General features: G+C 45.4%; 2 protein-coding genes and 1 long non-coding RNA gene across 11 annotated transcripts; 1 reads left to right on the top strand and 2 right to left on the bottom strand.

The window, feature by feature from the left end:
• Positions 1 to 7,756: 7,756 nt before the first annotated feature.
• Positions 7,757 to 19,375, bottom strand: ARL5C (ARF like GTPase 5C). Of its 2 annotated transcripts, none has more exons than XM_073683432.1 (6): positions 18,062 to 18,196; positions 17,847 to 17,907; positions 17,197 to 17,344; positions 13,560 to 13,643; positions 12,720 to 12,871; positions 7,757 to 9,406 (listed from the first exon to the last, which is right to left on the bottom strand). In XM_073683432.1, exons 1-6 carry the CDS (start codon positions 18,156 to 18,158, stop codon positions 9,358 to 9,360), a joined length of 591 nt encoding a protein of 196 aa, XP_073539533.1. In that variant the 5' UTR covers positions 18,159 to 18,196; the 3' UTR covers positions 7,757 to 9,357. The 2 variants fall into 2 exon arrangements, with proteins under 2 accessions (XP_073539533.1, XP_073539534.1); XM_073683433.1 differs by lacking the exon at positions 18,062 to 18,196 and adding an exon at positions 19,170 to 19,375 and having other exon boundaries at positions 7,769 to 9,406.
• A 48,069-nt stretch (positions 19,376 to 67,444) lies between these two features.
• On the bottom strand, positions 67,445 to 173,196 carry CACNB1 (calcium voltage-gated channel auxiliary subunit beta 1). Of its 7 annotated transcripts, none has more exons than XM_073683428.1 (14): positions 172,956 to 173,196; positions 171,811 to 171,894; positions 132,721 to 132,840; positions 126,637 to 126,759; positions 123,034 to 123,170; positions 122,851 to 122,924; positions 121,626 to 121,780; positions 116,951 to 117,031; positions 113,043 to 113,101; positions 97,509 to 97,618; positions 95,621 to 95,772; positions 93,865 to 93,960; positions 93,330 to 93,515; positions 67,445 to 67,465 (listed from the first exon to the last, which is right to left on the bottom strand). In XM_073683428.1, the coding sequence occupies exons 1-14, from the start codon at positions 173,040 to 173,042 to the stop codon at positions 67,460 to 67,462; spliced, it is 1,470 nt and encodes a 489-aa protein (XP_073539529.1). In that variant the 5' UTR covers positions 173,043 to 173,196; the 3' UTR covers positions 67,445 to 67,459. The 7 variants fall into 7 exon arrangements, with proteins under 7 accessions (XP_073539529.1, XP_073539524.1, XP_073539526.1 ...); XM_073683423.1 differs by lacking the exon at positions 67,445 to 67,465 and adding an exon at positions 81,615 to 85,516 and having other exon boundaries at positions 172,956 to 173,192; XM_073683425.1 differs by lacking the exons at positions 67,445 to 67,465; positions 121,626 to 121,780 and adding exons at positions 81,615 to 85,516; positions 117,221 to 117,240 and having other exon boundaries at positions 172,956 to 173,191.
• LOC141272569 (uncharacterized) lies at positions 163,926 to 269,669 on the top strand. 2 transcript variants are annotated; one of them, XR_012322020.1, is made up of 4 exons: positions 163,926 to 164,098; positions 261,952 to 262,063; positions 263,319 to 263,496; positions 268,677 to 269,669. It is a non-coding gene; the product is annotated as an uncharacterized lncRNA (long non-coding RNA). The 2 variants fall into 2 exon arrangements; XR_012322021.1 differs by lacking the exon at positions 163,926 to 164,098 and adding an exon at positions 175,529 to 175,610.
• The last annotated feature ends 18,689 nt before the right edge of the window (positions 269,670 to 288,358 follow it).

The raw sequence follows: 288,358 nt of genomic DNA, 5'->3' as shown, positions 1-288,358 counted from the left end.
GGGGTGAAATTTCTCAAGATTACCTCAGCAAATTAACAGCTAGAATGCCAAAGGTCTGCAATGCTGTAATTGCTGCAAAGGGAGCATTCTTTGACGAAAGCAAAGTTTATAGGAGAAAATTATTCTTTCTAATAAAAATCATTATTTCTAACCTTGTCAATGTCTGGACTATATTTTCTATTCATTTTGCAACTCATTTGATAAATAAAAGTATGATTTCACATGGAAAGCACAACCCCAAACTTTTGAGCGGTAGTGTATATATACAGTTATATGAAAAAGTTTGGGCACCCCTATTAATCTTAAGCTTAATGTTTTCTAAAAATTGGTGTTTTTGCAACAGCTATTTCAGTTTGATATATGTAATAACTGTTGGACACAGTAATGTTTCTACCTTGAAATGAGGTTTATTGTACTAACAGAAAATGTGCAATCTGCATTCAAACAAAATTTGACAGGTGCATAACTATGGGCACCCTTATCATTTTCTTGTTTTAAATACTCCTACCTACTTTTTACTGACTTACTAAAGTCCTTTTTTTGGTTTTGTAACCTCATTGAGCTTTGAACTTCATAGCCAGGTGTATGCAATCATGAGAAAAGCTACTTAAAGTGGCCACTTGCAAGTTGTTCTCCTGTTTGAATCTCCTCTGAAGAGGGCATCATGGGCTCCTCAAAACAACTGTCAAATGATCTGAAAACAAAGATTATTCAACATAGTTGTTCAGGGGAAGGATACAAAAAGCTGTCTCAGAGATTTAACCTGTCAGTTTCCACTGTGAGGAACATAGTAAGGAAATGGAAGAACACAGGGACAGTTCTTGTTAAGGCCAGAAGTGTCAGGCCAAGAAAAACATCAGAAAGGCAGAGAAGAAGAATGGTGAGATCAGTCAAGGACAATCCTCAGACCACCTCCAGAGAGCTGCAGCATCAGCTTGCTGCAGATGGTGTCACTGTGCATCGGTCAACTATACAACGCACTTTGCACAAGGAGAAGCTATATGGGAGAGTGATGCGAAAGAAGCCGTTTCTGCAAGCACGCCACAAACAGAGTCGGCTGAGGTATGCAAAAGCATATTTGGAGAAGCCAATTTCTTTTTGGAAGAAGGTCCTGTGGACTGATGAAACCAAGATTGAGTTGTTTGGTCATACAAAAAGGCGTTATGCATAGCGGCAAAAAAACACAGCATTCCAAGAAAAACACTTGCTACCCACAGTAAAATTTGGTGGAGGTTCCATCATGCTTTGGGGCTGTGTGGCCAATGCCGGCACCGGGAATCTTGTTAAAGTTGAGGGACACATGGATTCCACTCAGTATCAGCAGATTCTTGACAATAATGTTCAAGAATCAGTGATAAAGTTGAAGTTACGCAGGGGATGGATCTTTAAGCAAGACAATGATCCAAAACACCGCTCCAAATCTACTCAGGCATTCATGCAGAGGAACAATTACAATGTTCTGGAATGGCCATCCCAGTCCCCAGACCTGAATATCATTGAACATCTGTGGGATCATTTGAAGAGGGCTGTCCATGCTCGGCGACCTTCAAACTTAACTGAACTGGAATTGTTTTGTAAAGAGGAATGGTCAAAAATACCTTCATCCAGGATCCAGGAACTCATTAAAAGCTACAGGAAGCGACTAGAGGCTGTTATTTTTGCAAAAGGAGGATCTACTAAATATTAATGTCACTTTTCTGGTGGGGTGCCCATACTTATGCACCTGTCAAATTTTGTTTGAATGCAGATTGCACATTTTCTGTTAGTACAATAAACCTCATTTCAAGGCAAAAACATTACTGTGTCCAACAGTTATTACATATATCAAACTGAAATAGCTGTTGCAAAAACACCAACTTTTAGAAAACATTAAGCTTAAGATTAATAGGGGTGCCCAAACTTTTTCATATAACTGTACATATATATATATATATATATATATATATATATATATATATATATATATATATATATATACTAGATGGTGGCCCGATTCTAACGCATCGGGTATTCTAGAATATGTATGCGGCTGACCGTGTTAGTGAGGACCGGGGAGCAGCGCTGCCTGTGCGGGTACTTCCGCTGCGAGCATCCGGGAGATGACCATCGCCGCTGACCTCCATGCGGCTACCGTCAGGAGATCAGCGGCTAGGGCCGCTGATCTCCCGACAGCAAGTGTGAAGGGAGGACTGGGGAGCAAGGCCGCCGGTCGGGGTACTTCTGCTGCGAGCAGCCGGGAGATGACCTGCTAGCACCGGTCATCTCCCGGCTGCGTCGCTGCTGATCTCCCGACAGTGGCCTGCGTGTTTCAAATCCGGCGCCAATCAGAGAAGCGGTGTTTTAAATTTCGCGCCAATATCGCTGATTGGTCGCGGTCGGCGCCGCGACCAATCAGCAAACCGTGTCACTGAGGACCGGGGAGCAGCGCTGCCTGTGCAGGTACTTCCAATGCGAGCCGCTAACGGCAGCCATCTTGTTCTGAAATCCCGCGTCGCTGATTGGCTGCGGCCGGACCAATCAGCGACACGGGATTTCCTGGACGGGTGAATCAAACTTCTGTGAAATCAAACTGTCCACTTAGGAAGCAACACTGATTGACAATCAATTTCACATGAGGTTGTGCAAATGGAATAGACAATAGATGGAAATGATTAGCAATTATCAAGACCCACTCAATAAAGGAGTGGTTCTGAAGGTGGGGACCACAGACCACATCTCAGTATCGATGCTTTCTGGCTGATGTTTTGGTCACTTTTGAATGTTGGTTGTGCTTTCACACTCGTGGTAGCATGAGATGGACTCTACAACTCACAGAAGTTGCTCAGGTAGTGCAGCTCATCCAGGATGGCACATCAATGCGAGCTGTGGCAAGAAGGTTTGCTGTGTCTGTCAGCGTAGTGTCCAAAGGCTGGAGGCGCTACCAGGAGACAGGCCAGTACACCAGGAGACGTGGAGGGGGCCGTAGGAGGGCAACAACCCAGCAGCAGGACCACTACCTCCGCCTTTGTGCAAGGAGGAACAGGAGGAGCTCTGCCAGAGCCCTGCAAAATGACCTCCAGCAGGCCACAAATTTGCATGTGTCTGCACAAACGGTTAGAAACCAACTTCTTGAGGGTGGTATGAGGGCCCGAAGTCCACAGATGGGGGTTGTGCTCACAGCCCAACACCGTGCAGGACGTTTGGCATTTGCCACAGAACACCAAGATTGGCAAAGTCGCCACTGGCGCCCTGTCCTCATCACAGATGAAAGCAGATTCACACTGAGCTCATGTGACAGACGTGACAGAGTCTGGAGACGCCATGGAGAGCGATCTGCTGCCTGCAACATCCTTCAGCATGACCGGTTTGGCAGTGGGTCAGTAATGGTGTGGAGTGGCATTTCTTTAGAGGACCGCACATCCCTCCATGTGCTCGCCAGAGGTAGCCTGACTGCCATTACGTACCAAGATGAGATCCTCAGACCCCTTGTGAGACCATATGCTGGTGCGGTTGGCCCTGGGTTCCTCCTAATGCAGAACAATGCCCGACCTCATGTGGCTGAAGTCTGTCAGCAGTTACTGCAAGATGAAGGCATTGAAACTATGGACTGGCCGCCCGTTCCCCAGACCTGAATCCGATCGAGCACATCTGGGACATTATGTCTCGCCCCATCCACCAACGTGACGTCAAGTTGCACCACAGACTGTCCAGGAGTTGGCGGATGCTTTAGTCCCACAGGAGACCATCCGCAACCTCATCAGGAGCATGCCCAGGTGTTGTAGGGAGGTCATACAGGCAGATGGAGGCCACACACAATACTGAGCCTCATTTTGACTTGTTTTAAGGACATTACATCAAAGTTGGATCAGCCTGTAGTGTGTTTTTCCACTTTAATTTTGGGGGTGACTCCAAATCCAGGCCTCCATTGGTTAATAAATTTGATTTCCATTGATGATTTTTGTGTGATTTTGTTGTCAGCACATTCAACTTTGTACAGAACAAAGTATTCAATGAGAATATTTCATTCATTCAGATCTAGGATGTGTTATTTGAGTGTTCCCTTTATTTTTTTGAGCAGTGTATATATACATACATATACATAGTATATACATACATAGTGGATATAAAAGTCTACAAACCCCTGTTAAAACAACATGTTTTTGCCATTAAAGAAAACCCAACATACTAAGAAGTGTCATTTCAAAACTTTTTGCACCTTTAATGTCACCTATAATCTGTCCAAATCCATTGAGAGACAAACTAAAATCATTTTGAGGGGGATAAATAAAAAAACTAAATTAAAATAATGTAGTTGCACAAGTGTGAGCACCCTCTTATAATTGAGGATGTGATTGTGTTCAGAATTAGCCAATCACATTTAAACTCATTTTAAATAGTAGCCAGTACACAGCTGCCATAATTTACAGTGATTCAGATTAACCCCCATATAATGTTTAGCTTGAATTTTTCTGACATTTTCTTAATTTACAAATCAAGAAAACAGTACAATTTTTTTTAAAGGCATTAATATACCATGAAACACTATGAATACAGTCATCAAGAAGTGGCTTCAATGTGGCACAACAGTGACATTGCTTAGGACTGGGTGGCTCTCAAAAATCAATGAAAAGCTAAGAAAATAGGTCCAAGAGGCTGCCAAAAGGCCTTAAACATCATTGAAGAAGTTGCAGGAATTTCTAGCAATTATTGGTTGTGTACTCTATGTGGCAACAGTCTTCTGTATTCTTCATGTATGGCCTTTGGTGTAGAGTGGCAAAAAGGAAGCCCTTTCTTTCAAAGAAAAACATCCAAGCGTGGCTATGTTTTGCTAATACTTACATAAGGTCTGCCAAAAGCATGTGGGAAAACATGTTATGGCCTGATGAGACCAAGGTTTAAACTTTTGGCCATAAATCTAAAAGGTATGTTTTGTGCAAAGCCAACACTACGCAGCACCAAAAGAACATCATACCCACAGTGAAGCATGGTGGAAGAAGCATAATGCTTTGAGGGTGTTTTTTGGCAGCTGCAACTGGGGCTTTAGTCAAGGTGGAGGGAATTCTGAACAGTTCTAAATAGTCAATTTTGTAACAAAATCTACAAGCCACTACTGTGGAAGAGGAGTTTCACCTTTCAGCTCAACAATAAGTATACCACCAAATCAACAAAACAATGGCTTCGCTAGAAGTTTTGGAATGGCCTAGCCAAAGCCCAGACCTGAATCCAATGGAAAATCTGTGGGGTGACCTGAAGAGGGCGCTGTGCACAGCAGGTGCCGTCACAATCTGACAGATTCGGTGCGCTGCTGCAAGGAAGAGTGGGCAAAGATTGACAATTCTAGATGTGCCATGCTGATAGACTCCTACTCAAAAAGACTTAATGCTGTCATAAATGCAAAGGGTACTTCAACAATGTATTAGTTTAAGGGTGTGGTTATTTATGCAACCATATTTTTTCATACGAAAAGTTTCAGTTTGGCACTTGAATTGTACAGATTATGGGCGACATTAAAAGTGGAAAAAGTTCTGAAATTATTCTTCTTGGTAAGTTTTTTTTTTTTTTACATCACAAAAAAATCTGGCATTTTAAACTAAGGAGTGTAGACTTTTAATATCCACAGTATGTACACACACACACAAAATAAAGAGCTTATCTAAAATTGCATTGTGAGTCAGTGAGTTCTACAGCACCTGCAATAAACATGTACTGTGTACTAGTTACGGGGACTTCTTGTCTTCATTGGCCAAACGGCACCATATGCCGGCACTCTTTGGCTGGGATTCTGTAATGCCTTTTGGTCAATCAGCCCTGAAGTTGCTATAATTCACATGCTTATTACAGGTGAAGAAGAAAGCACTGAAGTGCAATGTCTTCTGTACAGTGAGACAGAGTCACTTTAAGGACTCTCTTACACGGCCATTATAACCCCTTCATGACCGGAGCATTTTCCGTTTTTGCGTTTTCATTTTTTGCTCCCCTTCTTCCCAGAGCCATAGCGCTTTTATTTTTTTGGTCAATATGGCCGTGTGAGGGCTTATTTTTAGCGGGACAAGTTGTACTTTTAAACGCCGTCACTGGTTTTACCATATCATGTACTGGAAAACGGGAAAAAAATTCCAAGTGCGGTGAAATTGCAAAAAAAAATGCAATTCCACGTTTGTTTTTTAGTTTTGTTTTTTTCACCACGTTCACTGAATGCTACAACTGACCTGCCATTATGATTCTCCAGGTCATTACAAGTTCGTAGACACCAAACATGTATAGGTTCTTTTTTATTTAAGTGGTGAAAAAAAAATCCAAAGTTTGCTACAAAAAACAAAATAAAAAAAAACATGGCGCCATTTTCCGAGACCCGTAGCGTCTCCATTTTTCGGGATCTGGGGCCAAGTGAGGGCTTATTTTTTGCATGTCGAGCTGACGTTTTTTTTTTTATATTATTTTGGGAAAGATGAGATGTTTTGATCACCCGTTATTGCATTTTATTTCAGTGTTGCGACGACCAAAAAAAACGTAAATCTGGCATTTAGAATTTTTTTCTCGTTACGCCGTTTACCAATCGGATTAATTTTTTTTTTTATATCGATAGATCGGGTGGTTCTGAACGTGGCGATACCAAATGTGTATGTGGGGTTTTTTTTTTATTATTTTGAAAGGGGTGATTTAAACTTTTATATTTTTTTATTTTTTTCATATTTTTTTTCATTTTTTTTCCACTTTCTGCATGCTTCTATAGTCTCCTTAGGAGACTAGAAGCTGCAGTTTTCTGATTGGCTCTGTTACACAGAGGCGATGAGCAGATCACCTCTATGTAGCAGATGTGACGCTAGGTGGCGCTCATAGCAAGGGAGACATGACAACCACAGGAGTCTGCTGCAGACCCGGGGTTGTCATGCCAACCCATCGGTGAACCCGCGATCACCGCGGGGTCACCGATGGGAAGGGCTAATGCCGCGCTTCCGGCGCTGCGATGTTAACTGCCGCTGTCAGTTTGACAGCGGCATTTAACTGGTTAACAGCCGCAGGTGGATCACGATTCCACCCGCGGCTATTGAGGGCACATGTCAGCTGTAAGCCGTAGCCCTCACTGAACTGGGGGTGATGGCCTGGGGTGTACTAATACTCCCCAGGCCAGTAAGGGGTTAATTCTCTCATGTGAGAATCGCGCCAATTATGCAAATGAAACTCAGCTCGAACTCTGCCAGAGTTTGAGCTGAGTGTCAGTGCACTGTGTCCGATTTTCTCACATGAGAGAATCGTATCACAGGTGCGGGGGAGACTGAGAACATAATTTCTCCATCTGCTCCATTGCCTGCATCTGCGGTAATCGGTACGAGAAAATAATCGCTGATGTGCACTGCCCCGTAGTATAAAATTGGACGAGTGCTATCCGATAACACATCGGACAGCACTTGGCGGTGTGAGCGAGCCCTAAAGGGAATCTGTTGGTAGGATCAACCCGCCTTAGCCTTCTATAAGGACATGTAGGTCATAGAAAGATGAATAAAATGACATTTTGATGATATATGCAATCCAATATTTTATTCCAGAGAATGCCACATTTTTCTTAATATGCACATTAGCTGTTAAGATCTAAGGGTGGGGCATAGATCTACCTGATTATCTGCCTCCAGAGATTATTTTCAATTAAAGGGGCGTTACCAGTGTGTGACATGTAGATCAGGAGAGCAGACTGTCAGTCATTACATGTCTTACACTGGTAAACCCCCTTTCATTGAAAATAAGCTCTGTAGGCAGATTCTCAGGGAGATCCCGCCCATAGATCTTAACAGCTCATTTAAATTTAATATGGATTTCTCTGGAATAAGCCATCGGATCGCAGATATCAAGGTATCATGTTATTCAGCATCCTATGACCTACATGCCCATATAGACGGCTTAGGAGGGTTGATCCTACTGACAGATTCTCTTTAAAAGCTCCACTAGCACAATGAATAAATATGGAAATACATGCCCATACACGTGAAAAACAGATTATCATGATGATTAATCAATCTCAACTGCTAAACTGTGGCTACAATGGTAGACTTCTCTCCACTTCTGTAGACCCCTTATAATCTGTGACGTTACATCAAAATGGTATGTGCACACACAAGTGGGACAAAAGCTGCACTGTCTCACAACGTGTCACATGATCAGCGTGATAATTAAGCACTGCAAGACAGTACTTGAAGTCCTCAACTCTCTTACGTCTTTGCGTAACCTTCAGCCCAGCTCTGTACGATCCAAGGTTACATCAGTGCAGAATATGCAGTCACGGCAGCACAAAGGGTAACGCCCTTAGACTAAGCACAAACATATTCATCTGTCTCCAGTCATGCAGAGTCTAACTCCCCATATGCTCCACTTCCCAAATTAAAAAAAAAAAAAAAAAAAAAAAAGACACAGATGGTATAAGAATAAAACATTGTTTAATACTCCCTCACTGAGGCCCCGTGTGCAGACAATGCCAGCACACTGCACCGTCAGGCACAGAAAGGGTTAATACTATACAAAACAATCCCCCCTTCATACCGGGGTTCATAGCACCAATGAAATGTCTTCTTACAAGTGAACAACACCCTTCCTTCTTTGAGAGGTCTCAGACTTAAAGAGTTAATGCAAGGAATGGAAGAGGTGGTCATGACGTACAAAATAAATATACTTTCACAAGAAGGGGAAATATACATATACACAGTGACGGAAATGTAACCTATTGCCCATCTAAGGGGTCTGTGGTGCTTGATGGTGCATTTAAGACCTCTGTCAACAAAGGAAGGTACAGATTAAAAAACGCAGCACATTATAGGGTTAATTTAAAAAAAAAAAAAGTTGTGCAGCTGTGGTTACTCTCATATGAACCAGATGTAAATTCTTGTTCCTCTTAAAGCAAACATGAGTCGTTTCATAGCAAAAAATGCTCCGTAGGCAGAACAGTCTTGGCGAAAGCTGAGGTAGTCAAATAGGAGTTACAAAAATATACACAAGGCTGGATGAAAATGTTCACCGCTCAACATCCCCACAATCTAAGAGACAGCGGCAAGAAGAAATCCACAATTTTTGTTTTGCAAGTTACAAGCATAGACTGTAGTTTGCATGGCTGGTTGCATAAAAATCCTTCTTCCCGGTCCCTCTACTATTGTACCATGAAGTGAAATCTTGAGTTCTTGCAGATTCGGAGTTAACTTGATGCAGTTCTTCTCCCCACCCTCTTGGCCCGAGTTATCCACAATCCACGTCATGATGTCCACAGCTGCTTCTCTTTTCACATAAAATAAGCAAAAAAACGTTTGTATCAAAAAAAAAAAAAGTCAATTTGTACAAAAGTAATACGAAAAGTGTCCAGCGTATGTAAAATAAATATAAAGGCTCCCATCAAAGTCAGTTTGCAGTAACTTGAGACTTCAGCCAGTCTAATCCAGCAGGCAGCCTGTAGAGGAAAAGCAAACAAGATCAATCATTAACATTAGGAGGAGGGGGGCACAAAATCTTCAGCAAAACTAGCAGCCCTCTCAGGGCTCTGAAAGTCACAAATTATGGATTCTATAGGGAGAGGTTCTAGAGAACTTGTTGAGTTCTTTCTACTGACTGTTGCAGTAAGTTTTCCAGCTACAAATTTAAATCCATCTTTTTGTCCTCCAAATTGAAGAAAAATAGTCATCTCACATTTACCTAGCTGCAAGCACCTTTCCTATTAGGTTTGCCATAGAGTCAGAAGTCTATAATGACAGACTGGCCTGACCCCAGAAGCATTGCTGTGCCAGTATTCCTGATGCAAATTGCCTCTTCAGAGGGGAAGAGGACCTCAACTCCAGTGTCACCTACTGGATGCAGCAATCCTAGAAGTCAATATCAACCTTTAACAAGCCTTGCTAAATGACTTGAGATAAAATCCAAACCAGAAACTCAATATGCAGACACATGTTTCAGGGTGTTGCCCCTCCTCAGTGCATAGCATGAGATCTGATTTGGCTGTATGAAAGGCCTCTGACTGGGATCTAAGGGGTAATGTTTCTCATTATGGAGAGTGACATGCCAGGGAAAGGAAATTTATAGGCCATGTAATCAGACACTCAATTTGTAGACGTGTGTTTTGGGATGTTTGCACCTCATCGGTGCAAAGCAAGACATTTGATTTGGCTGGATGGGAGTACTCAGACAGGGGTCTATGGGAAAACGCCATGCAATGCTCCACTTGGAAATTAAATATGCTGACACAGTGGGGTTGATCCTCTCTTTCTTTTGCTGTCATAAATCTGATCATCAGAAGCAATTTTTAATGCCACCCTATACATGTAACTAGGTGGACCTTGTGTGGCTACTTGAAACTAGGGCTGTGACTTGCTTGAAGTAAGTGTATAATTTCTAGCAAAGATACTTGTGATGAGACATCTGACTTTATCATGGTTCTTGTAACTTTCTAGTAGGAAATACCAAATTTGTACGAGTAGCAGTAATACTACAGTTTTATGACAAGTGGCGGCCACTCCATGTTGTAAAAAAAAACATTTAGGGATTAGCTAGATATGGAGAAGTGCAGGGTACTTTATAATAAACAATATTAAATCAGTGGTTAGGGTGTAAAGATAGATATTTAGAAAGGACATTGTAGGTGCTGCACCGCCCCTTTCAGCCCAAGCTCTGGATGCTCATTTCTACATTATATCAGTGACTGCTGGGATTCAGAATTGGATTCACTCGCTACAATCAGCATGAGTGTCAGAACACAAAGCGAGGATAGTTGAAGGACACATTCTGGAAATTCTTTGGGATTTCTAAACAAACTAAGTAGAAAGAACAACATGATGGGACAGTAAATGGTTTATGGCACAAAGTTTATGAGAATCTACACAAGACGGTCTTTCAGAGGAATTCTCTGGTACTAAGGCCAACGCCCATTTCAAATGCACAGCATACAGCTATAGTTTAGAATATACAGTCATGGCCTAAAGTGTTGGCACTAGTGTTGAGTGAACGTGCTCGGATAACGTGCTATCCAAGCATGCTCGGGTGTTATCAGAGTATTTTGGGCATGCTCTGATAATATGTTTGAGTCCCTGCGTCTGCATGTTTTGCGGCGGTACACATCCGCAATACATGCAGGGATTGCCTGTTTGTTAGGCAATCCCCGCCTGTGTTGCGGGTGTCTACCACCGCAAAACATGCAGCCGCAGGGACTCAAACATTATCAGAGCATGCCCAAAATACTCGGATAACACGTTATCCGAGCACGTTCGCTCATCACTGGTTGGTACCCTGGAAGTTGTTCCTGAAAATCAAGTACAGTATTTCTCCCAGAAAATTATTGCAATTACACATGCTTATTTCCTTTATGAACAACACAAATATGAGAAAAACAAAACAAAAACTTTTACACCTCTCAACTGAAATTTTGAACCACTATTGTTTTGCAAACTGCTCCAGGTCTCTCATATTTGAAGGGTGCCTTCTCTCAATAGCAATTTTAAGATCTCTCCACAGGTGTTCAATGGGATTTAGAGCCAGACTGATTGCTGGCCACTTCAGAACTTTCCAGCGCTTAGTTTCCATCCATTTCTGGGTGCTTCTTGAAGTATGTTTGGGGTCATTGTCCTGCTGGAAAACCAATAACCTTGGACGCATACCCAGCTTTCTGACACTGGGCACCACATTGCGAACCAAAATCCTTTGGTAATCTTCAGATTTCAAGACACATTGCACACAGTCAAGGCACCCAGTGCCAGAGGCAGCAAAACATCTTTGAACCTCCACCATATTTGACTGTAGGTACTGTGTTCTTTTCTCTGGAGGCCTCATTGCATTTTCAGTAAACAGTAGAATAATGTGCCTTATCAAAAAGCTCTATCTTGGTCTCATCTGGCCACAAGATGCTTTCCCAGAAGCATTTTGGCTTACTCACGTACATTTTTTGGCAAACTGTAGTCCAGCTATTTTATGTGTCTGTGTCAGCAGTGGGGTACTCCTGGCTCTCCTGCCATAGTGATTAATTTCATTGAAATGTCAGTTGATGGCGCAAACTGACACTGATGCACCCTGAGCCTGCAGGACAGCTTGAATTTCTTTGGAACTTTATTGGAGCTGCTTATCCACCATCCAGGCTATCCGGCGTTGCAAACTTTTATCAATTTATCTCTGCCAACCAAGGCCAGGGAGATGAGCTACAGTGCCATGGGTTGTAAACTTCTTGATTATGTTGCACACTTTGGACAAAGGAACATGAAGATCTTTGGAGATGGATTGTAACCTTGAGATTGATGTTTTTCAACAATTTTGGTTCTCATGTCCTCAGACAGTTCTCTTCTCCTCTTTCTGTTCACCATGCTTAGTGTGGCACACACAGACACACAATGCAATGATTGAGTCAACTTTTCCCCTTTTTATCTGGTTTCAGGTATGATTTTCATATTGCCCACACCTGTTACTTGACACAGGTGAGTTTGAACGAACATCACATGCTCGAAACAAAGTTGTTTACCCACATTTTTGAAAAGGTGCCAACCATTTTTTGTCCTGCCCATTTTTGGGGTTTAGTGTGAAATTAAGTCCAATTTGCCGTTTTTTTCTGTTGTTCCAATACACACAAAGGAAATAAACAGGTATATAACAAAATATGTGTAATTGCAATAATTTTCTGGGAGAAATACTTCATTTTCTAGAACAATTTCAAGGGTGCCAACACTTATTACATGACTGTATGTGGGGACTATGGGAAGGTCAGAATTTGCCATTAGAAACTGACTTACCCTTCTCCAGTGAGCGCACAGCAACCCTGAATGTGCCAAGCTCTGTCTTTGATAGCGCTAAGTGCCAACATTGTGGAGATCTCCGAGGCTGACATGGAATCCTTCACATCCTGTTTGTTTGCAAAGATTAACACGGCTGCGTTCTGCAGGTCCTATACGTAGAAGGACAATTGTTAAGAAGCAAAAAATAAAAAAAGCTGAAGCGATTTATTTTTTTAAGGGAGTTTTTTGGTGCAGAAAGTTTCCAAATTCTCCTTAAAAACTTGGTGGTTCTGCTTAGTTCCAGCTCTGAAAACTGAGCAAAGAGAAAGCAAAAAAAGACTCCATGCACACAATGATAATTTGGTGAGTTTTTTAACTCAGTATTTATAAGCCAAAATCAGGAGTGGAACAATCAGAGGAAAAGTATAATAGAAACACGTCACCACTTCTGTATTTTTCACCCACTCCTGATTTTGGCTTACAAATTCTGAGGTAGAAAACGCAACGTGTGCACGTGGCCTTATTCTTCTTGAATTCTTCTTGAAGATGCTTGAATTAACGATTTCCTTTGTGCAAGTCATTTTGGTAGGACATGCCTGTAAGAGCTTAGTCTTTGCAAAACTGCCTGCACAAAAACCATCATTCATTAGGGGATCTGTAGGACTCACTAATGAATAACCACAATGAGAGTCTGCTCTTGTTTGGGCTGTTTCATTTATTTCTAACCTGCATTGAAATGGTGAGGCTGGGGACTCCTTGTCTCTCTGCCGGAGTCCCTCTTAATTTATTAAGACCTACTTATCCAGTAACCCTGAAGACACAGTATAAAATCTATAAGAAAGTGGGCGGATGACTCACCTCATGTGACAGCATCTTGTACAGCTCATCCCGCGTCTCTGGCAAGCGTTCTCGATCAGTGCTGTCAATCACCAGAATGACAAACTATAAAAAAGACGAAATGAAACAAAGACCATCAGAGTGGAGGCTACGGCAAACTAGAAGAATGTGTCCATCATTGCTCCAGTAAGACTCAAAGTGAAGCACTATCCCTGCAGCCATTTTTTAAAAATTACCGTATATTCCGGCGTATAAGACGACCTGGTGTATAAGACGACCCCCCTACTTTCCTGTTAAAATATAGAGTTTAGGATATATTCACCGTATAAGACTACCCCTTTTCCAACGCATACCAAACACCGGTAAAAATTTAAAAAAAACAGATTTGAATTTAACATGGTCCTTTTTTCATTTAAATTCTTATGACATGCAGGTATATAGCAGGAAAACTGTCACTCATAAACATATTAAAATAGGGGGGACCCCACGTCATTTTTTGGGGGGGTCCCCCATTCTAATAGCTAGTAAAGGCTAGGTATTCAGCTGGGGGCTGATATTAGTAGCCTGGGAAGCTCCGTGGGTATTACCCCCTTCCCAGACTTCAAACATCTGCCCCAGCCGTCTGCTTAACCTCCGCTAGAGACTATAATGATGGGGGATCCCACGCCAATTTTCTTTTTAAAAAATCCTTTATTTTAACACTAAATGACAATTGAGGGGTTAATAAAGATGCAGTCCCTAAATTATTATTAATTTTGTAATTAATTTTTCCCAAAAATGTTGACGTGGGCTTCGCCATATTTTTGTGTCCAGCCAGGTACAGCAGGCAGGAACGGGCTGCCCCCAACCACCAGCTGCCTATTTGTACCTGGCCGGACACAACAATATAGGGAAGCCCTTTTTTTTTTAAATTATTTCATGAAATAATTAAAAAAAAAAAAGACGTGGGGCTTCGCCCTATTTTTGTGTCCAGCCAGGTACAACTAGGCAGCTGGGGGCTGGAATCTGCAGCGCAGGGAGGCCCAAGCTTTCTGGGCCACCCCCGCTGCAAATTGCAGTCCGCAGCCACCCCAGAAAATGGCGCGTTCATAGAAGCGCCATCTTCTGGCGCTGTACCCAACTCATCCAGGGCCCTGGTGCGGTGGCTCACTGGGTAATAAAGGGGTTAAGGCCAGCTTGGCATTATCAGCTGGCCCTAAGCCTGAAATTCATGGGGTCACGCCAATATTAGACATGACCGCCATGAATTTCTAGTAAAGTAATTAAAAAAAACACAACACCCAGAAAAAAGTCCTTTAATTGAAATAAACACACAATTTTTTAATGTTCTAAATTAAACCATACTTACCGTCACGCCCATTCCAGCTGAAGCCAACGATCTCCTGCAATAAAAGTAAAATAATAAAGCAACCTCATCCTTACCTTTCCGTGGTTCCCAGGACCGGTCCAGCTCTGCTACATCGAGATGACAGGCTGCACCGCAGCAGAACGCTGCCATCCAGCCTATCATCCCGCAGACACTGAGAAGCGCAGGCATGCTTGTGCTCCTCAGTGTCTGACTGTGACGGCATCCAGATGAGCCGACAATGAACTTGGCTCACCTCATGTACGTCACTGACAGCGTGGGAAAATTCTCCTGCTCCCCGCATGCGCAGTAGAAGTTTCCCACGCTGTCAGTGACGGACGTCCAGGAGGTGAGCTGAGTTCATTGTCGGCTCATCTGGATGCCGTCACAGCGAGACACTGAGGAGCGCAAGCATGCCTGCGCTTCTCAGTGTCTGTGGGATGACAGGCTGGATGGCAGCGTTCTGCTGCGGTCCAGCCTGTCATCTCGATGTAGCAGAGCTGGACCGGTCCTGGGAACCATGGAAAGGTAAGGATGATGTTGCTTTATTATTTTACTTTTATTGCAGGAGATCGTTGGCTTCAGCTGGAATGGGCGTGACGGTAAGTATGGTTTAATTTAGAACAATAAAGAATTGTGTCTTTATTTCAATTAAAGGACTTTATTCTGGGTGTTTGTGTTTTTTTTTTTACCTTTGACTATGGGGTTAGTAATGGGGGTGTCTTATAGACGCCTCTCCATTACTAACCTGGGCTTGATGTCAGCTGGCATTATAAGCTGACATCAACCCCAGCCCTATTACCCCCTGCCACCGCACCAGGGCAGCGTGGAAGAGCGAGGCTAAGTGCCAGAATTGGCGCATCCTATGGATGCGCCATTTCTGGGGCGGCTGACGGCTGGTGTTTCTAGCCTGGGAGGGGGCCAATATTCATGGCACCCTTCCTGGGCTATTAATATCAGCCTCCAGCTGTCTGCCTAGCCTTTGCTAGCTATTAAAATAGGGGGGACCCCACGTCATTTTTTTGGGATCCCCCATTTTAATAGCTAGTAAAGGCTAGGTATTCAGCTGGGGGCTGATATTAGTAGCCTGGGAAGCTCCGTGGGTATTACCCCCTTCCCAGGCTTCAAACATCTGCCCCAGCTGTCTGCTTAACCTCCGCTAGAGACTAAAATTAAGGGGAACCCCACGCCAATTTTTTTTTAAATAAATCCGTTATTTTAACACTAGATGACAAGTACAGTAACCAACACTATCACTGTACTTCATATATATGTGACTGACATGTTTCTGTCTATCTAATCTATGTGTGATGCTCTATTCTTTCTGTTATAAATTGTCGGGTACCGCTGCTGAATTGCCGGCCGGCTTTTTTAAAGAGACGGTGCACGAAAACACTAATATTTGTTTTAATAAATCCTTTACACTAAATGACAAGTACAGTAAGCAATACTGTCACTGTACTTCATATATATGTGACTGACATGTTTCTATCTATCTAGTCTATGTGTGATGCTCTATTCTTTCTATTCTAAATTGTCGGGTGCCGGCTTATGCCGCTGCTGAATTGCCGGCTTTTCATATATTGTCACAGAAGCGATGCGAACTTCCCTGCTCCGGACACAGCGCAGCGCTTCTGTGACAAGTGAAAGCTGTCGGCACAGAAGCCCTGCGCTGTGTCCGGAGCTGGGAATACGCAGCGATGTGTCAGTTTCAGCACAGAAGCGCTGACTGTCTGGACCTACCGCCGCCGTATTTTAACTCCCTCCACCTTATATTAACTCCGACATGGCAGGGATACGGCCACGGCAGCTTATTAACACCCCCAGAGTATCCCCGCATGTCAATTTCTGAAAGTTCAAAAGCATTACCGGCGTATAAGACGACCCCAGACTAGACAGAAGATTTTTCAGTCTTCAAAAGTCGTCTTATACGCCGGAATATACGGTATATTAGATAAATACAGAAATTGCAATGCTATAATATAATTCTCAAACTTGGCCCATTTAAAGGGATCCTCCAATGGACATTTGTGCCACATCTACCAATAGAACAGCCCTATCTCCAGCGGTCTCTATAACACCTTAGTCTAGAGATCCAGCAGCAATCACTACCGTAGGTGATAATAATGTGGCACCCATTGCCAGGTTTTATGCACCAGTCCTATTAATTGGAATAGGAGGAATGAATGATATTTTCTGGGTGTGCACAATACCTGGCAAGTGACCATAGGACACCATGTCAGTAGAGCCTCTAGCTGCTTACTCACGGCCGGATGTTTATCCCAACACATTTCTAAGGAGCGTATCTCTTACCTCAGTATTGGAGTAGTAACTGTTCCATGTTGCTCGAAGGGTCTCCTGTCCCCCAATATCCCACATAAGGAAGTGTGTGTTCCGCATGACAATCTCTTCTACGTTACTGCCAATAGTGGGCGCTGTATGAACCACTTCATTCATAAGACTGGAAGAGAGAAGCAATCGTTTTCTAGCATCCGCATAGATAAAGAAGCACTTGTACTGTACTAAGGCGACCACAATGGAAATAGTCACTCAGTGGCACTGGTGCGGTAGGAGGCTCCAAACTGAAGAGAATTTACGTGCCATTCTTGATGCATGGTGCCCCCATCTAGCCGTAGATCAATGGTTACCCACCTATGGAAAAGCTGCAACTGGTCTCATGTACTGAGGCAGTCTGTGCATGCTGGGGGCAACATTTTTGCAGCAGGTTGGGGGGGGGGGAATCACTGCTCTAGAAAAGATTATATTCACCATCCATCTTTGCTGCCTTGTGGTCACAAAGAATAGACCTTTCTAGGCTGACCACAGATCATACAGCAGTGAAGGGCACTACTGATCACAATCTGCTGTTTTCACACCCTGTCAAGTGCCATCTCCTAGCTGGACAAGTGTCTGTCACTTCCTCTATTGTCCCTGGACCATCTGCTGGGGGTGGGAATACTCACAATTGGTACAGGATGGTGGTCTTCCCAGCATTGTCCAGCCCAACAATGATGACTTTGTGCTCTGTGGAAAAGAGACAAGTAGTGGTTATGGTTCATCTATACAGTGCGGAGCTGTCGTATTACAAGCAGGAAACGTGGTCGGTGTGATCTGGTTTTATGCCCATTGATGTGGCCAACCTTCACTAACCAGAGTGCCAGCTACAATTAAGTACAACCTGTGAGGTTTGCCACGGCCTTCACATGCCACATATAGCGCAGGCAGGCGAGAATACATATGCAGCAGGATAAATCACCGCCATTATATTTATTCATAGGATCTGCATGGAAGACTGACAAACACGACTCCTTCCTCCCCTAGAGACAGATGTGGAGAGAATGGAATGTGAGCTATGTCTGAACTCAGAGAACAGCCAGCGCCAAGGGGGAGAGAAACTCGCTAAGAACAGAACAAAACTCTCCAACAAGCGCCCCCTCCCCGCTTCTATGGTAGAAAAACACCAGGGCATGAATCCTATTCACAACAAGCGGTGTCCAGATAATAGAAAGGGGAGAGGTGAAGATCAGACACTGGAGGGGCACAAAGGCCGGAAGGCACAATGTTGGCTCCCCAGGACATTGGGGATGTGGCCGCCTGCTTGTTGTACGGAGGGGCCTGGAGTACAATACTGAAAAATATCAGGGCCACAATCACCGTCCAAGCAGATATGTAATCTGTGAGGTCTAATGAGTGTATGTGGATGGGGTAGGGGGTTCCCACAATATCAGGGGGGATAATTCTGCATTGCCCATTATGTGAAGAACAGGAATGCCCCAGATTATATGGGAATTGATCAGTCACATTAGGTGAATGGATGATCAGAGGCGCCTTCCTGAACATTACACAATGGCGTCACCAATACAGAAAGTGATGCAAAATCCAGGGTTACCGGGATGGTGACTGTTATTCTAGGGGGTTACGGTAATAACCATGCAATGATATCAAAAGGCAGGGAGAACTACAAGTCTCAGTGATATGTAAAGGAGGAAATTAGTATCCATAAACCACATCAGACCAATAGGAGAGCACATGATTACCAAAAACATAAGTTATAACTATTAATATAAACAGATTTTATATATTTATTATATATAAACACATATACATATGTGCACACACATACGTATATTTATAGTGTATATACATATACACGAGTATATTAGCCATAAGTAGATAACAGACCCGTCAATCTCAATCCCTATTAAGGGATAATCCGGGTTTTCCAGCACAGTGCAGATTACAATCCCCTCCCGGATCTCCGGTAAGTGACGGTCACTTCTTCCTACCTTTGTTACCAAAGATGCTCATGAGTCTGGTAAACAGTTGCCCCATGGTTGTAGTTCAGAGGATAATCCAGCCGAGTGATCGATAATGGAGGCTCCGCCTGCGACCTGTCTGTCGCGATGTGATTCTCAGGAGCTGACGATTCGCCCGAATACAGCGATCTGTTCTTCAGAGTATTTAAACTGCAGTGACGTAATCGGAAGCCCCGCCTATCGGAACGTTCCGGTGGAGTCCCCGTGACGTCAGTGACTGGGTAAGGAGCAGGGGGCGGGGCCGCTCCGCACGCTGTAAGTATCGGGGAGGGAACGAGCTGATGACGTCACCCTGACGAGGCTGCTTGCTGACTTCCTCCCTCTTGTAGAGGTCTCCTCCTGAGTCCGATCTGCTCCCTCTGTTACTAACATGACCCTGGTCTTGTGGCCATAGGAGAATTAAAGGGAAGGACACAAGAGGCGCCGATCTGGGTTTACTGCAGTGAATAGACCTGAGGATTTGTGATTGGGAAACGCGTCCAATGAAATGATCGCTTTATGTAAATAGACCTCTAATCCGGAAATCCTAGCATACTTTCACGTGGCCATAATGTTCTTATGACTTCATTCTTTGGTATTGACATCACATAAACTGCTCATAAACACTGGAGAATGCAAAGAAAGGCACCCACTGTCACCTGTGCAGCCTGCACCCCAGCAGCACCCCAGGGTCCGGGCATCATGTCCTGTCTATACCTGATACAGAATCTTTCCAAAACTGAACGCCTCCTCTCCCCGCCCCTCACCTACCGACACCGGACGTTCCCATTCCGTGTGTGGTTCTACCATGGCGCCCGGCATCTCTATCTTGTCTCAGATCTTTCCCTCACTCCCTACATCCGATCAGTTGCTCATGTCACCTGCACCTCCAGAATTTTTCCTTTTATTACCATGGAAACTACAAAAACTCTTTACTCTGTCGTTCTGATTAATTCTCGTCTTGTCTACAATTCACTACTCATCGGTCTCCCTATTACTAAACTCTCCCCGAAACCCGGTTAAAGGAAACCTGTCACCAGGTTTTTCCCATGTAAAGTAGGGCCACCACCTGTAAGGCCTATGTGACTGTGACGCGCCCCCTGGGCCGTGGGGTACCCGATGCCGGGCCGGTCGTTGCTAGGGGAGATGTCACAGTGGCGGTGACCCAGTCCGTGACCAAGGGCGGTCAGTAAAAAGGGGAATATTTACAGGGGAATTACAATTCTTTTTATATACAGTTCGTGACGCCACCTGTGGTATGCGGCTATGTGGAGCCGCCGCTGCGGAGCAGGTCCTCTGGAGCTGATGTAAATGCAGCAGGGTTGGTTTAGCTCTCCACAGGCAGAGCTTAGCTCCAGGGCAGTGTGGATGTTGTAGCTGATATAGGTGATGCTGGGCGTTGTAGTGCAGGGGTGATGGCGCAGATAATAATCACAGAGACAGTGGGGTGCAGTCTTCCGAGTTTACTCACAGTTATTAAGTTCCTCAGGTTACAGGTTCCGGACTACAACCTCCCACGTCGTGCTGCGTTCACCAGGCAGGGGTTCAGCAATCCCTCGGGTAATTCAAGAGTGCCTGACAGGACCCCTTTCCATGTGCCTTCCTCAGTTGTCTTCCTGCGCTGGCTCTCGCCCTCCTGCCCTGCGCCTCGCAATCAGTGTCCCAATCCGGTAGCCTCGGGTCTTGTCTGGCGACCTGCAGTCCCCTGGACCCTCTGTGGCCACCTTTTCGGTGAGTTAGATGTGGCTTTTGGCTGCAGCACCTGAAATGCTGCAGCCTCCGGTTCCTAGCTGAGCCTTGTAGTTCACTAGTTTAGGGGCCGATTCCCTCTGCGGCTCCATCCCTCCACTGCTTGGCAGATTCAGGCGTACGGGTGGCCTCCAGCACTTCCCGTACCCCTGGGATCCCTTCTGTTCCTGGAGCCTTTCTCCTGCTCCCTCTCCTCTCTCAGTCCTGGGCCTCTCTAATTAGACCCTCCTCCTGAGCAGAGCTCCTGCTGAGCTCCTGCTCCACACACTTTCCTCCTCTGACTGAACTGAACTTTCAAGATGGTTCCCTCTATTTATATCACTTCTTTTCCTGTGCTCCCCTGAACTACATCCTCCACCCACACCCACTACATAGTTCCACCCTTCAGCTAGGGACCAGGGACTGTGCTCTCCCTTAGGAGCAATCTCGCCCTGCCCTACTGAAGTGGATATGTTGGATGCAGGTGTTAGGGTCCCGGGCAGTACTCAATCCTTACCTGAGAGTGAGATACCACACCTCTGGGTGAGATGCAGTATCCCTGTGGCGACTGAACCCGCAGGGGCGCCACAACCGCATTCTAGAATAGTATATATATGTCCCCAATGCGCTCTGCATAACACGAAAAATAGCTTTTATTATACTTGCCTATGGGGCGGTCCGGTCTGATTGGCGTCCCTGGTTTTTATCCGGCGCCTCCTAATAGATCATAAGCTCTTGCGATCAGGGCCCTCGTTCCTCTTGCAATTGTAGAATTATGTGGTATTCTGTAATGTCTAATATTGCTAGTACATAAACAAAAAATTGAGCTAGAGCATATGTTGGTATAAGTGCAATGCATAAGTGTGATTCACATTGTGGCCATTCAACAGACAGAACCTAAGGTAAAAAAACAAAATGAGCAATACACTGTAATAAGTAAGTGAACAGTAATAGTACATGCACATAACAGGGCACTTAGTTAACACTATTTTGATCAAAAAAGCATTAAAGCCATCCCACCACGACAAGGTGAACTCAATCGGGATGGTCCCTAACTCTTGTAGTTCACCTCACTCACTATGTGTATTCATTTACTTATTACAGGGTATTTGCTCACTTTGTTTTTATTTTTAGTATATGTACACTCTGACGTGCTGCAGAATATGTTGGCGCTATAATCATACCATGTGTCATGATTAAGAGTGGGTAAGATGCCTGAAATGCGTAGGGTTTGCACCTAATTTTTATGATGTCACTCTGTCACAACAATGTTTTATTCAATAAAGAAGATTTTATGCTAAATTCCTGTGGCTGGACTAAAGATGTATTTTTGGGCTTTGGTTGATCATACAGACAGATTCTCTGTAATTCCATCCACATCATGCTCTTATTATTTATTTTGTATTTTTTTTTAACCTGTGGCATTTTGTGATGTCACAGCACAGATGTATTAAACACAGTGATGTTACAATACAGACATAAAAACCAGTGATGTCACAGTACAGATAGTGATGTCATAGTACAGAGACAATAAACAGTGATGCCACACTATAGGAATAATAGACACCATAATGTCACAATACAGGGATGATAAACACATGGATGTCACAGTACAGACATAATAAACATAGTGATATCCTAGTACTGGTATAATAAAGTTATGTCACACTACGGAGATAATGTACACCATGATATAGCACAGGAATAACACACAGTAGTAAGGTCACAATGCACAGTAGGAAACCACAGTATGTCTGAGTGGGGATGTGCACCTTAGTTGCGCAACTGCTGTGCCTGCAAACCTGGGAGTGAGTCCCATGACCTCTGCTGTTTTCAGTGATTATAATATGGTTCGTACTGAAATCATGTTACTATAGGATGCTTGGTGGAATGATAGGGGCTGCCATAGAAACAGTAGGTACTTGTAAGGTCTAGGGCATGTTTCCAATGAGAAGAATATGCTCCGGCTTGTAATCACACCTATTACCCTTATACCTGTGGACTTACACCACTGCATGACCTGAAAACAAAAATGTGATCGTTATAATGATGAAGGCTGAAAACCAGTAGCGTAGCTACCTGGGGGGGAGGGGGCAGAGGAGGCGGTGGTCCCGGGACCCGTGCTCTGAGGGGGCCCACCCGGAGCTATGCTAGTGTAACTGTATGTGCGCCGCACACTGATACAGCTACACTGTGGGGCAGAGAAGGGAGACTCAATGTCCCTGCACTGCCCGGCGGCCGCTATGGGGCCCTTGAGCAGAAGGGCGGGGGCCCCCAGTGCCAGCATCAGCCCCCCGCCTGTCACCACAAGTTAAGTAATGAGAGAGGGAGCACTACGCTCTCTCTCCCATCAGTCCCCCTCTGCATCTGGCGTCAATAACGTCATCACTTGAGGCCCGGCCCGCTGTCCTGAGATGTGTGGGCGCGCTGCTCGGAGCAGCGGGGGAACGGGGAGGAGAGGTGAGTATTGTATTTATTTTTTTCCTATGTGGGTGTGACGCGCCCCCTGGGCCATGTTGTTAGGGATACCCGGAGCCGGATCAGATGGGGGTTGTAGTCTCCGAGTGGCTGTGACCCGGTCCGTGCCCAGGGTGTCAAACTCAGTGTGCGGCAGTCCTTGTAGATGTTTTTAGTGTCGACTACGCCACCCGTTGATTTGCGGTCAAAAGGCCGCCGCTGCAGGATGGTCCGCTGAGGCTGGTGGTGTGTGTGCAGCTGTGGTAGTATAACCCCCAACGGGAGGGGTATAGCCTCAGGGGGTCAGACGTGGAGGATGGTGGTTGTGAAGGTGCAGCAAGGAGACTCAGAGGCATGAAATGCAGTTCAGGGTTTTTACTCACTGGTGTTGCTCGGGTCACTCTGTACAGCAGTGACCACCCAAGCCGTGCTGCGTCCACCAGGTCCTGGACTCGGCCAACTCCCGGGCAATTCCTGAGTATGGTCCTGAGCTCCTTTCTGACTCTCCCTTCTTCTGGCCGTTCCCACCAGGGATCCACCTGTGTCCGGCTCCCTCGGGTCTCTTGGTGGTTGAACCTTCTCTGGCTTCCCTGACCCTATGCTCGGTGTGCCATTCTGGTGGATTTGGTGAGGGTCGTGGCAGATCCTGCCCACGACCTCCGGTTTCTGGCTAAGGTGTGCTTTTGCCTCTGCCAGCTTGGGATCCGGTACCCTTTTGCCGACCCTTCACCCTTATCAGCTCTCATACGGGCTCTTGGGGTCCCCTCTCGTCCTGCGCCTCTGGGTCCCTCTTCCTTCTCCTCTCCTGGAGTACTGCTGACTCGCTGACTGACTGACTGACTGACCCTGTCCTAAGATGGTGCCCACCTTATATACTCCCTCTATGTGTGAGCTCAGGTGACCAGCACCCAATGAGCTCCTACATTTACCCAGACTACTCCCCCTATCTGCCCCTACACTACTGGGATGTTCCACCCCCCTCCCACTCCAGCCAGGGACAGACGCTGTCGTACCTGCACATATACTGGTGGGAGTACCGTTGTTCTGTCCCCCGGAAATGGGATGTATGTAGTGCATGCAGCCTACTGAGCTCAGTTCCATACTCCATCCTTACCCGGGAGTGGAATACCACACCTCTGGGTTGAGGTGCAATACCCCTGTAGCAGCCGAATCCTCAGGGTGCTACATTCCCCCCTGGTAAATCACAGCACGTCCTCAGGCCGTAAAAGAATAAACATCCAAAAACATACAATTTTTTTTCATAACATAAACATATAGAACATATAAACATTATATATATCATCAGCAGCAATAAACTCTTCATATAAAAACTTTTCATTATAAACATTTTTGATCTCTGGCCACTTGTGCAAATTGTGACCAGGTAAGTGCCACAGTCTCTGGTAGAAAAACAACAGTTTCCTATAAAACCGGTAGGGGGCGCCTTAAAAAGCGCAACTATATACAAGGGGAAGGTGTGGCCGCTCTCAGTCCTCGGCCAGTGGGGAACAGGAATGGCTGTTCACAGTCCTCAGCCTGTTAGGGGATAGGGACACACGGGTATTCACTTGCTGGTCCCGACGGGGACTACACTTTGGTAGCAGCAGTTTTTGTACCCAGACGGGTAACTATTTACATATTCTATTTACAGTTCATCAGTGGCGGTGTGCTCTTGGCTGAGAGTAATCTTTAGACCCGTCCGGGTCCTCTTGATCCTCCTCACCCCGTAGCTCCTCCTCAGTCAGTCTATGCACATGCAGGGCATACGGGCCCTTGGCGCACTGATGCCGGGTGAAGGTGACCTCATCACCCAGGTATAGGTCACGACCTCTGTGTCCCTCCGGCAGATGACTTTCAACGTCTCTGCGGGTGACAAAGACGTCGCCGGGGGTCTTGTGGTCCCGGATGAAACCCCACCCGTGCTCCAACTGGAATTTTATTACAGTCCCGCTGGCACGGGGACCGTGGGCAGCACGGGGGTTTCTGCGGGCTCGGCTCTTCTGCTCGGCGCTCTTCACTTGGAGCCGCTCCTCGCGGACCCGCCTCTCTCGTCGCTCCTTAGCAAAGACCTCCAACTGTTGCCGGCAGCACTCCGCACGCTGGGCTGCGGCTGCCCGGGTCTCCTCGGTGAATCCCATCAGGTCCTCACCGGTAAAGTCCCACTCGAACTGGGCTTCCTCCAACGAGAGTGGGGTGATCTTGGCGGGAGCCGGGATCAGGGGCTCATCCAGGGGTCTTTCCGGAGTCGGGGATGGTGGTACTCCGGTGGCCACACAGGGGGCTGCCCATCCGGGCAAGTCTGCTGGGCAAACAGGTCTTCACCCAGGTGTGGCGCTGTGGACGTTGAGGGCGCGGTGGTGGTAGCGGCGCCCGGGTTCACCAGGCCTTGCGACCAGGCCTGGGGCACCCTGAAGGTGAAGGGCACCGTGAAGACGGCGGCGCCCGGGGTTACTTGGCCCAGCGACCAGGCCGGTGGCTCGGCTGTGGTATAGGGCGCTGTTGGTACTGCTGCGCCCGGGGGTACTCGGCCCTGCGACCAGGCCGGGGGCGCTTCTTGCTTGGCCGCGCTCAGAATTGAGGCCCGTGACGTCACAGGGGGCGTGGCCGCGGCTCCGGCCGCTTGAGGCCTAGCTTGGAGCGATGACGCAGCGGTTACGGGAACGGTGAGTGGGGCTTCGGGCTCTGCGACGGGGAGCTGGGGCAGGTTTACGGCTTCTGGGCACGGGATGCTGTCGTCCCCATTACCTGCCTTCATCTCTTCGGCTCCCTCCGCGGCGTCGTCTCCGGCCGTCGTCCTTCCTTCGCCGTCCTCAGAGGTGGACTTGCTCCTCGCTGCGGGTGGCATGCTTCGCTGGCGGGCTCCGGCCTGCCGGGCCATCTCTCGGGTCCACTCCGCCAGTGTCTCCTGCTGCACCCGGGCCATCCTTCGTGCTAGGCCCTCCAGCGCGGTCTGTGCACGCTCCCGATCTCCAGGGAGCTGCGCCAGGATCTCCAGCAGGCCTTCTGGAGTGGCGGCCTGCAACAGGCTCCTGACCACTGGGTCGGTGCTGCCTGACTCTCCCTCCATCTCCGGGTGTGTTCTCTCTGGACTCTCCTCCAGACTCCTCCAAGCTGCTCCCATCTTCTTTCTTTTGTTCTCTATATGCCCACATTGGGGGTCGTCCTGGGGCAACTTTGTGATTGCCAGTTCCAGGGGCAGTTCCCTCACGCTGATGGACATATCAATCATCACAGTCTCTGCTGGTGGGGGCGGTTTCCACTTTTGGCGCCATTTTCTGTCCTGGCCCACGATGGGAGGTGTCCTCTTGCCATCCTTTGGCACGCCCATAATGGCGTCCGCTCTGCCAAGGCGGGAAATCTTTTCTGATGGCGGGAATCGCTTCCCAATGGCGGGAAACTCTGTGGATGGCGGGAAAAGACTGCAGATGACGGGCAAATGGCGGGAACTGATCCGAGATGCGTCCGATGGCGGGGACCCTCTGGAATTGGCGGGAGACTTCTTTTTACGGTAAATATGAACTTTTCTTCAGGCACGCAGTACCCGGTGGTTGCGGGCACGTTATCCTGCCGACTACGCCAATGTTGACGCGCCCCCTGGGCCATGTTGTTAGGGATACCCGGAGCCGGATCAGATGGGGGTTGTAGTCTCCGAGTGGCTGTGACCCGGTCCGTGCCCAGGGTGTCAAACTCAGTGTGCGGCAGTCCTTGTAGATGTTTTTAGTGTCGACTACGCCACCCGTTGATTTGTGGTCAAAAGGCCGCCGCTGCAGGATGGTCCGCTGAGGCTGGTGGTGTGTGTGCAGCTGTGGTAGTATAACCCCCAACGGGAGGGGTATAGCCTCAGGGGGTCAGACGTGGAGGATGGTGGTTGTGAAGGTGCAGCAAGGAGACTCAGAGGCATGAAATGCAGTTCAGGGTTTTTACTCACTGGTGTTGCTCGGGTCACTCTGTACAGCAGTGACCACCCAAGCCGTGCTGCGTCCACCAGGTCCTGGACTCGGCCAACTCCCGGGCAATTCCTGAGTATGGTCCTGAGCTCCTTTCTGACTCTCCCTTCTTCTGGCCGTTCCCACCAGGGATCCACCTGTGTCCGGCTCCCTCGGGTCTCTTGGTGGTTGAACCTTCTCTGGCTTCCCTGACCCTATGCTCGGTGTGCCATTCTGGTGGATTTGGTGAGGGTCGTGGCAGATCCTGCCCACGACCTCCGGTTCCTGGCTAAGGTGTGCTTTTGCCTCTGCCAGCTTGGGATCCGGTACCCTTTTGCCGACCCTTCACCCTTATCAGCTCTCATACGGGCTCTTGGGGTCCCCTCTCGTCCTGCGCCTCTGGGTCCCTCTTCCTTCTCCTCTCCTGGAGTACTGCTGACTCGCTGACTGACTGACTGACTGACCCTGTCCTAAGATGGTGCCCACCTTATATACTCCCTCTATGTGTGAGCTCAGGTGACCAGCACCCAATGAGCTCCTACATTTACCCAGACTACTCCCCCTATCTGCCCCTACACTACTGGGATGTTCCACCCCCCTCCCACTCCAGCCAGGGACAGACGCTGTCGTACCTGCACATATACTGGTGGGAGTACCGTTGTTCTGTCTCCCGGAAATGGGATGTATGTAGTGCATGCAGCCTACTGAGCTCAGTTCCATACTCCATCCTTACCCGGGAGTGGAATACCACACCTCTGGGTTGAGGTGCAATACCCCTGTAGCAGCCGAATCCTCAGGGTGCTACAGGTGCATTATACTACAGTCTCCCTATGAGGTGCATTATAATACAGTCTTCCTATGGGGTGAATTATACTACAGTTTCCCTATGGGGTGCATTATATTACAGTCTGCCTATGGGGTGCATTATACTACAGTCTTCCTATGGGGTGAATTATACTACAGTTTGCCTATGGGGTGCATTATACTACAGTCTGCCTATGGGGTGCATTATACTACAGTCTTCCTATGGGGTGAATTATACTACAGTTTGCCTATGGGGTGCATTATATTACAGTCTGCCTATGGGGTGCATTATACTACAGTCTGCCTATGGGGTGCATTATACTACAGTCTGCCTATGGGGCTGTGCATTATACTACAGTCTGCCTATGGGGCTGTGCATTATGCTACAGACTGCCTATGGGGTCCATTTTACTACAGTCTGCCTATGGGGTGCATTATACTACAGTCTGCCTATGAGGTGCATTATAATACAGTTTGCCTATGGGGCTGTGCATTATACTACAGTCTGCCTATGGGGTGCATTATACTACAGTCTGCTTATGGGGGCGCATTATACTACAGACTGCCTATGGGGCGCATTATACTACAGACTCTGCCTATGGGGGCGCATTATACTACAGACTCTGCCTATGGGGGTGCATTATACTACAGACTCTACCTATGGGGGTGCATTATACTACAGACTCTGCCTATGGGGATGCATTATACTACAGACTCTACCTATGGGGGATGCATTATACTATAGACTCTGCCTATAGGGGCGCATTATACTATATAGAGTCTGCCTATGGGGGTGCATTATACTACAGACTCTGCCTATGGGGATGTATTATACTATATAGAGTCGGCCTGTGGGTGCATTATACTATATATAGGCTATTTATACAGTGTGGAGATTACAGTTAGGGTCATACAGTGTGGGAGATAATCTGGGGTTTTTACACAGTGTGGGGGCCATCATACAGTGTGGAAGATAATGTGAAGTCTTTGCACAGTGTGGGTGCCATCATAGAGTGTGGGAGATAATGCGGGGTCTTTGTATAGTGTGGGGGGTTACATCATACAGTGTTGGAGCCATCAGTTTGGAGGCTACTAAGGGGTCAGTATAGTGTGTGGGGGCTACTATACAGTGAGGGGACATTATACTTTTTATAGGAGAGCATCATACTATGTAGAGGGGAGCTGTACATGGGGGGAGACTCAGGACATTATTAAATGTTAAATGGGCACTTATCGCTATAGGGGAACTCATGTTATTATGACTGTCAAAGGGGCACACAGAGGGCACTATTACTTTCTAGGGGGCAAAATGTGGGCACTGTTTTCTAGGACACTTACACACGGCATTACTATATTCTAGAGGTTTGTTTTACCATCTAGAGGGCACACAGTAGGTTCAGTAATAGGGACACATACGGCAGATGCTGCTCAGTATTGAGATATCAGCAGGATGAGGCGTTTGTGCAGGTTGGGAATAGATGGGGACGGGGTCTGAAATGTAAGGAGTCAAATGTGTCTTTATTGTGATCTCCGCAGACCTGAGACTCTGAGTCCTGGATGGAGACGTTGTCATGTCGGTCTGGGCCAGATGGAAAAGACGGGAAAAGTGAACAATTTAATCAGAAAGAACGTCAGCTGTAAGTCACTATATACAGTACAGACTAAAAGTTTGGACACACCTTCTCATTTAAAGATTTTTCTGTAATTTCATGACTATGAAAATTGTACATTCACACTGAAGGCATCAAAACTATGAATTAACACATGTGAAATTATATACTTAACAAAAAAGTGTGAAACAACTGAAAATATGTCTTATATTCTAGGTTCTTCAAAGTAGCCACCTTTTGCTTTGATGACTGCTTTGCACACTCTTGGCATTCTCTTGATGAGCTTCAAGAGGTAGTCACCGGAAATGTTTTTCACTTCACAGGTGTGCCCTGTCAGGTTTAATAAGTGGGATTTCTTGCTTTATAAATGGGGTTGGAACCATCAGTTGTGTTGTGCAGAAGTCTGGTGGATACACAGCTGATAGTCCTACTGAATAGACTGTTAGAATTTGTATTATGGCAAAAAAAAAGCAGCTAAGTAAAGAAAAACAAGTGGCCATCACTACTTTAAGAAAAGAAGGTCAGTCAGTCCGAAAAATTGGGAAAACTTTGAAAGTGTCCCCAAGTGCAGTTGCAAAAACCATCAAGCGCTACAAAGAAATTGGCTCACATGAGGACTGCCCCAGGAAAGGAAGACCAAGAGTCACCTCTGCTTCTGAGGATAAGTTTATCCGAGTCACCAGACTCAGAAATCGCAGGTTAACAGCAGCTCAGATTAGAGACTAGGTCAATGCCACACAGAGTTCTAGCAGCAGACACATCTCTTCAAGAACTGTTAAGAGGAGACTTTGTGCAGCAGGCCTTCATGGTAAAATATCTGCTAGGAAACCACTGCTAAGGACAGGCAACAAGCAGAAGAGACTTGTTTGGGCTAAAGAACACAAGGAATGGACATTAGACCAGTGGAAATCTGTGCTTTGGTCTGATGAGTCCAAATTTGAGATCTTGGGTTCCAACCACCGTGTCTTTGTGCGACGCAGAAAAGGTGAACGGATGGACTCTACATGCCTGGTTCCCACCGTGAAGCATGGAGGAGGAGGTGTGATGGTGTGGGGGTGCTTTGCTGGTGACACTATTGGGGATTTATTCAAAATTGAAGGCATACTGAACCAGCATGGCTACCACAGCATCTTGCAGCGGCATGCTATTCGATCCCGTTTGCTTTTAGTTGGACCATTATTTTTTTTTCAACAGGACAATGACCTCAAACACACCTCCAGGCTGTGTAAGGGCTATTTGACCAAGAACGAGAGTGATGGGGTGCTACGCCAGATGACCTGGCCTCCACAGTCACCAGACCTGAACCCAATTGAGATGGTTTGGGGCGAGCTGGACCGCAGAGTGAAGGCAAAAGGGCTAACAAGTGCTAAGCATCTCTGGGAACTCCTTCAAGATTGTTGGAAGACCATTTCTGGTGACTACCTCTTGAAGCTCATCAAGAGAATGCCAAGAGTGTGCAAAGCAGTCATCAAAGCAAAAGGTGGCTACTTTGAAGAACCTAGAATATAAGACATATTTTCAGTTGTTTCACACTTTTTTGTTAAGTATATAATTCCACATGTGTTAATTCATAGTTTTGATGCCTTCAGTGTGAATGTACAATTTTCATAGTCATGAAAATACAGAAAAATCTTTAAATGAGAAGGTGTGTCCAAACTTTTGGTCTGTACTGTATAACTGTGCTGTGATCTCTTATATGTTCTGCAGGACTGGTATCTATCAATATATGGTCACCCTATGGTGGTAGTATCAGTGCTGATCTTTGTATAGAGATTATTTTCAGTAACAGCGTGGTCATCTGCTGAGGTTCTCCTACATCCACTATTGGGGTGCGCCACCAAAGTTGTAATCAGGGTTACCTGGTTAGGGGCCCACTCAGACGTTTCGCCCCCCCCCACCCCGAACCAAAACCCTAGCTACGCCTCTGCTGAAAACAGAAAAATTGCAGTAAGCCTAAGTACAACATTTGCCACGGCCTTAAAGTGGCACCAAGGCAGGACAATCACTTTAAAGGGAATCTATATGTGTGCATAACTCTTTCCGAGACAAGTCCAGCAATACCTATACATGGCCAGTCCACTTCTCTGTTACTGAGAAATCAGTGTTTTCATTGATATGCAAATGAGGGTGCAGATCTGAAACTTCTATCACTCCAGCTCTATTTCCCCCATTGCCACCTCCTCCTGCTGTGTGACTGACAGCCTCTATGCTGTGTGACTTCAGGCAAATGAGCTGTCTGTCAAGCAGGATATGCCGGCTCTGGGTGGGGAATAGAGCTGGAGTGACAAAAGCTTGAGATCCCCAATATGCATATCAGTTCCAATGCTGATTTCTCAGCCATGTAAAGGTATTGCTGCAATTGTTGTCTGGGGTGTGAAATTCTGCTGACACATTCCCTTCAAGTTAGACAACAGTTTCCTCAAATGTGAAGACAGTTCCTCTATACTAATACTTATAAATAGTAATTGTTACACAATTAGGGAAAGCAAATCTTGACTTCCTGTGCAGAGAGTGGAAAATTGAGAAGACATAATTCTAGGAAATTCCCAGTATACGTCCACTCAGGAAAGCCTGTCTTACATCATCTGTAATCGCGATAATTTCTAGGGCGGGTGTCTATATAGGAAGGCACACAGAGATTTATTTATTGTGGTCCAGAATCCCTGGCCCCATGATTTCAACTTTATCTCATATATCTCCTGTTTTTGGTACCTCCATAAAGAAGTTCATGCTTAATGAGTCAATTTTATAAGCTATGCTTTAAAGGTAACCCGACAGCCAATACATGCTGCGCGTTCCACATGTATCAAACATGTGCTGCCAGGTATGTTTGGCTCTTAAATGTACTGATGTAGCGCCCCGAGGGTTCGGTCGCTACAGAGGTATTGCATCTCACCCAGAGGTGCGATATCTCACTTCCAGGTAAGGATGGAGTGTGGCACAGGACCCTAACACCCACATGCATTACACCACATTTCCGGGGGACAGGGCGACAATGCTCCCAAGAGTGAGCACAACTGTCCCTGATCCCTGGCTGGAGTGGGGGGAGGGAACACCTAGAAAGGGGGAACCTGGTAGTGTGTGGGTGGGGAGAGTAGATCCTGGGTGCACTGAGTAGGAGCATATAAAAGGGAGGAGCCATCTTAGGTTCGGTGGTCAGTCTGAGGAGAAGTGACAGGGAGCAGGGGCTCTGCATGAGCTCTGCTCCAGAGGCGGGACTAGTAAGGAGGCCTGAGCCTGAGGGAGAAGAAGGAGTGCAGGAAAGGCTCCAGTAGTGGAGTGAAGGGACCCCAGGGGTGCGGACCGGCCAGTCGCCACCGCACGCCCGCCGCTACCAGAGTAGGGGGGTCAGGCCAAGAAAGGGAACCGGATCCCTCAACTAGTGGAGGAGAGCAACTACCCTCAGCTAGTAACCGGAGGCCGTGGCATTGTACGTGCACGGCCCCTCACTATACCCGTTAGGAAGGCACCACATAGGACCCAGGGAAACGGAACATACGTTTGCCCGCCAAGGCCCGAGGCAGCTGGACAGAAACGTGGTCATTTGTGGGGTACGACAGGCCAGAGAAAGGAAACACGAAGGGGGTCCTGAAAATCATTCCAAAGATACCTGGGAGTTGGCCGAGCCCCTCACCTGGTGAGCACAGTACGACGTGGGCAGCCATTACCTGCGCAGAAGTGGCTTGGAGTCTAAATCTGTGAGCAAAGAACCCTGGACTGCATCACTGGACTCTGAGTCATTACTGTTGCTCCTGCGCACCATCACCCTCATCATCTGCACTCACTGCCCTGAGGCTATACTCCTCCCGTGGGGAGTTATACTACCCTCTGCTGCGCACACAACACCAGCCTCAGCGGTCTGCCCCGCAGCGGCGGTTCCCAGTGACTGCAATCCACGTGTGGCATAGTCGGACATTCAACATATAGACTATCCCTTTGGTTTGACCGCCCTGGGCACGGACCAGGTCGCCGCCACGGAGACTACAACCCCCAGCATCAAACAGAGACCCGGCTCCGGGTATTCCCCAACACACAAGGCCCAGGGGGCGCGTCAAGTTTGGCGTAGTCGGCAGGATTTCGTGCCCGCTACCACCGGGTACTGCGCGCCTTCAGAGACTGAGATACTTACCGTGGTGAAGTTTTCCCGCCATCCGCAACCGTTTTCCCGCCATTGGGCGCCATCTTCGGGACGCCGCACGGGAAGAAGAGGGGCGTGGACGCCGAAAGCGTGCGAGATCTGAAGCCCCGCCCCACGCACTGACGCTGCGCAAGGTCCTGGAAGGAGCCCAGCGAGCGCTGACGTCAGCAGCGCGCGACGCCAGGTCCTCAACGCAGACCAGTGCCTGCGGAGCTGCAGCCTACGGAGGAGAAAGAAGAGAAGGTAGGCCGCGGTTCACCAAGGGGGAGGAAGACGCCCAAGATGGAGGGAACTTCAGCCGCAGGCGCGGCCGCTGCCCCGGTAATGCCGTTCTCCATGCCGTGTACACCGGGGGCGGCGCTGCAAGTGATTGGCGGCGCCCAAGCCCCGGCAAAGCTTCTCATGGATCGGGGGGGTGATAGGCCGAGCTGAAGCGGTCGCGGGAGCAGGTAGGAGTGATGTCCCTGTCCCGGACGCAGCTGGCGCTGCACCGTCCCTGGTTCCCCTGCCAGAACTGCTTATCCCGGGAGCTCGCGCCCCAGACCTGTACCCTGGTGATCACGTCATCTACACCAGACACAGAGGCCTGCGGGGGTGGTACGCCCTCAATGTCCAGCCGGTAGAGGAAGAACACTACTACCCAGAGGACCCGGATGTGGATGAGCCTGAAGAGGATGAGGCGCAAGGATACCGCTACTAAAGAGCAACAGAAACTGTATATAGTTACCTGCCGGGGTGAAGAAGTGCCGTGATACGCTGATTGTGGATTACAGAAAGTTTACCCGGTTAAGGGTTGTTGTAAAAGTTTATATGTTCGCTAGAAGTTACCCGAAAAGGGTCTGTGAGTTATCCGGCTGAGGACTGGGAGCAGCCAACCCTTTTTCTATCCGGCTGAGGACTGGGAGCAGCCAAAATTTTGTAAATAGTTGCACTTCTTAAAGTGCCCTCTATTGGTTTTATATACACCTACCTCAAAAGATACATGAAGGTGTTTGTTGCACTTAGAAAGACTGCACCTTGTTGGGTGACATGGACACCTGGTCGCGGAATGAACTGTGACCTGTTGAGAAGAGACTTCGCCGTTGTTATGCTGCTGATGATGTTTTATATGTTTTCTACTGGAAAGGATGTTTTATATGTATAAGAAGTGTTTGTGTATGCGAAGGAAGTGGTATAATGTGGAAAAAGAAAACGAGTCTCCCATAAAGGGAAAAGGATTCATTGTTGATAGTTTTATATGTGAACGCATTCTAAAAAAAAAAAAAAAAAAATTTTTGCATGTCTGTAAAATTGTCTTTTACTCTGTTCCAGCCCGCGGACGTGCTGTGATTTACCAGGGGCGAATGTAGCGCCCCGAGGGTTCGGTCGCTACAGAGGTATTGCATTTCACCCAGAGGTGCGATATCTCACTTCCAGGTAAGGATGGAGTGTGGCTCAGGACCCTAACACCCACATGCATTGCACCTCATTTCCGGGGGACAGGGCGACAATGCTCCCAAGAGTGAGCACAACTGTCCCTGATCCCTGGCTGGAGTGGGGGGAGGGAACACCTAGAAAGGGGGAACCCGGTAGTGTGTGGGTGGGGAGAGTAGATCCTGGGTGCACTGAGTAGGAGCATATAAAAGGGAGGAGCCATCTTAGGTTCGGTAGTCAGTCTGAGGAGAAGTGACAGGGAGCAGGGGCTCTGCATGAGCTCTGCTCCAGAGGCGGGCCTAGTAAGGAGGCCTGAGCCTGGAGGAGAAGAAGGAGAGCAGGAAAGGCTCCAGGAGTGGAGTGAAGGGACCCCAGGGGTGCGGACCGGCCAGTCGCCACCGCACACCCGCCCCTACCAGAGTAGGGGGGTCAGGCCAAGAAAGGGAACCGGATCCCTCAACTAGTGGAGGAGAGCAACTACCCTCAGCTAGTAACCGGAGGTCGTGGCATTGTACGAGCACGGCCCCTCACTATACCCGTTAGGAAGGCACCACATAGGACCCAGGGAAACGGAACATACGTTTGCCCGCCAAGGCCCGAGGCAGCTGGACAGAAACGTGGTCACTTGTGGGGTACGACAGGCCAGAGAAAGGACACACGAAGGGGGTCCTGAAAAGCATTCCAAAGATACCTGGGAGTTGGCTGAGCCCCTCACCTGGTGAGCACAGTACGACGTGGGCAGCCATTACCTGCGCAGAAGTGGCTTGGAGTGTAAAACTGTGAGTAAAGACCCTGGACTGCATCACTGGACTCTGAGTCATTACTGTTGCTCCTGCGCACCATCACCCCTATCATCTGCACTCACTGCCCTGAGGCTATACTCCTCCCGTGGGGAGTTATACTACCCTCTGCTGCACACACAACACCAGCCTCAGCGGTCTGCCCCGCAGCGGCGGTTCCCAGTGACCGCAATCCACGGGTGGCATAGTCGGACATTCAACATATAGACTATCCCTTTGGTTTGACCGCCCTGGGCACGGACCGGGTCGCTGCCACGGAGACTACAACCCCCAGCATCAAACAGAGACCCGGCTCCGGGTATTCCCCAACACACACGGCCCAGGGGGCACGTCACTGACAGGCAGGTCCCCGGTGGCTTCTCCCCTCCTGCTGCCGTGGGGTAACAAATCTCACCCTATAAATGCATGCAGGGAGACAGCTGTCACTCAAAGGGAGCTGGGGCGGGGAGAAGCTACCAGGGACCCGCCTGTTGTTCTAGTATCCCCTGCGGTTTGGTCCCTGGGGGCAGGGCCGGCTCCAGGTTTTTGTGGGCCCTAGGCGAAAGAGTCTCAGTCGGCCCCTTTAACACATACCACAATTCATGATGCACAGATACCGCAGAGAAATATATATATAGTACAATGCCGAAGATTTCACTTCTTACATTACATGAGTGATATCTATTGTAAATTACACAATAGCTCAGAAACCGGTGAATCGCTCCAAACAGAATACTGGCCCCCATAAAATGCTCCATACAGGATACTGGCCCCCATATAACGCTCCATACAGGATACTGGCCCCCTTATAATGCTCCATACAGGATACTGGCCCCCATATAACGCTCCATACAGAATACTGGCCCCCATATAATGCTCCATGCAGGCTGTGCCCCCACATAATGCTCCATGCAGGCTGTTCCCCCCACATAATGCTCCTTGCAGGATGTCACCCCCCCTATTATGCCCCATGCAGGATGTCACCCCCCCCTTATAATGCCACATGCAGGATGTCACTCCCCCCCTCCATATAATGCCCCATGCCGGATATCACTCCCCCCCATATAATGCCCCATGCAGGATGTCACACACCCCCTCCCTTATAATGCCCCATGCCTCCATACATTAAAAAAAAAAATCAAATACTCTCCTCACTTCTCACCTGCTGCCGCTGTTCAGCTCTGGACTCCAGCGTCGCCGGCGTCTTCCCGCTCTGCGCTGTGACGGCTCAGGAGAGGGCATGGTGGAAAGACGTCACCGCATCCTCTGACCTGAGACGTCACAGTCAGAGGACGCGGAAGAGACCGGAGCTGCTGCGGAGGCACGGGGAGGGGTAAGTATTGTGCCGGCAGCTGGGGCCCTGAGCAAGCGGAGGGGAGTGGGCGCTGACACTGCTCTCCTCCACTCATGGGTCCCATAGCGCGGCGGGGTGCCTGACGGCGAGTGGGCCCCCCGCCTGCTCAGGGCCCCGGCACTTGCCCGGGTGTGCCGGGTGCTGGCGCCGGGCCTGCATGGGGGCTTTTAAAGTATGTTTTTCTCTGAAATGGCACAGGGTTTCAGAGTTAAACATACGTGGCTAAAATTATACAGACAATGTCTGATACATGGATCGGGCAGCATGTATCAGCTGTCAGGTTCCCTTTAAGGAAGCATACCCAAATTGTAAACTTATTTCCTATCTATAGGATAGGGGATAACTTATTAATCAGTGGATGTCCGACCGCTGACACCTGCAGTGATCCCCAGATTTGGGCTCTGAAGATCCCTATTGAATGGTGCGGAGGTGTGCATGCTCGACTTTCACTCTATTCATTATCTGTGTGACAGCTGGAAATTGTTCTGTACGCTGGCCCAAATCTAAGCTAATGATTCTCCCTTCAGTAGTGAAATGATGTACCCGGCACCTCTAAGGATGTCCCCGTCATGATCCACCCTTCTATACTCAGATACTTTCCTATATACCGTATATATATTTTTTTATACAGCGGTGGATCCCAGAAGCTCATCTCTGATTATTCCTGGGTACTTGTCGGCGAAGACCTTTTGCATTTCCTTAATCGATCTGCTCACACATAGACTTCCACATTCACTATTCGTTGTTCCAGGGAGAGCACCATCTTTCTGACACAATGCGCACAGAAGAACTGAACAGGAAGACAAAATAAATCTCGACCTCTGCTCACGGGGCGACACCAGGTCTCCAGAGAGCAAGGGGCTATGGCCTCCTCCAAAGAGCGTGGCACTGGTATTGGTGGAAGGCTACTTTTCCATGTGCCACCCTGTAGAAATAATACTCTAATTCTTCTGCATACAAAGGCAACATAGAGACTTTATAAGGGTCTCTAATTCTCTCAGGGTCATGTTTTTATGGAGGGCCTCTAAAATCCCCTCTCTGATTTAGCTGTGGTTACTGGGAATGCCCTTGAGTGCTGGGAAGAACCTGAATTCCTGCCTGCCGCTTGTATAAAGCACATATGTATGGCCAACTCTGTCAGCTGCTCATGTGCTGGATAAACTGGTTATGAGGTTACACACGACAGTAGAGAAATGACTATGGCTGCACGTGTGTCCCTCGGGGAGATGGCTGTGTGCGCTGAGCCCAGGAACATTCAGTCTGCGAAATGCAGTGCAATCTTATGTAACAATGGTGGAGTGTGATGCCTACGAATAACAATCAGACAGTTCACAAGCGTAAAGTGACATAGTATGACAAGGGCAGCGGTGGAGTTATTCCTATTAGGAGATGTGTGTTTCTTAGTTGGCTGTGGTAGGTACGTATCCTCATATGTCCCATACCCCTATATGTCTCGGTGTTAGCAGTGTAGTAATGGTCTGCTCATGTCTGTGAATAACAGGAAAACATAAGATGCAGATCTTGTAGGCAAAGTATCAGGGCGCTGTGAGGTAACTGTCCCTATATGTATGTATTAGAATGTTGTATGAGGTACAGTACATGTCATATACCCTGTGTATTAGGTACAGGTCTTAGTGAGTATGTATTAGAAGATGAAAGGTACATGCCCTGGTGTATGTGTATTAGGAAATGTGAGGTACACAGGGTCGGACTGGGGTGTCTGGGGCTCACAGGGGGAATTGATCCTCAGGGCCCACCCTACAGCTATATGCAAATACCTGATAGCCGTTATCCCTGTTATAGTGGAGCGTCGACTGTAAATCACAGGCGGCTCCGGCACATCTACTGTGCACCACCATAACTGGGATGTACAATTACAGTAGTTGGCATTAAAGGGGTTCTTTGGTTAAAACAAGTTATCACCAATCCATGGGATCCGCAGGATTGGTGATAGCTTATTGATCGTTTAGGTCCAACCTTTGGAAACCGCACCTATCGGACAAATGGGGACGTTTTATCCCTGACAGGACACTTATCCCCATTTTAAAACGGACTGGCTGGTGGGATGTCTGACCGCAGCTCCATTTATTCTCTTGGGGGCTTCCAGAAAAAAACAAGAACAGAGCTCGCAGCCACTGAGGGAATGAATGGATCAGTGGTCGAGTCGCACATGAGCTCCAGTCTAATGGGGAGAAAAGCTCCACATTCTGCTGATGGGTGTGGGTCCCAGCAGTCAGATCCCCACTAATCAATAACTTATCACTTATCCTGTGAAGAGGTGATTACTTTTTGGAGAACCCATGTAAGTGCATCTCTGCCGCCGTGTTCCAAGTATTTAATCTCTAATGCAAATAAAGAATCTTCTCCTAATTAATATCAGAGAGAACAAATGACACTGCATTACGCCAGCTGAAGAAAAAAAGTGACACAGTGCCACCCTGCACAGTAACATGGCCTCCCTTTTGTCACCCACCCATGGAAAATAGTTTCCTAAAAAGTAAATTATATTACAGAAATAATAATGTCCCTAATTGGGCCCTAAAGTAATTATGCTCCCCACTTGCCACCATAAACTAATAATGTATGTTCCTCAATCTGGCCCCCAAACAGTAATTAAGTCCCTTGTCCAGCCTGGTCCCCAACGTCCCTTGTTCAGCCTGGCCCCCATGTGTCCAGCCTGGCCCCCCATATATTCATCCTGACCCTCCATATGTGCATCCTAGCCCCCCCATATGTCCCTTCTGGCCTGGCCCCCCACATCCCTTGTGCAGCCTGGCCCCCATGTGTCCAGCCTGGCCCCCATGTGTCCAGCCTGGCTCCCCATATATCCATCCTGGCCATCCATATGTGCATCCTAGCCCCCCCATATGTCCCTTCTGGCCCCTTTATGTCCCTTGTCCTGGTCCCCATTTGTCCGTCCTCATCCCAATGTGTCCAGCCTGGCTCCCCATGTGTCCAGCTTGCCCCCCCCCCATATATCCATCCTGGCCCCCCATGTGTCCCGGATTTTGGAGTGTTCCCGCTCAGTTTCCATTCTAAAAACTCAGCAAAGAGACACAGTTTGAACAAGCAACCTAGTTTAAATAATAGGTGCAGAATTGGTGCAGAAATTCTGCAACATCAAAAACGCACCAAAAGCTCATCATGGGGACATAGCCTAAGGCTATGTTCCCACATGTTGTGGGTTTTTTTTAAGCCTGAAATCTGGAGCAAAACTGATCTCTGGAAGGAAATCAGCTGCATCAAAAACCTTTTTTGATGCGTTTTTTTCAGTGTTTTTTTCATCGGCCTTCAGTCTCTATTTATGCATGTACATAAGTTTTGTGAAAAAAAGAACCCCATTCTATTTTGCCATCAAAAACGCTGAAAAATTTTACCGGCGGTTTTTGGTGCATTTCTTCAGCGTTCTTTTCAACACCCATTACTTCCTATGGGTGAAAAAACGCTGAAAGAAGTGACATGCCCTAATTTCCAAAAACCCAACCAAGGCACAAAATACGCAGCAAAAAATAAACAAGATGTGTGAACAGAGAATTCTGGTTTCTCATAGACTTTGCAGGTACTGCAAAACGCAGCTGAAAATTTGCATAAAAATCTGCAGCAAAATACGCTGAAAAAACCCAACGTGTGTGAACATACCCTAAGAGTAATGTCATATGGAGCAGCCATAGTACAGCCATAACAGGGCAAAAAAGTGCAGCAGCAATTAGACAGTTCTGTTTCCCTATGTAATTTAAAACCTCGTGTTGCACCGTGGCCCAGGCTTACAGTAGCTGCTTCACCTGGACTGACTTACCCTCAGGAGGTGTGAGATTTGTGTCATTTTACCCTGTGTGCAAATGCAGATCTCAGATGATCACACCAATAATAATTTGGACTTTGATTCAGTTGGGGCTGCAATCCTATATGGAATGATGCCTTCATTACATGTGACTGCCGGCTATTGTTGTCTGGCACTAGTTCTAGCCTAGAGCTGTGTCCTTTATGTCAGTGCTTTCTCTGTAGTCTGCGCTGTTTACAGAACATTTTTACTCGATAACTCAGAGCTGATTCTAGGAAATAAGAGCACATATTATCCCTCCTCTCCTGCACACTATTTTCCTTGTATTTTTGTGAGGGTTATGTGCTCAGCCGTACATTTTGTTTTGTAGAAGATAAAGCCGTATGCCCGTATCCTTCACATTTATTTTTCTTTGCAAAGCAATATTATTTTTAAACAACCATGCTTTTCAGCCATGTCATTATAGGGGTTGTCCTCTTTTAGAAAACATTATGCCATATGTTGCAATAGTTAAAAAAATAAATCAAACTAAACACTACTTAAGCCAGTGCTGGCTCTGAGCCGCTGTCCTGGTCTCTGCAGCCAGTCACGTAGCTCATTGGCTTGCGCCATCAACGGGAGCAGAGCAGCAGAGCACAGTGATTAGCTGCAGTGCAATCAACGTGACGTCACCGCTGCAGTCAAAACACACGGCACAAGCCACTGAGCTCAATGATTGGCTGCAGTCAAACAACAGAGACTCCACCAATGGAGTGGAGACTTGGCAATGGACCTGTGGAGGGTAAGTAGTACTCAACTTGTTTTTTTATAACTCTCGCAACATATGGCATAAAGTTTTCTAAAAGAGGAAAACCCATTTAATGTTGATTTTGCATTCTAGGCTTAGCATTCCTATAGGCTGTCCTAATCCGCTATCTCTGTATGCACATTGACACAGGAAGGCTGCCAATAACTTTTTATGACAATCCCTTGACATATAAGCCCAGAATGATCAGGATTTCAATCAATGAAATACAAATTACGCTATTTTCCCACAAACTGATATATCAGTCTACCCTGCTCAGGGGTGGGATTCAATTTTTTATCAACAGGTTCCCTGTTTGTGTTTGGAGACCACACCCATTTAAAAAGTCATGCTCATTTAAAGGCCACACCCATGTTCTAGCCTCGCCCATTTTCATGCACACTTTCCTCAATCTCAAAATACAAGTAACCGTAACTAAAAGTAAAGGCGCTTTACCTTTCTTACCCTACCTGTGTCTTCATTTATAGTCTCATTGCCTCCTGTCCAGCACACATTGTCCCAGTCCCACTGACAGTCACTTCTTAGTATGGTGGATACTATTAAAGGTTTTTTTTTACAAGTCTTTAAAATTAGTACAAGGAACCTGCTCAAATTGGAAAGGATGACCTCCTGTCCATCTGTCACCTCAAATGTCTGCTGCATCTAAACTCTGGCCTCAACAGCCAGTGGCCAAATATGCACGAAATACCATCACACCATGACCAGACCAGATATTACCCCACATAGTGACCTAATACTACCACATACAAGGCACAAAAACCATCACACCATGACCGGACCACTTATTACCACCACATAGTGACTGAATAATACCACATACAAAGGAGAAATACTGCCACACCATGACCAGATCACATATTAACACCACATAGTGACTGAATCATACCACATACAGGGGACAAATACCCCCACACCATGACCAAACCACATATTGCCACCACATAGTGTCTGAATAATGTCACATACAAGGGACGAATACCGCCACACCATGACCAAACCACATATTGCCACCACACAGTGACCAAACACTACAATATTGATCATTAATAAAAACCACAACACTAATAACACTAATATTACCTTCAGTGCTATTATACGTGGGAGCTCTGTATAGAGTGTATAGTGAAAGTGTCCAGGCAATACAGTGATCACCGGTGACATTATACACAGGAGCTCTGTATACAGTGTATAGTGTACAGGTAATATAGTGATCACTAGTGACATTATACACAGGAGCTCTGTATATAGTCACAGTGTACAGGTAATACAGTGATCACCAGTGACATTATACACTGTATACAAAGCTTATGTGTATAATGTCACTGGTGATCACTGTACTACCTGTACACTGTCATTATATACAGAGCTCCTGTGTATAATGTCACTGGTGACCACTATATTACCTGTACATTATACACTATATACAGAGCTCCTGTGTATAGTGTACAGGTAATACAGTGATCACCGGTGACAGGAGCTCTGTATATAGTGAATAGTGTACCGGTAATAAAGTGATCACTAGTGATGAGTGAGCATACTCGTAAGTACTCGGTACTCTCCCGAGCATCTCACTGCTTGAGATGCTCGGAGCTCGCCGAGTATTTCTGAGATACTCGGGCGGATGCTCGGGTCCCCTCCCTGCATTTTTAGCGCTCTTTAGAGCGCCAATCAACATGCAACGATTGTTTGCCACACACTGTAATGCCGCAGCCATGTTGATTGTGGCATTACAGTGATTGGCTGGCCTCACAGCGTCATCAGGTCTATATCAGACCTGGCGCCGCCATGCTCGTCACAGTCTACTCCGCAATCAGGCGGTGTAGGGAGAGATGCTGCTGAGCTAGGGAGAGATTTGGTTGTTTATTAGTTAGTGTAGATATTCCACAAGATTCTCTACACATATCCATCTCAACTAACAGTCCTTCTGAGGACTAATCCAGCTGCAGAGATATCAGTGCTAGGCAGGCAGGCAGGGTATACAGCAGACTGCAGTGCATATAGCAAGAGGGTCCATTCCAGTTCTGTCTGCTGGTGCTTTTACAGATATTTGTAGAAATAGCCTCAGATATCAGGGGCCAGGAATATTTTTTTTTTATCTTAATCCTGATTATTTGCTTAAAAAGTGTAGCGCCGGTGTCCCTGCCCTCTGCTAGGCAGGGACGCTGTTCCCCTCACCTCTCTGCTCCGTGCCCGGCGTCCTCCTCCCGCTTTGCTGGCAGCGCGTGCTCCTTCCCGGCCACTGTGCTTAGGGCGCGCGCGCGCGCTCTCCCTCCCTCTTAAAGGGGCCGCGCGCGCCGTCCTAAGGAGTCCCCGGCCAATGGCCGGAGGACTTCACCATATATAAGGCACCTCCTCCAAAATGGAGGTGCCCGAGCAATGTTTTTGCACTGTTCACTACTCTGCTTCAGCTCTCAGGTCCCGTTGCCAGTTACCTGCCAGATACCTGCCAGATTCCTGCCAGCTTGCTGTCTTATTCCTGCCTGATTTTCTGCTACCTGCCTGCTAGCCTGAGGTCCGACGGTCTGCCTTACAACTCCTGTCAGTCTGTCTAAGGACCAGCTTGCCCGCTCACCTGGGAGCGCACATCAGCTACCTGCCTGCTTGCCTGAGGTCCGACGGTCTGCCTTCCAACTCCTGTCAGTCTGTCTATGGACCAGCTTGCCCGCTCACCTGGGAGCGCACATCTGCTACCTGCCTGCTAGCCTACCTGGAGGCTCCGCCGTCACGTGCTGTGACCACCTGCCTGTCCAGTGACTCCTGCCCGCTCACCTGGGAGCGCTCATCTGCTGCCTGTCTGCTAGCCTACCTGGAGGCTCTGCCGTCACGTGCTGTGACCACCCGCCTGTCCAGAGACTTCTGCCCGCTCACCTGGGAGCGCTCATCTGCCGCCTGTCTGTTGGTCTTCCTGGAGGCTCCGCCGTCACATGCTGTGACCTCCCGTTTATCCAGAGACTCTCGCCTGCTCACCTGGGAGCTCACGTCTACCATCAGCCGCCACAGGTCGTACCAACCCTTTACCCAGAGACTGCCCCAGTCACTTGCCGTGTCCATCTGCCCGTTCATCCAGAGACTGCCCCGGTCACTTGCCGTGACCTCCTGCCCGTTCTTCCAGAGACTGTCCCGGTCACCTGCTGTGACTGCCTGCCTGGTCGCCACCCGCTCCCTTACAAGGACCGCCCCCTTGTATAGTAGCTCAGAGGTTCCGCCTCCCAGACCCGTTACAAAAAGCAATCCAGAGAACACCGTTTTTCTGCGCCATTTGCTTGTTGGCACTGCAGAATACAGCCAGGTTCTTTCCATATTACAGCGCTAAAAATCCAGCTATTTAAAACTGTGGTTTGTCCATCATACGGATCACATATACAGTACAGACCAAAAGTTTGGACACACCTTCTCATTTAAAGATTTTTCTGTATTTTCATGACTATGAAAATTGTACATTCACACTGAAGGCATCAAAACTATGAATTAACACATGTGGAATTATATACGTAACAAAAAAGTGTGAAACAACTGAAAATATGTCTTATATTCTAGGTTCTTCAAAGTAGCCACCTTTTGCTTTGATGACTGCTTTGCACACTCTTGGCATTCTCTTGAAGAGCTTCAAGAGGTAGTCACCGGAAATGGTCTTCCAACAATCTTGAAGGAGTTCCCAGAGATGCTTAGCACTTGTTGGCCCTTTTGCCTTCACTCTGCGGTCCAGCTCACCCCAAACCATCTCGATTGGTTTCAGGTCTGGTGACTGTGGAGGCCAGGTCATCTGGCGTAGCACCCCATCACTCTCCTTCTTGGTCAAATAGCCCTTACACAGCCTGGAGGTGTGTTTGGGGTCATTGTCCTGTTGAAAAATAAATGATGGTCCAACTAAATGCAAACTGGATGGAATAGCATGCCGCTGCAAGATGCTGTGGTAGCCATGCTGGTTCAGTATGCCTTCAATTTTGAATAAATCCCCAACAGTGTCACCAGCAAAGCACCCCCACACCATCACACCTCCTCCTCCATGCTTCACGGTGGGAACCAGGCATGTAGAGTCCATCCGTTTACCTTTTCTGCGTCGCACAAAGAAATGATGGTTGGAACCAAAGATCTCAAATTTGGACTCATCAGACCAAAGCACAGATTTCCACTGGTCTAATGTCCATTCCTTGTGTTCTTTAGACCAAACAAGTCTCTTCTGCTTGTTGCCTGTCCTTAGCAGTGGTTTCCTAGCAGCTATTTTTACCATGAAGGCCTGCTGCACAAAGTCTCCTCTTAACAGTTGTTGAAGAGATGTGTTTGCTGCTAGAACTCTGTGTGGCATTGACCTGGTCTCTAATCTGAGCTGCTGTTAACCTGCGATTTCTGAGGCTGGTGACTCGGATAAACTTATCCTCAGAAGCAGAGGTGACTCTTGGTCTTCCTTTCCTGGGGCGGTCCTCATGTGAGCCAGTTTCTTTGTAGCGCTTGATGTTTTTTGCAACTGTACTTGGGGACACTTTCAAAGTTTTCCCAATTTTTCGCACTGACTGACCTTCATTTCTTAAAGTAATGATGGCCACTCGTTTTTCTTTACTTAGCTGCTTTTTTCTTGCCATAATACAAATTCTAACAGTCTATTCAGTAGGACTATCAGCTGTGTATCCACCAGACTACAATATGCTGTGGTAGCCATGCTGGTTAAGTATGCCTTCAATTTTGAATAAATCCCCAACAGTCAGCTGTGTATCCACCAGACTTCTGCACAACACAACTGATGGTCCCAACCCCATTTATAAGGCAAGAAATCCCACTTATTAAACCTGACAGGGCACACCTGTGAAGTGAAAACCATTTCCGGTGACTACCTCTTGAAGCTCATCAAGAGAATGCCAAGAGTGTGCAAAGCAGTCATCAAAGGAAAAGGTGGCTACTTTGAAGAACCTAGAATATAAGACATATTTTCAGTAGTTTCACACTTTTTTGTTAAGTATATAATTCCACATGTGTTAATTCATAGTTTTGATGCCTTCAGTGTGAATGTACAATTTTCATAGTCATGAAAATACAGAAAAATCTTTAAATGAGAACGTGTGTCCAAACTTTTGGTCTGTACTGTAATTACGCTGAAAATTCTGCCATTTCTGGCCTCCATTGAAATTTTGTTGCAGTGTGCCGGCAATCTTATTGACATGAGGTCGCTGTTAAAAATAATTACCTACAGGCCAGCTATTTAAAACTGTGGTTTGTCTGTCACACAGATCACATATACTTGCTCTGAAAATTCTGCCATTTCTGGCCTCTATTTAAATTTTGTTTCAGTGTGTCAGTGAAGTTATTGACACCAGTTTGCTGTTAAAAATAGTTACATACAGGCCAGCTATTTAAAACTGTCTTTTGTCCGTCACACGGATCACATATAAGTTCGCTCTAAATTCTGCCATTTCTGACCTCCATTAAAATTTTGTTTCAGTGTGTCAGCGAACTTATTGACACGAAGTCGCTGTTAAAAATAGTTACCTACAGGCCAGCTATTTAAAACTGTGGTTTGTCTGTCACACGGATCACATATAATTGCGCTGAAAATTCTGCCATTTCTGGCCTCCATTGAAATTTTGCTTCAGTGTGTCAGTGAACTTATTGACACCAGTTTGCTGTTAAAAATAGTTACCTACAGGCCAGCTATTTAATACTATGTTTTGTCTGTCACACGGATCACATATAATTGCGCTGAAAATTCTGCCGTTTCTGGCCTCCATTGAAATTTTGTTTCAGTGTGTCAGTGAACTTATTGACACCAGTTTGCTGTTAAAAATAGTTACCTACAGGCCAGCTATTTAAAACTTTGGTTTGTCCATCACACGGATCACATATAAGTTTGCACTAAATTCAGCCATTTGTAGTGAGCGTGGAAGATATTGTCCTCCATTTAAAATGGGCAAGGCACGTGACAAGGGACCGGGAACTGGACATGATGGTGATGGTGAATGCAGAGGCCAAGGCCGTGGACAAGCTGAAATTGTGCCACAACAAACACTCACATCTTCTCGCTCGACCTGCCTGTCCCGATTAATAGGGGACCACAGAACACCACTGTTGAACACAGCAGTGTGAAAAGGTTATTGGTTGGATAGCAGATAATGCTTCCAGTCACTTAGCCACCACCACCACCTTGTCTTCCACACGGTCAAGCCTCAGTAGCCGTGAGTCTGGACTGCATATTCCTCACCCTGATCTTCCTTTCTCCCACCATGCCGAGTGCCCAGATACAACTGATCCCACACTTGGATACTCCGAAGAGCTGTTCACTTTTCCATTTATAGATTCGGGCCTCTCGCCGGGTTCACTTGAAGCGGGGCAAGAGAAGATCGCATGTAGTGATGCCCAAATATTTGAGCACCCACGGTCATATGAAGGCGACGGTGGGAAAGTGTCACAAGAGATGGACGATGATGAGACACAATTGCCAGAAACAGAGGCGTAGCTAGGGCTTTGGTTCAGTGGGCCTCTAACCAGGTAACCACCCTGATTACAAAAATAGTGGGGCACCCAGATAGTGGATGTAGGAGATCTTCAGCAGATGAAAGCACTGTTACTGAAAATAATCTCTATACAAAGACCAGCACTGCTATTATCGCCATATGGTGACATATTGCTAGATACCAGTCCTGCAGAACATATAAGACATCATACCACAGTTATATATAGTAACTTACAACTGATGTTCTTTCTGATTAAATTGTTCACTTTTCCCATCTTTTTCATCTGGCCCAGACCGACACGACGACTTCTCCATCCAGGACTCAGAGTCTCAGGTCTCAGGTCTGCAGAGATCACAACAAAGACACATTTGACTCCTTACATTTCAGGCCCTGTCCCCATCTATTCCCAACCTGCACAAACACCTCTTTCTGCTGATACCCCAATACTGAGCCTCTGTTGCTTTATGTGTCCATATTCCTGCACCTTCTGTGTGCTCTCAAGACGGTAAAACAACCCTCTAGAATATAGTAATGCAGTGTGCAAGTGCCCTAGAAAGCAGTGACCACATTTTGCCCCCTAGAAAGTAATAGTTCCCTCTGTGTGCCCCTCTGACAGTCACAATAACCTGAGTTCCCCTATAACGATAAGTGCCCACTTAACATTTAATAATGTCCTGAGTCTCCCCCCCATGTACAGCTCCCCTATACAAAGTATGATGCTCTCCTATACACTGTATAGTACCCAACACACAGTATACTGACCCCCTAGTAGCCTCCAAACTGATGTCTCCAACACTGTATGATGGACCCCACACTGTGCAAAGACCCCACATTATCTCCCACACTGTATGATGGCCCCCACATTGTGCAAAGACCCCACATTATCTCCCACACTGTATGATGGCCCCCACACTGTGCAAAGACTCCACATTATCTCCCACACTGTATGGTGGCCCCCACACTGTGCAAAGACCCCATATTATCTTCTACACTGTATGATGGCCCCCACACTGTGAAAAGACCCCACATTATCTCCCACACTGTATGATGGCCCCCACACTGTGCAAAGACCCTACATTATTTCCCACACTGTATGATGACCCCCACACTATACAAAGACCGCACATTATCTCCCACACTGTATGATGGCCCCTACACTGTGCAAAGACCCCACATAATCTCCCACACTGTATGACCCTAACTGTAATCCTCGCTGTATAAATAACCTCCATATAGTATAATGCACCAGATAGTCCTCAATATAGCATAATCCCCCCCCCATAGACAGTCTGTAGCATAATTCCTCCCCCCCATAGGCAGTCTGTAGCAAAATCCTCCCACCCCCCATAGGCAGTCTGTAGCATAATCCCCCCACCCCCCATAGGCAGTCTGTGGCATAATTCCCCCACCCCCCATAGACAGTCTGTAGCATAATCCACCCACCCCCCACAGGCAGTTTGTAGCATAATCCCCCAAAAGGCAGTCTGTAGCATAATCCCCCCACCCCCATAGGCAGTCTGTAGCATAATCCCCCCACCCCCATAGGCAGTCTGTAGCATAATCCCCCCACCCCACCATAGGCAGTCTGTAGAATAATCCCCCCACCCCCCCTATAGGCAGTCTGTAGCATAATCCCCCCACCCCCCATAGGCAGTCTGTAGCATAACCCCCCCCCATAGGCAGTCTGTAGCATAATCCCCCCACCCCCATAGGCATCTGTAGCATAATCCCCCCCATAAGAAAAAATAAATAAGCACAATACTCACCTCTCTCTCCTCCTGGTTCCCCCGCTGCTCTGAGCACCCGGCCCGCACACATCTTCAGCACAGCGGGCCGGGCGCCATGTGATGACGTCAGTGACGTCAGACACAGAGGACGCTATGGGGACTGATGGGAGAGGGAGCGTCGCTCCCTCTCCCATCACTGAGCTCGAGGTTGCAGTTAATGGTGAGGGGGGCCCAATGCTGGCACCGGGGGCCCCCCTCCTGCTCAAGGGCCCCATAGCGGCCGCCAGGCAATGCAGGGACATCGAGTCTCCCTGCTCTGCCTGGAGTGTAACTGTAGTGGCATGCTCCTCACGCCGCTACAGTTACAATAGTGTAGTTCCGGATGGGCCCCCATAGAGCGCGGGCCCCGGGGCAACCGCCCCCTCTGACCCCCCGGTAGCTACACTACTGGCCAGAAAGTCAGGAAGAGGACCAGATTGCGGAAGTGGAAGATGAGGTGGTGGATGATATAGTAACTGACCCAACCTGGCAGAAGCACATGCAGAGCGAGGACAGCAGCCCACAGGGGGAGGGAGGCAGAGCACCCCAACAAGCAGGAAGAAGCAGTGTGGTGGCTGCAGACAGAAGGTTGGCAACCGTTCCCCGTAACACCAAGACGATGGAAGTTGGCAGTACAACTGTTAGGTCTTCCCGAGTCTGGTTGTTTTTTAAAGACTCTGCCGATAACCCCAAAAAGGCCATTTGCACCACCAGCCAAGACAGCATCAGCAGGGGTACCAAAACTACCAGCCTGACCACCACCAGCATGATCAGGCACATGGCAGCAAAGCACCCGACTTTGTGGGCTGAACCCCAGGGTCCAGGAACAGTGTCTGTGGGTGACACCATTGCTTCTTCCGATGTTGTGCGTGCAAGCCAATCCCCTGTCCATAGTGCATGGGAAGATGCCTCCTGCCCTGCACCTGTCCTTGCACACTCTCAACTAGCACCATCAGCAAGCACGTCCTTGTCCCAGCGCAGCATTCAGTTGTCCATACCCCAGTCCTTGGAACACAAGCCCTAATACGCAGCCAATGCCCCACAGGCCACACTACTAAATTTCCACATTTCGAGACTGTTTGCGCTCAAAATGTTGCCTTTTAGGCTCCTGGACACAGAAGCTTTCCGTAACCTGAAGGCAGCTGCCGTCCCTCAGTACTCGGTCCCCAGCCGCCACTATTTCTCCCGGTGTGCCATCCCCGCATTACACAAGCACGTATCCCATAACATTAGCCGTGCCCTCAACAATGCAGTTACTGGGAAAGTCCACCTAACCACGGACACGTGGACAAGTGCTTGTGGGCAGGGACGGTACATCCTGCTGATGGCACACTGGGTTAACATAGTGGAAGCCGGGACCCAGTCGGATCTTGGGACGGAACACGTCCTCCTAACGCCGAGGATTGCTGGCCCTAGGTCAATCAGGGTTGCCACCACAGTCTACAGCTCCTGCACCTCATCCTCCTCCCCCTCTTCAGCCTCCATCTCCGAAATGACCACATCAGTCACAAGCTGGAAGCACTTCAGCACTGCCTCAGCCAAGCGGCAACAGACTGTGCTGAAGCTAATATGCTTAGGTGACAAACCGCACAATGCTGAAGAGTTGTGGACAGCTCTGAAAGAGCAGGCAGATCTGTGGCTGACACCACTGAACCTACAGCCAGGCATGGTCGTGTGTGACAATGGCTGGAACCTGGTGGCGGCTCTGAGGCAAGGCGAGCTCACACATGTACCATGCCTGGCCCATGTGCTTAACCTCGTGGTTCACCGGTTTCTCAAAACCTACCCGGAGCTGCCGGATCTGCTTGTCAAAGTACGCCGCCTGTGTGCCCGTTTTAGAAAGTCAGCTACAGCTTCCGTCGCCCTTGTCGTGCTTCAGCGGCGTTTGCAGCTTCCGGCTCACCTACTGGTGTGTGATGTCCCCACGCATTGGAACTCTACACTGCAGATGTTGGGAAGGATTTGTCGAGCAGAAGAGGGCAGTTGTTGACTACCAGCATCAACAAGGCCATCGGTATTCAGTTCAGACTCCACGCATAAGACCTCAGGAGTGGACATGGATGTCAGACATCTGTACCATCCTCCAAAACTTTGAGGACGCCATCAAGATGGTGAGCGGCGATGACGCCATAATTAGCATCACCATCCGGCTTCTATGTCTTCTGAAATGCTCTCTGCGCACAATCAAAGAGGATGCATTGCAGGCGGAGCACGATGAGATGGAGCAAGGAAACATACAGGGTGATTACACACAGCCCAGCCTCATCTCTTCCCAAGGTGGATTGGGTGACAATGAGGAAGAGGAGGTACAACCTGTACAACTGTCATACCGTCTGTTCAGCGTGGATGGCCTGAGGACAGGGAGGAGGAGGAGGATTGTGTGGCGCCCTGCTGCGCATTGGTGCCACAGAACCCAGAAGGGTGCATGGATGGACTTCTCCACAAGAGGCCCTCACACATTCACACACCTCCACCCTACCACCTCAGACCAGCAGAGGGAGCCCCGATAGGGATATATATAGGGAGTGTGGAGTTAGGCAGCTGAGTAGTTAGTTCAGTTCCTGCTCAGACACAGAGAGGGACAGAGCTCAGAGTGAGCTGAGAGCGTGCTGACGCTCAGAGAGCAGCGAAGAGGCAGCAAGCTGGCTGCTGTGCTTAGGCGAGCCAAGGCCTACAGCACGTGTGAAGGCCTAGTGAGGGCCTTGAGTGGGCCGAAGGGGAGAGGAGAAGGAAGAAGTAGCAAGGGAGCAGACGAGCACTCCAGGCTCACCCCGAGATATATACCGGACACCGGGTCCGCGCCTACAGGGACTCTTTACACCCAGTAGGGACTACCGGAACCACTGGAGGACTACAGGTCCCAGGTTTGCCAAACGCTGACTACAGTACCAGGGCTAGGAGTCACGGAGGCTCCAGCGTCCAGGGAGAGTGATCTCCAAAGAGAAGGCCCTACCACCAGGTCAGCAGGCGTAAGGGAGAGAGAGACAGTAACCAAGCTAGGCCTAGTTTCAGGCAGGCCAGAAGCTTAACGAGAAAAGCCACAGATCAGGAGGCTCTATACCCGCTCACTGGGGAGAGTCCAAAAGTGCACCCTTCGCCCGGAGTACCCTGGACCGTGCCTGCACCATCACAAGTAAAGGTACTGAAGCTTAAAAATCAAACAAAAAAAACCCCCAAAAAACAGGGCACTTTGGCTGGAAGAAGCTGGAAACCCTCCTGAAGAATCGGTTTTATTGGGTTGGAATGCGGAGCTCCATAGAGAGGTGGTGCCGGGATTGTGGACCCTGTAGCCTCAGAAGAAAAGACTATAGCAGCCAGAAGGCACCCCTGCAGTCCATCAAGACAACCCAGCCTCTGAAGATCGTCGCTCTGGATCATGTCAAGCTGTCACTCAGCAGGTCAGGCTACTCGCATGCCCTGACCATGGTGGATCACTACTCCCGGTTCCTGGTGGTAGCCCCCGTCTAGGATCTGACGGCAGAGACTGCAGCAAGGATGTTTCAAGCATACTTCTGCAGGCCCCATGGATACCCGGATAAGGTGCTGACGGATCAAGGCCCTGCCTTTGAAGCCGAGCTGTTCAACGAGTTTTGCCATCTGTACGGGTGTAAGAAGATCCAGACTACACCGAACCACCCCCAAACCAATGGGTTATGTGAAAAGATGAATAACATAGTCATCGACCTGTTGAAGACCTTACCGCTAGAGGAGAGAAATCAGTGGCCAGACAAACTACCTGACCTGGTAGATCTATACAATCACATACCTGTGAGTTCCACCAATTGTACTCCAGCGTACCTCATGAGAGCAAGACCCGGGAAGTTGCCCATGGACCTGAAGCTTGGAGTGGTAGAGCCAGAAGCAGATATGTCCAGTTAAGACTGGGATATGACTCAACAGGAGCAGTACAAGAGAGTACAGGCCTGTGTCGAAGACAGTCTAATTAGGGTAAGAGACAAACAGGAAGCACAGTACAACAAGAGTGCACCAGCAGAACCCTTAACACCTGGAGAAGTTGTGCTAAAACGAAAAAGGAGGAACCACAAACTTGACGACCAGCGGGAAAGAGAACCTTACACTGTGTTGAATTCCAGATTCGACAATAGGAAAACCTGTCTAATTAGCAAAGACGGAGGAAGAACAACTGCAACGGTATCAAGAGACCATCTGAAGTTGTGCCCAAGTCCGCTGAAGCCCCAGGAGGAAGTGCCTCTCACCGTACCGGAGGAGCCTAAAGAAGAAGTACTCCATACTGACTTAGGAGATTTCCCGGCAGATTGGCCTCAATTGGATGGAGCGGTCTTCTACCAACAGCCAGAAGACTCTCCACTGCAAGTAAGACCTGTAAGTGCCCCAGAAGAGCCTGCTCAGGAAGAATCCCCGGAAGAATGTTGAGAAAGAAGAATGCTGTGAAGAAAAAACGGAGAGTGGTGGTCATGGGGGATTCCCTGTTAAGAGGAACAGAGGCCGCTATCTGCAGACCAGACATAACCTCAAGAGAAATGTGCTGTCTTCCAGGAGCAAAAATTAAAGATGTGTCTGACAGGATATCAAGACTCTTCAGACCTACAGATCACTACCCATTCCTGCTAATACATGTGGGTACAAATGACACCGCAAGAAAGGACCTGGAAACCATCTGCAGTGACTTTGAAGACTTAGGCAAGAAAGTGAAAGAATTGGGAGCGCAGGTGGTCTTCTCATCCATCCTCCCAGTGGATGGCCATGGAACAATGAGGTGGAATAAGATTCTACAGGTGAACAACTGGCTACGTCGATGGTGCCATCAACAAGGATTTGGATTTCTGGATCACGGAATGAATTACCTATACGATGGACTACTTGCTAGAGATGGGGTGCACCTTACGAAGACTGGAAAACATGTATTTGGAAGTCGCCTTGCTACACTCATCAGAAGAGCTTTAAACTAGAACAATGTGGGAAGGGAAGCAAAAGGCCAGAAAAAGCCATACAGCTGACAAATACTATTGAGATCTCTGCTACTGGAAGTGGAAAGGAAGAACAAAGACAAAACAATTTAAATAATAAAAATATGGGAGGAAGAGAAACCAATCACAAACTAAAATGTTTTTATACAAATGCACAAAGCATGGGCAACAAACAAGGAGAATTGGAACTACTAATGCAGGAAAAGGAATATGATGTCATTGGAATCACTGAAACTTGGTGGGACGATACACATGATTGGAATAAAAGGCTAAAAGGATACAACTTATTTGCAAGAAACAGACTTGATAAACGAGGAGGAGGTGTTGCATTGTATGTTAGAAAAGCGTATATCTGCACAGAGATTGAAGCTTCAGAGACTGGGAGTTCTGTGGAAACTGTTTGGGTAAGAATACAAGGAGAGAACAACGGAAAGGACACCATTGTAGGCATTTACTACAGGCCACCCGGGCAAGCTGAAGATATGGATGAACTCTTTATGTATCAAATGACCAAGTTCTCCAAAAAATATGACGTAGTGGTCATGGGAGATTTCAACTATCCAGACATTTGTTGGGAATCTCTCTCAAGTAAAACTAACAGGTCAAGCAAATTCTTATCCTCTCTTGCTGACAACTTTATCTTCCAAAAGGTAGGGGAGAAAACAAGAGGATCTGCTACTTTGGATCTAATCCTTATAAACAGGGAGGAAATGGTTGAGGAGGTAAAGGTGGCTGGGACCCTAGGAGGCAGCGATCATGCTATTATAGAATTTTGGATAACTAGAGGAGGAAGACATGTGAAGACTCAGACTTCAAGGTTAGATTTTAGAAAGGCAGATTTTAAGAGACTCAGAAAGAGAATAGGAGGGATCCAATGGCTGGATGTCCTTAAGGACAAAAATGTCCAGGAAGGATGGGAAATTTTTAAAAATGAGATTCTCAAAGCACAATCGTTAACAATCCCGAAAAGTAGGAAGAATGGGAAGCATTTAAGGAAACCAGGATGGATGAACACAGAACTTAAACACATGCTAAAAAGAAAGAAAGAAATGTTTATTAAATGGAAAGAGGGAGGCATATCTAAAGAAGATTATAATGCAGTCTGCAGATCCTGCAGGGCACGTATCAGGTTAGCTAAAGCTGACAATGAATTAAGGCTTGCAAGAGATGTCAAAAGCAATAAAAAAGGATTTTGGGGGTATGTCAAAAGTAAAAGAAAAGTCAAAGATGCTATAGGATTTTTACAGGATGAAAATGGAGAAATGGTAAGAGAGGATGTTGAGAAGGCCGAACTTTTTAATTCCTATTTTGCATCTGTTTTCTCTCAGAAAGAAAATGTAACATCAACTGATCTTCACTGTCCTTTTAAAGGAATAGAGGAATCCAAGTTATCTGTAAACAGAAAGATTGTGAGGGAATATTTAGCTAACATAAATGAGTTCAAGTCTCCAGGTCCAGATGAATTACACCCCAGAGTACTGAAGGAGATCGTAGAAGAAATTTTAGAACCACTCTCCATAATCTTTGAAAATGCTTGGAGAACAGGAGAAGTCCCAGAAGACTGGAGAAGAGCAAATGTTGTTCCTATCTTCAAAAAGGGGAAGAAGGTGGACCCAGGGAACTATAGGCCGGTGAGTCTGACTTCTATACCAGGAAAGATCTTTGAACAAATTATTAAACAACATGTATGTAAGTACATGGATAAGAATGAAGTGATTAACCAGAGTCAGCATGGGTTTGTAACTAACAAGTCATGTCAGACTAACTTAATTTCCTTCTATGACAGAATCACTGACTGGGTGGATCAGGGAAATGCTGTAGATATAGTATATCTTGACTTCAGCAAAGCATTTGACAAAGTATCTCACACCATCCTTATTGAAAAAATGACCAAGTATGCAATGGACCAGGCAACTGTTAGGTGGATTCATAACTGGCTTAGTGATCGGACTCAAAGGGTGGTTGTAAATGGCTTCACATCCAGCTGGATGAATGTCTCAAGTGGGGTACCACAGGGCTCCGTCCTGGGACCTGTATTGTTCAACATCTTTATCAATGATTTAGATGAAGGAATTGAGGGTAAACTGATTAAATTTGCTGATGACACAAAGCTAGGAGGGATAGCTAATACTAGAGAAGGGAGAGAGAGGATTCAAAAAGACCTAAATAAACTGGAGCAGTGGGCAGCAACCAACAGAATGGTTTTTAACAGGGAAAAATGCAAAGTACTACATCTGGGCAATAAAAATGAAAAAAAGCATATACAGAATGGGAGGAGTAGAGCTAAGCAACAGTACATGTGAAAAAGACTTAGGTATACTAATAGATCATAGACTGAACATGAGTCAACAGTGTGATGCAGCAGCAAAAAAGGCAAATACAATTCTGGGATGTATTAACAGAAGCATACAGTCTAGATCACGTGAAGTCATTATCGGTCTTTACTCCTCTTTGGTCAGACCTCATCTGGAATACTGTGTACAGTTTTGGGCACCACATTTTAAAAAAGACATAGACAAACTGGAGCAAGTTCAGAGAAGAGCGACCAGAATGGTGACTGGTCTGCAAACCATGTCCTATGAGGAACGGTTGCAGGATTTGGGAATGTTTAGCTTGCAAAAAAGAAGACTGAGAGGAGACTTAATAGCTGTCTACAAATATGTCAAGGGCTGTCACATTGTAGAAGGATCATCTTTATTCTCATTTGCACAAGGAAAGACTAGAAGCAATGGGATGAAACTAAATGGGAGGAGACACAGATTAGATATTAGAAAAAACTTTTTGACAGTTAGGGTGATTAATGAGTGGAACAGGCTGCCACGAGAGGTGGTGAGTTCCCCTTCAATGGACGTCTTCAAACAGAGGCTGGACAGACATCTGTCTGAGATGATCTAGTGAATCCTGCTTTGAGCAGGGGGTTGGACCAGATGACCCAGGAGGTCCCTTCCAACTCTACCATTCTATGATTCTATGATTCTAAGAAGGATCAACGGTAGAAGCAGAGCCAGTAGGCCCAGTAACCAGTGTACTTGCCAGTCCCATAGAGAGGTTAAGGTAGTCTTGCAGTCCACCAACACATAGAGCGGAAAATAGCGCAAGCATCCACACTACACGCATCCCAGTACTACGTAGGTCATCATGTAGCACAAAAGGCCAGACCCCTGTCAGGTATAAGGAGTAAGTAAAAAAAAAAATACCTGCAGTATAAATAGTTACCCAGTAGGGTATTGCATAATGTTTATTGAATAAACTGAAATATATGTGTTTATTGAGCAACCCGTAAGGATATATATAAAAGACTCGGTGGCTGAGGACTGTGAGCAGCCCAAAAACTGTCATGTACATAGTTGCACTCCCTGGAGTGCCCCTTAAGTAACCACGGAACAAAAACCCGTTTGGCGTGGCCGAAGACATGGTCCAGCTCCTGGATCACCTATGCCCTGTAGCCATGCCCAGGGCCTACGTTGAGGGTTTTCAGGCGGGTCCCTCATGTTCCTTCATCAGTTAAATGGACACCAGGTTACGGGACTAGCTGTAACTTTAATGTTATTTATAATTGTTATTATTGTACTATAATGTTACCTGTAACGTTCAAGAAAAGTGCCTCCCATAAAGGGAAGATATGTTATTGTTAAACCTGTTTTTGAAACATGTTTCAGTCCATGAGTACTGAGTTTTACTAGGGGGGAATGCGGCGCCCAGCTGCGCATTGGTGCCACAGAACCCAGAAGGGTGCATGGATGGACTTCTCCACAAGAGGCCCTCACACATTCACACACCTCCACCCTACCACCTCAGACCAGCAGAGGGAGCCCCGATAGGGATATATATAGGGAGGGTGTAGTTAGGCAGCTGAGTAGTTAGTTCAGTTCCTGCTCAGACACAGAGAGGGACAGAGCTCAGAGTGAGCTGAGAGCGTGCTGACGCTCAGAGAGCAGCGAAGAGGCAGCAAGCTGGCTGCTGTGCTTAGGCGAGCCAAGGCCTACAGCACGTGTGAAGGCCTAGTGAGGGCCTTGAGTGGGCCGAAGGCGAGAGGAGAAGGAAGAAGTAGCAAGGGGGCAGAGGAGCATACCAGGCTCACCCCGAGATATATACCGGACACCGAGTCCGCGCCTACAGGGACTCTTTACACCCAGTAGGGACTACCGGAACCCCTGGAGGACTACAGGTCCCAGGTTTGCCAAACGCCGACTACAGTACCAGGGCTAGGAGTCACGGAGGCCCCAGCGTCCAGGGAGAGTGATCTCCAAAGAGAAGGCCCTACCACCAGGTCAGCAGGCGCAAGGGAGAGAGAGACAGTAACCAAGCTAGGCCTAGTTTCAGGCAGGCCAGAAGCTTAACGAGAAAAGCCACGGATCAGGAGGCCCTATACCCGCTCACTGGGGAAAGTCCAAAAGTGCACCCTTCGCCCAGAGTACCCTGGACCGTGCCTGCACCATCACCAGTAAAGGTACTGAAGCTTACCCCCGTGTGAGTGTCCGTCTTTCCTCTGGGACCATCCTGCCGTCTCTCCCCAGCATCCTCCATTACACCCCACGCTGCCCTGGAGCTAGCTCTACCTGTGGAGAGCCACACCATCCCTGCTGCTGTAACACCCGCTCCAGAGGACTGCTCCGCAGCGGCGGCACCCCTTTTGCCGCATTCCACAGGTGGCGTCACGAACTTTCCAAATCCCCTATAAATTCCCCTTTTTACTGACCGCCCTGGGTCACGAACCAGGCCAGCCACCGTGATATCCCCCACCAGCATACGCAGAGGCCCGGCTGCCGAGTACTCCCACGGCCCAGGGGGCACGTCAATTGCATGGTCAGTCGTCCTCTTGGTGAGGACACGGAAGTCTTGCCTTTTAGCAGTCTGGCACGCATGGCTGAGTTTATGTTACGCTGCCTTTCCCGTGACCATTGCGTTCTCAAAATTTTGGGTGACAGTCATTACTGGTTGGTGACACTTCTAGACCCACGCTACAAGGAGAACTTTCTATCTCTTATTCCTGAGGCAGACATTTCTTCAAAAATAGGGCAGTACCAGAAGGCCCTTGTTGCGGAACTATTAAAAAAATTCCCATCTGAAAATGCTGGTGGCAGAGGTCACAGTTCATTGAACAACCAAGGAGTACAGGCGAGAGAGACACAACCCCAATCCAGCAGAAGCAGGGGAACACTGTCAAAGTTCTGGGAGAGTTTTCTCAGCCCCTCCCATCGCACAGGCCCTGAGGTGGGAGGTACTCTTACAAGGAGTACAAAGTTTGGGAAGATGCTGAGGGAGTACCTTGCCGACCGTTCCAACGTCCTCCGTGATTCCTCTGTGCCTTTTAATTATTGGGTATCCAAGCTGGACATGTGGAATGAACTGGCTCTCTACGCTTTAGAAGTCCTGGCCTACCCTGCCGCTAGCGTTTTATCAAAGCGGGTTTTTAGTGCCGCTGGTGGAATTATAACTGATAAGCGCATCCACCAGTCAACTGAAAATGCTGAAAATGAACAAGGGCATGATTGGGCCAGATTTCTCAACACCACTGAATGATAGCAGCGTAACATAAACTCAAATCCAGTGTCTTTTTTTGGGAGGTGTATTCCCATGCACCTTTTCACCCCCTCACATGGGCAGCCCTGCCACTCACTGCATATGCATTACTCTTTAGTAATAGGAAAAACAATGCATAGCCGGTTGATGGCTCTCTAAGAATAGTGAGGGCCGACGGCTGGCCCTTTAACAATAGTAAAGGCCGCCTGATGGCCCTATAAAAATAGGCTGTGTGACTTTCAGAGTTCCTCCTTCATAAATGAAACAAGATGTGTCACACACCACATGGCCAGATAAAGTTGTAAAATGTTAAAATGACATTTACCGGTGAATGCATTTTTCACGGTTGAAAGCAATGCAAAAGTGCAAAAACGCATCAAAAACGCTACGTGTGCACATAGCTCAAGGTGTGGAGGAGTATTTTTGTTTTTGGTTATTTATTTTTCCTTAGATACAAGTCATTATCCTGCAAAGGATGTTCCTCAACATATTTCCCAGGAAAATCCATTTTGGTTTCGTTTTTGTATGTTTTATTGTGAGTCCGTAAAAGTGGCGTAAAACCTCTGACAACGTTGTTGACAGCAGTGACCTGGGAGTCAGAAATGCTGTTCCCATGTAATTTGAACACTGATCCCATCGATTTGGGCAATTTTTAGGCCTTCTGCATACCGCTGGGGGGAGCTGCCTGAAAAATGCTCGAGTGTCCCATAGACTTACATTGGGCTCATTGGTGGGGTCGAGCACCCGAGTATTCCAATGTGCTTGACCCGAGCAACGAGCCACCCGAGCATTTTAGTGCTCGCCCATCACTAGTGATCACCAGTGACTGTGTCCCTCAGCTTAAGTGTCCATGAGCTGTAGTGTCTGAAATTTGAATTAATTCTGAATAATATGATGCATGCAGACTGCACCTTACATGCCATCACCGCACTCTAATCAGCATCTGTTTATCCATTCCTCTTACAGGTATGTCTCCCAGCTTTTCCCATGCTGAATTCCATGCTGTCTTCCCTATACCGTTCTGTTCCAATTCTCTAATGGTACGTCTCCCAGCTTTTCCCATGCTGAATTCCATGCTGTCTTCCCTATACCGTTCTGTTCCAATTCTCTAATGGTACGTCTCCCAGCTTTTCCCATGCTGAATTCCATGCTGTCTTCCCTATACTGTTCTGTTCCAATTCTCTAATGGTACGTCTCCCAGCTTTTCCCATGCTGAATTCCATGCTGTCTTCCCTATACCGTTCTGTTCCAATTCTCTAATGGTACGTCTCCCAGCTTTTCCCATGCTGAATTCCATGCTGTCTTCCCTATACCGTTCTGTTCCAATTCTCTAATGGTACGTCACCCAACTTTTCCGTCTTGACTCCCATACAGATTTCTCTATATTTCTCTACCCCTATGTCCTACTGGTATGTGACCCAGCCATCCGCCCCCCACTTTCATTTATGGCCTTGTTTACTCTGTCTTGAGCATCCAGCATCTGGTTCAATCTAATCAGTTGATCAAGATGAGCACAGACCACTCCCATCTGCTTCACAGCTGAATGCATTCTGTAGCCCATATATTGAGAACTAGGAGTCTGTGTCAGACTTCAGTCTGTGTCCCTCAGCTTAAGTGTCCATGAGCTGAAGTGTCTGAAATTTGAATTAATTCTGAATAATATGATGCATGCAGACTGCACCTTACATGCCATCACCGCACTCTAATCAGCATCTGTTTATCCATTCCTCTTACAGGTATGTCTCCCAGCTTTTCCCATGCTGAATTCCATGCTGTCTTCCCTATACCGTTCTGTTCCAATTCTCTAATGGTACGTCTCCCAGCTTTTCCCATGCTGAATTCCATGCTGTCTTCCCTATACCGTTCTGTTCCAATTCTCTAATGGTACGTCTCCCAGCTTTTCCCATGCTGAATTCCATGCTGTCTTCCCTATACTGTTCTGTTCCAATTCTCTAATGGTACGTCTCCCAGCTTTTCCCATGCTGAATTCCATGCTGTCTTCCCTATACCGTTCTGTTCCAATTCTCTAATGGTACGTCTCCCAGCTTTTCCCATGCTGAATTCCATGCTGTCTTCCCTATACCGTTCTGTTCCAATTCTCTAATGGTACGTCACCCAACTTTTCCGTCTTGACTCCCATACAGATTTCTCTATATTTCTCTACCCCTATGTCCTACTGGTATGTGACCCAGCCATCCGCCCCCCACTTTCATTTATGGCCTTGTTTACTCTGTCTTGAGCATCCAGCATCTGGTTCAATCTAATCAGTTGATCAAGATGAGCACAGACCACTCCCATCTGCTTCACAGCTGAATGCATTCTGTAGCCCATATATTGAGAACTAGGAGTCTGTGTCAGACTTCAGTCTGTGTCCCTCAGCTTAAGTGTCCATGAGCTGAAGTGTCTGAAATTTGAATTAATTCTGAATTGAACCTGAAGGGAACAGAAGGTAACTGGATACTAATTCACAGTAAATAATGTTTGTCTTTGTTTTCCTTAATCCTTCACTTCTTTCAACCACCCCTAATCCCTACACCTAGTAAGGAACTCTTCATATCTCCTTCCATTCTCCCCACCCATCTCACCTCCTCCTCAGAGCTATTCCACAACATACAATCCTTTGTCTCCAAACACAGACAGCCACCTCATGTCCTCTCCTGCTCCCACCTAATAACGCTTTCTCTGCTCCTCCTTACTGCCGGCGACATCTCTCCAAATCCTGGCCCTCCTCACCACATCCCTACATTCACTTCCACCTCCTACCCACGATCTATCCCAAACTCTTGTAACCCTTCTAACCTTATACCCATCCGCCCAGCCCCCGCTTCCCCAGTTCCACTAACAGGAGCTCTATGGAACGCTCGCTCTGTCTGCAATAAACTTTCCTACATTCACGATCTCTTCATCACTAACAAGCTTTCCTTCCTCGGCATCACTGAAACCTGGCTCACCCCCTCCGATACAGCCTCTCCTGCTGCACTTTCGTATGGTGGATTCCACCTCTCCCATACCCCCCGCCCCACCAGCAAGCACGGTGGAGGAATAGGTTTCCTCCTCTCAGATAACTGCTCCTTCACCCATATCCCACTGCCCCCCGCAATTACTCTCCCCTCTTTTGAAGTGCACTGCGTGCGCATCTACTCCCCATCCAACTTCCAACTGGCTATCATCTACCGCCCCCCAGGATCAACCACCACTTTCTTTGACCACTTCACCACCTGGCTCCTTCATTTCCTCTCCGTTGACATCCCCACTATCATCATGGGCGACTTTAACATCCCCATTGACACTTCCCTCTCAGCTGCCTCTAAGCTTCTATCCATCACATCCTCCTTTGTTCTTACTCAGTGGTCTTCCACACCCACCCACAAAGACGGCCACACGGTGGACCTCATCTTCACCCGCCTCTGTTCCCTATCTAACCTCTCTAACTCACCTCTCCCTCTTTCTGACCACAACCTACACACATTCTCTTCTCTCTCCTCCCCGGGGCAACAATCCCCACTCCACAAACTTGCATACCCTCGTAGAAATCTCAAACACCTTGACCTACACTCTCTCTCTGAATCCCTCCTCCCTCTTACAGACATTAGTTCCTTACATGATGCAGATGCTGTTGCCACTTTATACAACACCACAACAGCTGCAGCTCTCGATTCGGTCGCCCCCCTCACGCATACCAAGGCTCGCACAATCAACAGACAACCCTGGCACACCAGCCTAACTAAAGAACTGCGACGGGCCTCCAGGGTTGCTGAACGTAGATGGAAAAGGTCCCACTCCCATGAGCACTTCATCGCATTCAAACAGTCCCTCACTACCTTCAAGTCCACACTGCAGCAAAACAAACATACTTTGCATCTCTCATATCCTCCCTGTCTCACAACCCTAAACAACTATTCAACACCTTCAATTCTCTCCTCCGTCCCCCAGTGCCTCCTCCCTCTCCTCTTATTTCAGCCGAAGACTTTGCCTCATTCTTCAAGCAGAAGATTGACACCATCAGACAAAGTTTTTGCCTAAAGCCCCCACCGCCCCTCCCCACACCTACTCAACCCTCCTCCTCCAAAACTACATTCTCCACCATTTCTGAAGATCAACTTTCCTCCTTACTCTCCAAATCACACCTCACCACCTGTAAACTTGACCCAATCCCGTCCCACCTCATCCCAAACCTTACCACTCTCTTCATACCAGCCCTAACCCACCTCTTCAACCTGTCACTAACAACTGGCGTCTTCCCCTCATGCTTCAAACATGCCTCAATCACACCCATCCTCAAAAAGCCCTCCCTTGACCCATCCTCCGTGTCTAGCTATCGCCCCATATCACTTCTCCCCTATGCCTCAAAACTACTGGAACAACATGTCCATTCTGAACTGTCCTCCCACCTCTCCTCCTGCTCCCTCTTTGACCGCCTACAATCTGGTTTCCGACCGCACCATTCTACTGAAACTGCACTGACTAAAGTCACCAACGACCTACTAACCGCCAAATCTAAGCGACACTACTCTGTCCTCCTCCTCCTAGACCTGTCATCTGCCTTTGACACAGTGGACCAGTCTCTCTTACTCCAGACTCTCTCATCTCTCGGCATCACAGACTTGGCCCTATCCTGGATCTCCTCATACCTAACAGACCGGACATTCAGTGTCTCCCACTCACACACCACCTCTTCATCTCGCCCCCTATCTGTCGGTGTCCCCCAAGGTTCAGTTCTAGGACCCCTGCTCTTCTCCATCTACACCTTAGGCCTGGGACAGCTCATAGAGTCTCATGGCTTTCATTATCACCTCTATGCTGATGACACACAGATCTACCTCTCTGGACCCGATATCACCTCCTTATTAACCAAAATCCCACAATGTCTGTCTGCTATTTCATCCTTCTTCTCTGCCAGATTTCTAAAACTTAACATGGACAAAACAGAATTCATCATCTTTCCGCCATCTCATTCAACCCTCCCAACTGACCTATCTATCAACGTCAATGGCTGCCCACTCTTCCCAGTCCCTCAAGCTCGCTGCCTTGGGGTAACCCTGGACTCGGAACTCTCCTTCAAACCACATATCCAAGCCCTTTCCACTTCCTGCCGACTCCAACTCAAAAATATCTCCCGGATCCGCACATTCCTAAACCATGAATCTGCAAAAACACTAGTGCACGCCCTAATCATCTCCCGCCTTGACTACTGCAACCTCCTGCTCTGTGGCCTCCCCTCTAACACTCTCGCACCCCTCCAATCTATCCTAAACTCTGCTGCCCGACTAATCCACCTGTCCCCCCGCTATTCCCCGGCCTCTCCTCTCTGTCAATCTCTTCACTGGCTCCCCATTGCTCAGAGACTCCAGTTCAAAACCCTAACCATGACATGCAAAGCAATTCACAACCTGTCTCCTCCATATATCTCCGACCTAGTCTCCCGTTACATACCTGCACGCAACCTCCGATCCTCACAAGATCTCCTGCTCTACTCCCCTCTTATCTCCTCCTCCCACAACCGTATACAAGATTTCTCCCGTGGTTCCGCCCTACTCTGGAACTCTCTACCCCAACGTATCAGACACTCGCCTACCGTGGAAACCTTCAAAAGGAACCTGAAGACCCACCTCTTCCGACAAGCCTACAACCTGCAGTAACCACCGCTCCGCCACACCGCTGCACGACCAGCTCTACCCTCACCTACTGTATCCTCACCCATCCCTCGTAGATTGTGAGCCCTCGCGGGCAGGGTCTTAGCTCCTCCTGTACCAGTTGCTGTCACATTGTGTTCAAGATTATTGTAATTGTTCTTGTATTATACCCCTTTTTCACATGTAAAGCGCCATGGAATAAATGGCGCTATAATAATAATAAATAATAATAATACATGGGAGGTCTGTATATAGAGTATAATGTACAGGTAATATTGTGATCACCAGTGACATTATACACAAGAGCTCTGTATATAGTGACAGTCTACAGGTAATACAGTGATCACCAGTGACATTATACACAGGAGCTCTGTATGCAGTGTATAGTTTACAGGTAATACAGTGATCACCAGTGACATTATACACAGGAACTCTGTATATAGTGACAGTTTACAGGTAATACAGTGATCACCAGAGACATTATGCACTGGAGCTCTGTATATAGTGTCCTTGCACAGGCAATATTGGGATCACCAGTGATATTATACACAGAAGCTCTGTGTATAGTGACAGTATACAGGTAATACAGTGATCATCAGTGACATTGTACACAGGAGCTCTGTATATAGAGTATGTGGAAAGAGAAAAGAAAAAAAAAACAGCTCACCTCCATGAACCAGCTGGATGTATTCAGGATCCGTGATCAGCGCTGCTGCTTGCGCTCAGTAGACAGGTAATAGGAAAGACGATGATCCAGCTCCACAGACTCCAATAGTAAAAACAAATGTCTTTTATTTAGAATATTTTTAAAAATATCCAAATGGCAATAATGTAACTCCAGTTAGTAGAAAAACAATACTGAAGGGGAAACACAGGGGCACCAAGAAGGGGTGCGCTACCAGACGCGTTTCGAGCGAAGACCGCTCTTAAACTTGTTATGAATAAGTGTTATATAGGGATCACCAGTGATATTATACACAGAAGCTCTGCGTATAGTGACAGTGTACAGGTAATACAGTGATCATCAGTGACATTATACACAGGAGCTCTGTATATAGAGTATGTGTACAGGTAACACGCTGACTGACCAGTGATGTCTCTAGTTGAAGTCCTTCATCTTCGCTTTTCTTCTTCATCTGCTGCAGACTGCTATCATGTCTTCCTGCCAGGACTCATCTCTGCAGACAATAACACACAGTTATCTATAGCTGCTCGCTTCTACAACACATTCACCACTTTTTCCCAAATTTCTACACTTCACCAAATGAAGAAATAAAATAAAATAGTGCCGCCCTCCACAGTAACAGGACCCCTCTTTACCCCCAAATTGAAAACAGTATCCTCAAAAGTAAAATACAGTGGCATGTAAAAGTTTGGGCACCCCTGGTCAAAGTTACTGTTACTGTGAACAGTTAAGCAAGTTGAAAATGAAATAATCTTTAAAAGGCCTAAAGTTAAAGATAACACATTTCCTTTGTATTTTAGGCAAAAACAAAAGTATTGTAATTTTTTACATTTTAAAAATTACAAAAAAGAAAATGGGCCAATGCAAAAGTTTGGGCACCCTTCCCCTTGGACAATTTTGTGCTCAGATGACTTTGACCAAGGTTTCAGACCTTAATTAGCAAGTTAGGGTTATGGCTTGTTTGCTATCATCGTTAGGAAAGGCCAGGTGATCCAAATTTCCCAGCTTCATAAAAACCCAGCCTCCTCTAACCTTGTGCCAAAAAACAGCAGTCATGGGTTCTACTAAGCAGCTGCCTAGCACTCTGAAAATGAAAATGGGGGAGGCCGACAAAGCAAGAGAAGGCTATAAGAAGATAGAAAAGCGTTTTCAAGTTGCCCTTTCCTCAGTCCGAAATTTAATTAAGAAATGGCAGTTAACAGAAACAGTGGAGGTCAAGATAAGGTGTGGAAGACCAAGCAAAATTTCAGCGAGAGCTGCTCATAGGATTGCTAGAGAGGCAAATCAGAATTCCCACTTGACTGCAAAAAGACCTTCAGAAAGATTTCGCAGACTTTGGAGTTGTAGTATATTGTTCTACTGTTCAGAGACACCTGCACAAATATGGCCTTCATGGAAGAGTCATCAGAAGAAGACCTCTCCTACGTCCTCACCATAAAATTCAGTGTCTGAAGTGTGCAAAAGAACATCTAAACAAGCCTGATGCATTTTGGAAACAAGTCCTGATAAGTTTAAAATAGAACTCTTTGGCCACAATGGTAGAGAGAAAAATGGATTCAATGAAATTTCAACAAATTCTTGATGTAAACATAACACCATCTGGAAAAAAACTGATGTTAAAAAGAGGATGGCTTCTACAAATGAATAATGCTCCTAAACACATGTCAAAATCCATAACAGACTACCCCAGAAGGCGCAAACTGAAGGTTTTACAATTGCCCTTACAGTCCTCTAATCTGAACATCATTGAAAATCTGTGGCTAGACTTCAAAATAGCAATGCATGCAAGAATGAATGAAAATCCCTCAAACAAGCATTCAAAGACTCTTATCTGGCTACAAAAAGCGTTTACAAGCTGTGATACTTTCAAAAGGCGTGCTACTAGGTGCTAACCATGCAGAGTGCCCAAACTTTTGTATCGGCCCATTTTCCTTTTTGTCATTTTTAAAATGTAAAGGATGAATAGAAAAAAATAAATAAATAAAAAAAAAAAAAAAATATATATATATATATATATATATATATATATATATATATATATACAGTGGTGGCCAAAAGTATTGGCACCACTGCAATTCTGTCAGATAATACTCAGTTTCTTCCTGAAAATGATTGCAATCACAAATTCTTTGGTATTATTATCTTCATTTAATTTGCTTGCAAGGAAAAAACACAAAAGAGAATGAAGCAAAAATCAAATCATTGATCATTTCACACAAAACTCCAAAAATGGGCCAGACAAAAGTATTGGCACCCTCAGCCTAATACTTGGTTGCACAACCTTTAGCCAAAATAACTGCGAACAACCGCTTCCGGTAACCATCAATGAGTTTCTTACAATGCTCTGCTGGAATTGTAGACCATTCTTCTTTGGCAAACTGATCCAGGTCCCTGATATTTGAAGGGTGCCTTCTCCAAACTGCCATTTTGAGATCTCTCCACAGGTGTTCTATGGGATTCAGGTCTGGACTCATTTCTGGCCACCTTAGAAGTCTCCAGCGCTTTCTCTCAAACCATTTTATAGCGCTTTTGGAAGTGTGTTTTGGGTCATTGTCCTGCTGGAAGACCGATGACCTCTGAGGGAGACCCAGCTTTCTCACACTGGGCCCTACATTATGCTGCAAAATTTGTTGGTAATCTTCAGACTTCATAATGCCATGCACACGGTCAAGCAGTCCAGTGCCAGAGGCAGCAAAGCAACCCCAAAACATCAGGGAACCTCCGCCATGTTTGACTGTAGGGACCGTGTTCTTTTCTTTGAATGCCTCTTTTTTTTTCCTGTACACTCTATGTTGATGCTTTTTCCCAAAAAGCTCTACTTTTGTCTCATCTGACCAGAGAACATTCTTCCAAAACGTTTTAGGCTTTCTCAGGTAAGTTTTGGCAAACTCCAGCCTGGCTTTTTTATGTCTCGGGGTAAGAAGTGGGGTCTTCCTGGGTATCCTACCATACAGTCCCTTTTCATTCAGACGCCGACAGATAGTACGGGTTGACACTGTTGTACCCTCGGACTGCAGGGCAGCTTGAACTTGTTTGGATGTTAGTCGAGGTTCTTTATCCACCATCTGCACAATCTTGAGTTGAAATCTCTTGTCAATTTTTCTTTTCCGTCCACATCTAGGGAGGTTAGCCACAGTGCCATGAGCTTTAAACTTCTTGATGACACTGCGCACAGAAGACACAGGAACATTCAGGTCTTTGGAGATGGACTTGTAGCCTTGAGATTGCTCATGCTTCCTCACAATTTGGTTTCTCAAGTCCTCAGACAGTTCTTTGGTCTTCTTTCTTTTCTCCATGCTCAATGTGGTACACACAAGGACACAGGACAGAGGTTGAGTCAACTTTAATCCATGTTAACTGGCTGCAAGTGTGATTTAGTTATTGCCAACACCTGTTAGGTGCCACAGGTAAGTTACAGGTGCTGTTAATTACACGAATTAGAGAAGCATCACAGGATTTTTCAAACAGTGCCAATACTTTTGTCCACCCCCTTTTTTAGGTTTGGTGTGGAATTATATCCAATTTGGCTTTAGGACAATTCTTTTTGTGTTTTTTCATTGAAGACAAATTAAATGAAGATAATAATACAAAAGAATTTGTGATTGCAATCATTTTCAGGAAGAAACTGAGTATTATCTGACAGAATTGCAGGGGTGCCAATACTTTTGGCCACCACTGTGTATATATATATATATATATATATATATATATATATTGCCTAAAATACAAAGGAAATGTGTCATCTCTAACTTTGGGCCTTTTGGAGATCATATCTTATTCAACTTGCTCAACTGTTATCAATAACAGTAATTTTGACCAGGGATGTCCAAAGTTTTACATGCCACTGTATATCACAGCAGTAATAATGTCCCCTAATTGGTCCCTACTGTACCTATGGCCCCCATTTGCCACCAAAAACTAATGATGCATGTTCCTCATTCTGTCCTCCAAACAGTAATTATGTCCTCCATCCTGGCCCCATCCTGCAATAAAGTCCCCATCCTGTAATAATGTCCGCCATCCTGGACCCATCCTGTAATAATGTCCCCATCCTGGTCCCTTTCTGTAATAATGTCCCCATCCTGGACCTATGCTGCAATGTCCCTATCCTGGGCCCCTTCCTGTAATGTTCCTCATCCTGGCCCCCTTATGTTCCCCATCCAGGTCCCAATATGTGCTCCATTCTACTGACCACATGTGCTCCATCCTGGTTCCCAGTCTCCCATCCTGGGCTCCATATGTTCCTCATCCTGGTCCTCAAATGTGCTCCATCCTGGTCCCCATGTCTCTTATTCTGGACCCCATATGACTCTCATCCTGGTCCTCATAAGTGCTCCATCCTGGTCCCCATGTATCCCATCTTGTTCCCCATATGTCCCTCATCCTGGCCCTCATATATGCTCCATCCTGGTCCTCATATGTGCTCCATCCTGGTCCTCACATGAGCTCCATCCCAGTCCCCAAATATCCCCCCATCCTGGTCCACATATATCTCCTATCCTGGTCCTCATATGTCTTCCCTCCGGGTCCTCGTGTGTCTCCCATCATGGTCCCCAAATATCCCCCATATATCTCCCATCCTGGTCCCATGTCTCTTATCCTGGTCCCATATGTCCCTCATTCTGGTCCTTATATGTGTTCCATCCTGGTCCCCATATGTGCTCCATCCTGGTCCCCATATCTCCCATCCTGGTCCCCATATTCACTCATGATCATCATCATATGTGCTCCATCCAGGTCCCATATGTCTCTCATCCTGGTCCTCATGTGTCTCCCATCCTGGTCCCCCTATATCTCCCATCCTGGTTTCCATGTCTCCCAACCTGGTCCACAAATATCCCCCACCCTGGTCCACATATAGCTCCCATCCTGGTCTTGCTATATTATCATTGCGCTCCCAACGCTAAACAGATCCATTCAGGTTTTATCATATATTTGCAAAATCCTATTTATTCTAAATAAGTGCAGAAACACCAGAGGAATACCCACAGTTTACAGCTGGTCATAGACATTAGTCTTCTGTCAGTGTTTCTGAACAGTTTTCACTAGCTCTGTCGACATTGTGATGACTATGGTGATCATTTCAACAGACCAATTCCAACAGAACAGAAGTCATATAGGTTGGTTCATTCTTCCCTGTTTTTCCACCAATGATAAGTGCTGCCAGATTTTTCTGGGGGCAGCTTACTCTTATTCCCACCCACCTAATGATGCATTTTTTATACTGGAGATAGGGAGATTTCTCATATCTATGTCCATTATAAAGTTGTAATACAATTTTGTTTTTAGCACTAAACAGAAAATGCATTAAAGAAAACATTTTTTTTACTGCCTTGAAGAAATACTCCTCGCATCCACATTTCTTCGATAGCACTGTGTACTTACAATTGCTCATTTTGCCTTTATAGCCAGCTAATTCTTCTCTTTTCCATTAGATCTATGACATCACATGATTAAAAACTGACTAGTTGAATCCTTCTAAGCTCTATGTAGAAACAGGAGGTTAGTTTCCCCTTTATGATTTATAAGTCAATGAAAAAGTATATGGCAGGGGGGAGGAGCGGAGCAACTGGGTTGGGAGTTGAAGAGGGGAATAATTTTTGCAGGGACAAGAGACTTCCTGTTTCTACATAGACCAGAGAAAACAGAAGAATTAACTGGGTAGAAAGGCAAAATGAGCAATTGTAAGTACACAGCGCTATATAATATGATGACTGTAATATATTAAGAGGATAAAAAATTTGATGAGCGTGTTTCTTTAAACATTACCTTCACATAATGTGAAAACAGGAAATGTTCATCTTCAGAAATATATCAGTTGTTGGTTGCATCAGCTTTGTGTAACTTCTGGCTTTCCAGATGATTTGAAAATTTATTGTCATAATATCTAATCTAATCTGAAGCAAATAACTGATCTGTAAACAGTGAGATAATCCACCAAAGAGCTGAGCGAAACAAACAATCCAGAGATGGCTTCAGTATTGGGGCTGGTAGATGTCTTAGTGAAATTTGAACCTGCACCAAAACATCAACTCCTCTTCAAAACACCATTGAGTAAATAAAGTCGTATGCATTATATAGTATGCTTCTAGGAGTACAGCAATAGCCTAAAGAAAGGTAAAATATGTTGGGCATGTTTCTCTGCATAAATCTAAATTAAAGGAGTAGTGCGCTTTTAACAATATGTTCTTGTTAGAAGTGAAACAAAGCTGATCACAATGTATAAGATGATGGGACCCTCATTGTTTATGGAAAAAACTGGACTCAAGCATTTAAAGTGAACCTGCCAGCTAATTAATCCTGCCCAATCCATGGGCAGCAAGTATCAGGCATTAGCTATATGATCTCAGCCAGGTATGTTTGACTCTGAAACGCTACAGTGTTTCAGAGTCAAATATACCTAAGATCATACAGCCAGTGTCTGATACATGCTGCCTGTGGACCGGGCAACATGTATCAGCTGCGGTCCACAGGCAGCATGTATCAGCTGTCAAGTTCATTTTAAAGGCAATCTGTCAGCAGGATTTCACCATCCAAACTATTTATATGCACATTTAAATGTTTCAAAAACAAGTCCAGTGTCATAGAGAAATCAATAACGACATCTCTGGAGAGGGGACATATCAGCCTCACATTGAACATATGGAATTATAACTTGGGAAGTGAGAAAGAGCTGACATTTCAACTTTCATTAAAGTAGGACCTCCTGCCGTAAACAGGTAATTATAACAGGGGATCTTCTGAGAGCCAGTCACCAAGTCTACGGTTCATATACTCAGAGGAGGAGAAGTACAATTCTCAAGGCTTCCTATGTTCAACTGAATTTTCTCAGACACTCTGGAGCCAGTGGTCAGTGATAAGTATTGGGGTTTGCATCGAACCGATATTCATAGGAGATATATTTTTGGCATCATGGCAAAGTCACAATCATAACTCATTTACTTACCACCATAAGTCCGGCCTACCTCCTCCAACTTAAAATTGGGTTAGATGGATGATGCTATCCATGCTGTGTTTCATCACTATAGAAGGATAACATCACGATAGGAAACATGACAAAAGTTGGGGATCTCGTGATCACCTAAAGACCTAGCACATCCTACGACCAGCCCGCCATAGGAGCTCACCAAGGGGAAGTATGTGGGCATAACCTTAATCTAATAAAAATCAAAGTTTGGGTTTTTATCATTTGTCAGTTCTGGAAGACACAGTGCTCTGTGGTTCTGTCCATTGCTCTAAAGAGTTATTCTAAGGAGTGCTTCCCTTTGCTAAGCTCTGAGCCATTTTGTGACACAGGTTTAGTACTTTTTCTTTTGTTATCCCTTGTATTGTATATGCCGTATTGTTTTGCTCCCATTTTGTAACATCTTTGCATATCTTTTATAAACACTACCTACTTTTCCGGATTAAATATATAAAATTTAATAGCTCCGTTCCTCTTGCTCTGTAAACCGCACCAGTGAAGCCATACACTACCTGTTGGGTGTCCAACTGGCCGGTATAAACAATTGGTTGTGGCAGATAGTTTTTCATGGGTTATTGGGAAGCTTGGCAGTGACTGTACTGGAGTATACAGTACAGACCAAAAGTTTGGACACACCTTCTCATTTAAAGATTTTTCTGTATTTTCATGACTATGAAAATTGTACATTCACGCTGAAGGCATCAAAACTATGAATTAACACATGTGGAATTATATACTTAACAAAAAAGTGTGAAACAACTGAAAATATGTCTTATATTCTAGGTTCTTCACAGTAGCCACCTTTTGCTTTGATGACTGCTTTGCACACTCTTGGCATTCTCTTGATGAGCTTCAAGAGGTAGTCACCGGAAATGGTTTTCACTTCACAGGTGTGCCCTGTCAGGTTTAATAAGTGGGATTTCTTGCCTTATAAATGGGGTTGGGACCATCAGTTGTGTTGTGCAGAAGTCTGGTGGATACACAGCTGACTGTTGGGGATTTATTCAAAATTGAAGGCATACTTAACCAGCATGGCTACCACAGCATATTGTAGCGGCATGCTATTCCATCCGGTTTGCGTTTAGTTGGACCATCATTTATTTTTCAACAGGACAATGACCCCAAACACACCTCCAGGCTGTGTAAGGGCTATTTGAGCAAGAGGGAGAGTGATGGGGTTCTACGCCAGATGACCTGGCCTCCACAGTCACCAGACCTGAACCCAATTGAGATGGTTTGGGGTGAGCTGGACCGCAGAGTGAAGGCAAAAGGGCCAACAAGTGCTAAGCATCTCTGGGAACTCCTTCAAGATTGTTGGAAGACCATTTCCGGTGACTACCTCTTGAAGCTCATCAAGAGAATGCCAAGAGTGCGCAAAGCAGTCATCAAAGCAAAAGGTGGCTACTTTGAAGAACCTAGAATATAAGACATATTTTCAGATGTTTCACACTTTTTTGTTAAGTATATAATTCCACATGTGTTAATTGATAGTTTTGATGCCTTCAGTGTGAATGTACAATTTTCATAGTCATGAAAATACAGAAAAATCTTTAAATGAGGTGTGTCCAAACTTTTGGTGTGTACTGTATATATTCCATGTGCTGGAATCAGTTTGTATATACTATACGTTCACTGTGAGCTCACTAATATCCGGCCTAGTAGTGAAAGCAGCCGTGCCCTCGTCTATCAATCATCAGCCAATTGCGTAACTGTCTTGACAATAGGAGGTGGCGGAGTGCTGGTTCGTGAATATTGGGCAACGGCGGGAAGACATCTGTGGGATCTCCCAGGTGTTCCCTGACATCCAGCAATACCATTACATGGCTAATCCGTTCCTCCGTTATTGAGTAAAGTGATTGAACTGTCAGTCAAAAAGAAGGAAGCAGCGATCAGCGGAGAATAGAGCTGGAGTGATAGAGGTTTCAAATCTACAATAGCTCTTCAGCCTTATTTGAGTATCAATTAAAATGCTGATTTTTCAGTAATGGAGGAACAGTCCATCTAAAGATATTGCTAGACTTGTCTTTGAAAGAGCAACTGCACTGCAAATGCAGGAGAAAGGAAGCATTACACAGTGGCTATTGTAATCAATGAGTTGTAATATGCAGTTGGACCAAAACCTCAAAAGGAAGAAACACTCCACGCTGGCTTATAGTTGAGGGTCATAAACAAAAGACCCGCACTTACAATACCACAAATCCTGCCTCTGATGCACCATTACAATCTTGTTTTGAACCCCTTAATTGGCTGACTTGGTCCAAGATAGTACAAATACTTTACCGTTAGAAAAAGGACTACATTATAGACAGAGATAGCTGTCAATCACTGATAGGGACTGCCCACTGGACTCCTAAGCACAGAACAAGCATGGATTATACTGAATTTCCCCCCACATATCCTAGAATACGAAATTGCCCTGTAAATGATACAGCGCTGCTGTGGGATTGAGAAGATGGACTGGTTATCCTGATGATAGACCAGTCCTATGTTGGCTTTAATAAAGAGAAGGACATGTTCAGCTATTTCAAAATGAATTTATTTTTAATCACATTTAAAAGAGAAAGCACTTTACAAGTTGGAGCCCTGCAAGGGTAAGTCTTGCGTACTTGCCTGCCATTGCACAATTGTCCAGTTTACCCCTTCAGTCTAAGCAAGATCCCTAAGACACTGGAACCAACTGCTGTAAATCCGGGGCTTATAGACTGGTGGTGCATGTGGCTCCTCCTAGTGATGCATTGCTCCCATGTCATGCAGTAGGCAGCTTGGTTGCTTGATGGCATTTGTGGTATTTACAATAAAAGCCACTGTCCATGTGGGATTTTGGCACTGGATGCTCGGTGGCAGGGAAGACTACTCCACCTCAGTAGCCCCTTTATCCAGAACAAGTTATGGATTACATTGAGTAAAAAGCGACAGAATGTTGTCACTAAGAGGCAGCGGTATAGCCCCAGTTCTTTTACTTTGACAAACTGGTATTTATCAAAACATTGAGAAAACTTGTCAAAATGTAAAACAGTTTACATATACATACATATATAAACATGCAGCAAGAAAATCTGTATCTGGAGCACAGGAAAAAGGGGAAAAAAAGAGATTTAAGAAAAAAGAAAAGAAAAGGGTCATAGTCCACTGCGGTTTAATAGACCACAAAGTAGTAAATAAATGATGTAATAAAGGGTTTGCTTAGGGAATGGTGCCATATGAGCTAACGATTACCTGTGTAATCCCTGTCACACCTGGTCACTCTCGTGTAGAGCTTAGCAGTCAAGCTGGACTTCAGTGACCACCATGTCTAAGCGTCATCGTATTATCAATATTCAGATCTGATTTCTTTAAAAGGAAGACCAAAGGCTGTATATGTAAAGCTGGTCTTACATGGTGAGAAGTACGAAAAGGGAATGATCACATAAAAGCAAGCACCAGCTCCCCATACATGCTGTAAAATACTGAACCATGTATGACCAGCTTCAGATAAACTGCACAGACAATGGAGGAATTCAGTACAAACTATCCATATATATTATAGAGGCACTTCATGACTAGTATGCATGAGGCAATGACTCGTAGACAGCATCTCCTTGGTTTAGTCTCCAAAATGGATGCATCTTAAAAATAAAGTCAATTGCACTTTTGCTATGGATTATCATTCTAGGGCCATTGTTGATATCGCACGCGCTATGACAGTGGCCATATTTCCCATAGACATGTAAGGGGCTCTTTTCATTGGCCTAGTTCTCTCTATATACAAAATAGTTACCGCAAAGAGGATACAAAATGGAACAGGTAAGACGGAAGGCCTGTCTCTAGGACTCCTACAAGTAGCCTTGAGAATTTCCCACAGTCCTTTTATTTTCCTTAAGCCTCAGCTGGGCTTTAAAGAGGACCTGTCACTTTCCACAAATATGATTTTTTTTACCTGTTGTAAATGCTGCTTTTCCCCTGAATTTGTCATCAGTATTTTTTGTTCCTGAACTTCTCCATTTCTGAGGTATGGCCTTAAGTTCCCTAAAAGTCTAGTCTTTGTAGCCAACTGGGCAGTCATCAAGAAGACTTCCATAGAGAAAGCTTGAGGAGGACACCCATTTGGCTAAAATGCCTAGATTTATATACATGGAAAAGGAGGCCATATCTCAGGATTGGAGAGGCGCAGAAACAAAAGAATAACAATGCAGGATTTAATAGAACAGCAGTATTTACTCCAGACAAAAAATATATATATTTATGGCAAAAAAACAAGTTGTTTTTAAAACTGATCTGAAACAATGTACTTGTAAGTATCAATATGTAAACCAGTTTCTGGCTGATCTGTTGGCATGCCTTTACTTTACATTTCTCTATTTCTCTCAGGGTGTTTGGTAAATGGTTAGCATTTTTGTAATATGGTTATAAATGTCTCAGCTAATATGCAGAGTTAGTAATGTCTCACTACGTCAGTCTTGGTAATGCTATTTTCTGTTAAAGTAATATGAAATCTAGGTACAACCACGACACACTTTACATACACCTAATTGTTTCTGTAAAGCAGGATTCACATAATGCAAAAAAGGCAGTGACCGGGTGTTACATGGAGTGATTGGGGACTTATGTATTTCCACTCACACACAGGGGAATGGAAAAGTAATATAGATGCATTTCTTCACCTGTATCATGACCAGGGTTGCCAACCGTCCAGAAATTCTTGGACAGTCTGTAAAAATAGGGCACCTTTTTCCTCTATCCGTAAAAAAAAATTGATGTGTCCGTGATTTTTTTTTTAAAAGGGAGATGTTTATTACTGTACTTATCACCCTTGTACAGTTTACAGTGAATGCAGCTGATGTCTTCATATAGGATTTATGCTCCGTAGACATGTATCACTTATAATCGTAATGATTTATTATGGTCATCTAAAAAGTTGGCTCTCTGTTATTTTTTGAGAAACTGTCAAGAAAAGAATAAAGTTGGCAATCCGGATCATGGCCACAGATTCCTACCATACTGCTGGTCCAATCACCAAACTACATCCTGTTAGATGAGGGGACCTGGCAGTCGGGTCTGGTTTTGAGGCCATATGGTACATCATTTTTTACATTTTTTTACTTTCATTGCTGGATACACTAGAGTTGGGTGACATTTCTAATATCTTAATAGCAATGTTTACTGACACATCAGACTGGTATGTCAGTAAGAGTTCTCTTAACATGTCTGTCTTAGTAAATACTTGCTGTTAAAAAACAATTTTGGGGCATTTTCCTTAAAATTCTATCATGTTGTTATTCAGTTATTTAACTTGGGAATGTGTTAATAAATCGACATCTGGACATTACCAGTAATTACCAGTCCTTGTGAGTTGGTCATGTCCCTCTACATTCTGCCAGTCTAACCAGTGCAGAGAGTGGCAAACTATATAGAGACGAGGAATAGTCATGCTCAGTTGTCAATTTATTCATATATTTTCAGGAGGAATAACAGACTCAATGTAGAAATCAAAGAAAAGATGATCTAGCAGTGTTATTTCAATGAGAATGTAAGTATCTACTAAGAAGCACATTTCAACATCGCTATGCGTTCCTCTTTAAGAGATTCTGCAATTAGGAAAAACTCACGTAGATTAGGCCTGTTGTCAAAGAATTGCTTGGTACAATTTTTTTTACCAATGCCCCCACAATGGTGAAAGTGGGCATTCACTAGTCATGGATACCTAATCTAGTTAAACTAGCCTGTCCTGAGGGCTCGTTCTGGTGAAAGAGTCCGTCCTACCCTCTATTGTCACCTTCCTGCTTTACTTAGCTGGAACTTAGGCAGAAACTAAGTAGTAAATTCACAAATTAATTCACAGTAGCTAAAAAAAAATTAAAAAAAATTCATTATTCTGGTGATGTTAGTCAATTAAACTCTCATCTCTGCGTGTCACAAACACATGTGAAATCTTGGGGCAATTTACCAGCTAGGGCTGAGCACTGTATAATCTGCTGAACTGGTACTAGGAGAAGCACAGCAATGATAACTTTCTGTGTGAATTTAAAAAAACAAACTTGAGACAAAAGGGAAATATTACTGAAGCTTCCTGTAGAGATTCCCAAAACACTTTGTCCGGTAAATTGTTAGTTCAAGAATTTCTGGAATGAAACAGATGCAGCAAATGGTTCCTTAGATGTGGGTAAAAATACATATATGCACTTTACCAGATGTAGCTAAGGATGTCCTTTGCCACAAAATGACAAACACAAGTTTCCTAATGTGTGTATGTATGTATGTATGTATATATATTATATATCTATCTACCCATACACATGTGTAGATATATATACATATATATGTATGATATATATATATTATATAGTGCAAATAGAGCATATTTTAAAACTTGTGAATGGGCTACTATAGCATATTGTAGAGATTTAAACTTTCCATAGTAAACATCCTGCTTAACATCATTTCATAGGTTGATAAATATCACTCTTTGCCAAGGGGTTGTATAATTACAGACATCGTTGGCCACACCAGGATATGCCACCAATTGTCAGGGGTCTGACAGTAATCATGATAGTCATGGGCTGTCTGTGAGGAGGACAGAATGTGGCACGGCTCTTTCTTGTGCTGCTGCCTCTTTTTCCGAGCAATTGTCAAGAATCGTTATGCCAGCAGTGTTTGACAAGACAAGACATTAAATTTAAAACGCTCACATCCAAAGGAGTCTCACGCAAAGGGCAGCTACACTTAAGCAAGATGCATTACAATTGCTTATGTATGAACCATAAGAACTATCACTTGCACATTGGTAATGATGGACTCATTTTTGTGTGACTTTTTGCCCCAAGTAACACTTTAATGGATAAATATTAAAGGGAACCTGACAGCAGGATTTACCCCATAATGTGTTAGGTGTGGGGTATCAGCCTTCTAATCACTGCAAGTCTGAGACCCCAGTGTAGCACGGGACTTAAGGTCCATTCACACTGTACTGTTACAGCATTCCTAGAAACAGGTAAACAGGCTGACACTCACCAAACGAACTAGCAAAATTGTCATTTGTCGTAAAATTATTTTTAAGCTTACTTAAAAATCATCATTTTTAGCAGCCACTCATCCTGTGTAAACAGCACATGTGCTGCCGAGAACAATGGCAGCCTATATGGATGGATCAATTGCACTGGAAGCATGGTCGGCCTGTTTAAACAGGCTATTAAACGACCATTGATAGCTGATCGGTGGCCATTTTCAGCCACAGGTCGTGTCCTGTAGATAAAGCATTCTTGTCTGCGGTAGAAATGTTTCTTTCAGTTCTCTGAGGATTGTGCATATGGTGAGTGTGTCAATAAATAAATGGAAACTCCACAACTATCAAACATAAAAAGGAAAGAGAAAATAGAAAACTAAAGCTGCATACACAGCAGATGGCTGCTTGCCATCCAGACACATTGTTAGTCACCAGTAAATTGTTTATACACAGAAATGGGGAATTCCAACTTAGGCCTCAATCAGATGTCAAAACTCGGATCCAAAACACTGATGAACAGTGGTCCACCTTTTTGCGTATAAGAAAAATACCGGGAGTCTGAACGAGGCCGTAGATGGAAAGTCTTTTAGATTATGAGCTTGCGAGCAGGGACCTCACTCCTAATGTAACTGTTTAAACTGTCTCACCTTGTATTGAATTTATTGTCTGTTCATGTCCCCGCTTAAATGTAAAGTGCTGCAGAATATGTTGGCGCTATATAAATAAAAAATATTATTATAAAGTTCATGTTTGTGTAGAAGCTGAATTAACAATTATTCTCATGATCATTGATGATGATCGCTGAGGATGAAACAACCCCTTTAATCGTTTTGCCCTTACCACGGGGTCTGCACACATTCACACTTGGGACAATCAATTATTTTGCAGTGGATATGAGATTGCCTTGCATTAAAAGGGAGTTTATCAGGTTATCATTATGTTATGAAGTAAGCACTTTTCAATGTAGGGAAGCTTGTCTGAAAGGAAGCATACTTGTAGTTTGAAGAGCTACTTTTCAAGAAAACAATCTTTGAATTAATATGAAAGTTAGATGCTCAGTGCACCCATGGGTGGTCCTCAGCACCAGTGGTGGACAGACAGAAGAGGGCCCCTGTGCAAGAACAGGACATGGGCCCTTTGCAGTCTAATAACTCATCAAAATACACAATTCCACCTGCTGTAGAGATAGAAGTGGCCCCCTTACCTTTTGGGCCCCTGTGCAGCTGCTCAGATTGCCCAAATGATATGTCCACCCCAGCTCAGCATCATCCGTCTGTCAATCTGGGACCCCAGCTCCTCCTCAGCGCATTAATTGACAGCCTTGGCGTCACAATTGCCAGCGCTGTCAGTCAACGGAGTGGGAAGAGGAGGAGCTAATGCACCTAATTTGCATATGGCATCAAAGATCATTGTCTTCAAATTTAACTCATGGATTTTGGTGTTCTTCTTCTCGGGCAAGTTGCTCTCTACATGGAGATGTGCTTACTTCATAATGTCATTGTGCACTGAGGAAATGAGGGCTCAGCAGGTGACATCCACAATCCCTGTCTTCTCACCACAGAGACAGTATTGCCCAGCAGATAAGATGTTAACAATTAATACAAGCCCCCTAAGAGCTTGCAAGGTTTCCATAGATCTAAAGCACAGTCTATGACAGGGGCGGGGAACCTCAGGCCAGTGGGCTGTTAACTGCCCTCGATGATCTTTTATCCGATCCCAGGGCAGATTCCTGGGGACCGCAGTGTTTGGGCTGGCAGCTGTATTTTGACGGCTGCTGTCCCAATAATTTCTTCTTGCTCTGGGAGTACACACACGCAGTGTTAAGTACTGAACGCTGAGGCGCGTGCCATGAAAGATTACGTCCTGACACCAGTGCCAGCGTCAGGATGTACTTTGTGGGCAGAGCTAACGTGCGATTTGTACGGCCCCCGAAGGATGGTATAAATATCCAAATGACCCTTGGCAGAAAAAAGATTCCCCACCCCTGGTCTATGGGACTGCAGGTGAGAACGCAAGCACCATAGAGATAGAAAAAACTCCCTGTTTTTATAGCTGAGGTATCAGGAACTATTTCAGTGCTGATTCCAGGTAAAACAGGTTGAGCTGCACTCTCAGCTATGGGGGATTTCGGCTTTAACTTGACTTGTGAAAGTAAAAGAAGCTTTGTAATCAGGGAAAATTTCTGCTTTCAGTTTTGTCACTGTCTGTTCTGTGAGGCACTATCCATAGCACAGACATAGCATGTGTACATGCTTCCATACAAAACGGGTCAAATGTGAGTGGCATAGAACATACATAGGCACCCTCAGGGGTCACCAACGAGGTCCATACAATGCAACTTCATCTTTACTACTTTAGACCTCTTGACTTTTGGCACTAGGGAAATGTGTAAATTGATTGTTCCATGGACATTTGTACATTGATCGTGATTTGTATGGTTTCCACCACCTGGCTGTCAGTGCAGCATATGAACATCGCATCAGGGGACCCGGGAAGTGGAGCTGTAACCAGCCTCCTCCTGGACACTCCACCGACAATACAGAAGTCCAGGGAACTAACCTGGAAAGCATCGCATAGAGATGGAGAAACGGAAGAAGATTCAGATTTCTGTGACTGTCTTAGAAACGAAAAATATGGGACATGACAAATAAAAATGGCAGGCAAAGATATTACTATATGCAGGCACAATGTATACAGGCATTTGCTAACGCTTTACATCCCGGTTTTACAAGAGAGCAAAGAAGGGTTAACATACTCATTTTAGGTCAGTGATTCATTGCAAAGTGTTGATGTAGACCCCTTTAGGCATTGAGGGGGTTAATACATTCAGGCTCTCTTCACTCCAGAAAATACATTTATGGCACATGGTGTGTGAAATTCCCGACCTACAGACTCCCCCACAGTTGTCAGGCTAGGATTGGCCTCAATGCACATTCCAGTGGGGGGTAAAGACGTGATTGGGAGCATCAAGTCCAAAGATCTGAGGATGTGGAAGTCTTATTCTTCTCTCTGTAAAGCTGGAAGTGGAGGAGTCACTGCAATGAGAGGCAGGACAGCAGGGAGGGAAACAGGAAGCCATACTGTATTTCAAAGGGGTGGTTAAAAAGATTGCCAGTGCAAGGCTGGGGACAGAAGGCAGTGTTAAGTGCAGTGAGGGTGTCAGAAGGCAGTGTTGGTACAGTTCATGAGATGGCAGTGTTTCAGTGGGCGCCAAGGGTGAGAAGTGTGATTTCTAGAAGTATAGGAGCGATTTAGGGAAGTGGCAGTGGGTGCAGTGTATCAGTAAAGTAATTGGGTCAAATATACGGTAAATCATATATAACAGACAGTTTCCTGCTTAGTTATACCTAGATTATGTAAGATCTACTGTACACGGGGTAAATTTATATAGATCAGATATTTTTCTAGGTTTTGGTGAAGTGAAATAATAGAGAACAGGAGCAGGTCCAGAATGTAGGGCCAGATATAGTTAAAAGGTTGCTTCAAAGGTTAGGATGGGACTTTTAGGCACCAAACAATAAGTGCCTAGAGATTTTATCAGTAAAAAATTAATATAGTTCAAGTCTATATAAAATTCTTGCACTTGGGATTTAATGGATTATGAGCGAATTTTTGAGTCTGAGTAAACTATGTAATGTAGGCCAGTTATTATACTTATTTTTTTTTAAATTTATGGGAATACTACATAAATGCCGTCCAGGCACTTAATGAATTCAGCATCATCCTATGTAATAGCATAAAGTAATTCAACAAACTTGACAATGAAATATGGGATCTAGCTATGGGACATGATGTCATCTGTTTCCGATCAGAGACTAGGGGCAGTGGTCATATTCTGCAATGTCCCTGAAAAAGATTAGGGCCAAGGCAGTGTTAGTCCCGGTGCAGGTACCATGTACACCAGCTCCTGTGTGGGCCCTGAGATGCAAGAAGGAGGAGACGAACAGTGTGTGCCAGTGACTGAGACTTTGGGGACTGAGGGGTATACATTGCTGAGCTGTGAGGCCTGTAGTGATGGTGATGACAATATGAGGAATGTAAGAAATGTGTGTGTTCATAAAGGTGTTCTGGAAGGAGCACTGTTTGTTTGGAGGAAGGCTGTACACTACAGACCTGACGTACGCTAGAGGTCTTTGATGCCCTCTCATTTTCATTCAAGGTCTGGTTCCATGCAGTCCCCATTAACGAATGCATACATCTCTCCCCCAGCTGTCCAGCTGAACCCTGTTCCTGCCTTCACCTTCATGCCAGTACTGCTCTCTTCCCTTTCCTTGTGGTCTTGGAGACTCCCTCCTCCTCCTTTGCTGCATATTCTCCTGATCTGGACCCATTTCTTCCCAGGAGCCCTGATGCTGAAGCCGTCCGTGTTCTCCACCATGACTTTTGGGCTCTGGATCCTCATATGGGTCAGTCTCTATGTCCATGCAGGAGTCTCCTGGCTCTGTGTATGCTGAGTCCCGGCTGCCCTGTGTCTCAGACTCCAGTGTGTCGTTTCGGGAAAGGACTCTTGAGCCCGTCTGACCCCTCCGCAGTTGATCCTCGTACACACCTGTTCGGTCATTTACTTCTGATCTCAACTCTCCGTGAACCAAATATGGACCCTGGTTAGTAATATAAAGCATGCAGAGACAGAAACACACAGGTCATTGTCATGCACACACAAAGCAGGTTTGTTAGGCAACAGGGTAATAAATTATTTCAGAAACAGTGAAAATATATAGGACATTAATAAGGGCGACTTCACTTTAGGATCAATTGGTCGGGCTCTTGGCACCCACACCGATCAGTTGATTAAACATGCTGCAGAAATTGCACAGATCTGTACATTGTGTAGTGACTGTGAATGGTACTACAAGCTTGCAGTACCACTCATGGCCACTACACAAGTATGGCGCTGTGCCCATTATTTTGTGCTGTAACACCTTTAATCAACTGATCAATGCTGGGTGTTAGACCCCCTCTGATCTGATATTGGTGACTTAGCCTAAAGAAAAGTCATCAGTATTAAAGCAATGGAACACCCCTTACATATTGTAACAAAAAGGACATATTAGAAAATCAGTTCAAGAAGTTAGTTATACAACATCAATTGCATATTAAGTCTGGAAAATTAGTTAATATGAATGTAAAGGGTAATATATTGTAAAAATAATAGACAAAAAACAGCCAAAAGGTAAACACTATTTATTTCTTGTGTCTGTATGTATTTTGGGCTGAATTTTTTATTTTTTTTTTGCAATAGGGTTTCCTTAAAAATGTTGCGCTGTTTGGCTTTTAAGGCTGTTTTTTTTCTCTGCTCATTGCTGGTTGTAGAATAAGATTAACCAAAAATCTATCAGTGTGCTCATTATGTCATGGAATTTGTAACACTTATCTGTCTTTTACTGAGCTCCTCTCAGCTGATTTATAATTACTAACTACACCAAAGGAGAACTGAACTTTGATGTGGCCATAAATGATCTGAGACAATCTTATAAAGTTATAAATTCTCTGTCAGATCAAGCTCACAGACAGATTCTCAGTTAACTCATTATACAGCCAACAACAGACAGTGCAACACAGAGTCGATAGAAAGCAAACAGGGCAACATTTTCATGGAGCAAAACTTTGAAAATATTTCGCCCAAAGTACATGCATTGAATTAAAAAACATATGTTGCTCCCAAAAGGTGTGCATATTCTTCTTTAAAGCATGAGAATCAACCCATAACCAGAAACCCACATAACTATCAAAACTGTGATTTCCTACCAAACTACACACATAAACATGAGAACTGATCCTTATCCAAGCCAACACATGGACATAAGAACCTATTCCCAGGTAACTGCACATATATAGTATATAAGAACCAATCCTTGACTCTGGCAGACAAATTAAAATTACTTAGAGGGAATCTGTCAGCAGGTTTTTGCTATGTAATCCAAGAACAGGATAACAAAGGACAAGAGAGCCTGATTCCCAGGGATGCATCACTTACTGGACTGCTTGGTGTAGTTTTGATAGAAACCTTAAGGCTGTGTGCCCATGATGCGTTTTTTAAGTGTTTCCACAGCGGCAATTCCGCTGCAGAAACACTTAAAAAACGCTTGGTAGAAGGTCTGCCATGTTCCCCAATGATAATCCGCATGTGCTGTGCACATGCTGCGGAAATTTCCGCTGCGGATTCTCATTGCGGAAAAAAACGCAGCACTACCAATTATTTTGCGGAAGTGCTGCGTTTTCGCCGCCATTGACTTGCATTGGAACGCATGGATTACGCATCACTGCATCTGTACATGCGGATTGCATGTGTTTCAATGTGTGGATGGTACCCAAGTCTGAAGGAGAGGAGACTCTCCTCCGGACCCGGGTACCATAGAACCTGTAAAAAAAAGAATAAAATAAAAAATAAATATGATACTTACCTTCTGATGGCCCCCAGTGTGCTTGTCTTCGCTTGCCAGCAGCTCGCGATGGTCTGAAGGACCTGCGCTGACGTGATTTAGTCATGTGACGACAGGTCCTTCAGTGTACCGCTAGCTGCCGGCAAGCCAGGACGCATCGGATAAAGACTGCGGGGGCCATCAGAAGGTAAGTATATATTTGTTTTTTTATTTTTTACTATTCTTTACGGTCACACTATATAAATCCATGCCGGTTGCATGGATTTATATAGTGTGACCAAGTTGTCAAGCACTTTCCAAGTGATGCTAAAATCTCTTGGAAAGCGCTTGTCAACCCGCATGCGGAAATGCATGTGAAGAACGCTTCACATCCGCATGTCCCTGGCAGGAAAACGCATGTACAATCCGCATGTACAATCCGCATGTACAATCCGCATGCATTTTTTCTGCCAGGGAGATGCAGAAACGCTCAGGAAAAAATCCGGAGCATTTCTGCATCGTGGGCACATAGCCTAAGAGGTAGCAGTAGTCAAAATGCTAAACTGTGTATAACCCAGTCCACACCACTGATTGGCTGCTTCCTGTGCACACATTCTTAGCAAACTGACAATCAGTGTTGGGGGCGTGGTTACACGGATAATCTGGACTGCAGTGCATGTGACAGGTAGTCAGACAATGATAATCTGCTGATAAAACACTGTATTGAAACTACAGCACACAGCCTAATAAGTGACACATCCCTGGAATAAAGGCTCTCTTGCTCTATATATTATGCTGGTCTTACATTAAATCGCAAAAACCTGCTGACAGATTCCCTTTAATAAAAACCTTTAGCAAACTATATTACAGTTGATCTCTAACCAGCAACAAATGCTATAAATGCATCTGGACTAATTCCTTGGGGTGCAGACATACAGGGGATGTAGAAGTAGGTATACAGTTTAAATATTGTTTGAATTATAATCATGTTATCAACTGCATGTTTTTTTTTTAATATACCTAATCTTTTATAACTCCCCAAAAGAAAAAGTTGGCCTCAGTAAGGTCTGGTAAGGCTTTGTCTACCTACCCTCTTATAATAGTTCAAAAATAATTTGAATCAATGTATACCTACATATGCACGCCCCTGTATATCACAACCGGCTCCTAGCTAGCCACACAAATGATCGCTAGCCAGACATACACATATACATCAGAACGCCTATATACAACAAATTCAGAGCCAGCAGTACACCTCTGAACTGATCCATAGCCAGATATATACATTAGAACTTATTCATAACCGAACACACATAAAAAAATCAGAAAGGGATTCTAGCCAGGAGTGTACATATAAAAATCAGATATAATTTTTTGCCATTTGTATAGGTATATGACAACAATCAAGCCAATCACAGATTAGATCCAGATCCAATAAGTCACCATGGACCTAGTATAGACCACATCACAGACAGCCAGTGACACATCTGAACCAATCCTAAGCCAACAATTCGGAGCACCTTATAACATCCACTGCCACGTATCCATGTATATTCAAATTGACTCTTCGGAGAGGAAGCATGGCTCTCTCCACAAGGAGACATTCTCCCTTAGACCTCTGTCTGAGGACTCCCATCCAACCAAATCAAACATCTTGCTTTGCATCGATGAGGTGCAAACACCTCAAATCACGTGTCTACAAATTGAGTGTCTGATTACATAGCCTATAAATTTCCTTACCCTGGCATGTCACTCTCCATAAGGAGAAACATTACCTCTTAGGCCCCTAGCCTCTCATATAGCCAAATCATATATCATGCTATGCACTGAGGAGAGGCAACACCCCGAAGCACGTGTCTGCATATTGAGATTCTGGTTTGGCTGTTATCCTAAGTCATGTGGCAAAGCTTGTTAAAGAGTTGATATTAACTTTTAGGATTGCTAATTCCAATAGGTCGCACTAGAGTTCAAGTCCCCCTTTTCTCTGAAAAAGCAACTTGCAGATTTAATTTTCCAGAGGAGCATTGCATGGCTTATAAATCTTCTCACACAAGCAGGCACTACTAAAGGAGAGACGTTACCTCTTAGGTTTCTATGTATAACATGGGCTTTTAAATTAGTGATCCCAGATATTCTGGGGTATTAGTACAGGACTTTATCCATCAGAAGTACCACCAAGCCAGCCTGAAAGTATTGTGCCTAGTTAATCATCCAGTAAAAATTGTGTATATATTCCTAGTCAGCCTTTCATTCTTGTCAATGTGCAGCGCCCATCATAATTACCTGTACATTAGGTAAGACAGAACAAGTTATTCTTAAGAAACTTGACAACAGATGTAAACAGAAGACAAGTATGTCCGTGCTACATAAACTCTTCATTGCAGCTTCACAATATTTATCATGACTGACTCCAATAAAATCTGCAATATTTATTATCATTGACACCAAAGGAATAAGGTTTCATACATTCCTGTGTATTGATTGTTTTATGGTAACACACTACCACATGGTAAATGATGAGTTGAAAAGAAAAATAACACGTACACGAGACATGGAGCGATGTGTATCATTCACAGATATATGTTAAAGTTCCTGGAATACTCTATTATTGTGAGAAGACATTGATTCATCTGCACATAAAGGTATGACGATGCTATTATTCCTCCTCAGTACTCAGAACGATACAGCCTACGGGCACTGAATTGCTTATATCATCTTACGACTTCTGTACCAATCAGAGGTTTCACAGGAAACAATGATTGAAAACGTTGCATTTATTTTAGCTGATTGTTCTGTTTCCACTTCACCTCACCAATTTACAGCTGCCTATACATAAACATTCATGACGGGGAATCCTAGTGTGCACGCGTCCGATCTTTCAGCAGAAGCAGCTAAGGCAAGAAAATGAAGTTCTTTTTTCCCTGCAGCCGCTCCCTTCCAGTCATTGGGGTGGTGCAGGGAGCTGTAACAGTCACCACTCACTGTACTGTAAATACACTGTATTCACTCCCTGGCACATCGATTGCTCTGCACACACACACATTGCAGAGCAGGCTGTCAATAAGTGTGTCAGAGAGTGATTACAGGGCATAAACTATACACTGAGCAGTGACTGTAACAGCACCCTGCGCTGCCCCAATGACTGGAATGGAGCAGCTGCAGGGAGAATAGAACTTCATTTTCTCCCTGTTGCCACTCTTCTAGTATGCCGGCTACATAGAAGATTACCATTATATCTCCAGGTTAATAGCAATTTTTTGGTGGTGACAGGTTCCATTTAATGTTTTATATTTATGGCTGACAGGATGTCTTCATTTTTGCTACTTTTATTTATTGCTCTAGTGCACCATGAATAAAATATTGAGGAAAGCTTACAAATAGTTTTCCTTCAAAATATCCTAATTTGTCTTCAGGCCCCATGCAGATCTATGTGCTTACATGGTTACAGACTATAAACAAGCCCTAAGTTATACAACCCTGCAGTCATTTTGCATTCATTCCCTCCATCTATCTCTAATGTTTTGCCAACATACTTAAAGAGGTTTTCCAGTACTTTTATATTAATGATATCCTTAGGCTAGCTCATTAATATAAGATGGTGACTGTTTAGTGGCTTCTCTCGTGTGCTGCAGAAGTATATAGTACAGTATATAGTGTTCGTCTCCGTACACTGTTTACATTAGGCCACCGCCATAGGTGATAACAGCTGATCCGTGGGGATGTGGGGTTATGGACCCTCAATGATCTTAAAAGGATAAGTCATCAATGTAAATGTACTTGAAATAACCACAGGATCAGACTGAACAATTGTTGCTATGCATTGGAACTGTTCACAAAAAAAGCATTTTTATTAAATGGCTACATTTTTTAGGTTAGATATATACGAGCAATTTAGACTAAAATGTAGGTTTTTACAAAATTGGATTTGTGTCCAAACAAATATCAAAATAATAGCTCTCACAAGGCTGTTCATTTATTTATTTATTGAACTTTGCCATGTATTGGCGAATATTATAAGATATAATCAATTATCTTATATTTTTAGGTTTAAAGGCCTCTAAATTGAATCTGTTACCCGTTTCACTCTGCCAAATCCATACAGGGTCCCTCATTCCAGAAAGTCATATTTTACTCTAAGACAAAGGCCCCGATTTTCAAGCCGGTCTTGATGAGGGAGAGTGTTGGAGTCAGATGCTCTTGATTCGGTAAGAGGAGCACACTCCTTAATGAATCAGGGGCATCTGCCAAGTGGCGTGCGCCTCCACGTGCCCCACCACAAATCTTATTCCAGTCAGTAGGGTCCCTGGAGTAAGGTACTCCACAGTTGGTCATGAATTAGACGAGCTGTGGCATGTGTCCCCCTTCCCCAAAACTGATATGAAAACACCAAAAGTCAAAAAATGTTTGCACAATTCCGCGTTGCACACAATTAGTGATACTTTTCAAAGCTTTTTACTCCAGAATTCTGGTGTAATTGCTTTATGGGCATAGATTTAAATAGAGCCAGGCACAGGGAGAAGATTCTGGGCACAGAGATAAGAGTCTGCTAGGAGGTTCCTAGGTGAGAAGGAGGAAGAAGGCAAGCTTCTCCTCCCAGTGGCTAGCTCATCCTTAAAACTATTCTGGCTTTGAAGTGCTACAATAAAACATAGGTCTCTGTAACAAGAAAGTCTGCCAGGATTTCATGCTTCCTGTGCCAGGTGTGGCATGAAATCATGACAAGCTCCATTGTTACAGATTGATGACAGATTTCCTTTTAAAAAAAGTAAGAATATAAGCACGATGGCTAAGGGCAACATCTGCCCTTGGTTGGATGGTTGCCATTTTTGCATGGGTTTCCTCCATGTACTCCAGTCCCCTTGCCACACTTTAATTTGCAGTTTAGGTTGTGATCACCAAAGGTGGTTATAGAAATAAATAATGATAACGACCTATTAAATCCCTATGGCTCCTAGGATCTTTAATGCAATGAAAGCTTACAGCTCCGGGGGACATACGGTACATCATGACTTTCTCTTTGGATTATCTGCTGGACAATTTACATCCACCCATGCCGTGTGCTCATGCTATGATACTGTCCAACATCTTTTTAGGTCTATAGTAAAAGTAATACATCTTCAGATTTTATTGGACAGCACTTGTGTGACCCTAAACTTCTGCCTCCTGCTTCCTAATCATTGTCATCTACGACAATTAAACTTTTATGCCGAGAGAGTGCCCAAACCATTTATTTAAGTCATGAGGCACGTGTGGATTTAATGAATGCATGTGAAAAGAAAGCATGGAGTAACCAACATGAAAAAGAGAAGAACAGAATAAAAGCAAATGAAAAAGAAAATTAAATAATCAAAAACATGAAACAAATGAAAATTTATCAAGTACAAGCACAGCCTATGACTGTTGCTGTGTTGTTACCCAGATGGTGCTGCAAATGTTCGCAGTCGATGTCGGATATGGGGTAGGGGCTGATGTCAGGCACTGCGGTTTAACATTAGCTTAAAAGATAAGGGTTCAGAACAGAAGCAGGAAATTCCCCATCGGTAAACAGTCATTGTCAGCAACCACCATACCATGCTATAAAATGCATTAAGAGAAAAACATCAGCAGGTGGTTGGCCATAACTGAAATAGGAACATTTCTCATATTAATATGTAATTTCTCCTCTATATCTTAAATATCTGCCATTGTCAATTTCATAAACTACATAATTAAAAATAGGCTTATACTCTATATAGGTGGCTTCATTTACTATTAGGTAGGCATTGCTTGCAATGTGTTCTGTAAACAGCATGCCTATTTGTTCATTAGCCACCAGGAGGAAAGCTAATGGTTGGATGTTGCCCCCTCTAACAAAACAAAGGAGATAGCTGTCCCCTTATATATTAGGTATATAGCTGTCAGGGCAGTAAGTGACAATATATTGTGCTGGTCTTTCCGACATATCTGTTCCCCTAAACTACACAGCATGTTCATCCATTCTAGTGCCTGACCCCGTTTCCCCACGACTTCCCCACAATCCCATGTTCTGTTTTAGCGAGGTGAGGACTTGCACCTGCAGGTTGGAGACGGGTGCAGGGCTGGATGCCAGAGCTGCTGTGGCAAGAGTGCGGTTGAGCAGCGGATTGGGTGGGTTAATGCTCGGAGGATGAGTTGCTTTCCAGTAGGCTTCTAAGTATTCCGCCAGGTGCTCACAGGCATCCTCCAGCTGGTTCTCATCCAGAATGATATCGAACATTTCCTGTCAGCACAAAAAAGGTAAAGACAGTTATTTCATCGCTTCTCTCCAATATCTGTCTACAGATGATGACTTTAAAAAATGATCAGTGATCTAGACCTGACAGCGAGGCGGTAATACCAATGAGGCAGTAATGCCTCATATCACACTCTCCTTTATGACGTGTCTATGGATCACTTTGGAATATGCCTTATCATTCTAGGTCTAATGTTGCAGACTAAAATGGAAACAATCCAGTCATGTAAAAGGAACAGATTGTGTTTGTTTATGGAGCAGGACATGAACTTGTCACAGTAGCTGAGCATTACTCTGTGTTCTACCAGCCATGACTGCCAGGAATGCTAACACTCACCGGAGGGCACTGAGCCAGTTTATCTGCGGCCACCATCTGTACATTTAAATGCTTTGCTTGAGACTTCCCTCTAGATTTTATCAGCCTGTGTAATACCTGGGAAAAGAAAATAGATATCACACTGGGAATTTTAGGAATCTGTAGTATATTGCAACACATATACAGTGCTAAAGAGAAGGATTACTAAAGAGGACCGGTTACCTACCATAAATATGTTTTACCTGGTGTAAATGCAGTTCTTCTGAATCTGGCATTGTTTATATTTTTTTTGGTCCTGAAATATGGTCCCATCTTCTCTGAATATAAATCTAGTCTAGCCAACTGGAAGTCGTCCTCAAGAAGACGTCTACAGCCAGGTCCACTTGGCTAAAAAAAACACTAGATTTACATACTGGGAAGAGGAAACAGCCAAAATCTACTACAAAGGTGAGGTTGTGGAAGACAGTTTCATATTACAGGTCATACACCATGGCAAGACTGAGCACAGCAACAAGACACAAGGTAGGTATACTGCATCAACAAGGTCTCTACCAGGCTAAGATTTCAAACAGACTGAGGTTTCAAGATTTGCTGTTCAACCTCTTTTGAAGAAAAAACAAGAAATGGCCATGCTTACTTCCCTCTAAAATCGGAAGATATCCCGTAGGGGTCTTGTAAGTTTGGGGCTAAATTTCAGCAATTGGAGTTGGGGACTTGGTCATAATTAATGGTGTCCTCAATGCTGAGAAATACAGGTAGATGCGTATTCATCATGAAGTAACATCAGGGAGGCATCTGATTATCTCCAAATTTATTCTGCAGCACGGCGATGGCCCCAAATATACAGCCTATGTCATTAAGAAATATCTCTAGTGTAAATAAGAACAAGGAGTCCTGGAAGTGATGATATGTGAAGTGATGATGATAGTTCAGGAAAAGCTTTGTTTCATCCAACAGCTAATACAGGATGTAGTGAGCCTGACAGTATTAAAGTGGTTGTCTTACTTTTGTATATTACCCTATTGGGGCATATGGATATCTTAGAGGGGGCTCCTAGGCATGCAACCCCTTTATGAGTGGAGAGACACTGACAACAATGGTTTTCACTTACGCAAACCTGGACTGTTCATGTATTATAGATACAGAATGGCTGATGCGTATTACTACATTTCCCCTTCCCCAGTGATAGCAGCTGCTTATTGTTGGTGTGTTACGCTGTCCTACTTTCAAAAAAGGAGTTGCTGGAATAAGACAACTTTTCTTATTCTACAGCTGAACAGCCTGGCTTGCAATAACTATAATTCACACAGCTGTATTAAAGCTTCATTTTGTATCAAGCTGTTATAGGGCTTCAAATATAGTGCATGGGGCCTGATTTAATATGAAGGCATGTCTAATTAATCCTGGCATAGAATGTGTTGCTTCTAGGATTGGGGGGGATAGCTCCAGAGGTACGGCATTTAATGGGGTCTGCATTGTAGCATTCAGTGCCTTATACAGTATCTCCACACTGCTGGGGAACTATAAGACCTTCATGTACTAACTTTAATAGGGTATATGGTGACAAGCGGTGCACAATAGGATGTGATCTCAGCACATAGTTTCACTCCATCTTTACACAGACATCGCAAGGTGTGATTTAAACTAGCACCAATGCCCAACGACAATGTATAGGAGGAACCCCATAAAAAACCCTTTTATTCAAGTCAGTACCTATAAATGTGATCTTGACATTAAACACTTACTTTCTTATGCATAGACTTTCCATAATACTCACTTTAGGAGAAGTGATCTTTATATACACGATAATTGGTGCCAGTGAAGTCTTGGCCAGCTGAGCCGGGTGGTTTATTGTGTCAGCATCAAGCGCCACCAGTTGCAGTGTTCTAGCTAACTCAAAAATGCGCTCAATCTCACTCTGCACCTCCGCTGTACACCCCGGGCAGGGAGAAATGGGACAAACGGTCTCAGTTACAGTATACAACAGTATGACAAAGGAGGGAAGGAAATAATAATGAAACAAATATAACTTTAAATAGACCACAAGATAAAAAACCTTCATTAAAATTGCCTTAAGCTAAATTATGGTAATAGTGTGCTGAGATATGGACAAAAGTATTGGGATACACAAATGATTCAGTTTTTCATTCAGTAACATAATCACAGGTGTATAATATCCGGCCCCTCACCATGCAGTCTGCCTGTACTAACATTTATAAGAGAATGGGCCATTCTATAGAGCTCACTGATACCAGCGTGGTCCTGTAATAGGAGTCCCCATTGTAACAAGTCAGATAATTATTTTTTTTCCCTCCTAAATATTCAGCGATCATGGTTTTGGTGGTGCTATTATTGAAAAGTTGAACCAGTTAGGAACCACGACAACCGAACCACAAAAAAGCAAACTACAACAATGTGGGGTCACCGATGGCTGGGACACATAGTGCATAAAATATGAGAATAACCTCGGCACTCAGTAGTTCATATAAGAAGAATTTTAATGCAGTCCAAAATCAAAATAAACGTTTCAGTCAATCTGACCTTCGTCAGTAAAAAGACTGCTGGCAGAAAATCAGGTATATGTGAGAAGGGAGGACGCAGTGTCACTATCTGCGTGGGTCTGAGACTCCAAGTAGGTGCATGAGGAGGAACTTTGCACGTGGCTAGTGAGGGAACATGGTACCTACCGCTAGTTCCTGGTGCTGCACAGCAGTGGTTGTTTCTCAAAGTAGTTCATAAAAGTCACCAGCGCTCTGCTGACTCAATAACTGCAGAGTTCAAGCCTCCTCTGGCAATAAAATCAGCACAAAAACTGTGCGCAAGGAGCTTCGAAAGAAGTGGCGTAAAGCCGCCGTCACTGGACTCTGGAAACGTGTTCTGTGGCGTAACGCATCACATTTCTCTATCTGGTAGCCTAATGGATGAGTCTGGATTTGGATAATACCAAGAGAATATTACCTGTCTGACTGCATTGTGCTAGTTGTAAAGTTTGGTGGAGGAGGGATAATGCTATGGGGTTGTTTTTCAGTGGTCGACGTAGAGCTCTTATTTCCAGTGAAGGGAAATCTCAATACTTCAGCATACAACACATTGTGAACAACTGTATCTATCTAACTTTGTGGGAACAGTTTGTAGAAGGCCCTTTTCTGTTCCAGCATGACTGTGTCCAGCAAGGTCCATAAAGGCATGGTTAGGTGAGTTTGGTGTAGAAGAACATGACTAAGTCCTGACCTCAACCCCATCCAACACCTTTGTGATGAACAGACATTGTGAGCCAGGCCCTCTCCTCCAACATCGGTGTCTGACCTCGCAAATGCTTTTCTGGGTGAATGGGTAAAAATTCCCACAGACACTTCAAAATCTTGTAGAAAGTCTTCCCAGAAGAGGGGAAGCTATTATAGCTGCACATGAGGGACCAAATCTATATTAATAACTATGGATTTAGAATGAGATGTCACACCAGCTCCTATAGGTGTAATGTGTAGGTGTGCCAATACTTTTATCTATGTATTGCATAATTGCTTGAAATAGACCCAAAGTGTAATCCTGCATTACTCAGATTCTAATGACAACATGACCTCTTTTGACTTCTGTCAGGTCGTAGTGATCTGGTGTGGATTCAATATAACTTTCTACCATTTATTGCCACCCTGCTGACCACTCACCAAGACTAGAGCGCGTATTAGACCTCTCCATGATGTTGTGCTTGCTGGGATTGTTCAGGACAGAACGTTTGGCGAGAGAGATGTCAGCGGTGACCCGAGTGATCGAAATCCTGTTTAAAAGACCATAAAGACAAATTAGAAATGGAAGATAAGAATTGGAGCAGGCATACTGATGTATGTATGAATATCATAAGTATGCAGCATCTATTCTCGCCTATGGAATGGTGATCTTGAATTGAACTGATTTTGACATTAAGGGAAAGTGGAAAGTTGCCATATCTGACCTATTAGGTCTAAACTCAATTTTGTTATATGTTTGTATTATTGTTATCTGTATATTATGAAAAATTTAAAAAAAACAGAGTAAACCTAAGTATATACAGCATCTAGACACCACATTTTATAAATGTCCCCAAAGTTCATAAAAGTCACAGATGTCTGTATTTGAAGTGATAAATATGTGGAAAGCATCCATCTAAATGTACACATCTAATGTGTATTGTGTCAGCCCGCCCGTAGTCTTGTAAAGTGAATTCACCATTGCCACATACAGTGCTAAGTGACCCATTAATGTCACTCATGGGTAATTATTGCAGCCCCATGAATTATGGTTCTTCCCACAGAAATAACTGCGTTTTGTGTGATAGAGGTGTTTACCGAAGGAGACAGATGCACTTTTAAACCAGGATTGACCTGAGTGAAAAGGACACAAAAGTCCCCTATGTATCTGGTGTGGTCTATGTATCAATTGTTTCCATGCAGATGCTGTATATTAGGTCAACTGCTACAGAAATGCATGTATAATGCATATAGTATAAGCCCATATTGCGTGGTAAAGGTGTAACCATGAAGACTACATAACTAGTATGACTATTACCAACTTCTCCTCTGGATGTCACCCAATTTTTTTTAGACATGCATGCCTTATCTAAAGCTGGAGGCACATGGAGTCCCTACCTCTTCATACTACAGAGCTATAGGCACTCTATACGGTCCCATACTGTGCTCTGTATTTTCACTGCTTCCGATCCTGCAGGTAAATCCTCATGTGTTCATTGAACACGTGTAGAGTTACCGTCCGCACCCTATACATTCTAAGGGTGAAATTTCTGTTGCGGAGACTAGCATCTCCGCAACAGAAATTGACATGCTTCGGCTCCTAAAGCTGCGCCGCCGGTGAGTTTACGCGGCGGCTAATAGCAGCACAGTGTGCATGGGATTTCTATAAATCCCACCCACTTTGCTTCTACTTTACAACGCAATGGTTTGGACGCAGCACAGGTGAGCTGCGTCCAAACCGCTGCTGGAACGGATCATGGACAAGTACCCTAAATACTCTGAGTACATTTTCAGCTGATTATCATGGGAGATGATCAAAATAACACAGCATGTGTACTATAGGAGAGTTTTCACACTAAAATTAGGAAGCATATTGAATGGGTATATGAGTGAAGCATATTGAAAGGGTATATGAAGCTGTTTAATGTAGATCTTGGAGCAGAATTTGCTTCAAAATGTTCGTCAAAATTTATCAACATACTATTAGGGTAGATTCACACACTTTGTGATGAGGTGTTTGTAGGAAATTGAAATGAAAAATGTTTTTTAAAACATGAAAACATCACCAGTTCTTTGGAGGATAAATCTGAGAAACCTCCATTAGAAGCATAAAATTCCTTGTAATAAAAAATAAAAATCCTTGTAATAAAAATATTCTTTGTTAACATACTCTATGGGTTTCTAAAGCTAGTCTTACTACTCCAGTTTAAAAAGTGCTTGAATCATGTTGGTTTGTTTAGGAATATTTATGCTACACTAATTTTTGTTGCAACGCTGCCGTGAATGGCGCCATCTGCTAAATTTCTGTAAGAAGTTGCAATAAGTTGAGTAAATTGGAGGAGATGCTAGTACAATAGGCTTAGCTTCTTGTATGCCACCTTGCGATTTTTACAAATTTTTCAATACAGCATTGAGTCCTTCATTTTCCTCATTACACAATGTATTTTTTATTGTATTGGCCAATAATATCTCATATGAACCTCATTGTATTTATATAAATACAGGTGCATCTCACAAAATTAGAATATCATCAAAAAGTTAATTTATTTCAGTTCCTCAATACAAAAAGTGAACCTCATATATTATATAGAGTCATTACAAACAGAGTGATCTATTTCAAGTGTTTATTTCAGTTAATGTTGATGATTATGGCTTACAGCCAATGAGAACACAAAAGTCATTATCTCAGTAAATTAGAATAATTAGCAAAAAACACCTGCAAAGGCTTCCTAAGCATTTAAAAAGGTCCCTTAGTCTGTTTCAGTAGTCTCCACAATCATGGGGAAGACTGCTGACTTGACAGATGTCCAGAAGGCAGTCACTGACACACTCCACAAGGTCCCAGACTTCCAATTTTCATTTGGAAATCAAGGTCCCAGAGTCTGGAGGAAGAGTGGAGAGGCCACAATCCAAGCTGCTTGAGGTCTAGTGTGAAGTTTCCACAATCAGTTATGGTTTGGGGAGCCATGTCATCTGCTTGTATAGGTCCACTGTGTGTTATCAAGACCAAAGTTAACGCAGCCGTCTACCAGGAAATGTCAGAGCACTTCATGTTCCCTCTGCCGACAAGCTTTTTGGAGATGGAAATTTCATTCTCCAGCAGGACTTGGCACCTGTCCACACTGCCAAAAGTACCAATACCTGGTTTAAAAACAACAGTATCACTGTGCTTGATTGGCCAGCAAACGCGCCTATCCTTAACCCTATAGAGAATCCATGGGGTATTGTCAAGAGGAAGATGAGAGACACCAGACCCAACAATGCAGACGAGCTGAAGGCTGCTATCAAAGCAACCTAGGCTTCCATAACACCTCAGCAGTGCCACAGGCTGATCGCCTCCATGCCACGCCGCATTGATGCAGTAATTGATGCAAAAGGAGCCCCGACCGAGTATTGAGTGCATTTACTGAACATACATTTCAGCAGGCCAACATTTCGGATTTTAAAAACATTTTTCAAGCTGTTATAAAGTATTCTAATTTACTGAGATAATGACTTTTGTGTTTTCATTGGCTGTAAGCCATAATCATCAACATTAACAGAAGTAAACACTTGAAATAGATCACTCTGTTTGTAATAACTCTATATAACATGAGTTTCACTTTTTGTATTGAAGAACTGAAATAAATTAACTTTTTGATGATATTCTAATTTTGTGAGATGTACCTGTAGTTAACATCTCACAAAATAAGGAGATAAAGATGTAAATAATGTATAAGAAAAAAAAAACTGTGGAGACCAATAGCCTGCACTGTCTCTGTAGGTGGCAAAGACCCTTGTAATAACTTCCCAGTAACAAGTGATTGTGATGGATTTTAATAGACGGGGCCAGTAACTCGCTCCTCATTATACAGGCTTTAAGCTCTATCTTCATGGCTCACTGCTGCCCACTAGTGATCATATACAGATCTATTGTGCACCAAATTAAAAATCCATTCTGTACAGTCATGGCCAAAAGTTTTGAGAATGACACCAAAATTATATTTTCACATGATCTGCTGGCCTCTGGTTTTTATTAGTGTTTGTCTGATGTTTATATCACATACAGAAATATAATTGCAATCATATTATGAGTACCAATAGGTTATATTGACAGTTAGAATGAGTTAATGCAGCAAGTCAATATTTGCAGTGTTGCCCCTTCTTCTTCAAGACCTCTGTAATTCTCCCTGGCATGCTCTCAATCAACTTTTGGACCAAATCCTGACTGATAGCAGTCCATTCTTGCATAATCAATGCTTGCATTTTGCCAGAATTTGTTGGTTTTTGTTTGTCCACCCGTCTCTTGATGATTGACCACAAGTTCTCAATGGGATTAAGATCTGGGGAGTTTCCAGGCCATGGACCCAAAATCTCTATGTTTTGTTCCATGAGCCATTTAGTTATCACCTTTGCTTTATGGCAAGGTGCTCCATCATGCTGGAAAAGGCATTGTTGGGCGCCAAACTGCTCTTGGACGGTTGGGAGAAGTTGCTCTTGGAGGACATTCTGGTACCATTCTTTATTCATGGCTGTGTTTTTAGGCAAGACTGTGAGTGAGCCGATTCCCTTGGCTGAGAAGCAACCCCACACATGAATGGTTTCAGGATGCTTTACAGTTGGCATGAGACAAGACTGGTGGTAAAGCTCACCTCTTCTTCTCCAAATAAGCTGTTTTCCAGATGTCCCAAACAATCGAAAAGGGGATTCATCAGAGAAAATGACTTTGCCCCAGTCCTCAGCAGTCCACTCCCTGTACCTTTTGCAGAATATCAGTCGGTCCCTGATGTTTTTTCTGGAGAGAAGTGGCTTCTTTGCTGCCCTCCTTGAAACCAGCCCTTGCTCAAAGAGTCTCCGCCTCACAGTGCATGCAGAAGCACTCACACCAGCCTGCTGCCATTCCTGAGCAAGCTCGGCACTGCTGGTAGTCCAATCCCGCAGCTGAAACAGTTTTAAGATACTGTCCTGGCGCTTGCTGGTCTTTCTTGGGCGCCCTGGAGCCTTTTTGACAACAATGGAAGCTCTCTCCTTGAAGTTCTTGATGATGCGATAGATTGTTGACTGAGGTGCAATCTTTGTAGCTGCGATACTCTTCCCTGTTAGGCCATTTTTGTGCAGTGCAATGATGGCTGCACGTGTTTCTTTAGAGATAACCATGGTTAACTGAAGAGAAACAATGATACTAAGAACCAGCCTCCTTTTAAAGTGTCCAGTGATGTCATTCTTACTTAATCATGACTGATTGATCGCCAGCCCTGTCCTCATCAACACCCACACCTGTGTTAATGGATCAATCACTAAAACGATGTTAGCTGCTCCTTTTAAGGCAGGACTGCAATGATGTTGAAATGTGTTTTGGGGGTTAAAGTTAATTTTCTGGGCAAATATTGACTTTGCAAGTACAGTAATTGCTGTTAAGCTGATCACTCTTTGACATTCAGGAGTATATGCAAATTGCCATTACAAAAAATGAAGCAGTAAACTTTGGAAAAATTACTATTTGTCTCATTCTCAATACTTTTGGCCATGACTGTACTTTGATTTGTCATGAATGATAAAAGCCTTAGGTAATAGACAATATATATGGGCTTAAGTAATGGAGAATATATATTATATTTACAAATTAAGTTTTCATTTTGCATATGCCAGGACCCCCTTGTACTGTAAAATGCACAGCATCATTACAGCTTTTGTCATTGTTAAAAATCTGTGTCCTTTGGGCTCACTGCTAAATACATAGCTGACACTATCGAAAAATAAAAAATATAAAAGATTTGCCTTGGTGCTACATACCAAACTAACAAAATTAGTACAATACCCACATAAAGATTAGTATGTAAATGACAAATAATAATCAAATATTAAAAAATAGCAACTGTCTATTGATGTGTTTAATGTATTAAAGGAGGTATCTGTAGGTCATCGATATCAGATTGATGGAAGTTAGAAACGATCAAAAATTTTCATAGCACCCTGGTCCAGCAGCCATCAAGTGTGCATCATGCCCCGATGATGATGTCAGACCAGGCTGACTAATCAGAAGCAACATCGGGCATTCCAACAGGTAGGAGAAGGTTGGCAGAGCTGTGGCCTGGCAGCCACGGACTACTGTAGTGGCCACTGCATCAGAGTCCTGCGAATCTTTCTGATTATCTCTAGTGGAAGTCTATTTTCTGGCGCCACTGTGTATTAACTGATTGAATGTCCCATGACACAGAGTGTTGCGTTTCATTATTTACCGGGCAAAGCTCATTGCTTTTGGTTGTGGCAGTGCTTGGTATTAACCCCTTAAGGACCCTGGGATTTTCCATTTTTGCATTTTTGTTTTTTTGCTCCCCTTGTTCCCAGAGCCATAGCGTTTTTATTTTTCAGTCAATATGGCCGTGTGAGGGCTTATTTTTTGCGGGACGAGTTGTACTTTTGAACTACATTACTGGTTTTACCATATCGTGTACGGTGCGGTGAAATTGCAAAAAAAGTGCAATACCACAGGTGTTTTTTTTGTTTTTTTACCACGTTCATTGAATGCTAAAACTGACCTACCATTCTTATTCTCCAGGTCATTACGAGTTCGTAGACACCAAACATGTATAGATTCTTTTTTATTTAAGTGGTGAAAAAAAAATCCAAAGTTTGCTAAAAAAAAAAAAAAAAATGGCGCCATTTTCTGAGACCCGTAGCGTCTCTATTTTTCGGGATCTGGGGCCGGGTTAGGGCTTATTTTTCGCGCGCCGAGCTGACGTTTTTATTGATATCATTGTGGGGTAGATACGATGTTTTGATCGCCCGTTATTGCATTTTATTGCAATGTTGCGGCGACCAAAAAACGTAATTCTGGCGTTTAGAGTTTTTTTCTCGTTACGCCGTTTGCCGTTCGGATTAATTCTTTTTTTATATTGATAGATCGGGCGATTCTGAACGCGGCGATACCAAATATGTGTATGTGGGCTTTTTTTTATTATTTTATTTTGAATGGGGCAAAAGGGGGGTGATTTAAACTTTTATATTTTTAAATTTTTTTTTATATTTTTTAAAACATTTTTTTTTACACTTTTTGCTTGCTTTTATCGTCTCCATAGGATACTAGAAGCAGCAACTCTCCGATCACCTCTGCTACATAGAGGTGATGAGCAGATCACCTCTATGTAGCAGAAATGCTCCTGTGCTGTGAGCGCTGACCACTAGGTGGCGCTCATAGCAATCTTTACATGACAACCACTGGGGTCTGCTGCAGACCCAGGGTTGTCATGCCCACCCATCAGTGACCCGCGATCACGTGACGGGGTCACCGATGGGCGGGGTAAGTGACGCGCTTCTGGTGCAGCGCTGTTAAATGCTGATGTCAGAGATTGACAGCGGCATTTAACTGGTTAACAGCCGCGGGTGGATCGCGATTCCACCCGCGGCTGTTGTGGGCACATGTCAACTGTAATAATCAGCTGACATGTGCTCGGTTCAGTGCGGGCTCAGAGCCGGAGCCCTCACTGAACCGGAGGTGATGGCCTGGGGCGTACTAATACGCCCCAGGCTTTAAAGGGGTTCAAATTTACTGCAGCTTTGTTTCCATCAAGTGAATGGGGCATATGTGCCTATCTGTTTTACTCCTCCTAGTCACTGTATTTTGACCAGGAAGAACAGAGACTAGTCTAACATTCTGGTGATTGGTGGGTCTCATATCTATCCAACAGTTTTCACCTATGCAGTGGATGGGTGAATATTTATGAAGATAGGGATATCCATTTAATTAATTTTTTCAAAATTAAATTTTTATTGAAAGGTTAAATAATTTTCAATTACAAAAATACGAAAAAAAAGAATAACCAGGACAATATCAGCATCAATATATCATAGAATATAAGTATAACATCCAATAAAGCATCAAGTTATATGAAGAAAAAGGAGGGAAGGGAACATTTTAGGCCATCAGAATTACAATTAGGAAGTTACTAAAATCCAATAGAAACCATACATAGTGCAGCCAGGCGTGAACCAACACTGAGCACAATCCGGACAGAGAAGAAACACACCAGAGAAAAGGGTGGGTAACATCAGTCTGATGTAAGACGGTAGGCATCGGATTCCTGGAATTCAATCCAGTCTCTCCAGGTCTCACAGTATCTATCACAATCAGTGGGGGATTGGGCAATCAAATGTTCCATCCTATTTAGAACGGCTGTTTCACAGAACCACTCCTCCAGAGTAGGTGGAGAAGTACTTTTCCAGTGCCGAGGAATGATATACTTAGCAGCCTGTATAAAGTAGCTTAATAAAGACCTTTTGTATCTGGTGAAACGAGTTGGGATCATAAAGAGCAAAAGAGATTCAGGAGAGTTGGGCACAGAGAGACTAGTCATTTTTTAATAGTCTGAGATAGCAGAGTCCAGAAACCTCTTATTATGGGACAGCTCCACCAAACGTGTGTCATTGTCCCCTCTTCCACTCCACATCTCCAGCATATATCTGATACTGCGGGAAACCACTTATGAAGTAATACGGGAACCCGGTACCATCTGGAGATGATCTTAAAGGAGGTCTCTTTAGCTTTGGTTGCAATTGACGTTTTGTGAGCAATTTGAAAACATTTAGCCCATTGTGAGTCTTCAAAAGATTTGCCCAGTTCTCTTTCCCATGCATCGCAATAGGGTGGTCTGACAGTTGTAGTATGGGATATTAGGTGTTTGTAGAGCAATGAGATGGAGTGCAAGGGTGGAGACGACGACAGGCACAGTTTTTCAAAATTTGTAAGATCCCTACTGAGCCATCTATCTTTTCTAACATGGGAATAGAAATGTTGCAATTGTCTATAGTCATAGTCGGCTCTTGGAGGGATAGAGCAGTCCTGAAATATCTCGTTGAGGGGTATTAAAGATGCGTTAGAAAGTACATGAGCAAAGTGAAGAGGGTGATATTTACTTCTACCCAGAAATCGATTGGAAGACAGCCCCGGTAAAAAGGGGGGATTGTCTGAGATTGGGAATAATGGGCCCTGTGGGTCAATTAGAGAGATCTTATTGTCTCGACGTAGGGATAGGATTGTACAGTATGCGCTGTAGGATCGTTGAGAGGGTTTACGGACTGAGGGATGTGGGTTCCAGGGGAATGTAGTTAATACCCTTGGACATATAGTTTGTGCTATTTGAACCCAAAGCTTCCCATGTTGATGGTGAAAATAATCAAGTATTCTGGCATGGACTGCCGCCATGTAGTATTTTCTACAATCCGGAAGACGGAGGCCTCCCATCTGTTTAGACCTGACTAATATATCACCACGAATATGTGGACGACCAGTCGGCCAGATGAAGTTACAAAAGCTACTACGTAGATGTTTCCAAAAATTTAAAGGGATTCTGGTCGGGATAGTCTGAAAAAGGTAAAGCAGTCTAGGTAAAATATTCATTTTTAATATATTTACTCTGCCGAACCATGAGAAATCCTTCACAGTCCATGAATTAAGGTCCTTATGGATTTGACCAAGTACGGGTTTGTAATTGAGGTCAAACAGTCGAGAAAGATCACTGCGTATGTGTATCCCTAAGTATTTTATACCCTGTGATGGCCAAGAAAAAGGAAAATTTGATTGGATGATAGCTTGAGTGGTAGTTTGCAAGGAAACGTTGAGAGCCTGAGATTTTAAAGTGTTTATTTTGAAACTGGACCATGTGCCAAAATGATCCACTTCTGGCATGATAGATGGAATTGATGTATGTGGGCTTGTAATGTATAGAAGGACATCATCTGCAAAGGATGCATTTATAATCCGTTTGCCGTATAGTGATACCTTTAATATTAGGCTTCTCGCAAATAGAGGATAGTAAATGTTCCATCACGAGAGTGTATAGGAGAGGGGAGAGAGGGCACTCCTGTCTTGTTCCATTAAAGATTTTGAATGATGGGGACAGGGTTTCAGTTATCTTTAATCTAGCTGAAGGGTTATAATAGAGTTTTTTGGGGGCGTAATAGCATCGAGTGGCAGTATTAAAAGAGGTATGTTTCTTGTTTGAGCGTAGTGAATGATATCAATGGTTTTTAGTGTGTTATCGTGGGCCTCTCTACCGACTAGGAATCCAACCCCTTTAATTAATTTTGCTACTTAGGGAAGACTTTTCCTATTTGACATAGAGTAACTGACTCATCTCAAGCAGGTGCCCCTTCTATGATAACTAGATGTTCTAAGAGGGCTTTTAATCAGAGGATGACCTTAATGTGACTACTAGTCTAAGGAAATGTGCACTCAATGACTTTTAGATGCCAGTGTATCCACAGAGTTTTTGAAGCAGAAGACGTTTCAGGAAAGATCTGGCAATGTTTTTCCTGAAGTATTTTTTTTGACGTCTTTCTAGTTGTTTTGTGGGTGACTTTTATTTTAAATTGTGTATATAAACGAACAAACGGCTTCCAAACGGGAACTGCCTGATGAATGGTTAGGCGGTCACTTCTTTTAGCCACTTTACGGCTTTCGGAGCCTGAAGACGTTAAATTAAGCTAAAAAACTGAGCATTTGCACATCAAGTCGTTATGAGTTTGCAGTATGCACTACCGTTCAAAAGTTTGGGGTCACCCAGACAATTTTGTGTTTTCCATAAAAACTCATACTTTTATTTATCAAATGAGTTGCAAAATGAATAGAAAATATAGTCCAGACATTGACAAGTTTAGAAATAATGATTTTTATTTGAAAGAATAATTTTCTCCTTCAAACTTTGCTTTCGTCAAAGAATGTTCCCTTTGCAGCAATTACAGCATTGCAGACCTTTGGCATTCTAGCTGTTAATTTGCTGAGGTAATCTTGAGAAATTTCCCCCCATGTATCCTGAAGCCCCTCCTACAAGTTGGATTGGCTGGATGGGCACTTTTTGCGTACCAAACGGTCAAGCTTCTCCGACAACAGCTCAATGGGGTTGAGATCTGGTGACTGCGCTGGTAACTCCATTACAGATAGAATACCAGCATCCTGCTTCTTCCCTAAATAGTTTGTGAATAATTTGGAGGTGTGCTTTGGGTCATTGTCCTATTGTAGGATGAAATTGGCTCCAATCAAGCGCTGTCCACAGGGTATGGCATGGCATTGCAAAATGGAGTGATAGCCTTCCTTATTCGAAATCCCATTTACCTTGTACAAATCTCCCACTTTACCAGCACCAAAGCAACCCCAGACCATCACATTACCTCCATCATGCTTGACAGATGGCATCAGGCACTCTTCCAGCATCTTTTCAGTTTTTCTGCGTCTCACAAATGTTCTTCTGTGTGATCCAAACACCTCAAACTTTGATTCGTCTGTCTATAAAACTTTTTTCCAACCTTCCTCTGTCCAATGTCTGTGTTCTTTTGCCCATATTAATCTTTTCCTTTTATTAGCCAGTCTCAGATATGGATTTTTCTTTGCCACTTTGCCCTGAAGGCTAGCATCCCAGAGCCACCTCTTCACTGTAGACGTTGACACTGGCGTTTTGCGTGTACTATTTAATGAAGCTGCCAGTTGAGGAGCTGTGAGGCGTCGATTTCTCAAACTAGAGACTCTAATGTACTTGTCTTGTTGCTCAGTTGTGCAGCGGGGCCTCCCACTTCTCTTTCTACTCTGGTTAGAGCCTGTTTGTGCTTTCCTCTGAAGGGAGTAGTACACACCGTTGTAAGAAATCTTCAGTTTCTTGGCAATCTCTCGCATGGAATAGCCTTCATTTTTAAGAACAAGAATAGACTGTCGAGTTTCACATGAAAGTTCTCTTTTTCTGGCCATTTTGAGAGTTTCATAGAACAAACAAATGTAATGCTCCAGATTCTCAACTAGCTCAAAGGAAGGTCAATTTTATAGCTTCTCAAATCAGCCAAACCGTTTTCAGCTGGGCTAACATACTTGTGCAAGGGTTTTCTAGGGTTTTCTAAACATCCATTATCCTTCTTACACAGTTAGCAAACACAATGTACCATTAAAACACTGGAGTGGTGGTTGTTGGAAATGGGCCTCTATACACCTATGCAGATATTGCAATAAAAATAAGACGTTTGCAGCTAGAATAGTCATTTACCAGATTAACAATGTATAGAGTGTATTTCTGATTCATTTAATGTTAACTTCATTGAAAAAAAATGTGCTTTTCTTTCAAAAATAATTAAATTTCTAAATGACCCCAAACTTTTGAACGGTAGTGTATATGTTCATTCTTTTTGATGTTTTTAACCGCTTTTTCAGGCAGTTTTCAGGCAGAATACGCCTCAAAACAGACATCATGTGCACACAAAGTAAAGGGAGTCTATCACCAAAAAATGTTGAAATCAAGCACCTTGTAGAGGACCTAGTCAATATCTGATCTTTAGTGTCCAAATCGGTTCCAGGCGTTTGCCAGAAATCAGTCTTCATTGAAAAACGCTAATGCGGCACTTCATGAAACTTTGACGGAGTCAAGAAGTTCAGTGCATATTCCTTCCCACCTACTTTTTTCCAACTTTCTCCACCCTCTTGAAGTGCTAGAGCTCTTAATCAAGTGGATGGGTGGAGATAGATCCAAAATAAGTAGGTGGGAGGTTACACTGAACAGCTCGGCCTCAACAAGGGTGCACCAGGCATCTTAATAGTATATTTGAATAATGACTGATTTCTGTCAAACAAGGAACTTTGGACACTAAGGCTATGTGCCCACGATGCAGAAATGCTGCATATTTTTTACGGATTTTACTTGCGTTTTTCCTGCCAGGTAGAAGCGTTTGTCAAGCGTTTTTGCATGCATTCCTGCATGCGGGTTATCAAGCGCTTTTCCAAGCGATTTTAGCATCACTTGGAAAAGTGCTTGACAATTTGGTCACACTATATAAATCCATGCAACCGGCAAGGATTTATATAGTGTGACCAAGTAATAGTTAAAAAAAAAGAATAAGAATGGTAAAAAATAAAGATTATACTTACCTTCCGATGGCCCCCGGTATTTTCTCCGCTCCATCTGGTCTGTTTTATGGGTCGCGGTGGTGTGAAGACCTGCGGTGATGTCATTGAGTCATGTGACAGGTCACACGACTGCCGACGTCAGCGGTCGCGTGACCTGTCACATGACTAAATGACGTCATGGCAGGTCCTTGACACCACCGCGACCTATACAACAGACCAGATGGAGTGGAGGAAACACCGGGGGCCATTGGAAGGTAAGTATAATCTTTATTTTTTATTTTAAATTGTTTTTTTAACAGGTTCTATGGTACCCGAGTCTGGATGAGAGTCTCCTCTTCTCCAGACCCGGGTACCATCCGCACATAGAAACGCATATTATCCGTGTGTGCAAATGTACTGACACGGATATTATGCATTTCAATGCAAGTCAATGGCGGCAATTACGCTGCGTGTCCGCAAAATGAATGGACATGCTGCGTATTTTTCCGCAATGATAATCCGCAGCGGAAATTTCCGCAGCATGTGTACAGCACATGCGGATTATCATTGGGGACCATGGGGCACGTATTACTAAGCGTTTTTTAAGAATTTTTCGCTGCGGAAATTCCGTGGCAAAAATGCTTGAAAAACACATAGTGGGCACGCAGCCTAAGGCTGCAATATTTAATAGGGCCATGTACCCTACAAGGTGCTGTGCTTGGTTTGATCAGCTGTTTGGTGCTGACAGACATCCCTTAAATTTAGGTGGAGACAGGTAATCGCAGTGTTTGGTGGTATAGCCTACGCCTGCTTTAATATCATACCCACTCTCCTGCTTATTTATTGCATCACTGCACCCTTAAAAGGAACCGTTATAGTTTATGTACATATCTGTAATATACGTCTGCAGATTTAACTTTTTTTTCACTAACACACATTTAATTACCAAAAAATATAGAGCCCCCTCAATAATTATACTTCCGGAGAAAAAGACAAGTTTTTGGCTAAATACTGCACATTTTCTGTTTTTTTTTTCTTTCTAAATCATGCCATTGATATTTAGAAGATCCCAGTTCAGGGAGGATGAGCAAGAGCTGGATAATCCATGGATTAAGGTATCGTATGGACTGTACGGAGCATTTCCACTCATATTCGCATATAAATAGTCCTCATTTCTGCTGAGCTGGTGGGAATGCGGCCTGCGGAGCACTGCATGGAATGAGTCACTGGGTGACATTGTACAAAGCCTCTCTGTCTCCATGACACACACTATACGCAGAGTACTACATTCATTCTGGGGATTTCCATATCATTATACATTTTATAGAAACCCTCGCAAACACAAGTTCTGGCAGACGTACTACAGTCTTTGCAATTTGTTGCATGTGGTTTTAGAGCTCCTTATGATGTGTCTAAAACACTGTTAGCAGATGGGGTGCGGTTTAGTTGGAAAAGGGCACGGCTTAAAGAGTATCCACTGTTTTCATTTTTATTTCATAAATCAATAGTACACATGAAAATCTTATCAGAGAAATCAGCTTCTTTCTCCATCAGCACTGATCAGTCATTTTCAAAATTCTCAGTTTACAGGTAAAATCTGTATTCAGTGAAGACAGATTGTTACATTACTGAGACTGAGATAGGAGATGATAGTTGTTACTGATAAGATTCTATGTACAAGGGAGGGTTTGTGAGGAGGGAGGAGCTCTGTCTCTAGCTCCTCCCCCCATCCCCTCTACATAAAATCTTATCAGTAGTAACTGCCATCTTTTACAATTCTTCTTAATCAAGATATATATATATATAAAAAAAATCAGATGCCACAGTATAGCATCTAATGGTATGTAAAAGGATTGGCGTGCACACAACTGATAGGCAAGGTGCTGGTGGAATGGGGTATGGTACCCACAGATCAATAGATTAAAGATTCACCGAAATGTTGTGCATTTTGACCAGCCTTTTGCCAAAACCTCTTATCCTTGGACTTGGTTCAATTGAATTCCCTTTACTACTCTACATTCAAATGACGCTTTGAAAAAGACCCACTAGGGTGCAAACGTTCTTTATATCTGGTCACTTTCAAGCACAAAAATGTTCTTGCACCTTTGAATTCTGCTTGTCACGGAGAATCAATAAACTTTTCATCACCCAAGCCCAGAGTGTGCGGTGAATCTTTAATCTACAGTATAGCATCTGATTTTTATGGATACATAGATGCTGCTGTAAAAAAACGGACTGCACACGGATGACAGATGAGAAAAAATTTGTCCCACTTTTCTGGATGAAATTCTGACCTTATACTGATAGACTGCCTAATACATAGTACATCCTTTAGGCTTTGATCTATGGCACACTAGATACCATTGTTAGGCCATAGCAACAATCAGCTACCCACAATCCTTTGATCACATAGCTAATACACTACTACTTCTGTAGTGCAGTGCATTATCCACATTGTCACTATATACTTACAGCCAATCTAATATATGCAGCCTATGGCATAATCTATTAAACGTTGATCTATGGCACACTGCAGGCCATTATTAAGTCTATGGTTCCTACAGCAACCATTGTCTCTGTGATCACACTGCAGGGAGCCAATGAAATGACAGAGGGAGCAATCTCCTTCTGTCACATTCTGTACATGGTGCGGTTTCTATTGACCGCAGCAAGTAAAAAGTTGAATGAAAGCTGAAAATGCTAACGAAGCTCAATTCCCTCTGTTACAGTATATCTTTGCTAGCAGGGAAAAATGAGTGCTGTTAGGTGGCAGTGGCCCTGGGTCCTAGGTGAATAATCACTGTCTTTTCACTTCGTAATGGAAAGTGACATGTCCTTTAGGATGTCAAAGAGTAGTCAAGTGACCCGGGATGTGGTTAAGTTTACTTGAAAAAACAAACAAACATATTTTATTTAAAAAAAATTCCAGGTATTGTACATTCTTTGTACTTTAGCCATTTCTGATTTTCAAGATATCTACTTGCTACTAGTGAATAGAAATATTTTTGTTTTCAATCAGATTTTCTTTTCATATAGTTTAACATTATTAGACTGTATCAATGTTCGGCTATATTTATCTTAGACTGCTCATCTGTTTATCGGCTTATTCACAAATCAACATTCACGGGGACGAATACCTTCCATCAAAGCGATGCTTCAAGAAGTCAAACAAAGCTTTCTGCATCATATCTGTGACCTGCGGGCATAGAAAGAAATGTTAGAGAACTACGGACTAGCTATTGTCAAACAAAAGGAATAAGACTGACAGGATATGAATAGGATAGCCACACAATTGACCAAATGTGAGAAAAAGGAAGAAACAAATAATGCCCTATCCGCATAGCAATATTTCATCTGTATTTGTCAGCCAACACCAGGTGTGGCTACAAAACACAAGACGAGTGACTTCTTCAAGTATAGCTCTTCTCTCTGTAAATTCCACTCCTTATTTTGGCTTACAAATACCGATGCAAAACACCATATACTGTTGTGTGAATAAGGCCGAAGAAGCTATTAACAATTGGAAAGATAAAAAAAAAGTAGACAGTAACATTTAGTTATATACAGTACATTGCCAAGGCAGATTGGATTGTTGGCAACGCCTGGTAGGCCGGGCTTATTCCCCACCTTACCCTCCTCAGATTCTTTACATAAAATACTGCACAAACAAGCAGTGCCCACTTTATATACAGTATACGCAATACTCAAGATTAGGGCTTGTTTTTTTATTCATAAAAGACTGTATAGAGGAGTATCTAGGATGTCTGGGAGCATAACTATGTGGAAGGATATCAAGTAGTTCATCTTTTTAAAAGACTTGTCCAGAACTTTTACATTGATTGTCTATCCTTAGTGTAGGTCATCAATATCCGATTGTAGGAGTGTGACACTCGGGACCCCACAGATCAGCTGTTCCCGATGCCGGACAGAAGTGCTCAGTTGTGGAGTTGCACAGCTTTGTCAGTGGTATAGTGACCGCAACCGGGTACTACACATCCACCCCTATTCAATCAGTGAACAGCTGATAGACGAAGGTGTCACAACCCCACCGATCAGATATTTATTTATTTTACTCACTTGTATAGCGGCATTAATTCTACAGCGCTTTACAGATATTATGGGCACTGTCCCCATTGGGGCTCACAATCTACATTCCCTATCAGTATGCCTTTGTAGTGTGGGAGGAAACCGGAGAACCCGGAGGAAACCCACACAAACACGGGGAAATATTGATGACCTATCTAAGGATAGGCCATCCATGTAAAAATCCTGGACAACCCCTTTAAACACAGCTTACTGATGACATTTTTACAATTGTCTACAGTTTATATACATGAAACGTTGAGCAACATTGTAAACTATTTTCTTTACTTTTATCGCACCACTTTAAAGGGAGACAGTTATCGAAATCCTAACAGACCACATCAGTTAAATCTGAGCCATCAATCAAGATGAAAGTAGAGGGAATTGGCAGGGATTACTGACACAGGGCCAGAACACCTCTCTCGCCCAGTGGACACTAGGCAGTTAATTTACATCCAACAGAAGAAAAAAATTAAAGTTCTGTTTTTCTATTTTTTGATTATTCTACTACTATAAACTATATCACGGAGGCTTGCTGCATCCAGCAGTGCACTAGTATTGTGACAAGGTGTTGGCATGTATGGCAGCTTTTTTTCTGTATTTTTATATATGGCAATTATGGTAATTTGAATCTGAATGCCCTACCATTTTGTTCTCTACTAGATAAGCTGCGGCCAGACCTGTTCAGCTGAAAGCCATTACATGTTTATAGCCAGCTTTATTCAGTGGAGTTCATACAAGAAAGGAAAACCATAAAAAAAGATATCCCCAATGTGGTGTTGGGTAAAATAATCTGGTATCCGTTTCCAACACCTTTTCTTTTTTCTTTGTTTGGTAGCAAAGCAGTGAGGAGCCCTGCACAGGTTCTTACCACCCATTTCCAGAATGGTGTGGGACTAGACAGGGATAGGTCACCTCTCTCCAAAGACACCATAGCCAGCACATTGTATACTTCTAAGTCCTTGGGCATATCACTTGTGAGAAGAAAGGATTGGGCATGTTGCAATCCAACATTTGTGATCCTTCTTTCTCTTGACATCTGCCAGTCAGTAGGCTTCCATAAACAATCACACAGTTTAGCTCTTCATACAAAGTTTGAGTTTTACATTGGAGGTATATGTCAAGAAGACTTATAGGTACATGCCACTATTAGGCTATGTTTTAGCATATCCTAGGTGAATGAGGATCTATGAATACATTTGGAGTATGTGCTAAGAGCTTTCCCTGCATATGCACTTAATATAGCTCACAAAGTGTACACGTTAGATATAAGACAGCCATATAATCTAATGTGTTTGTTGTCCTATTGACTGAAATAGCCTACCATGTGCTGGCTATGGGATCCTTGAGGCAACCTAACCCTGTTGGATTCCATCTAATTTGGTAATGGGTGGTAAGAACCTGTGCATGACTCCCCACTGCACTGATGTCAAACAAGGTAGAAAGAAGAAGTAGAGCAAATGTGAATGAACCTGCAGGTAGGCAAAATCAGATACCAGGCAACTTTATGCCATGTAGAAAAACCCAAAATATTGGGGAAAATATTTCTGCTATGGGGTCTCTTTTCTTTTATGGACTATACCAAAAAAAGCTGGTCATACACATGAAATAGTCCTCAGCTAAACAGGTCTAATAAAGACTTCCGGTCCCTCCGGCCGGCGCATGCGTGAATGTAGAACGCTGCTTGTATACATCGGCTGACACACAGCTGCACGCGCCCGCCCCGATTTAGATAATGATTGCGGGTGGCCTTGATTACGTAGGCTATCCGGTGCTTGTTGATTGGTCATATCAGTATTCTTATACACGCTGGTTCATATGGACGCTACCCCCTGACGAAGGACGTGTGTCCGAAACGCGCGTCGGGGTTACACCGCTTGGTGCCGTTTACATACGCTGGACTAGTGTGCAGGTATATACTCTTAACTCTTTTATGATCTGAGTCAGTATTTTGATTATCTTGATTATTACATAGATGTGTATGGGGCACATGAATGGTCATTGATATGGAGTACATAGGAATTTTCCTCTCCATATTGTTAAATGTGTATACATGATTTGGCCATTCATATGCTACCTGGAGTTGTTTATTTGGTGATCCAAGCCTATTTTGCTCCTCTTTTTTCCATCTATAGTATAACTGATCATCTGTTTTGTATTTACCTACCCTGGTATTCACCAGCATATTCTATAGTCCAGCACACATTGCAATATAACAACATTGTATGGTAACTGTAATGCGGCTTTCCTTGTGCATGTAGTGTCACTTTAACCATAACGCTAATAAAGGTATTTAATTAATTACTTTTGCTCGATTGGACCTATCATTCGGTGGTTCTCTTTATTCATGTGTCTTACCGAATGGTCTGCCATTCCACACTGGTCCATATAATAAGTACACGATTATTGATCGGCCTGCTGATTTGCGGGTCTGAATATGGTCAGTGTCTTATACTGCTACATTCAGTGTTGTATATATCTGAGGTCTAATAAAGGTAGAGCCGACCCTTATTTCCCCCAACATGATCTGTCACAGGAGAAACAGGAGACCCCCATATGAAATTGGCAGGTTCAGACGACTTTAATGTGTACAGAGACTTTAAAGACACTGGTAGGAGAGTCTGGCAGTGGCCTTTTCTTCTCCTCTCCCTTTGACAATAATTGACACGCTTGGCAAGGATTTATGTTAATAAGGATAGACTGAAAGGATAGCAGATGGCGATCCACCCATCAGCCATCTCAACAGCGGCATTACATAATTTATATATCAGACAGCAAAACTAAGCTAAACCACAAAAGCTATGTATATAGATGGAGAAAACAATTAAAGCAATGCAAAGTATAAGTGAAAGTATTTACTCAACTTTTCAGTTACATTCCAAGTGTGAAATTTTATTTGAAGGGGACAATTCATTGGAGAAGAAAATATGATATGTATAGACTGTTTGCTTTACTCATATACCTCATATCCTTTCAGTGAGGGTCCAACTAAAATGATTGGCCTCATGGATGGAACCACATCGTATGGAGGGATGTGCTCAGTCTGTAAGACAAAGACCAGGTCATTCCTCTTCTGCTGCTCCTTACCTTCATGCACCAAGTGTCATGCAGATCTGTTTGTCCAAATGTACCAGGAACACTTCACAGCATGCACGATTCAGGGAACTTACACAACATCCAAACTAGACAGGTGAACAATAGAGGCAATAAGGAGACATATACAATTACTTACTGACTTCTGCCTCTGTTTGGCTATTTATAAGGAGTCAGGAAAGAAATAAGAAATGTGGAAAATGATGGGTATAATAGATGAGCATGAAGAAAAGTTGAGAAATGAAGGGGTGTAGGTTAAGGGGTGATAAGGAGGCAAATTGGTGAATAGTCAGAAGATAGAAAAGAGATGAAAAAGGGGAGAAAAGAAAACAAACCATGCGGGTTACTGCAATAATTATACGACATGCATATGTAGAATGTGCATCCATACAGAGCTATCATGTGAAAGCTAACACACAGATATACAGTAGATGACTGTCACTGGTTATTGCAGATCCATATCAGATAATTAAAGGAGTTATCTGAGATTAACAGACCATTTTCCACTAGAAACAGCATCAATTTTGTCCATAAGCTGTGTCTGGTATTACAGCTCTGCTCCATTTACATGAATAGGGCTGAGCATAAAACAAGCCACAATCCATGGCATGGACAAAAGTGGTGCAGTTTCTGGATAAAAACAAAGATCTTTTTCTTCCAATGTCAGACAATCCCTTTAAGATCATATATGAATGTGAATCAGATTATGTCATGTAATAAACTGACCACTGCTCATTAGATTAGGGGTAGGGGGTAACAAGAAGACTGCTTAGTGATGCAGCTTTAAGGAAAAAGTCTAAAACAGAGATGAATAGTATATACTATACACATAAGAACTACATGGATAAAAGTATTTTGACACCTACACATTACAGCTATAAGAGCTGATATGACATCCAATTCTAAATACACAGCCATTTATATATTGTTGGTCCCTTTGCAGCTATAATAGTTTCCATAGCTCTGTGAAGATTTTCTACAAGATTTTGAAAGTGTCTGTAGGAGTTTTTGACCATTCACCCAGAAGAACATTTGTGAGGTCAGACACCGATGTTGTAGGGGAGGTTCTGGATCACAATTTCAGTTCTAATTCATCCCAAAGGTATTTGATGGGGTTGAAGTCAGGGCTTTTTGTGGCCAGTCAAGTTCTTCCAACCATGCCTTTATAGACCTTGCTTTTTGCCCTAGGCCACAGCAATGCTGGGACAGAAAAGGACCTTCCCCCAACTGTTCCCAGAAAGTTAAGTGCATACAATTGTCCAAAATGTCTTAGTATGTTGAAGCATTCACTGGAATTAAGGGGCCTAGGCTGACCCCTGAGAAACAATCCCATAGCATTATCCCTCCTCCACCAAACTTTACAATTGAGTTGCTGTAATTCCTAAACTCTTTCAATTTTCAATAATGTCACTCACAGTTTATATTGTAACATGTAGGAAGAACGAAATGTCAGAAACTGACTTGTTACATTGGTGACGTCCTATTATAGGACCACGCTGGTGTCAGTGAGCTCTTCAGAACGAGCTATTCTTTTACAGATTTTATTGAAGGCAGACTGCATGGCGAGGGGCTGGATTTTATACATCTGTGACAATGGGCTTGAATGAAAAACCTAAATTCTATGATTAAGAGGTGTGCCCCGATATTTTTGCCTATACAGTGTATAATATTATTTTTGTTTTTCTGCTCTTCAAGACTCACAAATTATGGTCCTTCCAACATGTAAATTAGTCCTGACACCTGGGAAACACTAAATGCTTTTTTGTTCCATGTGCCTTTTAATATTAGCTGAGGGAATTTTCAAATCCTAATGGTTTTAAGTTCCAGATGCAGTTTACACAGAAGCCATAGAATGCCTAGGTGACAGCTACACCCTGGTCTGGTGCCCAAAGGGCACTACGACTTGCTCAGCATCTTAAAAAAGGGAAGAGAGAATTCTGAATGGTAAAACTCAGACTGGGTGAACCACACAAAACGTATTTGACTTGTATTTTATATATTTTTTCTCTTCTAATACAGTTTTCACAGTAGTGGAACAATGCTTTAAGTACGTTCTTATTTAATATTTTTTGAAGAGCTACAAATGATCATCTCGACATTGATATACAGTCCTGCTCATTGTTATTTGCACCCATGAAGTTTAAGTACATAATGTGGAATATCAAGTGAAACAGTTTTTTTTGTATAGAGCACTCGTGTTAAATACAAAAGAGCAAATGATAAACAATAATTTAAAACAAAAAACAATGGGAGGGAAAAATAGGAAAACCTAAAGCTTGCTGTGTCACTGGTATTGGCACCCTTTACATTAATTTAAGATGGAAACACATTTTGACTCGCTTGTGGTAAATCACAAAAGAGATTCACCTGTGATTAATTGTCGGTGCCCATGTGACATGAATTAGACAATGAATGATGACTTCAGTGTTTTAAAAAGCCACATGGTAGGCCCTGTTCCTTTGTCACAATGGTGAAGACAAAGGAGCTGTCTGAGGACATCAGAACTGCTATTATTAGCAAACACAAGACTTTCAAAGGGTATCAGGCCATCTCCAAAGGCCTTGGTATCCCAGTTTCAACAGTGCGCAATGTTACTAATAAGTTTGCCAAGCATGGAACCATTAAGAACCTCCCTGGACGTGGGGGAAAGAGGAAAATTGACAAAGAGAGGTCTTCGAAGATTGGTGCGAATGGTGGAAAAAACACCATGTCAAACATCCAAAGACCTGAAGGCCAGCCTGGAACAGTCAGGGGTCATGGTTTCAACAAGTACCATACGCCGCACAGTAAACCAAGCAGAGCTTTATGGGTGAAGGCCAAGGAAGAAACCATTGCTGAAGAAAAGACATAAAAAGGAATGACTGATCTTTGCCAAAGAGTACCTTGACAAACCACAATCCTTCTGGGAAAATGTTCTGTGGACAGATTAAAGAAAAATAGAGCTTTTTGGCAATGCAAAGCAACAGGTTTTTTTTCAGACGGCACAATGAAGCTTATAAGGAAAAGAACACCTTACCAACAGTTAGCATTATGGATTCTCCACCATGCTTGTGAGGTTGCTTTGCTGCGTCTGATACTGGAGGTCTTGACTGTATCACATGAATCATGAAATCAAACAATTATCAATAGATTTTAGAGTGAAATATCCTATCCAGTGTAAGAAAACTTGGTTTGAGTCGAAGATCATGGGTCCTCCAGCAAGACAATGACCCAAAGCACACATCCAAAAGTACACAGGAATGGTTCAAAAAGAAAAAATGGACTGTTTTAAAATGGCCAGCAATGAGTCCTGACCTCAATCCCATTGAAAATCTTTGGGGTGAGCTGAAATCTGCCATTGGGAAAAAGAACCCAGCAAACATTCAAGAGCTTGAACAAACTGCAAAGGAAGAGTGGAAGAAAATTCCAGCAGAGAAGTGCAAGAAGCTTATAGATGGCTACAGAAACGTTTGGAGGTTGTCAGCAATGCCAAAGGATGTGCAACCAAGTATTAATTAGGCGTGCCTTTATTGCTGTACATGCTGTTTATTCTGTTTTTTCTTTGAAATTGCAACATGGAAGTTGAAAAACAATATTTTATTGTTGTATTACTTTGGATCACTAATTAAAAAATCCAGAGGATATAACTTTTGTACATTTCCATTTATTTCTGAAGATATTAGACTGAAAAAAAGAAAGGGGTGCCCATAATGGTGAGCAACACTGTAAGGGTAAGGTCTTCTGTATGACAACTGCAGGAAATATATACGTGCTCTTCTGGTCAAAATCAAATTCTTCTAAATGCCTTTACATAGTTGTACCGTACTGTCATATTTTCAGTACAGTACGCCATCTCTAATGTCCACTTCTTGCCATCCAATGCAGCCTCTGATGTCTCATTCTGGAGCAAACCTCTTCAATTTACACTATGTTTGGATAAAAGCACTTAACTTCGTACCAGTTATTGGGAACTTGTCACTCTGTGGTGATAAGAGGTTTAGAGGGTTGCACCCAATAAATGACCCTCTGAGGGGACAAGAAATAGAGAACTTTCTAGCTTTTAGTTGGAAGTATTTGTGCCAAGTGTCCATTTACAGCTCTGAAAAATGTCTGACTGATAGGTGGAACATATGTGGCACACTTTGCAGACATCTAAATAGTACTTTTTAGCATGTGGCATATGTCGGACTTATACAACCATATGGGTAATATACTGTATACGGTATGTCACCTGACATAGTTACCAAAGGTGGTATTAGTCTAGCCTTTTTCATACAGTATGTCACAACTGAAGTCAAACATGACATCTAGTTGCTGAGATTGGTGCTGCAATTGTGTCCTCTGTACCCAACATCAATTTCTGTACATTTGAACATAGATGTTAAAGAAGACCACAAGCACATGCACACAGATGCCCATCACACTTCTGCTAATAAACACTCTGCAAAACACAAGCTTGGTCTCACAAAATCTACACAATCCTGTATTAGGGGTCTCAGACCAAACCGCAAACTTTGATGGATATTTTGGGTGTTAGTGGTGACAATGGGTACACAACTGGTTACCTTCTTAAAGAAAGGGACACGTTTGGTAGTGGACGTGGGGGTTGTTACGCTCCCTGTGCTGGTGTGGGGTGTTTGCTGCACAGGCTGAGGCTCTGTCTCATCGTATTCTAAATCAACACCATCTATGTCATAAACTAATTGGTTTTCTAAGGGACCTGAAGATGGAGAGATGGAAAGATGTGTGTTGGAGAGAACAAGAAGGATAAAAAAGTGATAAAAATAAAGTAGATAATGCCAGCGAGTTAAAGCAACACAGATGTAGTAAAAAGGGAAAAAAATCTATCTTTGTACCATGTTAGCGAGTATACAGAAAAAAATAGAAATTGAGGGTCCCAAGTGGTTGATACCTTTTAATGGCTAACTGTAATGGTGATGCCCCTCAAAGGAAATCACAAATATAGACCAGACCTCAATCAGTAGAAAAAAAACTTTCATGCTCCTGTCTATGAACTTCTCCAATATTTACTGCAATAATTGTTATTTCCCCTCCTGATATTGTTGACTCTGCTTCACATCTCTTGTCCTATTTATTGCACTAGTCCTATACTATTTGTGTGTATAAGTATGGGACTCCGCAGATATTGGGGTAAACTATGTCTGATGTAGAGACCTAAGTAGTCGCAAAAGCTTGCTAATTGTCTTCACCTTTCCAGTTAGCTATTAAAAAGGTATCAACCATCGAGTAAAAAAATAAAGAGTTAAAAGGATGAGAAAAAGCATAAAGATGTATAAACAGGTATAAAGAGGATATGAAGTACAGCTGAGGCAGAGAAGAATATCATGCAACTGAATACATCTAGGATCTTTGTCTTGTCACGCAGACCTATGCTGACCATAGACATTAGTTAGCTATTGATTGTTTCACCGAAGCTATCACACAGACACCCCATGTTCAGCTTAGGTAAATGTGCATCTGGTGCTCCTTGTCTCCGAGGGTAAAAAAAGCAATTACCAGATAAGTTAATGTCATACCCTTGGATCTATTTGCATATAACATCCAACCATTTTAATTCTGCATTGTTAAAAAAGTGCAAGCTTTTAACTATTATATGGTATATATAATGAGGCAAAATTCAGTTGATTGGTGGTCTTAATGGTCCAAAAAAATAGTAATGACTTGAGATATATGAATTGTGCACATAAGTAAAAGATGCACCAAACAGAGTAACTGGACTACGCTTTGTTGGTATTGCTGTTCAGAGGGAGGGCAATAGAACTCTCTTACCTGTTGCTGGAGGGGTTGGTCTGCGGGTACCACCACCCACATCGCCTAGACTGTTTGAATTCCCAATGGATTTACTGCAGGGTAAAAGTTGAAGAAATTACATATAAAGTGCATTCAATAAATCAGAAAAACTATAGGACACACTACAACTTTTATTTCCTAGCACAGACATAAGGTTTTCACCTGGTGCTGAGCCGGCTCTGTCGCATCTTCTGTTCCTGCAGCATTCTCATATGCTCCAACTTGACAGGAGAGGGGATGAAACCTACTTCACAGCCCTCCCTCACTGCTCGCCCGATCCACCAGTCATTATTGTATTTCTGGGAATAATTGTTCATAGAAAGGCAAGTTATTGGAATAGATCATAGTCTGCATCAATATCTAGCTTCCTCATAGAAATTACTACAGGAATGGCTCTTTTTTATTTGGAGGTCATATTAAAACAAGCTACATTTTTTCACCAATAGGATAAAAAACACTTTAAAACAAACTCTCTTACTGTGATTGGGTTCTTCAAATAGATTACGCATTTCAACGCCGTACTTTTTCAAGTAAAAAAACAACAGCCTATTTTTAAGTGTTTTTTATCCTGCTCGTCAATCACCCCCAGCCACGAGGCAGCAGCAGTTGGATTTCTAACCAGGCGTCACCACGCAATCCCCTAGGTGATCAATACCATTTTTAATCATATCCTCATCTAATAAGATTACCCTATTTTGTCCGTGCATTCCCTCCATAGCTTTTTTTTTAGAAGCCAGCATTTTTAAAACCCATCCACCATCCCCTTGCAAGTTTTCATACCTCCTGTCCAATCCGGATGGGCATGTGACAGCTGCAGCCAATCACTGACCACAGCATCACCACTGTAGCCAGTGACTGGCTGCAGCGATCACATGCCTGTCTGGACTAAACAGGAAGTATGGAGATTGTGATTGGACCCTTGGAGCATTGAAAGAGGAGAGGGTGTGATTGACTTTATTATTTTAGTGCATGCTGGATTATTTCTTTGCTTTCATGTGTGGACATGACTTTAACTAAAATTGGTGTCTGACAATGTAAAAATATGATTTAATTCATATGCAATATATTATAATACTATAATGCAAAATGAATATTATTGTACACTAAAAAATCACAATAAATAAGGTCAGACTGTAAATTCACTGCACTGCTATATCTGACAGGGATGTAGCAAGGAAAAGGGATTGGCAGGTAATACACCCTACGTGCCTTCTTCATGTGGGCGCCAAGAAGTTACTCTGCCTTAGGCTTCATTCAGATGGTCATAGTCCATGGGGCTGATCACATGTCCCATGTTTTTTATGGATGGATTGTCAGGAAAAAAAAAAGCAAAAAAAAAATGACATGTCCGTTTTTTCATTTTTCATCCGAGTCACAGATTATAGGGGTTGTCCACTACTAGAACAACCTCTTCTTGAACTTAATGTTTGGCCCCAATAAAATTAAAAAAACTGTACTCCCCTCCCGTGCTGCCGCTGTTCCAGCAGTGTTGGCACTCATGGTCCCGGGGCTGTGATGCAGTGGAATGACACATGGTGCCCGACACCCAATCAATGCTGGCGTCATTGGCCCCGCCTTCGTACGAAATTGAACATGAAGAGGAAGTCAGAGATCAGCTGCAGCTCGGACTTCCTCTTCAAAGGAGAAGGTGGGGATAGTGACGCCAGCGCTGATTGGGCACCGGGCACAACGTGTCATTCCACCGCATCACGGCCCCGTGACCGTAAGTGGCAACACTGCTCGAATGGCAGCAGCACGGGAAGTGAGTATAGGTCTTTTTATTTTATCGGGGCCAAACATTTAGTTCAAGAAGGGGTTGTGCTAGTAGTGGACAACTCCTTTAAACTCACTCATTCAAATCAGTAGGTTGGTGAAAAAAAACTAACAGCACATAAATACCATCCTTGTGTTATCCGAGTTCTGCACGTTTTTCACTGTAGAAATGGATTTTGCACTACTGATAAAAATTGAACGCAACAAAAATGGATGAAAATTGGATGTAGTACACTGATGTAAAATAATCTGTTTTTCTTGTATGCAAAAAAAATGGCCATCTGAATGAGGCCTTAGCCATTTAGATAAATTGATGGGTCAATGTGAACTGAATTTTTACCTTGGGTAAAAAAAGCCTTGCAGCCTAACGTAGCTAATGTATGTTATTGAACTCATCAGTGATGTCATAAATGTTCATACATTGATATATCACATATATTTGTTCAGCCAATAAAGTGGCTTCCTGCAATAAACCTACTAAAATATTAAATTTTTATTTTTCAGATTATGCAAATTTATGCAAATGGAACTATAGATCATTAGCAGTACAGATGTATACAGGATGGTGCATGAGTGAAAGAAAGGCCTTGTGTAGGTTAATAAGGGGCATGCTGCAGGCAGGGAGGACACATGCTGTTCAGTAAGGACTTTCACACATTGTCAATGCAGAAGGGAATACAAACTGAGTGGTTTGCGCTGTATAAACTCCATAAACTTCAAGGTTAAGAAGTTTCCATTGCATGAGTTGCTCTCAATAGAAATCATACGACCGTAGAGTAAAACCCTGACTCTTTGAATCCAATATAAGTGAGTGAAAAAAACTACATGTGGAATACGTTAGATTACGGTATATCACCAGGCCACTATTTCACATTTGTACAAAAATAGTTAATTGACAGTAAACTGTAATCTGTAGTATAAAGTGCGGGGTTTAGTTTATCACAAAGCCGTAATTTATCAAGTCTGCACTATAATCTGCTTTTCGTGAACATGGCTGTGTGTATACGGGTGATTGGATCCATAAGATGCAATTTGCTTAAAGGGGTTTTCTAGACAAATTATTGCAGTTACTCTGTTCTCTCAATGTTCTAATGAGAGAAGCAGATGAATATCTATTCGGCACAGGGCCACAAGTTTGCAAATTGCATACTTGTGGTCACGTGAAGGCTTACTCACGCTGGGAATGTAGGAAAATCGTGACAGTGTGCACGTTTGTCTACAAATTTGTCTACAGTTTAGAAAACCCCTTTAACCATTTCCCGTCACAGTGCTGCCTCTTCACGTTCTAACAGAACTCCATTAAGATGTTAAAAGACAGTAAATCATAGCAACCCAGGGGCTCCCTCTGGCCAACAGCACTCGCTCCCCACTGCTAACACAGGCAAAGCTGCGGAAAATGAGTGGCTCAAGTAACTCCTTACATGCCATGGTCACAACATATAAGGAGATTAACAGAGGGAGATCTCTCCTTCTGTTACCTCCGCTGACCAGATACTGATGGACTTATCCTAAGTATAGGCTATCAATAAAGAAAGTAGTGGCCAACCTCTTTAATGCTTTACTTGTGCAGCAAATGAATAGTATAAAATATAAAAAAAATAATGGGCAAATTGTTTTTTTTCTAATTCTTTCTATAAAAAGTTAACAAAAGTTAGTCATTAGTTTGTATGTACCTCAAAACGGGGGCACTGCAAATATAACTGATTCCATATAAAACAAGCACTCGTACAGCTATGTCGATGAAAAAAAAATATGGCTCCTAAATTGACATAATGAGAAAAACATAAAAAGATGTGTGGACATTAAGGCCAAATTAGGGATAAAATGTATTTCTATCCAATTCTCTAGTTATTGGTGTGATGACAAAGTAGTGATTATTCCTGTGTAAATGAGGACATACAATTAATCACATTTTTATACATAATCTTGGTCCTAGAAATAAGATTATAACAGTCATCAGTATGTCCTCATGCACTTCTATACATAACATACCTCCTTGATGTGAAGGAAATCTTTGGGATCAAAGTTGATGGACATCCCCTGCACCGGAGCGTCATCTCCAGGAGCTGGGTTATATCCTACATTCGTCCGTACTGCAAAAGCCACAGGCTTGGTCTATGAGGAGAGATGAGACCATTAATTGTGCATCACACAGAGACGGAAAATAATTAGGATTTTAATGCAGTTAGATAGCAAAACTTGCAAATCTGTGGCAAAAATCTGCATTGGTTACATGGAGATTTGTTGGACATTTTGCTACAGATACCACCCTATGAAATACAAAAGAAAAATCGGCAGTAAAATCCACAATGTAAATTGACAAGCTGTAGATTTAAATCCATACCCCAGGTCAATATCAGCAGGCATTTTATACCTAGTGTATATGTATATATAAATTTATATATAAAAAAGGGAATAGCAGCACCCCAATTCCAAAAAAATGATGGTGTTTATTCGCCCAACATGGCAACCTTTCGGTTCATGTGTGAACTTTGCTCAAGCTTGTGAAAGGTTCACACATGAACCAAGGCATTGCCATGTTGGGCGAATAAACACCATCATTTTTTTGGAATTAGAGTGCTGCTATTCCCTTTTTTATACATCTGTAGGATTGGGCTTTGCCTGGGAAGCATTTCACCCACACATCGGTTAGCTGGTGCTGCATCTCAGTTTGTCTTTTTATATATATGAGTATATTTTTATATATATATAAAATATACAGTACAGACCAAAAGTTTGGACACACCCTCTCATTTAAAGATTTTTCTGCATTTTCATGACTATGAAAATTGTACATTCACACTGAAGGCATCAAAACTATGAATTAACACATGTGGAATTATATACTTAACAAAAAAGTATGAAACAACTGAAAATATGTCTTATATTCTAGGTTCTTCAAAGTAGCCACCTTTTGCTTTGATGACTGCTTTGAACACTCTTGGCATTCTCTTGATGAGCTTCAAGAGGTAGTCACCGGAAATGGTTTTCACTTCACAGGTGTGCCCTGTCAGGTTTAATAAGTGGGATTTCTTGCCTTATAAATGGGGTTGGGACCATCAGTTGTGTTGTGCAGAAGTCTGGTGGATACACAGCTGATAGTCCTACTTAATAGACTGTTAGAATTTGTATTATGGCAAGAAAAAAGCAGCTAAGTAAAGAAAAACGAGTGGCCATCATTACTTTAAGAAATGAAGGTCAGTCAGTCCGAAAAATTGGGAAAACTTTGAAAGTGTCCCCAAGTGCAGTGGCAAAAATCATCAAGCGCTACAAAGAAACTGGCTCACATGAGGACCGCCCCAGGAAAGGAAGACCAAGAGTTACCATTGCTTCTGAGGATAAGTTTATCCGAGTCACCAGCCTCAGAAATTGCAGGTTAACAGCAGCTCAGATTAGAGACCAGGTCAATGCCACACAGAGTTCTAGCAACAGACACATCTCTACAACAACTGTTAAGAGGAGACTTTGTGCAGCAGGCCTTCATGGTAAAATAGCTGCTAGGAAACCACTGCTAAGGACAGGCAACAAGCAGAAGAGACTTGTCTGGGCTAAAGAACACATGGAATGTGTGACGCTCTAGCCCTCCCTGGGAAATGGGGTTACTCGGAGCCAGGTCAGTGTAGGTATCGCGGGGGATGCTGTCGTGGCCTGGACACGTTCCGTGCCCAGGGCTGTCACATAAAAATATTGGGTTTTCAAGTACGAGTGGAATTTCGACTATGCCACCTGCGGTTTCCGGTGATGGACACCAGCGCTGCTACAGTCCACTGAGGCTGGTGTTATGGGCAGCTAAGATGGGACGGCTCCCCACAGGCGGAGCAGGCCTCAGGGCAGTGAGTGGATGAATGGTGGGTGCAGTGCCGCGCAGGAAATAACAGGCTGAGGCGGTGTGTGAAGTCATCCGGGTCTTTGCTCACTTTCAGATGAACTTTCAGCCGCAAAGCTTCTCTCTGCTACACACGGCGTACTGCGGCCACCGGGAAGGGGGGGGGGGGGGGTTCAGCACTTCCCAGGTTGATCAGGAGCACCTGTCGAGACCCCTCTGGTGTGTGTTCCTCTCCTTGGTAAGTTCTCCCACTAAGTCTTCTCCTGACTGTGTGTGGTTAGAACGTGGTGTAAGGCTGGGTCCCACTGGATAAACGCAGTGTAAGAGATACAGGTGGCGACTCCGCTCCATCCGTATCCCCCTGGGATCCACTAAGCCTCTGGGCTTTTCTGACTGAGACGTGAAGTAACAAAGTCAGATATCGGGGGCCGGTCACCTCTCTTGCAGCAGGAATCGATCTGAATAGGCCAGAGTAAAGAATACAGGTGACGACTCCGCTCCGTCCGTATCCCTCCGGGATCCTTTTGCCTTTTGCCTCCGCTCCCCTCCAAGGCCTTCTTAGGTCAGGACCTTGACCGGGTAGAGACAGTGGTTAACTCTAACCCGCTCCTCGTCTCAAGGCCAGAGTACGAGGACCGTGTATCTTCAGTCAGCTGCAGACTTTTGCTGGACCCTGGCAGAAGACCACAATCAAAGACCTTGAACTTAAGATGGCTGTAGATTAAATATGAATGAATAAGTGTTTCCTAAAAGTGTGTCCTCCACCCTAACCCACTACATGGTTCCCCCTATCTTTGGTTCCCCCCATCTCCTCTATCCCGGGCCGGGGCAGCACCCTGGTGCATTTAGGCCCCCTACAGGACAGGAGTGGTGTAATGTTGAGTGGCGAAGTGGGGTCCTGAGAAGTGCTCCATCCTTACCTGGAAGATAAGATACCACACCTCGAACTGAGGTGCAGTACCCCTGTGGCGACTGAACCCTCAGGGGCGCCACAAATGGACATTAGACCAGTGGAAATCTGTGCTTTGGTCTGATGAGTCCAAATTTGAGATCTTTGGTTCCAACCACCGTGTCTTTGTGCGACGCAGAAAAGGTGAACGGATGGACTCTACATGCCTGGTTCCCACCGTGAAGCATGGAGGAGGTGTGATGGTGTGGGGGTGCTTTGCTGGTGACACTGTTGGGGATTTATTCAAAATTGAAGGCATACTGAACCAGCATGGCTACCACAGCATCTTGCAGCGGCATGCTATTCCATCCGGTTTGCGTTTAGTTGGACCATCATTTATTTTTCGACAGGATAATGACCCCAAACACACCTCCAGGCTGTGTAAGAGCTATTTGACCAAGAAGGAGAGTGATGGGGTGCTACGCCAGATGACCTGGCCTCCATAGTCACCAGACCTGAACCCAATCAAGATGGTTTGGGGTGAGCTGGAAAGCAAAAGGGCCAACAAGTGCTAAGCATCTCTGGGAACTCCTTCAAGATTGTTGGAAGACCATTTCCGGTGACTACCTCTTGAAGCTCATCAAGAGAATGCCAAGAGTGTGCAAAGCAGTCATCAAAGCAACAGGTGGCTACTTTGAAGAACCTAGAATATAAGACATATTTTCAGTTGTTTCACACTTTTTTGTTAAGTATATAATTCCACATGTGTTAATTCATAGTTCTGATGCCTTCAGTGTGAATGTACAATTTTCATAGTCATGAAAATACAGAAAAATCTTTAAATGAGGTGTGTCCAAACTTTTGGTCTGTACTGTATATATACAGTATATGTTTACTACCAATAACAACAAAAAGTGCTTGACTACTTTTGTAACATAATTTTTAAAAATTGTTAATACAAAAGAGAATGTCAGAATGAACACTTTGGCTCTGATTCTCTGATTCAACAAAGCAATTTAGCCAGAATTCTGTTGTAATTTGCATTGAAAAGTTTCAGAATCTGGGCTGTACTTGGAGCTGCATAAAATGTTGCAACTTTTGTTGATTTCACGCCACTTTCTCTCAACTCTGCCAAAATGGGCGGAGTGTGGGTGTGACACGACAGCTCATCTAAATTATGATGAGCTGTGACATTCTTTACACCAGAAATCTTACTCCAGTCAGGGACTGTTCTAAGATTTATAGTGTGGTGCAGGGAGGCACACGCCCCTTGTTGGACGCTCCAGATTTATGAAGAGGTGTGCACCTCTTCATTAATCCGTAGTGTCTGACTCCGTCATGCCCCCTTATCAAAACTAGCAAGAAAATTGCTTGTCTTGATGAATCAGGACCATTGTATTTTGGTGCAATGAGACTTGATACAATTGCTGTAACACACTGCAGAATTAGGGTATGTGCCCACGATGCGTATTTCATGCGTATTTGGTGCGGAAATTTCCGCAGCGTAAACGCATGATATACTCATGTTACGCCTTCTGCCATGGTCCCCTATGTAATTCCGCAATTGCAATGCCCATGCTGCGGAATTTTCCGCAGCGTTTTTGATGTGCGGAAAATTCCGCAGCATGTCAATTATTTGTGTATTTACGCATGCGGAATTGCCATCTACAATTCAGTAGAAAACGCAAGGCACTTCCGCATGTGCAAAACGCGCGAATTATGCGCGAAAAACGCATGTCAAATTCCACATGCGTTTTTTCCGGGACAGGACATGCGGAAATGAAGCGCAAATTTTGCGCTTCATTTCCGCATCGTGGGCACATACCCTTACACCCCAAAACTGGTTGAAATGCGCAGCATATCCGCTATGTGAGGATATACCTTCTATCTATATAATTGTCTTATCCCGTCTGTCTGTCTGTCTTTCTGTCTGTCTGTCTTTCTGTCTGTCTGTCCTGGAAATCCCGGGTCGCTGATTGGTCCGGCCGCGGCCAATCAGCGACGCGGCATTTCAGAATAACATGGCGGCCGTTAGCGGCTCATGTGTGGCACGGAGGTCAGCGGCGATGCAGCCGGGAGATGCAGCCGGCTGCTCGCAGCATAAGTCCCCCGACCGCAGGCGCCGCTGACCTACATGCAGCTATCGTCGGGAGATCAGCGGCTACGGCCGCTTATCTCCCGAGGACAAGTGTGACGCCCCTCCCCTCCCCTCCTTTCCCCTCCTCTCCTCTCCCCTCCATCAGGACCCCGGCACCCGGCGTCATACTTACCCCTCCCCTCCCCTCCTCTCCCCTCCCCTCTCCTCTCCTCCCGTCCCTCCCCCCGCTCGATCAGGACCCCGGCACCTGGCGTCATACTTACCCCTCCCTGTGCCTCCGCAGCAGCTCCTGTGTCTTCCGCTGATGCTCTGTGACGTCTCAGGTCAGAGGGCGCGGTGACATCTTTACATCGCGCTCTCTCCTGACCGGTCACAGCGCACAGCGTGAAGATGCCGGCTGCGCTCGAGTTCAGAGAAGCAGTGAGGTGAGTATTGGATTTTTTTTCTTGTATGGGGCCATAGGGGACCTGCATGGGGCACTATGGGGGGAAGGGACATCCTGCATGGGGTATTATATAGGGGGGATGTGACAGCCTGCATGGGGCATTATATGGGGGGAGAGGTGACATCCTGCATGGGCCATTATATGGGGGGAGAGGTGACATCCTACATGGGGCATTATATGGGGGAGAGGTGGCATCCTGCATGGGGTATTATATGGGGAAGAGGTGACATCCTGCATGGGGTATTAAATAGGGGGGATGTGACAGCCTGCATGGGGCATTATATGGGGGGAGAGGAGACATCCTGCATGGGCCATTATATGGGGGGAGAGGTGACATCCTACATGGGGCATTATATGGGGGAGAGGTGACATCCTGCATGGGGTATTATATGGGGGAGAGGTGACATCCTGCATGGGGTATTATATAGGGGGGATGTGACAGCCTGCATGGGGCATTATATGGGGGGAGAGGTGACATCCTGCATGGGCCATTATATGGGGGGAGAGGTGACATCCTACATGGGGCATTATATGGGGGAGAGGTGACATCCTGCATGGGCCATTATATGGGGGGAGAGGTGACATCCTACATGGGGCATTATATGGGGGAACAAGTGACATCCTGCATGGGGTATTATATAGGGGGGATGTGACTTCCTGCATGGGGCATTATAAAGGAGGGTCGGGAGACATATGCTAGAATACCCGATGCGTTAGAATCGGGCCACCATCTAGCAGTGGATAAAACTCCACTATACAACAGATTCTTCACCTCTACACCAGACTAAACACGTCTAAACACTTCTTTTTAGTTGTACCTTTGCTTTTTCCAGTTGTGCAAGAGCATGACGTTCTGCCTCCTTTCGTAAAGCCTCTCTGTCTTCTTCGAGGGACACATCTGAATCAGATGGACGACTTGTATAGGACTCTGCTGACCCCTGGAAGGAGAGATTAAGACTTGTATAGTCATATGGACTGAAACCTGGTAAATAAGTGCTGAAGTGAGGCCAGTACCAAACATCACAAGGCAGCAGGAGACAGAGAACATGGAATGAAGGCTGCACAACAGGAATACAGTACATGCAATATACGAGAGTAGATCAGACCTGTTTATACAGATACTCACCTCATGATCAAATCCATATACGTCGGTATACATGATATGCCTACAGCAGGGTTTTACTCGCTGCTTTCTTTCAGTCTATGATCTCTGTGCTAACCAGACACAATCTCTGTCTCAGTAATAGGGGGCCATTTGTGCCTTAATAAAGTTATAGCCACCCACTCAGACACACAAAATCACAAATTAGTCCATTCTAAAGACATAATCTAAAGACTAATCATGAATTCACACAAAGAAACATTGCACAGACACTTCCTATCTCCTTTCCCAAGTTGCTCTTCCGACTGGCAGTCCCACCCTCGATGAGGTCAGTGGCAGTGACAGGCTCATGCATGGAGAGTTAGGGACAGGTGGCAGCTTTGGAAGCCAGAGACCAAGCCCCGGACAGTAGACAAGCTGACACAATGATTGATAAAAACATGTGTCTGCTTCCAAACCCAGTGACTTCCACTACTACTAACTTTACTGTCCTGGAACAACCACTTTGTTCATTACTATCAAATCCCACCCCTGAAAAACCCTAATACAAACCCCAAATAGTGCTGGAAAAAGACAAGTCACATACATGCCGCTGTTCCCCAAGTCTGGGTTTTTTCTTTTGTTCCTGTACCTGTCTGTTCCTGATATATGTTCCCCTCTTCGGATATGTTCACCTGAGCGTATTTTCGGTCCTCGTGCTTTCTGTGAAAATACAGGCAGCACTGGGACCAATTTTATTTAACGGAGCAGTTCAGATGAGCGATTTTTTTCACGGACCAAATCTGCTTGTGAATAAAAAAAAAAAAAAACTGATCTCATATGGGACATCTATTTTGCATCCATTTTTTTCCGGCCGCATTGCAATTCTTTAACATAGGAAACAGTAAATGGTCTTGTAAGTAATTAATAACTACTGCTATAAAAATGAATTGCAAATGGGAAAAAAAATCGTCCAAGTTTTCTGTTTGAAATTGATGTTTGTTTTTTTTATACTGTTGGTGAACCTATCCTTCCCTGTATATAAAATGCTTTTAGGCCGGGTTCAGACAAGCACATGAAAAATCATCCATTATCCATCCAGAAAAAGAAAGACAGTTTTCATCCGTATCTCATCCACTTGTCATCCCGGTGTCATTCGGGTGTCCATTTTAATTTACATCCATATGTCATCTATTTTTACTTATCAACATTTAAAAAATTTGAAAGAAGATATAAAGTTTCTTATGTTAATAATTGTGATGTGCTTATAAAAAAAACAATGTAAATCAGATGATCCATACGGGATTCTTTTTTCTTTTTGCACACCCATAAACTTGAATGGGAGCGTCTTGTCCAAAAAAAACAGAACAGACTAGTGCATGCTGCAATTTTTTTCACACGGGCACTTGGTCAATGTGAAAAAACAGCCCTATTCAATAACATTGGTCTGTGAGCTATCCAATTTCAACACAGACAGTCATCTGAATATGCTCATCTGAACCTAGTTTTAAAGGGGTTGTCCGGTCCACATCGATAAGTCTGCAGTCACTCTGTGTGATTTCAGACTTATGAATACCCCAGAACACACACTGTGCGCTGTGGGGATTTTCCTGTTTCAGACCCCAGACCGGAGGGTATGTATGAGTTATACATACTCCTGGTGAGTGGGCGTGGCCTAGATTCCATAGACTTATATGGAGCGAGGCCACACCCACTGGCCGGATGCATCACTAGACGGAGCGCTGCCTCTCTCTATACAAGTGTATGGAGCGATGCCGAGCCCACTGGAGGGCTCTGGCTGGGAGTATGTATAACTCATAAATACCCCCTAGTCCCAGCTAAGAAACCGGCGAATTCCCGCAGGGGTTCATAAGTCTGCAGTCACACAGAGTGACTGCAGACTTATCGATTTGGACCGGACAATCCCTTTAAATGGACTGGACATGGTCTTCAAGAAGACTCCCATAGAGAATAGTTGAGGTCCAAGTCCAGGTAGTTAATAAGACTAAATATACGTGCAAGGAAGATGGGGCCATATCTCAGTAAATGAGGGGAGCAGGAACAAACGAAAAACCATGACAGATTCAGGGGAACAGTGGCATTAACACAGGTAAAACAAAAATTAGATATTTATGTAAAGTTATGTCTTAAAACATAAATATCATGGTTATTTGGAAAATTGACTGTAATGCATAAAACTGTCAACCAGTTCTCAGATTAGAGACCTAACTTAAAGTAACAATGAGTCTAAGAATCCAAGGGCCTTAAAGAGGTTGTCCGAAATTTTTATAAAATTGTCGGATAGCAGAAAATACCCTAAAATTAAAAATAAATAAATAAAAATCAGAGCCACCAATTCTGTTGCCACTACCCAGCCTTGTTTACTCTTTGTATACTCTGCTGCCCGTAGAACCGTTTTATCGCTGCAACCAGTCACTGAACTCGCTCGATTCATGCAGGACTCAAAAAAACAAATCTTTATGATTATGAAACTTAGAGAAAAATACCCATATAATGCAATGAGCAATGAAGCATGTCACCATATTTAAACATATGGTTCCTCCATATTCAGATAACTAGGATAAAAAAAGTAACTTTTTTTTTTCACTTGGAGTGTAAACAAATCTGGACATGTGAACATTACCATAGACGAGACCTGAGTCTGTGATGATCTCTGATGCACACTGACGCATTTTGGCTCGTAGCTATGGGTGCTATATTATGGTTCTGTTCAGTAAGGACTTGTAATATGACCATGTTCATGAGATCTTCAGTAGGCCATACAACATGCAATGAGCATAGTTGTCGTTTGGTTGACCACTTTCTCCCCCAATTCTCCCCATTAACATGTAGAACCCCCATCCACACCCCCAAATGTGCATGTTTATTTAGAGGGGAGAGGGAGACAAGCTGCTGCCAGAAACCAGGCTCTAGCAATGACTTATCGCCTCTAACTACAATCCAATATGTCATTACTTTTTTACTGTAAGATCTGCTGACGGGGCAGCACGGTGGCTCAGTGGTTAGCAGTTGGGAGGTCCCCGTATATCAGGGGCCTGTGATGTGTGTCTCTCAGCTGTCTGCCAGCTTAGTGCATTAGCACCATGATTAGCAAACATCAGAGCAGGTCTCCAGATGGTGACCCATACAGAAGAGCAGACCTGGATGCACATATACTCTCCTCTTAGTAATCTGCAGATGATACTGACAGTAGAAGGAGGTGCTTGAAGCTGGTTGTGGGAGTTTGGTGGGAGTGCTTGATGCGAAAGTACCACATCGGGGTATGGTGGGAACCCCTAGATGTAAGTATTCTGCTTTATTATGATTTCTGTGGGAAAGTTTTGACTGTCATTATACTGGTAATGGGGGCTTTGGGTGTCGAAACTTTGAGGAAGGTGCGAGCAGGACGTCACTACTCTAAGGGGGAAGGCCAGGTTGTGGCTCGCGACCCTCTCTTAGAGCTGAATGTGACTCTCCAATTAAGACAGGTTGGGTACCACTGTCATACATAATACTAAAGATTTAACTAATATGGAAGAACAGCTATAAACGTTGCATGCTCTAGGCTTAGACCATTGTGAAGACCCGGGGTCTTCTGTGGGCGTAACGCTACTCAGACAACACAGGGTGGGGGTAAAACAGAGTGGCAAAACTTTATTGAACCACAAAGCGGCAATAAACACATAGAACAGTCCCAGCAAATACCCAATATGGTACAACATTACACAGTCTCACCCTTCCTTCTCCGCCCGCCTGGGATAGGACAGCTGCGACTTTGGAGACTTCCAGGGCCGACTACCTCAACCAGTGGCCCCCCACTTCTGGCAGGCCCCCACAGAGAGAAGCTAGTGGCAAGCTTAGGAAGCTAGCAGTCCATCAAGGTACAAGGCCAGGAGACCCGAGGGTCCCAATCTGGTCTCTCTGAGAGTTTCCCTGGGGCTAGATGACCGGTGGGTCCCAATCTGGCTTCTCTGAATGTCTCCATGGGTTCCAGGTGACTGGTGGGTCCCTCCTGGCAAATACAAACAACATATCCATGGGGCCAGGTGACTTCCTCATCCCACCCTGGTCTCACCAAAATATAGCCTTGGCCTCTCTGATGGTCAACGGAGCAGATCCATATCTTTCCAGTCATGGCCGATACCCTTAGGCTAGAATCATGTAAAATCCAAATCTGTGTCTCTTTGGATGCCATGCTATCCATCTACTTTTCTGAAGGATGTCTCTCATTCTCCTTGTAAAGTCTTTCTGATGCTCCTTAATTCTGCTTGCAGCACTACAGACATCCCTGTTTATATTTACATCTGTGTAAGGTCATCAGTCACAGGTAAAGCCCCCGTCTCACATAGCGAGATCGCTAGCGAGATCGCTGCTGTGTCACGGTTTTGGTGACGCAACAGCGACCTCACCAGCGATGTCGCTATGTGTGACACTTTGCAGCGATCAGGCCCCTGCTGTGAGGTCGCTGATCGCTGCAAAGTGTCCTGGACCATTTTTTGGTCGTTGCCCTCCCGCTGGTCAGGACACATTGCTGTGTGTGACCAGCGGGACCAGCGATCAGGCTGGTAACCATGATAAACATCGGGTTACTAGGGGCACACGCGCACCTAGTAACCCGTTGTTTATCATGGTTACCAGCCTGCTAAAGTGAGCGGTAACCTCCCGCTCACTGTAGCAGAGTGGTAACCATGATAAACAACGGGTTACTAGGTGCGCGTGTGCCCCTAGTAACCCGATGTTTACCATGGTAACCAGCCTGCTCCTGCTTCAGCAGGCTGGTAACCAGGAGCAGAACATCGTGGAAAGATTCTTTCCGCGATGTCGCTGCTCCCCTGATCGTTGGTGAGCCTGCCTGTTTGACCAGCGACCATATAGCGACGCAGCAACGATCCCTGACAGGTCGTATCGTTGTCGGGATCGTTGCAGCGTCACTAAGTGTGATGGGGCCTTAAGAGGTAAAGGTGGATGGCTCATGAGGTCTCATTGTTGAGCTAATCAATTTTCATAGCTGGTATCACAGGGGCTCTTGTAAATAAACATCTAGCTGACTTTTAGTACAATTTCTCATTAGCATAGTAAACATTATTGTTTCCAAACGAGTAGAATTCAACATTCAGGGTTATACAAATACTGGTCTGTGTTAATCAACTAAAGAAGAATACAGGATAAAAAGTCAACATAAAAATAAAGGTATACTGCTCTTGCCATCAGAAAGTATGTCTGGCATAATTAAGATTTTACGTTGTATCATCACATTGCTCCCCCAATCTTAATTAGCCAGACATGATAGGATCTCAGTCATCTAATCATCTTTCTCCACTTATTGGAGACAGTCCATCGCCATGTCTTTAAGCACAGACACGAATGTAAGAGGTCTCACCTTCATGAGAACAAAACTTTGCATCATCCAGTTTCCTCAGAGCATATTCCATGTCTTCCTTGCGAATAAACTCCACACGTAATTGACGAAAACGGACTGGTATCCATAGCGTCCACACATGCCGTCCTCAGCAGCCTGTGGTTCCGGAATTAAATCCGATGGGTGTCGGTAGCCTGGTATTCAATCCGTTGAAGCTGGCACAGTTCCTGTAGTTGCTGTTTCTTATTGCTGCTGTAGATCCTTTCCGGTCCTCCTCCCAAGGCCAGGCTGGTGGGGTTGGACATGGTAGCATCCGAAACCCGCTGTGTATGCCTCACCTATGGTCTGCTGAGTCGGTCTACAAGTCTTCCTGGTTGTGGAGTCCTTTGAACGGTGTGTGCGAACACCAGTTCCCTGCAGCTCCCCCAGCTCTGCTGGGCTGAGTAGAATCCCACCGCTGCCACCAAAATGTGAAGACCCGGGGTCTTCCGTGGGCGTAACGCTACTCAGAACAACACAGGGTGAGGGTAAAACAGCATGGCAATACTTTATTGAACCACAAAGCAGACAATAAACACACAGAACAGTCCCAGCAAATGCCCAAGATAGTACAACATTAAACAGTCTCACCCTTCCTTCTCCGCCTGCCTAGGATAGAACAGCTGCGACTTTGGAGACTTCCAGGGCCAACTACCTCAACCAGTGGCCCCCTGCTTCTGGCTGGCGGGCCTCCACAGAGAGAAGGTAGCGGCAAGCTTAGGAAGCTAGCAGTCCATCGAGGTACAAGGCCAGGAGACCCAAGGGTCTCAACTTGGCCTCTCCGAGAGTTTCCATGGGGACAGATGACCAGTGGATCCCAATCTGGCTTCTCTGAATGTCTCCATGGGTTCCAGGGAATGTCTCCATGGGTTCCAGACGACCGGTGGGTCCCTCCTCGCAACCCCAAACAACATATCTATGGGGCCAGGTGACTTCCTCGTCCCACCCTGGTCTCCCCAAAATATATCCATGGTCTCTCTGTTGGCCAATGGAGCAGAGCTGTATCTTTCCAGTCAGGGCCGATACCCTTAGGCTAGAATCATGTAAAATCCAAATCTGTGTCTCTTGGATGCCAAGCTATCTATCTACTTTCCTGAAGGTTGTCTCTCATTCTCCTTGTAAAGTCTTTCTGATGCTCCTTGATTATGCTTACAGCACTACAGACATCCCTGTTTATATTTACATCTGTGTAAGGTCATCAGCCACAGGTAAGAGGTAAAGGTGCATGGCTCACCAGGTCATTGTTTGAGCTAATCAATTTACATACTTGGTATCACAGGGGCTCTTGTAAATAAACATCTAGCTGACTTTTAGTACAATTTGTCATTAGCATATTAAACATGATTGTTTACAAACAAACAGAATTCAACATTCAGGGTTATACAAATATTGGTCTGTGTTAATCAACTAAAGAAGAACACAGGTTAAAAAGTCAACATAAAAATAAAGGTATACTGCTCTTGCCATCAGAAAGTGTCTGGCATAATTAAGATTTTACGCTGTATCGTCACAACCATCATTTCTTAATTGTCCTATTGGGCTAATTTAGTGGATCTCCTCAATCGATATTCTCCCACTGGGTATCAGATGTTGGTCTGTGCTCAGACAGCAAAACATGGCTGACCGCAGGACTCCTGACCTGAACTAACTGCATTATAGGCATGTATGAGGCAGCAGGTTCAGATTAGGTCACCTGCAGTAAGAGTCGGGTATTGCGCTCCAAGTACAAGCAGTGTAATATGGACATATAGTATGAATCCAGCCTTACACTGGGTTGTCCATCCGTTTTCAATGTGCACAGAACATTTTCCAGTTTTAATAATTATCATAGATTTTTTGTTTCTAATTTTCAGTGTGATTCATTTCTTGACAAATTGTCATAACATTTTGATTTTCTCATAGGAAGTAATTAACCCTCCAGCCATATTCATTGTATTAGCTCCTAATATCAATCACCTATAGGGATATATCTGCTATTAGCTACTTTAAAGTTTGCTGACAGCTATTCCTACAGCCTTCCCTCATACACATGCACGCTCAATTGGGCTGAGCATGCATGTATTCTCAATTGAGATGAGGACAAGCTTCTGTCAAACACCTGTAGCAACAATTTATTTTGCATGAGAACAAAGCATCAGGTATGTTGAAATCCCCAATGCCCAATTTATATTTCCCTTGACATTTTCTAGTGGTGGATTTCTATGCATTAGTGGTTACCCAAGCCCACTGAAAGTGGCAGGTCAAGTCAATGTTCATTTAATGTGTATAGGCAAGAGATAGCTGCCAGCTGAACGAGCATTGGGTCTACAGCTTTAATATGCATGGCCCCTAGACTGAAATAACTGATCGTAGCTGGGTCGTAATGGAGCAAATCTAAGTTGAAGCTAATAGAAGGTAAATAATAGTTATAGGTAGTAGGCTTTGTCAAATGCCATATTACGCAGGTAATTTTCACAGAAGCTTTTTGTGGCTATTATGACCTTAATAAGGTGAATATGGGGTCCCTATGGTGGTACACAGGCTCCCCGCACACAAGTCTGCCGCATAGACCTATCTACAATGATAGCAGCTTCACAAGACAAGGAAAAAGTCATTAACGATCAGAAGCCATGGTTTTCTATTTAAAATCCATCCATATGACAGGGCTTATGTAACAGGAACGATTGTATCAGGATAAGTGAGACGTTCTGTGCTGGACACATTGTTTCAGTACACAATCACAGAAGAAAGAGCTCTTATAGCGACCATTGATAAATGTGTCTGTATGCGGAGACATATCATGAACGGATATCAGCATTGTCCTTCACAGCAGCACATTCGCCGCCCTTAGAAAAGATGAGCAACCAAAGTGTCAAATAAAAAGAGAAAAAACACATAGAAAGAGCAATGTTAAATATATTTGATTTATAACCGTACATTCCTTTTCCCAGTAAAGGGCCCAACACCGAATTACCATGATCAGTATGTAGGAGAATGAACAGTCCTGGATTCAGAGGCAATTGCCAGATGCATAGTCTGAACAGTCCAGGGTCCCTCCAGACCACAAGTACTCAACAAAGGAAACATTTCCCAGCATCCAATATAGGTGGTACTTTATTAGTACAGATATATAAACACCACGTATCGATCCACTACATATAATGATGTCACATGCTGCTGTATATAATGATGTCACATCCCATTGTGTATAATGACATCACTGTATAGTAGATCATCACTTCAGAAACTGCTGTATATAATGATATCATATAATCTTGACTTGTTTTCTATAGTGACATCACACACTGCTGTATATCATGATGTCACACACTGCTGTATAGAATGACATCACAGTAGTGTATATCAAGACTTCTAGCACTACTGTATATAATGACTTCATACAGGCCCGGCGTCAGCACCCGGCGCACCCGGGCAAGGGCCCTGAGCAGGTGTCAGCGCGCTATGGGACCCGTGAGCGCCCCCCCCCCCCACCCCCGCTTGCTCTCAGGGCCCCGACACAATACTTACAGTGCAGACCAAAAGTTTGGACACACCTTCTCACTTAAAGATTTTCTGTATTTTCATGACTATGAAAATTGTACATTCACACTGAAGGCATCAAATCTATGGATTAACACATGTGGAATTATATACTTAACAAAAAAGTGTGAAACAACTGAAAATATGTCTTATATTCTAGGTTCTTCAAAGTAGCCACCTTTTACTTTGATGACTGCTTTGCACACTCTTGGCATTCTCTTGATGAGCTTCAAGAGGTAGTCACTGGAAATGGTTTTCACTTCACAGGTGTGCCCTGTCAGGTTTAATAAGTGGGATTTCTTGCCTTATAAATGGGGTTGGGACCATCAGGTGTGTTGTGCAGAAGTCTGGTGGATACACAGCTGATAGTCCTACTGAATAGACTGTTAGAATTTTTATTATGGCAAGAAAAAAGAAGCTAAGTAAAGAAAAACGAGTGGCCATCATTACTTTAAGAAATGAAGGTCAGTCAGTCCGAAAAATTGGGCAAACTTTGAAAGTGTCCCCAAGTGCAGTTGCAAAAACCATCAAGCGCTACAAAGAAACTGGCTCACACGAGGACCACCCCAGGAAAGGAAGACCAAGAGTCACCTCTGCTTCTGAGGATAAGTTTATCCGAGTCACCAGCCTCAGAAATCGCAGGTTAACAGCAGCTCAGATTAGAGACCAGGTCAATGCCACACAGAGTTCTAGCAGCAGACACATCTCTTCAACAACTGTTAAGAGGAGACTTTGTGCAGCAGGTCTTCATGGTAAAATAGCTGCTAGGAAATGTGGCGCCCTGCTGCACATTGGTGCCACAGATCCCAGAGGGGTGCATGGACGGATTCCTCCACAAGAGGCCCTCATAGCATTCTCACACCTCCACCTCCCACCTCAGACCAGCAGAGGGAGCCCGTTAGGGATATAAAAAGGGAAGGTGGAGCTAGGCAGTCAGTCAGTCTGCTGCAGCCAGAGAGGCTGTCAGGTCAGTTCAGACTCAAGGAGCTCAGATTAGTTAGCCTAGGGCGTGCCGACGCCAAGAGAGCGGCGAAGTGCAGTGTGCCTGCTGCAGTGTGAAGCCTAGTGAGGACCCCGAAGGCGAGTGGAAAGAGAGCAACTTAGGGGGCAGAGGAGCTTAACCAGCTCACCCCAAAACCATTTACCGGACACCTGGTCCGCGCCTACAGGGGGTCTATATCCCCAGCAGGAATAACCGGTACCCCTGGCGAACTATATGTCCCAGGAACACCAAAAAGCTGACTGTTATACCTGGGTCAGGAGTCACGGAGGCCCAAGAGACCAGGGAGTGTGATCGCCAACAGAAGGCCCTACCACCAGGTCAGCAGGTGCAAGACAGAGACCAAGTTAGGCCTAGCTCCAGGCAGGTCAGAAACTTATCGAGGAAAGGCAAGAAACAGGAGGCCCCACACCCGCTCACTGGCGAGAGTCTTGATATGCACCCTTCACCCTGAAGTACCCTGGACCGTGCCAGAAACACCACCAGTAAAGGTACTGAAGTGAACTGTCGTGTGTGTGCCTATTCTTCCTCTGACATAATTCATAGTTTTGATGCCTTCAGTGTGAATGTACAATTTTCATAGTCATGAAAATACAGAAAAAATCTTTAAATGAGAAGGTGTCTCCAAACTTTTGGTCTGTACGGTACCTCTCCCCGTGCTTCCACAGCAGGTCCTGTATCTTCTGTGGCTGCTGCACTGTGACGTCTCAGGTCAGAGGGCGCGATGACGTCTTTCCACCGCGCTCTCTTCTGAGCAGTCACAGCGCAGAGCTGGAAGACGGCGACGCTGAGGAGTTCAGAGCAGCGGCAGCGATGAGAGCAGCGGTAGCAGGTGAGGTGAGTATTTGATTTTTTTTATGTATGGAGGCATGGGGCATTATATGGGGCACCTGCATGTGCCATTACATGGGGCACCTGCATGGGACATTATATGGGGGCCCAGGAGGCATGGGGCATTATATGGGGGCCCAGGAGGCATGGGGAATTATATGGGGGCACAGCCTGCATGGGGCGTTATAAGGGGCACAGCCTGCATGGGGCATTATATGGGGGCACAGCCTGCATGGGGCATTATATGGGGGCACAGTCTGCATGGGGCATTATATGGGGGCACAGCCTGCATGGAGCATTATATGGGGGCCAGTATTCTGTATGGAGCATTATATGGAGGCCAGTATTCTGTATGGAGCATTATAAGGGGGCCAGTATACTGTATGGAGCATTATAAGGGGGCTAGTATTCTGTATGGTGCGTTATATGGGGGCCAGTATTCTGTATGGAGCATTATATGGGGGCCAATATTCTGCATGGAGCATTTTATGGGGGCCAGTCCCGTATCGAGTATTATATGGGGTCCATTATTCTGTATGGAGCATTATATGGAGTCCACTATTCTGTATGGAGCATTATATGGAGTCCATTATTCTGTATGGAGCAATATATGGGGCCCATAATACTGTATGGAGGACTTAGTGGTGCCCATAATACTGTATGGAGGACTATATTGTCCGGTCTGCACTGTGCACTGTGAGGATTTGCCGGTTTCTGAGCCATTGTAAAATTTGCAATAGATATCACTCATGTAATGTAAGAAGTAAGTGAAATCTTTGTCATTGTACTATATCTAAATTTCTCTGCTGTATCTGTGCATCATGAATCGTGATATGTGTTAAAGGGGTCCACTGAGACTCTTTCGCCCGGGGCCCACGAAAACCTGGAGTATATGATGATACCATACACTGCTGCCTATAATGACATCACAATGTAGTATACTATGACTTCAGACACTGCTCTATATAGTAACATGCTGCAGTATATAATAAAATCACATGCCGCTATATTATGACATCATATGCTGTTGTATATAATTAATGATGTCATATATTGCTGTGTTTGACGATGCAACGTACTTCTGTATATCATGACTTCACACACTGCTGTATACAGTGATGTCACCTGCTACGGTATATTATGGCATATGATGTTATATGTAATGATGTCACATAATGCTGTATATAATGAAGTCACATGATGCTATATATCATGACTATACACAATGCTGTAAATTGTGACATCACACACTGCTGGATATATTGTGATGGCAAGTTCTGTTTAATTCATATACAATATATACGAGTGAACTATATATTGCTCCACCATTGTGATTACTTCATTGTTTGATTATCCACCCACATCACCTATTTTCTGCACGAGCACGAATGCAACATTTTCCACTTTAGCTATGGCTATGTATAGCAGTGATCAATTTATAATAGGAACATTTCTGGAGGGTACCAATATAATGCTTAAAGTCCAATTCTACCTCTAATAAAATGAAATTGAAAAATGTACAAAGTTGAGTTACTATACACGGTAAATACTTCGCTTTACTGTTTTTGTATTGATTTCAACTTTTTTTTTTCATGATGCTTGAAATTCTGCTTGTTTCTCTAGTCTAGACAGCTCTGTACCACTGTGTCACACGTAAGCTAGCACCCTAAGGGTATGTTCACACAGAGGTTTTTTTTTTTTTTTTTTTTTTTATAGTCCAAGAATTTCTACATAGTGATACAAAGCCTATGTGGATGTACACTAAAGGCGTTTTTCCTATTAAAATGAACGGTAAGATTTTTACAAGTGAATATGAAGTGATTTTTTTATGCTGATCTTGGCTTTGTGTGAACATGCCCTAAAGGTGCTTTTGGTACTGTAATACTGATGACTTGTCAAGAGAAGAGGAAGATCTGCAGAACAAGGCACAGTCACAGCCATATATATGGTACTATGACTATATGAACAATGAAGACCCCGTCAGTCTGCTGATTGATTGGGGCACTATGAGTCAGACCCTGACTGATCAAATGTTGATGGGCTGTCCTAAGGATAAACCATTAATACTTGTCCAGATAAACCTGTTTGAACACTAAAGTTCAAGTGTACGAACTGCAGTGCACGTGCACTCTGTATGTATTACAGATCCATAGCCAGTCTGTATGCTGCCATATGTAAGGCACAGCATTCTCTCCTAAAAGTATTCCTATAATACAGTATATACACTATGAGGGCTATGTGCTTAACCTTAACATGAGAATTTTTTCTGCAGTACACTGGTGATAAAAAATTCTGGATTTACTTTCTTGTCTGAACATCCAATGCCCCATCATGTAATTAATGGGGTTGTCAAGCTTAACAAGGTAGAAAAGTGCACTTTACCAATCCCCTGCCGCTCCGGTTCCAATGCTTTCTGATTCCCGCCTGCATCTGTCCTTCCCGACAACGAATCATAAGCCATCTAGCCCCGTGATTGTCCGGGAAACATCAGAACGTTTATCAGCAGGGGATAGGAAAGGTAAGAATCACAACGTCACTGCTATTTTTTATTTTATAACATTTTAAGCTGTTTTCAGAAATTGTTATATTATTATTTGTGTTTATTTTTTTAATGACTGGACATAAACCTTTAAGAGATGAACTGTATTAGCAACTGGCATTACACCATGAGCAGAGTTAACTGTTACATCCGTCTGGAGCTGAAAACAGCAAGGCTTGGGATGCCGGGTGTTGGATCCCACAGATCTGATATTGACCTATCTTAAGGATAGGTTATCAATATCCTAAGCCTGGACAACCCCTTAAAGAGTGGAGTTTTCTTTAAAGGGAAGCTGTTATGTTGAAAATGGTTTTTGATTTTATCGGCTCTGCAGGCAGGATGTTACAGAGATTTGTGGGAAAAGTTTCAGTAAAACTTGCATTTATTAATTGAAATCCCTGGTGTTTGACTCCAGTGGGTGGTCCTATGCAGTGATTGTCAGTCTTCCTTGTACAACTACATGCAGAAATAGCTGTCAATCACTAGTAGGACCGCACACTGGACTCATATACAGTCCTGCACATCGTTATTGGCACCCATGAAGTTTAAGCACATAAAGTGGAATATCTCCTGAAAAAAATGAATCAAGTGAAACAGTTATTTTGGATAGAGCACTCGTGTTGAATACAAAAGAGCAAATGATAAACAATAATTTTAAACAAAAAACAATGGGAGGGAAAAATAGAAAAACCTAAAACTTTGCTGTGACACTGGTATTGGCACCCTTTACATTAATTTAGTATGGAAACACATTTTGATTCGTCTGTGGTAAATCACAAAATCACGTAAATCACCTGTGATTAATTGTCGGTGCCCATGTGACATGAATTAGACAATAAATGATGACTTCAGTGTTTTAAAAAGCCACATGGTAGGCCCTGTTACTTTGTCACAATGGTGAAGACAAAGGAGCTGTCTGAGGACATCAGAACTGCTACTATTAGCAAACACAAGACTTCCAAAGGGTATAAGGCCATCTCCAAAGACCTTGGTATCCCAGTTTCAACAGTGCACAATATTATTAAGAAGTTTGGCAAGCATGGAACCGTCAAGAACCTCCCTTGACGTGAGGAAATGAGGAAAATTGACAAGAGATGTCTTCGAAGGTTGGTGCGAATGATGGAAAAAACACCATGTCAAACATCCAAAGACCTGAAGGCCAACCTGGAACAGTCGGGGGTCATGGTTTCAACAAGTACCACACGCCGCACACTAAACCAAGCAGAGCTTTAAGGGCGAAAGCCAAGGAAGAAACCATTGCTGAAGAAAAGACATAAAAAGGAATGACTGATCTTTGCCAAAGAGTACCTTGACAAACCACAATCCTTCTGGGAATATGTTCTGTAGACAGATGAAACAAAAATAGAGCTTTTTGTCAATGCAAAGCAACAGTTTGTTTACAGATGGCGCAATAAAGTTTATAAGGAAAAAAAACACCTTACCAACAGTTAAGCATGGTGGAGAATCCATAATGCTGTGGGGTTGCTTTGCTGCATCTGATAATGGAGGCCTTGACCATATCACATGAATTATGAAATCAGAGAATTAACAAGAGATTTTAGAGCGAAATGTCCTACCCAGTGTAAGAAAACTTGGTTTGAGTCGAAGATCATGGGTCCTCCAGCAAGACAATGACCCAAAGCACACATCCAAAAGTACACAGGAATGGTTGAAAAATAAAAATGGACTGTTTTAAAATGGCCAGCAATGAGTCCTGACCTCAATCCCATTAAAAATCTTTGAGGTGAGCTGAAATCTGCCATTGGGAAAATGAACCCTCCAAATATTCAAGAGCTTGAACAAACTGCAAAGGAAGAGTGGGAGAAAATTCCAGCTGAGAAGTGCAAGAAGTTTATAGATGGCTACAAGAAACGTTTGGAGGCTGTCGTCAATCCTAAAGGGTGTGCAACCAAGTATTAATTAGGGGTACCTTTATTGCTGCACATGCTGTTTATTCTATTTCTTCTTTGAAATTGCAACATGGAAGTTGAAAAACAATGTTTTATTGTTGTATTACTTTGCACCACTAATTAAAAAATCCTGAGGATATAACTTTGGTACATTTATTTCTAAAGATATTGTACAGTTTATGAAAAAATGAAGGGGTGCCAATAATACTGAGTAGCACTGTACATACAAACATCAGGGATTTCAATGAATGAATGCAAGTTATACTGAATCTTTTCCAACTAACCTATATATCATTTGGATCATCTTCTTCTATTGTCCATAGATTGAACTCCATATACAACGTTCCCTTTTAAGCAGTTGTACCAGTCTGTCTTTGTTATATGCAGTGCTAAGGAAAATGTATAAAAATTTACCACTTTCACTTATTAATGCAGCTTAATTCACAAACTGACCAATGCATACAGTGGTGTGAAAAAAAGTGATTCCCCCTACCGTTGCTTGTTTGTCACTCTTTTTCACACCATAGTGCATACCATGGCTGCTGGTAGAGGGGTTTGTGACCGGACCAGTCCATTGGCCTCCTCCAATTTGAAAAACCTCACATGAGAAAGCTACTTTTCTAATGGAGGAGGCTGATTGATAGGTCCGGTTATAAGAGGAAGAGAAACACCTGAAGAGCCCCTGTACGATGTGGCATTAGTGATGAAAAACTGCCATCTGCTGGCTGGACGAAATCAAGCGGACCCAATTGGCACCAGGAAAATTGTAGGGGAAAGCAGTTCTTGTGCGGGACCTGGTCAGGTGCCTTGCAGGACAGAGTTCCTGAATATAAAAGCCCTGTGCGCCAAACTGTGGAGGGATTTGGCGCCAAGGAGGAATGCAGAGCAGACACGGACCAGAGGCGGTTCTGAGACTAGCGTGACAGATAGCAGCGGAAAGCTTATGCCACCAAGGTGCCGATCATCACCAGACAAGGTCCAGACGACACCCAGTGTGACCAAAGAGACCCGACAACACCGGTCAAGACCCGGAGTCTCAATCTACACCGGTCAAAATCCAGAGATCAGACTGTGCCGGTCAAGACCAGAACCTGCACCCTACGCTGGTCAAGTCCCAGAGGCTAGATGAGACTCGTCGAGAGTCAGGACCCAGTCCTTTCCACCCCAAGCCTAAGAGACATCCTCCTATTGTCAAGCACCAAAGATCCGCAAAGAGACAACGACGAGAGGAGCATGCCTGCGGTTACAGAGGGACGGCATGAGTGAGCAGGGCTGTCACTTTCAGCTACAACATAAGGTACCGGGGTTGGCCTGGGTTAGGACAACAGGTGGGGAGGGGCCGGTTGGTGCACAGGAGGCTCAACGTGCCTTGATAGACTTTGTAAGAAGGACTTGCGGCCTAGCGGGAAAACCCCGTGACCCCCACTAGGGCCAAGATTTCAGGAAGAACTAACATGGTAGCTCCTATGAATGGGCGCACCACCCTTGTAAGGAGAACATTAGTATAATATATTGCGAAACATTCCCTGTAATTATATTGGTTCATTGTTGTAAATTCCAGCTTCATCCAAAAGGATTAAACCGTTCATTGACTGTTCCTGCCTCGTGCCTTCTATGAGTTGCATTCAGTCACCTGCTTACACGATCACAGGCTCCTTCACCAGCAGAGATTATATGAACAGAAGTGCAGGTCTGAGGAAAGCTGCATTAACAAGAGAAATTGGGCAACCTCTTAAAGGAAAAATGATGTGCCATAACAAATGGATCCAGGCATGTATTTGTGACTTGATCAAACCTTTTTGGACAAACCAAAATGATTAATTTTCTCCTAATGGCACCTCGGTGAATGACTACGAGCCAGCACAGATATGCCTGCCTCCACTGCAACCAGTGTACTCCACATGGAATCATATAATGGGAAAAATATTGTATTTGATTCACTGCCGATTTTACAAGTTTTCCGACCTACAAAGAATGGAGAGGTCTGTTATTTTTATTGTAGGTACACTTCACCTGTGAGAGACAGAATCTAAAAAAAATCCAGGAAATCACATTGTATGATTTTTACACAATTAATTTGCATTTTATTACATGAAATAAGTATTTGATAAAATAGAAAAACAGAAATGAATATTTGGTACAGAAACCTTTTTTTGCAATTACAGAGGTCAGACGTTTCCTGTAGTTTTTGACCAAGTTTGCACACAGCAGGGATTTTGGCCCACTCCTCTATACAGATCATCTCCAGATCTTTCAGGTTTTGGGGCTGTCACTGGGCAACATTGAGTTTCAGTTCCCTCCAAAGATTTTCTATCGGGTTCAGGTCTGGAGACTGGCTAGCAAACTCCAGGACCTTGAAATGCTTCTTACATAGCCAGTCCTTAGTTTCCCTTGCTGTGTGTTACTAATGGGAATGTTTGAGACTGTGGTCCCAGCTCTCTTCAGGTCATTGACCAGGTCCTCCAGTGGCTGATTCCTGACCTTTCTAAGAATCATCTTTATCCCACGAGACGAGATCTTGCATGGAGCCCCAGACTAAGGAAGATTGACAGTCATCTTGTGTTTCTTCCATTTTCTAATAATTGTGCCAACAGTTGTTGCCTTCTCAACAAGCTGCTTGCTAATTGTCCTGTAGCCGATCCCAGCTTTGTGCAGGTCTTCAAATTTGGCCCTGGCGTCCTTAGACAGCTCTTTGGTCTTGGCCATGGTGGAGAGATTGGAGTGTGATTGATTGAGTGTGTGAACAGGTGTCTTTTATACAGGTAACAAGTTTAAACAGGTGCAATTAATACAGGTAATGAGTGTGGAGTAGTAGGGATTCTTAAAGAAAAACTAACAGGTCTGTGAGAGCCAGATTTCTTGCTGGTTGGTAGGTGATCAAAAACTTATTTCATGCAATAAAATGCAATTTACTTATTTAAAAATCATACAATGTGATTTTCTGTTTTTTATTTTTAGATTCTGTCTCTCACAGTTGAAGTGTACTTACGATAAAAATTTCAGACTTCTCCATTCTTTGTAGGTGGGAAAACTTGCAAAATTGACAGTGTATCAAATACTTATTTTCCCCACTATATGCGAAGATGAAATGATCGGCTCATTTAGAAGCAACAGATTTAAGGTATAGTGCTCCTTTGAGAAGTCTGTTATTCCTGGTAGGTGAGTGGGTGAGATCTCAAATGTCTTCCCAAAGCTCATCAGTGATTAATAAACAATGTTCCTTGTGGAAAATGCGATGCTAATAAGAATTTTCAGGGCTACTAAAGCTAAACTACAACCTGGCTCACATGAAAGAACCACTAATGAGCTTCATAAATATGTATGGAAAAGTTTCAAGAGCTTATCAGAAGCAGGATGCTTTTCTATTCATTTTACAACTTGAGAAGTTTGCAAAGTAGTATAGGGGGATTCACAACAGAGGATAGGAGGTCAATGTTTGATTGGTGGCAGGAATGTATTACGCATAAGGCTTACTAGGCTTAATGCGGTTTTCAAGCTTCAGAAACCCTCTGTTCCCTGGCCGCAGTTTGTTTAAAAAACAAAACTATCCTTTTATCACCCTCCCCAGGTCCAGCACTGAGTCTCCACTGCTGCTGCCAGTGTCTGTCATTGTCTCCAGACCTAACATCACATAGACAGTGCTGCAGCCAGTGAGCTCAGTAGATTGTGCCATCAAGTCAGGCAGAGCCGCTGAGCTCAGTTATTGGCTGCAGAGCTATCGACGTGACGGCTGAGCTGCAGATAATAACAGACACTGAGATCAGAGGCAGAAACTCAAACTGGACCTGCGAAGGGTGAGAAAAGCACATTAAAAAAAAATAGAGGCGTTTTCTAAATCGGAAAATTTCCTTAAATGGCCCTGCATAGACTAGGAGTATATCAGTTTTTAATTATTTTATTGCTGCAGCACTGTTACATGCACCGTGTGGCTCCAGTGGTTAAAGGCACCTCGCACTTGTCGTAGCCAAACAGTACATACATATATTTTTATCACAGCGGCAGGGTTGTGACGTCATGACGCCTCCTTCCTGAGCAACACAGACTAGTTGTGACCTTGGTTGTGTGTGCTGGGACAAGTTAAAATAGTTATCACTTTTATACATTTTTTAAAAGAACCACTGCTAAAATATACCATCACAGTCAGAATTTGAAAAGGAAGAACGATTGCGCTGTGAGAAAAGAGCTCTAATCGCACAATAAAAATATTCAGGAGACCCTCAAAAAGGCTATAGGGCTATATACTGCGGTCTAGTACCTACTGTACCAGGGTCAGATTGTCAGTTAACAAAAAAAAAGTGCCATATGAGGCCAATATACCTGAAAGCCTAAGGTCTTGGCCATTGGTAAATAAGGTCACGACTGGCGATGTTAGTGCTTGTGGGGTGGGCGTTCGCCCTCCAGGAACAAGACCAATCAGTACATAGGGTTCCTGCACCCTTGAGCTCTCTTCACAGTTTGCACAGGCACATCGGCTCGTCCATAGGGGAGGCCGTGCCAGAGACGCTTTGTCAGGCGCTGCCACTCTTATTGATAGATATTTATGTCCCAAAAAGGCTTTTCATTAATAGTGTCTCTTAAATATGCAACATATTTTCATTACCTGTTTTTTTTGTTTCCACATATTTTTTAGCTAAACATACGTAGTCATGAAAATAATTTCCATCTGGAAAAGATAAACTAGCTACTGTTGATTGCTCTGTTATTCTCATTATGTGTTTCTGTTTGTACTTTGAGTTGCTTTCGGGCTGATTAACACCTCTAATTGAACATGGTGTCTGATTCGCTTGCGGCATGTTATAGAGCAGGAGGCGAAGAACAGATTGATATATAGATTTGTGATAGAAAAAAAAAAAGATTCAGTGCCACTTGTAATTTGTTTAGTGAGTTCACTGCTCATTCTGAGTTTAGGAGTCCAGTAGGCAGTCCTAATCAGTGACTGACAGCTACTTGTGTATGCACAGCTGGGCCTCTTGTACATGACTCTACGAATCTGTAACATGTGCCCATACTGAGACTCTGCGGTCCCCATGCAAATGATATAGAGAGAATGCATAGCCTATGTCAATTGTCATTGTGTCTGTAATAAGGACACAAAGTGAGGGTGTTGACATGCAGACATGGACCCTAAATCATCATTATCAAATTAGGATATTTACTGTGTATATTATAAATATTCATAGGGTAATCAGACATCCATGAGTTAATAATCCATCAAGATCCATCAACAGCTAGTCTGAAAGTTGACAGTTTCTGGGTAGTAACAGATTTTTATACCTTATACAATATATAATTAATCTACAACCTACGTGAAAATGTAGTAAATAAAGGTATAATACATCTGTCCGTATAGCAATATATGATATTTTTATCACAAGCTGTACCACAGTGGTTAGCACTGCAGCCTTGCAGCGCTGGGGTCCTGGGTTCAAATCCCACCAAGGACAACATCTGCAAGGAGTTTGTATGTTCTCCCCGTGTTTGCGTGGGTTTCCTCCGGGTTTTCCGGTTTCCTCCCACACTCCAAAGACATACGGATAGGGAATCTAGATTGTGAGCCCCGATGGGGACAGCGACGATAATGTATGTAAAGCGCTGCGGAATATGTTAGCGCTATATAAAAATAAAGATTATTATTATTATTACCACTGAATTGGCATACACAATATATATCTCACAGGTCATAAATTAAATTAATGAGAAATGGAGACCAATTACAGAAATCATGCACAAATATGTAAAATAACAAGAGTCTTATTAATGAACAGACCTTGTGGACTGCTCACTCCCACGTCTATTAAGGGATGGCACAAAATTTCCACACATCCTGTCCAAGATCCACAACCCATGTAATTGGCATTTGTAGGATATCTGTCAGTAAAATCAACATTTTCCTTAAAGTGGACCTGGTAGCTGAATGACTCTGCACACTTGTTTTTAACGCGACTGAGAATTGACGTCTTATTATTTTTTTTTTAAGAGTCAATTTGTCATGAGGCAATGGTAATCTTCATTCTGATGTTGGCGTCGGTTTTGATGGTATTGATTTCTGACGACCAGATAAAAAAAAAATGTTAACACTATCTATAGACATGCTTTTTAATGTATGAGATCTTTCATTCGCTCTAGGTAATACCAGCATGCTGTGAAATAATGAACTGTTCTGATATGGATAAGGCATAATAAGCATCTTTGTTCTTGAAGTGTCTGCGCGTAATATACGAACTGAGAGCACTTTATATTGTTAAATTCAGGTCTGAGCTAGGCAGTTAAAGGGATTGTCAGGAAGAAGGAAAAAAAATTAAAAGCCTCTCAGACTAGTCCTCTGCCACTCCGGTTCCAATGCTGCCCAGATGCCACATTAGTTTCTGCAAGTACTGTTCGATATAGATGGAAGCTTAACTGCTGCAGCTAATGACTGACAGTAGTGGTGACCTGTTCTTCACTGATGTGGCTAGTGATGCTAATGATTGACTCAGGGGGATACCAGCTCTCTACTCTCTGCTTGGTCCAGACAGACATATGACCGCTGCAATCATTCATTGACAGTTAATCACAAGTCCACAGTCGCTGATTAGGACCGCCCTCTGGACTCCTAAACGCAGAACGAGCATAGAATGAAAAAAATAAATTATAAGTGGTGATAAAAAAAGTTTTTCCTATCACATATTGGTTCTTCTCCTCTTGCTCTATAACATGTAGCAAGCGAATCAGACACCACGTTCAATTAGAAGTGGAGAACCCAGGCAGCACTGGAATAGGAATGGTACGTTGAGTATTAGCTGGACAAATCCTTTAAGCTGAAATGATATTTTTGATTAACGTGAGATAGATAGCCACCAAAAAATACAGTAAATCACTTATTTGTAGACTGGAAGCCCTCGCGGGCAGGGTCCTCTCTGCTCCTGTACCGGTCGGTGTCTTGTATTGTTCAAGATTATTGTACTTGATTTTTATTATGTATACATGTAAAGCGCCATGGAATAAATGGCACTATAATAATAAATAATAATAGTATTGCAACCATCAACAAGCTTATGTTGACTGATCTGAGAATGTATGATTAGTTAAAGCTTCGCCAGATGATAATAACAGCTGAGTGTAGGGAATTATGAAAACATGGGGTGATCAGCTGATTGAGGGGTTAGCATTATTCTAAAAAGGGGTTGTACTGATGAGGTCCAGGAAGTTTGGATATTGGGAGCTTTTTACAGAGATCTCAGACATATTTATTTGTGCCTGTGCTTTCAGAGCTAAAGCTGTAGTCACTAAGTAATTTCATTCTCTGACCAATACACTTTTCTTCTCTGATGGTTTAGGAAGTCCAGGGACAACCAAGCAACCGTCCAGTGCAAGGATCATGCAAACAAGACTATAAATCTCGGCTCCCTGACTCCTGAGTATGAAGGGAGGTGAAGATCAATCTTTGCTGCTCTGTTAACCCAAAGCCCCAAGGAGTTTGTTTTTTGTACTATTGGGGAAGCTGTCACTAGATTCATGCTGCCAAAACCACGGGCAGCAAGAATCACAGCCTGGCAGCACGGTTGCAGGCAGGTAAGTTTTACTTTGAAATATTTCAGCTTTTTCAGAGAGAACATAGGTTTAGCCATCTGGAGACTTCAGGGAGAGACATGACTAGTTCGGCCCCCAGCCAGCTTCTCCCTGCCCCATTCCATTTGATTGACAGGTTTCTCCCATAATGTACACATGGAGAGACCTGTCAGATCACCTTGGATGAGTCAGGGAGAAGCCGCTGGCACCAGTCTAGTCACGTCTCTCCCAATAGTCCCCAACCACCTTTTGAAACTATCTTCTCTGAAACACGGTGGCATGTTAGAGCAAAGGTGCATTTACACCGCGCGATGAGCAATGTTAAGCAGCCCGCCAACTGGAAATATGCTTGTCATTTAATAACCTGTTTACACAGGCTGACCCGGCTTCAGATACACACTGAATGATCTGTAATAGTTTACACAGGACGTTGCGCTGCCGAGAACGACAATCTTTTGTGCAATCCAAAAGATAATTTCACCCAGCGAATAAGCGTTAGGATCATTCATCAGGTGATCGATAGCCAATTTAGATTTCATGATTATCGCGATAATCGTGCAGTGTAATTGGACCTTTAAACACACCTGGCTGCAATCGCACAGCCAAACACTGATTCATGCTGCCTGCGGATCGGGCAGCATGAATTTAGTGACAGGTTCTCTTTAAATAACTAGGTAGAAATACGCATTTTATGGAGTTTTTTTTCTCTAAACTGAGGGTCACACGTGTAAATCACAATGCTGCAGGATTTTTTTTTGCAGATCCTACAGAATAATGAGACAAATTTAAAATGAATAGATTTTTTAACTAAAGCTAGCCAAACTCTTTCACAGACAGTCACCCAGATCAGTGTGACAAATGAGCTGATAACTGGGCAGTGTAAGCATAAAATGAACGATTGCTTAACCACAGTTCAACCATTTTGGAAAATCTCTGTATAATCAATGGTGTTTTTACTTTTTTACTATCTTAAACAAATGATGAAATGAGTATCCCCTCCTAAACTGGGATAGGATTGAATATATATACCTGTCAATATTATCACTTAACATACCATTAGCACAAAAACACTACTTACAGAATACATACCCTAAAGCGCCATGGAATAAATGGTGCTATAATAATAAATAATAATAATAATAAACATAACAAAGCAGCGTTTCTAAGCAGCTCCCACACTACTCCATATCACAGCTCTGTCCATGCCTCAGCGCCTGGCTGAACCCAATGCCTCACGTGTGATAAGTCTGCTATTAATGATCTGTACATTGCTTATCCAGGTAACAGGCCCTGCATCAGAGTGGACGACAACAGAAAACAATAACCTTTCACCCGGCATTTCCCAAAGACTAATCCTCATAAAAGTTGTCTCTATGTACTATATAGCTGTGATGTATGGTCAATAGTAAAGAGAAAAAAGAAAGATTATTTTTTTCATATTCTATTCTGCAAACTTGGCCTTCTGTTACACCCCCAGTCATAATAGAGCACAGGCAGTGTTGGTATAAATAAGGAAATCCTATATATAACCCCAGAAAGCACCTACACACCCAGGAGAGGAGAACTCCCCCATGCCATAAGCACATACAACCATTCTATGAGAGGGAGCTATCTGGGGAAGGGAACAGAAAGGGAGGGATAGGAGAATAAGAACACAAGACAGTAAATGAGACCTCTTGGGACAAGTGAAACAAGTGCTGGAAGATTATGCACAGACAGGAGGAATCTAGACAAAAAAAGAAATCTATGCAGGCTACAGAGATATGAAGGTCTCACCAAGAGAAGACGGGGGGCTTTAGGTGGAGGGTCCATGATGGAGGCAGCCCCGATGAGAGGGTCAGGAGCAGACATTCTGCTCCTCTCCTCGGAGAGGTCTCTCAGAGCCTCAGGCTCAGGTTACAGAAATCCTGCAGCCTTTGCAACCTGACAGGGTATATTTAGCAGTGTTTGGGGGACAGAGAGAAATGCAAACGAGCGAGGGGGCTTACAGGCTATAAAGGGATAAGGCTGACCCCGGAGGCACTGGTAGGGAACCGGTGCACACAAGCTATGGACACCTTGGACTATGTAGATGCATATTGTGGAATACGCCAGTATCAGTCTGACTTACACATCACATCATAGCTCTCATATTCAAAAGTATGTCACTTCGAGTGTCCTGACTCCGATCTTTGACATGCACCATAAAGCGTACCCCACATATTACTAGGAGTCAGACATCTTATGCCCTTTGAATATACAAGCATCTAAACTCATAGCTTCCAATTCAGCTGGTGGTCTAAAGCTACCATGGATTATGGTCATCATGGGCCTCATTCCACAAATATTTTCCACCTTTAATAATTGATTTTCTACATTACTCAGCGCTTTAATGGGATTCGTAGACAACCTGATTACCCTCCTCACTCCTGGGTTTCTCTTCAGCTCCAAGTGTTTCCACTCACTGGGTCTTAAGGTCAGCATTGCCATGGCCTTATGTACCCTGGATGGAGTCGGGATACTATTTGGCCATTCAAGAAGTTGAAGATGAGTTAGTTAGGTATGTTCTAGGGGGATCAAAACTAGGAGAGTCACTTCTAGAGAAGTATCTGGGTATTTGTAGATCATAAACTAAATAACAGCATGCAATCTCATCAGCAGCTTCTAATGCCAGAAGGATATTGTTATGTATTAAACAAGGCATGGACTCGCAGAACAGGGTCGTGATACTACCACTTTACAAAGCATTAGTGCGACATGATGTGGAATATTCTATTTAATTTTGGGCACCAGTTCATAGAAAAAATGGAATTAGAAAATGTACAAAGAAAAGCCACACAATTAATAAAGGACATGGAGTATTTTTGTTAGGAGTGAAGATTTAAAAGAATTATGGTACATTTATTTAGTCTTGAGAAGAGATGTCTAATGGGGGACATGAACAACTTGTACAAGTACATAAATAACTCATCCAAAAAATATATTTAAATGTGGTTTCATTTAAAACTGTTAATCTCCAGAGTAGGCAAGCCTTCTTTATCATGAGAATCTCTCTCAGGAGCTGGTGATACTGGAAACAGTCCATGGCTTTAAAAAAAAAACATGCTTTTTTGGAGAAAAAAAAAAGACAAATATTTATGCAAAATATTGTGTACAAATCTTGTTCTAAATGTTGATCCAGCTGATCGACACTTGGGATAAAGAGGGAAAAACTAGCTCTTTTATGGATTTACCTATACACCTTCCCTTTACCTTGTACTAAATATGTATCATCAGCAGTTATCTATTGGATAAATCATGGCTTTTTCTACTGAAGTCTTATCAGCAAAGAGCCATACATATCCATATTACCCCTCACAGCACCAACCAAATATCACCATAATACCCCCTGCAGAGCGAGCCTGTCAAATTCCTACCGGAACCTGCTCCATTGATGTCTGCTTCTGTCACCAAGTGCAACAGTATTCATTCTGGTAGCACTGGTGATAGAGGAGACATCGTGGCCAAAAGCTCTGAGCAGTGTAGCCAGTCTAAACAGAGATACTGCATTGGCTGGGACCTGCGGTGCTGACCAGCCAGACAGAATGTGTGTGTGCTGTCCAGCAGCCCAGTAGATGTAATCAGTTTTTGGCTAAAGTCAGTGGAGCAGTACCACACACTACTTAAAGTACACTTCTGAGAGTTGTCAGTTATAAGTTATAAACTTATACTGACCTTGTTTTTTTTTCTCCTATGTTACCCTACTATCAACCTAGTTTATTTGATACCATTTGTTGACTTTTGACTGACTTAACCCTTCATGTGTCTTATAATTCTAACTCTGTCCTCAGGAGTCTGACCTTAACTACCTCCTGACTTCATCTCTGGCTCTTGATTTTTGTCTTGTACTTGCGCTCTCTGTTTTTGACCCCGGTAGTTGACCTTCCTCTGCCAGCTCGCTCGCTCCACCGGCCAGCAGTAACTCCATGGACAATTCTGTTGTAAGCCCATATTTCTGTATAAAGGTTGTATGCTAAAGGCCAATGAAACTTTGGGAACTGCTAGACTAATTAGTCTGTGCAAGAAAGCCAAATTAGGAACTGTCAGATTTCCACGAGCAATTCACCCTTATTCAACCAAATAAGTTGGGGAAATTGATGGTGGAGGTTTTTGTTAGTGTAAAGAACACCAGAGGACCACTTTGAATGGAGCTTTCCTACCTCTCTGTACCTCTGTTAATGGCTATACTAAACTGAAACTATTTTCCCGTGTCAGATCGCAGAGTATAGCAGAATCAATAAAACATCCATTCTCATTTGACATGTTATTTTGGAGTTCTGTGTATAAATATACAGTTGAAACCAGAAGTTTACATACACTATATAAAAAGACACGTATGCATGTTTTTCTCAATATCTGACATGAAATCAGAATAAACCTTTCCCGTTTTAGGTCAATTACAATTACCATAATTTTTAATATTTGCCAAATGCCAGAATAATGAGAAAGAGAGAGAGAATGTTTTAAGGCATTTTTATTACTTACTTCAAAGTCATAGGTTTACATACACTAAGATTACTATGCCTTAAAACAATTCTGGACTGCCCATATGATGATGTAATGTGTTTGGAAGCTTCTTTTTTTGGCAACATCTGAGTTCATTAGAGACACACTTGTGGATGTATTTTAATGTACACCTGAAACACACTGCTTCTTTGTGTCGCATCATGTGAAAGTCTAAAGAAATCAGCCAAGATATCAGGAAGAGAATTGTGGACTTGCATAAGTCTGGCTCATCCTTGGGTACAATTTCAAGATACCTGAAGGTGCCTCGATCATCTGTACAAACAATTATACACAAGTACAAACAAGATGGGAATGTCCAGCCATCATATCGCTCAGGAAGAAGATGGGTTCTGTGTCCCAGAGATGAATGTGCTTTGGTCTGACATGTGCATATCAACCCAAGGACAAAAGCAAAAGACCTTGTGAAGATGATGGCGGAAGCTGGTAAGATATTGTCAATAACCACAGTGAAACGAGTACTGTATCAACGTAGGCTGAAAGGCAACTCTGCCAGGAAGAAGCCATTACTCCAAAAGAAACATAAAAAAGCCAGATTAATGTTTTCAAATGCACACAGGAACAAAGACCTTAATTTTTGGAGACATGTTCTGTGGTCTGATGAAACTAAAATTGAATGTTTTGGGCATAATGACCATCGTTACGTTTGGAGGAAAAAGGGAGAAGCTTGGAAGCCTAAGAACACCATCCCAATTGTGAAACACGGGAGTGGCAGCATCATGTTGTGGGGTTGTTTTGCTGCAGGAGGGACCGGTGCACTTCACAAAATAGATGGCATCATGAGAAGAGAAGATTATGTGGCAATACTGAAGCAACATCTCAAGACATCAGTCTGGAAGTTAAAGCTTGAGTGGAAATGGGTCTTCCAAATGGACAATGACCCGGAGCATACTGCCAAAATGGTAACAAAGTGGCTTAAGGGTAATAAAGTCAATGTTTTGGAGTGTCCATCACAAAGCCCCGGCCTCAGTCCTATTGAAAATGTATGGGCAAAGATGAAAAGGCAGGTGCGAGCAGGGCGACCTACAAAACTGGATTAGTTACACCAGTTTTGTCAAGAGGAATGGACCCAAATTCCGACCAACTATTGTGAGAAGCTTGTGGAAGGATATCCCAAACGTTTGACCCAAGTCATTCAGTTTAAGGGCAATGGTACCAAATACTAATGAAATGTATGTAAACTTTTGACTTTGCAGTAAGTAGTAAAAATGCCTTAAAACATTCTCTCTCTCTCTCATTATTCTGGCATTTGGCAAATATTAAAAATTATGGTAATTCTAAATGACCTAAAACGGGAAAGGTTTATTTTGATTTCATGTCAGATATTGAGAAAAACATGCATATGTATCTTTTTATATAGTGTATGAAAACTTTTGGTTTCAACTTTATATACTGATCAAAAAAATAAAGGGAACACAACACAATGTAACTCCAAGTCAATAACACTTCTGTGTTTCACTTCTGTGAAATCTACCTGTCCAGTTATGAAGCAACACTGATTGTGAATTAATTTCTCCTGCTGTTGTGCAAATTGAACAGACAACAGGTAGAAATGATAGGCAATTAGCAAGATACCCCCTATAAAGGAGAGGTTCTGAAGGTGGTGACCACAGACCATTTCTCTGTTCTCATCCTTTTTGGCTGTTGTTTTGGTCACTTTTGCATTTTGTTATTGCTCTCACCCCAGAGGTACTGTAGCATGAGGCGGTGTCTACAACCCAAAGGAGTTGCTCAGGTAGTGCAGCTCATCCTGGATGGCACATCAATGCCAGCTGTGGCAAGAAGGGTCCAGAGCATGGAACAGATACCAGTAGGCAGGCCAGTACACCAGGAGACGTGTAGGGGGCCGTAGGAGGGCAACCACCCAGCAGGACTGCTACTTCCTTCTTTGTGCAAGGAGGAACAAGAGGAGCAGTGCTAGAGCCCTGCAAAATGACCTCCAGCAGGCCACTAACATCCATTTATCTGCTCAAACTGCCAGAAACAGACTCAATGATGGTGGTATGAGGGCCCAACATCCACAAGTGGGTGTTAGGCTTACAGCCTAACACCGTGCAGAGCGATAGGCATTTGCCAGAGAACACCAAGATTGGCAGATTCCACATTGGTGCCCTGTGTTCTTCACAGATGAGAGTAAGTTCATACTGAGCACATGTGACAGACGTGACAGAGTCTGGAGACGCTGTGGAGAATGTTCTGCTGCCTGCAACATCCTCCAGCATGACCGGTTTGGCAGTGGGGAGGCATTTCTTCAGAGCGCCGCACAGCCCTCCATGTGCTAGCCAGAGGTACCCTGACTGCCATTAGGTACTGGGATGAGATCCTCAGACCCCTTGTGAGACCATATGCAGGTGTAGTGGGACCTGGGTTCCTTCTGATGCATGACAATGCTAGGCCTTATGTGGCTGAAGTGTGTCAGCAGTTCCTGCAAGATGAAGGCATTGAAGCTATGGACTGGCCCGCCCGTTCCCCAGACCTGAATCCAATCAAGAACATCTGGGGCATCATGTCTCGCTCCATCCACCAATGCCACATTGCACCACAGACTGTCCAGGAGTTGGCGGATGCTTTAATCCAGGTCTGGGAGGAGATCTTTCAGGAGAACATCCACCGCCTCATTAGGAGCATGACCAGGCGTTGTAGGGAGGTCATACAGGCATGCGGAGGCCACACACAATACTGAGTATCATTTCCTTGTCCATTTCCTTATGCTGAGCATCATTTCCATTGAAGTTGGATCAGTCTGTAATTTGATTTTCCACTTTGATTTTGAGTATCATTCCAAATCCAGATCTCCATGGGATATTCATTTTGATTTACATTGATCATTTTTATGTTTTATTGTTCTCAACTAATATCACTATATATTGAATAAATATTTGCAAGTGGAATATTTAATTCAGTGATATCTAGGATGTGGTATTTTAGTGTTCCCTTTATTTTTTTTTAGCAGTGTATATATACAGCTCTGGCAAAATTTTCAGTTTCTCTGATTTTTCTCTTTATAGGTATATTTTTGAGTAAAATGTACATTGTTGTTTTAGTATATAAACTACTGACAACATGTATCCGAAATTCAAAGCTAAAAATTTTGCATTTATTTGCAGCAAATGATAAAGCGTCAAAATACTAAAAAAGAAAACATGCTTTCAGATCTCAAATTACTCATGTTTTAACCCAGGAAGAGTTCAGAAATCAATATTTGGTGGACTAACCATGATTTTTAATCACAGCTTTCATGTGTCTTGGCATGCTTTCCACCAGTCTTTCCATGCTTTCCAATAGAAAACTGTTCAGTGGTCTCTTAATTTTTGCCAGAGCTGTATATATATTATAAAGTCTTCAAGATTCAGGATCCACCAGTGGGTCCAAACTATCATAAAATCCTAATCCCACAGGACCTAAGTGCGAGACAAGTAACACTAATCTGAGAGGACTATAGAAAGTTTTACACGTCTTTTTTAGAAATGTATTACAATCTATTTTTATAAGGCACTTTTACATTTTATGTTGTTATTTATCCAGATTTTGAGAATATAGACGTCTAGGCTTTTTTTAGTTTAGCTTTCAAGGCAAATTGATTGCTCTGCATTATTCTAGGAATAGAAACATCTTCTTATAAGAAGCATGCTGATTATTTTACAGTTCAGTAATAAAGAACATATTTACAGCCTCAGTCCAAGTTAAGAGCTGCCATCTCTTGGCTCTTTAGCTGTTCGGTGCTGGGATATCATTATCACCTGTTACTAATAGAGGTTTCTTTGACACTTGGAAATGAGATTGACTGAGCCATAACTGCAATTCCTGGAAGCTGACAAAATCTGCAATGTAAGTTTTCTCTGCCTCATCTATTTATTACATATATTTGCAGATTTTTTTCTTATTTTCTTTAATCTATTTTCTTCCATTTACATTATTGTACTTTTTGTTTTGCTGCCTGATTTATAGGTGGGTTTCTGTAAATATTTGGACCATATTGTTATTTTAGCTTTTGTGTTGTGTCCCATCAGTTTTGTGAACCATATTTTGGCTGTATCTCCATCCATTGTAAGCAACACCTAAACGTAAATATAGATCAAATGTCGTCCGTGTTTCACATACGTGTTCTGTACATTATTTTTTGGATAGTCTGTGGGTCTGCAATTAAAAATGGAGACGGCTGATTTTGATCTAATTTTCGGATCAAAACCATCTTTTTAAGTCAATGAGTCTGTTAATTCAGAAACGACAGCACACGGATGCCATCTGTGTGTCATCCGTGTGCTGTCCATTTTTCATTGTCTAATGGGTAGGAGAATCCTTTGGAAACTTCACCTTTTTTCACTTAGGACATGGCCCCACTATCAGTATTTGGTCAGTATTCAGTCAGTATTTTTTCTCAGGACTGGGAGCCAAAACCAGGAGTGGATGATAAATGCAGAATTGGTGACTTGTTTCTATTATACATTTTCTCTGATTGTTCCTCACCTGGTTTTGGCTCCCACTCCTGAGAAAAAATACTGACCAAATACTGATAGTGGGGCCGTAGCCTTACAAGAAAAATGGATGTTACACTGGTGGTAAAAACGATAACCTGGACCAAAAAATGGAGTAAAATCAGCTAAAAAACACCATTCAAAATCAATCTATTTTTTTACTACAGAAACTAATATTTCAAAACATCTCGATTTATTCAGGAGTGCATATGAGCACCACAAGCAGATATACTCGCGCTTACATGCCTTGGTTTGCAATCATTGATGTTATTAAAGCTTGTCTGAGGAATGTTCTGTCACTCTGAATGCACTTGGGCACTCAAATCATCAAGATCCACTGCTGGCAGCTACCTTTTCATTTGCCAACCAATGACGTCCCAGATCTGCTCAATGGGAGACAATTCTGAAGATGTTGCAGAGCTTGGTAGTACATTTAGACCGCGCAGACTGCTCACAGTAACATGAGCAACATGTGGTCTGGTGTTGTTGTGTTGAAAAATGGCTCCTGGGACACTTTGAAAAAATGGCCATAGCCCTGGTTCCACAATCAAATCAATATAACTGAGCTGTTAGTGTACCTGGAATGAAGACTAGAGGAGTTTGGCTGGAATAAAGTGCTATCCTCTTATGAGATGAGTGCCGCTTTTGTTTTGGACGAAATGATAGTCGGTCTGGAGACCATGTGGGCAAAGCCATGAACAGGCCTTCACGAAGTAACATCACATCGGTCCTACTCCTGGGATTATTGTGTGGGATGGCATAACATACTGTAGCCTTCAGTCCAGGTACACTAACAGCTTAGCGTTACATTGATTTGGTCGTGGAGCCTGTGGCATGGTCATTTCTCCAGTGTCTCAGGAGCCATTTTTAATCATGACAATGCAAGGCTGCATTTTGCTCATGCTACTGTGAGCAGCCTGCATGGCCTAAACGTGCTACCATGGCCTGGAGCATCTCTGGACTTGTCTCTCATGGAGCACATCTGAGACATCATTGGTTGTCAATTGGAAAGGGAGCTGCCAGCAGTAGATCATGATTTGGATGCCCAAGTGCATTCAGCGTAGCAGAACATTCCTCAAACACTTGCCTCCAGGGCCGGCGTCAGCACCCGGCGCACCCGGGCAAATGCCGGGGCCCTGAGCAGGCAGAGGGGCCCACTGGCGGTCACGCACCCCGCTGGGCTATGGGCGGAGGAGAGCGGTGTCAGCGCCCGCCCTTCTCCGCCGCTTGCTCAGGGCCCCGGCAGCTGGATACTTACCTCTCCCCGTGCCTCCGCAGATCAGCTGTCTTCCTGCTCTGCGCTCCCTGTGACGTGTCAGGTCAGAGGGCGCGGTGACGTCTGTACACCGCGCCCTCCCCTGAGCCGTCACAGGCAGCGCTGAGCGGGAAGATGCCGACAACGCTGGAGTTCGGACCCGAGCAGCGGGCAGCAGGCAGCAGGTGAGGAGAAGGGAGGTGAGTATTTGATTTTTTTTTTTAATGTATGGAGGCATGGGGCAGTATAAAGAGAAGGGGGGGTGGCATCCTCCATGGAGCATTATACAGAGGGGGGGGCATCCTGCATGGGGCATTATAAAGAGAGGGGGGGACATCCTGCATGGGGCATTATAAAGAGGGGGGTGACATCCTGCATGGGGCATTATAAGGAGAGGGGGGGGCATCCTCCATGGAGCATTATAAAGAGAGGGGGGGGGGGCATCCTGCATGGGGCATTATAAAGAGAGGGGGGGGACATCCTGCATGGGGCATTATAAAGAGGGGGGGGTGACATCCTGCATGGGGCATTATAAGGTGGGGAACAGCCTGCATGGGGCATTATAAAGGGGGGGCAGACTGCATAGTGCATTATGTGGGGGGGAACAGCCTGCATGGAGCATTATAAGGGGGGGACAGCCTGTATGGGGCATTATGTGGGGGGTAACAGCCTGCATGCAGCATTATATGGGGTCAGTATCCTATATGGAGCGTTATAAGGGGACCAGTATCCTGTATGGAGCGTTATATGGGGGCCAGTATCCTGTATGGAGCTTTATATGGGGGCCAGTATTCCGTATGGAGCCTTATATGGGGGCCAGTATTCCGTATGGAGCCTTATATGGGGGCCAGTATTCCGTATGGAGCCTTATATGGGGGCCAGTATTCCATATGGAGCCTTATATGGGGGCCAGTATTCTGTATGGAGCCTTATATGGGGGCCAGTATTCCGTATGGAGCCTTATATGGGGGTCAGTATTCCGCATGGAGCCTTATATGGGGGCCAGTATTCCGTATGGGGCCTTATATGGGGGCCAGTATTCCTTATATGGGGGCCAGTATTCCGTATGGGGCCTTATATGGGGGCCAGTATTCCGTATGAAGCGTTATATGGGGGCCAGTATTCCGTATGGAGCCTTATATGGGGGCTAGTATTCTGTGTGGAGCGATTCACCGGTTTCCGAGCTATTGTGGAATTTACAATAGATATCACTCATGTAATGTAAGAAGTGAAATCTTTGCATTGTACTATATATATATATATATATATATATATATATATATATATATATATATATTTATTTCTCCGCCGTATCTCTGCATCATGAATCGTGGTATGTGTTAAAGGGGCCACTGAGACTCTTTCGCCCGGGGCCCAGAAAAACCTGGAGCCGGCCCTGCTTGCCTCACAATGAATTTGGTGTATCTTACTCCAATGCACCTTGAATCAAGATAGGCTTACAAAACACCAATGTGTTTGTTGTGTCCATAAATTATCTTATTAATTTAAAATATGATTATACAAATATAGCCTCCTCCCCAACACATATGGCACTTCTTCATCAAAATAGGATACTTGTTGCAAGCAATATATTACAGAGAGATAGGCAGTGCATCAGATTTGGAAAGACTTTTGTCTGGTCCGAGAAGATCTTGTGCTCTCCATTCAAGGGGGCAGCATATTGTAGTCCTACTGATTTGGTAAACTATGCTTGATTTACAAATTTCCATAGCATTGGGGTACACTTTACATTATGAGTGCTTACATAATGTGAGAAAATACATGAAAATCATGCTTTTATGAAGCATAGTGGCACAGATCAGCAAAATTAAACTGGAACATAAGGAGAAACACTGTGCAGCAGAAATATCTAGCGATCTGTCCCCATCTTACATATGCTGTGCATGATTATAATGGTGACACACAATGCCCAACAGGAGCCTTATTCACACAGTAACATCTAAGCCACACATGCAGCATGAGTAGTGTCCATAGAAGCCACGAAGCTAAATATAATCATATCCATTACAACGCCACTGAACATAAACCATCTACAACCTCCAATCCATAGAGAGTTTTATCTGGATTTATGGGTTTATGGAAAATATCTGTACAAAAACCTTTATCTTCTAATAGTATGGAATGGTTTAACATGTATTCTATAATACGTGACTAAAAATAACTGTACTTGCTAATTGTTCTTTTCTGTGGAGCGAGAGAAGTGTTATACTCTGCAGTCTTCTGTGCGTGGAAGACGGGAATAAAGGAAGCTTCTTGTGGGATTACCAGGGTAATATGGCTGCAGCACCCAGTCCGTGGTTAGTGTAAAGGGATGTTCTTGATCTATTAAAGCGGTTGGCTTTCTCTTTGTTTTATGTTCCCTATTAGAGAATTCTAAAATAATGAAGCGAGTCCAATGTTCTGGACGCTGATCCATCAAGGCCTCATTCATACGTACGCTTTTCTCGTATGTGTGCTATCCATTTTTTTTTTTTAACAGAGCGCATGGAGAAATTACAATTCTAAGCGTCCTTTATTTTCAAGCTAATGATCCACAAAAAAAAAGACATTTGTGAGTTTCGTCTAATTCGTGGATCTAATTCATACTTTTCAACTAATGGGTCTATGATGTGAACAGACAGAAAACATCGGTGCTGCATCTGTATGCAGTCTGTTTCAAACGGAGATCTGTGAATTTAGCCTAAGGGTGCATTCACACATCTGAAATGTCCTAACGCTGTCCGATTTTAGTCATACAGTCTCACTGATCCTTTCATGCAACCGGGAAAATTATGGATCTGAGAATGAGATCCGTGAAATCCGAAGCATATCGTATTCTGATCCGATGTTGAGGACGTACTCGGTACACTGGGTCTGTGTGTTGTCCAATGAAAAAAAAATCAGGCAACACACTGACATTCACAGGGATGTTTGACTGCACCCTAAGGGCTTGTGCAGACAACCATATGTTAGGCTCAAGTGCGATCCGAGAAAACATTGGATCGCACTTGGACCAATGTTATTCTATGGGGCCTTACACATGTCCGATTTTTCCTTCAGACAGAAAAAAATCGCAGCATGTGTGATTTACATCTGACATTTGGATCGCACTTGGCCTAGCAAGTCAATAAGTCATTGGAAAACACTTATGAGACTCACCTATTTAACTCTATGGGTGCGGGGGAAAAAATCAGATCCCCATACTGATCAACTGTATAGCAAACAAATTTTATGGATTCATTGCAATTCTTTCATAAAATAAACTGTACTTGGACTTGTACATTTTAATAATTGCTAATGTATAAAAGCGGATGGCATATGGATACCAAACGGATGTTACACAGATGACAATAGAGATGAAAAGTCGTCCATTTTTAAATACGGATGAAAATTGTATGCATAATGTACGAGACTAGTGCGTACGCTTATATATTGCCTAGCATTGGTCAGCATTCAGTTCATGTGCGTTTCGTGGCACACACAGATGACAGACTGATGGAAAACTTGTTTGTCTGTTCTTAGCCCTATCTATCCTCAGAAGAATGTCCATCTGACTTAAAATGGTTTCCAAACCATTACAAGTAAAGGCATATTGTTTGGCCTCCAAGAACTGCAACAACAAGATTAAACTTCCACCGATCATAATGTTATGGCATACCTGATTGATATGTATAAATTTATCAAAAAGGGAACATCCCTTTAACATTGTTACAAACCAAGGGATGTGATGAACATCAAAGAAGCAATCAGACTTTACTCAGCTCATCCTTAGGGAATCATGCTCTTCCCTTTACATCAGCACAGTGTCACATGTATATCTTTCTGAAAATATATTATATTAACACATTCCCAAGCATATTTTCTCCATCTTTATGAAACACAGAGAAAGCCTTTCACATGTATTATCTCCAGAAAAATCCGGTAAACTGACTCATCCACTATTACAGGCTGAGGAAGGAAGTCGCTACAGCTGTCTGACCACAATTAGATTTGAAGCAAGCTTAATCCTAATGGAGGGTTCACATGATTGGTGCAATTGTCTGCAAGGGCAGGGCCTTCATATATCGCTCCAGAAGGGCCACAGTGAGTGCACCACCGGGAGTATTGATCTAAAATTGGGATCATTGATCCGAGTACCTCTTATATTAAGAGGAACAGTGGAGCAGGTGCTGGGTTAGACACTAATGGCTCAATCAATGTAAAATGCATGGAAAATGTCACATACACTAGGAGTATGAGTGACATTGCTAACATGTGATCACACAGCGATCCATTAATTGCAACTTATATGCACAGTAATAAAACAAGCTGAAAGGGCGCAAATAACATAAAGTATAGTTTCACTTACAATCACCCCAAATTCTCTATGAAGCCCTTATCATAAAGGACTGTAAAGGCACTTATAAAATAACTAATATATAATTATATATACGGTAAGCATATACGGAAAGCAGCACTATACAAAACCAACATAGCAAGCGGGTGCAAGCCTGTGGGTACCAATACAGCATCCTCATGTAAAATTCTCTTGGCTTGAGAAAGGCTCACAGTTTCTTCACTATCTCACAAATATATATATATATATATATATATATATATATATTATATATATATAGATATAGATATACACACATCTTATATTCCAGAATATATAAGGCCATGTCCGTTTTATTAATAATTTATACATGTGTGCCCTAGTAAGTAAATGATTCTAGAGAATCTGTTCTTAGAGCTCTGCCTTGTGTCAGTCCCCTGTTATTCCTCTTGGAAAGGTATGAAGCGGTTGACAAATGGGTGTTATCATTCCTCTTGTCAATAGGTTGTCTCTACTCAGTTCGGCACAAGTTAGGGCTGACATTCAGAGCCACACCTTACTGACAACGTGAATGATAACGTCCAGTTGTCAGTTTATTCATGCACTTCCTCTAGGATTTACAGAAGAAAGGCACAATGCAGAAGTCTAAGTTTAAAATTTGTATGTAAAGTATTTACCAAAAACACGCAAACATGACAGAAGAGCAGATGATGACAGAAGAGCAGGTGATGACAAAAGAACAGATGATGACAGAAGAGCAGGTGACAAAAGAGCAGGTGATGACAGAAGAGCAGATGATGACACAAGAACAGATGATGACAGAAGAGCAGGTGATGACAGAAGAGCAGATGATCTTTAAATGGCATTTCCACCCAGTTTATCTCTCTACCTGCTTACAATCAGCTGCTGTGATGAAGTAGAGAGTGGACAGCTCTGGCTATAAATGTCATGCCTGCCATATGTATCCCAGTGCAAAGTGTAGCTATTGCTGTCCCACCCATAAGACGTTCCATACATACATGTGTAACTTTGCACAGCATGGCGGAAGGCTAGTCATTAATTTTCCAAAAATGCAGCAGTTAGAACAAACCATTGCAAACTCAATCATCTTATTTCCGTCCTTTCTTTAAGTTTTCCTTCTGAACTGGCCCACACCCTGTTTTCCATAGCCGCCCATGTGATGAGCCTCCGTCCCTGCTATCATGCTTTCTCTGCCTGTACCCTTCCATGAGCTGCCGTTTTCCAGATTCCCTCTATATATATGTATGTCTCTTTGTCTCTTCCATCCACCTCCCTCTCCCTGTACTATTCTACAGCATCTCCTCTCTCCCTCAGTCAGTTAATTAGTGTTTGTCATTTCCATCTCCTGACGTAGGAGCATCTCTTCCCTGGTGCTGGTTGCTATGGTAACCCAGGACCAGGGCCTAGCGAGGCCTGCGTGTGTGTTGCCGCACACACCAGGCCACAGTGTAAAGCAATGATAAGAATGACTTACCTGCCGCACAAAGCTGTTCGAGGTGGTGTCTGAGCTGGTGCTGCCATCTGAACGCTTAAATCGACTTTTTCTCTTATATTTAGCCTGCCAAGAAGAATAAAAATAAATGCTGCAGCAACAGAACAATGGCTGTGATATTCAGAAATCCCTGTCATACGAATGATACTATACCTCCAGTAGTATTGTACCTAGTAGTACTACTCCAGCCGCCATGTGACATATTACCCGTTAATGCCATCCAAGCTAATAAACCAAGTAAACTTAGTACTGTCCTGTCATCGCTCCAGATCAGTGCCATTGTATTGTAGAAGCTCGGACCTAAGACCAGGGGGCCCAGATTCACTTCATTAATAATAGGGCTCTAATATGTGGCGGAGTACATGGCTCCCCAAATGGCTGGGTCAGGAACACAATCTTACCTCTACAATATACATTTAACCCAGCTATATATTGCAATGTATCCACTCTTGAAGAATGACAAATAATACTTTTACCCATCACACGTCATATCCCTCAAAGAACGCCCACATACTGGCTCCTATACTATATACCAGTGCTTCCCGTATACTAATATTACATAAATAGGATTGATAACTTCTGCCATGTATTTTCAATCATTATTCATAATAGTGTTTATCTTGGTAAAACACTAATATTTGGTATATATACAGCAAAGTATATATCAACTTTCCTATCTTTCTGGAAAATGATCAGCCAAATATTTCTTCCTTAACCCTCCCAGTGCTACAGTAATGCAATCATCCCCCTCTCACTTCCACTTCCCATCCCCCCTGCATCCTATGTTTACCTGCTCAGTACCAGCTGTTTCTCTATGGTCACAGTTCATCCATTCTCTTCCTTTTTGTATTCCTATCTAGCAGTTTGTAATCACTCTAACCCTCCACCTCCCTTTAGATTTCTTTCCATGGATGTCTAACTGTTCTATAAATTACCATTCTGTCTGTACTTGTATAAATTCTGGATGTTGATACTCCTGATACAATGTATCGCCAAGAGATATATACATTATGCATCTTAATATATGTAAATATTATGTGATGGAGAGAAAGGCCAGAAATGTGCAATGAAATTGTGCATTAGTGATGGTACAGGAATGGGTGTAGATGAAGCTGTAGTCTTCTCACCTGCAGACTGTGCCCCTCTAACACATCCATCTGGATCTCCTGTGTTGAACTGGAAGGGGTCCTTGCCATTCTGCTCTGCTGGACCATTGGTGTGACCCCCCCTCCACACTCAGATTTCCTCCTGTTACCCTGCACTCATCCCTCCAGCAGTTCCAGGACTGTGTGTATGAGAGAGGCAGGCAGAAGAGAGCAGAACTGGGGAGGGGAGGAAAGGGAGAGATAGGGTGAATGATAGAAGAAGGAGGAGGAGAGAACAGGCAGACACAGGGAGGGGATAGCACAGAATGGAGAAGACAGGCTGGGAAATGACAAGGATGTAGGGAAGGCTGGAGAGGTGCAAGGAATGGGGATGAGATAGACTCAGGAATAGAGGGATGATGGGAGGATGAGATCAGGAGGCAGACAAGTAATCTAGAAGATGAGACTGTAGCAGAGACAGGACCAAACAAAAACATGGATGATTAGAGAGGTAGCACACTTGTATACACTGGATGGCATTGCAGGAGATATCCACATTATTCATGTGACACTGGCATAGACATGGGATAGCATACAAGGAAACTGTATGACAGACTACATTTTACTCTTCTAATAAAACTGTTTATATGTCTTATTGCTGCAATCTGAAAATATCAGAATCTAAATGGCAACATCCCAATAGGTATCCATATAGTGCGGTTGGCACCGGAACTCTCTCCACCTGCCTCCTCCTACCTATTCCATACTCAGTTGGCACAGTCACTCCATCCACCTGCCCCATCTACCTATTCTATACCCAGTTGGCACAGGCAGAGTCGAATTGGGGTGCCAAGGGCCAACCAGTAACCAACTCCAGGGCCCCACTTTTCAGCTACTTGCAAATGTGATTTTATCCTCATTCACAAATGTATATAACAATGAACTGGGTAGATTGTTAAATGAATAAGATGCTGCCTTTGTCTGTACATAGTGATTCAGTATATAATGCCAAGTACTGCTCATATAAGAGGGTGGTGCTCCCCTTCTGAACAGGGGCCCACTGGAGGATTCTCTTGTGGGCCAGTCCAAGCCTGGGCACAGGCGCTCCATCCACCTGCCCCCTCCTACCTATTCTATACCCAGTTGGCACAGGCGCTCCATCCACCTGCCCCCTCCTACCTATTCTATACCCAGTTGGCACAGCACTCCATTCACTTGCCCCCTCCTACATATTCTACACCCAGTTGTCACAGGCACCCCGTACACCTGCCCACTCCTACCTATTCTATACCCGGTTGGCATAGGTACTTCCTCCACCTGCCCCCTCCTATCTATTCTATACTTTTCCTCAATGAGGCATCTCAAATACCTCCTGGGTTTTAAGCTTTTTTTTTTACGTCTTGGCTTATTATTCTTTATGTCTTAGTTTCAATTTGAATCTTTCTGCTTTATTTCTTGCCATCTTTCTCTCTTAATATTTCTGCTATTTACATTATTGTCCTATACTGGGCATGTGCTAGAATTTTTGTAATACTGACTATAGTACACACAGAAATTACCACTATGGGCTGCAAGATTCGGTATTATTTGGAGGGCTTCAAATATGCCAAGTGAATGGAAATAGTGAGATGAGAGGAAACATATTTAGAGAATTGAAGTGGGTTATAGATAAAATAATTCTTCCACCCATCCTACAAGTGGCCTGACATTTAATTACAGCCAAAGGAAAGTTGTCTGCACCATTTACTCACATTTGCTCAGCCAATTTATGAGTAATTAGTCTTTACTGAGGTTTTAAAAAAATAGATAATGAACAGTAGACATAAGAACACAAAGTATATAGAAACATAGATATACATATGCCTGATCAATAGACACCCAACCATAACTTTCAAAATACCTTCATACAGTCGCCTAATATAAGTAGCTGGGCAATAATACAACCACACAAGGAGAAGCGCATACAGACAGAAGAGGCGCCTGTGCAAGAACAATATATGGGCCCTTTGCAGTTCAATATCTCATCATAATTCTCAATTCCACCTGCTTTGGATCTGCATGTGGTCCCCTTACCTCTTGGACCCCTGTGTCTGACCCTGAAACCCATGCTCTGAATTCTCTATTCTTCATAGGACTGGCAGAGGTATTCCAATAGAGTGCTTGGCTATCTCCAGCAGTCCCATGGAGAATTATTGCCCGGCTCTGTCAATCGGTGGGGTCTCAGTAGTTATTATTATCTATCCCAATGATAGATGATCAATTGTTCTTATAAGAAAACCCCTTAGGCTATACATAAAATTAGCCTTCATCAGGTAAAATTTTTACCTGATGAAGGCTAATTTTATGTATAGCCGAAACGTGTTGTTTGTAAAAAAATAAACTGGATTATTCCTGAAAGATTTGGAGTAAGTAATGAATCACCTGGAAGCGCTCCCTGATGAAGGCTAATTTTATGCATAGCCGAAACGCGTTGTTTGTAAAAAAATAAACTGGATTATTCCTGAAAGATTTGGAGTAAGTAATGAATCACCTGGAAGCGCTCCCTGACAAACTGGAAACTCTTTCTTGCACTTTTCTGATGAGTCTCCTGCAAGGGAGCTCGTTTTACCTGTTTTTAAGCTGCAGGCCAGCTGATCCAGAGGACTACTCCACTCCCTAAAGACAGGGTTACATGCTGGATAACAAGACACCACAAAGGTGAGAGCAATTTTTAATTCTAATTCGATATTACTAAAATACTACACTTAGATCTGCGCCCCCCTTTCTTTTCTCCTTTTTTCTTTTTTTATTCATCCATTTTGGCCCTCTGTGTGTTTGAGTTTGACATCCCTGTTCTAGCAGGTCCAATCATCCATCATCCTTGGAACATTAGGCCATAAGATGTCTATTCACATCTTTAAAGGGTTTGTCCAGGATTAGAAAACATGGGTATGTCCCTTGTAAAACAGCGTTGCATAGAAATGAATGGGGCTGAGCTGCAAAACCATACAACCTGTGGACAGCTCTGGCACTGTTTTTCTAATCCTTAAAGAGGTCATCAGGAGATAGAAAAAAAAAGAAGGAAAAGGTCATCATGAATAATTTCCTAAAAACCCTAAATTATCATATCACATTCGTTTTGTCGAAGGAGATAATCACTATAGAATTATAATGGATGCTATCTTGTTACACTGACAGAAAAACGTCTTAGAATGTTAATAACACATTATGAATATGTGAAATAGTAAGCTCTGTGCCCTCGTTTGTTGTGTAAGAAGATGTGCTCCCAGTGCATATCCTGATCTAATACTGAAGATACTTGGGATGCAGAAGTAGGAAGAAGCTATTCACACTGCTTTCCACCATATCTATCTGATGTAATACTGGAGATTCCAGGGATGCTGAGGTGAGAAGAGGCTGCTCACACTGCTGTCCACCATCTATCTGATCTAATACTGGTGATAGCAGGGGTGGTGAGGTAAGAAGAGGCCACTCATGCTGGTATTCATCATGTCTATCTGATCTAATACTGGAGATACCAGGAATGCTTAGGCAAGAATAGACTGCTTATTCTGCTTTCCACCCTATCTGATCTAATACTGGAGATACTAGAAATGAGGAATGCTGAGGTAAGAAGAGGCTGCTCACATTGCTGTCCACTGTCTATCTGATCTCATACTGGAGATACCAGACCAGGGATGGTGAGATAAGAGGCTGTTCACACTTCTGTTCACCTTGTCTATGTGATTGAATATTGGAGATACCAGGAATGCTAAAATGAAAGAGGCTGATCACACTGCTGTCCACCTTATCTAACTGATCTAATACTGGAGATACCAGGGATGGTGAGTTAAGAAGAGGCTTCTCATACTGCTTTCCACTCTGTCTATCTGATTTAATACTGGAGTTACTAGAGTGCTGACGTAAGAAGAGGCTGCTCACACTGCTGTCCACTCTGTATTTATGAATGCTTAGCGGCTACTATGACCTGGAGATAACCCACATGATATACTGTAAAGCTGTCTCCTGGTCAAAGCAGTGGACTACAGCACATGTTCACAGGCTCCTTTCCTAATAAAATTCTAGGAAAGGTTTATGTCAGCGTAACAACGCAACTGCCATTTTGATGTTCTAGAGTGATTACATCTGTAGACGAAACAAATGTGATTTGCTAATTAAAAGCATTTTGAAATTTATTTAGAATGACATTTTCTTTATTTAATAATTTCTGTTCCCAGAGAACCTATTTAATAATTGTGGTATCAATGTTGAGTTGGGCCCTCATGTGCACTTTTTAATTTACGATTTCAAAACTTCTTGCCTTTTCTGATTGGGTTTTCTGTTCAGACTCAATAAAGTAACATCCACATGCTAGTAACATTTTGGGCTTAGATTTGCAGTGGTCAATTTTCTAGATCACCAGGATTGTGTTTCGCATGAGAATGATTAATGATCATGTAAATTTGCGCTTTACAGCAGAAATGTGTGATCTGATTACATGGCTTATATTTTAAAACTGCATAATAAACCATTTCACAGCACTAGCAACGCTGCGTTTTCCTGATTCCGAGCCATAAAATGTGTTAAATAAGTGTGAAAGTTTAAGGATTCTATAATTAAATATGCTGAGTCAGTTCAAGCAGTCAGCACAGCTACCATTTGTTTCAAAGGGTGACATAGGTATACTTTTTGTTGGTTTTCCCTTACAACACTGTCTCACTTCCTTTTTATTATATTGTGGAAAATAGAATTAAAGGTGTTGCCCAGTTTGAACAATCCCTTTTTATCCAAAGGATCCTGCAGCGATAATACGATTGTACATATTCCAAAGCTGTCAAAAAGCTATAGACGTGTGCACTGGCGGACATAGAAAGAGAAGGGCCACTGTATAAGAACTAAATATGGGCTCTTTGCAGTCCAATAGCTCATCATAATGCACAATTCCACATGTTTTGGAGGTGGAAATGGGCCCCCTTACCTCTTGGGTCCCTGTACAGCTACACAGATTGTTCAATGATATGTCCGCCACTAGATGTGTGTCACTTGGTTCCCTTTATAAATTAGAAGAGTTAAAGAGGACCTGTCACAAGCTCAAAAGTGGCCAGCTTTTTAATTTTATTAAAGGGACTCTGTCACCCCCTGGGACTTATATGACCTACTAATATGGGCATACAGGTGACAGAAATGAAAATCTATTCCTATCTGTATGCCTCATATTAATGGTCTTGTTTTGTGAAATTTAATGTTTTATCTTTATGGTAATGATCCATTGAGCGCCCCGGACCTGTAAGGAATCTCCGCCAGCTGTGTTAATTATAATGACTCCCCCCTCCCCAGTGCCCTGTGACGTGCAGTTGCGGTGGCCATATCCCGCGCCTGCACACTTCATTCTTTACACAAAGCGCACTTCTTCCTCCCATCTATGGGCATAGTAGTGCAGGGATCTTGTGCGCTGGTGCCGGTGAGTCACTGTGACTTCCGCTCCAGTGACCTCCGGTGTGCGGAACATTAAGGTTCTCTCCCCACTTCCTCACTGTATGTCATCGCTAGGAACCATGTGTACATATGTATACATGTGTACACATTTACACATGTATACATATATACACATGGTTCCTAATAATGACGATTCCAGGGCCTGGAAGGCATTAGTAACATGAATGAATGATGTTGGTTGACTCTATGCAACATAGATGTGAAGCAGTTCTAAAAAACTGTGGATATACAGCTAAATAGTAGGTAAGTGATTCACAGAAATGCTAAATCCTCAAAAAAAAGAGTACATATTGTGAGCTTGTAAAGACAAATGCTGACACTGCTATTTTTTAGAACAACCCAATGTTCATTTTTTGTTATTTTCTGTATAGTAGTTAAAAATTTTATACATTTCTCTTCATGTTTTAAATTAGAAAACTGTGTGCAATGTTCCCAATGCATGGATATAAAAACTAGGATAAAGATTTTGTGCTTAACACACTGCTATTATTTTGAACACTACTGTACCAAACTCAGAAAGAGTCCAGCAATGCAGAGATAATCCCATAAAACTTTAAGGTGTTGTCCACTACTTTGACATTGATGCCCTATCCATAGCATAGGGCATGAATGTATGATCAGCTGGGGTCCCGCACGTATACCGTTATCGGTGCCGGCGGCGGCCACCGGCCGGAAGTCCTTACCTGCGGTGCCTGGCTGTCAAGTTGTAGTGGCGGCCGCTTGTAACTGCACATCCACCTCCCATTCAATTGAATAGGAGGCGGATGTGCAGTAACAAGCGCTGGACACTGCAACTTGACGGCCAGGCACCGCAGGAAAGGACATCCGGCCGGCACCGATAACAGCTGATCGGCGGGGGTGCCGCGTGCATCAATGTCAAAGTAGTGGACAACTTCTTTAAAGGTGTGGTCTGAAAGTAAAGTTGATTTTTATCCTAAATGTCTATCTATTTAATTTAACAATCTAATCGCTTTTTCCAAAATACTTTAAAGTGGTATTCCCATCTCCAAGATCCTATCCCACCAATATGTAGCAGGTGTAATAATAATAATATTAGCAAATACCTAAAATTAGAAATGTAGTATAGTTCTTCTGATTAGCTATGTCGCTTATCCCATGTGCAGGGCTTTGCAGTATCTTAGATGATTCTATAAAAAAAAAATTTGACAGTGAGGGTGATTAACGAGTAGAACAGGCTGCCATGAGAGGTGGTGAGTTCTCCTTCAATGGAAGTCTTTAAACAGAGGCTGGACAGACATCTGTCTGAGATGGTTTAGTGAATCCTGCATTGAGCAGGGGGTTGGACCAGATGACTCTTGAGGTCCCTTCCAACGCTAACATTCTATGTTTCTAGATATCCATGGTTACAGCCACTCACATAGTGAAAATTAGTTAGTTGTTAGCGGTCATAACCATGGATATCTAAGCTACTTTAACTACTTTTTTTCATCAGTGATGTCCAGTTCAGGGGCGAGGCTGGTCTCTACTCTCTCTGCTCGTAGCATTCTCTTCTTACAATGCACACTCACAGTGCACTTTCTTGCTAGCATGTCACTTCTCATTAGAGCCGGAAAGGGAGTGCGCTGTCACTGAAAAGGAATATAATATATATATAATATATATTATATATGTAGCGCCCCGAGGGTTCGGCCGCTACAGGGGTATTGCACCTCTGCCAGAGGTGTGGTATTCCACTCCCAGGTAAGGATGGAGTATGGACCAGGGCTCAGTTAGCTGCATACAGCACACACACCCCATTTCCGAGGGACAGCTCAACGGTGCTCCCACTAGACAGAAGTGCAGGCACGACCGACTATGTCCCTGTCTGGAGTGGGGAGGGGGGTGGAACACCCAGTGCTGTAGGGGCAGATAGGGGTTGGTTCCTGAGCGTAGGTAGGAGCCCATTGGTTGCTGGTCACCTGGGCTCATGTTTCTAGAGGGAGGTATAAAAGGTGCGCACCATCTTAGCTGGGAGAGAAGTCCTGTCCAGAGAGGAGAAGACAGGGAGTAGAGGCTCTGTAGGAGCTCTACTCCAGGAGGGCCTAGTGAGAGGCCGAGGAGGAGGTGAAGGGGAGCTGTGATTAAGTCTCATCCCAGCTCCACGAGGAAGGAACGGACAGGAACAGAAAGGAACAGAGAAGAAGAAGAGACAGAGAAACAGAAGGGCTCAGGAACAAGAAGGTGGAAGGGACCCTAAGAACCCACGAGAATCCAGGGTGCAGGGTCAGGCAGATTAAGGGTGCCGGATCTCAAGTTGGTGGAGGAGAAACTACCCTCAGCCAAAGACCGGACGTCGTGATCATTTATTGGTGCGACACCTCATCAAACCTGCTAGGAAGGCAAGTATTAAAGCAAGTGTAGTGCTACTAAAAGTTAAAACGTAACATTTATTACAACTGAATAAAAAAGTGATACACAAGTCCCAAGGACCTAAAAACGAGTATAAGCCTGTCTGTGATAGTGAGTAACCCTATAAATCAGTAGCTCATTATGTCCAGGAATACGAACATATGTAATACCAACATAGCCTACCTGTAACATAGCACAGAAAATGGCGGGAAAATAATAACGGAGCTCTCAAGACAATGTCTCAAACATATCATGTCTCAGCATACAAGAACCTTAATACATTTAACTAGTTATTGTGAGCATTTAGACCCTATAAAAATATTAATGGAACGGGAGCGGTGTGCTGTGAGTTGCTGGAGGCTGAATAAGGTTTTGGATGCCCCATCACATGGAGCTGTCTTAAAGCCAGAGAGCAAGAACCGACATTCTACCTGGTGAGGTCGTTCCATTAATATTTTTATAGGGTCTAAATGCTCACCATAACTAGTTAAATGTATTAAGGTTCTTGTATGCTGAGACATGATATGTTTGAGACATTGTCTTGAGAGCTCCGTTATTATTTTCCCGCCATTTTCTGTGCTATGTTACAGGTAGGCTATGTTGGTATTACATATGTTCGTATTCCTGGACATAATGAGCTACTGATTTATAGGGTTACTCACTATCACAGACAGGCTTATACTCGTTTTTAGGTCCTTGGGACTTGTGTATCACTTTTTTATTCAGTTGTAATAAATGTTAAGTTTTAACTTTTAGTAGCACTACACTTGCTTTAATACTTATTTTTCTGTGTGGTTTTCCTGAACCCCTATTGCTGTACTCTGCTAGGAAGGCACCATATAGGACAGCGGAGGACGGGGCCCACGTTTAACCGCACAAGTCCGCGGTAGCTGGACAAAAGTGGGTCACTGGTGAGGCAGGCCAGAGGAAGGATTAAAGGGGGTCCTGAGCCATACTCATGAGCTGCCTGGGAGTTGACCGAGCCCCTCACCTGGTGGACGCAGCATGGCTCGGGCAGTCATTCCCTGCAGAAGTGACTTGGATATTAACCGTGAGTAAAGACCCTGGACTGCAGTACGTTGTCTGTGTGCTTTTTCACTCCTCCGGCATTACCGGTACTGGGACTCTCACCACCATCACTCCCATCATTCACTACACTACCCTGGGGCCGCACTCTTCCCGTGGGGAGTCACACCATCCCAGCTGCATACATCATCGGCCCCAGCGGTCTGCCCTGCAGCGGCGGTTCCTAATAACCGCAATCCACGGGTGGCGTAGTCGGACATTATCTAAAACATCTAAAAGACTGCCACTGGTCTGACCACCCTGAGCCACGGCACCGGGTCGCCACTACTACCCCCATCGTCTCCCTATTGCCCGGTTCCGAGTGCCCCACGGCCCAGGGGGCGAGTCAGCTTTGGCGTAGTCGGCAGGATTTCGTGCCCGCTAACAACGGGTACTGCGCGCCTGAAAAGAGACTGTTTCATTGTACTAAAGATGGCGCCCTCCCCAGAAGAACGAGCGCCATAATGTGCGCGCCAAAAGACCACAGGAGGCCGCCTCCCATCGTGGGCCGGGTCCCAGAATGGCACCAAAGAGGAAGCCCGCCCCCAACAACCATGAGCACGGCTGTAGAAATGTCCGTCAACGTGGGGGGGCTGCCCCTGAGAGTGATTGTCAGCAGAATGCCCCAGGACCACCCCCCATGGGGGCGGAAAGAGAAGAAAACTGCGGAGCAGGGGGTGGTCTGGATCAGTCTGGCCAGGCCGCACCCGGAGATGGAGAAAGGAACCAACTCCAGCACTTTGGCAAGGGGCCTGCTGCAAGCCACACCACCATGCAGCTTTACAGAGCTGCTAGCCCATCTCCCCAAGGAGGACCCCGAGTATGCACGGGCGGCGCTGGAGGAGCTGGACCGGAGGATGGTCCGGGCGCAGCAGGACGTGATAGCCGGGTGGAAAGAAGAAGTGGCCCGGCGGGCTGTGACCCTGCAGCAGGAGGCGCCGTCGACGTCCAGCAGCACACCAGCCACCGAGGGCAGTGAAGACAGAGCGGAGGCTGAAGACGACGCCACGGAGGAGGCCGCGACAGCAGAGGCAGGTAACGGAGACGCCCCTACCCCGAACCCTGGGGCCGCCGACCTGCCCCTGCACCCTGTTGCGGAGCCCAACGCACCAGGACCCGCCGTCGACACCGTGCCTCCACCGCCATCAACCGGCTCCCAGGCCGTCGACGCTGCCAGTGAGCTCCGCCCCACGCCGTGCCCTCTGACCCCGGGCGTGCTCAGCAAACCACCATCGCAGGCCCGGCCGCAAGGCCTAGCGCCCCCGGGCGCCACTGCCCCGACGGAACCCCCTGCACCCGCTGTACCACCCCTGGGAGCAACTAGGAAACGACCAGCGCGGGCCTGGTCGCAAGGCCACGTGCCCCCGGGCGCCGCCAACCCGCTCGCGCCCCCTGCTTCTGCGGTACTATCACTGGGCGCGGATCTTTTCGCCCAACATACCAGTCCGGATGGGCTTCCTTTCATCTGGCCCCCCGAGTATGTCAACCCCCGCTTTCGGAGGAGCCCGCCCGCGGAGGTTGAAGTACCATCTGAGCCCCTCATACCTGCTCCGGCGCCTCAGGAAACCCCCCAGCTGCCGTTGGAGGACGCCCAGTTTGAATGGGACCCCACTGGGGAGGACCTAATGGGGTTCACAAAGGAAACACGGGCGAGCGCAGCCGAACGGCGGGAGGCCTGCCGCCAACAGCTGGAGATGTTTGAAAGGGAGCAGCGAGAGCGGCGCGTGAAACAAGAGAAGCTGCAGGTCCGGAGCGCGGAGCAGAAAATGAAGGCCCGGCGAGATCCCCGAACTGCCCGCAGTCCCCGAGTCACCGGGACTGTTGTGAAGTTCCAGATGGAGTGCGGCTGGGGTTTCATCCGAGAACGAACGTGTTCGTGACGAGGAGGAATGTGGAGAGCCACCTGCCGGAAGGTCATCGAGGGCGGGATCTGTTTCCAGGGGATGTGGTGTCTTATACCCGGCACCAAGGCGTGAAGGGATGGTATGCCCTCCACGTCCACAGAGTAGTAGAGGAGGAGGAACAGCACTACTCGGACTCTGAGTACCAAGAGGGCACGGACGGGCCTGAAGATTATGAGGAGCAAGGAGCGGCTGGAGGGTATCGCTACCAGTAAACAGTAGCATACCAGTGTAAATAGTTACCCGTCGGGGTACAAAGGAACTGTTTGGGACTGTTTCAAGTTGAGTGTGGTCCCCGTTGGGACTGATATAGGACTGTTTGACTGTTGCCCTATCCCCTAGATAACCTGGCTGAGGACTGAGAGCAGCCATCCCTCTTCCCTTTACCAGGCTGAGGACTGTGAGCAGCCATCCCCCGAGGACTGGGAACGGCCAATCCCCTGTATATAGTTGCGCTTCCTAAAGCGCCCCCTACTGGTTTTATATAAAAACCGCAACGTCTACCTCAAAACAAGTTTACTGGACTGTTGCACTTTTAAGAAGAAAGAACACCTGGTCGCAAGTTGCACCGCGGCCATGACCCAAGAATCTAAGAATGTGCTTTGCTTAAAAATAAGAAAGTTTTATATGCTGCTAGGTGATAATGCAAGAGTTTTATAAGGTGTTTTATACAAAAGAGTTCCGGAAGTATTGAAAATATTTTATAATGCCTAGTGAAAGAAAAGTGTGTCCCATAAAGGGAACTGAACTGTGTCGTCCGTTTCTAAATGTAAAAGGTTATTGAAAAGGTTTTGCATGTCCTGTAATTATCTGTTTTTGCTCTTTTCCAGCCCGAGGACGTGCTGTGGTTTACCAGGGGGGAATGTAGCGCCCCGAGGGTTCGGCCGCTACAGGGGTATTGCACCTCTGCCAGAGGTGTGGTATTCCACTCCCAGGTAAGGATGGAGTATGGACCAGGGCTCAGTTAGCTGCATACAGCACACACACCCCATTTCCGAGGGACAGCTCAACAGTGCTCCCACTAGACAGAAGTGCAGGCACGACCGACTATGTCCCTGTCTGGAGTGGGGAGGGGGGTGGAACACCCAGTGCTGTAGGGGCAGATAGGAGTTGGTTCCTGAGCGTAGGTAGGAGCCCATTGGTTGCTGGTCACCTGGGCTCATGTTTCTAGAGGGAGGTATAAAAGGTGGGCACCATCTTAGCTGGGAGAGAAGTCCTGTCCAGAGAGGAGAAGACAGGGAGTAGAGGCTCTGTAGGAGCTCTACTCCAGGAGGGCCTAGTGAGAGGCCGAGGAGGAGGTGAAGGGGAGCTGTGATTAAGTCTCATCCCAGCTCCACGAGAAAGGAATGGACAGGAACAGAAAGGAACAGAGAAGGAGAAGAAGAGACAGAGAAACAGAAGGGCTCAGGAACAAGAAGGTGGAAGGGACCCTAAGAACCCACGAGAATCCAGGGTGCAGGGTCAGGCAGATTAAGGGTGCCGGATCCCAAGTTGGTGGAGGAGAAACTACCCTCAGCCAAAGACCGGACGTCGTGATCATTTATTGGTGCGACACCTCTTTAAACCTGCTAGGAAGGCACCATATAGGACAGCGGAGGACGGGGCCCACGTTTAACCGCACAAGTCCGCGGTAGCTGGACAAAAGTGGGTCACTGGTGAGGCAGGCCAGAGGAAGGATTAAAGGGGGTCCTGAGCCATACTCATGAGCTGCCTGGGAGTTGACCGAGCCCCTCACCTGGTGGACGCAGCACGGCTCGGGCAGTCATTCCCTGCAGAAGTGACTTGGATATTAACCGTGAGTAAAGACCCTGGACTGCAGTACGTTGTCTGTGTGCTTTTTCACTCCTCCGGCATTACCGGTACTGGGACTCTCACCACCATCACTCCCACCATCCACTACACTGCCCTGGGGCCGCACTCTTCCCGTGGGGAGTCACACCATCCCAGCTGCATACATCATCGGCCCCAGCGTTCTGCCCTGCAGCGGCGGTTCCTAATAACCGCAATCCACGGGTGGTGTAGTCGGACATTATCTAAAACATCTAAAAGACTGCCACTGGTCTGACCACCCTGAGCCACGGGACCGGGTCGCCACTACTACCCCCATCGTCTCCCTATTGCCCGGTTTCGAGTGCCCCACGGCCCAGGGGGCGAGTCATATATATAATATAATACAGTAAACTCATACTGAGCATGCATTGAATTTGACAACTGACACATGCTCAGTAGAGTAGGCACTAGCCCAGCCCCTGAACGGACATCAGTGCTGACACTTAGTTTCAGGGTTGGGAAAGCAATTGCGACAGGGACCACTTCGCTTGTCCCCTGAGGACGTCCTGTTTGAGTATGCACGAGAGTGAAACATCATCAAAACAGAAGTAAAAATAATAAAAAACTAAAGCAGTTAGATATCATAGAGAGGGAACGGTAGGGCCTTTTAAAATAAGGTATATTAGAAAAGTGATTAGATTACTAGATTAAATAAACAGGGTCAAAATCAATGTTAGTTTCGGACCATCGCTTTAACATTTATTCCATCATACTTAAAAGAAGGTATCAAAAAGTATAGCAGGGGGAGGACTGTCTGATATCCAATAGTTCACCATGTTCACACTGGGTGTTTTTGTTTTTTTCTGCAGCAAAACCTGCTCTCTTGGCAGAAAAGAAGCAGCGTCAAAAACGCTGGTTTTGGTACGTTTTTGCTGTGCAAGACATATGTTCATGAGCGGAAGTGAATTGGTCTGGGATAGTTTACCTAAGACCCTGGCAGTGCATTGAGTTTCTAGGTCGCTGTTTACTTTCACTCTTTGATCTGCCATTGAGTTGGTCAGGCATTGTTCTATTTCACACCTTGGGTGGCCACAGGTATTGTTCAATTTCACATCTTGGTCAGCCAATGTTTACTTTTGTACTTAATTTAATTAAACTGTACTAATCCAAACTGACATCTCAGGTGACCAAGACTAGCTGGTAAACTTTGGAAAATCACAAAAATGAATGGGTTTCACATACTGCTGTACTTGCTGTTTTTCACTAAAAATGCAGCAAAATGTTCTCACTAGGTGTTTTTTCAGCGTTTTTTGAAAGCAATAAACACTGAAAATATGCTGAAAAAAACACTGAAAGAAGTGGCATGCTCTATTTTGCAAAAAAACATACAAAGCACAAAATACTAAGGACAAAAAAAAAAAGCTGTGTGCACTTGATTTTTGAAATCTCATAGACTTTGCTGGTACTGTAAACAGCAGCTGAAAATTTTCATAAATAAACGCATTAAAAAATGCTGAAAAAACGGTTATTGTGAACATAGTCTAACTAGGCTACAAAGAGGGAGAGATATTTGCAGCTGAAATCTGTAGGCCAGTTAATGGACTCCTGTAGTTTTTATAGTTTATTTTAACCCCTTAAGGACAGAGCCAATTATGTCCTTAAAGAAGTTGTTCACTACTTTTTATTACCCCCCCAATGTATTCCCTCGGGGCCCTTAAGGGTTTTTGTAATTATCTTGTGTTGCAGTTACTGCCTGTGAGCGACGCTACCGCGGGCCGCTCACAGGCATCACGTGACCCGCCACTGATGTCAAGTGATGCGTGACATCAGTGACGCGGTCCCTGCTGGGTTGTGGCTGTGGCTACCCCCGTGTCACACCCAGCATCCACCGCGCACTTTCCCAATGAATGGGGAGAGGGAGTGTGCGCGTTGGATGCCAGGTGTAACGCGCGGGGTAACCCCGTCCACAGCCCAGCATCCACCTGTGGAACGCAGAAGTCAGTCACCCCCGGCTGTATCCGGAACCTGAACGTTACATCAGCGGACGTCAGAGCAGGCTGCAGCCGGGGGTCACGTGATGCCTGTGAGCGACCAAGGATAGCGCCGCTCACAGGCAGCAACTGCAACACAAGGTATTTACAAAAACCCTTAGGGGCCCCATGGAGGGGGGGGGGTAATAAAAAGAAGTGGACAACCCCTTTAATGACCAAGCCAAATTTTACAATTCTGACCAGTGTCACTTTATGAGGTAATAACTCTGGAACGCTTCAACGGATCCCACTGATTCTGAGATTGTTTTTTGTAACATATTGTACTTTATGATAGTGGTAAAATTTATTTGATATGACTTACGTTTATTTGTGGAAAAACAGAAATTTGGCGAAAATTTAGAAAATCTTGCAATTTTCAAACTTTGAATTCTTATGCTCTTAAATCAGAGAGATATGTCACACAAAATAGTTAATAAAAACATTTCCGACATGTCTACTTTACATCAGCACAAATTTTAAGAGCACTATTTGGCTTTTGGAGCATAGATTTTGGTAGAATAGTTTGTGGGTGACATTTGCGGAGCCCCAGAGGTGCCAGAACAGCAGAAAAACCCCAAAAGAGACCCCATTGTAGAAATTACACATCTCAATTAATTAATCTACGGCTGCAGTGACTATTATGTAACATCCACGCCAGGATTTATTCTGGAGAATTCCAAATATGCCAGTTTAGTGACCATACATTGTGCCCACATAAAGTGTAGTGACCCCATATATTGTAGCGCCCCCATACATTCCTCCTGGTGACACATACCCCGTAAATTGTTAAGTGCTCTCCCCGCTACAATAATGCCAAACATGTGGCCGCTTACTGCGGTTTAGGCACAGTGGGGCTCAGAAGGAGGGGGCATTTGGATTTGGGAGCTCAGAATTCACTGGATTTTATTTTAGGGGGTGGGAGCTGTCGCTTTTCCAGAGTCTTTGTTCTTCCAGTAACGTGGGACCCCTATAGTCCCAGTGACAGATGACAGACCTGAGAGGGGGCTGGTTTTGTGTGGGATAAATTAGAGGTTTTATTGGTAACATTTTGTGGTACATAATTTTCGATTGCTTCCAGAATAAGACCAGTCTACGCTGAGCACTTATGTCGGAGTTTCTGTGTAAATCCCCAAAAAATGCGATTCAGACGAAACCCCCAATGGAACCACCCACCACAAAGAGGCAGATGGAGACACTTTGGAGTCCATTTGACGTCTGCTCTGGTAGTCTCCATGTTTTTAGGCATACACAGATCTGTGGTCGTCCACACTTGTGCGCTAAAAAAAAAGCCTAAACAGTCTATTCAGTAGGACTATCAGCTGTGTATCCACCAGACTTCTGCACAACACAACTGATGGTCCCAACCCCATTTATGAGGCAAGAAATCTCACTTATTAAACCTGACAGGGCACACCTGTGAAGTGAAAACCATTTCCGGTGACTACCTCTTGAAGCTCATCAAGAGAATGCCAAGAGTGTGCAAAGCAGTCATCAAAGCAAAAGGTGGCTACTTTGAAGAACCTAGAATATAAGACATATTTTCAGTTGTTTCACACTTTTTTGTTAAGTATATAATTCCACATGTGTTAATTCATAGTTTTGATGCCTTCAGTGTGAATGTACAATTTTCATAGTCATGAAAATACAGAAAAATCTTTAAATGAGAAAGTGTGTCCAAACTTTTGGTCTGTACTGTAAGTGATAAGGCGGATTTATTCTTTGGGTTGGTGTGATTACAGTGATACCAGATTTATATAGGATTTTTTTTAGGTTTTGCTGCTATCACACAGTAATAATTCTTTTTTTTTTTAATAAAAAGTAGTTATTTTCGTTATCATATTCTTAGAGGTATAACTTTTTTATTTTTTGATGAACAGAGCTGTTTGGTGGCTTATTTTTTGCAGGACGAGTTGCTAATTTTTTTGGTACCATTTTGTGACACAGAAATTTTTGATCGCTTTTTATTCAGATTTTTCAGACACAGAATGAACAAAAACCAGTAATTCAGTTCTTGTATTTATTTTTTATTTTTTGTGCTGTACACCGTGTGGTAAAATTGATAAGACTAATTTGTCCGTTGGGTCGGTACGATTACAGCGATACCAGATTTAGATATTTTTTTTAGGCTTTGCTATTTTTACACACTAAAAACAGTATTTTACAAAAAAGAATTTGATTTTGCATTGTAACATTCTGAGAGCTGTAACTTTTTTATTTTTTTGCTGAATGAGCCATATTATGGCTTGTTTTTTTGCGGGACGGTTTGGCGTTTTTATTTATATATTTTGTTTACATACAACTTTTTGATTGCTTTTTATTCACTTTTTTTGTGGGTTAGTATGATGAAAAAGCGTCATTTTTAGCGTGTTTTTTTTTTTTTTTACGCCGTTTGTCAAGCGGAATAAATAACGTGACAGTTTTATAGAGCGGGTCGTTCCGGATGTGGCGATACCAATTATGTGTACGTTTTTTCTTTTATTTTTGTTTTATCACAAACGCTGCATTTTGAGCGGCGAAACGGATTTTAGTGATTTGCTTGCACTTTTTTGCGTGTTTTTTTTACTTTTTTACATACTTTATTTCACTTTTTTTTACTTTTTCACTATGTCCCACTGTGGGACATGTGTAATTCTCACTTTGATTGCTGATCTCATACATGAGACCTGTCAGTGAGTCACTGACTTAGCCTGACTGTGCCTGTGAGATCTAGATTATTTCTGGATTTCACAGGCCACCGTACCCCGGGATCATCACTTGATCTCAGGGTACCATGGCAACTATCTGGACCCGCGATTCTCATCATGGGGGTCCAATGGTTACTAAAGGGGTATTGCGACCCCCTTGTAACCACGATTAACAGCGGTATTTAAGGGGTTAATCATCCCCTATCGGCATCGAAACCGGCCTGGGCCGGTACTGCAGGGTGTCAGCTGTCATATACAGCTGACACCCGTGGGAATCGCCGCCACCGCCGGCCAGCGCCATACAGTTATGCCTCAGCGCCGTAAAAAAGCGGCGTTGAGGCATAAGTACCCTTAACTGCCGCTGTAAAAATGTGTTATGGCGGTCGTTGAGGGGTTAAGCATGATAGAATAAATGTTAAAAGGGTATTCTCGTGTTATTAATTTGCTTAAGTTAGACAGGATGAAAATAAGCAAGTTTGCAACTGACTTACTTTTTCTATCTGCTATTATTCTCTTGCAATGATAGCTTTTATCTTTCATAGTGTACAGCTGGTTTCCATGGGGCTTGGTCACCAGAGCCTGGCCAAGAGTGCGCAGTAGCTACAGTATACCACAAAAGTGAGTACACCCCTCACATTTTTGCAAATATTTTATTATATCTTTTCAAGGGACAACACTAAAGATATGACATTTTGATACAATGTAAAGTAGTCAGTGTAAAGCTTGCTTAACAGTATAAATTTGATGTTCCCTCTAAATAACTCAACACACGGTTATTAATGTCTAAACCACTGGCAACAAAAATGACTACACTCCTAAGTGAAAATGGTCAAATTGTGCCAAAGTAGCCATTTTACCTCCCAGTGTCATGTGACTCATTAGTGTTACAAAGTCTCAGGTGTGAATGGGGAGCAGGTGTGTTAGATTTCGTGTTATCGCTCTCACACTCTCTCATAGTGATCACTGGAAGTTCAACATGGATCCTCATGGCAAAGAACTCTCTGAGAATCTGAAAATAAGATTTGTTGCTCTACATAAAGATGGCCTAAATTCAAAAGGGAGCCGAAGCACAAAACAACGATATATAGCTTATAATATTGAGAATATGAAAAAAACTTTATTAAACATATAGCCACAGAAAGTCTGGAGAGACTATTAAATGCAAAAAATACATACATATATATAAAAACATGGTTAAAAACAAGCAAGTATCACGCAGAGTGAAGATTTCTCTTTTATGAAATCCCTATTGCACAACAAATATTGTATAGCAGAGAGAATGTGTTGGTGTATAGGAAGAGCAACCAGTATATATGCCCAAGATGCCCCTATTCAAGTAAACCTATACGCCTACCCTCACATCATATCTGATTGCAGTCAATCATATTTACCTCAGTGGGAAGGGCAGAGCCTGCACAACGCGTGTATCCCCGACACGCGTTTCGGCGCTTATGCCTTCCTCAAGGGGACTGCTCTGGTACAGCTGCTGATCATTTAAATACTGAATCGCGCGAGAAACTAACCAATGGGGCAACGTTAACGCCCCGAGCGGAAGTGGTGGATCATATGTATGTGTTACTATGTGAACGAAGGATGCTACCCAGTAATGCACCGCGACTCACCGGAAGTGACGCAGGATGCGTTGCCGTAACTAGGACACCGGACCCCGACGGCATCGCGGCAGCTAAAGGCCACCCAGGGATGCCGAAGGAAGTCAGGCAATGCCCCTGCGTACTGAGTCACAGGTATATGTGGTATATAGATAGACAATCCATGTACATAATTGTAAGCGGCATCACGGCCCCACAACCATAAAGAAAACATCCAAGAAAAACATCAGGCATCTCCACCATTTGCCTTTAAAGGAGATAAATTCCATCAACAGTGTAATAATATGTTCATGAACTCATAATGATATATCGGCGACAGATATATATACATATATGTGTGGGACATAAATCATTCTCATCGCCAACATGGCATTCAAAAGTATCCCTGATATATATATATATATATATACCACCACCATAGCCAGATGTATATGAGTGATTCATGAACCATTATACACATTATTAATCAAAGCACATTTGAAACTTAGATAGAATGCATCACCTAGTCAGAGCAAGATTTTTATGTTTGGGTCACTATAATAGTATATGGGGCAATAAATTGCAGCCAAAGATGTACCCATTAGTTGAAAACCTCCCCTCTTTTTGAGGTATACAGGAGACCTACTGAGGATGGTAGATGGTCTTCATCTTGAATCTGATTCTTTAATGGTGACAGCTGATGTTGAGTCGCTATGCACCAGTTTTAGACACATGGATGAGTTGAGGGCCATCAAATATTTCTTGGAGGGATCTTCCATATCCAATGATATGCAAGCATTGATTATGGAATTACTGGAATTCACGTTAACTCATAATTTTTTTGTGTTTAAGGGGTCCTTCTACTTACAGCTCCAGGGGACAGCCATGGGGGCGGCCTTTGCCCCCTCCTATGCCAATCTCTTCCTGGGGCTGTGGGAGAGGGACCTCCCCCTGCCAGATCATGAGTCGTCGATGGGCCGTGTCCTCTCCTGGACGCGGTACATCGATGACATCCTTTTGATCTGGCAGGGATCACGTATCCACCTTGATAAATTTATGCAAGGCCTCAACAAAAACATGTTGAACATACGTATTACATATGTATGTGATTCGGACAAAATTGAATTCCTAGATGTATGTGTAGCACCCCGAGGGCTCGGCTGCTACAGGGGTATTGCACCTCAGACCAGAGGTGTGATATTCCACTTCCGGGTAAGGATGGAGTGTGGACCAGGACTCGTTTAGCCGCATGCACCACACACACCCCATTTCCGAGGGACAGCTCAACGGTGCTCCCACAGAAGTGCAGGCACGACAGCTTCTGTCCCTGGCTGGAGTGGGGCGAGAAAAGGAAAACCCAGTGATGTAGGAGCAGATAGGGGTGGGTCTCTGGGCATAGGCAGGAGCCCATTGGTTGCTAGTCACCTGGGCTCGGGTGTCAGAAGGAGGTATAAAAGGTGGGCACCATCTTAGATCAGGGTTCAGTCCAGTTCAGTTCAGTGGAGACAGTCTGAGGAGAAGACAGGAAGCAGAGCCCCTGCATGGGCTCTGCTCTGCAGGCAGGCCTTGTCAGGAGGCTGGAGCCTGAGAGAGAGAGAGAGAGAGAAGAAGGAACCGGAACAGAGGAGAAAGGAAGCAAGGAACACAGAGAAAGGCCCAGAGACACGAGGAGAGAAGGAACCCCATATGCCCAGAGGAGATACAGGGTGAAGGGTTGGCAGAACAGGGTACCGGAACCCAAATTGGTGGAGGCAACAGATTCCTCAGCCAAAGACCGAAGGTTGTTACCACATCTTGGTGCGACCCCTCACTACATCCACCAGAAAGGCATACCGTATAGGGTCAGGGAAACCGGAGAGAGGTTTCGCCAACAGAAGGCCCGAGGAAGCTGGACAAAGGTGGGTCACTGGTGGGGACGGCCAGAGAAAGGAAAGAGAAGGGAGCTCTGAACCACACTCCGGAATTGCCTGGGAGTTGACCGAGTCCCTCACCTGGTGGACGCAGCATGACTCGGGCGGTCCTAACTGCGCACAAGTGACCTGATAAAGAACTGTGAGTAAAGCATTGAAAACTGCAACTGCACGTCTCTGTGGTTCCTCGCCGCACCAGCACCATCAGTACTGGGACACTCACACCATCACCACCATCATCCACATTAGCTGCCCTGAGGCAATACTTCTCCCGTGGGGAGTCATCCCATACTCAGCTGCGCAAACAACATCAGCCTCAGCGGTCAGCAGTGCAGCGGCGGTCCCCACTGACCGCAATCCACGGGTGGCGTAGTCGGACATTGTTAGTACTTAAGACTGCCACTGGTTTGACCGCCCTGGGCACGGACTGGGTCACCGCCACGGAGAACTACAACCCCCAGCGATCCGGCTCCGGGTATCCCCTTGCACAGCACAGGCCCAGGGGGCGCGTCAACTTTGGCGTAGTCGGCAGGATCATTACCAACCCGCCACAAGCTGGTATTGCGTGCCTGAAGAAAACTGCACATGTACCTTAAAAAGAAGTTTCCCGCCATCCGGAGCCGATTCCCGCCAACAGACGCCATCTTGGACCGTTTCCCGCCATCTTCATCCGTTTTTCCCGCCCTGGCAGAGCGGACGTCATTATGTGCGCACCAAAGGACAGCAGGAAGCCACCTCCCATCGTGGGCCAGGTCCCAGAGTGGCGCCAAAGAAGGAGCCCGCCCCCACCAGCCATGAATGCAGCAGTGGAGATGTCCATCAGCGTGGGAGGGCTGCCCTTGAAACTGACTGTCACCAAGTTGCCCCAGGACCACCCCCAATGGGGGCGGGAAGTGAAGAAAACTGTGGGGCAGGGCGCGGTCTGGATCAGTCTGGACAGACCGCACCCGGAAATGGAGGAAGCGTCCAGCAGTGCCAACACCTTGGTCCGGAGCCTGCTGCAGGCCGCACCGCCGGACAGCCTGGTGGAGATCCTGGCGCAGCTCCCCAGAGACCCGGAGCGTGCACAGGCTGCGCTGGAGGACTTGGACCGGAGGATGGTCCGGGCACAGCAGGATGCGCTGGCCGAGTGGAGAAGGGAGATGGCCCGGCAGGCTGGAACCCGCCAGCAAGAGGCGCCACCCGCAACCTGGAGCACGCCTGCCTCTGAGGATGGTGCAGGAGGGACGAAGACCGGAGACGATGCCGCGGAGGGAGCCGCGAGGATTGAGGCAGGTAATGGGGACGTCATCACCCCGAGCCCAGCAGCTGTAAGCCTGCCCCAGCCTCCCGTCGCAGAGCCCGAAGCCCTACTCACCACACCCGTTGCCGCGCCGCCACTGCTCCCAACTAGGCCTCAAGCGGCAGGAGCCGCGGTCACGCCCCGTTCCGCGCCACGCCCCTCGACCCCGGGCGCGGCCAAAGAGGAAGTACCACCGGCCTGGTCGCAAGGCCTGGTGAACCCGGGCGCCGCTGCCCCTCCAGCGCCCTCTTCCTCAACAGTGCCACCCCCAGACCCAACCGGAAATTCCCCGGCCTGGTCGCAAGGCCGAGTGCCCCCGGGCGCTGCTCCCCGACCGAGGCCCGTGGTGCCACCCCTGGGCGCAGACCTCTTTGCGCAACATACCAGCCCGGACGGGCTGCCCTTCGTGTGGCCACCGGAGTACGTCAACCCCCGTCTCCGGAGGGAACGACCCCTGTGTGAGCCTCTGATCCCGGCTCCGGAGCACGCCAAAATCGCTCCGCTCCCGCTGGAGGACACTCAATTCGCATGGGATCCCACCGGTGAGAATCTCATGGGGTTCACCCAGGAGACCCGGGTGGACGCAGCCCAGCGTGAGGAGAGCTGCCGTCAACAGCTGGAGGTATTTGAAAGGGAACGGCGGGAGAGGCGAATCCGAGAGGAACAGCTGCAGGCCCGGAGCGCGGAGCAGAAGCGCAGGGACCGACAAGACCCCCGAGCCGCCCGCGGTCCCCGAGTCAACGGGACCGTAATAAAGTTCCAGCTGGAGCATGGCTGGGGCTTTATCCGAGACCATCGAACCCCCGGCGATGTCTTTGTCACCCGCAGGGACGTCGAGAGCCACCTGCCAGAGGGACACCGCGGACGCGATCTCTACCCGGGTGATGTGGTCACCTTCACCCGGCACAAGGGTGCCAAGGGACCGTACGCCCTCCACGTTCACCGGCTCACGGAAGAGGAACTACAGTACCGCCCAGAAACTGAGTACACCGAGGGTCCGGACGGACCAGAAGATTACCCGGAAGAGCGAGGAGGACACCGTTACCAGTGAACGGTAAAGTGGAACTGTATATAGTTACCCGTCAGGGTACAAGAACTGTTGCTGATTGAAGTGTGGTCCCCGTTGGGACTAGTATGGAACTGTTAAAGAACTGTTACCTGTGTGCCCCTAATCCCTAACCAGGCTGAGGACTGTGAGCAGCCATTCCCCTATCCCCACTGGCCGAGGACTGAGAGCGGCCATCCCTTGTATATAGTTGCGCTTCTTAAAGCGCCCCCTACTGGTTTTATACAAAAACTGCAACGCCTACCTCGGAATTAAATGGACTGTTGCACCTTTACCTGGTCGCAAGTTGCACAGTGGCCAGTGAAGAAGAGAATCTACTAAAATGTTTTACCAGAAAAAGTTTGATATGCTGAATAGTTTTATATGCTGCTAGAAAATGTTATATGACAAAAGAGTTCCAGTAATATTAAGAGTGCAGTATAATGTCTAGTAAAGAGAAAGTGTTTCCCATAAAGGGAAGTTGAATAATGCCGGCCGGTTTCTAATGTGAAAAGTTTTGAAAAAGTATTGCATGTTTTTGAATTGTCTTTGCTCTTTTCCAGCCCGAGGACGTGCTGTGATTTACCAGGGGGGAATGTAGCACCCCGAGGGCTCGGCTGCTACGTGGGTATTGCACCTCAGACCAGAGGTGTGATATTCCACTCCCGGGTAAGGATGGAGTGTGGACCAGGACTCGTTTAGCCGCATGCACCACACACACCCGATTTCCGAGGGACAGCTCAACGGTGCTCCCACAGAAGTGCAGGCACGACAGCTTCTGTCCCTGGCTGGAGTGGGGCGGGAAAAGGAAAACCCAGTGATGTAGGAGCAGATAGGAGTGGGTCTCTGGGCATAGGCAGGAGCCCATTGGTTGCTAGTCACCTGGGCTCGGGTGTCAGAAGGAGGTATAAAAGGTGGGCACCATCTTAGATCAGGGTTCAGTCCAGTTCAGTTCAGTGGAGACAGTCTGAGGAGAAGACAGGAAGCAGAGCCCCTGCGTGGGCTCTGCTCTGCAGACAGGCCTTGTCAGGAGGCTGGAGCCTGAGAGAGAGAGAGAGAAGAAGGAACCGGAACAGAGGAGAAAGGAAGCAAGGAACACAGAGAAAGGCCCAGAGACACGAGGAGAGAAGGAACCCCATATGCCCAGAGGAGATACAGGGTGAAGGGTTGGCAGAACAGGGTACCGGAACCCAAATTGGTGGAGGCAACAGATTCCTCAGCCAAAGACCGGAGGTTGTTACCACATCTTGGTGCGACCCCTCACTACATCCACCAGAAAGGCATACCGTATAGGGTCAGGGAAACCGGAGAGAGGTTTCGCCAACAGAAGGCCCGAGGAAGCTGGACAAAGGTGGGTCACTGGTGGGGACGGCCAGAGAAAGGAAAGAGAAGGGAGCTCTGAACCACACTCCGGAATTGCCTGGGAGTTGACCGAGTCCCTCACCTGGTGGACGCAGCATGACTCGGGCGGTCCTAACTGCGCACAAGTGACCTGATAAAGAACTGTGAGTAAAGCATTGAAAACTGCAACTGCACGTCTCTGTGGTTCCTCGCCGCACCAGCACCATCAGTACTGGGACACTCACACCATCACCACCATCATCCACATTAGCTGCCCTGAGGCAATACTTCTCCCGTGGGGAGTCATCCCATACTCAGCTGCGCAAACAACATCAGCCTCAGCGGTCGGCAGCGCAGCGGCGGTCCCCACTGACCGCAATCCACGGGTGGCGTAGTCGGACATTGTTAGTACTTAAGACTGCCACTGGTTTGACCGCCCTGGGCACGGACCGGGTCACCACCACGGAGAACTACAACCCCCAGCGATCCGGCTCCGGGTATCCCCTTGCACAGCACAGGCCCAGGGGGCGCGTCATATGTCTGACAAGAGACAATGACAATGCCGTCCAAACTAATATCTTTAGGAAATTGACATCAACCAATACTCTTCTCCATGCTTCTTCTGCTCTCCCATCACATATGATTCAATCTGTTCCGGTGGGGCAGTTTCTGCGGCTCCGCAGAATCTGCTCCACTGAGCAAGATTTTGAGGTACCGTCATTAGAGTTGAGGGAACGCCTCTATGAACGTGGATACAGTCATAGGATGGTGAAAAGACCTTATAATTGAGCTAAACATTCCTCTAGACAGGATTTACTATATAAATCTCATGATAAGCAACAAAATGATATGGTGAGGTTTATCACCACTTTCCACACTCAGATACCAGCAGTTAGACATGCTCTTGCTAAAGCATGGCCGGTCCTGAGAGCGGATCCGGTATTAGCTAAATATGTTTCTGTGGAGCCTACAATTACATTTCGGCGTGCCAAAAATCTCCTTGACCATTTAGTACATAGCCACTATGAGGGTGGTGCAATACAGACATTCATTGACAAGGCAACAACTCGTCAAGGTTGTATACCATGTGGCCGATGTGTTGCTTGTCCCAACGTAATTAGAAGTACCACATTTGTTGATTCTACAGGCAAGCGCTCTTTTGAGATAAAAAAATACATCACATGTACATCACGTAATGTGGTATACTATGCTACATGCCCTTGTGGCCTTATTTACGTTGGGATGACCACACGTTGTCTAAAAACACGTATTAGAGTACATGTATTGGGGATATTGGCAGCTGCGGAACAAAATGATATGTCCATGTTAAAAACTATACCAAGACACTTTAAATCCTACCACGACTGTAATGCCAAATTATTAGAGGTAAGGGGGATAGATATGGTGGTTGCCGGGATACGTGGTGGCCCGGTGTCTAAGAGACTTGCCTGCATTGAGACGAGGTGGATTTGGACCATGAGAACACTATACCCCGATGGTCTCAATGAGAACAATAGTTTTGCCCCGTTTTTGTAACTTAGTCCTGTTGGTACATCATTGCACCTATGCGATTAATGCATGCAGTATTTTTTAATAGGTTGTTACGGTGTGATATTAATTTTATTTTTTTCAGCAGGTTCAATATGTTTTTCTGCTCTGGTTGAATGTATGGTCATTTATGAGTCCGCGGCACAACATCCTCTTTGGAACAAAGAGTGAGAATTCCATCCAATGAATATACTAAGGGATTTCCTCTGAGAAGATATGAATCGTGAATAATATGACAATATACATGAGGGATCTCATTTGTAGCTCTATATTAATTTCTGGTTGTATAATTGTTATATGATGTATGATATATCCCTCTATTGTGCTGACCCATCTTGGTAGATATTATTGACCAGTATTGTCCTATGTGGGGAGTTTCCATGTACATCTTTGGCTGCAATTTATTGCCCCATATACTATTATAGTGACCCAAACATAAAAATCTTGCTCTGACTAGGTGATGCATTCTATCTAAGTTTCAATATGTGCTTTGATTAATAATGTGTATAATGGTTAATGAATCATTCATATCCATCTAGCTATGGTGGTCGTATATATATACAGTACAGACCAAAAGTTTGGACACACCTTCTCATTTAAAGATTTTTCTGCATTTTCTTGACTATGAAAATTGTACATTCATACTGAAGGCATCAAAACTATGAATTAACACATGTGGAATTATATACTTAACAAAAAAGTTTGAAACAACTGAAAATATGTCTTATATTCTAGGTTCTTCAAAGTAGCCACCTTTTGCTTTGATGACTGCTTTGCACACTCTTGGCATTCTCTTGATGAGCTTCAAGAGATAGTCACCGGAAATGGACTTCCAACAATCTTGAAGGAGTTCCCAGAGATGCTTAGCACTTGTTGGCCCTTTTGCCTTCACTCTGCGGTCCCGCTCACCCCAAACCATCTCGATTGGGTTCAGGTCTGGTGACTGTGGAGGCCAGGTCATCTGGTGTAGCACCCCATCGCTCTCCTTCTTGGTCAAATAGCCATTACACAGCCTGGAGGTGTGTTTGGGGTCATTGTCCTGTTGAAAAATAAATGATGGTCCAACTAAACACAAACCGGATGGAATAGCATGCCGCTGCAAGATGCTGTGGTAGCCATGCTGGTTCAGTATGCCTTCAATTTTGAATAAATCCCCAACAGTGTCACCAGCAAAGCACCCCCACACCATCACACCTTCTCCTCCATGCTTCACGGTGGGAACCAGACATGTAGAGTCCATCCGTTCACCTTTTCTGCGTCGCACAAAGACACGGTGGTTGGAACCAAAGATCTCAAATTTGGACTCATCAGACCAAAGCACTGATTTCCACTGGTCTAATGTCCATCCCTTGTGTTCTTTAGCCCAAACAAGTCTCTTATGCTTGTTGCCTGTCCTTATCAGTGGTTTCCTAGCAGCTATTTTACTATGAAAGCCTGCTGCACAAAGTCTCCTCTTAACAGTTGTTGAAGAGATGTGTCTGCTGCTAGAACTCTGTGTGGCATTGGCCTGGTCTCTAATCTGAGCTGCTGTTAACCTGCGATTTCTGAGGCTGGTGACTCGGATAAACTTATCTTCAGAAGCAGAGGTGACTCTTGGTCTTCCTTTCCTGGGGCGGTCCTCATGTGAGCCAGTTTCTTTGTAGCGCTTGATGGTTTTTGCAACTGCACTTAGGGACACTTTCAAAGTTTGCCCAATTTTTCGGACTGACTTACCTTCGTTTCTTAAAGCAATGATGGCCACTCGTTTTTCTTTACTTAGCTGCTTTTGTCTTTCCATAATACAAATTCTAACAGTCTATTCAGTAGGACTATCAGCTGTGTATCCACCAGACTTCTGCACAACACAACTGATGGTCCCAACCCCATTTATAAGGCAAGAAATCCCACTTATTAAACCTGACAGGGCACACCTGTGAAGTGAAAACCATTTCCAGTGACTACCTCTTGAAGCTCATCAAGAGAATGCCAAGAGTGTGCAAAGCAGTCATCAAAGCAAAAGGTGGCTACTTTGAAGAACATAGAATATAAGACATATTTTCAGTTGTTTCACACTTTTTTGTTAAGTATATAATTCCACATGTATTAATTCATAGTTTTGATGCCTTCAGTGTGAATGTACAATTTTCATAGTCATGAAAATACAGAAAAATCTTTAAATGAGAAGGTTTGTCCAAACTTTTGGTCTGTACTGTATATATATCAGGGATACTTTTGAATGCCATGTTGGCGATGAGAATGATTTATGTCCCACACATATATGTATATATATCTGTCGCCGATATATCATTATGAGTTCATGAACATATTATTACACTGTTGATGGAATTTTGGTTGTGGGGCCGTGATGCCGCTTACAATTATGTACATGGATTGTCTATCTATATACCACATATACCTGTGACTCAGTACGCAGGGGCATCGCCGTCCTTACACGCCTGACTTCCTTCGGCATTCCTCGGTGGCCTTTTGCTGCCGCGATGCCGTCGGGGTCCGGTGTCCTAGTTACGGCGACGCATCCTGCGTCACTTCCGGTGAGTCGCGGTGCATTACTGGGTAGCATCCTTCGTTCACATAGTAACACATACATATGATCCACCACTTTCGCTCGGGGCGTTAACGTTGACCCGTTGGTTAGTTTCTCGCGCGATTCAGTATTTAAATGATCAGCAGCTGTACCAGAGCAGTCCCCTTGAGGAAGGCATAAGCGCTGAAACGCGTGTCAGGGATACACGCATTGTGCAGGTTGTGCAGGCTCTGCCCTTCCCACTGAGGTAAATATGATTGACTGCAATCAGATATGATGTGAGGGTAGGCGATAGGTTTACTTGAATAGGGGCATCTTGGGCATATATACTGGTTGCTCTTCCTATACACCAACACATTCTCTCTGCTATACAATATTTGTTGTGCAATAGGGATTTCATAAAAGAGAAATCTGCACTCTGCGTGATACTTGCTTGTTTTTAACCATGTTTTTATATATATGTATGTATTTTTTGCATTTAATAGTCTCTCCAGACTTTCTGTGGCTATATGTTTAATAAAGTTTTTTTCATATTCTCAATATTATAGGCTATATATCGTTGTTTTGTGCTTCGGCTCCCTTTTGAATATAGTTAATTTGACGATTAGCCTCTTTATATACATTCAATGAGTAAGTTGCAGTATGGATAGTATGTGTATATTTTACTTTACATTTTTATATGTAGTATGCAACCTGATACTCTATCCTAATTATCCCGTTTGTATAAAGATGGTCTAAGTAGATTGCCAACACCCTGAAACTGAGCTTAAGCAGGGCGGGCAAGACTATATAGCGGTTTAACAAGACTGGTCTCAATCAGAACAGGCCTCGCCATGATCGACCAAAGGAGTTGAGTGCCCATGCTCAGCGTCATATCCAGAGGTTGTCTTTTCAAAATAGACATATGAGTGCTGCCAGCATTGCTGCAAAGATTAAAGGGGTGGGAGGTCAGCCTTTCAGTGCTCAGACCATACACCGCACACTGCACCAAATTGGTCTGCATGGCGGTCGTCCCAGAAGGAAGCCTCTTCTAAAGATGATGAACAAGAAACCCCTCAGTTTGCTGAAGACAAGCAGACTAAGGACATGGATTACTGGAACCACACCGCCCCCCGAGGAAGCCCTTCACGCGAAACGCGCGTTGGGGCGACGATCACAGTTGGACACACGTGCACCCTGGGTAAGCCTGACTCTTTTTATGCTAGGCACTGAGTTCATTGACGCTCATTATTGTTATTCTGTACGTACGATATATCCCCCTGGCGTTTGAGTACCATTAACGGTACTTTCACTTTTTTATGAGTTCAGGATATTCAGGCACAGTTAAGTCGTGAACACTGTTTTTTTGGCATGTACTAGCCCCATGTCTTAAATGGTCTGCCCATGTATTGTGCCCCCCTGTGATCCTTTCACGTATTTCCTACCCTACACCCACTGACTATTTTAAAGTTTGTACTCTCTAATTTTTAATGTGATTCAAATAAAATATATTTTTTAACTTCTTTGCTGAGTATACTCAAGATTTTTGGGGTTCACTACCCTGATTTATAGGTTGATAATGTAAGATGGTATAGTAAACCCCTCCTTCCCCATGAATGGCATGATGAGATTGAGACTTACCCATTGCGTTGGTTCTATGTTCACAACCATGTCATGTGGTCTGATAAGACCAAGAAACGCTTATTTGGTTCAGATGGTGTCAAGCATGTGTGGAGGAGGAATACAAAGACAAGTGTGTCTTGCTTACAGTCAAGCATGGTGGATGGAGTGTCATGGTTTTGGGCTGCAAGAGTGCTGCTGGCTCTGGGGAGATACAGTTCATTGAGGGAACCATTAATGCCAACATGTACGGTGACATACTGAAGGAAATCATGATCCACTCCCTTCGGAAACTGGGCTGCATGGCAGTATTCCAACATGATAACAACTCCAAACACACCTCCAAGATGACCACTGCCTTGCTAAAGAAACTGAGGGTAAAGGTGCCAAGCATGTCTCCAGACCTAAACCCTATTGAGCATCTGTGGGACATCATCAAATGGAAGGTGGAGGAGTGCAAGGTCTTTAACATCCACCAGCTCCGTGATGTCGTCATGGAGGAGTGGAAGAGGATTCCAGTGTCGATCTGTGAAGCTCTAGTGAACTCCATTCACAAAAGAGTTAAGGCAGTGCTTGAAAATAATGTTGGTCACACAAAATATTGACACTTTCAGCACAATTTGGCCATTTTCAATTAGGGGTGTACTCACTTTTGTTGCCAGCGGTTTACACATTAATGACTGTGTGTTGAGTTATTTAAAGAGTACACCAAATTTACACTGTTATACAAGCTGTACACTGACTACTTTACATTATATCAAAGTGTCTTATCTTCAATGTTATCCCATGATAAGATAAAATAAAATATTTACAAAAATGTGAGGGGTGTACTCACTTTTGTGATATACTGTATATTCCAGGAGAACTCCTAACATCCTTAAGTTAACTCCTAACATACCAGCCACCTCATCCACCCCACTTATTTTTATACATCAGTTTATCTGCTCACCTCCCTCTTAACCCCTTACAATCTGCTGTCATAAATCTTGCAAAATCACCTTCCTGCAGTATTGGCTGCTCCCAGAGCAGGTCTCCTAATCTCGCCACTTGGCTACCAAGTCTTGTGCTTGTTCAAATGCCCTGTTATCTCTATGTGTAAGATTAGTGATAGCAGTGTAGACTCCAGAACAAACAACTGATAGCTGAATGTGTTACAGCAAAACTTGCGCTGAGATTTATAGATCTACTAATACTACAGTTCTGCTACTCACCAGAACTGTCACTCAAGGAGGCATGGCTGCCCTGCCAGAAACCAGGAAGTAGATACCATACTACAAAATAATCCCACAAATGTGGGCCATTGTTTGCAAACAAAATGTGTTATTTTGCGCACTCAAAAAAGTAATTTTTCTCGCACATTCCTTCATGACCATGTTGAAAAAATGAGTACACCCCAATGAAAGTCCTAGGAGCAAAGCTAAAGTTTAGACTACAAAATTCTAATTAACAAGAATTCAACCACAGGTAAGTCTAATTATTCATTAAACAGGTGTCCAGCAGACAGTTGACTATAAAAGGGCATTACTTAATTGCTGTCAGCAATAGCACCACATGGAAGAGGAATGTCACAAGACCTGAGAAAGAAAATATATTTTTTTGCACAAAAAAATTTGAAGGCTACAAGAAAATTAGCAAAGCTTTACTTATAGAAGACCTGTCGACAAATTTTACATGTTGAAATGGACACGTGATGTAATAGTGTCTGCTGAGTGGAAAAAAAATTATTTTGTTTGATTTTAATTTAATTTCACCTCTCCATTGCAGAGATATTAGCTCTCAAAGTATTTGGCACCTAATAAGTTAACTTTTGTTAAGTCCAAGTGGATGTTTTCAGAGAGCAACTTCTACAGGAAGAAGTAGTGCCCCATTGTGAAAACACTCACTTGGACTTAACTAAGGTTAACTCATTAAGTGCAAAATACAAATAAAAACAATTTTATCCCGCTCTGCAGCCACACATGATGGAATAAAGGACTTTTAAGCCAAGAAAGATCTGGTGAGTGGTGCTTTCCACGTTCCTTCATATCGATGTCTGACCTAAAGACTTTGTCAGACATATGAGCCCAAGGAAGCAGACCAAATAATTTAACAAATGAGGACCACCATTGCACACACGGCCCAAGTAACACCAGCAGTACATGAAGAAGCTAAAGTCAGATAAAATACACTGAAGCTCAGATGTGGTGATAATGGAAAAAGGAAACTTACTGTACCGCCTGGCAAATTTTTCTAAGTTGCTTTGGTGCTAGCTAGACTGAGGTGCAAACTTTCTATATAAACTGTTATTTCTGGAAATGATGAGTCTAGTGCACATGTGCAATTGCGAGTGAAGATTTATATTCCTCTCTCCGTGCTGTTTTTGCATGTATGTTGAACATTGTCAGGATTTGGCCAACTGCAGTGCAGAAATTTAGGTTTAGCACACAAATCCCCTTTAGGCTATGTTCACACATTGCATTTTGGGCTGTGGTGTTCAAAACCTTAACTGAAACCAAGTAGTACATGAACTGTGAAGACTATTCAGGCTAAAACACAGCTGAATCAGTCTATGGCTCAGTGCCACCAGTACATATTTTTACTGACCTGCGAAATTAGATACTAGCATCCCTGTGTGGGTGACAATCCTGTATTTGTCAGCTGTACACTATAGCTGACAACTTGCTACATCAGTCAAGATCATTGTTGGCACTGACCATGGCCATTTATCCCCTTAGATGCTGAGGTCAATAGTGACTACAGAATCTAAATAGAGAACAGAGTGTAGGGGCTTCCTCTTTAACCCCATTGGCACCCTGAGATCTTGATTGTGTGGTCCTGATGTTTGCCATGGCAGTTCATGGCCAAATAACGGCCTTAGAGTCTGCCGGCTATAGCGGCCTGTTCAGATGTTATCAAAATTTACAGTAGGTGGTAAAAATAAACTTTTTCATTCCTGTCATGTTACTTTGCATTAATTCCTGAAAAGCACCTGAAGGGTTAATAAACTAGCTGACAGCAGTATTGAATATGTTGAGGGGTGCGGTTTTTAAAATAGTATAACTTTTGGGAGTTTCCAATATATAGGAACCCCAAAGTCACTTCAAAACTGAACAGGTCCCTATAAAAATAAGCTTTGCAAATTTCCTTGAACAAATGAAAAATTACTGCTACATTTTTAAACTTTCTAAAATACTAACAAAATAAAACAAAATTTTACAAATGGTGCTGATTTAAAGCAGACATGAGGGGTGTCAGGGATTCAGAGTATTGTCAAGGATCTACGCGCACACAATCCCAATTACTCACTACGTAGCTATCGGCAAGCAACCAGTGAGCGTTTGGCGTACACACCTACGGATTCCAACGCATGGAATATGTGTATACGCCCCCGTACGGTCACTGCCAGCTTCACGATAGCCCAATTAATATTATTCACTGCCACCACCGATCAATTTTAAAATATAATACAGGCCTGATCGGACGCCTGCTTTCTGGTAGCGTATATGGCTTCGGGGGAGGAACAATTACAGGGCAAAAGAAACAGGACTATTAAATTTTATATTTAATCCCAAAAGGGAGGCAGTGTTTATGAAAAATATTGAAAGGCTTTTACAAAGGGAGACATTACAATACAGAATATACAGTTACACAAATAAAATGGTATTAAAGAAGAACTTACTATACGGATCGCAGAGGCGATTCAGTTTAGCTGGAGGGGAGGCACTCCAATTTGACTGTTATCGAACGGGACCCCTTGCTTACAGAATATATACCTCCCTGCAATGAGTATAGATCAATCTTCACTTGGATCTTTTATGCCGAAGGTGGGACCTGCCCACATACGCCCCTGAGATGACCTCACGTGGGTTGGACCCCGCCCTTCATGGTTTTATCAAAATTATTATTACTTATTATTATAGCGCCATTAATTTCATGGCGCTTTACATGTTTAAAAGGGGTATACATAGCAAACAACAAGTACAATAATTTGAACAAAAACGAGTCAGAAACTGGTACAGGAGGAGAGAGGACCCTGCCCCCGAGGGCTCACAATCTACAAGGGATGGGTGAGGATACAGTAGGTGAGACTAGAGCTGGTCGTGCAGCGGTATGGTGGAGCAATGGTTACTGCAGGTTGTAAGGTGGGTCTTCAGTTTCCTTTTGAAGGTTTCCATGGTAGGTGAGAGTCTGATATGTTGGGGTAGAGAGTTCCAGAGTAGGGGGGATGCACGGGAGAAATATTGTATGCGATTGTGGGAAGATGGAGATAAGAGGGGAGTAGAGAAGAAGATCTTGTGAGGATCGGAAGGTTGCGTGCAGGTAAGAACCGGGACACTAGGTCACAGATGTATGGAGGAGACAGGTTGTGGATGGCTTTATATGCCATGGTTAGGGTGTTAAACTGGAGTCTCTGGGCAATGGGGAGCCAGTGAAGGGATTCACATAGAGGAAAGGCCGGGGAATAGCGGGGGAACAGGTGGATTAGTTTGGCAGCAGAGTTTAGGATAGATTGGAGGGGTGTGAGGGTGGTAGAAGGGAGGCCACAGAGCAGGAGGTTGCAGTAGTCGAGGCGGGAGATGATGAGGGCATGCACTAGTGTTTTTGCAGATTCGTGGTTGAGGAATGTGCAGATCCGGGAAATATTTTTGAGCTGGAGTCGGCAGGAAGTGGAAAGGGCTTTGATATGAGGTTTGAAGGAGAGATCAGAGTCAAGGGTTACCCCGAGGCAGCGAGCTTGCGCGACTGGTGAGAGTGGACAGCCATTGACTTTGATAGATAGGTCAGATGGGGGGGGTTGAGCGAGATGGTGGAAAGATGATGAATTCAGTTTTATAAATATTACGTTTTAGGAATCTAGCAGAGAAGAAAGATGAAATAGCAGACAGGCACTGTGGGATTCTTGTTAGTAAGGAGGTGATATCAGGTCCAGAGAGGTAGATCTGTGTGTCATCAGCATAGAGGTGATACTGAAAGCCGTGAGACTCTATTAAAATTTCTAACTTCTGTGATAACTCCTCGCTGGTTGATCGCAGAAGCACGTGAGTGATACCATATTTTCCATTACGAATTTACCTTTCTTTAGAGACCACACATGGTATAGCTGCGGCCTATTATTTTGTACCTTTGCATTACAGCTCACCAGAAGGGCGAACAAATTCGGGAAATTATGCATATTGTTCTTTAGCTGACCCTGCCAGTAAAAATATGTGTCCCATTATTATCAGAAGTATAGAACTTACGATATTCCATATTTCGTATCGGTGCCGGCGAGACTGTAGATTTCTGCTGAGCAAATGGGGATGCCCTGGGGGTGAGAGAGAAGTCTTTTGAAGCCAGGAACTGCATCCTTCTCACCTAGGTGTATATTTATCACAGGTCTGTTCAGTTAATTAGGTTAAGGGCTCCTTTTGTACGAGCATTTGAGTATTAGCCACTTCTCCTGTGAGTGCTAATTTGTATACCAACAGCTCCTTAGATGGTGAGCTTCTTTGACAAATGGTATAGAGGAGGGGAAATGAGGGGTTACAGGGGGAGAGAGATATTTTCTTAACATCTTCTATGACAAGGGGGATGTTATTTATTAATGTTTTTGTGTAGTGTGACTGTCTGGATTAAAGGGATAATCATTCAAAATATGAATCTGAAAATTGCAATTTTAAATTTTTTTTTTGTCAAATTTCTGATATTTTTATAAATAAATGAAAAACATGTGTCCTTGTGTGGCATACGTGTGGCAACAGTGTGCCGCAGCAGAATCACACGTACCTTCGACTGGGAATAAGTGGTACAGTTCGCGCTGTTCCCAAGTCTTGGGTGCTGGAGGTAAGTCTAATCATTGTCCGAAGCTTGCCTTGTCCGATGTTGAGAGTAGTATTCTGCTCCCGCTGTGTCCAAGTGTAAAATTAAGAATAAAATAAAAACATACTTATACTCACCTGTCCGACGATTAAATAATCTAGTGTCCCTCGCTGTAAACCAACTGACCGACATTTCTGCATCAGCGTGCTCAGCGGAATGAGGCGACTGCACATGCTGAGGAGTAGAGGAGAATGACTCGATGAAGTGAGTGGGCCCCTGAACTGCGCTGAGCTCACTGAGTGACAGGACATCGCTCACTGAGCTCAGTGTCAGGGGCCCGCTCGCTGCAGCGAGTCATTCTCCTCTGCTCCTCAGCATGTGCGGTCACCTCAAGCCGTCGTGCACACTGATGCAGAAGTGTCGGTCAGATGGAATACGGAGAGGGACGCTGGATTATCATATATCATATACTGGACATCATCTGTATATCATCACTGTGCACGTGTGTAAGACGTTTTGCGGCCCTTGCAGCATGTAAAAAATGGACACGTCGGCGTTTTTTACCCACAGACACACAGTCAGTGGAAACACACTGACATGTGCGCAGACCCATTCATTTGAATGGGTCTAAGTCTGTAAGTGTCTCCAGTACGTGTGAAAACTAGCACCACACGTTCTGGAGACACGGACGTGTGAATGGGGCCTAAGATTGTAGAGCCACACTCAGTCAATAAGAATGTTTGAAGCCCCAAGTGCTATACTCATGAGTTTCAACAGAAGTCCCAAAAGGTTTAGATGCCAAAGACTTCATCACACAATGGTGCTGGTGTATAATGCATCCTTTCAAATGAATATGGTGTGTTACCTTCCCCACGATAATGATCAGACGTGTACCCTGCCCAACCATTATGACTTTGTGAAGATCAACATTTACCATTGTCCTGCTCCATCATTGACGGAAATCCGTGAAATCCATCTACCAGCAGTCCCTTCCCAAACAGACCAAATTAATTGTATTTATTATTCTTACTTACATAGCCCCATCATATCCCACAGTACTTCACTGGCATTATTATCACTGTCCCCATAGGGGCTTACAATCCAAATTCCCCATTAATATGTCTTTGCAGTATGGGAGGAAACCTGAGTACCCAGAAGAAACCCACACAAATCAGCCACCATGCTGCTGTGATTCATGTAGTTTCATGATTGGCAGCATACTGCGTTATTCTGTCTGATGTTTTTGGCTGGATCTATGATGGAGGCTCCCAATAGAGCCTCAAACTCAATTATGAACAGGCCATAAAAACAGAAGAACTGCTCTATTTCCTTCACTGTTTCCATAACTCCTATGAAAGAAAATGGAGAGAGTGCCACCGACTCTCCATTCATTCCCCATCTATATGGTCTACTACCAGATAGATTAGGGGACCTGCGCTATGGAGATCTTATAGATTTCTCAAAAATGATGGGAATGACTGTTTATTATGTTTATGTATGGTCATTTCACATGTTTTACACTGTGTTCCAAATTATTATGCAAATAATATTTTCTCAGATTTTCCCAAATTACCTATATGAATTGCAGTCATTGTAATTTTCCAGTCAAATAACTATTAGAGTACAATTGAAAGGTTTTTGTACAAACTGCCTATGATAACAGTATATTTTTAAAAAAATAAAAAACTCAAACTGCACTCAAAATGCATGTTCCAAATTATTATGCACAGCAGAGTTTTCAACCTTTTCATTTTAATAAAGAACAAAAAAAATGGTCATTTTTGAAATTATAAGCATTAGCAGGTTATTACAAACTGAAATCAAACAGTTTTCAACTCAAAACTTTATTCTCGGTGATGTAACATTTGCACATGGGACCCCTTGTTCGAAAGGAGCTTCTGAACTCTCTCGTCCATTGAATTTGTCAGGTTTTGGATGTTTTCTGCTTCAGTTGTTTTGCATGAGGACAGAATACCCTCCCAGAGCTGTTGCTTAGATGTGAACTGCCTCCCGCCATCATAGACACTCCTTTTGATGATGCTCCAGAGGTTCTCCATGGGGTTGAGGTCAGGGGAGCATGGGTGCCACACCATAAGTTTGTCCCCTTTTATGCCCATAGCAGCCAGAGATGCAGATGTGTTATGTGCAGCATGAGACGGGGCATTATCATGCATGAAATGATCTCGATGGTCCAGATGGATGGAGTGGAGGATGGCTGGTTGATGGACACCCCATGCAAACACGGCTACGGCACCAACAAGGAGGAGGTGGAGTAATGTTTTGGGCTGGAATCATGGGGAGAGAGATTGTCGGCCCTTTTAGGATCCCTGAAGGGGTAAAGATGAACTCCATAATGTATGTTGAGTTTCTCAAACAGCACTTCCTTCCATGGTTCAAGAAGAAGAACCGTGCATTCCGCAGCAAAATCATTTTCATGCATGATAATGCCCCGTCTCATGCTGCACATAACACATCTGCATCTCTGGCTGCTATGGGCATAAAAGGGGACAAACTTATGGTGTGGCACCCATGCTCCCCTGACCTCAACCCCATGGAGAACCTCTGGAGCATCATCAAAAGGAGTGTCTATGATGGTGGGAGGCAGTTCACATCTAAGCAACAGCTCTGGGAGGGTATTCTGTCCTCATGCAAAACAATTGAAGCAGAAACCATCCAAAATCTGACAAATTCAATGGACGAGAGAGTTCAGAAGCTCCTTTCGAACAATGGGTCCTATGTGCAAATGTAACATCACCTAGAATAAAGTTTTGAGTTGAAAACTGTTTGATTTCAGTTTGTAATAACCTGCTAATGCTTATAATTTCAAAAATGACCATTTTTTTGTTCTTTATTAAAATGAAAAGGTTGAAAACTCTGCTGTGCATAATAATTTGGAACATGCATTTTGAGTGCAGTTTGAGTTTTTTATTTTTTAAAAAATATACTGTTATCATAGGCAGTTTGTACAAAAACCTTTCAATTGTACTCTAATAGTTATTTGACTGGAAAATTACAATGACTGCAATTCATATAGCTAATTTGGGAAAATCTGAGAATATATTATTTACATAATAATTTGGAACACAGTGTAGTTTGTTCTTCTTAGCTATACATTTTGACAAGAAATATGTAACAAATTTTTACACTCCTCGTATCCCATTACACAGGTCCTTATTGATAAGAGCACCGTTATTCCCAACCAAAAATGGCCAAAGAACTCCAGCTCCCCATTCTGGCTCAAACAGGATGTCACAATTGCAAAAAAAGTGTACAGACAGGACAGCATGGGATCACAGCTTAATATTTCTTTGAAGTCAAACATTGGTTAAAAACAGGCAGTGAAATGTTTTTCTCACAGAAAGAATCAGCTGTGATAATGTCTGTATACTCTTTTGCTTTCTCCCCTGCCCAGGAGATGTGGTATTGTGGCGCCCCTGAGGGTTCGGTCGCCACAAGGGGGGGATACTGCAGCCTGTCAGCAGGTGTAGTGTCTCCTCACCCAGGTAAGGAAGGTGTACTAATCAGGACCCTGAATCTACATTCAACACTACACACTCCTGACCTATGGGAGGCAAGTATGCACCATAGTGCTGCCTCAGCAGGATCACGAGTGGGGGAACCAAAAGTCACGGGAACCATGTATTGGGTGAAGGGTAGGACACACTTTTAGTTACACACATAATATCATACTTAATACTCAGCCATTTTGGGTTGAAGGTCCTTGGATTGTGAACTTCAACACTGAACGTGGATCCTGTGTGGACCTGCAGTGGATGGGGACACGGCCCTCGTGCCCTAGCCTTGGGGCGGGGGGCAGGTTGGAGTTAACCTATGTCTCCACCTGGAGTTCAGGAATAGAGCTCCATAGAAAAAGGATCCCAGGGAGCACGGACGGAGCGGCGTACACCACATGTACTCTCCATTCTGGCCAGCCAGAGGGACTCCTGCTGCAAGAGGGGTACCGGCCCCCGACATCTGACTTTGCCACTTCACGTCTCTGTCAGAGAAGCCCGGTAGGCTACAGTGGATCCCATCGGGTGTAAGGCGGAACGGAATTACCGCCTTACCCTATATCTGTGCATAGTCCAGAGGGAGACCCAGCCTTTGCACGCACACACACAGGAGAGGTTCAAAAGGGGACAGTTAGGAACACTCTGAGGGTCCTGATCCAGGCACCTGAAGCACCTGGGTGCGCTGAGCCCTCATCCCTGGTGGCCGCAGTGATCCGTGAGGAGCAGGGAGAAGCCTTGCGGCTGAGCTAAAAGAACTGTGAGTAAAAACCCTGGAAGACTATCCCTATGGCCTCCGGACTCTTTATTACACACTGCACCACACAGCACCTGAGTGACCCAGGACTACTCTCCCCATCCTCCTGTCGCATCTGCCCTGAGGCCCAGCTCCGCCTGTGGGGAGTTATAACATCTCTTGCTGCCACTACACCCGGCCTCAGAGGACTGCTAGCAGCGCTGGTGGCGCATCACCAGACACCACAGGTGGCGTAGTCGATAATATCACTCAACCCTGAAAGCCCTTACATCCTTTTTAATGTGACGGCCCTGGGCACGGAACGGGTCAGGCCACGGCTGCATCCCCACTAACATCTGACCCGGTTCCGAGTACCCCCCACTATCTTTTCCCAGGGCAGGGCTGCGAGCGTCATATCACTGGCGTAGTCGGCAGGATCTCGTGCCCGCAGCAACGGAGAAGATTGCCCATTGCTACCGGGTACTGCGCGCCTTTTTCCACGGACTGTCGTTTTTCACTTAAAATGGCGCCCGCCCAAGAAGAACGGACGCCATAATGTGCAGAAAGGACAGCGCTTCAACACCTCCCATCGTGGGCCTGGCTCCCCAATGGCGCCAAAAGTGCAGACCACCCCCTCCATTAGAGAATGTCCGCGGGGTAGTGTCCATCACCCCGGATGGGATGTCCCTGGGAGGGTCCGTCAGCCAGCCGCCCTGGAGCCGCCCAAAAAGGAGGAGGAGACGAGGAGGTGCAGCGATTGTTGTGCGAGTTCCAGCATCGTCACCACGAGTTGCGACGATGGATGCTAACGGAGACGGAGCCAGACCCTCTCCCTACCTGGGAGCCCCTGCGGTCCCTAGCTATGGACCGGGTAACCTGGCCAGGAAGCAAATGGAGGCGGCTATGCGGAAGCGGGAGGAGCGGCGGCGAAACAGTGAGGCCTTGACCCAGGAGGCGGCTGCCCCAGAAGGAGAGTCCCTGGAGGGCGCCTGCGGCCCAGCATCGGGTGAGTTGGAAACCCTTACCCCGGCCGCGGAAAAGGCTGAGCCCCTCCTGGACCTGTGGTCCGAGTGCCAGTTCCCAGGTGCGGTATCCTGGGAGGAAGCCTTCTCCGCGGAGCTCCAACCCGCCGCCATGACCGGAGACCTCCGTGGTCTCTCACCTCCCGGTCCAGAGGAACCCGGTTCTGCCTGGGGGTCCACGGGCCCCAACCCGGACTGGTCCGCATACTCGGGCCTGCTGCAGCAACCCTTAATGCCGCTTCCGGCCCCCTCCGTTACCTGCCCGGCAGCAGAAGAGTGGGCCTGGGAAAACCAGGGGAGCGACCTAATGGGCTTCCCCAGGGAGACCCGAGTGGAAGCTCAGAGGAGGAGCGAGTACTGCTCCCAGCAGATACAGCAGCTGAGTCGGGAGCGGCAGGAACGGGAGCTTCGCTGCGAGCAGCTTCAAGTGCGGGCCAAAGCTGCCAAGTCCCGGGCCCGCCAGAAGGAGGCGTCCAACCCAAGCCCCCGCGAAGAAGGGCAGGTGGTCCGCTTCCACCGTGAGGCGGGATGGGGCTTCATAAGGAGTCCCGGGCTGGAGCGTGACGTCTTCTTTAACCGGCGTGATGTCGAGCCCCAGCTCAAGAAGGGACACCCTGGCCAGAACCTCACCCCGGGTGATATGGTGACTTTCACCCGCCACCATGGAGAACGAGGCTGGTACGCCCTGGATATCCGTAAAGTGTCCATGAGCGAGGCCCCTGCGCGCTCCGCTGCGGAGGACCGGCTAGCCTCTGTCGGGAGGAATGAGCCCTTCCCTCGGCGGGAACCCATGGACTGAGCAGCCCCCGGCTGCTGTTGCAGTTTAAAAGTTTAATTGTTTGTGTTTTATTATGCTTTTTCCCCATTCCCAGAGACTTTGGTCCCTGCGGACTATGGCAGGCGGCAGACTTTCTTTGTAAAAGTTATGCATCTATTTAGGTGCTTCCTATTGGTTTTATGCAAAACCGTGCCTTATCTTCTACCTCAGACCTCAGAAGCAAAACCTGTCTGGAGTGGCACGTTTGGAGGTTCATGACCGGATCTTCATGCCCTGCAGCCACCCCAGGGCCCACGTGAGGGTTTAGGACAGGTCCCTCTTGCTACTGAACTGCCTCTTGCTACCTCATCTTAAACAAGTCTGCTGCCATAGTCAAAAGTCTCTTGCTCTAATTTATGCTTTTATACTTTTGTACCTTTGTACTTTTGCACTTTTATATTTATGCAACGTTTAAGAAAAGTACCTCCCATAAAGGGAAGATAGTTTTGGTTGTTATAAAAATGTCTTTACCAGGCTTTACTCTCTTTGCAGCCCGTGGACGTGCTGTGTTTAACCAGGGGGGAATGTGGCGCCCCTGAGGGTTCGGTCGCCACAAGGGGGGATACTGCAGCCTGTCAGCAGGTGTAGTGTCTCCTCACCCAGGTAAGGAAGGTGTACTAATCAGGACCCTGAATCTACATTCAACACTACACACTCCTGACCTATGGGAGGCAAGTATGCACCATAGTGCTGCCTCAGCAGGATCACGAGTGGGGGAACCAAAAGTCAGGGGAACCATGTAGTGGGTGAAGGGTAGGACACACTTTTAGTTACACACATAATTTCATACTTAATACTCAGCCATTTTGGGTTGAAGGTCCTTGGATTGTGAACTTCAACACTGAACGTGGATCCTGTGTGGACCTGCAGTGGATGGGGACACGGCCCTCGTGCCCTGGCCTTGGGGCGGGGGGCAGGTTGGAGTTAACCTATGTCTCCACCTGGTCAGGGACCATCACCAAAAAGGCCCGGAGTTCAGGAATAGAGCTCCATAGCAAAATGATCCCAGGGAGCACGGACGGAGCGGCGTACGCTACCTGTACTCTCCATTCTGGCCAGCCAGAGGGACTCCTGCTGCAAGAGGGGTACCGGCCCCCGACATCTGACTTTGCCACTTCACGTCTCTGTCAGAGAAGCCCGGTAGGCTACAGTGGATCCCGTCGGGTGACAGGCGGAACGGAATTGCCGCCTTACCCTATATCTGTGCATAGTCCAGATGGAGACCCAGCCTTTGCAGGCACACACACAGGAGAGGTTCAAAAGGGGACAGTTAGGAACACTCTGAGGGTCCTGATCCAGGCACCTGAAGCACCTGGGTGCGCTGAGCCCTCATCCCTGGTGGCCGCAGTGATCCGTGAGGAGCAGGGAGAAGCCTTGCGGCTGAGCTAAAAGAACTGTGAGTAAAAGCCCTGGAAGACTATCCCTATGGCCTCCGGACTCTTTATTACACACTGCACCACACAGCACCTGAGTGACCCAGGACTACTCTCCCCATCCTCCTGTCGCATCTGCCCTGAGGCCCAGCTCCGCCTGTGGGGAGTTATAACATCGCCTGCTGCCACTACACCCAGCCTCAGAGGACTGCTAGCAGCGCTGGTGGCGCATCACCAGACACCACAGGTGGCGTAGTCGATAATACCACTCAACCCTGAAAGCCCTTACATCCTTTTTAATGTGACGGCCCTGGGCACGGAACGGGTCCAGGCCACGGCTGCATCCCCACTAACATCTGACCCGGTTCCGAGTATCCCCCACCATCTTTTCCCAGGGCAGGGCTGCGAGCGTCACAGTATGATCAGACCATGTTCTGTACACGGTCAGACACAGTCATTACAAAGGGGCACGTACTATTACGACATGGTGATCGTGCTTGCACACAAGTTGTGTGGGCGCGATTGCCGCCGGGTGTCACCTGATTCTGACAGCTGACACTCGGCACTCAGTGCCAGCGCTCCCAGCACTTTAACCCCCTAAATGCTGTGATCGGTGCGATCAGAGCATTTAGTGAGACAGCAGAAGGGCTGCAGAGGGAAAACAGCCCCTCTGCTCTTGGATCGGAGACCCAGCACCGTCAGCGCAGGGTCCCGATCGTTGCCATGGTGACCCGATGTCGTCATGAGTTCTCTTATCAGCTCCATAATGGAGCCCCCAAAGAAATAAAGACTGGCATGGAGGACCGGGAAGCTCTGATGGGGGTGGCAGTGTAAGAACAGATGAGGGTCTAGGACAGGCAAGTGTAATATGTTATTTTATTTTAATTCCTTTCCTAACAGTTTATTTTCTTACAGATCATATAATTTTCCCATGATAACACTGAATGGCAGAGCACAGAGCCTGGAGCATTGTCATTGGGAACACTGAGAAATGTGGATTATGCCAACAGAAAACTCACCTAAAAGTTCCACTGCTGATCAGTTTGAATGTTTCATAGTCGCTTTCATGTGGCTTTCTTGACGGGATCAATGATTTGATCACGCTCTATAAAAGAATAAGAAATGATATTAAGATATAGAAGATGCTGCAAAAAAGCTGCAAAACTTCTCTCTCCTATATTATGTCTCAGTTGATATAGACTGATCCAATGTAAAAAGCAATACATTCAGGGTTGGACTGGCCCACCAGAGAACTGGAGAATCCTCCGGTGTGCCCTGGCTTCTCCTTCAGGAGAGTTCACAGTGCAAACCTTGCAGCTGCTATGGGGCTCTTGAGTGGGGGAGAAAGGTGGGACCTCATAATCAAATCCTCTGGTGGGACCAATGTTCCTCAGTCTGACACTGAATACAATCTGGATGCTACACAGACACGGATGTAATTTAAGGGGGGGTCCTCCAAACATGTATAATATGGGAGATCACAGAGGAGAACTTAAAGGGAATCTGTTAGCAGGTTTTTGCTGAGAGCACCATGTGGGAGTGGCTGAGACTGTGATTCCAGCGATATACCCCTTACTAGGCTGGGTTGTTTTCATAAAATCAGTGTTTTATCAGCAGGAGATTATCACTAGAGGACTATCTATCTGGTGCCATGTAGTCCTATTGCTCTGTATAACTCTGCCCTCAGCACTGAGTTTTCTGCCTATACACAGTGTGCACAGAAAGCTGCCAATCAGGGGTGTGGGCGGGGTTATACAGAGCTCAGCATTCGGAGCAGGAAAATGGGTGATTTTTTCACAACTGCTGCACCCAGTAAGTAATTGATACATCGCTGGAATCAGGGTCTCTGCCTCTACATCCTGCTGCTCTCAGATGGGACAGCAAAAACCTGTTGACAGATTCCCTTTAATATTAATGCTATTATCTAATGCAATAGTGTCATCTTCTCTGAGAATAGAGACGACCCATGGTTATATGGGGGATAATACTGGACGTGTCATTCACACCCCATGATCTCGTAATACACAGACATCTCCCTCTATGATACTTACACCGTCAGATTCTTGGATCTCCGGGATCTCACAGATAATACTGTCAGCATCCGCCAGCACAGTTGTTTCTAAAATAGTGATAAAATGATGAAGAAATAAAATGCATTAGACGATATTAATCCTACATACATAATACAGCAATATAACTCAGACATGACAAGATGACTACAAATGGGATTAAGGCTGTGTGCCCACTATGCATTTTTTAAGCATTTCCGCAGTGGCAATTCCACTGCAATGCTCCCCAATGATAATCCGCATGTGCTGTGCACATGCTGTGGAAATTTCCGCTATAATTATCATTGCAGAAAAATCCGCAGCTCTACCGATTATTTTGCGTAAGCGCTGCGTTTTTGCCACCATTGACTTGCATTGAATCGCTTAATATCCGCATGACTACATGTGCACATGCGGAAACTAAGCGATTCAATGTGCGGATGGTACCCGGGTCTGGAGAAGAGGAGACTCTCCTCCAGACCCAGGTACCATGGTACCTGTAAAAAAAAAGAATTTAAAATAAAAAAAACATTATACTCAGCTTCTGATGGCCCGCGGTCTTCTATCTGATACGTCTTGGCTCCCTGGTGGCCCGCGGTGGTGTAAAAGGACCTTCCATGACGTCATTCAGTCATGTTACAGGTCACGCGACCGCTGACATCGTATGTAATGTAAATAATGGAGGCATCCCCTAATCATCACATGAATGAGGAACCCCCCACCTTGCTGCTTCTTACCCCTCCCTGTAGAAACTCATATGTCCCATATATAGAAATAAAGCGCCGTGAGCAGCAGAAAAAATTCACAAAAAATGCTAAAATTATCACATTTTACTGATGGAAGTCATTAATAAATTCTGCCAATATGTCTTATCTATATTAGTAAAAGACATATCCCATGATTATTCGCGGGATAATATTGGACATGTAATGAATACACTGATGATATACAGACATCTCCGTTTGTGATACTTAAACTGGATTCATGAATCTCCGGGGTTTCAGATTTACCAATATCAGTATTTACCAGCACATTTGGTCCTAAAAAATAATTGAACAAAAATAAAGAAATTTAATATATGAGACTGTATCAATCCTAAATATATAATGCAATGATATAGTGAGGAAATTATAAATATTCCGCACATGTTAACATTAGATATATAGATAGTATAGATGTTCAGGTGATATAACTCATCCATATAAAGTAGGAAGTAACATGAATGATTGATCATATGGGGTCCCATGACCCTTGTTGTGCATAGTAATGATGGAAAGTGGGAAGGAGAGAGGTTGAGCAATTGCAGTAAATACATGATCCCCCTCCTGAACCGCGGGCAGTATGAATCAGACTGACTGCACAATTGTAGCCAGGTATATTTTTTCTCTGAAATGTTCCAGCATTTTAGAGAAAATATATGTTAAAGATCAGGGCCGGCTCCAGGTTTTTCTGGGCCCCGGGCGAAAGACTCTCAGTGGGCCCTTTTAACACATACACGATTCATGATGCACAGATACGGCGGAGAAATATATATATAGTACACAGGGCCCAGCCTGCCACCTCATCCTTCACATATGCAGACATGCGCACGCACACACGGTACGCAGACTTGCGCACGCACACACGGTACGCAGACATGCGCACGCACACACGGTACGCAGACATGCGCACTCACACACGGTACGCAGACATGTGCACGCACACACGGTACGCAGACATGCGCACGCACACACGGTACGCAGACATGCGCACGTACACACGGTACGCAGACATGCACACGCACACACGGTATGCAGCATATGCACGCATGCACACATGGTACACAGATATGTACACATACAGACATACACAAAATTTTTACAGAAATTCTTAAAAACATATATAAAACAGACAAATATATATACACAGTCATACACACTGACATTCACATACATGCACACACACAGACCCATTACAAATATTTTTAATATGGGGATTGGGGAAGCCTCACTCACCTGTCCCCGGTCCTGTGTCCTGTCCAGCAGCTCCTCAGGTATGGGGCAGTGCAGGGCCCCCGGCGTGTCACAGACGTCATGGCCCTGGACCATCAGAGGGGCCCTCTTGCGGTCGGGTCCGGGCCACTCCCCCCTCATCTGTGCAGGACCTCCGACGATGTTTGATTGCCGGCACTTCCCCAGACATAGCCGCGCTGTGCAGCTGTGTCTGTTAGTAATGACGCGGCAGGGGCGACACACAAGCACAATTAAAGGTGCAGTGCCGTCGACCCTGCCGTGTCATTACTAGCAGACACAGCTGCACAGCGCGCGGCCATGTCTGGGGGAGTGCCCGCAATCAAGCAGGACCTTTGTCACTGAACAGGTGCCGAGGAAGCGGCCAGGGCCCCGACAGTGAGGGGGCAGTGGGCCCCGACAGTGAGGGGGCGGTGGGCCCCGACAGTGAGGGGGCGGCGGGCCCCCCTGATTTTCCAGGGCCCCGGCACTTGCCCGGGTACGCCGGGTGCTGACGCCGGCCCTGGTAACAACCCATGCAAATCATACACGCAAAGAAATCAAACCATAGATGTCCATAAATTATGTTATGTGTAATAATGAGAAATGACACAGGGAAAAAGTATCACACTTACTGAAATGTATTTAATACTTTGTACAAAAGCTTTTGTTGGTGATTACAAGCCCCACACTTGCAGCCTAGTTATGGAGTCAGAATAGGCCTGACTTCATATATTAAGTGTGGGAATCAGACCTGGAAGACCGGTATCTGGCAACATCATTGTGGATTTTTTTTTTTCATTTTGATTATTGAGAGGCTTCTACCTCACAAACTAGTATCTCACTTAATTTCCTTTGCTCAATGGACTATTGCTGCTCTGTCATCAGTCCGGTGTCTTGTATTAATATCCAATAGGCAATAATATCCAATAGGCAATACTGGGCCTTTTAGTGTCAGATAAGCTGTTGCATAGACTTTCACACAGCGCAATAGAATTGAATTTGTTATTTTAAGATTATAAATAAAGGTTATATTTTATCTTGATAGTTCACTCAAGTCAGTGATACTTTATTATTAGTGGACTCTTGGAGTATTGCAGGTCTGGGAAGAGCGCTGGGAAGAGCTGGCCGTGAGCTCACCAAATTATTCTGGTCTCTGGCTATGGGTCCCAGCTGGATCTTTATTGTTACCGCCATCTGGTGAGAATTTCATGTCAATAGCACCTTTAGAAATATATTCACTTAGAAAATTGGTGACATGTTCAATACTTATCTCACCCGCTGTATAAAGATGCATATAGATATATATAAATTTAACATTCTTTAAACCTTTTTTTTTTTCATTTTTTTTAATATTCTATAAAACTTTTTTTTTTTTATGTTTTTTCATTTTACATTTTTTTATTATTATTTTTTTAAAATTAGGGAACTTAACCACGCAATATCCTGAAGGCTGGTAAAATACCCTTCAATACTTCTGGCAGAGCCTCCACTTTGCAGCTACTTTTTAGACTACATCAGTTCTACATTTAATTTTTTTCACAAAACAGCCTCAGACCTTTTCTTTTGGATATGTTCTCATTCCCCCTTCTGTGCTGTGTATGACGTCTCCTCATATCCTTGTCTTTATAATATGTTCTCAAAACACCTAAAACTAGAAGGGTAACAGATCAATAAATATGATATGGTCAAGGGACTTTTATATGACAAGAGGCCGATTAGTACAGTTGATCCTTTCAGGTGATTAGTAAATAATAATGCCACCTAGAGGACACTTGTATGAATACAACAGAAGGATATACAGTATCTGACATATCTGGTGTCTGCCAGCATCCGGGGCTAACCTCGCCATCCGAGGGTTGGTGAATACCGGGTAGGCACTAAGCCCAGCCTCTCCAGGGTTAGTCTACACCCGCCTGAGTGACAGTCTCCCACTTCAGGCATGCACACTGGGGTCAAATTCACCACATATTCACATCAAGCTACTTATTAAGCTTATTAATATGTTTTTACATTTAGGGTGGGAAACAAAGAACTGGGGGAAAAAAACATGCAAACCTGGGGAGAATGTACAAACGCCATGCAGATGTTGCATGCAAAGATCTCTTCTTTATATTGACATACTGACGGCACCCGCTCCCCTTTTCCCAACCTTCTTCCCAACATACTCACCGTCCTGCTCCTGCAACCAATTCTGTGCAGCCCCATTTGCCTGTACAACTTTTCCTTCTGAGTTGTCAGAACATCTAAATACGGATGGAGCCTCATATTGTGCCTCACGTATTAATTGCACCACAGTAACATCACAAAGTGCCAGTGCCATCTTTTGTACAAATATAGTAATAGTGATCTTCTCAGTGCCCACAAACAGTTTTTCTTATTGTCCCACGCAGTAGTAATGCCCGCCCCGTGCTTCCTACAAAGTAATAATGTCCCTTTGGACTGCCCAGAAAATAATAAAAGTAGGAATTTTTATTGTTTGGGGCACAAACAGTAATTACATCTCGCTTTGTGAAACTAAAATAATCATTTTTTTGCACTAAAACTTGCAGTATTATTATTTATTTTTAGAGCACCATTGATTCCATGGTGCTGTACAAGTGAAGAGGGTTTATGTAACGGGTCTGGGAGGTGGAACCTCTGGGCAACGATACAAAGGGGCAGTCCTTGTAAGGAAGTGGGTGGCTCCCAGGGTAGGCGGGCAGGTAGTCACGGCAAGTGACGGGGACAGTCTCTGGGTAGAAGGGCAGGAGGTCACGGCAAGTGAAGGGGACAGTCTCTGGGTAGAAGGGCAGGAGGTCACGGCAAGTGACGGGGACAGTCTCTTGACAGGCGGGTGGTCACGGCAAGTGACGGCTAAGCCTCCAGATAGGCTAGCAGGCGGGTAGCAGGTGGACGCTCCCAGGTGAGCGGGCAAGAGTCTCTGGACTGGCAGGTGGTCACAGCAGGTGACGGCAGAGCCTCCAGGTAGGCTAGCAGGCAGGTAGCAGGCGGACGCTCCCAGGTGAGCGGGTAAGAGTCTCTGGACAGGCTGGTGGTCACAGCACGTGACGGCAGAGCCTCCAGGTAGGCTAGCAGGCAGGTAGCAGGCGGACGCTCCCAGGTGAGCGGGTAAGAGTCTCTGGACAGGCAGGTGGTCACAGCACGTGACGGCAGAGCCTCCAGGTAGGCTAGCAGGCAGGTAGCAGATGAGCGCTCCCAGGTGAGCGGGCAAACAGATCCATAGACAGACTGGCAGGGCTGGTAGGCAGACTGTCGGACCGCAGGAATGTAAGCAGATAGACAAGTATCAGGCAGGTATCAACCAGGAATCTGGCAGGTAACTGGCAGGTAACTGGCAGGTATCTGGTAACGGGACCTGAGGGCTGAAGCAGAGTGATAGGCTATGCAACAACATTGCTCGGGCACCTCCATTTTGGAGGAGGTGCCTTATATATGGTGAGGTCCTCCGGCCATTGGCCGGGGACCCCTTAGGACGGCGCGCGCGGCCCCTTTAAGAGAGGGGGAGCGCGCGCGCCCTAAGCACAGTGGCCGGGAAGCAGCGCGCGCTGCCAGCAGAGCGGGAGGAAGAAGCCGGGCACGGAGCGGAGAGGTGAGGGGAACAGCGTCCCTGCCTAGCAGGAGGCAGGGACGCCGACGCTACAGTACCCCCCCTTTAGGCCCCCCCTTTTTTAGGCCAGACAGAAATTTATCAAGGATGAGAGGGGCATGGATGTTCTCCCGGGGCTCCCACGTTCTCTCCTCAGGACCAAACCCCTTCCAATCTACTAGAAAAACGGTCTTTCCTCTTACCCTTTTGGTGGCCAGAATGTTCTCTACCTCAAACTCGTTTTCAGCGGAAACCGGAGAAGGAGGCGTACCTGTAGACTTGGAAAAAGAGTTAAGTACCACGGGTTTGAGGAGAGATACATGGAAGGAGTTAGGGATCCGCAAGTTGGCCGGGAGTTTCAATTTATAGGCCACCGGATTGATTTGTTTGATAACTTCCAGTGGGCCGATGAACCGAGGCCCTAACTTGTAGGAAGGAATCTTGAGCCGGACATACTTGGACGAGAGCCAGACTTTATCTCCAGGACGGAATTGTGGAGGATCCAGGCGTTTTTTGTCAGCGTGTTTTTTCATCCGCTCGGACGACTGAAGGAGTGCGGATCGGGTACTCTCCCAAATGGAGGATAATTCGCTAACGAGAGATTCCGCAGCCGGATTGTCCACCGAGGTGGAGACGGGAAATGGGATCCGAGGATGCTGACCGAAGACTACAAAAAACGGGGATTTAGAGGAAGATTCGCTCTTGTGATTATTGTAAGAGAACTCGGCCCATGGTAGGAGATCCACCCAGTCCGATTGGTGGGCATTAACGAAGTGCCGGAGGTAACTGGTCAGGATCTGATTGATCCGCTCCACTTGACCATTGGACTGTGGGTGGTAAGCGGAGGAGAAGTCCAGGGTGACGTTAAGCAGCTTACATGTGGCTCTCCAGATGCGTGAGGTGAACTGAACCCCACGATCCGACACGATGTGGAGGGGCAGGCTATGGAGACGGAAGATGTGGCGGATAAAGTCTTTAGCCAGCTCGGGTGCAGACGGGAGACCCGGCAGGGGAATGAAGTGAGCCATCTTGGAAAAGCGGTCAGCGACCACCCAAATGACCGTACAACCGACAGAGACAGGGAGATCCGTTATAAAGTCCATAGCTATATGCTGCCACGGGGCAGCAGGTACTGGAAGAGGAAGGAGGCGACCGGCTGGCTGGTGTCTCGGAACCTTGTTGCGGGCGCAGGACACACAGGCAGAAACAAAGTCTATTACGTCCTTGTGCAGGGTAGGCCACCAGTAATGCCGGGTAATAAGCTGGGGGGTCTTTTTCTGACCGGCGTGGCCAGCTAGCTTAGACGAGTGACCCCAGTGTAGGACATTCTTCCGATCAGGTACTGTTACGAACGTCTTCCCGGGAGGGAGACGATTTAGATTCACGGGGGCCACCTGCATTACTCTGGCGGGATCAATGATGTGCTTAAGCTCCTCCTCTAGATCAGACACCAGGAAGGATCGGAACAAGGTGTCAGCTTTGATGTTTTTGTCGAAATCAAAGCGGGCAAAAAACAAGGACCACCAGGTTGGCGCGGGTTAAGTCTCTGGGCGCTCTGGAGGTAAGCCAAGTTCTTGTGGTCCGTGTAAATAATTACCGGGTGAAGAGCCCCCTCGAGCAGGTAACGCCACTCCTCCAGTGCCAGCTTAATGGCCAATAACTCTCGGTCTCCTATAGAATAATTGCACTCAGAAGTGGAGAAGAGTTTGGAGAAGAAGCTGCAAGTTACCATTCTTCCGGAAGATGACTTTTGGGTAAGTACCGCTCCGGCTCCAGAGGAGGAGGCGTCCACTTCCAGGAAGAATTGTTTGTTGCCGTCCGGACGATGCAGCACCGGGGCGGAAGAGAAAGCCTGTTTTAAGGAAAGAAAGGCTTCCTCTGCTTCGGGCGGCCATTCTCTGGGATTAGTGCCCTTACGGGTGAGCGCAGAGATTGGGGCAGTCCGGGAAGAGAAGTGCGGTATGAAGAGGCGGTAGTAGTTGGTGAAGCCCAGGAACCGCTGAATAGCCTTCAACCCCTCTGGTCGGGGCCACTTCTGGATGGCAGACAGTTTCTCAGGATCTATTCGTAGGCCGGTCTGAGAGATTATGTAGCCCAAAAACGAAAGCGAGGTCTTCTCAAAGATGCACTTCTCATATTTAGCGTAGAGGTGGTTCTGCCTGAGCCTGAGCAGGACCTGACGAACATCCTTCCGGTGAGTGAGAAGATCTGGAGAGAAGACCAAGATGTCGTCCAGGTACACCACTACGCAGGAGTAGAGAAGGTCCCAGAAGATGTCATTGACCAACTCTTGAAAGACGGCGGGAGCGTTACAGAGACCGAAGGGCATTACCAGGTATTCATAGTGGCCGTCCCCGATGTTGAATGCCGTCTTCCATTCATCCCCCTGACGGATACGGACCAGGTTATACGCCCCACGGAGGTCCAGCTTGGTGAAGATTTCTAGCCCCCCTCAGACGGTCAAATAATTCCGGAATGAGCGGAAGGGGGTATTTATTCTTCACCGTGATCTGGTTAAGGCCTCTAAAGTCTATACCGGGACGGAGTGAGCCGTCCTTCTTTTTGACGAAGAAGAAGCCTGCTCCCGCCGGGGAGGTCGATTTCCGGATAAATTCCCGGGCCAGATTCTCCTCAATATATTCAGACATGGACCGGGTCTCAGCAGCGGACAAAGGGTAAATACGCCCACGGGGAGGAGTAGCGCCAGGCATCAGGTCGATTGGGCAGTCGTATGGTCTATGAGGGGGTAATGTCTCTGCTTCCTTTTTATTAAAGACGTCCGCATAAGACCAATAGGGAACCGGAAGACCAGGTAGATTGGCTGGGGTAGGAGAAGGACGGACAGGATGGACGGGAACTAAACAAGTCTTATGGCAGTCCTGTCCCCAGCGAAGGACTTCTCCGGTCTGCCAATCAAGCACGGGTGCATGTTTCTGAAGCCAAGGTAGGCCTAGCAAGAGGGTGTGAGAGAGTCCAGGCAGAACATGAAAGAAGATGCTCTCAGAGTGCAGCATTCCCACCTGCAGGGTTATGGATTCGGTGATGAGTTGGATGGGATGTGGTAAGAGGCCCCCATCTACGGCAGCGACACATAAGGGTACAGTTAGGGGTTTGGTGGGAATGCGGTATTTCTCTACCAGGGACTGAGAAATGAGATTTCCGGCAGCTCCAGAGTCAAGTTGGGCTAGTTCAAAATAACGGTTCTCCTCGCAGATGATAGAGACCGACAGCAACAGAGATGGAGAGGGTTTACTTTTATCTAGGACGACCTCTCTGAGCGATCCTAGACACAGGCGTTTCCTGACCTCTCCGGGCAGGAACGGATCCGGTGCTCCTTACTGCCACAGTAGAAGCAGCTCCCCTCGGCTCGGCGTAACTCTTGACGGGTCTTGACCATCTTGGTCTGGTCAACCTGCATAGGCTCGGGTGAGTGCGCCTGTGGAGTAACGGGAGAAGTGACGAGTTTCTGGAAGGTAGGGGCTAGACGTGGAAACCTCCTCTCACGGGTGACCTCTTTGGCGCGCTCCTGGAACCGGATGTCAATCCGGGTGGCAAAAGTTATTAAGTCGTCGAGAGTGGTAGGAATGTCCCGACCAGCGAGTTCATCTTTAATACGGCCGGACAGACCCTCCCAAAAGACAGACACCAGGGCGTCGTTATCCCAGGCCAGCTCCGAAGCAAGGGTACAGAACCGTATGGCATATTGGCCCACGGTGAGATTTCCTTGACGGAGGCGTAGCAGAGATGATGCGGATGAGGTCTTCCGTCCTGGTTCGTCGAAGACTTTCCGGAAAGCCGTGAGAAAGGCTGGCAGGTTGGACACCAGGGGGTCTCCTCTCTCCCATAGAGGATTTAGCCAAGCCAGTGCCTCTCCCGTGAGATGGGACATGATGAAGGCTACTTTGGCTCAGTCGGTGGAAAACTGGTGTGCCAACAGTTCGAAGTGCAGAGTGCACTGGTTAATGAAGCCCCGTGCCTGGCTGGGATCTCCGCCAAAACGAGGAGGAGCGGAGAGGCGGGGACCGGGAAGAGATGCCATGGTGTTGATGGGCTACGGCGGTGCCGGGGTAGTAAGTGTGCGTGTGGAGGCAGCTCCCGAAGAGGTAGACAATGTGTCCAGGTGGGAGTTAACACTACGCAGGTGACTCAGGATGGACTCCTGTTGGGACCTCTGACGGGAAAGTTCATGACATAAGTCCGAGAGCGAGGGAGCTTGGGTGCCACCGGGTTCCATGGCCCGAGCAAACTGTAACCGGTCTGGGAGGTGGAACCTCTGGGCAACGATACAAAGGGGCAGTCCTTGTAAGGAAGCGGTGGCTCCCAGGGTAGGCGGGCAGGTAGTCACGGCAAGTGACGGGCACAGTCTCTGGGTAGAAGGGCAAGAGGTCACGGCAAGTGACGGGGACAGTCTCTGGGTAGAAGGGCAGGAGGTCACGGCAAGTGACGGGGACAGTCTCTTGACAGGCGGGTGGTCACGGCAAGTGACGGCTAAACCTCCAGATAGGCTAGCAGGCGGGTAGCAGGTGGACGCTCCCAGGTGAGCGGGCAAGAGTCTCTGGACAGGCAGGTGGTCACAGCAGGTGACGGCAGAGCCTCCAGGTAGGCTAACAGGCAGGTAGCAGGCGGACGCTCCCAGGTGAGCGGGTAAGAGTCTTCAGGACAGGCAGGTGGTCACAGCACGTGACGGCAGAGCCTCCAGGTAGGGTAGCAGGCAGGTAGCAGGCGGACGCTCCCAGGTGAGCGGGTAAGAGTCTCTTGACAGGCTGGTGGTCACAGCACGTGATGGCAGAGCCTCCAGGTAGGCTAGCAGGCAAGTAGCAGGCGGACGCTCCCAGGTGAGCAGGTAAGAGTCTCTGGACAGGCAGGTGGTCACAGCACATGACGGCAGAGCCTCCAGGTAGGCTAGCAGGCAGGTAGCAGATGAGCGCTCCCAGGTGAGCGGGCAAACAGATCCATAGACAGACTGGCAGGGCTGGTAGGCAGACTGTCGGACCGCAGGAATGTAAGCAGATAGACAAGTATCAGGCAGGTATCAAGCAGGAATCTGGCAGGTAACTGGCAGGTAACTGGCAGGTATCTGGTAACGGGACCTGAGGGCTGAAGCAGAGTGATAGGCTATGCAACAACATTGCTCGGGCACCTCCATTTTGGAGGAGGTGCCTTATATATGGTGAGATCCTCCGGCCATTGGCCGAGGACCCCTTAGGACGGTGCGCGCGGCCCCTTTAAGAGAGGGGGAGCGCGCGCGCGCGCCCTAAGCACAGTGGCCGGGAAGCAGCGCGCGCTGCCAGCAGAGCGGGAGGAAGACGTCGGGCACGGAGCGGAGAGGTGAGGGGAACAGCGTCCCTGCCTAGCAGGAGGCAGGGACGCCGACGCTACAGTTTACATCCAAAATACCGCTATAAATTACAATAAGCAAAATAAAATTGACTGGTAGAGCAGCGGAGAAGACACAGTCCTCGTAGGCTTACATGCTACAGTAACTGTTATGATCTGCTACAAGCACTAAGGAAAGAAAGGAGATCTGTCCCTACAATAGAACTAAGCTAGATCCCTACGATGTAACGGGGAACCTGATCCTGCGATCAGACCCGCTAAAGTCCTCGGCTAGTCTGTACGAAGACCTATAGATTCAAGGGAGGGATCCCTACAAGAACTAGGGACTGGGATAAAGTTGGACACCTCCTAGCAGAGATTGTAGCAGTAAAAGACAAACACACAACATAGAACATAAAGGTCCGAAGACCTAGCTAAACTGACTGAGAAAGGTAACTAAGCACCAGGCTAGCTTAAGAGTAGAAATTACAATGAAGTCCAGCAAGGCCAGAAGGGCGGAGCAGGATTAAATAGGCAAAAAAGGTCATGTGACCAGCAAGATAGAAAAAACCTAACAGGAGAGTTCTAACGGTACCCCCTCTTCTATGAGGATCCTCCGGATCCCCTAGGCCCAGGCTTATCAGGAAACCTCTTGTGAAACGCTCTGACAAGTCTGGAAGCAGAAACATCATCCGCCCTCACCCATGAGTTATCCTCGGGTCCGAAACCCTTCCAAGCGGCAAGATACTGCAAACTCCCTCTATACCGTCTAGAATTTAGGATGCGGGAAATTTCATATTCCCCGTCCTCCACCACCGGAGGAACAGTGGCAGAGGCATCTCCATCCGACACATAACCTCTTTTCAACAGAGAAACATGAAACACCAGATTAATCTTCCAGGAGGTAGGAACCTCCAACCTAACAGCAGATTGGTTAACTACCTGAAGCACCTTAAAGGGCCCTACAAACTTGGGACCCAATTTTTTAGAAGGAATCCTCAACCGCAGATTCTTAGAGGACAACCAAACCATGTCACCAATAGCAAACAAAACCTCTTGCCGTTTCCTATCAAAGTACCTCTTAGATTTTTTTGTTAGCCTCCTGAAGATTACCACGCTCATTCAAGCGCTTGGCAGCATCAAGATAGACAGATTTTTATGATCAGTGAAAACCTGAATGGGAAATTCCGCACCTTCCAAGAGATGACGCCAGTGTTCAAATGTGAGTTTAATAGCCAGCAATTCCCGATTACCAATATCGTAATTTAGTTCAGTCTCAGAAAAAATTTTTGAAAAAAAAAGCACAGGGATGTACTCCATCCTTGTTTTTCTGAGACAACACCGCACCTACCCCCACCGAAGAAGCATCAACCTCAACCAAAAACGGCTTAGTCACTTTAGAAACACAAAAGCTTCAATGGCCTCAGTAGTCCACTGAACCGCATTAGCACCTTTCCTGGTGTGATCGGTCAGTGGTTTGACAATAATAGAACATTTTTTTATGCATTTTCTGTAATAATTGGCGAAACCCAAAAACCTCTGTATCGATTTCAAACCAATAGGCCTAGGCCATTCCTGAACCGCCTGAACCTTCACAGGGTCCATCTCAAAGCCCTCGCTGGAGATAATGTAGCCCAAAAAACTAATTCTCTGTACAGCGAACTCACATTTCTCCAGCTTAGCAAAAAGCGAATTGTCAATTAATAACTGTAATACCTCACGTACGCTCCGCCAATGAGACTCCAGATCCGGTGAATAAATCAAAATGTCATCCAAATACACAACCACATTTTTGCCGATCAAAGGTCTAAGGATGTCATTAATAAGATTCTGAAAAAATGCTGGAGCATTGGTAAGACCAAAAGGCATAACCAGATTCTCAAAATGACCCACAGGAGTGTTAAGAGCAGTCTTCCATTCATCACCCTCCTTCATGCGCAACAAATTGTATGCCCCCCGGAGATCAATTTTAGAGAACCACTTGGCCCCCACTAACTGGTTAAACAAATCAGGAATCAATGGCAGTGGGTAAGGCTTGCGTACAGTAATTTTATTAATCTCACGAAAATCCAGACAAGGACGTAAACTGCCGTCCTTTTTTTTAACAAAAAAAAATCCAACAGCCACAGGAGACTTGGAAGGCCTAATGTGACCGGCGGCCAAGCTTGTCTGTATGTATTCCTCCAAAGCCTTTCTCTCAGGAATAGTAAGATTAAATAAACGACTTTTAGGAAGAGTCGCTCCAGGGACAAATTCAATGGTACAATCATAGTCTCTATGGGGAGGCAAAATTTGTGACTCCTCCTCAGAAAAAACTCTCCAAAAATCCTGAATAGGTACAGGTAATTCCCCTTTTTCCACCGCAGCAATACGTTCGTTACAACACTTGTCATAACACTTAGGGCTCCAGGACTTAATTTCATTGGTAGACAAATCCAGTACAGGATTGTGCAATTTTAACCAGGGCAATCCCAAAACTACTGGAGAAGGCAAATTATTTAATACTACCAAATCCAGATTCTCTTGGTGAAAACCATTAATAGTGAGGGGAAATTCACAGACCTTGTGAGTAACACTCTTCAAGGGAGAGCCATCGGCAGAAACCACAGCAATAGGGGATGACAAAGGTTTGGGTTTTAATTTAAGTTTTTCCAAGAATCCCCCATCAATCACATTCAGAGTAGAACCACAATCCACAAATACCCGAAATTCAATTAATTCTTCCTGAGCAGCAGTACTAGCAGAAAGAAATACCCCCTTAGTATTTAAACAGGCAATACGGGCGTAACTGACCTTTTTTTTTTCTTTGTTCATACAAAGCACACAGTTCTTAATAAAATGGTCAGATTTCCCGCAATAAAAGCACAAACCTTCAGAAGATCTGCGGTCTTTTCCTGAGAGCGGGGTGCCATCGCCCCAATCTCCATCGGCTCTCCAATGTCAGTATAGACCCTCTCAAGACTCGGAGCTGACATGGCAGAGGATTTACTCTCATTAACCCTTGCACGCAGTCTCCTGTCCACCCGTATAGCTAACTGCATAGCCTCCTGCAAGTTTCCAGGTGTGGGATAAGCAATGAGCAAATCCTTAACCCTTTCACCTAGCCCCGCAAGAAACAAACTTTTCAAAGCTGAATCGTTCCACCCCACCTGGGCAGACCACCGACGGAAGTGAGAACAATATTTTTCCACATTACCTGATCCCTGCCTCAAACGTCTCAATTCAGTCTCAGCTGATGAGACACGATCAGGATCATCATACAACAAACCCAAAGCAGAAAAAAAACTATCCACTGATCTAAAGCATGGATCACTAGGTTGGAGAGAAAAGGCCCATCCCTAAGGTTCTTTGCGCAAAAGTGACATTATGAACCCTATGTGCTGTGATTCATCACCAGAGGATCTGGGTCTTAAACGAAAATACAATAAACAAGCATTTTTAAAGGAAAAAAAATCTTGTTGCTCACCAAAAAATAAATCAGGCAAACGTACCTTTGGCTCTACAAAATGCGCTCCAGAACAGCTACTCACGTGTTGTTGGAGCTCGGCCACCTCCAGAGAGAGTCCCTGCAAGCGTTGAGCCAAATCCTGAACCGACACCATGATGGAAACTGGAGGTCTTTCCTTAGAGATATTTTTTGGGCTGGACTTACTGTTATGATCTGCTACAAGCACTAAGGAAAGAAAGGAGATCTGTCCCTACAATAGAACTAAGCTAGATCCCTACGATGTAATGGGGAACCTGATCCTGCGATCAGACCCGCTAAAGTCCTCGGCTAGTCTGTACGAAGACCTATAGATGCAAGGGAGGGATCCCTACAAGAACTAGGGACTGGGATAAAGTTGGACACCTCCTAGCAGAGATTGTAGCAGTAAAAGACAAACACACAACATAGAACATAAAGGTCCGAAGACCTAGCTAAACTGACTGAGAAAGGTAACTAAGCACCAGGCTAGCTTAAGAGTAGAAATTACAATGAAGTCCAGCAAGGCCAGAAGGGCGGAGCAGGATTAAATAGGCAAAAAAGGTCATGTGACCAGCAAGATAGAAAAAAACTAACAGGAGAGTTCTAACAGTCACAACTCCCTTTGTGTCCCACACAGTAAAAATACCCACCCATGTCCCCCATAGTAGAGAAAAGTGTTCACTTTCTATGTCAAAATATGAACCTATACTCACCTGTACTTGATCTCACAACAAGTGGAACAGCTGAGCCCTATTCCGGCACATGAAGTCAGAAGTTGACACCCAGTACATGATCCTGACATTGTAAAGGCCTCAGGACTAAAACAGCCAGTGGCTTATAAGATCAAGAATGTCAATAAATAATAATACTAGTCGACCAAACATTTCAACTGTAACTAATAAATCATTCTTTTGACATGAACTTTATAAATGATATTGGTATCAATCAGTAGTGTAGCAGTGGGGGCGGTCGTCCCGAGCCCACTCACACGGTTGGGCCCTCCCAGACTGACCGCCACTTCCAACTGTATCAGAATGCATAGAATGCTGATACAGTTAAACCTTGTGGTAGAGCAGGGAACTATGGTCTTCTTGCCCTACCACTTTCCATTTAGGCCACAAGTAGTTTTAGTCTCCTATATACCATAAGAGCCCACACACAGCCCTCTATATATAGTATGAGTCCAATATAGCCTCCTATATACAATATAAACCCCAACATAGCCCCTATATACAGTGTGAGATCCTATATAGCATCCTGTATACAATATGAGCTTCAACATAGCCCCCTATATACAGTATGAGACCTCTATATACAATATGAGCCCCCACATAGCCTCCTATATGCAGTATTGAGCCTACACATAGACTCTCATATACATTATAAGCCACCAAATAGCCTCCTACGTAAAGTATGAGCCTCCACATAGCCTGCTACATACAGTATGAGCCCCCACATAGCCTCCTACATACAGTATGAGACCCACATAGCCTCCTATATACAGTGTTAGCCCCTACATAGCCTCCTATATACAGTGTGAGCCCCCACATAGCCTCCTATATACAGCGTGAACCCCCACATAACCTACCTATATACAGCATGAGCCCCCACATAGCCTCCCTATATACAGCGTGAGTCCCACATAGCCTGCTCTATACAGTGTGAGCCCCACATAGCTTTCTATATACAGCGTGAGCCCCACATAGACTCCTATATACAGTGTGAGCCCCATATAGTCTCCTATATACAGTATGAGGCCCACATAGTCTCCCATATACAGCAAGAGCTTCACATATCCTCCCTATATACAGCGTGAGCCTCCACATAGTCTCCTTACATACAGCGTGAGTCCCCACATAGCCTCACTATATACAGCATGTGCCCCACATAGCCTCTTATATACAGCATGTGCCTCACATAGCCTCACTATATGGTGTGAGCCTCCACATAGCCTCCTATATATGGTATGAGCCCCCCACATAGCCTCCTATATACAGTATGAGCCCTCCACATTGCCTCCATATAAACAGTGTGAGCCCCACATAGCCTCCATATATACAGTGTGAGCCACACATAGTTTCCATAAATGCAGTGTGAGGCCCACAGTTTCCATAAATACAGCGTGAACCCCACATAGCATCCATATACTGTGGTGTGAAAAAGTGTTTGCCCTATTCCTGATTTTTTATTATTTTTTCATGTTTGTCACTCTTAAATGTTTCAGATCACAAAACAAATTTAAATTTTATACAAAGATAACGCAAGTAAACACAAAATGCAGATTTTAAATTAAGGTATTTATTAATAAAGGAAAAAGAAATCCAAACCTATAGGACCCTGTGTGAAAAAGTGATTGCCCCCCCCCCCCCATTAAAACATAAAATAACTGTGGTTTATCACATCTTTGAGAAGCTGAGTTAAATTTTCCTAGCCACACATAGGCCTGATTACTGCCACACCTGTTCTCTGTAGTATCGGCGTCTCTGCCCCCTGATTGGCAGAGACGCCGTCCCTCTTACAGCCGCGCTGCCGGCCCGGCGTCTTCCGGCTCTCCTGTTGCTGTTACTGCCAGCGCGCGCAGCTTCCCGGGCACTGTGCCTAGGGTGCGCGCGCGCCCTCCCTATTAAAGCCGTCCTAAGGAGTCCCCGGCCAATGGCCGGAGGACCTCTCATATAAAAAGCACCTCCTCCAAAATAGAGATGCCTGTGCAAGGTTGTAGCTTTGTGTCCTAAACTTTGCTTCAGCTCTCAGGTCCCACTGCTAGCCTGACTACCAGTCCAGTCCGCCAGCCTGACTACCAGTCCAGTCTGTCAGCCTGACTACCAGTCCAGTCCGCCAGTCTGACTACTAGTCCAGTCCGCCAGCCTGAATACCAGTCCAGTCCGCCAGCCTGACTTCCTGTCTCCTAGTTAAACGGGACCCCCTTCTATGTGCCTTCCACGGTCATCTTCCTGCGCTGGCTCTCACCCTCCTGCCGTGCGCCAATCAGTGTCCCAAGCCGGGAGCCTCGGATCTTGTCGGGCTACCTGCAGTCCCCTGGACCCTATGCGGCCACCTTTTCGGCGATATAATTGTGGTAGTGGGCAGCTGAACCTTGAAAGTACAGTATCCTCCGGTTATCTAGCTGAGCCTTGTAGTTCTCCACTAGTTAGGGGCCGGTCCCCTCTGCGGCCTGATCCCTCCACGTCCTTGTAGATTCGGGCGCACGGGTGGATTCCTACACTTTCCGTGCCCCTGGGATTCCCTCTGTTCCTCTTGGAGCCTTCCTTCACCTCCCGTCCTCTCTGTCTGTTCTCCTCGGCCTCTCTTACTAGGCCCTGCTCCTTCCTCCTCTCCTCTGGAGCAGAGCTCCTGCTCCCAACTCTCTCTCTTCTGACTCTCTCCTCAGACTGATCTGTCTCCTTCAAGATGGTTCCCTTCTTATTCTCCTTCTGAAGGTGCTCACCTGTCTACTTCCTCCACCCACATCCACTACATGGTTCCCCCTCTCTCGGTTCCCCCCCTTCCAACCAGGGACAGGGCTCAGCACTGTGCACATGCATCTTGCCCCTCCAGCTAGTCTGGAATTGTGTAGTGTTGGATGCAGGTGGGTGGGTCCCGGGCAGTACTCCATCCTTACCTGAGAGTGGGGCACCACACCTCTGGGTGAGATGCAGTACCTCTGTGGCGACTGAACAAGCACGGGCACCACAATAAGGCAAAGGAAATATATAAACCAATGTAACCAATAAAAACACTGGTTGGATTATTGTACTTACCAATGGCAACCTTTTCAAAAAAGCTCAGCTAGGAAATCCCAATCAAATGGTACAAATCCCATGAGAAATTCATGTAAGATGATCCCCATTGACCACCAGTCAACAGGTCTTCCATAGCCATCTTTCAAGATGACCTCTGGGGCGATGTAATACGGGGTGCCACAGACCTGGAAACCGACAGAAGAAAGAGAAGAGAATGATGAAATGATTATGACAACTCCCCACTCAGAATAATGGCCCCCACAGCCAAACAAATAGAATTAGAACCCCCATACAGAATGGGGACCCCCACACATAATGAGGACCCCCATAGCACACCACTCAATATGATGACCCCCACTCAGTGCAGCGGCATTCACAGTCATCAACTCAATATGGGGGCATTTACAGTCCCCAATAACCCCTCACATATCACACCATTCAGTTTTTTGGCCTCCTCTATCCCCATTTCACAGGAATTATGGCCCTTGCAACCCCCACCACTCAGTCCAACAGTCCAACCACTCATTATTATTGCACTTACCAGCCCCACCACTCAGTGTTAGGGCCCTCACCAGCCCACAGCTCAGTGCTATGGCCCTCACCAGCCCCATCATTCAGTATTCCGGCACCAACCAGCCCCACTACTCAGTATTATGGCCTTCACTAGCCCCACCAATTAGTACTATGGCCCCCACAACCACCACTACTTAGTGTTATGACCCCCACCAGCCTCACCACTCAGTATTATGGCACCCACCAGCCCAACCACTCAGTATTATGGCCCTCAACAGTCCCACTGCTCAGTAGTATGACCCTCACCACCCCCCCCACTCAGTGTTATGGCCCCCACCAGCCCTTCCACTCAGTATTATGGCACCCATCAGCCCCACCACTCAGTATTATGGCCCCTACCAGACCCAGCACTCAGTATTATGGACCCCCACCACTCATTGTTATGGTCCTCACTAGCCCCACCTGTGCAATGTAAGTACTGAGACTACACACTACAGGCGCAGTATTGTGACGCCATCGCACCTGCAGTGCACAGAGTCTCAAACCCATCTGCGCAGGCTGAATGGTGGATCAATGAGCCTTTGGCTGCCTGATCCACCATTCTTTTCATCGGTATCCACATTCTGAGGATGCGGATACTGCTGAAATTGAGAAGACAGCTGGAGGAATGCCGGGCCTGATCCGACTCACTGGCCCCAAAGCGCCCCTGCACACAGATCAATGAATTTCCAGGCATCTTGGTAATAGATAACCTATAGTAAATGCTCCGTGGGGATGTAACCGTCCTAATTATCCTAATTATACAGGGTGGTTCAAAAGTAGGTGGACAGAAAGTGTAATAAGGTTATGAAGGGGGAGATTTATCAAACACTAAATTGCAGCCGCTTGTCTGGATCATCCTCCAATAAACCATGAATTAGACGTGGACGATAAGCTTTCCACCCAATAGATTTCAGGATTCGCAGGATAGAAGCTCGTGAAATTCCCAATTCCAAATAGGCTCTTCTGGTGGACTTTTTTGGACTCTGAACAAATGTTTCAGCAACAAGTTGTTTATTATCTTCTGTACAGACTGTTTTGTGTCGACCAGTTTTTGGAGCATTAAGGATTGAGCCAGTGGCATTGAATTTGTCACGAATGCGATACATTTTTTGTCTCTTTGGGGCTTGAGTACCAAATGTTTCAACCCAATTTGCTCTAACGGTTTCAGCATTTTGAGATTTCCAATACTCTGTTAAAATCCATTTTCTTTGATCTGTATTTAAATTATTTGCCATTATGTGTTATCTGAATTATCTGAAAAGAAAACAGATTTGGGGGAGATCTATCTGTGAAAACTAGATCTGTGAAACTAGCTCAGTTGTCCTTAGCAACCAATCAGATTGCACCTTTCATTTTCCAAAGAGTCTGTGAGGAATGAAAAGTGGAATCTGATTGGTTGCTAATGGCAACTGAGCCAGTTTCACTTTACACCATGTTTGATAAATCTCCCCCTTCATAACTTTAAAACACTTTCTGTCCACCTACTTTTGGACCACCCTGTATAATCAGTGATAAGATGTAAGCAGACATGGGCTGAATAAAATACAATATACATGTCCTACCTGCTACATACTCCATGACTGTACACAGGTGAGATTTAGTTGGAAATGAGAGGACGTACTTCGTAGGTGGAGTTAGCGCGTGATGCGCTTACATCCCACAGATGAGGTGAACAGCGGCAGTCCCTGCCACCCCCAGTGATGTCTATGCCCCCCAACCCTCCCAAGTTATGTGTATGCCCCCCAGTGATGAATATGCCTCCCAGCCCTCCTCAGTGATGTCTAGGACCCCAGTGTCTCCTGTGATGTGTATACAGCAGTCCTAGCATGTCCTATGTGATGTATATTCTTTACAAAAAGCGTTCCTCGTAACGCCCACACTACGGAAGTTACCAGTACAACTGTTAGGTCTTCCCGAGTCTGGTTGTTTTTTAAATGTGAAACATAAAGAGAAAGAGAGCGCGCTATGTGAAGAACCAGATGAATAAGTTAATGAATATGGGGGGCCAATTGGCCACTCACCTAGAGGGGTTGTGCACCCCTGCACAACCCCAGTGAACGCCTCGTAGTTAAAAGGACTGGTGCTCGCTCAGTGTGCTGCAGACAGCCATCCATCACTGGAGCTTCCGCATTCCAGTCCCGGACCACGTGACTGGAAGTTGATTGTACGTCACTGCAGGTCAGCTAGGTTAGAAGTCGTGGCTCCGATGCCGCAGGTCCTCAATTGGATTTAGATAGAGGAGTGTGTGATCAGCCCAAGACCTGCTCCTGCCGCTTGCCCTCAAATGAGGGCAAAGGAATAGATGCACAAGGTGGAAAGCGGTCTATGGAGCGCTAGGATCATGATCACTGGGGGGACAATCTTAGGCCTGAAAAAGCTTTTTATTATCCCTCTCCACAACGCGTTTCGATAGCAATACTATCTTCATCAGGTGGTACAGGGGTTTGGACAGGGGAAAACATTTATAGGGAAGGCACGACATTGATTGGTTAACAAACTGAACACTAAACACCCTTTGTGTGCCAGTGTATAAGGGTATATGGTTGTTTTTTAAAGACTCTGCCGATAACCCCAGAAAGGCCATTTGCACCACCTGCCAGGCCAGCATCAGCAGGGGTAGCAAAACTAGCAGCCTGACCACCACCAGCATGATCAGGCACATGGCAGCAAAGCACCCAACTAAGTGGGCCGAACCCCAGGGTCCAGCAACAGTGTCTGCGGGTGACAACACTGCTTGTTCTGCTGTTGTGAGCGCACCCAATCCCCTGTCCATGGCGCATGCCAAGATGCCTCCCACCCTGCACCTGTCATTGAACACTCTCAACTAGCACCATCAGCAAGCACGTCCACGTCCTTGTCCCAGCGCAGCATTCCCTACCCCAGTCCTTGAAACGCAAGCGCAAATACGCAGCTAATGCCCCACAGGCCACACTACTAAATTCACACATTTCGCTAATGCTTGCGCTCGAAATGTTGCCTTTTAGGCTCGTGGAGATGGAAACTTTCCGCAACCTGATGGCGGTGGCCGTCCCTCGGTACTCGGTCCCCATCCGCCAGTATTTCTCCCAGTGTGCCGTCCCCGCATTACACAAGCACGTGTCACACAACATTAGCCGTGCCCTCAACAACGCAGTTACTGGGAAAGTTCACCTAACCACGGACAAGTGGACAAGTGCTTGTGGGCAGGGATGGTACATCTTGCTGACGGCACACTGAGTTAACATAGTGGAAGTCGTGACCCAGTCGGACCTTAAGACGGAACACGTCCTCCCGACGCTGAGGATTGCGGGCCCTGGGTCAATCAGGGTTCCCCCCACATTCTACAGCTCCAGCACCTCATCCTCCTCCATTTCAGCCTCCATTTCCGAAATAACCATATCAGTCCCAAGCTGGAAGTACTGCAGCACTGCCTCGGCCAAGCGGCAACAGGCTGTGCTGAAGCTAATATGCTTAGGTGACAAACCACACAATGCTGATGAGTTATGGACAGCTCTGAAAGAGCAGGCAGATCTGTGGTTGACACCGCTGAACTTACAGCCAGGCATGGTCATGTGTGACAATGGCTGGAGCCTGGTGGCGGCTCTGAGGTGAGGCGAGCTCACATATGTACCATACCTGGCACATGTGCTTAACCTTGTGGTTCAGCGGTTTCTCAAAACCTACCCGGATCTGTCGGATCTACTTCTCAAAGTACACCGACTGTGTGCCCATTTTAGAAAGTCAGCTACAGCTTCTGCCGCTCTTGCCGTGCTTCAGCAGCGTTTGCAGCTTCCAGCTCCAGGAATTGGAACTCCACATTGCAGATCTTGGGAAGGATTTGTGAGCAGAAGAGGGCAGTTGTTGACTACCAGCATCAACAAGGCCGTCGGAATTCAGGTCAGCCTCCACACATAAAACCTTAGGAGGGGACATGGATGTCAGACATATGTACCATCCTCCAAAACTTTGAGGACTCCACCAAGATGGTGAGCAGCGATGACGCCATAATTAACGTCACCATTTCGCTACTCTGTCTTCTGAAACGCTCTCTGCTCTCAATTGCAGTTGGAGCACGATGAGATGGAGCAAGGAACCATACAGGGTGATTACACACAGCACAGCCTCATCTCATCCCAACTTGGATTGAGTGACAATGAGGAAGAGGAGGAGGAAGAACAGGAACTAGTTTCCTGCACTATAGAGTGTACTACCTGCACAAATGTCATACCGTCTGTTCAGCATGGATGTCCTGAGGACAGGGAGGAGGAGCAAGAGGAGGAGGATGAGGAGGAGAACATGTTCAGTCGTCCTCTTGGTGAGGATACGGAAGTCTTGCCTCTTTGCAGTCTGGCAGACATGGCTGAGTTTAAGTTACGCTGCCTTTCCCGTGTCTAAATTTTGGGTGACAGTGATTACTGGTTGGTGAAGCTTCTAGACCCACGCTACAGGGAGAACTTTATGTCTCTTATTCCTTTGCAGGACAGGCGTAATAAAGTGGGGCAGTCCAAGAAGGCCCTTGTTGCGGAATTTGTGAAAAAATTCCCACCTGAAAACGCTGGCGTCAGAGGTCACAGTTTGTTGGACAACCAAGGAGTACAGGCGAGAGCCACAAATGCATTCCAGCATCCAGCAGGGGAACACTGTCAAAGTTCTGAGACAGTTTTCTCAGACCCTCCCATCGCACAGGTCCTGAGGTGGGGGAGTACTCTCACAAGGAGTGCAAAGGTTCGGAAGATGGTGAGGGAGTACCTTGCCGACCGTACCAACGTCCTCCGTGATTCCTCTGTGCCTTATAATTATTGGGTATCCAAGCTGGACACGTGGCATGAACTGGCTCTTTGTGCCTTGGAGGTCCTGGCCTGCCCTGCTGCTATCGTTTTGTCAGAGCGAGTTTTTAGTGCCGCCGGTGGAATTATAACCGATAGGTGCATCCGCCTGTCAACTGTAAATGCTGACAGGCTGATTCTTCTAAAAATGAACAAGGGCTGGATTGGGCCAGACTTCTCAACACCACCGAATGATAGCAGCGTAACATAAAGTCAAATACAGTGTCTTTTTTTGGGGAGGTCTAACTCTATTCCCATGCACCTCTGTCTTCACACCCAGACATGGGTATACGCTTCCTGATTTTGTCTATTTGCTCTTGTCCTCCTCCTTCTCCTTCTCCGCATCCTCATCCTCCACCACCATATCAGCACCATATGTACCATATCAACATATCTACGTTTCTTGCAAGGGGCATTGGAGTTCCTCCAAATTTTTGGCAGCCGTTGCTTCACTGCATAGGCAAACACTATGGGAGATCCACTTCCTAATAATGGGAACATTGTTTTTAGAAGGCTCTCTGACCTCTACGTCTCTTGCAAGGGGCATTGGAGTTTCTCCAAATTTTTGGCAGCCTTTGCTTCACTGCATAGGCAAACATTATGGGAGACCCACTTCCTAATAATGGGAACATTGTTTTTAGGAGGCTCTCTGACCTCTACATCTCTTGCAAGGGGCATTGGAGTTTCTCCAAATTTTTGGCAGCCTTTGCTTCACTGCATAGGCAAACATTATGGGAGACCCTCTCCTTTATAATGGGAATATGTCGTTACTGTGGCCCTGCTCTATATTTCCTTAAATTGATAGTGGGTTTTTTCCTAAATTTTGGCAGCCGTTGGACTCACTGCATACCCTATAACTGTATAGCAGATCCTCTCCTTTCTAATAGGAACATGTCGTACTCGTTACTGTGGCTCAGCTCTATGTGTCTTTAAATTGTTATTGGGGTTTTTCCCAAATTTTGGCAGCCCTTGCCGTCACAGCATGGGCATTACCACTGTAGGAGACCCGCTCCTTTATAATGGGAACATTTTTTTTACTGAGACCCTCCTCTATGTCTCTTCAAAGGGGTATTGGGTTGCGTTAAAATTTTTGGCAGCCCTTGCAGTCACTGCATATGCAATAACAGTATAGGAGACCCACTAGTTAATAATGGTAACAATAAAGCATAGCCGGCTGATGGCTCTCTAACAATTGCGAGGGACGACTGCAGGCCCTTAAAGAATAGTGAGGGCTGCCTGATGACCCTATAAAAATAGGCTTTGTGACTTTCAGAATCCCTCCATCATAAATGAAATAGGATGTGTCTGATGATGTGTCACACACCACATGGCCAGATAAGGTTGTAAAATATTAAAATGACATTTCCCAGTGAATGCATTTGTCTTGGTTGAAAGCAATGCAAAAGTGCAAAAACACATCAAAAACTCTACGTGTGAACATAGCCCAAGGTGTGGAGGAGCATTTTTGTTTTTGGTTATTTATTTTGCCTTATATACAAGTCATTACCCTGGAAAGGATGTTCCTTAACATTTTTCCCAGGAAAATGCATTTTGGTTTAGTTTTTGCATGTTTTATTGTAAGTCCGTAAAAGTGGTGTGATACCTCTGACAACATTGTTGACAGCAGTGACCTGGGTGTCCGAAATGCATCCAGGGGCCTTCCCCATGCTGATCCCAAGTCATTTGAGCACTGTTCCCATCGATTTGGGCAATTTTTGGGCCCTCTGCAGACTGCTGCGGGGAGCTGCCGGAAAAATGCTTGAGTTTCCCATAGACTTACATTGGGCTCGTTACTCGGTCCGAGCACTCAAGCATTCCAATTTGCTCGACCCGAACAATGAGTACCCGAGCATTTTAGTGCTCGCTCTTCACTACTTATCACCAATGAGCTCTAATCATTATGAGATGGGTGGGAAAGCAATGAATCAGGTCATTTAATACTTTATTCAGTTCAGATGTTAAACTTTATTTTATATTTTAATTATTGTAATGGCTCACAATGTAATTATTGATATTGTTGTGGCTCACATTCTAAACTCCCTATCCGCATGTCTTTAGAGTGTGGGAGGAAACCGGAGTACCCGGAGGAAACCCATGCAATCACGGGGAGGACATACAAACTCCTTGCAGATGTTGTCCTTAGTGAACCGGAGTACCCGGAGGAAACCCACGCAATCACGGGGAGGACATACAAACTCCTTGCAGATGTTGTCCTTAGTGGGATTGGATCACTGGACCCCAGCCCTGCAAGGCTTCCATAATTAAACATAATTCAGACAGCTTGTTTCCGTTACAATAGATCCATCCATCGCTTGTTCAGCTTTGTACTATATAGCGAGGAGAGCTGTCCGCCTTGTCTCTTCACCCTGAGTTGCTCTTATTGCTGTAACATCCTAACGTGGTGGCCAGTTGATGTAATCGACCTCCACAGTGTCAGCAATAACGCCCGAATCTACAACGATAAAAAGAATATTGGTTAACAAACTGGCATGAATATTGGTTAGTACCATGTATTGTATCAAAAAGAACAAATTGTAACCGATATATGAAGAACTGTCTGTAGACAACGACATAAAGTATGTAGCATCCTTAACCCTACAGCTTCCAGACATCAGTCTACTCTGATAGTAGTAAAATATAAAAGCATAATACCAACAGAATCATCAAATTACTCACCTGATATGACATAAAGTACATCGATAGAAGAAGTTATATCATAAAGTTTAGCTGTGATATTTCAGTTTCTTCAGCTCTGGCCGCTCAGGATGGATAGAATTGATGCTTTCTGCATAAGCTTGCCATAATGGACCATGATTGTTTCTTTTTATATCATTGATAATCCAGCAGGCAGCGTGGCACATGTCATGTGCAATTGTGGATCGTAATTGGTCTTAAAAGACAAGAAAAACAGGCATGAGATGAACTAAGTACACCCTGTTTGATTTTTTTTTGCTTTTCATATCAAGACATAATAAAAAAATATGTGGTTATTAGAAAATGTTCAAAGAAGGGAAATACAGGCGTGCCCCGAGCAATTACAGTTGCCACTTAGGGCACTGAGAGCGGTGGCTGTAAAAACACTGTGACACTGACTGAGAGCCACACTGACCTGTCGAGCTGGCTGTCAGTCAGTGCTGGGGTTCTTCTCATGATTGTATGTACATTGAGTATATAAGATGTATCACAACCCAAGTAGCAGCTTTTTACCATGTATACACATTATCTTATCAAGCTGCTGGAAGTGATGTGAAACCTACCGACAGAATCCACGACTTTATCAGAAAGTTCTATAAAGGAATAACGGCGTTTTTTCTCCTTCAAGTTATAGGTTAGACTAGATGTTGTGGTCAGCGTGTTATTCCACACAATTTTCATTTTGTCAGGAAGCTAAAAAGAGGAAACAATTTCCATTAAATCTGTAAACTCTTAGGTCCCAATCTAACAAAGTACCCAACGCTCATATGTAATTTACTTTACTGGTCTTCTTATATGGGGCATGGGATATTGTGAGAGGTCCAAGTTGTTGTGAGAAACAAAAATAAACTTATTATAAAATGTCCAAATGTCAACTTAATGGATTTATTTATAAATGTAAAAATCTTTTGAACATCAAGCTAAAATTTGAGAATCTCTGTCTATACATGGTGGATCTCCTGTAAGGTCTCCACTCATTCCATAGATAAGAAGAGGGTTTCCTGAGATTTTCAATAACTAAATAGCAGAACAGTGACAAAGGTTTTCGGGTGCCCTCCAGAAAGCTAAAGCCACTTTTCTTGGAAATAAGTTTGGGAGGAGGGAGATGATGGATAAGTCATGTATAACCCCGATACTGATGATAGCATACCTTATTCCCAAAGACGGTTTTATTATACAGCTGATACAGTTCTTCCGCTAGCTCCTTTTTAGTCTCCTGGAAGTTTGTAACGTAGATGGAACTGGGTGATATGATGTCTTCCAGGAAACAACCAGGGATTTTGCACTTTGGCATACTGGGAAAAATAAGGAATCATCTATGAATTCACAGGATACATTTCTTACCTAATTCGTGGTTTTATATAGAGATATTTATATACAACAAAACTCACCTCTCCTCTGTGTTGGAGCTCTCCTGATTATCAGATGGTTCATTATCTGTTCAGAAATATGGAAGAGTTAAAAGATTTTTCTAAGTTTTAGGCTAAAAACTGATGATTTTGCCAATAAGGCATGTCAATATACAGGTCCATACTAGAGAGGGGTCTATAAACATGGAGTCCAGAGAGTCAATAACACTAAAAATATAGGTTCAAACCAGAGCAGAATACATCACTGACCAGACTACCAGCGGTCCACAGGATCCAACATTAGGACCAGGATCTGACATTATGAGGACCCAGGAGTTTTAGCAGACATCTACCCCACCTGCTGCTCAGTTAAACTGTCCTTATTGATTATATGATTTATGTGTTCAGTACAAGATTAGAAGTGAACATGTCCTATGTAGCCGGAGTGTGGAACCTGAACAATCTCAACCATTCTAACAATGGTTTTCAGGAAATAAATGGATGCTGAGATTAGATGACTTCCAACTAGATATGAAAAGTTAAGTCACTTAATATGTTCTGCACCACTAATACAGGTAATACTGTCATATTAGTTATTTATGACAGATCAAAAGGAAAGGTCTGGGACGTCACTTAACATGAAAATAGACGTCCCATGACCTTATTTGCTGTGTCATGGTAGCTTCCATAGGTATTAATGGAGATGTGGGAGCACTTTTATAGGACTCTATTGATGTCTATGGGACTTACAGCAAAACCCAAGTACATTTATTGCACTGCTGTAAGAAATTCTGTAAAGACAATGGTGGCCATAAGTCAACATGACGGTCAGTTGTTCTGTCAATATGGAAATGTCCATCACAAAAAACTAAGAATTGTTCTTTGTACAATAACATAAACCTGAGTTTCATCTAAGAGTTATTACTTACTTTTATTTGTGGAAGTTTTTCCACTATTAGAATCCTTATTATCACTAATAGTGTTGTCGTCATCATTGGAGCTGTGAAATAAATGTAACAAAATGTGAGCCCACCACTAATCATTAACCCCATAAAGTATCTAGTAATGGAGAAGACGTATGTCCTACCTGGTGTTATTGTGCGAATCACTATCTGAAGGTAGTACTTTCAGATCTGCGGGAGCAAAAATAAATAAATCTCTTTTTAGAATATTGTAATAGCAATGACTGAGACTCAACATCAAAGAAACAAATGTTAATGAAGTAATCAGTACACCCCTATATGTACATGGGGAAAATGATCCCATTCAGCTACAGTAAACTGCACTGTGGCCAACCTTAGTCAATGTGACTCAACATGAGAAGAAATTCCCAAATTCCAATTCCATCTGAATTAAGAACGACAGAATGAATATTCCTAACCAAATGTAAAGAAATTTTGAATATTAACTCATTATCAGGGGAGTAAAATCACATTCGTAGAGGGTGCGACCATGACCAGACCAGTGGAGTCAGAGAGTCCGCTGACGCAGCGTCTATTTTATCTATATGTGTGTCCGAGTACGCACATTCAGCTGAAAAGTACTGTGCCACAGAGAGCCGCCTGCTCGATACACCACAATATCTTTACAGGCCGCCGGGCAATCAGAGGCATGCCCATCGCGGATGGCACATGAGGTCACTTGCCATGAGCCAGTGCTAGCTATAGAGCAGAAAGAGACACTGCTGGCTGTAGGAGAATGTGTTGGAGAATACCCCCAGGATAGGGGACTTTATTACACGAAGGGACAAGGATGCGGGACATTATTACTAGAAGGGTCCAGGATTATGGACATTATTACATAATTAATTACAGAATGGGTGCCAGTATATGGGACATTACAGGAAGAAGCCAGGAGGGGGACATTACTACAGGATGGGGCCAAGACAACAGACATTATTACAGCATAGGGGCCAGGACGGGGGACATTACTACAGGATGGGGCAGGATAATAGACATCATTGCAGACTAGATTCTGGGATGGAGGACGTTATTACAAGATGGCAACCAAGATGGGGGACAATATTGTGACACTGTACACAGGGTAGACAGCGCAGGGTCAGAGCAGGGACAGCGCTGTGCACACGGGTGCTAACAGCACCTTAATAGCAGCATTTGGTTTCTTCCTCACACAACATAGGTTGAGATCACTTGGAGATTAATAAGGTTGTGTTAGCATTGAAGAGCTCGGGTGAGATAGGCTTTGCTTGTACCTGGGTTTTATATTAATAGTTACCTGGCTCCAGGACCACGACAACTTCGGTCAGGTCTGCCTCCTCCGGCATGCCGCGACGTCTCCGGACGCCATACAAGTAACTGTGACACAGAGAAAAGTCTTTATATAAACTGATACAGAAGATAATATTCAGTTACCCACCAGAATATGCCCCTGCTCCTCCCCCATTACAGAGGGTAAAATATAAAGGTACAGCGTATACCAGTCCTAGTATATATTACATCATAATACAGCACCAGAACCGGAAGAACGGCAGCTACTGATTATATCACAGCCCACACAGCCCTGTAGTATTGCCTGGCTGCTGTAATTACTGGTATTTTTTATTTATTTATTTTCCTCACTTTTATAGTGCCATTAATTCCACAGCGCTTTACACACATTATAGGCACTGTCCCCATTGAGGCTCACAATCTAGATTCCCTATGTCTTTGGAGTATAAGAGGAAAGCCAGACTACCCAGGGAAACCTACACAAACACGAGGAGGATATACAAACACAGGCTCGGTCTGGCCTGGCGGGGCGCCGGGAAATTTCCCGGTGGGCCCCGGGCCCCATGCAGAGGGAACTGAAGAATTTAAAAAAAAAAAGTGGTCGTGGGCCCTTTAAGGGCGCGCGCACGCACTTTCACCGACGCGATGCCCAGGACAGTAGCGGGAGGGGCCTGGGAGCAGGAGAGCAGGGGCTGCACTGCAGCGTCACACTCAGCAGACAGGGAAGCACGTCTGCTAAAAGTGACGTCACAGCGCGCCCTGCACTGCAGTCTCCCACATTAGGAGCGTGTCTGTGGGCTGGAGACAAGCCAAGGTACTGTAATATTTGTGTGTTTGTATGGATTTTTATGTATATGCTGCCTGCATGTGTGTGTGTACAGTGTGTGTATATGCCTGTGTGTGTACAGTGTGTGTGTATATGCCTGTGTGTGTACAGTGTGTGTGTATATGCCTGTGTTTGTGTACAGTGTGTGTGTATATGCGTGTGTGTGTACAGTGTGTGTGTATATGCCTGTGTGTGTGTATATGCCTGTGTGTGTGTGTACAGTGTGTGTGTATATGCCTGTGTGTGTGTGTATATGCCTGTGTGTGTGTGTACAGTGTGTGTGTATATGCCTGTGTGTGTACAGTGTGTGTGTATATGCCTGTGTTTGTGTACAGTGTGTGTGTATATGCGTGTGTGTGTACAGTGTGTGTGTATATGCCTGTGTGTGTGTGTATATGCCTGTGTGTGTACAGTGTGTGTGTATATGCCTGTGTGTGTACAGTGTGTGTGTATATGCCTGTGTGTGTACAGTGTGTGTGTATATGCCTGTATGTATATGCCTGTGTGTGTGTACAGTGTGTGTATATGCCTGTGTGTGTACAGTGTGTATATACCTGTATGTGTGTGTGTGTGTGTACAGTGTGTGTATATGCCTGTGTGTGTGTACAGTGTGTGTATATGCCTGTGTGTACAGTGTGTGTATATGCCTGTGTGTACAGTGTGTGTATATGCCTGTGTGTGTACAGTGTGTATATGCCTGTGTGTGTACAGTGTGTGTATATGCCTGTGTGTGTACAGTGTGTGTATATGCCTGTGTGTACAGTGTGTGTATATGCCTGTGTGTACAGTGTATATATGCCTGTGTGTGTACAGTGTGTGTATATGCCTGTGTGTGTGTATGTCTCTGTGTGTGTGTGTATATACCTGTGTGTGTGTGTGTACAGTGTGTGTGTGTGTACAGTGTGATTATATGCCTGTGTGTGTTTATATGCCTGTGTGTGTGTGTTTATATTCCTGTGTGTGTGTGTGTATATGCCTGTGTGTGTACAGTGTGTGTATATGCCTGTGTGTGTGTGTGTATATATGCCTGTATGTGTGTGTGTGTATATGCCTGTGTGTGTATATGCCGGTGTGTGTGTATATGCCTGTGTGTGTCCATTGTGTATGCCTGTGTGTTTATGTGTCTTCACACATACGTGTGTGTGTGCTTCCCTGCGTGTCTGCATTTTTGTGTGTGATTGTCTGAGTGTGTCTGTGCATTTCTGTGTGTGCTTGCCTGCGTGTGTACGTGTCCCCATTTCTGTATGTGTATCTGCGTGTATGTATATTAGGGCTCTTTCACATGTCCTGATATTTACGGGACTGGAGATATCCGTGTCCACCTATGTGTCATCCAAGTGACACATACTGGCGCTTGGGAATCAGTATACAGTTAGCGCTGTTCCCAAGAGCCGGGTGCTGAGCGCTGCCCTCATCATAGATCCCTGCAGGCGCTGTGATCAGCAGCAGCGGGGTCAATGATGAGAGTAGTAGTCTACTCCCACCGTGTCCGTGTCCAACTGTAAAAATAAGAATAAAATAAAAAAATCCTTATACTCACCTCTCCTAAGTGTCACCTGCTGTAATCCGTGCGAGCGCTCACGCCGAGGAGAATGACTTCTGCAGCGAGTTTGCTCCAGAGCTGCGCTTAGTGAATGACAGGACACCGCTTGTTGAGCGCAGCTCCGGAGCCCACTCGCTGCAGGAGACATTCTCCTCGGCGTGAGCGCTCGCACGGATTACAGTGGGTGACACTTAGTAGAGGTTAGTATAAGGTTTTTTTTAATTTATTCTTTTTACAGTTGGACACAGCTTGTATAGACTATTACTCTCATCATTGACCCTGCTGGTACTGATCGCAGCGCCTGCAGGGATCTATGATGAGGGCAGCGCTCAGCGCTCTTCCCAAGCACCGGGTGCTAACTGTCATCAGTGTGCGGGACTTTTTGCGGTCTGGACAGCAGGTAAAAAACAGACATGCCAGCGTGTTTTGCCCACGGACACCACATGATCTGTAGAAAGTGGAAACACAATGACATGTGCAGATACGCATTCATGTGAATGGGTCTACGTGTGTCAGTGTCTCTGGTACGTGTGGAAACGGTCACCGCATGTACTGACGTGTGAAAGAGCCCTTAGTATGTGTCCGTGTGCGCTTGTTTTCTTGTGTGTAAGCGCGCTTCTGCATGTCTGTGTGCTCTTCGAAGATTTATTATATTTGGAGAGAGATGGGAGAGAAATTTTAGGAGACAGAATGGGGAGATGTGTGAAGAAACAGTATGGTGAACTAGGGGAGGGGTGGGAATGGGTGCGGGAACAGAATGGGGAAGGGATGTATAAGACAGTATGGAGAGTGGGGGAATAGTGTGAGGAGACAGTATGGCGGAAGAAAAGTGTGAGGTGACACAGCACAGAGACTAGGTAGTGTGGGGGAAGGTATAGAGATGCGGCAGTATGGGGGAAACAGTGTGAGGGCACAGAAAGGAGGGAACAGTATGCTTCGGATGGGGAGTGTGATGAAGGGGCACAGTATAGAGACTGGGCAGTATAGGGGGGACACCGTGTGAGAGGACAATGTGAAGAGGGGGCCCAGTATGGTAAGGAGAGGACAGTGTGGAGTGCAGGTACCATAAGGGGGGTAGAGTGTATGTCATGTTTTGTGCAGGGAGCATTGTAAGAGTTAGGTTTATTCAGGGGCTCAGTGTAGATATTTTTATTCAGGAGCATTATAATGACACTGCTATCTTTAAGGGCATCGTGTCGGGATGTGCTGCAGAAGACCGGAGAAGATGGAAGTCTGCAGAGACGAGCTGTGGATGAGAAAAGTCATCATGGAGACTGGACAAGAGGAAGAACAGAAAGAGAACGACTCTAATCAGAGAAGACGTCTCAGGTAAGATACCTGGATGTAAATGTTCATTTGTGATCCTGCCTGTGTCTCATCAGTACTGTGGTTCCTGTATGGTCCGCAGTCTGATGATGACTGATAACAACTCCCAGTATCTCTATTGTTAGTTACATACTGGGAGTTGTAGGTTTATGTGATACAAATATATATGGGTCTGACCTGACATTACAAATGATGGTGGTGCAGATGATGTATTCATGTACTGATGTGTTTGTGCGCTTCTGCGTGTTTGTGCGCGTCTACGTATCTGGAATAATATGTATTTTGTAAGATGTGTGTATGTAAGAGTCCATTGTGGTGTAATAACATTCATATGCTTGAGGCACCTTTACTAAATCTATTAGGACTCACTCACATGTGTTAGGGAATTCCATTTGTCTTTCCACATTTAGGAACAGACAAGTGAAATTTGCTAACCTTGTCATAACCATAGGGTTGTACTTGTATGGAGCGGGTTCAGGAGCTGAGCCTGCTCCATACCAGGCAGATGTCGGCTGTGTTAGATAGCCGGCGTCTGCCTGTAACAGCAGTGATCAGAGCTCGCCTTGATTGCTGCTGTTTTGAGTATTTAAGTGCCCTTGTCAATCACTGACAGGGGCATTTAGGTAGCACGATGGCTGGTGCATGCAGTCACCTGTTCCCTTCAGCCCCCTGTGACGCAGTTGCAGATTGCTGATGGGTTGCCAGTAGTGCTGAGTGAGCGTGGTCGGATAAGGTGTTATCCCAGCATGCTCGGGTGTTATCCAGGTATCTTGTAGTGCTCTGCTAATATGCTCGAGTCCCTGCGGTAACATGTTTTGCGGCGGTAGACAGAAGCAACATATGCAGGGATTACCTAACAAACAGGCAATTCCTGCATGTGTTGCGTCTGTCTACCGCCGCAAAACATGCTACCCTGGGGACTCGAGCATATTAGCAGAGCACTACAAGATACCTGGATAACACCCGAGCATGCTGGGATCACACCTTATCTGACCATTCTCGCTCAGCACTAGTTACCAGGTGCTGCTGCCATGTTAGTCGTTCAATGAAGCTCAGCCTGAGGTTGGCCTCCATGGAAGTGTCACAATCCAGGTGCCGGACGTTATTGCAGCACCCTCACTTTGTAGTTCGCAGTGACTGTAATGTCTCCCTCCTTGCACCGATCCTATGACAGGAAGCGAGTGGCGGCAGGGAGAATAAAACATAATTTTCTCCGTGTAGCCAACGGTTTTCCATTAAGCCGTCTAACCAGGCTTTAAACCCTATTTACCTGCAGATTACCCCTATATCTGCAGATAAATAGCGTTTTTCAAGCCAAGGTGACAAGTTACCATTAAAGGGACTCTGGCAGGACGGAATGACTGTTCGAACAAAGTCCTGCCGCTTGGTGCTCCACAGCGCAGCCAATCATGTAACTATAGTGCATTATAGACAAGCATAACAAGTAATAAAACCGTTTATGGTGGGCTGCAGTGTGGGCCCCTAGAGTCAGTTCCCCTGGGGGGCCCTAGGCACCCCAGTCCGACCCTGTACAAACACCTTGTAGATGTTGTCCTTGGTGGGATTTGAACCCAGGACCCAGTGCTGCAAGACTACAGTGCTAACCACTGAGCCTCCATACTGCCTGCTTATATGGGACGAGAATAATGTGATATGTAGAGGAGAAGATGGAAACTCACCAGCAGATCCAGATCCCGACCAAGAACGTAAACATTATCATCAGACACACGGGCTGGACATAGCGACCAATGACTGGGAATAAAGAAACAAGATGCCGGTTATTAATTCCTATCACAGACAGAATATTCTAGAAGACATTGTCAGGATAAGCAGCGCCACATTATATATATAACTGCAGGCAGGACTTGGTATAGGATGATAGGAGTAGAATCAGGAGATGAAGGAATTGACTACTCACTGTTATTATCGTCGCTGATCCTCATGTTCAAGCTGGGGAATATCACAGCCCATGATCTCTGGGAAACCACTGTCCATAAGAGAAAGAAGGAAAATGAAGACATGAAACCCATGATAGCAGCAAGTGACCCCAATACTGTAACATGAGGGGGACAGAAGACTCCTTATAACTGAACCCGAGAAACGTACACAGTCCCAGTGATAATGTCCATTACCTGCTTATATCATTGGAACTTTCTCAACTAAACATGAGCAAATCAACAAAAATATAGAACAATTCTCTGCATTTCTATATTATCCAAAATTAACCCTCAAAAGATTCAGCGCCCCAACACATAGAACACTGGGCCCAGCGCTGTGATGTCACGCAGCACCAGAATTCTGTAGTGTGGGGGCGGGGCTGCTGAACGCTGCTGATGTCATCAGAGACACCACCTGACTGATGGCCACTATATGGGAATATAATATGTACAGTGGATTCTATCTCCATTTACCGCTATGAAAAGCCGTATAGACGTTAAATACACTGCTCAAAAAATTAAAGGGAACACTTAAACAACAGAATATAACTCCAAGTAAATCAAACTTCTGTGAAATCAAACTGTCCACTTAGGAAGCAACACTGATTGACAATCAATTTCACATGCTGTTGTGCAAATGGAATAGACAATAGATGGAAATTATTGGAAATTATCAAGACACCCTCAATAAAGGAGTGGTTCTGCAGGTGGGGACCACAGACCACATCTCAGTACCAATGCTTTCTGGCTGATGTTTTGGTCACTTTTGAATGTTGGTTGTGCTTTCACACTCGTGGTAGCATGAGACGGACTCTACAACCCACAGAGGTTGCTCAGGTAGTGCAGCTCATCCATGATGGCACATCAATGCGAGCCGTGGCAAGAAGGTTTGCTGTGTCTGTCAGCGTAGTGTCCAGAGGCTAGAGGCACTACCAGGAGACAGGCCAGTACACCAGGAGACGTGGAGGGGGCCGTAGGAGGGCAACAACCCAGCAGCTGGACCGCTACCTCCACCTTTGTATAAGGAGGAACAGGAGGAGCACTGCCAGAGCCCTACAAAATGACCTCCAGCAGGCCACAAATGTGCATTTGTAGCACCCCGAGGGCTCGGCTGCTACAGGGGTATTGCACCTCAAACCAGAGGTGTGATATTCCACTCCCGGGTAAGGATGGAGTGTGGACCAGGACTCGTTTAGCTGCATGCACCACACACACCCCATTTCCGAGGGACAGGTCAACGGTGCTCCCACTAGACAGAAGTGCAGGCACGACAGCATCTGTCCCTGGCTGGAGTGGGGCGGGGGGTGGAATACCCAGTGGTGTAGGAGCAGATAGGGGTGGGTTTCTGGGCATAGGTAGGAGCCCATTGGTTGCTAGTCACCTGGGCTCGGGTGTCAGAAGGAGGTATATAAGGTGGGCACCATCTTAGGACAGTGAGTCAGTTGAGTCAGTTCAGAGAGGAGCTCAGCCAGAGAGGGCTGACAGGGAGCTGTGGCTCAGTCTGGGCCCAGCTCCAGAGGCAGGCCTGGAGTGGAGGCCAGAAACAGCAGAAAGAGAGAGGAGAAGGAACGGAAAGGAAAGTAAGAAAGGAACTGGAACAGAGGAGAAAGGAAGCAAGGAACACAGAGAAAGGCCCAGAGACACGAGGACAGAAGGAACCCCATATGCCCAGGAGATACAGGGTGAAGGGTTGGCAGAACAGGGTACCGGAACCCAAATTGGTGGAGGCAACAGATTCCTCAGCCAAAGACCGGAGGTTGTTACCACATCTTGGTGCGACCCCTCACTACATCCACCAGGAAAGCATACCGCATAGGGTCAGGGAAACCGGAGATAGGTTCCGCCAAGAGAAGGCCCGAGGGAGCTGGACAAAGGTGGGTCACTGGTGGGGACGGCCAGAGAAAGGAAAAGAAGGGAGCCCTGTGCCACGCTCTGGAATTGCCTGGGAGTTGGTCGAGTCCCTTGCCTGGTGAACGCAGCACGGCTCAGGCGGTCCCTCAAGTGCACAAGTGACCAGAATAACAACTGTGAGTAAAGCATTGGAAACTGCAATTACAAGTCTCTGTGTTTCATCGCCGCACCAGTATCATCAGTACTGGGACGCTCACACCATCACTACCATCATCTACTCTAGCTGCCCTGAGGCAATACTTCTCCCGTGGGGAGTTATCCTATTCTTGGCCACACATATAACATCAGCCTCAGCGGTCTGCAGCGCAGCGGCGGTCCCCACTGACCGCAATCCACGGGTGGCGTAGTCGGACAATTACAATACAAATAGACTGCCACTGGTTTGACCACCCTGGGCACGGACTGGGTCACCGCCACACGGAGACTACAACCCCCAGCATCCTACAACAGGCCCTGTTCCGGGTTCCCCAGCAAATTCATTGCAGATGTTGTCCTTGGTGGGATTTGAATCCAGGACCCCAGCGCTGCAAGACTGCAGTGCTAACCACTGAGCCACCATGCTGCCCATACTACTGTACATCATTCTTCTCCTAGATGAAGTTCCGTGCTTGTCACTGACTGGATCCTTTTGGCCGCACTGTATTAATATAATGGAATATAATGTCACGTGGCCGCTAGAGCTGATCCCTGATCACCCAGATATTGTAGACGGCCACACATAGGACACCTATAGTGCTGTGCAAAATGTGTAGGTCTGGAAAAAATGCTGCAAAATAAGAGAGATTTTACATACAGAAGTGTTAATAGTTTATTTTTATTAATTATCAAAATGCAAAGTAAATAAACAAAAGAGAAATCTACATCAGATCAATACTTGGCGTGTGAACACCTTTGGCCTTCATAACAGCAGACATCTTACTAGGTCCACTTGTACTATGTCAGGGACTTTCTAGCATTATAGTCAGGTGTATGAGTAACCAATTGTAGCAAACAGGCGATAATGATTATTATTTTCACATGTAGGTTGTAACCCAGTCATTAGATGAAACAGAAACAGCTGTGTAGGAGGAATAAAAGGGGTTATCCACTACTTTCCATGTCCCTTTCATGTGCCCTAACTCCCCTAGATTAGCTCTTCCCTAAATACTCTGCTCTGTCACCTCCTGCTGTATCCTGGGCTGTTCTCCCGGTCACATGACCTCTGGCTGAGAATCTCCTGCTTCCTGTGATTCTCACTCACCTCCTGGCTCTGAAAATTGATGGTAGGGGCGGGGACTTTCTGTACATGTGGGTGGGGCTTAACACGGGTGGGCGGGGCTGCATTCACCTGGCATGAACTGTCCTTCTACACCCTGGAGGTCTTGGTCTGCCCTTCTGTTAGCGTTTTGTCAGAGCGGGTTTTTAGTGCCGCCGTGGGCATAATGACTGATAGGTGCATCCACCTGTCAACCGAAAAAGCTGACAGGCTGACTCTTATCGATCATAATGATCAATAATCCTGGGTAGATAGAGGTGGGGGGAAAGGAAAAAAGAGCGCTACCTGAGCTTAGTATATTAGATCAGGATTGATAAAATATATATAGCTTAAATGTGCTCACCTGAGCAGGTTGTGCAGGACAGGCACAACACTAGTACAGAAGTTAGAGGAGATGGGATTCTCAATCTGTGGTTTGCAGCTCGTGGCGTACCAGTCCTAGCCCGACAGGTGCCTCCACGTGGACATAGAGGAGTATTTTACCCGGAGGCGCTCCCGTTTGGATGGTAGCTATCTCAGCAGTGCAAGGAGATTGTTCGTCTTACATGTGATCCATATAGATGGCCACGATGTTAAAAAGCAAAATTATTTAATATAATATTAATATTAAAAATTACATAAAAGAAGAACAGTAATTTACACGTTTCTGCTCCAAGAGCCTTCATCAGGTGTATATGGAACCTGATAACATACCTAGTATTTATACTTGTCTCCATAAGATATGGGTGGGGTGAGCAGGGAGACCATGAAGCAGAGGCAAATCGCCAATGGCGGCAGGCCACGCGACTGCTATGGGGCCCGTGAGCCATGGGGGCCCCATAGCAGTCCAGGGGCGGACATACCACCACCAGTGCAGCTGCGCCGGGGCCCCTGGTGCAGCTGCTCTCTGCACGAGGCGGGCAGGGAGCGATCCCTGTAGCTCCGCTGCTGACAGGAGAAGAATAGCAGCAGAGCTGGAGGGATCATCCTCTGCTTCCTCCCTGACCCAGGCGTGTGCAGCTTGATGACGTCATCATGCAACGTGCGCCTGGGTCAGGAAGAAAGTTGCCTGCAACCAGGAGGATGCTGCAGGGGAGCAAGCTGAGGTAAGTTGTTTTTTTTTTTTTTTTTTTCCTGAAATGCTGGGGAGGGGAGGTGGGGGAGAGCAATGATGGGATGGTGGGGCTGGGGAGAGAAATAATGGGGCTGATGGGACTGGGGAAAGGAGTGATGGGGCTGAGAAGAGCAATAATGGGGCTCATGGGGCTGGGGAGAGCAATGATGGGATTGTGGGGCTAGGGACAGCAATAATGGGGCTGATGGGGCTGGGGAGAGGAATGATGGGGCTGGGAAGAGCAATAATGGGGCTGATTGGGCTAGGGAGTGCAATGATGGGATGGTGTGACTGGGAAGAGCAATAATGGGGCTGGGGAGAGCAATGATGGGGCTGGGGAGAGCAATGATGGGACGTGGGGCTGGGGAGAGCAATAATGGGGCTGGGGAGAGCAATGATGGGGCTGGGAAGAGCAATAATGGGGCTGATGGGGCTGGGGAGAGGGATGATGGGGCTGAGAAGAGCAATAATGGGGCTGATGGGGCTGGGGAGAGAAATGATGGGATGGTGGGGCTGGGAAGAGCAATGATGGGGCTGGGGAGAGGAATGATGGGGCTGGGAAGAGCAATGATGGGGCTGGGGAGAGCAATGATGGGGATGGTGGCGATGGGGAGAGCAGTGATGGGGCTGGAGAGAGCAATGATTGGGATGGTGGAGCTGGGGAGAGCAATTATGGGGATGGTGGGGAAGGGGAGAGCAATGACAGGTTGCTGGGAGAGAGCAATGATGGGGTGCTGGGAGAGAACAATGATGGGGGTGGTGGGAGAGAGCAATGATGGGGGTGCTGGGAGAGAGCAATGATGGGGGTGGTGGGAGAGAGCAATGACAGGGGTGGTGGGAGAGAGCAATGATGGGGTGCTGGGAGAGAGCAATGACGGGGTACTGGGAGAGAGCAATGATGGGGTGCTGGGAGAGAGCAATGATGGGGGTGCTGGGAGAGAGCAATGATGGAGGAGCTGGAACAGAGCAATGACGGGTTGCTGGGAGAGAGCAATGATGGGGGTGCTGGGACAGAGAAATGATGGGGGTGCTGGGACAGAGAAATGATGGGGGTGCTGGGACAGAGAAATGATGGGGGTGATGGGACAGAGCAATGATGGGGGTGATGGGACAGAGCAATGATGGGGGTGCTGGGAGAGAGCAATGATGGGGGTGCTCAGAGAGAGCTGCTGGTAGAGAGCAATGATGGGGGTGCTGGGAGAGAGCAATGACGGGGTGTTGGGAGAGAGCAATGACAGGGTGCTGGGAGAGAGCAATGATGGGGGTGCTGGGAGAGAGCAATGATGGAGGTCGTGGGAGAGAGCAATGATTGAGGTGCTGGGACAGAGCAATGATGGAGGTCGTGGGAGAGAGCAATGATTGAGGTGCTGGGACAGAGCAATGATGGGGGTGCTGGGAGAGAGCAACGATAGGGGTCCTGGGAGAGAGCAATGATGGGGGTGCTGGGAGAGAGCAACGATGGGGGTCCTGGGAGAGAGCAATGATGGGGGTGCTGGGAGAGAGCAATGATGGGGGTGCTGGGAGAGAGCAATGATGGAGGTCGTGGGAGAGAGCAATGATTGAGGTGCTGGGACAGAGCAATGATGGGGGTGCTGGGAGAGAGCAACGATAGGGGTCCTGGGAGAGAGCAATGATGGGGGTGCTGGGAGAGAGCAATGATGGGGGTGCTGGGAGAGAGCAATGATGGAGGTGCTGGGACAGAGCAATGATGGGGGTGCTGGGAGAGACCAATGATGGGGATGGTGGGAGAGAGCAATGATAGGGGTGCTGGGAGAGAGCAATGATAGGGGTGCTGGGAGCGAGCAATGATGGGGGTGCTGTGAAAGAGCAATGATGGGTGTGCTCAGAGAGAGAAATGACAGTGGTGCTGGGACAGAGCAATGACGGGGTGCTGGGAAAGATCAATGATGGGGGTGCTGGGAAAGAGCAATGACGGGGGTGCTGGGAAAGAGCAATGACGGGGGTGGTGGGAGAGAGCAATGATGGGGGTGCTGGGACAAAGCAATGATGGGGGTGACAGGAGAGCAATGATGGGGGTGCTGGGAGAGAGCAATGATGGGGGTGCTGGGAGAGAGCAATGACGGGGTGCTGGGAGAGAGCAATGATGAGGTGCTGGGAGAGAGCAATGATGGAGGAGCTGGGACTGAGCAATGACGGTTTGCTGGGAGAGAGCAATGATGGAGGTGCTGGGACAGAGAAATGATGAAAGTGTTGGGACAGAGCAATGATGGGGGTGCTGGGACAGAGCAATGATAGGGGTACTGGGAGAGAGCAATGACGGGGATGCTCAGAGAGAACTGCTGGGGAGAGCAATGATGGGGGTGCTGGGAGAGAGCAATGATGGGTGCTGGGAGACAGCAAAGACGGCGGTGCTGGGAGAGAGCAATGATGGAGGTGGTGGGAGAGAGCAATGATTGGAGTGCTGGGACAGAGCAATGATGGGGGTGCTGGGAGAGAGCAACGATGGGGTGCTGGGAGAGAGCAATGATGGGGATGCTGGAAGAGAGCAGTGATGGGGTGATGAGACAGAGCAATGATGGAGGTGCTGGGAAAGAGCAATAATGGGGGTGGTGGGAGAGAACAATGATGGGGGTGCTGGGAGAGAGCAATGATTGGGGTGCTGGGAGAGAGCGATGACGGGGTGGTGGGAGAGAGCAATGATGGGGGTGCTGGGAGAGAGCAATGATGGGGGTTTCACTTTGCTTGTACTGCAAAGCCTTGTATATTTTCTGTGTGCACATAACCTTACAGTTAATTGGGGAGAGTCACAGAGACTGAATAATTTATATTATTGGCGGGTGGAGATTATAGTTAATGGGGAGCACATGTGGCACCCTGCTGTTCACAGGTACCACAGGACCCAAAAAGGGTGCATGGATGGACTTCTCCACAAGAGGCCCTCATTACAAACAAACACCTCCACCCTTCCACCTCATACCACCAGAGGGAGCCCGTTAGGGATATATATATATGGAGGGTGGAGCCAGGCAGTTCAGTTAGTTCAGCAGTGAGTCTCAGTCTGAGAGAGAATGTGCTGCCACTGAGAGCAGTGAAGGAGCAGCACGTCTGCTGCTGTATTGAGGGCCCCGAGTGTGGCCGAAGGAAAAGAGGAGAGGAGAGAGGAGTTGAGGGGGCAGAGGAGCATCATAGGCTCACCCCGAGTATACAAACTGGACACCGAGTCCGCGCATACAGGGTCCCTTTATACACAGTAGGGATCACCGGAATACCAGGAGGACTACAAGTCCCTGGCTGACCTGAAGCTAAACCCATTACAGGACCAGGAACCACGAAGGCCCCGGCGCCCAGGGATAGTGGTTGCCAGCGGAAGGTCCTACTACCAAGCGACAGGTGAAGAGAGCAACACGACACAGAAGCTAGGCCCAGTTGCAGGCTGGCCAGGAGCTTAGAGAGAGGGAGACACTGACCAGGAGGCCTTATACCCGCTCACTGGGGAGAAGTCCTGAAGTGCACCCTTCCTACCGAGTACCCTGGACCGTACCTGACATCCGCACCAGTAAAGGTATTGAAGCGAATACCATGTCTCTGTCAGTTACTCCTGCTGCGCCATCCCGACTGCACTACAAGCCCCAGCATCACCACCCACCGTCAAACTCTACACTGCCCTGAGGCCCGCTCCACCTGTGGGGAGCTGTTCCATCCTAGCTGCCTATCAACTGCCTCAGAGGACTGCAGCAGCGCTGGTACAAATTACCAGAAACCACAGGTGGCGTCACGATCAAACTACAAATCCCATATAAACGATCCCCTTTTTGTTGACCGCGCTGGGCCACGGACCGGGCCAGCCACTGTGACATATCCCTCCCCCAGCATCCATAGGCCCAGACACCGAGTACCCCACTGCCTTGGGGGCGCGTCACACAGTGCAGCTTATCACTTTATATTTTGATTACTAAGTGGCTAATAGTATATTAATGGGGGTGTAAATATCTGTATTCAGGGGCGCAGTGTGGGGGAGACACATGTATGTATACAATATATGTGACCTTGTTATTTTCTAGGCTGGAGATCATCGTAACAAGACGAGTTGTGACTGGGAGATGTCGACATGAAGGTCTGTCCAGACGGAGAAGATGCAGCAGAAACCGACTCTGATCAGATGAGACGTCAGCGGTTAGTGCCTGGATGTAAATATTATTCTGTATCTGCACTGTGCGACTTGGAGTGATAATGTTATCTGAAAAATCCCTTAGGCTGCATTCTCACATTTGTGTGAAATGTCCGTGTGCTGCCAGATTTTTTATCGGATGGTCCACAGACTCGTAGAGTTTTATAGATCCATTCACACATCCATGAAAATCACGGATCTGAGAATGAGATCTCTCTAGCTCTAGGGGGTCACAGTTGGGGGATCATACTGTGTTGGGGTCAGCATACTTTGCCCTAGGAGTTGAGGTAGGGTACAGTAGGGTCATTATACTGCGCATGTGGAGGAATTCACCATGGGGGTATCATACTGTGTTTGGGGGGCACTTTTGTTAGCATCACACTTTATGGGGCAATAAAAGAGAAATCTAGGACTTCAGCAGGAGGAAAATTACTATGTAAAGGATGGAAAGTTGTGAGATCTGCTCTTCTGTGATGCCGACAATTCTTTTCATTTTTTGGGGGGAGGGGGGCCCAATTAGAACTTCTGCTATCGGGCCCCATGATTCCTATGTACGCCCCTGCCATGAAGGGACAATCAGCGAATGTTAGGATGTCCCTCTCCAGAAAGGCCCATTCCACTCTTTTTGGAGTATCCAGGTTCCACTTGGCCATTTTTTTCAAAGCAAAGATCTGGTGTGAGTCTTTATGGTGCACTAAGTAGACGGTGTGAGTCTTTATGGTGCGCTAAGTAGACGGCCCTGGATAGAAGGAGAATCCATGGTTTATAATGAATCTTTATTAAAACAACATGTATAGAAGTCATTATATAATCTTTTGTACTAATGTTTAATGCTAGAAGTCCGGCCATCACTGAAATCCATGTCTAGAATTTCATAAAAGAGCACTACATAGATCACCTATGGGATATGATAGATATAATATATATAATTAACATGCGGCACTTTACACTAAATCATCACATACATAAATCAGGAAGGACTAAACCTGCATTTACAGATGCAGCCAATTGTAACTGTACAAATCAGATGTGTGATAGAGAAGATGATGGCTCCTTACCAGGCGTTCCAATGGGCGAGCCGGACGTTCCAGTACAGACAGGACTTTTTCGGCCAGGTCTTTAATAAAAGCCAAATCTCCATATTGAGATCTTTCTTCGGTCTATAAAGAGGAAAAGAAACAAAAAGGAAAATTTTGAGATGAGAAAGGTCACAATGGAGGAGGCCGCCATTGTATGTGACATTTGCTCCTATCTCTGCAGATACAATGACTACATATCTGGGGACTCGTCATGTTTTATATTGGAAGAAAGAAGAAACGTCTATTCCATCATTATCATCTACAGTATTATTATGGAGAAGTTTTGGGCAGAGCGTCCACCATTTACCTGCTGTAGTAATGTCCTGATATACTGAAGTAAATCCGTCACATACTCTGAGGTGAGATTGTAACACGGGTACTTTAGATGCAGTGACACAGAAACACAGAGCAGCCAATACGGGGTTAATAAACAGGGGAGGTTTATGATAACAGGGTCAATCTCCACGCAGGGAGTAACAGGGGAAAATATGGGGGGAAAACAAGGGAAATAGCAGGTAAAAGTCTATTATATTACTGACAGTTCACAGTTTAACTAGATGTAGCAGAGTCAAACTGGTTGTAATCGACAGTTTTTACACTTAGCTGACTCTTATCCTCCACAAGGCAGTTGCCAACTGATGCCGGTGTTGATTTTTTCAGGCGTCCCCGCCCAAACAATGCTCCGTCTTCTGGCGGCAGCGGGCGGTCTCAGGTTTTACCCGCTGTGCCCCTAGTCCATAACACGGCATCTCACGTGCTCGGCTCCATGGGCCCTCCGTCTCTTCTCCCTCTAGTTTGCTTGACTCCTCCGGTCCACTGCACTCGGATCTTGCTCCAAGTACTGTAGCTTGGAGCCTGGACCCTCTCACATTGCTCTGCTGAGCAGGACCCAGCTCCGCTTTTCCGCACAAACGTCCTCGTCTCTTCCTCTCTCTAGCCATGCCACCAGTTCCCCGGTCACCTGACCTCCCAGCTCTCACTCCGGACACGCCCCCAGCTTCCCAGTTACCTGACTCCTGTACTCGCAGTCTTCCCCCTGCAACCAAAGGCACGGCTCCGGCAGTTCCGGATCCCTTGCTCTGAAAGTACTTACACCCCGGTCTTCCCCCTTACACTCCCGCTCTCCTTTAACTCGCTATTCCACAGACGAGAGTTCCTTCATCAAACGTTCACATTCTTGGACTTCCTGGACGATACGGTACCATATGAATTGATCTTGTTCGTAACGGTGAGGAGTCACTCCTGCTGTTGTCCGTTCTGACCGGCGTAACTCAGTTTGACCGATGGGGGGGTGCAGGGTCACTCGGATTTCCAATCTCCACCTGCCCAGTGGCTTCATCCGATGTTGTTCCCTCGCCGTCTGCACTGGGGACTGCAGGTAATCGAGTGCTGGGGCTTGGAGGTAGAATCAACAACTCTTCTTCGTCCACATCGTGGCTTGGGGCTACTGTGACAGGACCGTCTCTAGAAGCAGGTGATTCTTCTCCATCCTCGTCATCTTTAGACAGACAGGGTCACAGCATACTACGATGAACTACTCTGGTAGGGGCTCTTTCAGCCCCCTCGGGTTGAACTTCATACACAGGTCCTTCAGCGCCAATCCTGCGCTTCACTCGGTGCGGGGTCCGTTCCCACCGCCTACTCAATTTGCCCCGGGGCCGCCTGTCCCGAACCAACACCCGCTCCCCGGGCCTCAGAGCTGTCCCTCGAAAAGGCAATGTCTCATGATGTTTGAGCTCCTGAAACTTTTGTTGTACCAACTGTCGGAGGGTCTGCAGTTGATGCTGATGTTTCCGGATCCAGGAAGACACCCCCGTCCGTGGGTATTCCTCCTCCGGGTCCAGCTCTAACTCGGTAATCTCTCGCCCCTTTTGCCTGAACAGCAAGGTATAAGGAGTGAACCCCATCGTACTATTCACTCGGTTGTTGTAGACCCACACCAGCTCGGCCTCAAACTCAGGCCACCGTACCTTCCGATCTTCCTCCAACGTGCGGAGAATTTGGATCAGTGTCCGATTAAAGCATTCACAGGCCCCATTTCCTTGAGGGTGGTAAGGAGTAGTCCGTGACTTCTCAATCTTGCACAACCGGTGCAGCTCTTCCATCACCCTGCCTTGGAAGCAGGCGCCTTGATCGGAATGAATCCTCTTTGGGCAGCCGTACACCCGAATGAAGTCTTGGCAGATGGCCTGCGCAGCTGACTCGGCGGTCTGGTCTCTGGTCGGGGTCACTACCGCAAACTTTGTGAAGTGGTCTGTCATTACCAGGCAATGTTCATACCCGAGTTGCGCCAGTCCAACAGTCAAATAGTCGATCATCAGCACCTCCAAGGGGGCAGAAGTCACAATAGTTTGTATGGGGACCAGCTGCTCCGGGGGCTTAACCAGCTCACAGCTCCGATATCTTCGACAAATATCTTCTATTGTTGCTCGCAGTCAGGGATGATACACCAGCCTCTGCAACCACTGAAACGTCTTCTCTGGTCCAAAGTGAGCCCCTCGCTCATGAGCCTCCTTAGCCACTACTCCGACCAACTTCTCTGGGATCACCACTTGCCAGGTGATCCCGAACTCTCGCAGTAGCTGCACCCATCGGAACAGCAGCCCGTCTCGCAAACACAGTCTCTCCCATTGTCCCAGCATTTTCAGTGCTCCCGGGGACAGGGCACTCCTCTCTTCTTGACTGGGGATTTGCTGCAAAGCCACCCATTGACGTAATTGAGCAACTTCTCTGTCAGTCTGTTGAAGTCGGATCCAGTCATCTATTGGCCGCCCTAACACTTGTTCTTCCGACGTCTCTCCAATCTGTCCCTGCGCCACAGCCAGCGGTCCCACGAAACTTCGGAAGCTAGGAGTCTCATCCGCCTCCAAATCTTCATCACAGTCATGATCAGGCTGTTCATATGTCACTCTGGAGAGGGCGTCAGCATGAGTATTCTCTGCCTTAGGCCGGTAGGCGATCTTATACCGGTACCTGGCCATGCGGGCCACCCACCGCTGCTCCAAGGCCCCCAATTTTACATTCTCCAGGTGGGCCAGCGGGTTGTTATCTGTTCTCACCAGTACTTTGGACCCGGACAAATACTCTGCAAACTTCTCAGTCATTGCCCAAACCAGAGCCAGCAACTCTAATTTGAAAGAGCTATAATTATCCGGGTTCCTCTCGGAGTCGTGAAGGGAGCGGCTGGCGTACACAATCACGCACTCTTTCCCCTCCTGTACTTGGGATAACACGGCTCCCAGACCATGTAGGCTCCCATCAGGGACTCTTCGATTCGGGGTAGTGGGTAAGAGTCTCGTACTGTACAGGCATTCAGTCGTCTATAGTCCACACAGAACCGCAGGGTCCCATCTTTCTTCCGGACCAGGACAATCGGGGCTGCCCACGGACTCTGACTCTCCCGTATCACACCATTCTGTAACATATGGGCTAGCATCTCCTTAACCTCTTTATACATCTGGGGCGGTATCTGACAGTATCTCTCCCGCACTGGGGCAGCGCTCCCCATGGGAATCTCGTGGGTAATGGCTTCGGTGCAACCAAAATCATCCTCATGGCGAGCAAAGAATCATAGAATCATAGAATCATAGAATGGTAGAGTTGGAAGGGACCTCCTGGGTCATCTGGTCCAACCCCCTGCTCAAAGCAGGATTCACTAGATCATCTCAGACAGACTTCCTGGTACCGCTCCAGCACCTCCTCAACCTACTGCACCTGTCGAGGTGTAAGTCCCGTCAATTCAGCCCGCATTCATTCTAGGATTCTTCATCCACCCTTTGCACTAGCCCGGTGGGATTCCGGTGGCAAGGTGACCGCCAGAGTCCAGGGGTCTCCTCGTACAGCGGACAGCTGTACCACATCAGGTCGCACCAACTTCTCTGGCATTCCCAGAATCTGGGCTATTTCCGCCCTGGGAGGGAGTGTGAGATCATCTTCGCCCAGATTAACACACCGCACTATAACATTGCCACCCTGGACGGTGGCCAGTGTCCGAGCCACCAAGAGTCCGGGGGGTACTTTGTCCATCGATGTTGGTTCTATCTGAACTTCAACCCCCTCAAGAGGTGTGCAGGCCCGTGCGGGTAACGTGAGTACAGTTTGTCCGGGCGGTAAGGTGAGCGCCATAGCTGCTGGCACTATTATTTTCCCCAGGATCTTCCCTTCACTCGACGTCTCCTGAGCCTGGGCAGCTCGGATTAGTTGTTGAAAGACCCTCCTTTGGGGAGTTCGCGGGTCCCACTGGTCTAGAGGAATCTCCTTCGGCTCACTAAGCAGGATTTGCCCGATCTCTTTCAGCACATTCATTCCGAGGGTCACCGGAGGTCCACTTCCGGTTCCACCTGCAACCAGGACGACCAGCACAGCCCCTGGCGTAATGTCCTGCGACTACACACTTCCAGCAGGTCATGTCTCTGTCTGTGTAGGGCTGCCTCACTTCTCTACGGAACTCTTCTGCAGGGCGGGGCCTGAATTCAATTCTTTCCATAACTGGGGCAATCGATCTGGGTATCTCTGGTGTCGGGGCTGAGGTCTTCTTGAGACTGGATCATTCATCCCGCATTCGCATCTCTCGAGCCCATTCCGGTTCAGCTGCAGGCGGGGTGGGTACCTCGTTTCTCCGGACCATCCCTGCCAGGGCTGTCACCCCCATCTCCTGCTCTCTCACACGTGCCTCTGCCCCCACCTCTAGAAAAGTCATACGTGGGTTGGTGCGCAGGCGCTCCCGCAAGGCCTGCTTCAGCTGCACATCCCTGAGGCCTGCCACAAACTGGTCCCTTAAGATCATGTCAGGGGGGCCCATTCCCAAATTCCCCATGTTATCTTTTCTAGTGATATAAGCATGCACCCTCTGTAAGGCATTAACATTCTGCGTCACAGTCTCCCCCTCCTCCTGCACTTGGTGAAACAGCCGTATCCTCAGCTCTCCTACATTGGTGGGATCCCCATGCATCTCCTCCAGTATCCGCACCACTTTTTCTACAGTATCCCGGTCATGGGGAGGGCGGTACATCATGGATTGTCGGGCCTCGCCATCCAGGACCAGTAAGGCTATTTTGGCTTGCATAGCTGGGGTCATCGGGTGCTTACGTAACATACTCCTAACTCTCTCAATCCAGTCCCACAGCATCATATTGTCCCCGGTGAACAATGGGAGATTGCTGAGCATGGCCCCCAGCGGCAAGCTAGATTTAGGAGCTCCCAGGATGGGCAGCTCTGCAGTGTCTGTGTCTAACGACTACATCCTGCCGACTATGCCAAATGTAACACGGGTACTTTAGATGCAGTGACACAGAAACACTATATGGGGTTAATAAACAGGGGAAGTTTATGATAACAGGGTCAATCTCCACGCAGGGAGTAACAGGGGAAAATATGGGGGAAGAACAAGGGAAGTAGCAGGTAAAAGTCTATTACTGACAGTTCACAGTTTAACTAGATGTAGCAAGTCAAACCGGTTGTAATCAACAGTTTTTACACTTAGTTGACTCTTATCCTCCACAAGACAGTTGCCAGCTGATGCCGGTGTTGATTTTTTCAGGTGTCCCCGCCCAAACAATGCTCTGTCTTCTGGCGGCAGCGGGCGGTCTCAGGTTTTACCCGCTGAGTACCTCGTCCATAACATGGCACCTCACGTGCTCGGCTCCATGGATCCTGCGTCTCTTCTCCCTCTAGTCGGCTTGACTTCTCCGGTCCACTGCAATCGGATCTTGCTCCAAGTACTGTAGTCAGGAGCCTGGACCCTCTCACACTGCTCTGCTGAGCAGGACCCAGCTCCGCTTTTCCGCGCAAACGTCCTCGTCTCTTCCTCTCTCTAGCCACGCCACCAGTTCCCCGGCAGTTCCGGATCACTTGCTCTGAAAGTACTTACACCCCGGTCTTTCCCCTTACAAGATGACCTTATTGGTATTTGGTCAGGCAGTTCCTTATTAGCTGCACCACCAGCCGGTGAGTGAAGCTGAGGACGCCATCTGGTGGTAGAAGCACAATGTTAGGGCGATTGGTGATAGAATTAACACCATAGAATTAAATCCATCTCCATGTTATCATGACCGTTCTCTTTTATTTCCAATTAGAACATAACCAGGATAGGGGTATGTTCACACGTTGCGTTTTTGCAGCATTTTTTTCTGACTCAAAAACCTAAGTGGTTGTAGGAAAAATAATGTGTACAATGAGCATGTTTTTGCTGTGCTTTTATTTGTGAGACTTTTTTTCATTCATTTGAATTAGTGAAGAACGCTGCAAAACCCCTGAAAGGATTGACAAGCTGCAGAAATCAAAAAACGCTATAAAAAAAAAACACAACATGTGGATAAGATTTCAGAAATCTAATTCACTAAGCTGGTACTGTAAAACATAATGTTTTTGCCGCAGAAAAAAAATGCTGAAAAATTGCACACACCCTAAAGATATACTCAGTAAAATGGCAAATATTGCGTATATTTATTCCTCATGTGTCTTTTTTTTCTCCATAGAACATTTTAGTTTACTATTAACAACTGTGCCAAATATTGAAGAATTAATAATATGTGATCCCAGTAATAAATCATTTACATCATTATCATTAATCATTGTGTCTTTATAAAGTTCCATCCTTTACAGTGTGGCTTTTAGGTCGTGACGTGAGATCGTGCAGCTGCAGGAGCGGAGAGCTGCTGTCAGAGTCGGCCAGATCATCAAAACAGTCAGAAAATGACAAGAAATACATGACACAAACTGATAAATTTTATATTAATATATCTAGAAAACACGACACAGATCAGCTCTGCAGCAAAGACTGAAATTGCTAATATTGAGCCCTAGTTACAGGGGAAATCAGCAATCACAAACATGTACTTAAATAGCAAAATGTCCCTCTTTTATGTCCTTATGGTGGGTACAATATGTATAATAAATGAAAAAGAAAGAAAGAAGAAAAAAATGAAAAATATATACATTTTAAAAAATAAAACAATAGTATAAAAAATAAAGTCAGTGGCAGTACTAATTGCTGCTTCACCCCTCCCTGTAAAAACTCATATGTCCCATATATAGAAATAACTGTTAAGAACAGAGTAAAACAGTTTCAAATATATTTTAGTGGGTAGGACATGGTTATTTCCGCTAAACTCCTTCCACAGTTTTCGTAAAGCGCCGTGAGCAGCAGAAAAAAGTCACAAAAATTGCTAAAATTATCACATTTTACTGATGGAAGTCATTAATAAATTCTCCCAATGTGTCTTATCTATATTAGTAAAAGACATATCCCATGATTATTCGCGGGATAATATTGGACATGTAATGAACACACTGATGATATACAGACATCTCCGTTTGTGATACTTAATCTGGGTTCATAAATCTCCGGGGTTTCAGATTTACCAATATCAGTATTTACCAGCACATTTGTTCCTAAAAAATAATTGAACAAAAATAAAGAAACATAATATATGATACTGTATCAATCCTAAATATATAATGCAATGATATAGTGAGGAAATTATAAATCTTCTGCGCCTGTTAACATTAGATATATAGATAGTATAGATGTTCAGGTGATATAACACATAACATAAGAAAAGAGAAGATTTCCAGCTTCTTAAATAGTCCAAAATCCTTTTATTGTAGAAAAAACTTTATAAAATCAGATTCCACAGTCATGTTATATAGCCAGGGCAACGCGTTTCGAACGCAGGGCTAGCGTTCTTTGTCAAGACTGGCTTGCAAATGGCATACACAAATAGTATATATACAATTGTTCACCAATCAGCATAAAGAGTGAAAGTCACATGATACATAGATCCACGTGTAAATGTTAAAATAGATTTACAAAATATACACACAAATTTACATTAAAAAATCATATGACAAAGAAGATTACGCATGTACAGATGATTTACTCGCTATAATGGAACAATAATTCTCTCCGCAAATTCAAGCCATTTGGATGGCAGGTGTTCAGGTGATACATCCAAAATGCTTCTCAATCAAGTAACCGTCTCCTGTTGTCGCCACCCCGAGGATTGGAGGTAAGTTTTTCAATTCCAAAGACCTGAAATGAAGATGTCTCTCTTTTGTGCTGTTCAATAAAATGTCTGGAGGCACAAGAGATGTTATGATTAGTGACATTGTAGATATCACTCAAATGTTCTGCCACTCGTTGTTTTAATTTTCTTACAGTGCATCCAACATATAACAAATTACAAGTAGTGCATTTTATTATATACACTACATAACTGCTGTTACAGTTCAAATAACTCCTTATATTGTGTGTTTCATTTTGATTGGTGTTGGTAATTTTGGTATAGCGACAAATACCGCATCTTTTGAAACCGCATCTATAAAACCCTTTGCAATTAAGCCATGTATGGCGTTTTTGCATATTATTAGAATGACATGATGATAATAATCCTCCTAGTGTTTGTGCTTTTTTTGCAACCACCAAAACTCCAGAGTCAAGAATTTTTGATAGTACAACATCCTCATATAAAATGGGAAGATGTTTTAATATTATATTTTTAATTTGATGAAACTGTGCACTATATTTTAAAGAGATTACTGTCTGTTTTTTCTGATTTTTATCTAAAAAGTTATTTTTATTGGTTTCAATATTCGGCATATCAATTAAATCCAATCTATCTTTTTTTTGTACTATTTTTGTATGCTCTCTTTAAAGACCAATCTGGATAGCCCCTAGATTTTAATTTATTTTTACACCTGGTGAATTCTTCATCCAATTTATCTCTACTACTACAATTACGTGTTAATTCACCTACAGGTATCACTTTTATAGTATGCTGTGGATGTCCACTTTTAGCATGTAGAATGGTGTTCCCTGATATGGGCTTGGAAAACGTAGAGGTAATAATGGAATTGCCAGAAATTTCTAATTTTCGATTTAAAAATGATATACAGTTGCGATCAAAAGTATATGTAAATGACAAGTTGAATGTGTTATTATTTAAGTACTTGACAAATTCTGGTATGGCCGATACATCGCCACTCCAGATGAAGATTAAATCATCGATGTATCTGCCATACCAGAAGACATCACGGGACCATGGATTGGCAAAAGTATACAATGTAACATATTCCCAGTGGGACATTACCATATTTGCCAAAGACGGAGAATACTTAGATCCCATAGATACTCCTCTGCATTGAAGATACAATTCCTGTTTATACATAAAAAAATTGTTGGTCATCAAATATTGTGTACAAGACAAAAGATAATTAATCAGATCTGGAGTATAATTACTGTACTTATTAAGGTGAAAATCTAGTGCTTGCAAAGCAACACTATAGGGAATGCTTGTGTACAACGATGATACATCACAACTTAGCCACGTAAACTCTTCTTTCCACGAGATATTTGTTAATTGATTCAATATGTCCCGTGAGTCTTTACGAAAGTCAGCAGATCTTTGCACTAAAGGTTGAAATAAAGTGTCCATCCAATCTCCAAGGTGTTCGGTTACAGAATTGACACTGGAAATAATTGGCCTCATGGGAGGAGGATTAATACCTTTCTGTGTTTTTGGCAAACCATATAGGCATGGTAGCATAGGATGTTCAACAATAAGAAAATCTTTTTGTTTAGCAGTGATCACTCCCAATGTGAAACCTTCTTCTATTATAGCATGAGTCGTTTTCTCATGCATATAAAGAAGGAAGTAACATGAATGATTGATCATATGGGGTCCCACGACCTTTGTTGTGCATAGTAATGATGGAAAGTGGGAAGGAGAGAGGTTGAACAATTGCAGTAAATACATGACCCCCCTCCCGAACCGCGGGCAGCATGAATCAGACTGACTGCACAATTGTAGCCAGGTATATTTTTTCTCTGAAATGCTCCAGCATTTTAGAGAAAGTATACTTTAAAGATCCAGCTGGGGCCCATAGCCAGAGACCAGAATAATTTGGTGAGCTCACGGCCAGCTCTTCCCAGCGCTCTTCCCAGACCTGCAATACTCCAAGAGTCCACTAATAATAAAGTATCACTGACTTGAGTGAACTATCAAGATAAAATATAACCTTTATTTACAATCTTAAAATAACAAATTCAATTCTATTGCGCTGTGTGAAAGTCTATGCAACAGCTTATCTGACACCAAAAGGCCCAGTATTGCCTATTGGATATTATTGCCTATTGGATATTAATACAAGACACCGGACTGATGACAGAGCAGCAATAGTCCATTGAGCAAAGGAAATTAAGTGAGATACTAGTTTGTGAGGTAGAAGTCTCTCAATAATAATATGGTCTCAAAACATCTAAGGCTATGTGCCCATGATGCAGAAATGCTGCATATTTTTTCTGCATCTCTCTGGCAGGAAAAACGCATGCGGATTTTACATGCGTTTTTCCTGCCAGGTAGAAGCGTTTGTCAATTGTTTTTGCATGCATTTCTGCATGCGGGTTATCAAGCGCTTTTCCAAGCGATTTTAGCATCACTTGGAAAAGTGCTTGACAACTTGGTCACACTATATAAATCCATGAAACCGGCATATATAGTGTGACCAAGTAATAGTTAAAAAAAAAGAATAAGAAAGGTAAAAAATAAAAAATAAAGATTTTACTTACCTTCCGATGTCCCGCTGTGTTTTCTCCGCTCCGTCCGGTCTGTTGCAATTCCGCATGCGTAAACGCACAAATAATGAACATGCTGCGGATTTTTCCGCACATCAAATACGCTGCGGAAAATTCCGCAGCACGGGCATAGAACATGCGGATTGACATTGGGGACCATGGGGGACGGATTACCAAGCGTTTTGCAAGCGTTTACGCTGCGCAAATTCTGCAGCAAAAACGCTTGAAAAACGCATCGTGGGCACGCAGCCTTATATGACAAGTGGCTGATTAGTACAGTTGATCCTTTCAGGTGATTATTTAATAATAATAATGCCACCTAGAGGACACTTGTATGAATACAACAGAAGGATATACAGTATCTGACATATGTGGTGTCTGCCAGCATCCAAGGCTAACCTCGCCATCCGAAGGTTGGTGTATACCGGGTAGGCACTAAGCCCAGCCTTTCCAGGGTTAGTCTACACCCACCTGAGTGACAGTCTCCCACTTCAGGCATGCACACTGGGGCCAAATTCACCACATATTTACATCAAGCCACTTATTAAGCTTATTAATATGTTTTTACATTTAGGGTGGGAAACAAAGAACTGGGGGGAAAAAACATGCAAACCTGGGGAGAATGTACAAACGCCATGCAGATGTTGCATGCAAAGATCTCTTCTTTATATTGACATACTGACGGCACCCGCTCCCCTTTTCCCAACCTTCTTCCCAACATACTCACCGTCCTGCTCCTGCAACCAATTCTGTGCAGCCCCATTTGCCTGTACAAATTTTCCTTCTGAGTTGTCAGAACATCTAAATACAGATGGAGCCTCATATTGTGCCTCACGTATTAATTGCACCACAGTAATGACGCGCCCCCTGGGCCAGTGTTGTTTGGGGGATACCCGGAGCCGGATCAGATGGGGATTGTAGTCTCCGAGTGGCGGTGACCCGGTCCGTGCCCAGGGTGTCAAGCTCAGTGTGTGGCAGTCCTACAGATGTTACTGGATGTTCTTTAGTGTCGACTACGCCACCCGTTGATTTGCGGTCACTACGGCCGCCGCTGCAGCAGGGTCCGCTGAGGCTGGTGGTGTGTGTGCAGCTCAGGTAGTATAACCCCCAACGGGAGGGGTATAGCCTCAGGGGGTCAGTTGCAGAGGATGGTGATTGTGGAGGTGCAGTGAGGATGGTAATGAAACTCAGAGTCGGGCTGTGCAGTTCAGGGTTTTTACTTACTGCTGTTGTTCTGGTCACTCCGGCCTTGAGTGACCGCCCGAGCCGTGCTGCGTCCACCAGGTCCTGGACTCGGCCAACCCCCAGGTGATTCTGGAGCGTGTTCCTGAGCTCCCTTTCTGACTTGTCCTTCTCTCTGGCCTTCCCCACCAGGGATCCACCTAAGTCCGGCTCCCTCGGGCCTCTTGTTGGTAAAACCCTTGTCTCTGGGTTCCCTGACCCTATTCACGGTTTGCCTTCCGGGTGGATTTAGTGGGTGGTCGTGGCAGATCCTGCCCACGACCTCAGGTCTCTGGCTAAGGATTAGGGCCCTCCACCAGCTTGGGATCCGGTACCCTTGTGCCAACTCTTCACCCTCTGGTCTAATTTTGGGTTCTTGGAGTTCCCTCTTCTCCCCCTCTGGGTCCTTCTTTCTCCTCTCTCTCTCTCTTGGCCTTGGAGCTGGCTGAGCTGCTCTGCTTGTCTGACTCAACTCTGACAGACTGACCCTGATCTAAGATGGTTCCCACCTTATATACTCCCTCTATGTGTGAGCTCAGGTGACCAGCACCCAATGAGCTCCTAGCTTTACCCAGACTGCTCCCCCTATCTGCCCCTACACTACTGGGATGTTCCACCCCCCCTCCCACTCCAGCCAGGGACAGACACTGTCGTACCTGCACATTTCTCTAGTGGGAGTACCATTGGTCTGTCCCCCGGAAATGGGATGTGTGTAGTGCATGCAGCCTACTGAGCTCAGTTCCACACTCCATCCTTACCCGGGAGTGGAATATCACACCTCTGGCTTGAGGTGCAATACCCCTGTAGCAGCCGAATCCTCAGGGTGCTACATTCCCCCCTGGTAAATCACAGCACGTCCTCGGGCTGTAAGATATAAAAAACATCCAAAACATACAATTTTTTTTTTTTCATAAACATAAACATATAAAACATCACATATATTATCAGCAATAAAACTTTTCATATAAATAACATTCTTGTTCCTCCGGCCACGGTGCAACTTGTGACCGGGTAAAGTGCGACAGTCTCTTTAAGAAAAACAACAGTTTCCTATAAAACCGGTAGGGGGCGCCTTAGGAAGCGCAACTATATACAAGGGGAATATGGCCGCTCTCAGTCCTCGGCCAGGTAATGGGAATAGGGACACACGGGTTAACAGTTCACTCTTGTCCCAACGGGGACATATTTAAAGCAGCAACAGTTCACTGTACCCCGATGGGTAACTATTTACAGTCTCTTTACCGTACTTTAACGACGGCGTCCTCCTGCTCCTTCTTTATCTTCAGACCCGTCCGGGTCCTCTTGCTCCTCTTCACACCGCAGCTCCTCCTCCGTCAGGCGATGCACATGGAGGGCGTAGGGTCCTTTGGCACACTTGTGCCGGGTGAAGGTGACCTCGTCCCCTACATACAGGTCACGACCTCTGTGTCCCTCCGGCAGATGGCTTTCTACGTCTCTGCGGGTGACAAAGACGTCGCCGGGGGTATGATGGTCTCTTATGAAGCCCCACCCATGCTGCAGGTTGAATTTAATCACAGTCCCGGTGGTACGGGGACCATGAGCTGCACGGGGATCTCTCCTGGTCCGGCTCTTCTGCTCCGCGCTCCTTATCTGTGCTTGCTGTTCCCGGACCCGCCTCTCTCTCCGCTCCTTCTCGAAGACCTCGAGCTGCTGGCGGCAGCACTCTGCACGCTCCGCTGCGGCCGCCCGAGTCTCCTGAGTGAACCCCATGAGGTCTCCTCCGGTGGGGTCCCACTCAAACTGTGCCTCCTCTAGCGGGGGCTGGGTCCTCCTGACGGGCTTCGGAACCGGAATCAGGGGCTCATCTAGGGGTCTTTCTTTCCGGAGTCGGGGATGGTGAAACTCCGGTGGCCACACAAAGGGCTGCCCATCCGGGCACGTATGCTGGGCGAACAGGTCCTCACCCAGGTGCGGTACTTTAGGTGTTATGGGCGCTGTGGTGGTAGCGGCGCCCGGGTTGACCAGGCCTTTGCTATTAGGCTTGGGGCACGCTAAAGGAAAAGGGCACCGTAAGAACGGCGGCGCCCGTGGTTACTCGGCCCTGCGACCAGGCTGGTGGCTCCGCGGAGGTAGGGGGCGCTGTTGGAATGGCGGCGCCCGGGTGTACTAGGCCTTGCGACCAGGCCGATGGTATTTCCTGCTTTGCCGCGCTCAGGGTCGAAGCGCGTGACGTCACAGGGGTCGCGGCCGCGGTTTCCGGTTGAGGCCTAGTCTGCGGCGGTAACGATGCAGCAACGGGTACGGCAGGGGGAATTTCGGGCTCTGCGACGGGGAGCTGGGGCAGGCACGCGGTTTCCCGGCTCGGGGTAGAGACGTCCCCTTTACCTGCCTCCATTCGTTCAGCTCCCTTCTCGGCGCCGTCTCCGGCCTTGAGTCCTCCTGCACCATCCTCAGAGGCGGTCTGTCTCCTCGTCTCGGGTGGCGTGCTCCGCTGACGGGTTTCGGTCTGCTGGGCCATCTCTCGGCTCCACTCCGCCAACGTCTCTCGCTGCACCCGGGCCATCCTCCGTGCGAGGCCCTCCAGCGCAGTCTGTGCACACTCCCGGTCTCGGGGGAGCTGTGCCAGGACCTCCACTAGGCCTAGTGGGGTTGTGGCTTGTAGCAGGCTCCTGACCACTGGGTCGGTGCTGCCTGACTCTCCCTCCATCTCCGGGTAGGCTTTCTCTGGACTCCTCTCCAGACTTCTTGTCTCCGGGTGCGCTCTCTCCAGACTGCTCCAGGCGACACCCATCTTTGCTCTCTTGTTCAGTCTCCGCCCACATTGGGGGTGGTCCTGGGGCAACTTTGTGATTGTCAGTTCCAGGGGCAGTTCTCTCACGCTGATGGACATCTCTAGCATCACAGTCTCCGTTGGTGGGGGCGGTTTCCGCTTTTGGCGCCATTCCTTGACCTGGCCCACGATGGGAGGTGACCTCTTGCCACCCTCTGGCACGCCCATAATGGCGTCTGCTCTTCCAAGGCGGGAAATCTTCTGGAAATGGCGGGAATCGTCTCCCAGTGGCGGGAAACTCCGTGGATGGCGGGAAAAAGCTGCAGATGGCGGGCAACCGGCGGGAAACGATCCGTGATGGCGTCCGTTGGCGTGGACCCTCCGGAACCGGCGGGAGACTTCTTTTTAAGGTAACGGTGAACTTCTCTTCAGGCACGCAGTACCCGGTTGTTGCGGGCACGTTATCCTGCCGACTACGCCAAAGTTGACGCGCCCCCTGGGCCAGTGTTGTTTGGGGGATACCCGGAGCTGGATCAGATGGGGATTGTAGTCTCCGAGTGGCGGTGACCCGGTCCGTGCCCAGGGTGTCAAGCTCAGTGTGTGGCAGTCCTACAGATGTTACTGGATGTTCTTTAGTGTCGACTACGCCACCCGTTGATTTGCGGTCACTACGGCCGCCGCTGCAGCAGGGTCCGCTGAGGCTGGTGGTGTGTGTGCAGCTCAGGTAGTATAACCCCCAACGGGAGGGGTATAGCCTCAGGGGGTCAGTTGCAGAGGATGGTGATTGTGGAGGTGCAGTGAGGATGGTAATGAAACTCAGAGTCGGGCTGTGCAGTTCAGGGTTTTTACTTACTGCTGTTGTTCTGGTCACTCCGGCCTTGAGTGACCGCCCGAGCCGTGCTGCGTCCACCAGGTCCTGGACTCGGCCAACCCCCAGGTGATTCTGGAGCGTGTTCCTGAGCTCCCTTTCTGACTTGTCCTTCTCTCTGGCCTTCCCCACCAGGGATCCACCTAAGTCCGGCTCCCTCGGGCCTCTTGTTGGTAAAACCCTTGTCTCTGGGTTCCCTGACCCTATTCACGGTTTGCCTTCCGGGTGGATTTAGTGGGTGGTCGTGGCAGATCCTGCCCACGACCTCCGGTCTCTGGCTAAGGATTAGGGCCCTCCACCAGCTTGGGATCCGGTACCCTTGTGCCAACTCTTCACCCTCTGGTCTAATTTTGGGTTCTTGGAGTTCCCTCTTCTCCCCCTCTGGGTCCTTCTTTCTCCTCTCTCTCTCTCTTGGCCTTGGAGCTGGCTGAGCTGCTCTGCTTGTCTGACTCAACTCTGACAGACTGACCCTGATCTAAGATGGTTCCCACCTTATATACTCCCTCTATGTGTGAGCTCAGGTGACCAGCACCCAATGAGCTCCTAGCTTTACCCAGACTGCTCCCCCTATCTGCCCCTACACTACTGGGATGTTCCACCCCCCCTCCCACTCCAGCCAGGGACAGACACTGTCGTACCTGCACATTTCTCTAGTGGGAGTACCATTGGTCTGTCCCCCGGAAATGGGATGTGTGTAGTGCATGCAGCCTACTGAGCTCAGTTCCACACTCCATCCTTACCCGGGAGTGGAATATCACACCTCTGGCTTGAGGTGCAATACCCCTGTAGCAGCCGAATCCTCAGGGTGCTACAGTAACATCACAAAGTGCCAGTGCCATCTTTTGTACAAATATAGTAATAGTGATCTTCTCAGTGCCCACAAACAGTTTTTCTTATTGTCCCACACAGTAGTAATGCCCGCCCCGTGCTTCCTACAAAGTAATAATGCCCCTTTGGACTGCCCAAAAAATAATAAAAGTAGGAATTTTTATTGTTTGGGGCACAAACAGTAATTACATCTCGCTTTGTGAAACTAAAATAATCCTTTTTTTTTGCACTAAAACTTGCAGTATTATTATTTATTTTTAGAGCGCCATTGATTCCATGGTGCTGTACAAGTGAAGAGGGTTTACATCCAAAATACCGCTATAAATTACAATAAGCAAAATAAAATTGACAGACTGGTAGAGCAGCGGAGAAGACACAGTCCTCGTAGGCTTACATGCTACAGTAACAACTCCCTTTGTGTCCCACACAGTAAAAATACCCACCCATGTCCCCCATAGTAGAGAAAAGTGTTCACTTTCTATGTCAAAATATGAACCTATACTCACCTGAACTTGATCTCACAACAAGTGGAACAGTTGAGCCCTTTTCTGGCACATGAAGTCAGAAGCTGACATCCAGTACATGATCCTGACATTGTAAAGGCCTCAGGACTAAAACAGCCAGTGGCTTATAAGATCAAGAATGTCAATAAATAATAAGATTAGTCGACCAAACATCTTAACTGTATCCGTGTTTTGAGGAAACTAATAAATCATCCTTTTGACATGAACTTTATAAATGATATTGGTATCAATCATTAGTGTAGCAGTGGCAGCGGTCCTCCCAAGCCCACTCACACGGTCATGCCCACCCAGAGTGACCGCCACTTCCAACTGTATTAGAATGCATAGAATGCTGATACAGTTAAACCTTGTGGTAGAGCAGGGAACTATGGTCTCCTTGCCCTACCACTTTCCATTTTGTAGGCCACAAGTCGTTTAAGACCGCCCACATCCAGCCTTCTATATACCATAGGAGCCCACACACAGCCCCCTATATATAGTATGAGCCCCCATATAGCCTCCTATATACAATATCAACCACAACATAGCCCCTATATACAGTGTGAGCTCCTATATAGCTTCCTGTATACAATATGAGCTCCAACATAGCCCCCTATATACAGTATGAGCCCTCTATATACAATATGAGCCCCCACATAGCCTACTATATACAGTATTGAGCCTCCACATAGACTCTCATATACATTATAAGCCACCACATAGCCTCCTACATAAAGTATGAGCCCCCACATAGCCTGCTACATACAGTATGAGCCCCCACATAGCCTCTTATGTACAGTATGAGGCCCCAAATAGCCTCCTATATACATTGTTAGCCCCTACATAGCCTTCTATATACAGTGTGAGTCCCCACATAGCCTCCTATATACAGCGTGAGTCCCCACATAACCTACCTATATACAGCATGAGCCCCCACATAGCCTCCCTATATACAGCGTGAGCCCCACATAGCCTTCTATATACAGTGTGAGCCCTACATAGCCATATATATACAGTGTGAGCCCCACATAGACTCCTATATACAGTGTGAGCCCAACATAGCCTCCTATATACAGTGTGAGCCCTACATAGTTTCATATATAACAATAAATCCACTTAGGAGCATCCACACTGTGGGAATGAGTCATTTAGGGACACACAGGTCAATGTGACTCCCCCACCAAAAATAGATTGTAAGTAATATGTGGACAATGAATGGCAGACCATTCGGTTGAAAACATAGGAAAGGAGAACTACCGAATGTTTAGTCCAAAATACAGAACATGATTCAATATATATTTTATAAAAGACCTTTATTAGAAACAACGGTCAAAATAGTGGTGTAACAAACACATGGAAAGCCGCCATACCAAATAGTGTTACCAAACAGTATAAGTTAAAATGACTATGGTAAACATATTAATACAACCCATAATATATTATTACATCATTGGTATACATATATGCTAGATAGGCCAAAAAGATTAACCAGTATAAATAGGCCAAAACAGTATATCAGAGATGGTATATTCTACTAGCAATTATGAGCAAAGCCTATTGCTGCTATTGAAAAAATCAATACATAATTTTACTGACCACTTATAGGGTATCCATATAGACAGCAAAAAGCAGAGAACACAGAAACATGTGATGAGAAACAGGTCAATGTATCATTCGTTGTACTGCATAGTCAATGCTAGAATCATATGTGGTGCATACATAATTTATCAGCAAAAAGTAAGGAACAAGGAGCACCATACCTGATAATGGGATGTAGGAGGAGGAATGTGCGGCTGACCCCAACGCGCGTTTCGGACATGGGCGTCCTTCGTCCTATAAGTGGTCAGTAAAATTATGTATTGATTTTTTCAATAGCAGCAATAGGCTTTGCTCATAATTGCTAGTAGAATATACCATCTCTGATATACTGTTTTTTATTAGACAAAGATAACACAAGTAAACACAAAATGCAGTTTTTAAATTAAGGTCTTTATTAATAAGGGAAAAAGAAATTCCTAACCTACAGTGCCCTGTGTGAAAAAGTGATTGCTCCCTAAACCTAATAACTGGTTGGGCCACCCTTAGCAGCAACAACTGCAATCAAATGTTTGCAATAACTGGCAATGAGTCTTTTACAACACTCTGGAGGAATTTTTCCCCACTCATCTTTGCAAAAGTGTTGTAATTCAGCCACATTGGAGGGCTTCCGAGCATGAACCGTAGCTTCATTATATACAGTATTTGCCCCTCATAGCCTCTTAAATACAGCTTGTGCTCCACATAGCCTCACTATTAGTGTTGAGCGAATTTGTTCGGCATTTCAAATAAGATAACATCTGCGTGACAGCGTGGCAAATCAGTAATTTTCGTGGGCGGAGACGATTTTTGGGCGCTAAGCCGGAGCCCCGAACATGAATTTGAAATGCCGAACAAATTCGCTCAACACTACTCACTACTCAACACTACTCAGTGTGAGCCCCCCACATAGCCTCCTATATAAAGTATGAGCCCCACACATAGCTTCCTATATACAGTATGAGCCCCCCCACATAGCCTCTATTATATAGTGTTAGCCCCACATAGTTTCCATATATACAGTGTGAGCCCCACATATCCTCCATATATACAATGTGAGCCCCATATAGCCTCCATTTACAGTGGTGTGAAAAGTGTTTGCCCCCTTCCTGATTTCTTATTCTTTTGCATGTTGGTCACACTTAAATGTTTCAGATCACAAAACAAATTTAAATAGTAGACAAAGATATCACAAGTAAACACAAAATGTAGTTTTCAAATGAAGGTCTTTATTATTAAGGGAAAAATAAATGCAAACATACAGGGTGATGGAGAAGCCTATATGGAAAGTTTTAGGGGAAACTTAAAAGGTTTCACAGGTTTGCCAGTTTTGATCAAATCATGGAGTCGACCAATCGGAGACAAGAGAACACAACCAATTCTGTCTGTGTCCCAGGCTTGTCTGCTCTCAGATGCCCAGTCACAAGTTTTTATTACAACTACAAAGATAAGGAAAGTGGGAATGTCTTACATTACATTACCTAAAAAGGAAGATATTTAACTTGGGAATAACAAAGTCGTAGGGGGGGCGTGTCCAGACACTGAAGGAGCAGGACGCATTTTCCTAATGTAGCAGCCTCAATCCATCTAATTCTAAGGGTTTTAAACCCATACCCAAAACCCAGGACACCATTGGGAGGTTTATATGTTGAGAGACTTCTACCAGCTGAAATTCAAGGTTTTTCGGCCTGCTTGCAGGTCTGGAGACTCCCGGACAGCCCGGTACATGTGGTGAGGCCTGGGATCCTGTCATGGGTAGTGATTGCCAACGCCCCCAACCCATATCCCCATGTGCTCCCAGTCGACTGACTTGCCCAGCCTGGGCCCCGCGGGTGCTGCGCTGCGGTCCGGAGGCCTGTGTTTGCCTGGGCCTCCCTCCCTACAGCGCCGAGCTCCAGTCCGGCGTGAAGCTCTTACCTCCTCCGGATCCTGGAGCAGCGGGTCCTGGCTTCTGAGGTGATCGGATCTGTGGAAGCGGGCCTTCTTGCGGGGTGAGTGCCGAGGGCGGGAGCGCTTCCCGCCGATAGCGGTGCTGCTGTGGACGCCATTCTGAACAGGAGACAGCACATCCAGACGGGCTCGCTGTAGCCCAGCTTCAGAGTTTCACTTGCTCCTCATCCCTACGCTGCATCTGACTCTGAGCTCCAGCCTCACAGACTTGGTATCTGTTTTAAAGCTAACAGAAGCTTGGGTACATAAACAGTGCTGGGATAAAATTTATTAGGCCCTTCTCTGGTCACTTGGTCCTCTCTCAGGGGTGCCCTATTTACAACTACATAGAGAGCACAAGACTTTCCCCTCCCTTCCTCTGCCACACAAGGCTCAAGTACTATAAAAAGAAAAAAAAAAAAGAAGAGGGTCTTGCAGAGCAGAGCGGCGGGGCTTCCGCTCTGACTGTGTGCGGTGGCGTGGTGCAGGCAGGAGCGCTGCTGGTCCTGGGCTCTATATCAGTCCACCAGAAATAGAGTGGAGGGGGGCTGGGGACCAGGGATCAGCCTATGGCCCGCCTCTCTCTGAAGATTTCACTGTGAAAACACAGCGAGTAAAGGCAAAGCAACAGAGACTTTTGGGGCTGTCATTGTGTCCTAAATCTGGCACATGCAGAGTGCCTAAACCCTGAGAATACTGGAAAATACTCCTTTATTGAACTCTGATCATCACATTTCTTACTTATTCATTGGGGTTTTATAGAAGTGTGTTAAACTCCAAGTAACCGTCCTCCATTGCTGATTTCTGAACACGCTTCTGTAGCACCCTGAGGATTCGGCTGCTACAGGGGTATTGCACCTCAACCCAGAGGTGTGATATTCCACTCCCGGGTAAGGATGGAGTGTGGAACTGAGCTCGGTAGGCTGCATGCACTACATACATCCCATTTCCGAGGAACAGGCCGACGGTACTCCCACTTAGAAATGTGCAGGTACGACCGAGTCTGTTCCTGGCTGGAGTGGGAGGGGGGTGGTACATCCCAAGTAGTGTAGGGGCAGATAGGGGGAGCAGCCTGGGTAAAGATAGGAGCTCATTGGGTGCTGGTCACCTGAGCTCACACATAGAGGGTGTATATAAGGTGGGCACCAACTAAGAACAGGGTCAGATGCAGAGAACAAGTCAGATGCAGAGAACAAGTCAGCAAGCAGAGGAGAAGAAAGACCCAGAGTGAGAGAGGAGAAGAGAAAGAGAGACCCAGAGGGGGAAACAGCAGAAAAGGACTCCAAGATCCCAACTTAAATCCCCGGGTGAAGAGTCGGCACAGGGTACCGGATCCCAAGCTGGTGGGGGCAGAAAACACACCCTAGCCAGAGACCGGAGACCGTGGGCAGCGTTTGCCACGGTCACCCATCACATCCACCCCGAAGGCACACCACATGAAGGGTCAGGGAACCCAAGGCCAAGGGTGTCCCAACAGAAGGCCCGAGGGAGCTGGACCTAGGTGGATCACTGGTGGGGACGGCCAGAGAACGGGACAGAAGGAGAGCTCAGGGCCACGCTCCGGACTTGTTTGGGGGTTGGCTGGATCCAGGACCTGGTGGACGCAGCACGGCTCGGGTGGTCACTCGAAGCTGGAGTGACCAGTACAACATCTGCAGTAAGTAAACACCCTTAACTGCACAACCCGACTCTGTCTTCATTGCCGTCTGCACTGCACCACCACAACCCCCATCCTCTGCACCTGTCCCCCCTGAGGCTATACCCCTCCCGTTGGGGGTTATCCCACCAAGCTGCGCACCCACCATCAGCCTCAGCGGACCCTGCTGCAGCGGCGGCCACAGTGACCGCATCACAACGGGTGGCGTAGTCGACACAAAAGAACTCTTAATAACATCTGTAGGACTGCCACATAACACTGAGTTTGACGCCCTGGGCACGGGCCGGGTCACAGCCGCTCGGAGACTACAACCCCCCATCTGATCCGGTGCCGGGTATTCCCCTCAAAAAGGAATATGTCCCAGGGGGCGCGTCAACTTTGGCGTAGTCGGCAGGATTACGTGCCCGCAACACCCGGGTACTGCGTGCCTGAAGAAAAGTGCAAGTTTACCTCAGAAAGAAGTCTCCCGCCGGTTCCGGAGGGTCCACGCCATCGGACCCCATCACAGGTCGGTTCCCGCCGATTGTCCGCCATTTCCAGCTTGTTCCCGCCATCTGCAGAGTTTCCCGCCACTGGGCGACGCTTCCCGCCAAATCAGAAGATTTCCCGCCTTGGAAGAGCAGCGGACGCCATTATGGGCGTGCCAAAGGAGGGCAAGAGGCCACCTCCCATCGTGGGCCAGGACAGAAAATGGCGCCAAAAGTGGAAACCGCCCCCACCAACAGAGACTGTGATGCTGGAGGTGTCTGTCAGCGTGAAAGAACTACCCCTGGAGCTGACAGTCACCGAGTTGCCCCGGGACCGCCCTCGAAGTGGGAGGAGACGAAAGAAAAGAACGAAGATGGGTGCCGCCTGGAGCAGTCTGGAGCGAGCGCACCCGGAGACAAGAAGTCTAACGAGGAGTAGCGGAGGAGCTTACCCGGATATGGAGAGAAAGCAGAACAGCACCGGCCCGCTGGCCAGGAGTCTGCTAGAGACCGAGGAGAGAAAGCAGAACAGCACCGGCCCGCTGGCCAGGAGTCTGCTGGAAGAAGAGCAGAGCAGCACCGACCCGTTGGTCAGGAGCCTGCTAGACACCACGACCCCACTAGGCCTAGTGGAGGTCCTTGCACAGCTCCCCCGAGACCGGGAGTGTGCACAGACCGCTCTGGAGGGCCTCGCAAGGAGGATGGCCCGGGTGCAGCGAGAGACGTTGGCGGAGTGGAGCCGGGAGATGGCCCAGCAAGCTGAGACCAGTCAACGGAGCACGCTACCCTGGAAGAGGAAACAGACCGCCTCTGAGGATGGCGCGGGAGGACCAAAGGCCGGAGACGGCGCCGAGAAGGGAGCCGAACGCATGGAGGCAGGTAAAGGGGATGCCTATACCCCAAACCGGGAAACCGCCCACCTGCCCCAGCTCCCCGTCGCAGAGCCCGAAAGTCCCCCTGCTGTGCCCGTAGCCGCCATGTCACCGCTATGGACTAGGCCCCGACCGAAAGCCGCCGCAGCGACCCCTGTGACGTCACGCGCCTCGACCCGGAGCGTGACAAAGCAGGAAATACCACCAGCCTGGTCGCAAGGCCTAGTACCCCCGGGCGCCGCATCACCAACAGCGCCCCCTACCTCCGCGGAGCCTCCGGCCTGGCCGCAAGGCCAGGTAGCCCAGGGCGCCGCCGTCCTAACGGTGCCCTTCACCTTCCAGGTGCCCCAGGCCTGGCCGCAAGGCCTGGGCAACCCGGGCGCCACCACCACCGCGCCCGCACCCGCAAAACCAAGGGTGCCACACCTGGGGGAGGACTTGTTCAGCCAGCTCACATGGCCGGACGGGCGGCCCTTCATCTGGCCCGAAGAATTCCATGAGCTGGAGCGGCAGCAGAGACTAGGGCCCTTGTGTGAGCCCCTGATTCCGGCTCCGAAGCCCGTGGCACGGATCTCGCCCCCGCTTGAAGAGGCCCAATTTGAGTGGGACCCCACCGGAGAAGACCTAATGGGGTTCACTCAGGAAACCAGGGCAGCTGCAGCGGAGCGTGCTGAGTGCTGCCGACAGCAGCTCGAGGAGTTTGCGAGGGAACGGAGAGAGAGGCGGGTCCGGGAACAGCAGGCCCAAGTACGGAGTGCCGAGCAGAAGAGCCGGACCAGGAGGGACCCCCGTGCAGCGCATTGTCCCCGCACCATCGGGACAGTGATCAAGTTCAACCAGCAGCATGGGTGGGGCTTCATTCGAGACAACAACACCCCCGGCGACGTCTTTGTCACGCGCAGAGACGTGGAGTCCCATCTGCCGGAGGGGCACAGAGGTCGTGACCTCTACATCGGAGACGAGGTCACCTTCACCCGGCACAAGTGTGCCAAAGGACCTTACGCCCTCCACGTACACCGCCTGACGGAGGAGGAGTTGCGGTGCGAGGAGGAGGAGCAAGAGGACCCGGACGGGTCTGAAGTTACAACCAGCTACAAGCAAAGAGCAGGAGGAAGACGCCGTTGAGTGCGGCAGAGCAGTAGATGTAAATAGTTACCCGACCGGGTACCAAAGAAACTGTTGCTACATATATATAGTCCCCGTTGGGACCAGCGTGAGTGAACTGTTTACCCGTTATTCCGTATCCATACCAGGCTGAGGACTGTGAGCAGCCATTCCCTTCCCTTTACCTGGCCGAGGACTGAGAGCGGCCAACTTCCCCTGTATATAGTTGCGCTTCCTAAAGCGCCCCCTACCGGTTTTATAGGAAAACCAGTTTTCCAGAGAGACTGTCGCACTTTACCCGGTCACACGTTGCACAGTGACCGGAGGAGGAGCCAGAGGCGACGAGAATGTTTTATTTGCTAATATATGATGTTTTATATGTTTTATATGTTTATGAAAAAAAAAAAAATGTATGTTTTTGGTGTTATGTCTTACAGCCCGAGGACGTGCTGTGATTTACCAGGGGGGAATGTAGCACCCTGAGGATTTGGCTGCTACAGGGGTATTGCACCTCAACCCAGAGGTGTGATATTCCACTCCCGGGTAAGGATGGAGTGTGGAACTGAGCTCGGTAGGCTGCATGCACTACATACATCCCATTTCCGAGGAACAGGCCGACGGTACTCCCACTTAGAAATGTGCAGGTACGACCGAGTCTGTTCCTGGCTGGAGTGGGAGGGGGGTGGTACATCCCAAGTAGTGTAGGGGCAGATAGGGGGAGCAGCCTGGGTAAAGATAGGAGCTCATTGGGTGCTGGTCACCTGAGCTCACACATAGAGGGTGTATATAAGGTGGGCACCAACTAAGAACAGGGTCAGATGCAGAGAACAAGTCAGATGCAGAGAACAAGTCAGCAAGCAGAGGAGAAGAAAGACCCAGAGTGAGAGAGGAGA

The sequence above is a fragment of the Phyllobates terribilis genome, unplaced genomic scaffold (genome assembly GCF_046119375.1).
Source record: "Phyllobates terribilis strain yellow unplaced genomic scaffold, ASM4611937v1 Scaffold_5__5_contigs__length_657084704, whole genome shotgun sequence".
NCBI lineage: Eukaryota > Metazoa > Chordata > Amphibia > Anura > Dendrobatidae > Phyllobates > Phyllobates terribilis.
Note: the sequence above shows the minus strand (reverse complement) of the source record. Positions and strands in the feature narration are given on the sequence as shown.

Bases quoted from the DNA above. Each gene is read 5' to 3' on its own strand.
- ARL5C (XM_073683432.1), bottom strand. From the start codon at position 18,158: ATGAATAAATATAATGGCGGTGATTTATCCTGCTGCATATGTATTCTC. The intron at 13,644-17,196 runs GTAAGAGATACG...TCTTTTTTATAG, and splicing joins GTTACTACTCCAATACTGAG to TTTGTCATTCTGGTGATTGA. The intron at 12,872-13,559 runs GTGAGTCATCCG...TTCTACGTATAG, and splicing joins ACAAGATGCTGTCACATGAG to GACCTGCAGAACGCAGCCGT.
- CACNB1 (XM_073683423.1), bottom strand. From the start codon at position 173,042: ATGGTCCAGCAGAGCAGAATGGCAAGGACCCCTTCCAGTTCAACACAG. The intron at 132,841-171,810 runs GTAAGTCATTCT...CTCTCCTTCCAG, and splicing joins CGAACAGCTTTGTGCGGCAG to GGGTCAGCAGAGTCCTATAC. The intron at 95,773-97,508 runs GTGAGTGGTCAG...CGGGGTGTACAG, and splicing joins TAATACGCGCTCTAGTCTTG to CGGAGGTGCAGAGTGAGATT.